General features: G+C 58.4%; 1 protein-coding gene across 1 annotated transcript; it reads right to left on the minus strand.

Annotated features, from left to right (window-relative positions):
• Positions 1-185308: 185308 nt before the first annotated feature.
• On the minus strand, positions 185309-189023 carry LOC149854058 (uncharacterized). The gene is made up of 4 exons (XM_090026358.1): positions 188992-189023; positions 186608-186779; positions 185782-186061; positions 185309-185523 (listed from the first exon to the last, which is right to left on the minus strand). Exons 1-4 carry the CDS (start codon positions 189021-189023, stop codon positions 185309-185311), a joined length of 699 nt encoding a protein of 232 aa, XP_089882484.1.
• Between the last annotated feature and the right edge of the window lie 92948 nt (positions 189024-281971).

Genomic DNA, 281971 nt, shown 5'->3' on the forward strand with positions numbered 1-281971 from the left:
CTCTCATCCAACAACCTGGCATCCATACAAATTGAGCATCATCCAGCGACCCAGAGGAAGAGACGGTGGGCCATCATCATAGGGGACTCCCTCCTCAGAGGAACAGAGGGACCCATCCGCCGCACGGACCCCAGTGTGAGAGAAGTGTACTGTCTCCCAGGAGCCAAGATTGGGGACATCACAGGGAAGATCACTGACCTCATCTGGCCTTCCAACTACTATCCTATGGTCCTCATCCATGTGGGAACCAATGATGTGGCCCAGAGTAGTCCGGACAAGATCATGGATGGCTGTGTGGTTCTGGGGACCAAACTTAGAGAGTTGGGGGCCCAGGTGGTCTTTTTGTCCCTCCTCCCAGTTAGTGGAGGCCGTCACTGGCAGAGCGCCTGCATCCGTGAGGTGAACTGGCGCCTCTGGAGTTGGTGTCGTCACGCTGGATTTGGCTTCCTGGACCACGACCTGCACTTCAGAGCAGAGGGCATCTTGGGGCGTGATGGTCTCCATCTCTCCCGCAAAGGTAAGAGTTTGTTTTCTTACAAACTAGTTGACCTCCTCCGGTGGGCTTTAAACTAAGTTCATGGGGGGATGGGGATCCACAGGAACAAGAGAAAACTCGACCAGGTGTAGGACCTGCCCAGGTAAGAGCTCAGGTATATACCAAGGGACCAGTTGTCTCTCAGGAAGGGGGGTGCCCAGCACTCTCTCGGGGGGATTAAGGTGTCTCTTCACTAATGCAAGAAGCATGGGGAACAAGCAGGAGGAGCTTGCTGTCCTGCTTGCAAGTGGTAAAATTGACCTGGTTGGCCTAGTGGAGACATGGTGGGATGAAATGTTTGACTGGGCATTAGACATAGAGGGCTATAGGTTGTTTAGAAGAGATAGGAAGGGGAAAAAAGGTGGGGGGGTAACGCTCTATGTTAGGGAACAGTATACCAGTTCTACCTTCCAAACGGGACCAGAGGCAGGCTTAACTGAGACCCCGTGGGTCAAACTTCAAGGAGGGCGGGGGGAGAGGGATCTGGTGGTAGGGGTTTACTACAGGCCACCAAATCAGGAGGAAGAGCTGGATCTGGAATTTTCCAGGCAGCTTGGTGAGGCCTTGGGTGCAAAGGATGTTGTGGTCATGGGTGATATGAATTACCCTGACATCAACTGGGAGGAGCAGTCAGCCAGGTCTAGCCACTCACAAAGGTTCCTGATGTGCGTACAGGACCTACACTTCATGCAGGAGGTACTCGTCCCCACTAGGGGAAATGCCATACTGGATGTGGTGTTAGCCTCTGGGGATGACCTGGCTGGGGAGGTGCTAGTACAAGGGAGGCTAGGGGACAGTGATCCAGTTTGCTATTCAGAGGAAGGTGGGGAGGGTAACTAGCCCAGTGCAAGTGCTTGACTTTAGGAAAGCCAACTTCGATGTGCTTGGGGCAGTAGTCAGGGAGGCACTTGGAGCCCAGGGGTAGTTAGTATGGGGGTCCAGGAAAGGTGGTCCTTCCTCAAGGAGGCTATCCTTGAGGCGCAGCAGGATGCAATTCCTCTGTGCAGGAAGGCAGGAAAAGGGTCCAAGAAACCTTTATGGCTGAGTGCGGATATCCAGGCAAAGACCTGATGGCAAAGAAAAAAGCGTACTGGCGATGGAAGCAGGGGCCAGGGACCAAGGAGGAGTACACCTCCCTGACCCGAGCTTGTAGGGATTTGGTGAGGAAGGTGAAAGCAGCACTAGAGCTTAGATTAGCTTCTGGGATTAAGGATAACAAAAAGTCCTTCTTCAAGTATATAGGTAGCAAGAAGAAGTCTTGGGGTAACAGACCCCTACGAGGCAGGGCAGGGCAGGGCAGGGCAGGGCAGGGCAGGGCAGGGCAGGGCAGGGCAGTTGGTGACGGACGCATGAGAGAAGGCCGAACTCTTCAACAAGTTCTTTGCCTCCGTGTTCCTGTCTGCTGCTGCTGAGATGGTCTCGGGGGATAGCGTAGAGAGGCCCAGGAAGGATGTGAGTCCCCCAACTGTTAGTTCAGATCTAGTTAAGGATTACCTGGAGGACTTAGATGTGTCCAAGTCGGCAGGCCCGGATGACCTTCATCCGCGGGTGCTGAGGGAATTGGCTGGTGTCATTGTGGAGCCATTGGCACGGCTGTTCGAGGACTCCCGGTGCTCAGGCCAAGTCCCTGAGGACTAGAAAAGGGCCAATGCGGTCCCTATTTTCAAGAAGGGGAGGAAGGAAGAGCCTGGCAACTACAGGCCAGTCAGCCTCACTTCTATCCTGGGGAAGGTCTTTGAAAAAATGATGAGGGGCCACATTTGTGAGAGCCCTGCAGGGGAAGTGATGTTGAGGGGTAACCAATACAGGTTCGTGCAAGGCCGATTCTGCCCAACTAACCTGGTCTCTTTCTATGACCAGGTAACAAAGAGCTTAGATGGGAAGGAGGAAGTTTATGTCATCTTCTTGGACTTCCAGAAGGCCTTTGACACAGTGTCCCACCCAGTTCTGGTGGGCAAGCTGAGGGACTGCGGCATTGACGAATGCACAGTCACATGGGTGGCAAACTGGCTTGAGGGGCGCACCCAGAGGGTGGTGGTGGACGGGTCGATGTTGACCTGGGAGGGTGTGGGCAGCGGAGTCCTCCAAGACTCGGTCCTGGGGCCGGTGCTGTTCAACATCTTCATTAGTGACCTGGACGAGGTTGTAGAGAGCACCCTGTTCAAGTTTGCTGATGACACCAAGCTGTGGGGTAAAGTGAATACGCCGGCAGGCAGGGACCACATCCAGGCAGACCTGGGTAGGTTGGAGAAGTGGGCGGATCTGAACAGGATGCAGTTCAACAAGGACAAGTGCAGGGTGCTGCACTTGGGGAGAGGGAACCACTATTATGGTTATAGGTTAGGGGCTGCCCCTCTCGGCAGCACAGAGGCAAAGAGGGATCTTGGAGTCATGATTGACTCCAGGATGAATATGAGTCGCCAATGCGATGAAGCAATAGGCAGAGCCAACCGCACCCTGTCATACATCAACAGGGGCATCACTAACAGGTCCAGAGAGGTCTTGCGCCCCCTCTATGCGGCGCTGTTCAGACCGCAGCTGGAGTGCTGTGTCCAGTTCTGGGTGCCGCACTTCGGGAGGGACGTGGAGAACCTGGAGAGGGTCCAGGGGAGGGCCACTCATATGGTTGAGGGCCTCCGTGGCCAGCCCTATGAGGAGAGGCTGAGGGACCTGAATCTCTTCAGTCGCCACAAGAGGAGACTGAGGGGGGATCGTGTGGCTGCCTACAAGCTTATCAGGGGCCAGCAGCAGGGACTCGGGGAAAGTCTGTTCACCAGGGCCCCCCTTGGAGTCACCAGGAACAACAGACACAAGCTGAGGGAGGATAGGTTTAGGTTAGCTATTAGGAAGAACTATTTCACTGTAAGGGTGGCCAGAGCCTGGAATAGGCTTCCCAGAGAGGTGGTGCTCTCACCTTCCCTGGAAATCTTCAAGAGGAGACTGGCTAGACACCTGGCCAGGGTCTTATGACCCCTGCCACCCCCAGTGCTCCTTCCTGCCCATGGCAGGGGGGTCAGACTAGATGATCTGTCTAGGTCCCTTCCCACTCATTGATTCTAGGATTCTATGATTCTATGCTGTAGTGTCAGTGGAGATGCGCTGACAGGTTAAGCATTCCTTGTCGGCAATGCTGTATTCTGCCTGGAGTGTGGCGGATCTTGGTATAGTTAGGGGACAGTTTAAAAGCAAGAATGGGGGGGGGGGGGCTAGGAATATTTCTCTCAGGGTCTAATCTTCATTGAATGTGAGGTTGAGGGGCCCATCTTTCTGCTCATAACCATGCCCCTGGCTTGAAGGAACTGACAATTGTTGGAAGTGAAGTTGTGGGTGAGGATGAAGTGGATAACTTGTGTAACACGGTTGCAAATCTGAGTCTACTCCATGTTCTTGAAAGTATTTCAGGCAACCAGCCGGGTCTTCACTGTGTGGGACATCAGTGTACTGCGGAGGTGGACAATTACTTTAGCTGGAGGGCCACTTAAGGAATTTTGCTGAGCTCTTGAGGGCAGGAGAGCAGCGAGGGGAAGGGGGTGCTGACCTGGCCTTGATCCCTTGCCACAGCTGTTTACATGATGCAGTACGTGGGAGGAGGTGGAGGCCCAGGGAGATTCCAATTTTGCAATGTATCTTTGCTGGATAGAGGGGGCAGGCAGGGTCTCTATGGAGACCAGCCCCAGGTCCCCAGTGGGCAGGGTGCACTCAGCTGGGTGGATCACACCTGTGCCCTGGGCTCTGGCCCTGTGCTGTCACCACCCCATTACCCCAGCCCCATCTCATCCACCTGGCTGCTTGCGCACTGTCCATGGGGATTCTGGGTCAGTCTCCATAGAGACCCTAGCTGCCTGCTCCTTCTGAAGCCCCTAATGGTGGCTGCAGGGCAGATAGGCCTGGGGTGCTCAGGCAGTGAGGCTGGGGTCCAGCAGTGGTAGCAGGGCATATACCTGCTCCCAGGCAGTGGTGTTGGGGGCCACCAGGATGCCAAATCTGGCTTCCATGCCACTCCTGTCACCAGCCCCTGTGTACAACAGCTCCCAGCATGCTAGGGAGTCATATGTAGGGATACAACAGATTGCGGCAGGCGGTGCTTCTGCACCTGAGGGCAGCAGGACTGGCCACACATGCCAGGACCTGGGCTGCTCCCAAGGGACCTGCCACAGGCTGGATGGAATCACTTGGCAGGCCAGATCCAGCCAGCAAGCTATATTTTTGCCCATCCCTGGTGTACAGGCTGGTGACATCCATGGTTGCAAGTACAGTCTTCTAAGGGAGGTGGTTGATATTCTGGATTCTGTTGAGGGAGTCTGTGGCATCTTGTAGAAAACTTGCTCTTTCAGTGACCAGTGGTTTTAGAATAGTTTTTATGAATTCTGATAGCTCCTCCATGAGGGTAGTACAGTTGGGTACCTTGGATCTTCCAGGGTTACCTTGCCTATGTATCTTTGGGAGCAAAGAAAGAGTTCCTGGGGTGAGAGAGTAAGGAGTAAGTGGAAGTAGATATTTTTTCCTGAAGCTAGGAGGGGAAGGATTGGATGATATTTTGTAGGTCTAGAGTGAATCCTGGCATGGGGTCTTCCCTAAGTTCTTTAGACTATTTTGTGTCAGCTTCAATGATTTAGTCTTATGGATGAACAAGACTCCAGCTCCACTTTTGTCTGTTGGTTCAGTTCGTTTCATTGCTGGAGCTCAGGGACTGCGTATCCTCTAGCCTCATCGGCACTTAGAGTTTTGATGAATTTTAACAGGGCAGGTGAAACAGTGATGGTCAGCTGGCATTCTTATACCTACTCGCTCATGTACAGCATTTCCATTCAGAGGCTCAAAGCACTCTACAAATGCAAAAAAAAAATCCAAAAAAAAAGCCATTTTCCCTATTTTGCACATGGGAAAATTGAGCAAGACAAAAGGTAACCAACCTGCCAAGGATCACCCAGCAAGCCAGGGGAAGTTTGGAATATCACCTACATCTCTTGAGTCAAGGTCCAGCATCCTACCCACTGAGAAATGTCACCTCATGTAGTATTCTGGGAACAGGTGCCTGCTCTTGACCAGCAAGTTTTTCACTGAATTCTCATTCTTCAAAGAACAGTATGAAAAACACATCTTGATTTAAAGCACATTTTCATTTGAGTCTGTTGTTTTAAAAACTTCTGGCAATCTTTTCCTTCCCAAGTTCATTAACAAGCAATATCTGTTTGGATGGTTGACCTACATATACCTGCAGTTCAGAAACAGGACTGTTAACTATAGCATTCTGTAACATCATGATAAAGGAACTAGGAACAGAGACAATAAATGACTTTGCTTTGGTTGTTTGTGTGGTCCCCTATTCCTGATTAAAGCAGCAAGTTCAATGTTTCTGTGGGGAGTATAATAGCGTAGGAGACAATTTTTGCGTTCTTCTCAGAATAATAGAAAGCTGCTAAGACTTTTGACATAACACCTCTTTCTTTGTTAAATAGCAATTTTCCAAGATGACAGCTTTTGTTTACAAGACACAGAAGGTGAGATGTTACCAATGAAAACATCATTAACATCCCCTAATGAATCTTCATCCTTTGCAAAGAGGGAATAAGCATTAAACCTCATCTTCCAACATTGGCTATCCTCATGTTAGACTGGACTAGCTAACATGCAGCATATTTACTTCTCAAATATTCAGCACCCAAAGATCCCATGGACACTCAACAATCAATGCCAAAACAGCATTCCCCAACTGTTCTTCCGGCGCCCGGTTAGCAAAGAAAATGTTGCACTGAACTTGGCCAGCTGTTTTCCAACCCACTGCCCAACAGCCTCCAAGCGCCCAGAAGAAGAGAGGTACCCTAGACCACTTGTAGAACAAGCTTAATTCAGCCATTGATTTATGCGTTAAACTCCCATCTCAGAAAAACACCCAAGGAATCACGAATATACAACAAGCCATAAGTTCTCTCACTAAAAGGGGTGTAATTAATAAAGTAGCCCTAAAATACACCAATAAACTGTTGCTCAGGGTTAAAGGTAATACGGGCATTAAACAAGGAGGCATTGAGGAGAGCTGGAGCCCTGGTCTGGGACCTCCACCGTGGGGTGACATTAGACAAGCATGGCAGCGGATACACTTGTGGTGGTTCTTTTTGGATTAGCAATGTGCCAAAAATGGACAGGGGTTCTCCTGTTTGGGTGCTTAACTATTTCCCTTCTTGTTTTTGGCATTGGTAAACTTCCCAGTGGGGTTGGTTTCTCTGCTGGAATGCATCTTTATTTGTGTACTTGAATGTACATTGTCTTGCTACGACAATGGCATGGGTATTTTGCAAAAATGATTCTGGCACAGTGTCCCTCATGGGTTCAGCTAGTTTTTCTGGGTTGGCTAGGGCTGTGCCCTGCAGATTTTCTCAGGCTGTTGGGCGATGGGCGGCTATGGTATATTCGATTCCGTGAGCATGTCCCCCTTCATTTATATGGTGGAATTACAAGATACCCGGGACTTGGGATGGGTTGGCTTCCTATTTTGTGGACTACTACTTAACAGTATAAGACGTGTTTTTAAACTACCATAGTCCCTTGCTATATCTGGAGGACTGGTGTATTTGGTGAGCTGTACACTATTGTGCCAAAGTATCATCGGGTAGGGGAACTGGCGGAGCTATTGTTTCCCATGGACGTGGGGTCAGAGGTTTTGGTCGCTTCTTTGGGCTCCGGGTAGTTGTAGAATTTCGAGGTGCAGGCCGAGTTATGGCAGCTGTTACGTAAGGACGCAAGGTGGGCAGTGTACCTGCAGGCAGAATATAACAGCACCAGGGCTATTGGAGGAAACCACAACACTTTTTCCCTGTCCCACACTTGGTGTTTTTGGGGTTTTTTTGTTTTTTTTAAATTCTGGCATATGGGAGGAAACCGAGTAACTACCCTGCCTGACAGTAACATTGACAGGTTTCCCCTTGTCAGTCTATAATCCATCGCCAATGACTGAGAGGCCAGTTTCGCATTTCTTCGATTGCAGCTGGATGTTTCCAGTATTTCAGTGACATCTCAGTGAGGCCTTGGCAGTGGGTGCAATCTGGGGTGTAGGAGCATGGGAATGCCTTGCATCAGTCAAACAGTAGCAAACGACTGGCAGTCTTGTCATGATGGCATTCCACCCCTTCATTGCTGGGTGAGGGTGGCGGTGTTGCTCTGCAGCAGGATGATGACTCCAGAGCACCCTGAGGTTGCTATGGCTGTGCCCGTGGATGGACCCAATTTTCAGGAACCAGGAAAAATGGAGTCTGGCTCCTGTTAGATGGTTCTGACCTGGACACCCACCGTGAGTTACACATGTCCCATGCCATTCGCACCCCTTCTCATTTGTTCCCCTGTGGATGTTTAACCTGATCCCCTGCCTGGAGTTTCCCCTAACCACCCTTTGGCTGTTTCACTGCTGGCTCATGGGGCCCGCTTTGGCTAAAGGCTTGCTGCGTGGGACTTCCTCTGGAGCGGGGCCAACTGTTGGCCCAGTTGACTGAGAGATCCAGGTGCGGGTCTCGGTCTTTGAAGGCCAAACCAGTGGCCATTTGCAGGTTGCACTTTAAGATACTGTTGGCTCGTTCTACCAGTCCATTAGATTGTGGGTGATAGGGAATGTGGTAGGCCCACAGCACTTGATGTTTGGCAGCTTACTCATAGACAAGATGGTTGTGAAAATGTGAATTATTGTCACTTTGCAGCTTTACAGGAGGTGGGTAAATGGCTAGCAGGTTTTTTCATGCTGCACAGGTGTCCTGGGCAGTGGCCTTGGCAAAGGCCTGGACAAACATTACTTTGTAGCAGTGGAAACAATTGCCAGACACATACTGTCACTTTCTGGGGGTTCAGGGAAGTGGGTGTATAAAGGTCCATTGCCAAACTTGCCATATTACTGTTCCATTGTGTAATGATAAAGGGGTAATCGAGAAGGGGGTTAATCGGGCCGTGACTTTCTGGTAGGTGATGCAGGAGTTGACTAAGTCTTGCACTTCCCTTTTAGTTAGGTGAATGCCCCAGGTGGCTGCTAGGCAAGCAGTACCATTCTGGATCCTGAGAAACAGATCTGGAGCCGAGTTTTCTGGAACTTTTGCATTAAGAAGGCATTGCAGGGATCCCGAGCTTGGTCTTACAGAAAACCCGGAAAATGGATCCCGGGAAACGGATCTAGAGCCTGGTCTTCCGGAAAACCCAGAAACTGGATCCTGGGAAACGGATCTGGAGCCTGGTCATCCAGAATAACAGGAAACTGGATCCCGGGAAATGGATCCGGACCCGAGTCCACTGAAATTTTTGAATAGAAAAGGCATTGCAGGGATCCCGAGCTTGGTCTTCCGAAAAACCAGGAAACTGGATCCCGGGAAACGGATCCGGAGCCAAGACTTCTGAAACTTTTGCATAGAGAAGGCATTGCAGGGATCCCAAGGTTGGTATTCCGGAAAACCCGGAAAATGGATCCCAGGAAACGGATCTAGAGCCTGGTCTTCCGGAAAACCCAGAAACTGGATCCTGGGAAACGGATCTGGAGCCTGGTCATCTGGAATAACGGGAAACTGGATCCCGGGAAATGGATCCGGACCCGAGTCCACTGAAATTTTTGAATAGAGAAGGCATTGCAGGGATCCCGAGCTTGGTCTTCCAGGAAACCCGGAAACTGGATCCCAGGAAATGGATCTGGAGCTGAGTCTTCTGAAACTTTTGCATGAAGAAGACATTGCAGGGATCCAGAGCTTGGTCTTCTGGAAAACCCAGAAACTGGATCCCGGGAAATGGATGGAGCCTGTTCATCCGGAAAACCCGGAAACTGGAACCGGGGATACGGATCCGGAGCCGAGCCCACTGAAACTTTTGCACAGAGAAGGCATTGCAGGGATCCCGAGCTTGGTCTTCCGGGAAACCCAGAAACTGGATTCCAGAAAATGTATCCAGAGGCTGGTCTTCCCGAAGACCGGGAAACTGGATCCCGGGAAATGGATCCGGAGCTGAGTCTTCTGAAACTTTTGCATAAAGAAGGCATTGCAGGGATCCAGAGCTTGGTCTTCCAAAAAACCTGGAAACTGGATCCCAGGAAACGGATCCGGAGCCTGGTCATACGGAAGACCCAGAAACTGGATCCCAGGAAACGGATCCGGAACCTGGTCTTCTGGAAAACCAGGAAACTGAATCCCAGGACACGGATCCAGAGCTGAGACCTGTAAAAATTTTGCATAAAGAGAGCATTGCAGGGATTCCGGAAGAGCAGGGTCCGCATCCCTGTAATGCATTCTATATGCAAAAATTTTGGAAGACTCGGCTCCGGATCCGCTTCCTGGGATCCAGTTTCCGGGTTTTCCTGAAGACCAGGCTCTGGATCTGCTTCCTGGGATCCAGCGTCTGAGTTTTCCAGAAGACCAGGCTCCGGATCCGCTTCCCGGGATCGAGTTTCTGGGTTTTCCGGAAGACCAGGCTCTGGATCCCTGCAATGCCTTCTTTATGCAAAACTTTTGGAAGACTTGGCTCCGGATCCGGTTCCCGGGATCCAGTTTCTGGGTTTTCTGGAAAACCAGCCTCGGGATCCCTGCAAAGCTTTCTTTCTGCAAAAGTTTCGGAAGACTTGGCTCCAGATCCGCTTCCTGGTATCCAGTTTCCGGGTTTTCCAGAAGACCAGGCTCTGGCTTCCTCCAATGCCTTCTTTATGCAAAAGTTTCGAAAGACTCGGCTCCGGATCTGCTTCCCGGGATCCAGTTTCTGGGTTTTCCAGAAGACCATGGTCCGGATCTGCTTCTTGGGATCCAGTTTCCAGGTTTTCTGGAAGACCAAGCTCTGGATCTCGCAATGCCTTTTTTTTTTTTTAAGTTTCAGAAGACTAGGCTTCGGATCTGCTTTCCGGGATCCAGTTTCCAGGTTTTCCAGAAGACCAGGCACTGGATCCATTTCCCGGGATCCAGTTTCTGGGTTTTCCGGAAGACCAGGCACCGGATCCGCTTCCTGGGATCGAGTTTCTGGGTTTTCCGGAAGACCAGGCTCCGGATCCACTTCCCAGGATCCAGTTTCCAGGTTTTCTGGAAGAGCAGGCTCAGGATCTGCTTCCCGACATCCAGCGTACGGGTTTTCTTGAAGACCAGGCTCCGGATCCCTGCAAGGACTTCTTTATCCAAAATTTTCGAAAGACTCAGCTCTGGATCCACTTCCTGGGATCCAGTTTCTGGGTTTTACGGAAGACCAGGCTCCGGGCCTGCTTCCCGGGATCCAGTGTCCGGGTTTTCCGGAAGACCAGGCTCCGGATCCCTGCAAGGACATCTTTATGAAAAAGTTTCGGAAGACTCGGCTCCAGATCCGCTTCCCAGGATCCAGTTTCTGGGTTTTCTGGAAGAGCAGGCTCCGGATCCCTGCAATGCCTTCTTTATGCAAAAGTTTTGGAAGACTGGGCTCCAGATCTGCTTCCTGGGATTCAGTTGCTGCATTTTCCAGAAGACTCGGCTCCGGATCCACTTTCCGGGATCCAGTTTCCGGGTCCTCTGGAAAACCAGCCTCGGGATCCCTGCAATGCCTTCTTTATGCAAAAGTTTTGGAAGACTCGGATCCGGAGCCGCTTCCTGGGATCCAGTTTCCGCGTTTTACAGAAGACCAGGCTCCGGATCCGCTTCCTGGGATCCAGTTTCCAGGTTTTCTGGAAGACCAGTCTCTGGGTCTGCTTCCTGGGATACAGTTTCTGGGTTTACTGGAAAACCAGGCCCCGGATCTGCTTCCCGGGATCCAGTTTCCAGGCTTTCTGGAAGACCAGGCTCCGGATCCCTGCAATGCTTTCTTTATGCAAAAGTTTTGGAAGACTCGGCTGCAGATCCGCTTCCCGGGATCCAGTTTCTGGGTTTTCCAGAAGACTCAGCTCCGGATCCGCTTCCAGGGAGACATTTCGCGGGTTTTCTGGAAGACCAGGCTCCGGATCCCTCCAATGCCTTCTTTATGCAAAAGTTTCGGAGGATTGGGCTCCGGATCCGCTTCCCGGGATCCCATTTCCGGGTTCTCTGGAAGACCAGGCTCCAGATCCACATCCCGGGATCGAATTTCCTGGTTTTCTGGAAGACCAGGATCTGGATCCGCTTCCTGGGATCCACTTTCCGGGTTTTCTGGAAGAGCAGGCACCGGATCCCTGCAATGCCTTTTTTATGCAAAAGTTTCAGAAGATTCGGCTCCGGATCCGCTTCCTGGGATACAGTTTCCAGGTTTTCCAGAAGACCGGGCTCCGGATCCGCTTCCCAGTATCCAGGGTCCGGGTTTTCTGGAAAACCAGCCTCCAGATCCTTGCAAGGACTTCTTTATGCAAAAGTTTCAGGTTATCCGGAAGACCAGGCTCCAGATCTGCCTCCCGGGATCTGGTCCCCGGCTTATCTGCAAGACCGGGCTCCGGATCCACCTCCCGCGATCCGGTCTCTGGGTTTTCCGCAAGACCGGGCTCTGGATCCGCCTCCCGGGATCCGGTCTTCGGGTTTTCCGCAAGACCGGGCTCCGGATCCACCTCCCAGGGTCCGGACTCCAGGTTTTCCACAAGAGTGGGCTGCAGATCCACTTCCTGGGATCCGGTCTCTGGGTTTTATGCAAGACCGGGCTCAGGATCTGCCTCCCGGGATCCGGTCTCCAGGCTTTCCGCAAGACCTGGCTCTGGATCCATGTCCCGGGATCCGGTATCCGGGCTTTCCACAAGACCGGGCTCCAGGTGGGGGGGGTACTTGATGGAGGCTTAAGCCCCTGGAGGTTGTGCAGGTCCTGAGTCCACACTCGCGGTGCTTGTTTGGTAATGAAGCCCCGGGCGGCAGCAAGTCCGGGCACCAGGTCAACCCCAGACATGCCTGGGGGGAATTTTGGAGCCCAGGTCAACCCCAGGAAGCGAGTGGGGCTTGCAACCACCAGGTCAACCCCAATCAAGCGTATGGGGCCTTGCAGCCACCAGGTCAACCCCAGGAAAGCGAATGGGCCCTGCAGACACCAGGTCAACCCCAGGCCAGTGAATGGGGCATTGCAGCCACCAGGTCAACCCAATGCCAGTGAAGGGGACTTACAGCCACCAGGTCAACCCACTGCAAGCCTATGGGGCCCTGCAGCCAGCAGATCAACCAAAGGCAAGCGTATGGGGCCTTGCAGCCAGGAGGTGAAACCCAGGACAGCGAATGGGGCCCTGCAGCCACCAGCTCAACCCTAGGAAAGTGAATGGGGCCTTCCAGCCACCAGGGCAACCCCAGGTAAGTGAATGCAGCGTTGCACCCACCAGGTCAACTCTCTGCAAGCCTATGGGGCCCTGCAGGCACCAGATCAACCCCAGGCATGCCTAGGGGGAAGTTCAGAGCCCAGGTGAACCCAGGGAAGTGAATGGGGCCTGAGTCCACACTCCTGGTGCTTGTTTGGAAATGAAGCCCAGGGCGGCAGCAAGTCCAGGCACCTTGCCAACTCCAGGCATGCCTAAGGGGAATTTTGGAGCCCAGATCAACCCCAAGGAAGCGAGTGGGGCTTGCAGCCACCAGGTCAACCCCAATCAAGCGTATGGGGCCTTGCAGCCATCAGCTTAACCCCAGGTAAGCGAATGGGGCCTTGCAGACATCAGGTCAACCCAGTGGAAGTGAAAGGAGCCTTGCAGCCACCAGGTCAAACCCCGGAAAGCGAATGGGGCCTTCCAGCCACAAGGTCAACCCCAGGAATGCAAATGCAGACTTCCACCCACCAGGTCAACTGCCAGCAAGCCTATAGGGCCCTGCAGCCACCAGGTCAACTCCAGGCATGCCTAGGGGGACTTTTGGAGCCCAGGTCAACCCCAGGGAAGTGATTTTGGCCTTACAGCCACCAGATCAACCCCAGGGAAGTGAATGGGTGCTTCAGACACCAGGTCAACCCAATGCAAGCGAATGGGGCCTTCCAGCCACCAGGTGAACCCCCTGCAAGCCTATGAGGCCCTGCAGCCACCAGGTAAACTCCAGGCAAGTGAATGGGGCCTTGCAGCCACCAGGTCAACCCCAGGTAAGCGAATGGGGCCTTGAAGCCACCAGGTCAACCCAATGCAAACCTATGGGGCCCTGCAGCCACCAGGTCAACCCCAGGTAAGCGAATGGGGCCTTGCAGCCACCAGGTCAACCCCAGGCATGCCTAGGGGGACTTTTGGAGCCCAGGTCAACCCGACACAAGCGAATGGGTCCTTGCAGCCTCCAGGTCAACCCCGGCAAGTGAATGGGGCCTTGGAGCCACCAGGTCAACCCCAGGCAAGCGAATGGGGCCTGGCCCAGGTCGGGGGGGGCACTCCGGAGGCTTTACCTCGGGTGGGCGGGGCACTTGATGGAGGCTTAAGACCCTGGCGGTTGTGCGGGTCCTGCGTCCGCACTCCCGGTGCTTGTTTGGGAGTGTAGCCCCGGGCAGCAGCAATTCCATGCAGCAGGTGAACCCCAGGCATGCCTAGGCGGACTTTCGGAACCCAGGTCAACCCTAGGCAAGTGAATGGGGCATTTCAGACACCAGGTCAACCCCAGGCAAGTGAAGGGGCATTGCAGCCACCAGGTCAACACAGTGCAAGTCTATGGGGCCCTGCAGCCGCCAGGTCAACCCCAGGCAAGTGAATGGGGCCTTGCAGCCACGAGGTCAAGCCCAGACAAGACAATGGGGCCTGGCCCACGTAGGCGGGGCACTCCTTGGAGGCTTAAGCCCGGGTGGGTGGGGCACTTGATGGAGGCTTAAGCCCCTGGCGGTTGTGTGGGTCCTCCGTCCGCTCTCCCGGTGCTTGTTTGGGACTGAAGCCCAGGGCGGCAGCAATTACGGGCACCAGGTGATCCCCAGCCATGCCTAGGGGGACTTTTGGAGCCAAGGTCAACCCCATGCAAGCGAATGCGGCCTTGCAACCACCAGGTCAACCCCAAGCAAGAGAATGGCCCTTGCAGCCACCAGGTCAACCCCAGGTAAGCGAATGTTTCTTTGCAGCCACCAGGTCATCCACAGAGAAGCGAATGGGGCCTTTTAGCCACCAGGTCAACCACAGACAAGTGAATGGGGCCTTGCAGCCACCAGGTCAACACAGTGCAAGTCTATGGGGCCCTGCAGCCACCAGGTTAACCCCAATCAATTGAATGGGGCCTTGCAGCCACCAGGTCATCCCCAGGGAAGCTAATGGGGCCTTGCAGCCACCAGCTCAACCCCAGTCAAGTGAATGGGGCCTTGCAGCCACCAGGTGAACCACAGGAAGAGAATGGGGCCTTGGAGCAACCAGGGCACCCCCCTGCAAGCCTATGGGGCCCTGGAACCACCAGGTCCACCGGAGGCAAGTGAATGGGGCCCTGGAGCCACCAGGTCAACCCCCAGCAAGCCTACGATGCCCTGCAGCCACCAGGTCAACCCCAGGCATGCATAGGCGGACTTTTGGAGCCCACGACAACCGGAGGCAAGCGATTGGGTCCTTGCAGCCACCAGGTCAATGACAGAGAAGCGTACGGGGCCTGGCCCAGGTGAGGGTTACCACTCCTTGGTGGCTTAAGCCCGGGTGGGGTCGGCACTTGATGAAGGTGTAAGCCCATGGCGGTTGTGCGGGTCCTGCGTTCTCACTCCCGGTGTTTGTTTGGGAGTGAAGTGCCGGGCGGCAGCAAGTCGGGGAACCAGGTCAACCCCAGGCAAGCTAATAGGGCCTTGCAGCCACCAGATCAACCCCAGGTAAGCGAATGGGGCACTGCAGCAACCAGGTGAACCCCAGGCAAGTGAATGGGGCTTTGCTGCCAGCAGCTCAACCCAAGGCAAGTGAATGGGACCCTGCAGCCGCAGGGTCAACCCCAGGCATGCCTAGGGGGACTTTTGGAGCCCACCTCAACCCCAGGCAAGCGAATGGGGCCTTGCAGCCTCCAGGTCAACCCCAGGGAAGCGAATGGGGCCTTGCAGCCACCAGGTCAACCCCAGATAAGCGAATGGGGCCTTGCAGCCACCAGGTCAACCCAATGCAAGCCTATGGGGCCCTGCATCCACCAGGTCAACCACAGGCAAGCGAATGGGGCCTTTCCGCCACCAGGTCAACCCCAGGCAAGCGAATGGGCTGTGCAGCCACAGGGTCAACCACAGGCAAGCCAATGGGGCCTTGCAGCCACCAGGTGAACCCCCTGCAAGCCTATGGGGCCCTGTAGCCACCAGGTCAACCCCAGGCAAATGAATGGGGCTTTGCAGCAACCACGTCAACCCCAGGAAGCGAATGGGGCCTGGCCCAGGTGGCGGGGCGCTCCTTGGAGGCTTAACCCCGGGTTCGGGGGGGACTTGATGGAGGATTAAGGCCCTTGCTGTTGTTCGGGTCCTGCGTCCGCTCTCCAGGTGCTTGTTTGTGAGTGAAGCCCCAGGAGGCAGGAAGTCAGGGCACCAGGTCAACCCCAGGCATGCCTAGGGGGACTTTTGGAGCCAAGGTCAACCCCATGCAAGCGAATGCGGCCTTGCAGCCACCAGGTCAACCCCAAGCAAGAGAATGGGCCTTGTAGCCACCAGGTCAACCCCAGGTAAGCGAATGGGGCCTTGCAGCCACCAGGTCAACCCCAGGCATGCCTAGGGGGACTTTTGGAGCCAAGGTGAACCCTGTGCAAGCGAATGGGGCCTTGCAGCCACCAGGTCAACCGCAAGCAAGTGAAGGGGCCTTGCAGCCACCAGGTCAACACAGTGCAAGTCTATGGGGCCCTGTAGCCGCCAGGTCAACCCCATGCATGCCAGGGGGACTTTTGGAGCCGAGGTCAACCCTATGCAAGCGAATGCGGCCTTGAAGCCACCAGGTGAACCCCCTGCAAGGCTATGGGGCCCTGCAGCCCCCAGGTCAACCCCAGGCAAGTGAATGGGGCTTTGCAGCAACCACGTCAACCCCAGGAAGCGAATAGGGCCTGGCCAAGGTGCGGGGGGCACTCCTTGGAGGCTTAACCCCGGGTGCGGGGGGCACTTGATGGAGGCTTAAGCCCCTGGCGGTTGTGCGGGTCCACCGTCCGCACTCCCGGTGCTAGTTTGGGGGCGAAGTCCCGGGTGGCAGCAAGTCCAGGCAGCAGGTCAACCCCTGGCATACCTATGGGGAATTTGGAGCGCAGGTCAACCCAAGGCAAGTGAATGGGGCCCTAGAGACACCAGGTCAACCCCAGGCAAGTGAATGGGGCCTGGCAGCCACCAGATCAACCCCAGGCAAGTGAATGGGGCCTAGCAGCCACCAGGTCAACCACAGGCAAGCGAATGGGGCCTTGCAGCCACCAGGTCAACCCCCTGCAAGCCCATGGGGCCCTGCAGCCACCACGTCAATCTCAGGTATGCCTAGGGGGACTTTTGGAAACGAGGTGAACCCCAGGAAAGTGAAAGGGGCCTTGCAGCCACCAGGTCAACCCCAGGCAAGTGAATGGGGCCTTGCAGCCACCGGAGGAACCCCCTGCAAGCCTATGGGGCCCTGCAGCCATGAGGTCAACCACAGGCAAGCCTATGGGGCCCTGCAGCAACCAGGTCAATGCCAGGCAAGTGAATGGGGCCCTAGAGACACCAGGTCAACCCCAGGCAAGCGAATGGGGCCTTGCAGCCACCACGTCAACCCGAGGTAAGCGAATGGGGACTTGCAGCCACCAGGTCAAGGCTAGGGAATGGAATAGTTTCATAGTTTCATAGTAGCTAGAGTCGGAAGGGACCTAGGTAGATCATCTAGTCCGACCCCCTGCCTTGGCAGGAAATAGCACCGGGGTCAGATGACCCCGGCAAGGTGCTCATCTAACTTCCTTTTAAAAATCCCCAGGCTAGGAGCCTGCACCACTTCCCCTGGAAGCCGGTTCCAGGCCCTAGCCGCCCTGACTGTGAAGTAGCGCCTCCTAATATCTAATCTAAACCTACCCTCCGCCAGCTTGTGACCGTTATTCCTCGTCACTCCTGGCGGCACACGGGGGAACAGGGACTCCCCCAATACCTGCTGATCCCCCCTGACCAGTTTGTAGCAGGCCACAAGGTCCCCCCTTAACCTTCTCTTGTGGAGGCTAAACAGGTTCAGGTCCCGTAGCCTCTCCTCATAAGGCCTGCTCTGCTGACCCTTGATCATACGAGTGGCCCTCCTCTGGACTCTTTCCATATCGTCCACGTCCCTCTTGAAGTGTGGCGCCCAGAACTGGACACAGTACTCCAGCTGCGGCCTGACCCGCGCCGCATAGAGGGGGAGGATCACCTCCCTGGACCTGCTCGAGATGCATCTGTGGATGCATGACAGGGTACGGTTGGCCTTCTTGACTGCCTCCCCACACTGCCGGCCCATGTTCATCGTGGAGTCAATGACGACTCCAAGATCCTTTTCCGTCTCCGTGCTGGCAAGAGGGGAGTTCCCCAACCTGTAAGTGTGGTGCCGGTTCTTCCTCCCCATGTGCAACACCTTGCACTTATCAGTGTTAAACCCCATCCTATTCTCACCCGCCCACCGTTGTAACCTGTAAAGGTCGGCTTGTAACCTATTGCACCCTTCTAGTGCACCCACATCCCCCCACAACTTAGTGTCATCAGCAAACTTGAACAGGGTGCTTTCTACCCCCTCATCCAAGTCACTGATGAAGATGTTGAACAGTGCGGGCCCGAGGACCGAGCCCTGCGGAACCCCCCTGCCCACGTCCTTCCAGGTCGAGAAGAACCCATCCACTACCACCCTCTGGGTGCGGCCCTCCAACCAGTTAGCGACCCATTTGACCGTGTGGGCATCGACACCACAGTCTCCCAGCTTTTTGATGAGGACAGGGTGAGAGACAGTGTCGAAAGCCTTCCGGAAGTCCAGAAAGACTACATCCACAGCAACCCCTGCGTCTAATGATTTGGTGACCTGATCGTAAAAGGCCACCAGGTTGGTCTGACAAGACCTGCCACTGATGAACCCATGTTGGTTGCCCCTGAGCATGCATTCCCCCACAAGGCCCTCCTGGATGTGTGCCAGGATAATTTTTTCAAAGAGCTTACCCGGGATTGAGGTAAGACTAACTGGCCTGTAATTTCCCGGGTCCTCTTTTTTTCCCTTTTTGAAGATAGGGACCACATTGGCCCTCTTCCATTCCTCCGGCACCTCACCAGAGCACCACGAGTGCTCATAGAGCCACGCCAGGGGTCTCGCAATGACCTCGGCCAGTTCCTGTAGAACCCTAGGGTGAAGATCGTCCGGACCAGCGGACTTGAACACGTCCAGCCTCTCCAGAAGTACCCTAACTAACTCCTCGCTAACCCCTGGCCCAGGCGTGTCTCTCCCGGGGCCCGAGGTGGGTCCAGCAGGGAGGTGGCTGAACTGGTCCCTACTTAGGAAGACAGAGGCAAAGAAATCGTTAAATATGTTAGCTTTGTCATCTGGCATGATGACTAAGTTGCCCATCGTGTCCTGCAGGGGCCCCACATTACCCGGGACCCTCTTTTTACCCCCTATGTATTTGAAGAAGGACTTCTTATTGTCCTTAATCTGGGAAGCTAGTCCTATCTCCATCTCTGCCTTGGCCTTCCTGACTGCCCCCCTACATCCTCGGGCGACTGTAACATAGTCCTTCTTGGTGATGACCCCATCCCTCCATTGGGTGTATGCCTCCCTTTTAGCAAGGAGACATTCCCGGATGCTCCTAGTGAGCCATGGGGGTTTATGTGCCCTCCTGCTCCCTTTGACCCTTGTTGGGATTACCTCCCTTTGGGCATGGAGGATCGTCTCCTTAAGGAGCAACCACTCACCTTGGACATCTGGCTCCCTTCCCCTCTGGGTCCTCAGCGCTTCCCCAACGATCCTCCTTAGCTTGTTGAAGTGAGCCCTCCTAAAGTCTAGGGCTGTTGCCTTGCTGCAGCCCTTTGCCACCTTACGCTGGATGGTGAATTCCAGCAAGCGATGATCACTGACTCCCAGGTGGCCCATCATCCGCAGCCCCCTCACCAGGTCGTCACCCGTGGCCAGCACCAGGTCCAACAAGGCGTCTCCCCTGGTGGGGCTGTGCACCTCCTGGGTTAGATGGAGGTCCTGCACTCTGGCTAAGAACCGACGTGAGCAGTCAGACTTGGCTGACTGCTCTTCCCAGCAGATGTCTGGGAAGTTCAGGTCCCCCATGATGACCACATCCTTAGCCCTCACTGCCTCTGTGAGCTGACCTAAGAATTCCTGGTCGAGCTCTTCTCCCTGGTTAGGAGGTCTATAGTAGACTCCCACCGTTAAGTCTCTATCCCCTGGACTGCCTTTTACTCTAACCCAGAGCACCTCAGAGTGCCCCCCCACCCCCTTGCTAATTGACGAGGAAGTATATTCCTCCTTGATGTAGAGTGCTACTCCTCCACCTTTCCTTCCTATCCTGTCCCTCCTGTATAGCCTATAGCCCTTGACACTCACCGCCCAGTCATGCGAAGAGTCCCACCACGTTTCTGTGATCCCCACTGTCAGGGCTGGTGACAGCTAGGAGGAGGGCGAGTTCCTTCTGCTTCTTCCCCATACTTTGAGCATTTGTGTAGAGGCATTTGAGACCTCCAACGGTTGTGCCCACTGACCCCCTAGTCTCAGCAATGCCCCGTCCCCCATCACTTACCTGTTTCTCCCTTTTGACCATTGGTCTGGGCTCGCTGGCTGTTGCTGGGCCTGGTAGTTCATCGTCTCCTCCGCCCTCATCTTCCCCCTCCCCCGACGAGCCTAGTATAAAGCCCGTCGAAGGAGGTTCACCAACCTGGAAGAGAACACACGCTTACCTTTAGGGGAAAGGTGGAGCCCATCCCATCCCAGCATGTCTCTCATCACGATGTGCCGGTCATGGCTGAGGAAGCCAAAGCACGTCTCGAAGCACCATTCCTGTAGCCTCCAGTTGGTCTCCGCTATGCACATCTCGTGGCGTCTGCCTCGACCACTCACTGGCAGGATGGAAGAGAAGACCGCCTGTGCGCCCATCTCCCTCAGCATGCCTCCCAGAGCATGGTAGTCCTCCATCAGGCGATCAGGGGCTCTCCTGGCCGCATCGTTAGTACCCAAAGGACAAGGACCATGTGTGGGAATGGGGCCTTGCAGCCACCAGGTCAACCCCAGGCATGCCTAGGGGGACTTTTGGAGCCAAGGTCAACCCCATGCAAGCGAATGCGGCCTTGCAGCCACCAGGTCAACCCCAGGTAAGCGAATGGGGCCTGGCCCAGGTCGGGGTGGGGCAATCCTTGGAGGCTTTACCCCGGGTGGGCGGGGCACTTGATGGAGGCTTAAGACCCTGGCGGGTGTGCGGGTCCTGTGTCCGCACTCCCGGTGCTTGTTTGGGAGTGAAGCCCCGGGCGGCAGCAATTCCATGCAGCAGGTGAACCCCAGGCATGCCTAGGTGGATTTTCGGAACAAAGGTCAACCCTAGGCAAGTGAATGGGGCATTTCAGACACCAGGTCAACCCCAGGCAAGTGAAGGGGCCTTGCAGCCACCAGGTCAACACAGTGCAAGTCTATGGGGCCCTGCAGCCGCCAGGTCAACCCCAGGCAAGTGAATGGGGCCTTGCAGCCACGAGGTCAAGCCCAGACAAGACAATGGGGCCTGGCCCACGTAGGCGGGGCACTCCTTGGAGGCTTAAGCCCGGGTGGGTGGGGCACTTGATGGAGGCTTAAGCCCCTGGCGGTTGTGCGGGTCCTCCGTCAGCTCTCCCGGTGCTTGTTTGGGACTGAAGCCCCGGGCGGCAGCAATTACGGGCACCAGGTGATCCCCAGCCATGCCTAGGGGGACTTTTGGAGCCAAGGTCAACCCCATGCAAGCGAATGCGGCCTTGCAGCGACCAGGTCAACCCCAAGCAAGAGAATGGCCCTTGCAGCCACCAGGTCAACCCCAGGCAAGTGAATGGGGCTTTGCAGCCACCAGGTCAACCCCAGGTAAGCGAATGTTTCTTTGCAGCCACCAGGTCATCCACAGAGAAGCGAATGGGGCCTTGTAGCCACCAGGTCAACCACAGGCAAGTGAATGGGACCTTGCAGCCACCAGCTCAACCCCCTACAAGGCTATGGGGCCCTGCAGCCACCAGGTTAACCCCAATCAATTGAATGGGGCCTTGCAGCCACCAGGTCATCCCCAGGGAAGCTAATGGGGCTTTGGAGCCACCAGCTCAACCCCAGTCAAGTGAATGGGGCCTTGCAGCCACCAGGTGAACCACAGGAAGAGAATGGGGCCTTGGAGCAACCAGGGCACCCCCCTGCAAGCCTATGGGGCCCTGGAACCACCAGGTCCACCGGAGGCAAGTGAATGGGGCCCTGCAGCCACCAGGTCAACCCCAGGCATGCATAGGCGGACTTTTGGAGCCCACGACAACTGGAGGCAAGCGATTGGGTCCTTGCAGCCACCAGGTCAATGACAGAGAAGCGTACGGGGCCTGGCCCAGGTGAGGGTTACCACTCCTTGGTGGCTTAAGCCCGGGTGGGGTCGGCACTTGATGAAGGTGTAAGCCCATGGCGGTTGTGCGGGTCCTGCGTTATCACTCCTGGTGTTTTTTTGGGAGTGAAGTGCCGGGCGGCAGCAAGTCGGGGAACCAGGTCACCCCAGGCAAGCTAATAGGGCCTTGCAGCCACCAGATCAACCCCAGGTAAGCGAATGGGGCACTGCAGCAACCAGGTGAACCCCAGGCAAGTGAATGGGGCTTTGCTGCCAGCAGCTCAAACCAAGGCAAGCGAATAGGACCCTGCAGCTGCAGGGTCAACCCCAGGCATGCCTAGGGGGACTTTTGGAGCCCACCTCAACCCCAGGCAAGCGAATGGGGCCTTGCAGCCTCCAGGTCAACCCCAGGGAAGCGAATGGGGCCTTGCAGGCACCAGGTCAACCCCAGGTAAGCGAATGGGGCCTTGCAGCCACCAGGTCAACCCAATGCAAGCCTATGGGACCCTGCATCCACCAGGTCAACCACAGGCAAGCGAATGGGGCCTTTCCGCCACCAGGTCAACCCCAGACTAGACAATGGGGCCTGGCCCAGATAGGCGGGGCACTCCTTGGAGGCTTAAGCCCGGGTGGGTGGGGCACTTGATGGAGGCTTAAGCCCCTGGTGGTTGTGCGGGTCCTCTGTCCACTCTCCCAGTGCTTGTTTGGGACTGAAGCCTCAGGTGCCAGCAAGTCAGGGCACCAGGTCAACCCGAGGCATGCCTAGGGCGACTTTTGGAGCCCAGGTCAACTCCAGGCAAGCGAATGGGTCTTTGCAGCGAGCAGGTTAACCCCAGTCAAGCGAAAGGGGCCTTCCAGCCACCAGGGTAACCCGAGGTAAGCGAATGCAGCCTTCCACCCACCAGGTCCACTGCCTGCAAGTCTATGGGGCCCTGCAGGAACCAGGTAAACACCAGGCATGCATAAGGGGACTTTTGGAGCCCAGGTCAACCCCAAGCAATAGAATGGCCCTTGCAGCCACGACGTCAACCCCAGGTAAGCGAATGGGGACTTGCACCCACCAGGTAAACCCTCTGCAACCCTATGGTGCCCTGCAGCCACCAGGTCAACCCCATGCATGCCTAAGGGGACTTTTGGAGCCCAGGTCAACCCCAGGCAAGCGAATGGGGCCTTGAAGCCACCACGTCAACCTGAGGGAATGGAATGGGGCCTTGCAGCCACCAGGTCAACCCCAGACATACCTAGGGGGACTTTAGGAGGCCAGGTCAACCCTAGAGAAGTGAATGGGGCCTTGCAGACAACAGGTTAACCTCAGGGAAGAGTATGGGGCCTTGCAGCAACAAGGTCAACCCGCTGCAAGCCTATGGGGCCCTGCAGCCACCAGGTCAACCCCAGGCATGCCAAGGGGGACTTTTGCAGCCCAGGTCAACCCCAGGCAAGCGAATGGGGCCTGGTAGCCACCAGGTCAACCCCAGGCAAGCAAATCGGGCCTTGCAGGCACCAGGTCAAACCCCAGGTAAGCGAATGGGGCCTTGCAGCCACCAGGTCAACCCCCTGCAAGCCTATGGGGCCCTGCAGCCACCAGGTCAATCTCAGGCATGGCTAGGGGGACTTTTGGAGCCGAGGTGAACCCCAGGAAAGTGAATGGGGCCTTGCAGCCACCTGGTCAACCCCAGGCAAGCGAATGGGGCCTTGCAGCCACCAGGTCAACCCCAGGCATGCCAAGGGGGTCTTTTGCAGCCCAGGTCAACCTCAGGCAAGCGAATGGGGCCTTGTAGCAACCAGGTCAACCCCAGGCAAGCGAATGGGGCCTTGCAGGCACCAGGTCAACCCCAGGTAAGCGAATGGGGACTTGCAGCCACCAGGTCAACCCCCTGCAAGCCCATGTGGCATGCAGCCACCAGGTCAATCTCAGGCACGGCTAGGAGGACTTTTGGAGCCGAGGTGAACCCCAGGAAAGTGAATGGGGCCTTGCAGCCACCAGGTCAACCCCAGGCAAGCGAATGGGGCCTTGCAGCCACGAGATCAACCCCCTGCAAGCCTATGGGGCCCTTCAGCCACCAGGTCAACCGAAGGCAAGCCTTTGGGACCCTGCAGCAACCAGGTCAATGCCAGGCAAGTGAATGGGGCCCTAGAGACACCAGGTCAACCCCAGGCAAGCGAATGGGGCCTTGCAGGCACCAGGTGAACCCCAGGCATGCCTAGGGGGACTTCTGTGGGCCAGGTCAACCCCAGGCAAGTAAAGGGGCCTTGCAGCCACCAGGTCAACACAGTGCAATTCTATGGGGCCCTGCAGCCACCAGGTCAACCCCAGGCAAGTGAATGGGGCCTTGCAGCCACCAGGTCAACCCCAGACTAGACAATGGGGCGTGGCCCAGGTAGGCGGGGCATTCTTTGGAGGCTTAAGCCCGGGTGGGTGGGGCACTTGATGGAGGATTAAGTCCCTTGCTGTTGTTCGGGTCCTGTGTCCGCTCTCCCGGTGCTTGTTTGCGAGTGAAGCCCCGGGTGGCAGCAAGTACGGGCACCAGGTGATCCCCAGGCATGCCTAGGGGGACTTTTGGAGCCAAGGTCAACCCCACGCAAGCGAATGCGGCCTTGCAGCGACCAGGTCAACCCCAAGCAAGAGAATGGCCCTTGCAGCCACCAGGTGAAACCGAGGTAAGGATGGGGTCTGGCCAAGGTGGGGGGGGCACTCCTTGTAGGCTTAACCTCAGGTGCGGGGGGCACTTGATGGAGGCTTAAGCCCCTGGCGGTTGTGCGGGTCCACCGTCCGCACTCCCGGTGCTAGTTTGGGAGTGAAGCCCCGGGTGGCAGCAAGTCTAGGCATCCGGTCAACCCCTGCCATGCCTATGGGGAATTTGGAGCCCAGGTCAACCCAAGGTAAGCGAATGGGGCCCTAGAGACACCAGGTGAACCCCAGGCAAGTGAATGGGGCATGCAGCCACCAGGTCAACACCAGGTAAGCAAATGGGGCTTTGCAGCCACCAAGTCAACCCCAGGCATGCCTAGGGGGACTTTTGGAGCCCAGGTCAACCACAGGCAAGCGAATGGGGCCTTGCAGCCACAAGGGCAACCCCAGGTAAGGGAATGGGGCGTTGCAGCCACCAGGTCAACCACAGACATGCCTAGGGAGACTTTTGGAGGCCAGGTCAAACCTAGGTAAGTGAATGGGGCCTTGCAGAAAACAGGTCAGCCTCAGGGAAATGTATGGGGCCTTGCAGCCACAAGGTCAACGCCAGGGAAGCGAATGGGGACATGCAGCCTCCAGGTCAACCCAATGGAAGTGAAGGGGCCTTGCAGCCACCAGCTCAACCCCAGGCAAGCAAATGGGTGCTTCAGACACCAGGTCAACCCAATGCAAGTGAATGGGGCCTTGTAGCCCAGAGGTCAAACCCCTGCATGCCTATGGGCCCATGCAGCCACCAGCTCAACCCCAGGCAAGCGAATGGGGCATGGCCCAGGTTGGTGGGGCACTCATTGGAGGCTTTAGCCCAGGTGTGGGGGGCATTTGATGGAGGCTTATGCCCCTAGAGGTTGTGCAGGTCCTGAGTCCGCACTCCCAGTGCTTGTTTGGCAATGAAGCCCCGGGCGCAGGCAAGTCAGGGCACCAGGCCAACCCGAGGCATGCCTAGGGTGACTTTTGGAGCCCAGGTCAACCCCAGGCAAGCGAATGGGGACTTGCAGCCACCAGGTAAACCCCAGGTAAGCGAATGGGGCCTTGGAGCCAGCAGGTCAACCCCAGGGAAGTGAATGGGGCGTTGCAGACACCAGGTCAACCCAACGCAAGTGAAAGGGGCCTTGCAGCCACCAGGTCAAACCCAGGGAAGCGAATGGGGCCTTGCAGCCAGCACGTCAACCCCGGGCAAGCGAATGGGGCCTTGGAGCTACCAGGTCAACCCCAGGTTAGCGAATGGGGCCTTGGAGCCAGCCGGTCAAACGCAGGCAAGCGAATGGGGCCTTGCTGCCACCAGGTCAATCCAACGCAAGTGAAAGGGGCCTTGGAGCCAGCCGGTCAAACATAGGAAAGCAAATGGGGCCTTGCAGCCACCAGGTCGACCGCAGGCAAGTGAATGGGGCCTTCCAGCCAGCAGGGTAACTCCAGGTAAGCAAAGGCAGCCTTCCACCCACGAGGTCAACTGCCTGCAAGCCTATGGGGCCCTGCAGGAACCAGGTCAACACCAGGCATGCCTAGGGGGACTTTTGGAGTCCAGGTCAACCCCAGGCAAGCGAATGGGGCATTGCAGCCACCAGGTCAACCACAAACATGCCTAGGGGGACTTTTGGAGGCCAGGTCAACCCTAGGCAAGTGAATGGGGCCTTGCAGACACCAGGTCAACCCAATGCAAGTGAAAGGGGCCTTGCAGCCACCAGCTCAACGCCAGGCAAGCGAATGGGGTCCTGCAGACACCACGTCAACCCAATGCAAGCGAATGGGGCCTTGCAACCGCTAGGTCAACCCCAGGCCAGTGAATGGGGCCTTGCAGCCTCCAGGTGAACCCAATGCAAGTGAAGGGGCCTTGCAGCCACCAGGTGAACTACAGGCATGCCTAGGGGGACTTCTGGGGGCCAGGTCAAACCTAGGCAAGTGAATGGGGCATTTCAGACACCAGGTCAACCCCAGGCAAGTGAAGGGGCCTTGCAGCCACCAGGTCAACACAGTGCAAGTCTATGGGGCCCTGCAGCCGCCAGGTCAACCCCAGGCAAGTGAATGGGGCCTTGCAGCCACGAGGTCAAGCCCAGACAAGACAATGGGGCCTGGCCCAGATAGGCGGGGCACTCCTTGGAGGCTTAAGCCCGGGTGGGTGGGGCACTTGATGGAGGATTAAGTCCCTTGCTGTTTTTCGGGTCCTGCGTCCGCTCTCCCAGTGCTTGTTTGGGAGTGAAGCCCTGGGCGGCAGCAATTACGGGCACCAGGTGATACCCAGGCATGCCTAGGGGGACTTTTGGAGCCAAGGTCAACCCCATGCAAGCGAATGTAGCCTTGCCGCCACCAGGTCAACACCAAGCAAGAGAATGGCCCTTGCAGCCACCAGGTCAACCCCAGGTAAGCGAATGGGGCCTGGCCAAGGTGGAGGGGGCACTCCTTGGAGGCTTAAGCCCGGTGGGTGGGGCACTTGATGGAGGCTTAAGCCCCTGGCGGTTGTGCGGGTCCACCGTCCGCACTCCCGGTGCTAGTTTGGGAGTAAGGCCCCAGGTGGCAGGAAGTGCAGGCACCAGGTCAACCCCTGGCATGCCTATGGGGAATTTCGAGCCCAGGTCAACCCCAGGCAAAAGATTGGGGCCTTGCAGCTGCCAGGTCAACCCCCTGTAAGCCTATGGGGCCCTGCAGGCACCAGGTCAACCCCATGCATGCCTAGGGGGACTTTGGGAACCCAGGTCAACCCCAGGGAAGCGAATGGGGCCTTGCAGCCACCAGGCGAACCCCAGGTAAGTGAATGGGGCCTTGCAGCCCCCAGGTCAACCCCAGATAAGGGAAAGGGACCTTGCAGCCACCATGTCAACCAGAGGCATGCCTAGGGGGACTTTTGGAGGCCAGGTCAAGCCGAGGCAAGTGAATGGCGCCTTGCAGCCACCAGGTCAACGCCAGGCAAGCGAATGTGGCCCTGCAGAAACCATGTCAACCCAATGCAAGTGAAAGGGGCCTTGCAGCCACCAGGTCAACCCCAGACAAGCGAATGGGGCCTTGCAATCAACAGCTCAAACCCCAGGCAAGCCTACGGGGTCATGCAGACACCAGGTCAACCCAATGCAACTGAATGGATCCTTGCAGCCAGAAGGTCAGCCCCAGGTAAGCGAATGGGGCCTTGCAGACACCAGGTCAATCCAACCCAAGCGAATGAGGCCTTGCAGGCACCAGGTCAACCAGTGCAAGCGAATGGGCCTTGCAGACACCAGGTGAATTCAATGGAAGTGAATGGGGCGTTGCAGCCACCAGATCAATCCCAGACAATCCTGCGGGGCCTTGCAGACACCAGGTCAATGCAATTCAAGCTAATGGGGCCTTGCAGCCACCAGGTCAACCCCGGACAAGCGAATGGGGCCTTGCAGCCACCAGGTCAACCCCCTGCAGACCTATGTGGCACTGCAGCCGCGAGATGAACCCCAGGCAAGCGAATGGGACTTGGAGCCACCAGGTCAACCCCAGGCAAGTGAATGGGGCCGTGTAGCCACCTGGTCTACCCCAGGCAAGCAAATGGGACCTTGGAGACACCAGGTCAATGCAAAATAATCTAATGGGGCCTTGCAGCCACCACATCAATCCCAGGCAAAAGAATGATGGCTTGCAGCCACCATGTGAACCCCAGACATGCCCACGGGGACTTGCAGACACGAGGTCAACCCAATGCAAGTGAATGGGCCTTACAGCCACCAGATCAACCCCAGGCAAGGGAATGGGGCCTTGCAGTCACCAGGTCAACCCCAGACAAGCCTACGGGGCCTGGCAGACACCAGGTCAACCCAATGCAAGTGAATGGGGCTTGCAGCCACCAGCTGAATCCCAGGTAAACGAATGGAGCCTTGCAGACACCAGGTCAACCCAATGCCAGCGAGTGAGGCCTTGCAGATACCAGGTCAACCCAGTGCAAGTGAATGGGACGTGGCAACCACCAGGTCAACCCCAGGCAAGCGAATGGGACCTTTCAGCCACCATGTCAACCCCAGGCAAGCGAAGGGGCCTTGTAGACACCAGGTCTACGCAATACAAGTGAATGGGGCGTTGCAGCCACCAGGTGAACCCCAGACAAGCCTTGGGGCCCTTGCAGACACCAGGTCAATGCAATGCAAGCGAATGGGGCCTTGCAGCCACCAGGTCAACCCCACACAAGCGAATGGGGCATTGCAGCCACCAGGTCAACCCCCTGCAAGCCCATGTGGCACTGCAGCCACCAGATGAACCCCAGGAAAGCCTACGGGGCCTTGCAGACACCAGGTCAACCCAATGCAAGTGAATGAGGCCTTGCAGCTACCAGGTCAACCCCCTGCAAGCCTATGGGGCCCTGCAAACACCAGGTTTACCCCAGGCAAGCGAATGGGGCCTTGCAGCCAGCAGGTCACCCCCATTTAAGCGAATGGGGCCTTGGACACACCAGTACAACCCCCTGCAAACCTATGGGGCCTGCAGCGACCTGCTCAACCCCAGGCAAGTGAATGGTGCTTGCAACCACGAGGTCAACTCCAGACAAACCTACGGGGCCTTGCAGACACCAGGTCAACAAAATGCAAGCGAATGGGGCCTGGCAGGAACCAGGTCAACCCACTGAAATCCTATGGGCCCCGGAAGCCACGAGGTCAACCCCAGGCAAGTGAATGGGCCTTGCAGCCACCAGGAGAACCCCAGGAAAGCCTACGGGGCCTTGCAGATACCTGGTCAACCCAATGCAAGCGAATGGGGACTTGAAGCCAGAGCGTCCAACCATTGCAAGTGAATGGGGCCTTGCAGCCAGCAGGTCAAACCCATTTAAGCGAATGGGGCCTTGCAGCCACCAGGTCAACCCCAGACAAGCCTACGGGGCCTTGAAGACACCAGGTCAACCCAATGAAAGCGAATGGGGCCTTGTAATCAACAGGTCAACCCCGGGAAAGTGAATGGGGCCTTGCAGCCACCAGGTCAAGCCCCTGCTTGCCTATGGGGCCCTGCAACCACCAGGTGAAGCCCAGGCAAGCCTACGGGACCTTGCAGACACCAGGTCAACTCAATGCAAGTGAATGGGGCTTGCAGACACCAGATCAACCCCAGACAAGCCTACGGCGCCTTGCAGACACCAGGTCAACAAAATGCAAACGAATGGGGCCTTGCAGCCACCAGGTCAACCTCCTGCAGGCCTATCGTGCCGTGCAGCCACCAGCTCAACCCCAGGTAAGCGAATGGGGCCTTGCAGAAACCAGGTCAACCCCGTGCAATCCTATGGGGCCCTGCAGCCACCAGGTCAACCCAAGGCAAGTGAATGGCACCTTGCAGCCACCAGGTCAAATTCAGACAAGCCTACGGGGCCTTGCAGACAGCAGGTCAACCCAATGCAAGCGAATGGGTCCTTGCACCCACCAGGTCAACCCCCTGCAGCCCTATGGGGCCCTGCAGCCACCAGGTCAACCCCATGGAAGCCTACGGGGCCTTGCAGACACCAGGTAAACCCAATGCGAACGAATGGGGCCTGGCAGCCACCAGGTGAACCCCAGGGAAGCTAAAGGGGCCTTTCAGCCACCACGTCAACCCCAGGCAAGTGAATGGGGCCTTGAAGACACCAGGTAAACGCAATACAAGCGAATGGGGCCTTGCTGCCCCCAGGTCAACCCCGCACAAACGAATGGGGCATTGCAGTCACCAGGTCAACGCAATACAAGTGAATGATGCCTTGCAGACACCAGGTCCAGCCCCTGCAGGCCTATGTGGCACCGCAGCCACCAGGTGAACCCCAGGCAAGTGAATGGGGCCTTGCAGGCACCAGGTCAACCCCATGTAAGCGAATGGGGCCTTGCAGCCACCAGGTCAACCCAATGCAAGCGAAAGGGGACTTGAAGCCAGAGCGTCCACCCATTGCAAGTGAATGGGGCCTTGTAATCACCAGGTCAACCCCAGGAGAGCGAATGGGGCCTTGCAGCCACCAGGTCAACCCCCTGCAGGCCTATGGAGCCCTGCAGCCACCAGGGCAACGCCAGGCAAGCGTACGGGACCTTGCACACACCAGGTCAACTCAATGCAAGTGATTTGGGCCTTGCAGACACCAGGTCAACCCAATGCAAGTGAATGGTGCCTTGCAGCCACCAGATCAACCCCAGGCAAGTGAATGGGGCCTTGCAGTCATGAGGTGAACCCCAGACAAGCCTACGTGGCCTTGCAGACACCAGGTCAACAATATGCAAGTGAATGGGGCCTTGCAGCCACCAGGTCAACCACCTGCAGGCCTATCGGGCCCTGCAGCCACCAGGTCAACGCCATTAAAGTCTATGGGGCCTTACGGACACCAGGTCAGCCCAATTCAAGTGAATGGGGCCTTGCAGCCACCAGCTCAACCCCAGGAAAGTGAATGGGGCCTTGCAGGAACCAGCTTAACCCCCTGAAATCCTATGGGGCCCTGCAGCCACCAGGTCAACCCCAGGCAATTGAATGGGGCCTAGCAGCCATCAGGTCAACCCCAGGAAAGCCTACGGGCCCTTGAAGACACCAGGTCAACCCAATGCAAGCGAATGGGGCCTTGTAATCACCAGGTCAACCCCGGGAAAGTGAATGGGGCCTTGCAGCCACCAGGTCAAGCCCCTGCTTGCCTATGGGGCCCTGCAACCACCAGGTGAAACCCAGGCAAGCCTACGGGACCTTGCAGACACCAGGTCAACTCAATGCAAGTGAATGGGGCCTTGCAGACACCAGATCAACCCCAGGCAAGGGAATGGGGCCTTGCAGTCACCAGGTCAACCCCAGACAAGCCTACGGGGCCTTGCAGACACCAGGTCAACAAAATGCAAACGAAGGGGCCTTGCAGCCACCAGGTCAACCTCCTGCAGGCCTATCGTGCCGTGCAGCCACCAGGTCAACGCCAGGTAAGCCTACGGGTCCTTGAAGACACCAGGTCTACCCAATGCAAGTGAATGGGGCCTTGTAGCCACCAGCTCAACCCCAGGTAAGCGAATGGGGCCTTGCAGAAACCAGGTCAACCCCGTGCAATCCAATGGGGCCCTGCAGCCACCAGGTCAACCCAAGGCAAGTGAATGGCACCCTGCAGCCACCAGGTCAACGCCAGGCAAGCGTAAGGGACCTTGCACACACTAGGTCAACTCAATGCAAGTGAATTGGGCCTTGCAGACACCAGGTCAACCCAATGCAAGTGAATGGTGCCTTGCAGCCACCAGATCAACCCCAGGCAAGTGAATGGGGCCTTGCAGTCATGAGGTGAACCCCAGACAAGCCTACGGGGCCTTGCAGACACCAGGTCAACAATATGCAAGTGCATGGGGCCTTGCAGCCACCAGGTCAACCTCCTGCAGGCCTATCGGGCCCTGCAGCCACCAGGTCAACGCCATTAAAGTCTATGGGGCCTTACAGACACCAGGTCAGCCCAATTCAAGTGAATAGGGCCTTGCAGCCACCAGCTCAAACCCAGGTAAGCGAATGGGGCCTTGCAGGAACCAGCTCAACCCCTGAAATCCTATGGGGCCCTGCAGCCACCAGGTCAACCCCAGGCAAGTGAATGGGGCCTTGCAGCCATCAGGTCAACCCCAGGAAAGCCTACGGGGCCTTACAGACACCAGGTGAACCCAATGGAAGCGAATTTGGCCTTGAAGTCAGAGCGTCCACACATTGCAAGTGAATGGGGCCTTGCAGCCAGCAGGTCAACCCCATGTAAGCGAATGGGGCCTTGCAGCCACCAAGACAACCCCAGACAAGCGTACGGGGCCTTGAAGACACCAGGTCAACCCAATTCAAGCGAATGGGGCCTTGTAATCACCAGGTCAACCCCGGGAAAGCGAATGGGGCCTTGCAGCCACCAGGTCAACCCCCTGCTTGCCTATGGGGCCCTGCAGCCACCAGGTCAACCCCAGGCAAGCCTACTGGACCTTGCAGACACCAGGTCAACTCAGTGCAAGTGAATGGGGCCTTGCAGACATCAGGTCAACCCAATGCAAGTGAATGGGGCCTTGCAGCCACCAGATCAACCCCAGGCCAGTGAATGGGGCCTTGCAGTCATGAGGTCAACCCCAGACAAGCCTACGTGGCCTTGCAGACACCAGGTCAACAAAATGCAAGCGAATGGGGCCTGGCAGCCACCAGGTCAACCTCCTGCAGGCTTATCGTGCCCTGGAGCCATCAGGTCAACACCAGGAAAGTCTATGGGGCCTTGCAGACACCAGGTCAACCCAACGCAAGAGAATGATGCCTGGCGGCCACCAGGTCAACCCCAGGCAAGCGAATGGGGCCTTGCAGCCTCCAGGTTAACCCCAGGCAAATTTTCGGGGCATTGCATCCACCCGGTCAACCCAATGCAAGTGAATGGGGCCTTGCAGCCAGCAGGTCAACCCCAGGTAATCGAATGGGGCCTTTCAGCCACCAGGTGAACCCCAGGTAAGCGAATGGGGCCTTGCAGACACCAGGTCAACCCCCTGCAAACCTATGGGGCCCTGCAGCGACCAGGTCAACCCCAGGCAAATGAATGGGACTTGCAACCACCAGGTCAACTCCAGACAAGCCTACGGGGCCTTGCAGACACCAGGGCAACCCAATGGAAGTGAATGGGGCCTTGCAGCCAACAGGTTCATCCCCTGCAGTACCATGGGGACCTGCAACCACCAGGTCAACTCCAGGCAAGCCTACGGGGCCTTGCAGACACCAGGTCAACCCAATGCAAGTGAATGGGGCTTGCAGCCACCAGCTCAACCCCAGGTTAACGAATGGAGCCTTGCAGACACCAGCTCAACCCAATGCCAGCGAGTGAGGCCTTGCAGATACCAGGTCAACCCAGTGCAAGTGAATGGGGCGTGGCAACCACCAGGTCAACCCCAGGTAAGCGAATGGGGCCTTTCAGCCACCATGTCAACCCCAGGCAAGCGAAGGGGCCTTGCAGACACCAGGTCTACGCAATACAAGTGAATGGGGCGTTGCAGCCACCAGGTGAACCCCAGACAAGCCTTGGGGCCCCTGCAGACACCAGGTCAATGCAATGCAAGCGAATGGGGCCTTCCAGCCACCAGGTCAACCCCGCACAAGCGAATGGGGCATTGCAGCCACCAGGTCAACCCCCTGCAAGCCCATGTGGCACTGCAGCCACCAGGTGAACCCCAGGAAAGCCTACGGGGCCCTGCAGACACCAGGTCAACCCAATGCAAGTGAATGAGGCCTTGCAGCTACCAGGTCAACCCCCTGCAAGCCTATGGGGCCCTACATCCACCAGGTTAACCCCAGGCAAGCGAATGGGGCCTTGCAGACACCAGGTCAACCCCAGGGAAGCGAATGGGGCCTTGCAGACACCAGGTCAACCCCCTGCAAACCTACGGGGCCCTGCAGCCACAAGGTCACCCCAAGGCAAGTGAATGGGTCTTGCAGCCACCAGGTCAACTCCATACAAGCCTACGGGGCCTGGCAGACACCAGGTCAACAAAATGCAAACGAATGGGGCCTTGCAGCCACCAGCTCAACCCCAGTTAAGCGAATGGGGCCTTGCAGAAACCAGGTCAACCCCGTGCAATCCTATGGGGCCCTGCAGCCACCAGGTCAACCTCCTGCAGGCCTATCGGTCAGTGCAGCCACCAGGTCAATCCCAGACAAGCCTTGGGGCCCTTGCAGACACCAGGTCAACGCAATGCAAGAGAATGGGGCCTTGCAGCCACCAGGTCAACTCCCTGCAAGCCCATGTGGCACTGCAGCCACCAGGTGAACCCCAGGAAAGCCTACGGGGCCTTACAGACACCAGGTCAACCCAATGCAAGCGAATGAGGCCTTGCAGCTATCAGGTCAACCCCCTGCAAGCCTATGGGCCCACTGCATCCACCAGGTTAACCCCAGGCAAGCGAATGGGGCCTTGCAGCGAGCAGGTCAACCCCAGGGAAGCGAATGGGGCCTTTGAGACAACCAGGTCAACTACAGACAAGCCTATGGGGCCTTGCAGACACCAGGTCAACCCAGTGCAAGCGAATGGGGCTTGAAGCCACCAGCTTAATGCCCTGCAGTCCTATGGGGACCTGTATCCACCAGGTCAATCCCAGGCAAGCCTGTGGGGCCTTGCAGACACCAGGTCAAGCCCAGTTAAGTGAATGGGAGCTTGCAGACACCACGTCAACCCAATGCAAGCGAATGGAGCCTTGCACACACCAGCTCAACTCCAGGAAAACCTACGGGGCCTTGCAGACACCAGGTCAACCCAGTGCAAGCGAATGGGGCCTTGCAGCCAGAATGTCAACCCTAGGTAATCGAATGGGGCTTGCAGCCACCTGGTCAACCCCTGGTAATAGAATGGGGCCTTGCAGCCACCAGGTCAACCGCAGGTAAGTGAAAGGGAGTTGCAGCAACCAGGACAACTCCAGACAAGCCTACGGGGCCTTGCAGACACCAGGTCAACCCAATGCAAGCGAATGAGGCCTTGCAGCTACCAGGTCAACCCCCTGCAAGCCTATGGGCCCACTGCATCCACCAGGTTAACCCCAGGCAAGCGAATGGGGACTTACAGACACGAGGTCAAACCCAGGTAAGCGAATGGGGCCTTGCAGACATCAGGTCAACCCCCTGCAAACCTATGGGGCCTTGCAGCCACCAGGTCAACTCCAGAGAAGCCTACGGGGCCTTGCAGACACTAGGTCAACCCAGTGCAACTGAATGGGGCCTTGCAGGCACCAGGTTAATCCCCTGCAGTCCTATGGGGACCCGCATGCACCAGGTCAACCACAGGCAAGCCCGTGGGGCCTTGCAGCCAGTAGGTCAACCCAAGGGAAGTGAATGGGGCCTTGCAGCCACCAATTCAACCCAATGCAAGCGAATGGGGCCTTGCAGACACCAGGTGATCCCCAGGCAAGTGAATTGGGCCTTGCAGCCTCCAGGTCAACTCCAGGTAAGTGAATGGGGCCTTGCAGCCACCAGGTCAACTCAATGCAAGAGAATGGGGCCTTGGATACAACAGGTCAACCCAATGCAAGTGAATGGGGCCTTGCAGCCACGAGGTGAACCCCAGGTAAGCGAATGGGGCCTTGCAGACACCAGGTCAACCCCCTGCAAACCTATGGGGCCCTGCAGCGACCAGGTCAACCCCAGGCAAATGAATGGGACTTGCAACCACGAGGTCAACTCCAGACAAGCCTACGGGGCCTTGCAGACACCAGGGCAACCCAATGGAAGTAAATGGGGCCTTGCAGCCAACAGGTTCATCCCCTGCAGTACTATGGGTACCTGCAGGCACCAGGTCATCCCCAGGCAAGCCTACGGGGCCTTGCAGACACCAGGTCAACCCAATGCAAGTGAATGGGGCTTGCAGCCACCAGCTGAATCCCAGGTAAACGAATGGAGCCTTGCAGACACCAGGTCAACCCAATGCCAGCGAGTGAGGCCTTGCAGATACCAGGTCAACCCAGTGCAAGTGAATGGGACGTGGCAACCACCAGGTCAACCCCAGGCAAGCGAATGGGACCTTTCAGCCACCATGTCAACCCCAGGCAAGCGAAGGGGCCTTGTAGACACCAGGTCTACGCAATACAAGTGAATGGGGCGTTGCAGCCACCAGGTGAACCCCAGACAAGCCTTGGGGCCCTTGCAGACACCAGGTCAATGCAATGCAAGCGAATGGGGCCTTGCAGCCACCAGGTCAACCCCACACAAGCGAATGGGGCATTGCAGCCACCAGGTCAACCCCCTGCAAGCCCATGTGGCACTGCAGCCACCAGATGAACCCCAGGAAAGCCTACGGGGCCTTGCAGACACCAGGTCAACCCAATGCAAGTGAATGAGGCCTTGCAGCTACCAGGTCAACCCCCTGCAAGCCTATGGGGCCCTGCAAACACCAGGTTTACCCCAGGCAAGCGAATGGGGCCTTGCAGCCAGCAGGTCACCCCCATTTAAGCGAATGGGGCCTTGGACACACCAGTACAACCCCCTGCAAACCTATGGGGCCTGCAGCGACCTGCTCAACCCCAGGCAAGTGAATGGTGCTTGCAACCACGAGGTCAACTCCAGACAAACCTACGGGGCCTTGCAGACACCAGGTCAACAAAATGCAAGCGAATGGGGCCTGGCAGGAACCAGGTCAACCCACTGAAATCCTATGGGCCCCGGAAGCCACGAGGTCAACCCCAGGCAAGTGAATGGGCCTTGCAGCCACCAGGAGAACCCCAGGAAAGCCTACGGGGCCTTGCAGATACCTGGTCAACCCAATGCAAGCGAATGGGGACTTGAAGCCAGAGCGTCCAACCATTGCAAGTGAATGGGGCCTTGCAGCCAGCAGGTCAAACCCATTTAAGCGAATGGGGCCTTGCAGCCACCAGGTCAACCCCAGACAAGCCTACGGGGCCTTGAAGACACCAGGTCAACCCAATGAAAGCGAATGGGGCCTTGTAATCAACAGGTCAACCCCGGGAAAGTGAATGGGGCCTTGCAGCCACCAGGTCAAGCCCCTGCTTGCCTATGGGGCCCTGCAACCACCAGGTGAAGCCCAGGCAAGCCTACGGGACCTTGCAGACACCAGGTCAACTCAATGCAAGTGAATGGGGCTTGCAGACACCAGATCAACCCCAGACAAGCCTACGGCGCCTTGCAGACACCAGGTCAACAAAATGCAAACGAATGGGGCCTTGCAGCCACCAGGTCAACCTCCTGCAGGCCTATCGTGCCGTGCAGCCACCAGCTCAACCCCAGGTAAGCGAATGGGGCCTTGCAGAAACCAGGTCAACCCCGTGCAATCCTATGGGGCCCTGCAGCCACCAGGTCAACCCAAGGCAAGTGAATGGCACCTTGCAGCCACCAGGTCAAATTCAGACAAGCCTACGGGGCCTTGCAGACAGCAGGTCAACCCAATGCAAGCGAATGGGTCCTTGCACCCACCAGGTCAACCCCCTGCAGCCCTATGGGGCCCTGCAGCCACCAGGTCAACCCCATGGAAGCCTACGGGGCCTTGCAGACACCAGGTAAACCCAATGCGAACGAATGGGGCCTGGCAGCCACCAGGTGAACCCCAGGGAAGCTAAAGGGGCCTTTCAGCCACCACGTCAACCCCAGGCAAGTGAATGGGGCCTTGAAGACACCAGGTAAACGCAATACAAGCGAATGGGGCCTTGCTGCCCCCAGGTCAACCCCGCACAAACGAATGGGGCATTGCAGTCACCAGGTCAACGCAATACAAGTGAATGATGCCTTGCAGACACCAGGTCCAGCCCCTGCAGGCCTATGTGGCACCGCAGCCACCAGGTGAACCCCAGGCAAGTGAATGGGGCCTTGCAGGCACCAGGTCAACCCCATGTAAGCGAATGGGGCCTTGCAGCCACCAGGTCAACCCAATGCAAGCGAAAGGGGACTTGAAGCCAGAGCGTCCACCCATTGCAAGTGAATGGGGCCTTGTAATCACCAGGTCAACCCCAGGAGAGCGAATGGGGCCTTGCAGCCACCAGGTCAACCCCCTGCAGGCCTATGGAGCCCTGCAGCCACCAGGGCAACGCCAGGCAAGCGTACGGGACCTTGCACACACCAGGTCAACTCAATGCAAGTGATTTGGGCCTTGCAGACACCAGGTCAACCCAATGCAAGTGAATGGTGCCTTGCAGCCACCAGATCAACCCCAGGCAAGTGAATGGGGCCTTGCAGTCATGAGGTGAACCCCAGACAAGCCTACGTGGCCTTGCAGACACCAGGTCAACAATATGCAAGTGAATGGGGCCTTGCAGCCACCAGGTCAACCACCTGCAGGCCTATCGGGCCCTGCAGCCACCAGGTCAACGCCATTAAAGTCTATGGGGCCTTACGGACACCAGGTCAGCCCAATTCAAGTGAATGGGGCCTTGCAGCCACCAGCTCAACCCCAGGAAAGTGAATGGGGCCTTGCAGGAACCAGCTTAACCCCCTGAAATCCTATGGGGCCCTGCAGCCACCAGGTCAACCCCAGGCAATTGAATGGGGCCTAGCAGCCATCAGGTCAACCCCAGGAAAGCCTACGGGCCCTTGAAGACACCAGGTCAACCCAATGCAAGCGAATGGGGCCTTGTAATCACCAGGTCAACCCCGGGAAAGTGAATGGGGCCTTGCAGCCACCAGGTCAAGCCCCTGCTTGCCTATGGGGCCCTGCAACCACCAGGTGAAACCCAGGCAAGCCTACGGGACCTTGCAGACACCAGGTCAACTCAATGCAAGTGAATGGGGCCTTGCAGACACCAGATCAACCCCAGGCAAGGGAATGGGGCCTTGCAGTCACCAGGTCAACCCCAGACAAGCCTACGGGGCCTTGCAGACACCAGGTCAACAAAATGCAAACGAAGGGGCCTTGCAGCCACCAGGTCAACCTCCTGCAGGCCTATCGTGCCGTGCAGCCACCAGGTCAACGCCAGGTAAGCCTACGGGTCCTTGAAGACACCAGGTCTACCCAATGCAAGTGAATGGGGCCTTGTAGCCACCAGCTCAACCCCAGGTAAGCGAATGGGGCCTTGCAGAAACCAGGTCAACCCCGTGCAATCCAATGGGGCCCTGCAGCCACCAGGTCAACCCAAGGCAAGTGAATGGCACCCTGCAGCCACCAGGTCAACGCCAGGCAAGCGTAAGGGACCTTGCACACACTAGGTCAACTCAATGCAAGTGAATTGGGCCTTGCAGACACCAGGTCAACCCAATGCAAGTGAATGGTGCCTTGCAGCCACCAGATCAACCCCAGGCAAGTGAATGGGGCCTTGCAGTCATGAGGTGAACCCCAGACAAGCCTACGGGGCCTTGCAGACACCAGGTCAACAATATGCAAGTGCATGGGGCCTTGCAGCCACCAGGTCAACCTCCTGCAGGCCTATCGGGCCCTGCAGCCACCAGGTCAACGCCATTAAAGTCTATGGGGCCTTACAGACACCAGGTCAGCCCAATTCAAGTGAATAGGGCCTTGCAGCCACCAGCTCAAACCCAGGTAAGCGAATGGGGCCTTGCAGGAACCAGCTCAACCCCTGAAATCCTATGGGGCCCTGCAGCCACCAGGTCAACCCCAGGCAAGTGAATGGGGCCTTGCAGCCATCAGGTCAACCCCAGGAAAGCCTACGGGGCCTTACAGACACCAGGTGAACCCAATGGAAGCGAATTTGGCCTTGAAGTCAGAGCGTCCACACATTGCAAGTGAATGGGGCCTTGCAGCCAGCAGGTCAACCCCATGTAAGCGAATGGGGCCTTGCAGCCACCAAGACAACCCCAGACAAGCGTACGGGGCCTTGAAGACACCAGGTCAACCCAATTCAAGCGAATGGGGCCTTGTAATCACCAGGTCAACCCCGGGAAAGCGAATGGGGCCTTGCAGCCACCAGGTCAACCCCCTGCTTGCCTATGGGGCCCTGCAGCCACCAGGTCAACCCCAGGCAAGCCTACTGGACCTTGCAGACACCAGGTCAACTCAGTGCAAGTGAATGGGGCCTTGCAGACATCAGGTCAACCCAATGCAAGTGAATGGGGCCTTGCAGCCACCAGATCAACCCCAGGCCAGTGAATGGGGCCTTGCAGTCATGAGGTCAACCCCAGACAAGCCTACGTGGCCTTGCAGACACCAGGTCAACAAAATGCAAGCGAATGGGGCCTGGCAGCCACCAGGTCAACCTCCTGCAGGCTTATCGTGCCCTGGAGCCATCAGGTCAACACCAGGAAAGTCTATGGGGCCTTGCAGACACCAGGTCAACCCAACGCAAGAGAATGATGCCTGGCGGCCACCAGGTCAACCCCAGGCAAGCGAATGGGGCCTTGCAGCCTCCAGGTTAACCCCAGGCAAATTTTCGGGGCATTGCATCCACCCGGTCAACCCAATGCAAGTGAATGGGGCCTTGCAGCCAGCAGGTCAACCCCAGGTAATCGAATGGGGCCTTTCAGCCACCAGGTGAACCCCAGGTAAGCGAATGGGGCCTTGCAGACACCAGGTCAACCCCCTGCAAACCTATGGGGCCCTGCAGCGACCAGGTCAACCCCAGGCAAATGAATGGGACTTGCAACCACCAGGTCAACTCCAGACAAGCCTACGGGGCCTTGCAGACACCAGGGCAACCCAATGGAAGTGAATGGGGCCTTGCAGCCAACAGGTTCATCCCCTGCAGTACCATGGGGACCTGCAACCACCAGGTCAACTCCAGGCAAGCCTACGGGGCCTTGCAGACACCAGGTCAACCCAATGCAAGTGAATGGGGCTTGCAGCCACCAGCTCAACCCCAGGTTAACGAATGGAGCCTTGCAGACACCAGCTCAACCCAATGCCAGCGAGTGAGGCCTTGCAGATACCAGGTCAACCCAGTGCAAGTGAATGGGGCGTGGCAACCACCAGGTCAACCCCAGGTAAGCGAATGGGGCCTTTCAGCCACCATGTCAACCCCAGGCAAGCGAAGGGGCCTTGCAGACACCAGGTCTACGCAATACAAGTGAATGGGGCGTTGCAGCCACCAGGTGAACCCCAGACAAGCCTTGGGGCCCCTGCAGACACCAGGTCAATGCAATGCAAGCGAATGGGGCCTTCCAGCCACCAGGTCAACCCCGCACAAGCGAATGGGGCATTGCAGCCACCAGGTCAACCCCCTGCAAGCCCATGTGGCACTGCAGCCACCAGGTGAACCCCAGGAAAGCCTACGGGGCCCTGCAGACACCAGGTCAACCCAATGCAAGTGAATGAGGCCTTGCAGCTACCAGGTCAACCCCCTGCAAGCCTATGGGGCCCTACATCCACCAGGTTAACCCCAGGCAAGCGAATGGGGCCTTGCAGACACCAGGTCAACCCCAGGGAAGCGAATGGGGCCTTGCAGACACCAGGTCAACCCCCTGCAAACCTATGGGGCCCTGCAGCCACCAGGTCAAACCCCAGGCAAGTGAATGGGGCCTTGCAGCCACCAGATCAACCCAATGACAAGCGAACGGGGCCTTGCAGCCACAGGTCACAAATTGCAAACGAATGGGGCCTTGCAGCCAGCAGGTCAACCCCAGTAAGCGAATGGGGCCTTGCAGACGCCAGGTCAACCAAAGGGCAATCGAATGGGGCCTTGCAGACACCAGGTCAACCTCCTGCAGGCCTAATGGGTCCTTGCAGCCACCAGGTCAATCCAATGCAAGCGAATGGGGCCTTGCAGACACCAGGTCAACCCAATGCAAGCGAATGGGGCCTTGCACACCAGGTCAACCCAACTGCAAGCCCATGTGGCACTGCAGCCACCAGGTCAACCCCAGGCAAGCCTACGGGGCCTTGCAGACACCAGGTCAACCCAATGCAAGCGAATGGAGGCCTTGCAGCTAGCCAGGTCAACCCCGCTGCAAGCCTATGAGGCCCTTGCCACCAGGTCAACGCAATGCAAGCGAATGGGGCCTTGCAGCCAGCAGGTCAACCCCACACAAGCGAATGGGGCATTGCAGCCACCAGGTCAACCCCCTGCAAGCCCATGTGGCACTGCAGCCACCAGGTGAACCCCAGGCAAGCGAATGGGGCCTTGCAGACACCAGGTCAACCCAATGCAAGCGAATGAGGCCTTTCACCCACCAGGTCAACCCAATGCAAGTGAATGGGGCCTTGCAGCCAGAAGGTCAACCCCAGGTAAGTGAAAGGGGGTTGCAGCCACCAGGTCAAGTCCAGACAAGCCTACGGGGCCTTGCAGGCACCAGGCCATCCCCCTGCAAACCTATGGGGCCACTGCAGCCACCAGGTCAACCCCAGGCAAGTGAAAGGGGCCTTGCATCCACAAGGTCAACCCCAGGAAAACCTACGGGGCCTTGCACACACCAGGTTAACGCAATGCAAGCGAATGGGGTCTTGCAGCCACAGCGTCCACACATTCCAAGTGAATGGGGCCTTGCAGCCACCAGGTCAACCCCAGGTAAGCGAATGGGGCTTTGCAGACACCAGGTCAACCCAATGCAAGAGATTGAGGCCTTGCAGACACCAGGTCAACCCAATGCAAGCGAATGGGGCCTTGCAGCCACCAGGTCAAGCCCTGGAAAGCCAACGGGGCCTTGAAGACACCAGGTGAACCCAAAGGAAGCGAATGGGGCCTTGCAGCCACCAGGTCAACCTCCTGCAGGCCTATCCGGACCTGCAGCCACCAGGTCAAACCCAGGGAAGCCTACGGGGCCTTTCAGACACCAGGTCAACCCCATGCAAGTGAATGGGGCCTTGCAGCCACCAGGTCAACCCCAGGTAAGCGAATGGGGCCTTTCAGACACCAGGTCAACCCCCTGCAAACCTATGGGGCCCTGCAGCCACAAGGTCACCCTAAGGGAAGTGAATGGGTTCTTGCAGCCACCAGGTCAACTCCATACAAGCCTACGGGGCCTTGCAGACACCAGATCTACCCAGTGCAAGCTAATGGGGCCTTGAAGCCACCAGGTCAACCTCCTACAGGCCTACGGGGCCCCCAGGCAACCACCAGGTCAACCCCAGACAAGCCTACGGGGCCTTGCAGACACCAGGTCACCCCAATGCAAATGAATGTGGCCTGGCAGCCACTAGGTGAACCCCAGGCAAGCTAATGGGGCCTTTCAGCCACCATGTCAACCCCAGGCAAGCGAATGGGGCCTTGCAGACACCAGGTCAAAGCAATACAAGTGAATGGGGCGTTGCAGCCACCAGGTCAACCCCGGACAAGTCTTGGGGCCCTTGCATCTACCAGGTAAAACGCAATGCAAGTGAATGGGGCCTTGCAGCCACCAGGTCAACCCCCTGCAAGCCCATGTGGCACTGCAGCCACCAGGTGAACCCCAGGAATGCCTACTGGGCCTTGGAGACACCAGGCCAACCCAATGCAAGCGAATGAGGCCTTGCAGCTACCAGGTCAACCCCCTGCAAGCCTATGGGCCCACTGCATCCACCAGGTTAATCCCAGACAAGCGAATGGGGCCTTGCAGACACCAGGTCAACCCCAGGTAAGCGAATGGGGCCTTGAAGACACCAGGTCAACCCCCTGCAAACCTATTGGGCCCTGCAGCCACCAGTTCAAACCCAGGCAAGTGAATGGTGCTTGGAACCACCAGCTTAACTCCAGTCAAGCCTACGGGGCCTTGCAGACACCAGGTCAACCCCATGCAAGCCTCTGCGGCCTTGCAGAAACCAGGTCAACCCAAAGCAAGTGAATAGTGCCTTGCAGCCAGCAGGTCAACCCCAGGTAAGCGAATGGGGCCTTGCAGACAACCAGGTGAACCCCCTGCAAAACTATGGGGCCTGCAGACACCAGGTTAACCCAATGCAAGCGAATGGGGCCTTGCAGCCACCAGGTCAACCTCCTGCAGGCCTATCCGGCCCTGTAGCCACCAGGTCAATCCCAGAGAAGCCTACGGGCCCTTGGAGACACCAGGTCAATGCAATACAAGCGAATGGGGCCTTGCAGCCACCAGGTCAACCCCGCACAAGCGAATGGGGCATTGCAGCCACCAGATCAACCCCCTGCAGGCCTATGTGGCACTCCAGCCACCAGGTTAAACCCAGGTAAGCGAATGGGGCTTTGCAGCCACCGGGTCAACCCCAGGTAGAGCGAATGGGGCCTTCCAGACACCAGGCCAACCCCGTGCAAAAGTATGGGGCCCTGCAGCCACCAGGTCAAGCCCAGGCAAGCGAATCGGGCCTTGTAGCCACCAGGTCAACCCCAGGCAAGTGAATGGGGCCTTGAAGCCATCAGCTCAACCCGAGGTAAGCGAATGGGGCCTTGCAGACACCAGGTCAGCCCACAGGAAGCGAATGGGGCCTTGCAGACACCAGGGCAACCCAATGCAAGCGAATGGGGCGTTGCAGCAACCACATCATCCCCAGGCAAGGGAATGGGGCCTTGCAGCCAACAGGTCCACCCCAGGCAAGTGAATGGGGCCTTGCAGCCACCAGGTCAACCCAATGCAAGTGAATGGGGCCTTGCAGACACCAGGTTAAACCCAAGAAAGTGAATGTGGCCTTGCAGCCACCAGGTCAGCCCTGGACATGCAAATGGGGCCTTGCAGCCAGAAGGTCAACCCCATGTAAGTGAATGGCGCCTTGCAGCCACCAGGTCAACCACCTGCTTGCCTATGGGGCCCTGCATGCACCAGGTTAACCCCAGGCAAGCGAATGGGGCCTTGCAGACACCAGGTCAACCCCAGGTAAGCGAATGGGGCCTTGCAGCCACAGGGTCAACCCAATGCAGGTGAATGGGGCCTTGCATCCACCAGGTCAATCCCAGGCAAGTGAATGGGGCATTGCAGTCACCAGGTCAACCGCAGACAAGCCTACGGGGACTTGCAGACGCCACGTCAACCCAATGCAAGCGAATGGGGCCTTGGAACCACCAGGTCAACCTCCTGCAGGTCTATCCGGCCCTGCAGCTACCAGGTCAAACCCAGAAAAGCTTACGGGGCCTTGCAGACACCAGGTCAACCCAATGCAAGTGAATGGTGCCTTGCAGCCACCAGGTCAACCCAGGTAAGCGAATGGGGCCTTGCAGACACCAGGTCAACCCCCTGCAAACCTATGGGGCCCTGCAGCCACAAGGTCACCCCAAGGCAAGTGAATGGGGTCTTGCAGCCACCAGGTCAACTCCATACAACCCTACGGGGCCTTTCAGACACCAGGTCTACCCAATGCAAGCTAATGGGGCCTTGCAGCCAACAGGTCCACCCCAGGCAAGTGAATGGGGCCTTGCAGCCACCAGGTCAACCCAATGCAAGTGAATGGGGCCTTGCAGACACCAGGTTAAACCCAAGCAAGTGAATGTGGCCTTGCAGCCACCAGGTCAGCCCTGGACAAGCAAATGGGGCCTTGCAGCCAGAAGGTCAACCCCATGTAAGTGAATGGCGCCTTGCAGCCACCAGGTCAACCACCTGCTTGCCTATGGGGCCCTGCATGCACCAGGTCAACCCCAGGCAAGCGAATGGGGCCTTGCAGACACCAGGTCAACCCCAGGTAAGCGAATAGCGCCTTGCAGACACCAGGTCAACCCAAAGCAAGCGAATGAGGCTTTGCAGACATCAGGTCAACCCAAAGCAAGCGAATGCGGCCTGGCAGCCACCAGGTCAACCCCAGGCAAGCGAATGGGGCCTTGCAGCCACCAGGTCAACCCCAGGCAAGTGAATGGGGCCTTGCAGCCATCAGCTCAACCCAAGGTAAGCGAATGGGGCCTTGCAGACACCAGGTCAACCCACAGCAAGCGAATGGGGCCTGGCACCCACCAGGTCAACCACAGCCAAGTGAATGGGGCATTGCAGCCACCAGGTCAACCCCAGGCAAGCCTACGCGTCCTTCCCGCCACCGGGTCAACACAATGCAAGTGAATGGGGCCTTCCAGCCACCCGGTCAACCCCATGGTAAGTGAATGGGGCCATGCAGCCACCAGGTTAACCCACTGCAGACCTATGTGACCCTGCAGCCTGCATGTCAACCCCAGGCAAGCCTACGGGGCCTTGCAGACTCCAGTTCAACCCAATGCAAGCGAATGGGGCCTTGCAGCCACAGGGTTCACCAATTGCAAATGAATGGGGCCTTGCAGCCAGCAGGTCAACCCCAGGTAAGCTAATGGGGCCCTGCAGCCCCCAGGTCAACCAAAGGCAAGTGAATGGGGCCTTTCAGACACCAGGTCAACCCCAGGCAAGCTAATGGGCCCTTGCAGCCACCAGGTCAACCCAATGCAAGTGAATGGGGCCTTGCAGCCACCAGGTCAACCTCATGGTAAGTGAATGGGGCCTCGCAGCCACCAGGTCAACCCACTGCAGGCCTATTAGACCTTGCAGCCAGCAGGTCAACCCCAGGCAAGCCTACGGGGCCTTGCAGACACCAGGTCAACCCAAAGCAAGCGAATGAGGCTTCGCAGACACCCAGTCAATGCAATACAAGCGAATCGGGCCTTGCAGCCACGAGGTCAACCCCAAACAAGCTAGCGGGGTCTTGCAGACACCAGGTCAATGCAATGCTAGCGAATGGGGCCTTTCAGCCACCATGTCAACCCAGGGAGAGCGAATGGGGCTTGCAGCCACCAGGTGAACCCCAGGCACGTGAATGGGGCCTTGGAGACACCAGCTAGATCCCAAAGTAAGGGAACGGGGCCTTGCAGCCAGCAAGTCAAACCCAGGTAAGTTAATTGAGCCTTGCAGCCACCAGGTCCACCCCAGGCAAGCGGATGGGGCCTTGCAGACACCAGGTCAATGCAATACAAGTGAATGGGGCGTTCTAGCCACCAGCTCAATCCCACACAAGCCTACATGGCCTTGCGGACACCAGGTCAAGGCAATGCAAGCGAATGGGGCCTTGCAGCCAGAAGGTGAACCCCATGTAAGTGAATGGCGCCTTGCAGCCACCAGGTCAACCCACTGCAGGCCTATGTGACCCTGCAGCCTGCATGTCAACCCCAGGCAAGCCTACGGGGCCTTGCAGACACCAGTTCAACCCAATGCAAGCGAATGGGGCCTTGCAGCCACAGGGTTCAGCAATTGCAAATGAATGGGGCCTTGCAGCCAGCAGGTCAAACCCCAGGTAAGCTAATGGGGCCTTGCAGTCACCAGGTCAACCAAAGGCAAGTGAATGGGGCCTTTCAGACACCAGGTCAACCCCAGGCAAGCTAATGGGCCCTTGCAGACACCAGGGCAACCCAAAGCAAGCGAATGGGGCGTTGAAGCAACCACATCATCCCCAGGCAAGTGAATGGGGCCTTGCAGCCAACAGGTCAACCCCAGACAAGTGAATGGGGTCTTGCAGACACCAGGTCTACCCAATGCAAGCGAATGAGGCCTTGCAGACACCAGGCGAAACCCAGGCAAGTGAATGTGGCCTTGAAGGCACCAGGTCAACTCCAGGTAAGTGAACGGGGCCTTGCAGCCACCAGGTCAACCCCAGGCAAGCCTACGCGTCCTTGCAGCCACCGGGTCCACCCAATACAAGTGAATGGGGCGTTACAGCCAGCAGGTCAACCCCAGGCAAGCCTACGCGTCCTTGCAGCCACCGGGTCCACCCAATACAAGTGAATGGGGCGTTACAGCCAGCAGGACAACCCCAGGCAAGCCTACGGGGCCTTGCAGACACCAGTTCAACCCAATGCAAGCGAATGGGGCCTTGCAGCCACAGGGTTCACCAATTGCAAATGAATGGGGCCTTGCAGCCAGCAGGTCAACCCCAGGTAAGCTAATGGGGCCTTGCAGCCACCAGGTCAACCAAAGGCAAGTGAATGGGGCCTTTCAGACACCAGGTCAACCCCAGGCAAGCTAATGGGCCCTTGCAGACACCAGGGCAACCCAAAGGAAGCGAATGGGGCGTTGCAGACACCAGGTCAATGCAATAAAAGTGAATGGGACGTTCTAGCCACCAGGACAATCCCACACAAGCGTACATGGCCTTGCAGACACCAGATCAACGCAATGCAAGCGAATGGGGCGTTGCAGTCACCAAGTCAACCCCGGAAAAGCGAATGGGGCCTTGCAGCCACCAGGTCAACCCCATGTAAGTGAATGGGACCTTGCAGCCACCAGGTCAACCCCGTGCAAAACTATGGGGCCCTGCAGCCAACAGGTCAACCCCAGGCAAGCGAATAGGGCCTTGCAGCCACCAGGTCAACCCCGTGCAAAACTATGGGGCCTTGCAGCCACCAGGTCAACCCCAGGCAAGCCTGCGCGTCCTTGCAGCCACCGGGTCAACCCAATGCAAGTGAATTGGGCCTTGCAGCCACCAGGTCAACCCCATGTTAAGTGAATGGGGCCTTGCAGCCATCAGGTCAACCCACTGCAGGCCTAATAGACCCTGCAGCCAGCAGGTCAACCCCAGGCAAGCCTACGGGGCCTTGCAGACACCAGTTCAACCCAATGCAAGCGAATGGGGCCTTGCAGCCACAGGGTTCACCCATTGCAAGTGAATGGGGCCTTGCAGCCAGCAGGTGAACCCCAGGTAAGCTAATGGGGCCTTGCAACCACCAGGTAAACCAAAGGCAAGTGAATGGGCCCTTTCAGACACCAGGTCAAGCCCAGGCAAGCGAATGGGGCCTTGCAGACACCAGGTCAACCTCAGGTAAGCGAATGGGGCCTTCCAGACACCAGGTCAACCCCGTGCAAAACTATGGGGCCTTGCAGCCATGAGGTCAACCCCAGGCAAGCTAATGGGCCCTTGCAGACACCAGGGTAACCAAATGCAAGCGAATGGGGCGTTGCAGCAACCACATCATCCCCAGGTAAGTGAATGGGGCCTTGCAGCCAACAGGTCAACCCCAGGCAAGTGAATGGGGCCTTGCAGCCACCAGGTCAACCCAATGCAAGTGAGTGGGGCCTTGCAGACACCAGGTGAAACCCAGGCAAGTGAATGTGGCCTTGAAGGCACCAGGTCAACTCCAGGTAGAGTGAACGGGGCCTTGCAGCCACCAGGTCAACCCCAGGCAAGCGAATGGGCCCTTGCAGACACCAGGGCAACCCAATGCAAGCGAATGGGGCATTGAAGCAACCACATCATCGCCAGGCAAGTGAATGGGGCCTTGCAGCCAGCTGGTCAACCCCAGAAAAGCCCACGAGGACTTGCAGACGCCACGTCAACCCAATGCAAACCAATGGAGCCTTGCACACGCCGAGGCAACCCGAGGCAAGTGAATGGGGCCTTGCAGCCACCAGGTAAACCCCAGGCAAGCGAACGGGGCCTTGGGGACACCCGGTCACCGCAATACAAGCGAATGGGGACTTGCGGCCAGCTGGTCAACCCCAGGTAAGCATATGGGGCCTTGCAGCCTCCAGGTCTACCCGAGACAAGTGAAAGGGGCCTTGCAGACACCAGGTCAACCCCAGGCAAGCGAATGGGGCCTTGCAGACACCCGGTCAATGCAATACAAGCGAATAGGGCCTTGCAGCCACGAGGTCAACCCCAAAGAAGCCAACGGGGCCTTGCAGACACCAGGTCAATGCAATGCAAGTGAATGCGGCCTTTCAGTCAGCAGGTCAACCCCGGGAAAGCGAATGGGGCTTGAAGCCACCAGGTCAACCCCAGGCACGTGAATGGGGCCTTGGAGACACCAGCTCAACCCAATGCAAGCGAATGGGGCCTTGCAGCCACCAGGTCAACCCAATGTAAGGGAACGGGGCCTTGCAGGAAGCAGGTCAAACCCAGGTAAGCTAATTGAGCCTTTCAGCCACCAGGTCAACCCTCAGGCAAGCGGATGGGACCTTGCAGACACCAGGTCAATGCAATACAAGTCAATGGGGCGTTCTAGCCCCCAGGTCAATCCCACACAAGCCTACATGGCCTTGCAGACACCAGGTCAACGCAATGCAAGCGAATGGGGCCTTGCAGCCACCAAGACAACCCCGGAGAAGCGAATGGGATATTGCAGCCACCAGGTCAACCCCATGTAAGTGAATGGGGCGTTGCAGCCACCAGGTCAACCACCTGCAAGTCTATGGGGCCCTTCATGCACCAGGTCAACCCCAGGCAAGCGAATGGGGCCTTGCAGCCACCAGGTCAACCCCAGGTAAGCGAATGGGGCCCTTCAGACACCAGGTTAACCCCGTGCAAATCTATGGGGCCCCGGAGCCACCAGGTCAACCCCAGGCAAGTGAACGGGGCCTTGCAGCAATCAGCTCAACCCGAGGTAAGCGAATGGGGCCCTGCAGACACGAGGTCAACCCAATGCAAGCGAATGAGGCCTTGCAGAGACCAGGTCAAACCACAGCAAGAGAATGGGGCCTGGCAGCCACCAGGTCAACCACAGCCAAGCGAATAGGGCCTTGCAGCCACCAGGTGAACCCCAGGAAAGCCTACGGGGCGTGAAGACACCAGGTCACCCCAATGCAAGCGAATGGGGCCTTGCAGCCACAGGGTCAACAGAATCCAAGTGATTGGGGCCTTGCAGCCAGCAGGTCAACCCCAGGTAAATGAATGGGGCCTTGCAGCCGCCAGGTCAACCACAAGCAAGTGAATGGGGCGTGCAGGCACCAGGTCAACCCCAGGCAAGTGAATGGGGCCTTTCAGACACCAGCTCAACCGAATGCAAGAGAATGGGGCATTGGACCCACCAGGTCAACCCAATGTAAGGGAACGGGGACTTGCAGCCAGCAAATCAAGTCCACGTAAGCGAATGGGGCCTGCAGCCACCAGGTCAACCCCAGGCAAGTGAATTTGGCCTTGCAGACACCAGGTGAACACAGTGGAAGCGAATGGGGCCTTGCAGCCACCAGGGCAACCCCAGACATGCGAATGGGGCCTTGCAGCCACCAGGTCAACCCCCTGCAGGCCTATGTGGCACTGCCGCCACCAGGTGAACCCCAGGAAAGCCTGCGGGGCCTTGCAAACACCAGGTCAAGCCAATGCAAGTGAATGGGGCCCTGCAGCCACCAGGTCAACCCCCTGCAAGCCTATGGGGCCCTTCATCCACCAGGTCAACCCCAGGCAAGTGAATGGGGCCTTGCAGACACCAGGGCAACCCAAAGCAAGTGAATGGAGCGTTGCAGCAAGCACATCATCCCCAGGCAAGTGAATGGGGCCTTGCAGCCAACAGGTTAACCCCAGGCAAGTGAATGGTGCATTGCAGCCACCAGGTCAACCCAATGCAAGTGAATGGGGCCTTGCAGACACCAGGTGAAACCCAGGCAAGTGAATGTGGCCTTGCAGGCACCAGGTCAACCACCTGCTTGCCTATGGGGCCCTGCATGCACCAGGTCAACCCCAGGCCTGCGAATGGGGCCTTGCAGAGACCAGGTGAACCCCAGGTAAGCGAATGGGGCCTTCCAGACACCAGGTCAACCCCGTGCAAAACTATGGGGCCCCGCAGCCACCAGGTCAACCCCAGGCAAGTGAATGGGGCTTGCAGACACCAGGTCAACTCCAGACAAGCCTACGGGGCCTTCCAGACACCAGGTAAACCCAATGCAAGCGAATGGGGCCTTGCAGCCACCAGGTCAACCCCAGGCAAGCGAATGGGGCCTTGCAGCCACCAGGTCAACCCCCTGGAGGCTATGTGGCACTGCAGCCACCAGGTGAACCCCAGGAAAGCCTACGGGGCCTTGCAGACACCAGGTCAACCCCATGGAAGTGAATGGGGCCTTGCGGCCACCATGTCAATCCCAGACAAGGCTACAGGGCCTTACAGCCACGAGGGCAACCCCCTGCAGGCCTATGGGGCCCTGCAGCCACCAGGTCAACCCCAGGCAAGCCTACGGGACCTTGCAGACACCAGATCAACTCAATGCAAGTGAATGTGGCCTTGCAGACACCAGATCAACCCCAGGGAAGTGAATGGGGCTAGTAGTCAAAAGGTCAACCCGAGGAAAGCCTAAGGGGCCTTGCAGACACCAGGTCCAGCCAATGGAAGCGAATGGGGCCTTGCAGCCACCAGGTCAACCTCGTGCAGGCCTGTCAGTCCTGCAGCCACCAGGTCAAACCCAGGTAAGCCGACGGGGCCTTGCAATCACCAGCTCAACCCCGGGAAAGCGAATAGGGACTTAAAGCCACCAGGTCAACCCCCTGTTGGCCTATGGGGCCCTGCAGCCACCAGGTCAACCCAGGCAAGCCTACGGGGACTTCCAGACACCAGGTGAACCAAATGTAAGCGAATGGAGACTCGGAGCCACCAGGTCAACCCCGGGCAAGCAAATGGGACCTTGGAGACTCCAGGTCAATGCAGTACAAGCTAAAGGGGCCTTGGAGCCACCACATCAGTCCCAGGCAAGTGAATGGGGCCTTGTAGCCACCAGGTCAACCCGAGACAAGCCCACAGGGACTTGCAGACACCACGTTAACCCAATGCAAGTGAATGGAGCCTTGGACACACCAGGTCAACACCAGGGAGGTGAATGGGGCCTTGCAGCCACCAGGTAAACCCCAGGAAGGCCCACGGGGACTTGCAGCCACCAGGTCAACCCCCTGCAGGCCTATGGGGCCCTGCAGCCACCAGGTCAACCCCAGGCAAGCCTCAGGGCCTTGAAGACACCACGGCAACCCAATGCAAGCGAATGGGGCTTCCAAACACCAGGTCAATTCCAGTCAAGCCTACGGGGACTTCCAGACACCAGGTGAACCAAATGTAAGCGAATGAAGACTTGCAGCCACCAGGTCAACCGCGGACAAGCGAATGGGGCTTTCCAAACACCAGGTCAACCCCCTGCAAGCATATGTGGCCCTGCAGCCACCTGGTCTACCCCAGGAAAGCCTACGGGGCCTTGCAGACACCAGGTCAACACAATGCAAGCGAATTGGGCCTTAGAGCCACCAGGTCAACCGCAGGAAGCCTACGGGGCCTTGCAGAGAGCATGTCAACCCCAGGCAAGTGAATGGGGCCTTTCAGCCACCAGGTCAACCCCAGGCAAACGAATGGGTACTTGCAGACTCCTGGTCAACGAAATACAAGTGAATGGGACCTTGCAGCCACCAGGTCAACCCCAGGCAAGCCTACGGAGCCTTGCAGCCACCAGCTCAACCCCAGGTAAGTGAATGGGGCCTGCAGCCACCAGGTCAACCCCAGGAAGCCTACGGGGCCTTGGAGACAGCATGTCAACCCAATGCAAGCGAATGGGACCTTGCAGACACGAGGTCAATAGAATACAAGCGAATGGGGCCTTGCAGCCATAGGTTCCACCCAATGCAAGTGAATGGGGCCTTGCAGTGGGCAGGGCAACCCCAGGAAAGCGAATAGGGCCTTGCAGACAGGAGGCCAACGCAATACAAGCGAAAGGGGCCTTGCAGCCATGAGGTCAATGGAATACTAGCGAACGGGGACTTCCAGCCACCAGGTCAACCCCGGGAAAGCGAATGGGTCCTCGCAGCCCCCAGGTCGACCTCAGGTAAGTGAATGGGGCCCTGCATCCACCAGGTAAACCCCAGGCAAGCCTACGGGCCTTGCAGAAAGCATGTCAACCCAATGCAAGCGAATGGGGCCTTGCAGCCACAGGGTGCAGCCATTGCAAGTGAATGGGGCCTTGCAGCTAGCAGGTCAATGCCAGGTAAGCGAATGGGGCCTTGCAGCCACCAGGTCAACTCCAGGCAAGCCTACGGGGCCTGGCAGCCACCATGTCAACCCAATGCAAGTGAATGGGGCCTTGCAGCCAGCAGGTCAACCCCAGGTAAGCGAATGAGGCCTTGCAGACACCAGGTCAACCCAAAGCAAGCGAATGGGGCCTTGCAGCCACAGGGTCCACGCAATGCAAGTGAATGGGGCCGTGCAGCCAGCAGGTCAAATCCAGGAAAGCGAATGGGTCCTTGGAGCCCCCAGGTCGACCCCAGTTAAGTGAATAGGGTCTTGCAGCCAGAAGCCCAACCCCAGGTAAGCGAATGGGGCCTTGCAGCCACCAGGTCAATCCCAGGCAAGTGAATGGGGCCTTTCAGCCACCAGGTCAACCACAGGCAAACGAATGGGTACTTGCAGACTCCTGGTCAACGAAATACAAGCGAATGGGACCTTGCAGCCAAGAGGTCAACCCCAGGCAAGCCTACGGAGCCTTGCAGCCACTAGGACAACCCAATTCAAGTGAATGGGGCCTTGCAGCCACCAGGTTGACCCCAGGTAAGCGAAGGGGGCCTTGCAGCCACCAGGTCAACCCCAGGCAAGTGAATGGGGCCTTTCAGCCACCAGGTCAACCCCAGGCAAGCCTACGGGGCCTTGCAGCCACTAGGTCAACCCAATGCAAGTGAAAGGGGCCTTTCAGCCAGCAGGTCAACCCAATTCAAGAGAATGGGGCCTTCCAGACACCACGTCAACCCCAGGCAACCGAATGGGACCTTGCAGACAGCATGTCAACGTAATACAAGCGAATGGGGCCTTGCTGCCACAGGGTCCACCCAATGCAAGCGAATGGGGCCTTGCAGACAGCAGGTCAACCCAATGCAAGTGAAAGGGGCCTTTCAGCCAGCAGGTCAACACCAGGTAAGAGAATGGGGCCTTCCAGGCACCACGTCAACCCCAGGCAACCGAATGGGCCCTTGCAGACAGCATGTCAACGTAATACAAGCGAATGGGGCCTTGCTGCCACAGGGTCCACCCAATGCAAGCGAATGGGGCCTTGCAGACAGCAGGTCAACGCAATACAAGCGAATAGGGCCTTGCAGCCAGCAGGTCAACAACAGGAAAGCGAATGGGGCCCTGCAGCCACCCGGTCAACCCAGGTAAGTGAATGGGGCCCTGCAACCACCAGGTCAACCCCCTGCACGCCTACGTGGGCCTGCAGCCGCCAGGTCAACCCCAGGGAAGCCTACCGGGCCTTGCAGACAGCATGTCAGCCCAATGCAAGTGAATGGGGCCTTGCAGCCACAGGGTACAGCCATTGCAAGTGAATGGGGCCTTGGAGCCACCAGGTCAACCGCAGACAAGCCTACGGGGACTTGCAGACATCACGTCAATTGAATGGAAGCGAACGGAGCTGTGCAGCCACCAGGTCAACCCCAGGTAAGCGAATGGGGCCTTGCAGACACCAGGTCAACCCAAAGCAAGCGAATGGGGCCTTGCAGCCACAGGGTCAGGCCATTGCAAGTGAATGGGCCCTTGCAGCCACCAGGTCAACCCCAGAGAAGTCTACAGGGCCTTGGAGCCACCATGTCAACCCAATGGAAGTGAAAGCGGCCTTGCAGCCAGCACGTGAACCCCAGGTAAGCAAATGGGGCCTTGCAGCCACCAGGTCAACCCCAGGCAAGTGAATGGGGCCTTGGAGACACCACGTCAACCCCAGGCAAGCGAATGGGGCCATGCAGACAGCAGGACAACGCAATACAAGCGAATGGGGCCTTGCTACCACAGGGTCCACCCAATTGAAGTGAATGGGGCCTTGCAGGCACCAGGTCAAACCCAGTCAAGTGACTGGGTTCTTTCAACCACCGGGTCAACCCCAGGCAAGCCTACGGGGCCTTGCAGCCACCAGGTCAACCCAATGCAAGTAGAAAGGGGCCTTTCAGCCAGCAGGTTAACCCCAGGTAAGAGAATGGGGCCTTGCAGCCACCAGGTAAACTGCAGGCAAGTGAATGGGGCCTTCCTGACACCACGTCAACCCCAGGCAACCGAATGGGCCCTTGCAGACAGCATGTCAACGTAATACAAGCGAATGGGGCCGTGCTGCCACAGGGTCCAACCAATGCAAGCGAATGGGGCCTTGCAGACAGCATGTCAATGCAATACAAGTGAATGGGGCCTTGCAGCCAGCAGGCCTACAACAGGAAAGCGAATGGGGCCTTGCAGCCACCAGGTCAACCCAGGTAAGTGAATGGGGCCCTGCAACCACCAGGTAAACTCCCTGCACGCCTATGTGGGCCTGCAGCCACCAGGTCAACCCCAGGGAAGCCTACGGGGCCTGTCAGACAGCATGTCAACCCAATGCAAGTGAATTGGGCCTTGCAGCCACAGGGTCCAGCCATTGCAAGTGAATGGGGCATGGGAGCCAGCAGGTGAACCCCAGACAAGCCTATGGGGACTTGCAGATACCACGTCAAGCGAATGCAAGCGAATGGAGAAGGGCAGCCACCAGGTCAACCCCAGACAAGCCTACGGGGCCTAGCAGACACCAGGTCAACCCCAGGCAAGCGAATGGGACCTTGCAGCCACCAGGTCAACCGAAAGCAAGCGAATGGGGCCTTGCAGCCACCAGGTCAACCCCAGGCAAGCCTACGGGGCCTTGGAGCCACCATGTCAACCCAATGCCACAGGGTCCAGCCATTGCAAGTGAATGGGGCCTTGCAGCTAGCAGGTCAATGCCAGGTAAGCGAATGGGGCCTTCCAGCCACCAGGTGAACCCCAGACAAGCCTACGGGGCCTTGCAGACACCAGGTCAACCACAGGCAAGCGAATGGGGCCTTGCAGCCAGCAGGCCAACCCTGGCAAGTGAATGGTGCCTTACAGACACCACGTCAACCCCAGGCAAGCGAATGGGGCCATGCAGACAGCAGGTCAATGGAATACAAGCGAATGGGGCCTTGCAGCCACGAGGTCATCCCCAGACAAGCCTGAAGCCTTGCAGACACCAGGTCAACCCACTGCAAGCGAATGGGGCCTTTCAGCCACAAGGTCAACCCCGGAAAAGTGAATGGGGCCTTGCAGCCACCAGGTCAACCCCAGTCAAGCCTACGGGGACTTCCAGACACCAGGTCAACCCAATGCAAGAGAAAGGGGCCTTTCAGCCAAAGGGTCCAGCCATTGCAAGTGAATGGGGCCTTGGAGCCACCAGGTCAACCCCAGACAACCCTACGGGGACTTGCAGACACCAGGTCAACCCAATAGAAGTCAATGGGGCCTTGAAGCCACCAGTTTAACCCCAGGCAAGCCTACGGGACCTGTCAGACAGCATGTCAACCGAATGCAAGTGAATGGGGCCTTGCAAGCACAGGGTCCAGCCATTGCAAGTGAATGGGGCCTTGGAGCCACCACGTCAACCCCAGACAAGCCTATGGGGCCTTGCAGCCACCAGGTCAACCCAATGCAAGTGAAAGGGGTCTTGCAGTCAGCAGGTTAACCCCAGGTAAGCAAATGGGGCCTTGCAGCCACCAGGTCAACCGCAGGCAAGTGAATGGGGCATTGCAGACAGAAGGTCAACGCAATACAAGTGAATGGGGCCTTCCTGCCACAGTGTCCACCCAATGCAAGCGAATGGGGCCTTGCAGGCACCAGGTCAACCCCAGTCAAGTGAATGGGGCCTTTCAACCACCGGGTCAACCCCCGGCAAGCGAATGGAGCATTGCAGACTCGAGGTCAATGAAGTACAAGTGAATGGGGCCTTGCAGCCACCAGTTCAAGCCCAGGCAAGTGAATGGAGCCTTGCAGCCACCAGGTCAACCCCAGGGAAGCCTACAGGGACTTCGAGACATCACGTCAACCGAATGCAATCGAATGAGACCTTGCAGACACCAGGTCAACCCAATGCAATCGAATGAGGCCTTGCAGCCACCAGGTGAACCCCAGGCAAGCCTACGGGGCCTTGCAGCCACCAGGTCAACGCAATGCATGTGAAAGGGGCCTTGCAGCCAGCAGGTCAACCCAAGGCAAGTGAATGGGGCCTTGCAGACAGGAGGTCAATGAAATACAAGTGAATGGCTCCTTGCAGCCACCAGGTGAACCCTCTGGAGGCCTATGCCACCCTGCAGCAACCAGGTCAACCCCAGTCAAGCCTAAGGGGACTTCCAGACACCAGGTAAACCCAATGCGAGCAAATGGGGCCTTCCATCCACCAGATCAACCCAGGGAAAGCGAATGGGTCCTTGCAGCCCCCATGTCGACACCAGGTAAGTGAATGGGGCCTTGCAGCTACCAGGTCAACCCCAGGCAAGCGAATGGGGCCTTGCAGCCACCAGGACAACCCCCGGCAAGCGAATGGGGCCTTGCAGCCACCAGGTCAACCCCCTGCATGCCTATGTGGCCCTGCAGCCACCAGGTCAACCCGAGGCAAGCCTAGGAGGCCTTGGAGACAGCATGTCAACCCAATGCAAGCGAATGGGGCCTTGTAGCCACAGGGTCCAGCCATTGCAAGTGAATGGGGCTTATAGCTAGCAGGTCAATGCCAGGTAAGCGAATGGGGCCTTGCAGCCACCAGGTCAACCCCAGGCGAGCCTACGGAGCCTCGGAGACAGCATGTCAAAACCCCCTGCATGCCTATTTGGCCCTGCAGCCACCAGATCAACACCACGAAGGCCTACGGAGCCTTGGAGACAGCATGGCAACCCAATGAAAGCGAATGGTGCCTTGCAGCCACAGGGTCCAGCCATTACAAGTGAATGGGGCCTTGCAGCTAGCACGTCAATGCCAGGTAACCGAATGGGGCCTTGCAGCCACCAGGTCAACGCAATGCAAGTGAATGGGGCCTTGCAGCAAGCAGGTCAACCCGAGGCCAGTGAATGGGGCCTTGCAGACAGCAGGTCAAGGCAATACAAGCGAATGGGGCCTTGAAGCCACGAGGTCAAAACCAGACAAGCCTAAAGCCTTGCAGACAAGAGGTCAACCCAATGCAAGCGAATGGGGCCTTCGAGCCACCAGGTCAACCCCGGGAAAGCGAATGGGTACTTCCAGCCCCCAGGTCGACCCCAGGTAAGTGAATGGGGTCTTGCAGCCCCCATGTCGACCCCAGGTAAGTGAATGGGGCCTTCGAGCCACCAGGTCAACCCCGGGAAAGCGAATGGGTACTTCCAGCCCCCAGGTCGACCCCAGGTAAGTGAATGGGGTCTTGCAGCCCCCATGTCGACCCCAGGTAAGTGAATGGGGCCTTGCAGCCACCAGGTCAACCCCCGGCAAGCGAATGGGGCCTTGCAGCCACCAGCTCAACCCAATGCAAGTGAATGGGCCCTTGCAGCCAGCAGGTCTACACCAGGAAAGTGAATGGGGCCTTGCAGCCACCAGGTCCACCCCAGACAAGCCTACGGGGACTTGCAGACACCACATCAAGCGAATGCAAGCGAATGGAGCTGTGCAGCCACCAGGTCAACCCCAGGTAAGCGAATGGGGCCTTGCAGCCACCAGGTCAACCCCAGGCAAGCGAATGGGGCCTTGTAGCTACCAGGTGAACCCCAGGCAAGTGAATGGGGCCTTGCAGACACCACGTCAACCCCCTGCAAGCTTATGGGGTTCTGCAGCGACCAGGTGAACCCCAGGTAAGTGAATGGGGCCTTTCAGTCACCAGGTCAACCCCAGCCAAGCGAATGGGGCTTGCAACCCCAGGGTCCAGCCATTGCAAGTGAATGGGGCCTTGCAGCTAGCGGGTCAATGCCAGGTAAGCGAATGGGGTCTTGCAGACACCAGGTCAACCCCAGGCAAGCGAATGGGGCCTTGCATCCACCAGGTCAACCCAATGCATGCGAATGAGGCTTTGGAGACACCAGGTCAACCCCAGGCAAGCGAATGGTGCCTTGCAGCCACCAGGTCAACCCAATGCAAGTGAAAGGGGCCTTGCAGCCAGCAGGTCAACCCCAGGTAAGCGAATGGGGCCTTGGGGACACCAGGGCAACCCAATGCAAGCGAATGAGGCCTTGCAGACACCAGGTCAACCCAATGCAAGTGAATGGGGCCTTGTAGCCACCAGGTCAACCACAGGCAAGCGAATAGGGCCTTGCAGCCAGCAGGTCAACCCAGGCAAGTGAATGGGGCCTTGCAGACACCACGTCAGCCCGAGGCAAGTGAATGGGGCCTTGCAGACAGCAGGTCAACGGAATACAAGCGAATGGGGTCTTGCAGCCACGAGGTAAACCCCAGACAAGCCTAAAGCCTTGCAGACACCAGGTCAACCCAATGCAAGCTAATGGGGCCTTTCAGCCACAAGGTCAACCCCGGGAAAGCGAATGGGGCCTTGCAGCCACAAGGTGAACCCCAGTCAAGCCTACGGGGACTTCCAGACACCAGGCCAACCCAATGCAAGCCATGTGGCCTTGGAGCCACCAGGACAACACCGGGTAAGTGAAGGGGGCCTTGAAGACAGCAGGTCAACCCCTTGAAAGCGGATGGGTCCTTGAAGCCGCCAGGTCGTCCCCAGGCAAGCGAATGGGGCCTTGCAGCCACCTGGTCAACCCCAGGCAAGCGAAAGGGGCCTTGCAGCCACCAGGTCAACCCAATGCAAGCGAACGGGTCCTTGCAGCCAGCAGGTCTACCCCAGGAAAGCGAATGGGGCCTTGCACCCACCAGGTCAACCCAGGTAAGTGAATGGGGCCTTGCAACCACCAGGTCAACCCCAGGCAAGCCTACGGGGCCTGTCAGACAGCATATCAAATCAATGCAAGTGAATGGGGCCTTGCAGCCACAGGGTCCAGCCATTGCAAGTGAATCGGGCATGGGAGCCAGCAGGTGAACCCCAGACAAGCCTATGGGGACTTGCAGATACCACGTCAAGCGAATGCAAGCGAATGGAGCTGTGCAGCCACCAGGTCAACCAAAGACAAGCCTACGGGGCCTTGCAGACACCAGGTCAACCCCAGGCAAGCGAATGGGGACGTGCAGCCGCCAGGTCAACCGAAAGCAAGCGAATGGGGCCTTGCAGCAACCAGGTGAAACCCAGGCAAGTGAATGTGGCCTTGCAGACAGCAGGTCAACGCAATACAAGTGAATGGGGCCTTCCTGCCAGAGTGTCCACCCAATGCAAACGAATGGGGCCTTGCAGGCACCAGGTCAACCCCAGTCAAGTGAATGGACCTTTTCAACCACCGGGTCAAGCCCCGGCAAGCTAATGGAGCATTGTAGACTCGAGGTCAACGAAATACAAGCGAATGGGGCCTTGCAGCCACCAGTTGAACCCCAGGCAAGTGAGTGGAGCCTTGCAGCCACCAGGTCAACCCCAGAGAAGCCTACAGGGACTTCGAGACATCACGTCAACCGAATGCAATCGAATGAGACCTTGCAGACACCAGGGCAACCCAATGCAAGCGAATGGGGCCTTGCAGCCAAAGGGTCCAGCCATTGCAAGTGAATGGGGCCTTGCAGCCACCAGGTCAACCCCAGACAAGCCTATGGGGACTTGCAGATACCACGTCAAGCGAATTCAAGCGGGAAGGAGAGGAAGCAGCAGCGGGAAGGAGAGGAGTTAGGCACACGTGTGTCCCGCACGCACGTGTGCCCCATAACTAACTTTTGACCCGAGGCAGCGGCGGCGGCGGCAGCAGCAGCAGCAGAGGAATCGGCAGTGGGGGCAGCAGCAGCTGATTCCCCGAAGGTAAGTGGGGTGGAGGGCCTCAGCACAGCTGAGCCAGATCCGGAGGGGAAGCCCTCCGGGTCCCATATAGCTGAGCCGGTAGGGAGCCGCGCTCCCGAGCCGCACAGCGCGAACAGAGCTCGCAAACAGGGAGGGCTAGGGAGGGGACTGCCCCCCCAGGCCAGCAAGCCCCCTCAAGGGCTAACCCTTAGGGAGCAGGCTTCCGCGGCAGCGGATCCCCCCAGCAGGGAAGCGTCGGGGGCGGAACTGCCGGCAGGCACTTCCGGGTAGACCGAGGCGCCTGATTGGCCGTTAGAGCGGGGGCGGGTAATTCAAACCACAGGTTCAAAGCCGCAGGGTGACGTAGTTCCCTCACTCGGGAAGCAGCAGCGGGAAGGAGAGGAGTTAGGCACACGTGTGTCCTGCACGCACGTGTGCCCCATAACTAACTTTTGACCCGAGGCAGCGGTGGCGGCGGCAGCAGCAGCAGCAGAGGAATCGGCAGCGGGGGCAGCAGCAGCTGATCCCCCGAAGGTAAGTGGGGCGGAGGGCCTCGGCACAGCTGAGCCGGATCCGGAGGGGAAGCCCTCCGGGTCCCATATAGCTGAGCCAGTAGGGAGCCGCGCTCCCGAGGCGCGCAGCGCGAACAGAGTGCGCAAACAGGCGCGCTCTTACAGAGCGCGCCAGTGTTTGCGCAGGCGTTCGCGCCGGCGGGCGGGCTGGGAGGGCCAGGAGTGGGACTCCTGTACGGGTAGGACGTAGACACCACACAGGTCTACAAACAGCAGCTTAGAATGGTGTCTACGAGGAGTGCTGCTAGGGCCTCTGCCCAGGGGGACAAGGCTAACCGGGGCTGGTCTGAGGCCTCCACCCAGACCGAGCCCATGGGGGAGCTGATGTCCCCCTACCTCCCGGCCTGCGGGGGATCCCCAGCAGGGCCGGGGGGGGCAGAGATTGGGAGCCCCCACACCTGTCCGGCAGGTGCCCGGCTTAGGGCTCTGGAGGCACAGGTGAGGGAGCTCCGGGAGGAGGTTAGCAGGCTGAGGGGGATCAGGGAGGCGGAGGAGGAAATTGACAGTTATTTCCTTTCCCTGCAGGACCAGGCACCCAAGGAAGAAGCAGCCCAGGGAAGGACCTCCACAGCAGAGTGGCAGACGGTCACAGCCAGGACCGGAGCGGCTCGCAGCGAGCAGGTACAAGCTTCTCCAGTCCGACTGGAGAACAGGTACGAGGCCTTGGCGACTCTGCAGGAGATGGAAAGGGAGGAGGAAACCCTTGGGCAGGAAGAAATGCCACATTCTTCACACTCCAAACAGATCAAGAGATCCGAGAGGACCCAGAAGAGGAGGAGACGCGTGCTCGTCATAGGCGATTCCATCCTGAGAGGTATGGAAGGGCCCATTTGTCGCCAGGACCCTTCAGCACGAGAGGTCTACTGCCTGCTTGGAGCTAAGATTCAGGATGTGACGGAGGTTATCCAGTCCAGGATCAAGCCCACCGATTACTACCCCATGGTCCTTGTCCATGTGGGTACTAATGATGCGGCCAGGAGAACCCCCGATCACCTGATGGCGGACTACCAGGCTCTGGGCGGCGTGCTGAGGGAATTTGGTGCACAGGTGGTATTCTCTTCCATCCTACCAGTGAACAGACGTGGAAGACGGCATGAGAACTGCATCCGAGAGACCAACTGGCGGCTTCGGCAGTGGTGTCTCGAGGCAGGCTTCGGCTTCCTGGACAATGACCCACACATTACAATGAGGGACATGCTCAGCTGGGATGGGCTTCACCTGTCCCCCAAAGGTAAGCGTGTGTTTTCTTCCAGGTTGGCAGATCTCCTCCGGCGGGCTTTAAACTAGGCTCGTCGGGGGGAGGGGAAGATGAGGGTGGGGGAGGCTGTGGACCACCAAACCAGGTGGCACCCACAAGGACAGCCCAGCCTGAAGAAAGAGAGCTTTGGGAACGTGAAAGGCAGGGGGTGGACAGCAATACAGCACAGGTAAGGAACGGGAAGGTTAGAGACAAAAAGCCCTTTAGGACTTGGAGCGAGGGGGTAGCAAAAGCACCAGTCACAGGGCTCAAGTGCCTATATACTAATGCTAGGAGCATGGGGAACAAGCAGGATGAACTAGCGCTCCTGGTTGCACTAAACGACTACGACTTAGTGGGGCTGACGGAAACCTGGTGGGATCCATCCCACGACTGGGCGGTACATATTGAGGGCTATAGATTGTACAGAAAGGACAGAGTGGGGAAAAGGGGGGGAGGGGTTGCGCTCTATGTTAAGGAGCAATATACATCAACCCTCATCAAGACAGAATCAAAGGATGAGGAAGTAGAAGGACTGTGGGTTAGGCTACATGGGGGGCAAGGAGAAAAGGATTTGGTGGTAGGGGTCTGCTACAGACCCCCACATCAAGGGGAAGAAATAGATTTGGGGCTCCTGAGGCAACTCTCAGAGACCATAAAAGCTAAAGAGGCGGTGGTCATGGGGGACCTAAACTACCTGGACATCTGCTGGGAGACACAGACAGCAAAGTCCCACCGCTCATGCAGGTTTCTAACCTGTGTACAGGACCTCCACCTGACGCAGGAGATACATGGTCCCACTAGGGGGAATGCCTTACTGGATCTGGTATTGGCAACGGGGGATGACATAGTAGGGGACCTACAGATCGGTAGCCATCTGGGGGACAGTGATCACCTAAAAGTACAATTCAACATAAGGCGTCGAGTGGGTAAGGTAACCAGTAGGGTGAACGTGCTGGACTTTAGGAAAGCTGATTTCAGCAAACTCAGGCGATTAGTGAAGGATGCACTGCAGAGTAGTAGTTTTGAAATGATGGGAGCCCAAGAAGGGTGGTTGTGCCTTAAGGAAGCTATCCTTCGAGCACAAAGCGAGACGATCCCCGTGCGAGGTAAAAGAGGGAAAGGGGCCAGGAGGCTTCCCTGGCTGACCAGAGAAATCCTGAGCAGACTAAGGGCCAAAAGGGGAGCACATAAAAAGTGGAAACAGGGAGAGATCACCAAAGAGGAATATACCTCTTCTGCTCGTGCTTGTAGGGAGGCAGTTAGACAGGCCAAAGCTACCATGGAGCTGAGGATGGCAACCCAAGTAAAAGACCATAAGAAATTATTTTTTAGATATATAGGGAGTAAAAGGAAGGCCCAGGGAGGAATAGGACCCCTGCTAAATGGGCAGAAACAATTGGTGACGGACAGAGGGGACAAGGCTGAACTCCTCAACAAGTTCTTCGCCTCAGTGTTCCTAAGTGAGAGGCATGACAAGTCTCTCACTGGGAGTGTAGGGAGGCAGCAGCAAGGCACCAGACTTCCATGCGTGGACCCTGAGGTGGTGCAGGGTCACTTGGAGGAACTGGATGCCTTTAAGTCGGCAGGCCCGGATGAGCTCCATCCGAGGGTACTGAAGGCACTGGCAGACATCATTGCAGAGCCACTGGCGGGAATATTTGAACGCTCGTGGCGCACGGGTCAAGTCCCGGAGGACTGGAAAAGGGCCAATGTGGTTCCCATTTTCAAGAAGGGGAGGAAGGAGGACCCGGGTAACTATAGGCCAGTCAGTCTCACCTCCATCCTTGGCAAAATCTTTGAGAAAATCATCAAGGCTCACATTTGTGAGAGCCCGGCAGGACAAATTATGCTGAGGGGAAACCAGCACGGGTTCGTGGCAGGTAGATCGTGCCTGACCAATCTAGTCTCTTTTTATGACCAGGTCACAAAACGCCTCGACGCAGGAGGAGGGGTGGATGTCGTATACTTGGACTTCAGGAAGGCCTTTGACACGGTATCCCACCCCATACTGGTGAACAAGTTAAGGGGCTGTGACTTGGATGACTGCACAGTCCGGTGGGTGGAGAATTGGCTGGAGGGTCGCACCCAGAGAGTTGTGGTGGATGGGTCGGTTTCGACCTGGAAGAGTGTGGGCAGTGGGGTCCCGCAGGGCTCGGTCCTTGGACCGATACTCTTTAATGTCTTCATCAGCGACTTGGACGAGGGGGTGAAATGTACTCTGTCCAAGTTTGCAGATGACACTAAGCTATGGGGCGAAGTGGACACGCCGGAGGGCAGGGAACAGCTGCAAGCAGACCTGGACAGGTTAGACAAGTGGGCAGAAAACAACAGAATGCAGTTCAACAAGGAGAAATGCAAAGTGCTGCATCTAGGGAGGAAAAATGTCCAGCACACCTACAGCCTAGGAAATGACCTGCTGGGTGGCACGCAAGTGGAAAGGGATCTTGGAGTCCTAGTGGACTCCAAGATGAACATGAGTCGGCAGTGTGACGAAACCATCAGAAAAGCCAATGGCACTTTATCGTGCATCAGCAGATGCATGACAAATAGGTCCAAGGAGGTGATACTTCCCCTCTATCGGGCACTGGTCAGACCGCAGCTGGAGTACTGCGTGCAATTCTGGGCGCCGCACTTCAAGAAGGACGCGGATAACCTGGAGAGGGTCCAGAGAAGGGCCACTCGTATGGTTAAGGGCCTGCAGGCCAAGCCCTATGAGGAGAGATTAGAGAAACTGGACCTTTTCAGCCTCCGCAAGAGAAGGTTAAGAGGCGACCTGGTGGCTGCCTAGAAGTTCGTCAGGGGGGCACAGAAGGGAATTGGTGAGTATTTATTCACCAAGGCGCCCCCGGGGGTTACAAGAAATAATGGCCACAAGCTACAGAAGAGCAGATTTAGATTAGATATTAGGAGGAACTTCTTCACAGTTCGAGTGGCCAAGGTCTGGAACGGGCTCCCAAGGGAGGTGGTGCTCTCCCCTACCCTGGGGGTATTCAAGAGAAGGTTGGATGTGTATCTAGCTGGGGTAATGTAGGCCCAGCACTCTTTCCTGCTTATGCAGGGGGTCGGACTCGATGATCTATTGAGGTCCCTTCCGACCCTAGCATCTATGAATCTATGAATCTATGGAGCTCTGTAGCCACCAGGTCAACCCCAGACAAGCCTATGGGGCCTTGCAGACACCAGGTCAACCCAATGCAAGTGAATGGGGCCTTGCAACCACCAGGTCAACCCCAGACAAGCCTACGGGGCCTGTCAGACAGCATGTCAACCGAATGCAAGTGAATGGGGCCTTGCAGCCACAGGGTCCAGCCATTGCAAGTGAATGGGGCCTTGTAGCCACCACGTCAACCCCAGACAAGCCTATGGGGACTTGCAGATACCACGTCAAGCGAATGCAAGCGAATGGAGCTCTGTAGCCACCAGGTCAACCCCAGACAAGCCTATGGGGCCTTGCAGACACCAGGTCAACCCAATGCAAGTGAATGGGGCCTTGCAACCACCAGGTCAACCCCAGGCAAGCCTACGGGGCCTGTCAGACAGCATGTCAACCGAATGCAAGTGAATGGGGCCTTACAGCCACAGGGTCCAGCCATTGCAAGTGAATGGGGCCTTGTAGCCACCACGTCAACCCCAGACAAGCCTATGGGGACTTGCAGATACCACGTCAAGCGAATGCAAGCGAATGGAGCTCTGTAGCCACCAGGTCAACCCCAGGCAAGCCTACGGGGCCTTGCAGCCACCAGGTCAACCCAATGCAAGTGAGAGGGGCCTTGCAGCCACCAGGTTAACCCCAGGTAAGCAAATGGGGCCTTGCAGCCACCAGGTCAACCGCAGGCAAGTGAATGGGGCCTCGCAGACAGCAGGTCAACGCAATACAAGCGAATGGGGCCTTCCTGCCACACTGTCCACCCAATGCAAGCGAATGGGGCCTTGCAGGCACCAGGTCAACCCCAGTCAAGTGAATGGGGCCTTTCAACCACCGGGTCAACCCCCGGCAAGCGAATGGAGCATTGCAGACTCGAGGTCAATGAAATACAAGCGAATGGGGCCTTGCAGCCACCAGTTCAACCCCAGGCAAGTGAATGGAGCCTTGCAGCCACCAGGTCAACCCCAGAGAAGCCTACAGGGAATTCCAGACATCACGTCAACCGAATGCAATCGAATGAGACCTTGCAGACACCAGGTCAACCCAATGCAATGGAATGAGGCCTTGCAGCCACCAGGTGAACCCCAGGCAAGCCTACGGGGCCTTGCAGCCACCAGGTCAACGCAATGCATGTGAAAGGGGCCTTGCAGCCAGCAGGTCAACCCCAGTCAAGTGAATGGGGCCTTGCAGACAATAGGTCAAGGCAATACAAGAGAATGGGGCCTTGCATCCACGAGCTCAACACCAGACAAGCCTAAAGCCTTGCAGACACCAGGTCAACCCAATGCAAGTGAAAGGGGACTTTCAGCCACAAGGTCAACCCCGGGAAAGCGAATGGGGCCTTGCAGCCACCAGGTGAACCCTCTGGAGGACTATGCGGCCCTGGAGCCACCAGGTCAACCCCAGGAAAGCCTACGGGGCCTTGCAGACACCAGGTCAACCCAATGCAAGCGAATGGGGCCTCAAGACACAGGGTCAATCCAATTAAAGTGAATGGGGCCTTGCAGCCAGCAGGTCAACCCCAGGTAAGCGAATGGGGCCTTGGAGACACCAGGTCAACCCAAGGCAAGCGAGTGAGGCCTTGCAGACACCAGGTCAACCCAATGCAAGTGAAAGGGGCCTTGCAGCCACCAGGTTAACCCCAGGCAAGCCTACGGGGCCTGTCAGACAGCATGTCAACCGAATGCAAGTGAATGGGGCCTTGCAGCCACAGGGTCCAGCCATTGAAAGTGAATGGGGCCTTGTAGCCACCACGTCAACCCCAGACAAGCCTATGGGGACTTGCAGATACCACGTCAAGCGAATGCAAGCGAATGGAGCTGTGCAGCCACCAGGTCAACCCCAGACAAGCGAATGGGGCCTTGCAGCCACCAGGTCAACCCCAGGCAAGCCTACGGGGCCTTGCAGCCACCAGGTCAATCCAATGCAAGTGAAAGGGGCCTTGCAGCCACCAGGTTAACCGCAGGTAAGCAAATGGGGCCTTGCAGCCACCAGGTCAACCGCAGGCAAGTGAATGGGGCCTTGCAGGCAGCAGGTCAACGCAATACAAGCGAATGGGGCCTTCCTGCCACAGTGTCCACGCAATGCAAGTGAATGGGGCCTTGCAGGCACCAGGTCAACCCCAGTCAACTGAATGGGGCCTTTCAACCACCAGGTCAACCCCCGGGAAACGAATGGAGCATTGCAGACTCGAGGTCAATGAAATACAAGTGAATGGGGCCTTGCAGCCACCAGTTCAAGCCCAGGCAAGTGAATGGAGCCTTGCAGCCACCAGGTCAAGCCAATGCAAGCGAATGGGGCCTTGCAGGCACCAGGTCAACCCAATGCAAGTGAAAGGGTCCTTGCAGCCAGCAGGTCTACCCCTGGAAAGCGAATGGGGCCTTGCACCCACCACGTCAGCCCAGGTAAGTGAATGGGGCCTTGCAACCACCAGGTCAACCCCAGGCAAGCCTACGGGGCCTGTCAGACAGCATGTCAACACAATTCAAGTGAATGGGGACTTGCAGCCACAGGGTCCAGCCATTGCAAGTGAATGGGGCATGGGAGCCACTACGTCAACCCCAGACAAGCCTATGGGGACTTGCAGATACCAAGTCAAGCGAATGCAAGCGAATGGAGCTGTGCAGCCACCAGGTCAACCCCAGACAAGCCTGCGGGGCCTTGCAGCCACCAGGTTAACCCCAGGTAAGCAAATGGGGCCTTGCAGCCACCAGGTCAACCGCAGGCAAGTGAATGGGGCCTTGCAGGCAGCAGGTCAACGCAATACAAGCGAATGGGGCCTTCCTGCCACAGTGTCCACCCAATGCAAGTGAATGGGGCCTTGCAGGCACCAGGTCAACCCCAGTCAACTGAATGGGGCCTTTCAACCACCAGGTCAACCCCCGGGAAACGAATGGAGCATTACAGACTCGAGGTCAATGAAATACAAGGGAATGGGGCCTTGCAGCCACCAGTTCAAGCCCAGGCAAGTGAATGGAGCCTTGCAGCCACCAGGTCAACCCCAGGAAAGCGAATGGGGCCTTGAAGCCACCAGGTCAAGCCAATGCAAGCGAATGGGGCCTTGCAGGCACCAGGTCAACCCAATGCAAGTGAAAGGGTCCTTGCAGCCAGCAGGTCTACCCCTGGAAAGCGAATGGGGCCTTGCACCCACCACGTCAGCCCAGGTAAGTGAATGGGGCCTTGCAACCACCAGGTCAACCCCAGGCAAGCCTACGGGGCCTGTCAGACAGCATGTCAACCCAATGCAAGTGAATGGGGACTTGCAGCCACAGGGTCCAGCCATTGCAAGTGAATGGGGCATGGGAGCCACTACGTCAACCCCAGACAAGCCTATGGGGACTTGCAGATACCACGTCAAGCGAATGCAAGCGAATGGAGCTGTCCAGCCACCAGGTCAACCCCAGACAAGCCTGCGGGGCCTTGCAGACACCAGGTCAACCCCAGGCAAGCGAATGGGGCCTTGCAGCCACCAGGTCAACCCCAGGCAAGCCTACGGGGCCTTGAAACCACCAGGTCAATCCAATGCAAGTGAAAAGGGCATTGCAGCCACCAGGTTAACCCCAGGTAAGCAAATGGGGCCTTGCAGCCACCAGGTCAACCGCAGGCAAGTGAATGGGGCCTTGCAGACAGCAGGTCAACGCAATACAAGCGAATGGGGCCTTGCAGGCACCAGGTCAACCCAGAGCAAGTGAATGGGTCCTTGCAGCCAGCAGGTCTACCCCTGGAAAGCGAATGGGGCCTTGCACCCACCACGTCAGCCCAGGTAAGTGAATGCGGCCTTGCAACCACCAGGTCAACCCCAGGCAAGCCTACGGGGCCTGTCAGACAGCATGTCAACCCAATGCAAGTGAACGGGGCCTTGCAGCCACAGGGTCCAGCCATTGCAAGGGAATGGGGCATGGGAGCCACCACGTCAACCCCAGACAAGCCTATGGGGACTTGCAGATAGCACGTCAAGCGAATGCAAGCGAATGGAGCTGTGCAGCCACCAGGTCAACCCCAGACAAGCCTATGGGGCCTTGCAGACACCAGGTCAACCCCAGGCAAGCGAATGGGGCCTTGCAGCCACCAGGTCAACCGAAAGCAAGCGAATGGGGCCTTGCAGCCACCAGGTCAACCCCAGGCAAGCCTACGGGGCCTTGCAGCCACCAGGTCAACCCAATGCAAGTGAAAGGGGCCTTCCAGCCACCAGGTTAACCCCAGGTAAGCAAATGGGGCCTTGCAGCCACCAGGTCAACCGCAGGCAAGTGAATGGGGCCTTGCAGACAGCAGGTCAACGCAATACAAGCGAATGGGGCCTTCCTGCCACAGTGTCCACCCAATACAAGCGAATGGGGCCTTGGAGGCGCCAGGTCAACCCCAGTCAAGTGAATGGGGCCTTTCAACCACCGGGTCAACCCCCGGCAAGCGAATGGAGCATTGCAGACTCGAGGTCAACGAAATACAAGCGAATGGGGCCTTGCAGCCACCAGTTCAACCCCAGGCAAATGAATGGAGCCTTGCAGCCACCAGGTCAACCCCAGAGAAGCCTAGAGGGACGTCCAGACATCACGTCAACCGAATGCAATCGAATGAGACCTTGCAGACACCAGGTCAACCCAATGCAATCAAATGAGGCCTTGCAGCCACCAGGTGAACCCCAGGCAAGCCTACGGGGCCTACCAGCCACCAGGTCAACGCAATGCAAGTGAATGGGGCGTTGCAGCCAGCAGGTCAACCCCAAGCAAGTGAATGGGGCCTTGCAGACAGCAGGTCAAGGAAATACAAGCGAATGGCACCTTGCAGCCACCAGGTGAACCCTCTGGAGGCCTATGCCGCCCTGCAGCCCAAGTCAAGCCTAAGGGGACTTCCAGACATCAGGTCAACCCAATGCAAGCGAAAGGGGCCTTGCATCCACCAGGTCAACCCCGGGAAAGCGAATGGGTCCTTGCAGCCCCCATGTCGACCCCAGGTAAGTGAATGGGGCCTTGCAGCCACCAGGACAACCCCCGGCAAGCGAATGGGGCCTTGCAGCCACCATGTCAACCCAGTGCAAGTGAATGGGGCCTTGCAGCCAGCAGGTCTACTCCAGGTAAGTGAATGGGGCCTTGCAGCCTCCAGGTCAACCCCCTGCACGCCTCTGTGGCCCTGTGGCCACCAGGTCAACCCCAGGCAAGCCTACGGGGCCTTGGAGACACCATGTCAACCCAATGCAAGCGAATGGGGCCTTGCAGTCACAGGGTCCAGCCATTGCAAGTGAATGGGGCCTTGCAGCTAGCAGGTCAATGCCAGGTAAGCGAATGGGGCCTTGCAGCCACCAGGTGAACCCCAGACAAGCCCACGGGGCCTTGCAGACACCAGGTCAACCACAGGCAAGCGAATGGGGCCTTACAGCCAGCAGGCCAACCCTGGCAAGTGAATGGTGCCTTACAAACACCACGTCAACCCCAGGCAAGAGAATGGGGCCTTGCAGACAGCAGGTCAACGGAATACAAGCGAATGGGGCCTTGCAGCCACGAGGTCATCCCCAGACAAGCCTGGAGCCTTGCAGACACCAGGTCAACCCACTGCAAGCGAATGGGGCCTTTCATCCACAAGGTCAACCCCCGAAAAGTGAATGGGGTTTTGCAGCAACCAGGTCAACCCCAGTCAAGCCTACGGGGACTTCCGGACACCAGGTCAACCCAATGCAAGCGAATGGGGCCTGGCAGCCAAAGGGTCCAGCCATTGCAAGTGAATGGGGCCTAGGAGCCACCAGGTCAACCGCAGACAAGCCTACAGGGACTTGGAGACACCAGGTCAACCCAATGCAAGTCAATGGGGCCTTGCAGCCACCAGGTCAACCCCAGGCAAGCCTACGGGACCTGTCAGACAGCATGTCAACCGAATGCAAGTGAATGGGGCCTTGCAAGCACAGGGTCCAGCCATTACAAGTGAATGGGGCCTTGGAGCCACCACGTGAACCCCAGACAAGCCTATGGAGACTTGCAGATACCACGTGAAGCGAATGCAAGCGAATGGAGCTGTGTAGCCACCAGGTCAACCCCAGACAAGCCTACGGGGCCTTTCAGACACCAGGTCAACCCCAGGCAAGCGATTGGGGCCTTGCAGCCACCAGGTCAACCCCAGGCAAGCCTACGGGGCCTTGCAGCCACCAGGTAAACCCAATGCAAGTGAAAGGGGCCCTGCAGCCAGCAGTCATCCCTAGGCAAGCCTACGGGGCCTTGCAGACACCAGGTTAACCCAATGCAAGCGAATGTGGCTTGGAGACACAGGGTCAACCCAATTCAAGTCAATGGGGCCTTGCAGGCAGCACGTCAATCGCAGGTAAGCGAATGGGGCCTTGCAGCCAGCAGGTCTACCCCAGAAAAGCGAATCGGGCCTTGCAGCCAACAGGTCAACCCCAGGTAAGTGAATGGGTCCGTGCAGCAACCAGATCAACCCCCTGCATGCCTATATGGCCCTGCAGCCACCACGTCAACCTCAGGCAAGCCTACGGGGCCTTGCAGACAGCATGTAAACCCAATGCAAGCGAATGGGGCCTTGCAGCCACAGGGTCCAGCGATTGCAAGTGAATGGGGCCTTGCAGCTAGCAGGTCAATGCCAGGTAAGCGAATGGGGCCTTGCAGACACCAGGTCAACCCCAGACAAGCCTACGGGGCCTTGCAGACACCAGGTCAAGAGAATGCAAGCGAATGGAGCCTTGCAGCCACCAGGTCAACCACAGGTAAGCGAATGGGGCCTTGCAGACACCAGGTCAACCCAATGCAAGTGAATGGGGTCTTTCAGCAACCAGGTCAACCCTAGGTAAGCGAATGGGGCCTTGCAGCCACCAGGTGAACCCCAGGCAAGTGAATGGGGCCTTGCAGACACCACGTCAACCCCAGGCAAGCGAATGAGGCCTTGCAGCCACAGGGTCCAGCCAGTGCAAGTGAATGAGGCTTTGCAGCCAGCAGGTCAACCCCAGGGAAGTGAATGGGGCGTTGCAGACAGCAGGTCAACGCAATACAAGCGAATGGGGCTTGCATCCACGAGGTCAAACTCAGGCAAGCCTACGGGGCCTTGCAGACACCAGGTCACCCAATACAAGCCAATGGGGCCTTGCAGCCACAGGGTACAGCCATTGCAAGTGAATGGGGCCTTGCAGCTAGCAGGTCAACGCCAGGTAAGTGAATGGGGCTTTGCAGGCACTAGGTCAACCCCAGAGAAGCCTACGGGGCTTCCAGACACCAGGTCAACCGCAGGCAAGTGAATGGGGCCTTGCAGACAGCAGGTCAACGCAATACAAGCGAATGGGGCCTTCCTGCCACAGTGTCCACCGAATGCAAGCGAATGGGGCCTTGCATGCACCAGGTCAACCCCAGTCAAGTGAATGGGGCCTTTCAACCACCGGGTCAACCCCCGGCAAGCGAATGGAGCATTGCAGACTCGAGGTCAATGAAATACAAGCGAATGGGGCCTTGCAGCCACCAGTTCAACCCCAGGCAAGTGAATGGAGCCTTGCAGCCGCCAGGTCAAATCCAGAGAAGCCTACAGGGACTTCCAGACATCACGTCAACCGAATGCAATCGAATGAGACCTTGCAGACACCAGGTCAACCCAATGCAATCGAATGAGGCCTTGCAGCCACCAGGTGAACCCCAGGCAAGCCTACGGGGCCTTGCAGCCACCAGGTCAACGCAATGCATGTGAATGGGGCCTTGCAGCCAGCAGGTCAACCCCAGTCAAGTGAATGGGGCCTTGCAGATAATAGGTCAAGGCAATACAAAAGAATGGGGCCTTGCAGCCACGAGGTCAACACCACACAAGCCTAAAGCCTTGCAGACACCAGGTCAAACCAATGCAAGTGAAAGGGGACTTTCAGCCACAAGGTCAACCCCGGGAAAGCGAATGGGGCCTTGCAGCCAACAGGTGAAACCTCTGGAAACTATGCGGCCCTGCAGCCACCAGGTCAACCCCAGGCAAGCCTACGGGGCCTTGCAGACACCAGGTCAACCCAATGCAAGCGAATGTGGCCTAAAGACACAGGGTCAACCCAATTCAAGTGAATGGGGCCTTGTAGCCAGCAGGTCAAGCCCAGGAAGCGAATGGGGCCTTGGAGACACCAGGTCAACCCAATGCAAGCGAATGGGGCCTTGCAGCCACCAGGTCAACCACAGGCAAGCGAACAGGGTCTTGCAGCCAGCAGGTCAACGGAATACAAGCGAATGGGGCCTTGCCGCCACTAGGTCAACCCCAGACAAGCCTAAAGCCTTGCAGACACCAGGTCAAACCAATGCAAGTGAATGGGGCCTTTCAGCCACAAGGTCAACCCCAGGCAAGCCTACGGGGCCTTGCAGACACCAGGTTAACCCAAAGGAGGTGTATGGGGCTTCGAGACACAGGGTCAACCCAATTCACGTGAATGGGGACTTGCAGGCAGCACGTCAATCAGAGATAAGCGAATGGGGCCTTGCAGGCACCAGGTTAACCCCAGTGAAGCCTAAGGGGACTTCCAGACACCAGCTCAACCCAATGCAAGCGAGTGGGGCCTTTGAGCCACCAGGTCAACCCCGGGAAAGCGAATGGGTCCTTGCATCCCCCGTCTCAACCCCAGGTAAGTGAATGGGACCTTGGAGTCCCCATGTCAACCCCACGTAAGTGAATGGGGCCTGGCAGCCACCAGGTCAACCCAATGCAAGTCAATGGGGCCTTGCAGCCAGCAGGTCTACCCCAGGCAAGCCTACGGGGACTTGCAGACACCACGTCAAGCAAATGGAAGCGAATGGAGCTGTGCAGCCACAAAGTCAACCCCAGGTAAATGAATGGGGCCTTGCAGCCACGAGGTGAACCCCAGGCAAGCGAATGGGGCCTTGCAGCCACCAGGTGAACCCCAGGCAAGCGAATGGGGCCTTTCAGACACCACGTCAACCCCAGACAAGCGTATGGGGGCTTGCAGACACCAGGTGAATTCAACAGAAGCGAATAGGGCCTTGCATCCACCGGGTCCACCCAATGCAAGTGCATGGCGCATTGCAGCCAGCAGGTCAACCCCAGGAAAGCGAATGGAGCCTTGGAGCCATGAAGTCAACACCAGGCAAGTGAAGGGGTCTTGGAGCCATCAGGTGAACCCCAGGCAAGCGAATGGGGCTTGCAGACACCAGGTCAACGCAATACAAGCGAATGGGGCCTTGCATCCACGAGGTCAACCCCAGACAAGCCTACGGGGCCTTGCAGACACCAGGTCAACCCAATGCAAGCGAATGGGGCCTTGCAGCCACAGGGTCCAGCCATTGCAAGTGCATGGGTCTTGCAGCTAGCGGGTCAATGCCAGGTAAGCGAATGGGGCCTTGCACCCACCTGGAAAACCCCAGACAAGCCTACGGTGTCTTGCAGACACCAGGTCAACCCCAGACAAGCGAATGGGGCCTTGCAGCCACCAGGTCCATCCAATGCATGCGAATGAGGCCTTGGAGACACCAGGTCAACCAAATGCAAGCGAATGGGGCCTTGCACCCGCCATTTCAATCCCAGGCAAGCGAATGGGGCCTTGCAGCCGCCATTTCAACCCCAGACAAGCGAATGCGGCTTTGCAGCCACCAGGTCAACCCCAGGGAGGCCTACGGGGCCTTGCAGCCACCAGGCCAACCCAATGCAAGTGAATGGGGCCTTGCAGCCAGCAGATCAACCCCAGGTAAGCGCATGGGGCCCTGCAGCCATCAGGTCAACCCCAGGTAATTGAATGGGGCCTTGAAGACACCACGTCAAACCCAGGCAAGCGAATGGGGCCTTGCAGCCACGAGATCAACCCCAATGCAACTGAATGGGGCCTTGCAGTCACCAGGTCAACCCCAGAGAAGCCTACAGGGACCTCCAGACACCACGTCAACCCAATGCAATCGAACGAGACCTTGCAGAAACCAGGTCAACCCAATTCAATCGAATGAGGCCTTGCAGCCAGCAGGTCAACCCCAGGCACGCCTACGGGGCCTTGCAGCCACCAGGTCAACGCAATGCAAGTGAATGGGGACTTGCAGCCAGCAGGTCAACCCCAGGTAAGCAAATGGGGCCTTGCAGCCACCAGTTCAACCCCAGGCTAGTGAATGGAGCCTTGCAGCCACCAGATGAACCCCAGAGAAGCCTACAGGGACTTCCAGACACCACGTTAACCGAAGGCAATCGAATGACACCTTGCAGACACCAGGTAAACCCAATGCAAACTAATGAGGCCTTGCAGCCACCAGGTCAACCCCAGGCAAGCCTACGGGGCCTTACAGCCACCAGGTCAACCCAATGCAAGTGAATGGCGCCTTGGAGCCAGCAGATCAACCCCAGGCAAGCGAATGGGGCCTTGCAGCCACCAGGTCAACCCCAGGCAAGCCTACGGGGCCTTGCAACCACTAGGTCAACCCAATGCAAGTGAATGGGGCCTTCCAGCCAGCAGGTCAACCCCAGGTAAGCGAATGGGGCCTTGCAGCCACCAGGTCAACCCCAGGCAAGTGAATGGGGCCTTCCAGACACCACGTGAACCCCAGGCAAGCAAATGGGGCCTTGCAGCCACCAGGTCAACGCAATGCAATTGAATGGGGCCTTCCAGCCAGCAGGTCAACCCCAGGCAAGTGAATGGGGCCTTGTAGACAGCAGGTCAACGCAATACAAGCGAATGGGGCCTTGCAGCCACGAGGTCAACCCCAGACAAGCCTAAAGCCTTGAAGACACCAGGTCAACCCAATGGAAGCTAATGGGGCCTTTCAGCCTCAAAGTCAACCGCGGGAAAGCGAATGGGGCCCAATGGAAGGGAATGGGTCCTTGCAGCCACCAGGTGAACCCCCCGGAGGCCTATGCGGCCCTGCAGCCAGCAGGTCATCCCCAGGCAAGCCTACGGGGCCTTGCAGACACCAGGTTAACCCAATGCAAGCGAATGTGGCTTGAAGACACAGGGTCAACCCAATTCAAGTGAATGGGGCCTTGCAGGCAGCACATCAATCTCAGGTAAGCGAATGGGGTCTTGCAGCCAGCAGGTCTACCCCAGAAAAGCGAATGGGGCCTTGCAGCCACCAGGTCAACCCCAGGTAAGTGAATAGGACCTTGCAGCAACCAGATCAACCCCCTGCATGCCTATATGGCCATGCAGACACCACGTGAACCTCAGGCAAGCCAATGGGGCCTTGCAGCCACAGGGTACAGCCATTGCAAGTGAATGGGGCCTTGCAGCTAGCAGGTCAACGCCAGGTAAGTGAATGGGGCTTTGCAGCCACTAGGTCAACCCCAGAGAAGCCTACGGGGCTTGCAGACACCAGGTCAACCGCAGGCAAGCGAATGGGGCCTTACAGCCACCAGGTCAACCCCAGGCAAGCCTACGGGGCCTTGCAGCCACCAGGTCAACCCAGTGCAAGTGAATGGGGCCTTGCAGCCAATGTGACAACCACAGGTTAGCGAATGGGGACTTGCATCCACCAGGTCAACCCCAGGCAAGTGAATGGGGCCTTGCAGACACCACGTCAACCCCAGGCAAGCGAATGGGTCTTGCAGACAGCAGGTCAATGCAATGGAAGCGAATGGGGCCTTGCAGCCACAGGGTCCACCCAATGCAAGCGAATGGGGCCTTGCAGGCATCAGGTCAACCACAGGCAAGTGAATGCGGCCTTTCAGGCACCGGGTGAACCCCAGACAAGCTAATGGGGCCTTGCACACTCCAGGTCAACGACATACAAGCGAATGGAGCCTTGAAGCCACCAGGTCAACCCAATGCAAGCGAATGGGGCCTTGCAGCCACCCGGTCAACCCAATGGAAGTTAATGGGGCCTTGCATCCAGCAGATCTACCCCACGAAAGTGAATGGGGCCTTGCAGCCACCAGGTCAACCCCCGGTAAGTGAATGGGGCCTTGCAGACACCACGTCAACGAAATACAAGCGAATGGGGCCTTGCAGCCACCAGGTTAACCCAATAGAAGCCTAGAGAGATGTTCAGACACCACGTCAACCCAATGCAATTAAATGAGACCTTGCAGCCACCAGGTCAACCCCAGGCAAGCCTACGGGGCCTTGCAACCACCAGGTCAACCCAATGCAAGTGAATGGGGCCTTCCAGACAGCAGGTCAACCCCAGGTAAGCGAATGGGGCCTTGCAGCCACCAGGTCAACCCCAGGCAAGTGAACGGGGCCTTCCAGACACCATGTGAACCCCAGGCAAGCAAATGGGGCCTTGCAGCCACCAGGTCAAAGCAATGCAATTGAATGGGGCCTTCCAGCCAGCAGGTCAACCCCAGGCAAGTGAATGGGGCCTTGTAGACAGCAGGTCAACGCAATACAAGCGAATGGGGCCTTGCAGCCACGAGGTCAACCTCAGGCAAGCCAATGGGGCCTTGCAGCCACAGGGTACAGCCATTGGAAGTGAATGGGGCCTTTCAGCCAGCAGGTCAATCCCAGGCAAGTGAATGGGGCCTTGCAGACAGCAGGTCAATTCAATACAAGCGAATGGGGCCTTGCAGCCACGAGGTCAACCCCAGACAAGAGTAAAGCCTTGAAGACACCAGGTCAACCCAATGCAAGCGAATGGGGCCTTGCAGCCACCAGTTGAACCCTCTGGAGGCCTATGCGGCCCTCCAGCCACCAGGTCAACCCCAGGCAAGCCTACGGGGCCTTGCAGACACCAGATTAACCCAATGCAAGCGAATGTGGCTTGAAGACACAGGGTCAACCCAATTCAAGTGAATGGGGCCTTGCAGGCATCGCGTCAATCGCAGGTAAGCGAATGGGGCCTTGCAGCCAGCAGGTCTACCCCAGAAAAGCGAATGGGGCCTTGCAGCCACCAGGTCAACCCCAGGTAAGTGAATAGGGCCTTGCAGCAACCAGATCAACCCCCTGCATGCCTATATGGCCCTGCAGCCACCACGTGAACCTCAGGCAAGCCTATGGGGCCTTGCAGACACCAGGTCAAGAGAATGCAAGCGAATGGAGCCTTCCAGCCACCAGGACAACCACAGGTAAGCGAATGGGGCCTTGCAGACACCAGGTCAACCCAATGCAAGTGAATGGGGCCTTTCAGCAACCAGGTCAACCCCAGGAAACTGAATGGGGCCTTGTGGACACCACGTCAACCCCAGGCAAGCGAATGGGGCCTTGCAGCCACAGGGTCCAGCCAGTGCAAGTGAATGAGGCTTTGCAGCCAGCAGGACGACCCCAGGCAAGTGAATGGGGCGTTGCAGACAGCAGGTCAACGCAATACAAGCGAATGGGGCCTTGCATCCATTAGGTCAACCTCAGGCAAGCCAATGGGGCCTTGCAGCCACAGGGTATAGCCATTGCAAGTGAATGGGGCCTTGCAGCTAGCAGGTCAATGCCAGGTAAGTGAATGGGGCCTTGCAGCCACCAGGTCAACCCCAGACAAGCCTACGGGGCTTGCAGACACCAGGTCAACCGCAGGCAAGCGAATGGGGCCTTACAGCCACCAGGTCAACCCCAGACAAGCCTACGGGGCCTTGCACCCACCAGGTGAACCCAATGCAAGTGAATGGGGCCTTGCACCCAGCAGATCTACCACAGGAAAGCGAATGGGGCCTTGCAGCCACCAGGCCATCCCCGGGAAAGCGAATGGGTCCTTGCAGCCCGCAGGTCGACCCCAGGTAAGTGGATGGGGCCTTGCAGCCACGAGGTCAAACCCAGGCAAGCGAATGGGGCCTTGCAGCCACCAGGTCAACCCAATGCAAGTGAACGGGGCCTTGCACCCAGCAGATCTACCCCAGGAAAGCGAATGGGGCCTTGCAGCCACGAAGTCAATGCAATGCTAGTGAATGGGGCCTTGAACCCAGGAGGACTACCCCAGGAAAGCGAATGGGGCCTTGCAGCCACCAGGTCAACCCCAGGTAAGTGAATGGGGCCTTGCAGACACCACGTCAACAAAATACAAGCGAATGGGGCCTTGCAGCCACCAGGTCAACCCAAGAGAAGCCTAGAGGGACGTCCAGACGCCACATCAACCCAATGCAATCGAATGAGACCTTGCATACACCCAGGTCAACCCAATGCAATCGAATGACCCCTGCAGCCACCAGGTCAACCCCAGGTAAGCGAATGGCGCCTTGGAGACACCAGTACAACCCAATGCAAGCGAATGGGGCTTGCAGCCACAGGGTCTACCCAGTGCAAGTGAATGAGGCCTTGCAGCCAGCAGGTCCACCCAAGGCAGGTGAATGGGGCCTTGCAGACAGCAGATCAATGCAATACAAGCGAATGGGGCCGTGCATCCACGAGGTCAACCCCAGAGAAGCCTACGGGGCCTTTGAGACACCAGGTCAACCCAATACAAGCCAATGGGGCCTTGCAGACACCACGTCAACCCCAGGCAAGCGAATGGGGCCTTGCAGACAGCAGGTCAATGCAATAGAAGCGAATGGGGCCTTGCAGCCACAGGGTCCACCCAATGCAAGCGAATGGGGCCTTGCAGGCATCAGGTCAACCACAAACAAGTGAATGGGGCCTTTCAGGCACCGGGTGAACCCCAGGCAAGTGAATGGTGCCTTGCACACTGCAGGTCAACGACATACAAGCGAATGGAGCCTTGCAGCCACCAGGACAACCCCAGGTATGCGAATGTGGCCTTGCAGACACCAGGTCAACCCAATGCATGCGAATGAGGCCTGGCAGACACCAGGTCAACAGAATGCAAGCGAATCGGGCCTTGCAGCCAACAGGTCAACCCCAGGCAAGTGAATTAGGCCTTGCAGACACCACGTCAACCCCAGGGAAGCGAATGGTGCCTTGCAGACAGCAGGTCAATGCAGTGCAAGCGAATGGGGCCTCGCAGCCATGAGGGCTATCCCAGACAACACTAAAGCCTTGCAGACACCAGGTCAACCCTATGCAAGCGAATTGGGCCTTTCAGCCACAAGGTCAACCCCGGGAAAGCGAATGGGGCCTTGCAGCCACCAGGTCAACCCCAGGTAAGTGAATGGGGCCTTCCAGCCACCAGATTAACCCAATGCTAGCGAATGGGGCTTGAGGACACAGGGTCAACCCAATTCAAGTGGATGGGGCCTGGCAGGCAGGAAGTCAATCGCAGGTAAGCGAATGGAGCCTTGCAGCCACCAGGTCAGCCACAGTCAAGCCTACGGGGTCTTCCAGACACCAGGTCAAACCAATGCAAGCGAATGGTGCCTTGCAGCCACCAGCTCAACCCCGGGAAAGCGAATGGGGCCTTGAAGCCACCAGGTCAACCCCGGGAAAGCGAATGGGTCCTGGCAGACCGCAGGTCAACCCCAGGTAAGTGAATGGGGCCTTGCAGCTACGAGGTCAACCCAATGCAAGTGAAAGGGGCCTTGCACCCAGCAGATCTACCCCAGGAAAGCGAATGGGGCCTTGCAGCCACCAAGTCAACCAAATGCAAGTGAATGGGGCCTTGCACCCAGAAGGTCTACCCCAGGAAAGCGAATGGGGCCTTGCAGCCACCAGGTCCACCCCAGGTAAGTGAATGGGGCCTTGCAGACACCACGTCAACGAAATACAAGCGAAAGGGGCCTTGCAGGCACCAGGTCAACCCAAGAGAAGCCTAGAGGGACGTCCAGACACCATGTCAACCCAATGCAATCGAATGAGACCTTGCAGACACCAGGTCAACCCAATTCAATCGAATGGAGCCTTGCAGCCACCAGGTCAACCCCAGGTAAGCAAATGGGGCCTTGTAGACACCAGGTCAACCCAATCCAAGCGAATGAGGCCTTGGAGACACCAGGTCAACCCAATGAAGGCGAATAGGGCCTTGCAGCCACCAGGTCAACCCCATGCAAGTGAATGGGGCCTTGCAGCCCCCAGGTGAACCACACTGCAACCGAATGGGGCCTTACAGCGAGCAGGTCAATCAGTGCAAGCGAATGGGGCCATGCAGCCAACTGGTCAGGCCAATGAAGGCGAATGGGTCCTTGCAGCCACCAGGGAACGCCAGGGAAGCGAATGGAGCCATGCAGCCACCAGGTCATGCCAATGCAAGTGAATGGGGCCTTGCAGACACCGGGGCAACCCAATGCAAGTGAATGGGGCGTTGCAGGAACTAGGTCATCCCCATGCAAGTGAATGGTGCCTTGCAGCTACCAGGTGAACCCCAGGTAAGTGATTGGGTCCTTGCAGCCAGCAGTTTATCCCACTGCAAGTGAATGGGGCCTTCCAGACACCAGGTCAACCCAATGCCAGCTAATGGGGCCTTGCAGCCACCAGGTCAACCCAATGAAGGCGAATGGGGCCTTTCAGCCACCAGGACAACACAATGCAAGCGAACGGGGGCTTGCAGACACCAGGTCAAACCAATGCAAGTGAATGGGGCCTTGCAGCCACCAGGTCAACCCCAGGCAAGCGAAAGGGGCGTTGGAGCCACCACGTCAACCCGAGGCAAGTGAATGGGGCCTTGCAGCCACCAGGTCAACCCCAGGCAAGCGAATGGGGCCTTGCAGTTCACCAGGTCAACCCCAGTGAATTGAATTGGGCCTTGCAGCCACGGAGTCAACCCTAGTCAAGCGAATGGGGCTTGCAGCCACCAGGTCAAGCCCAGATAAGCAAATGGGGCCTTGCAGACACCAGGTCAACCGCAGACAAGCCTGCGGTGCCTTGCAGACACCAGGTCAACGCCAGTCATGCGAATGGGGCCCTGCAGCCACCACGTCAATCTCAGGCATGCCTAGGGAGACTTCGGCAGATGACCTCAGCAAGGTTTTTCCTGCCAAGGCAGGGGGTCGGACTAGATGATCTACCTAGGTCCCTTCCTACTCTAGCTACTATGAAACTATGAAACTATTCCATTCCCTAGCCTTGACCTGGTGGCTGCAAGTCCCCATTCGCTTACTTCGGGTTGACGTGGTGGCTGCAAGGCCCCATTCGCTTGCCTGGGGTTGACCTGGTGTCTCTAGGGCCCCATTCACTTGCCTGGCATTGACCTGGTTGCTGCAGGGCCCCATAGGCTTGCCTGTGGTTGACCGGGTGGCTGCAGGGCCCCATAGGCTTGCAGGGGGTTCCTCCGGTGGCTGCAAGGCCCCATTCACTTGCCTGGGGTTGACCTGGTGGCTGCAAGGCCCCTTTCACTTTCCTGGGGTTCACCTCGTTTGCAAAAGTCTCCCTAGGCATGCCTGAGATTGACGTGGTGGCTGCAGGGCCCCATGGGCTTGCAGGGGGTTGACCTGGTGGCTGCTAGGCCCCATTCACTTGCCTGGGGTTGACCTGGTGGCTGCCAGGCCCCATTCACTTGCCTGGCGTTGACTTGGTGGCTGCCAGGCCCCATTCACTTGCCTGGCGTTGACTTGGTGTCTCTAGGGACCCATTCACTTGCCTTGGGTTGACCTGCGCTCCAAATTCCCCATAGATATGCCAGGGGTTGACCTGGTGCCTGGACTTGCTGCCACCCGGGACTTCGCTCCCAAACTAGCACCGGGAGTGCGGACGGTGGACCCGCACAACCGCCAGGAGCTTAATCCTCCATCAAGTGCAACCCGAACCCGGGGTTAAGCCTCCAAGGAGCGCCCCGCCACCTGGGCCAGATCCCATTCGCTTCCTGAGGTTGACGTGGTTGCTGCAAAGCCCCATTCACTTGCCTGGGGTTGACCTGGTGGCTACAGGGCCCCATAGGCTTGCAGGGGGTTCACCTGGTGGCTGCAAGGCCCCATTGGCTTGCCTGTGGTTGACCCTGTGGCTGCACAGCCCATTCGCTTGCCTGGGGTTGACCTGGTGGCGGAAAGGCCCCATTCGCTTGCCTGTGGTTGACCTGGTGGATGCAGGGCCCCATAGGCTTGCATTGGGTTGACCTGGTGGCTGCAAGGCCCCATTCACTTACCTTGGGTTGACCTGGTGGCTGCAAGGCCCCATTCGCTTCCCTGGGGTTGACCTGGAGGCTGCAAGGCCACATTCGCTTGCCTGGGGTTGAGGTGGGCTCCAAAAGTCCCCCTAGGCATGCCTGGGGTTGACCCTGCAGCTGCAGGGTCCCATTCGCTTGCCTTGGGTTGAGCTGCTGGCAGCAAAGCCCCATTCACTTGCCTGGGGTTCACCTGGTTGCTGCAGTGCCCCATTCACTTACCTGGGGTTGATCTGGTGGCTGCAAGGGCCTATTAGCTTGCCTAGGGTTGACCTGGTTCCCCGACTTGCTGCCGCCCGGCACTTCACTCCCAAACAAGCACCGGGAGTGAGAACTCAGGACCCCCACAACCGCCAGGGGCTTACGCCTTCATCAAGTGCCGACCCGCCCGGGCTTAAGCCACCAAGGAGTGGTAACCCTCACCTGGGCCAGGCCCCGTACGCTTCTCTGTCATTGACCTGGTGGCTGCAAGGACCCAATCGCTTGCCTCCGGTTGTCGTGGGCTCCAAAAGTCCGCCTATGCATGCCTGGGGTTGACCTGGTGGCTGCAGGGCATCGTAGGCTTGCTGGGGGTTGACCTGGTGGCTCCAGGGCCCCATTCACTTGCCTCCGGTGGACCTGGTGGTTCCAGGGCCCCATAGGCTTGCAGGGGGGTGCCCTGGTTGCTCCAAGGCCCCATTCTCTTCCTGTGGTTCACCTGGTGGCTGCAAGGCCCCATTCACTTGACTGGGGTTGAGCTGGTGGCTGCAAGGCCCCATTAGCTTCGTTGGGGATGACCTGGTGGCTGCAAGGCCCCATTCACTTGATTGGGGTTAACCTGGTGGCTGCAGGGCCCCATAACCTTGTAGGGGGTTGAGCTGGTGGCTGGAAGGCCCCATTCACTTGCCTGTGGTTGACCTGGTGGCTACAAGGCCCCATTCGCTTCTCTGTGGATGACCTGGTGGCTGCAAAGAAACATTCGCTTACCTGGGGTTGACCTGGTGGCTGCAGGGCCCCATTCGCTTACCTGGGGTTGACCTGGTGGCTGCAAGGGCCATTCTTTTGCTTGGGGTTGACCTGGTGGCTGCAAGGCCTCATTCGCTTGCATGGGGTTGACCTTGGCTCCAAAAGTCCCCCTAGGCATGCCTGGGGATCACCTGGTGCCCGTAATTGCTGCCGTCCTGGGCTTCAGTCCCAAACAAGCACCGGGAGAGCGGACGGAGGACCCGCACAACCACCAGGGGCTTAAGCCTCCATCAAGTGCCCCACCCACCCGGGCTTAAGCCTCCAAGGAGTGCCCCGCCTACTTGGGCCAGGCCCCATTGTCTTGTCTGGGGTTGACCTGGTGGCTGCAGGGCCCCATAGACTTGCACTGTGTTGACCTGGTAGCTGCAAGGCCCCTTCACTTGTATGGGGTTGTCCTGGTGTCTGAAATGCCCTTTCACTTGCCTAGGGTTGACCTTTGTTCCGAAAGTCCGCCTAGGCATGCCTGGGGTTGACCTGGTGCCCTGACTTCCTGCCTCCCGGGGCTTCACTCACAAACAAGCACCGGGAGAGCGGACGCAGGACCCGAACAACAGCAAGGGCCTTAATCCTCCATCAAGTGCCCCCCGAAACCAGGGTTAAGCCTCCAAGGAGCGCCCCGCCACCTGGGCCAGGCCCCATTCGCTTCCTGGGCTTGACGTGGTTGCTGCAAAGCCCCATTCACTTGCCTGGGGTTGATCTGGTGGCTACAGGGCCCCATAGGCTTGCAGGGGTTTCACCTGGTGGCTGCAAGGCCCCATTGGCTTGCCTGTGGTTGACCCTGTGGCTGCACAGCACATTCGCTTACCTGGGGTTGACCTGGTGGCGGAAAGGCCCCATTCGCTTGCCTGTGGTTGACCTGGTGGATGCAGGGCCCCATAGGCTTGCATTGGTTTGACCTGGTGGCTGCAAGGCCCCTTCGCTTGCCTGGGGTTGACCTGCTCACTGCAAGGCCCCATTCACTTGCATTGCGTTGACCTGGTGGCTGCAAGGCCCCGTAGGCTTGCCTGGGGTAGACCTGCTGGCTGCAAGGCCTCATTCGGTTGCATTGGGTTGACCTGGTGTGTGCAAGGCGTCATTCATTGCATTGGGTTGACGTGGTGTCTGGAAGTCCCTGTAGGCTTGTCTGGGGTGACCTGGTGGTTGCAATGCCCCATTCATTTCCCTGGGGTTGATCTGGTGGCTCCAAGGCCCCATTTGCTTCTATTTCATTGACGTGGAGTCTGCAAAGCCCCATTCGCTTGCCTGGGGTTGACGTGGTGTGTGCAAGGCCCCGTAGGCTTTCCAGGGGTTGACCAGGGTGCTGCAGGGCGACATAGGCCTGCAGGGGTTTGACCTGGTGGCTGAAAGACCCCATTCGCTTGCATTGGGTTGAATTGATGACTGCATGTCCCCATAGGCTTGTCTGGGGTTCACCTCGTGGATGTAAGGCCCCATTCGCTTGTATTGCGTTGACCTGCTGTCTGCAAGCCCCATTCGCTTGCCTGGGGTTGACCTGCTGGATGCAAGGCCCTATTCGCTTGCATTGGGTTGCCCTGGTGTCTGGAAGGCCTTATTCACTTGCATTGGGTTCTCCTGCTGTCTGCAAGGTCCCATTCGCTTGCATGGGGTTGACCTGAAGGCTCCAAGGCCCCATTCACCTTCCTGGGGTTGACCTGCTGGCTGCAAGGCCTCATTCACTTGCATTGGGTTCTCCTGGTGTCTGCAAGGCCCCATTCGCTTAGCTGGGGTTGACCTGCTGGCTGCAAGGCCCCATTCACTTGCATTGCGTTGACCTGCTGCCTGCAAGGCCCCATTCGCTTGCATGGGGTTGACCTGAAGGCTCCAAGGCCCCATTCACCTTCCTGGGGTTGACCTGCTGGCTGCAAGGCCCCTTTCGCTTGCATTGAGTTGACCTGATGTCTGCAAGGCCCCGTAGGATTTCCTGGGGTTGACCTGGTGGCTGCAGGGCACCATAGGCCTGCAGGGGGTTGACCTGGTATATGCAAGGCCCCATTCGCTTTCCCAGGGTTGACCTGGTGGCTGAAAGGCCCCGTTCGCTTGCATTCGGTTGACCTGGTGTCTGCAAGTCCCCGTAGGCTTGTCTTGGGTTGACCTCGTGGATGCAAGGCCCCATTCGCTTGTATTGCGTTGACCTGCTGTCTGCAAGCCCCATTCGCTTGCCTGGGGTTGACCTGATGGCTCTAAGGCCTTATTCAGTTGCCTGGGGTTGACCTCATGGCTGCAAGGCCCCATTCACTTTCCTGGGGTTGACCTGCTGGCTGCACGTTGGCTTTCACTGGCATTGGGTGGACCCTGTGGCTGCAAGGCCCCATTCTCATGTATTGCGTTGCCTTCAGTCTGCAAGGCCCCTTTTGCTTGCCTGGGGTTGACGTGGTGTTTGCAAGGCCCAATTCACTTGCCTGGGGTTGAGCTGCTGGCTGCAAGGCCCCACTCGCTTGCCTGGTGCTGACCTGGTGTCTGCAAGGCACCATTCGCTTGCCTGGGGTTGACCTGCTGGCTGGAAAGCCCCACTCACTTGCATTCGGTTGACCTGGTGGCTGGAAGGCCCCGTAGGCTTGCCTCGGGTTGAACTGGTTGCTGGAAGGCCTCATTCGATTGCATTGGGTTGACGTGGTGTCTGCAAGGCCTCATTCGATTGCATTGCATTGGCGTGGTGTCTAGAAGTCCCTCTAGGCTTCTCTGGGGTTGACTTGCCGGCTGGAAGGCCCCATTCACTTGCCTGGGGTTGATCTGGTGGCTGCAAGGCCCCATTCGCATGTATTGCGTTGACCTGCTCTCTGCAAGGCCCCATTCGCTTGCCTGGGGTTGACCTGATGGGTCCAAGGCCCCATTCACTTTCCTGGGGTTGAAGTCATGGGTCCAAGGCCCCATTTGCCTACCTGGTGTTGACCAGCTGCCTGCAAGGCCCATTCACTTGCATTGGGTTGACCTGGTGTCTGCAAGTCCCATTCATTTGCATTGGGTTGACCTGGTGTCTGCAAGGCCCCGTAGGCTTTTCTGGGGTTGACCTGGTAGCTGCAGGGCCCCATAGGCCTGCAGGGGGTTGACTTGGTGTCTGCAAGGCCCCATTCGCTTTCCCGGGGTTGACCTGGTGGGTGAAAGGCCCCATTTGCTTGCATTGGGTTGAAATGGTGTCTGCAAGGCCCTGTAGGCTTTTCTGGGATTCACCTCGTGGATTCAAGGCCCCATTCACTTGTATTGGGTTGACCTACTGTCTGCAAGCCCGATTCGCTTGCCTGGGGTTGACCTGATCTCTCCAAAGCCCCATTCACTTGCCTGGGGTTCACCTCATGACTCCAAGGCCCCATTTGCTTTCCTCAGTTTGACTTGCTGGCTGCAAGGCACCATTCACTTGCATTGGGTGGACCCTGTGGCTGCAAGGCCCCATTCGCTCGTATTGCGTTGACCTGCTGTCTTGAACGCCCCATTCGCTTGCCTGGGGTTGACGTGGTGTCTGCAAGGCCCCATTCACTTGCCTGGGTTTGACCTGGTGTCTGCAAGGCCACGTTCGCTTGCCTGGGGTTGACCTGGCGTCTGGAAGGCCCCATTCACTTGCCTGAGGTTGACCTGCTGGCTGCAAGGCCCCATTCAATTGCATTGCGTTGACCTGGTGGCTGCAAGGCCCCGTAGGCTTGCCTGGGGTTGACCTGCTGGCTGCAAGGCCTCATTCGGTTGCATTGGGTTAGACCTGGTGTGTGCAAGGCCTCATTCGATTTCATTGGGTTGACGTGGTGTCTGGAAGTCCCTGTAGGCTTGTCTGGGGTGACCTGGTGGTTGCAATGCCCCATTCACTTCTCTGGAGTTGATCTGGTGGCTCCAAGGCCCCATTCGCTTCTATTTCATTGATGTGGAGTCTGCAAGCCCCATTCGCTTGCCTGGGGTTGACGTGGTGTGTGCATGGCCCAATTCACTTGTCTGGCGTTGACCTGGTGTCTGCAAGTCCCCATTCGCTTTCCTGGGGTTGACCTGCTGGCTGCACGTTGGCTTTCACTTGCATTGGGTGGACCCTGTGGCTGCAAGGCCCCATTCTCATGTATTGCGTTGCCTTCAGTCTGCAAGGCCCCTTTTGCTTGCCTAAGGTTGACGTGGTGTCTGCAAGGCCCAATTCATTTGCCTGGGGTTGAGCTGGTGGCTGCAAGGCCCCATTCGCTTACCTGGGGTTCACCTGGTGTCTGCAAGGCACCATTCACTTGCCTGGGGTTGACCTGCTGGCTGCAAGGCCCCATTCACTTGCATTGGGTTGACCTGGTGGCTGCCAGGCCCCGTAGGCTTGCCTGGGGTTGACCTGCTGGCTGGAAGGCCTCATTCGGTTGCATTGGGTTGACCTGGTGTCTGGAAGACCTCTTTCGATTGCATTGGGTTCACGTGGTGTCTGGAATTCCCTGTAGGCTTCTCCGGGGTTGACCTCGTGGTTGCAAGGCCCCATTCACTTCCCTGGGGTTGTTCTGGTGGCTCCAAGGCCCCATTCGCTTCAATTTCATAGACCTGGAGTCTTCAAGGCCCCATTCGCTTGCCTGGGGTTGACCTGGTGGATGCAAGGCCCCATTCACTTGCACTGGGTTGACCTGGTGTCTGAAAGTTCCATTTGCTTGCATTGGGTTGACCTGGTGGCTGCAGGGCCCCATAGGCCTGCAGGGGGTTGACCTGGTGGCTGCAAGGCCCCATTCGCTTTCCAGGGGTTGACCTGTTGTCTGAAAGGCCCCATTCGCTTGCATTGGGTTCACCTCATGTCTGCAAGGCCCCGTAGGCTTGTCTGGGGTTGACCTCGTGGATGCAAGGCCCTATTCGCCTGTATTGCACTGACCTGCTGTCTGCAAGGCCCATTCGCTTGCCTGGGGTTGACCTGGTGTCTGTAAGGCCCCATTTGCTTGCCTGGGCTTGACCTGGTGTCTGCAAGGCCCCATTCGCTTGCCTGGAGTTGACCTGGTGACTGCAAGTCCCCATTCACTTGGCTGGAGTTGACATGGTGACTGCAAGTCCCCGTAGGCTTTCATGGGTTTGACGAGATGGCTGCAGGGCCCCACTCGCTTGCCTGGTGTTGACCTGGTGTCTTCAAGGCCCCTTTCGCTTGCCTGGGGTTGACCTGCTGGCTGGAAAGCCCCATTCACTTGCAGGGGTTGACCTGGTGGATTCAAGGCCCCATTCTGTTGCCTGGGGTTTACCTGGTGGCTGCAAGGCCCCATTCACTTTCCTGAGGTTGACGTGGGCTCCAAAAGTCCCCTTTAGGCATGCCTGGGTTTCACGTGGTGGCTGCAGGGACGCATAGGCAAGCAGGGGGTTGACCTGGTGGCTGCAAGGCACGATTCACTTGCCCGCGGTAGACCTGGAGTTTGCAATGCCCCATTCGCTTGCATTGGGTTGACCTGGTGTCTGCAAGGCTCCATTCAGTTGCCTGGGGTTGACCGGGTGGGTGCAAGGCCCCATTGGCTTACCTGGGGTTGACCTGGTGGCTGCAAGGCCCCATTCGCTTATCTGGGGTTGACCTGGTGGCTGCAAGGCCCCATTCGCTTGCATTGGGTTGACCTTTTGTCTCCAAGTCCACATTCGCTTACCTGGGGTTGACCTGGTGTCTGCAAGACCCCATTCGCTTGCCTGGGTTTAACCTGGTGGCTGCAAGGCCCCATTCACTTGGATTGGGATGAGCTGGTGTCTCCAAGGCCCCGTAGTCTTGCCTGATTTACATCTGGTGGCTGCAAAGTGCCATTCGCTTGCAGGGGGTTGACCTGGTGGCTGGAAGGTCACATTCACTTGCATGGGGTTCGCCTGGTGGCTGAAAGGCCCCATTCACTTGCAGGGGTTGATCTGGGGGCTGCAAGGCCCCATTAGCTTCCCTGGGGTTGACCTGGTGGCTGCCAGGCACCATTCGCTTGCCTGGGTTGGACCTCATTGCTGCAATGCCCCATTCACTTGCATTTGGTTGACCTGGTGGCTGCAAAACCCCATTCACTTACCTGGGGTTCACCTGGTGGCTGCAGGGCCCCATAGGCTTGCAGGGGTTTGACCTCGTGGATGCCAGCCCCATCCGCTTACCTGGGTATAACCTGCTGGCTGGAAGGCCCCACTCGCTTCAATTGGGTTGACATTGTGGCTGCAAGGCCACATTCGCTTGACTGTGGTTGACCTGGTGGCTGCAAGGCGCCATTCGCTTGGCTGGGGTGGACCGGGTGGCTGGAAGGCCCCATTCACTTGCATTGGGTTGACCTGGTGTCTGCAAGCCCCGTAGGCTTGCCTGGGTTGATCTGGTGCCTGCAAGGACCAATTCAATTGCATTGGGTTGACCTGGTGTCTGCAAGGCCCCATCCGCTTACCTGCAGTTGACCTGGTATATGCAAGGCCCCGTAGGCTTGCCTGGGGTTGACCTGGTGCGTGCAAGGCCCCATTCTCTTGCCTGGGGTTAACCTGGTGGCTGCAAGGCCCCATTCCATTGCATTGGGTTGACCTGGTTTCTGCAATGCCCCGTAGGCTTCCCTGAGTTACATCTGGTGGCTGCAAGGCCCCATTCGCTTGCTGGGGTTTCACCTGGTGGCTGCAAGGCCCCATGCGCCTGCCTGGGGTGGACCTGGTGGCTGCAAGGCCCCATTAGATTGCATTGGGTTGACCTGGTGGCTTCAGGGCCCCATTCGCTTGCACTCGGTTGACCTGGTGGCAGAAAAGCTCCATTCACTTACCTGGGGTTCCCCTTTTGGCTGCAGAGCACCATAGGCTTTAAGGGGGTTGAGCTGGGGGCTGCAAGGTCCTATTCGCATACCTGGGGTTCAGCTGATGGCTGCCAGGCCCCATTCGCTTAGCTGGGGATAACCTGGTGGCTGCAAGGCCGTATTCACTTGCATTGGGTTGTCCTGGTGGCTGCTGGGCCCATTCGCTTACCTGGGTTTGACCCGGTGTCTGCAAGGCCCCATTCGCTTACCTGGGGTTGACCTGGTGGCTCAAAGGCTACATTCACCTGCCTCGGGTTGACCTGTTGGCTGCAAGGCCCCATTCGCTTGCCTGAGGTTCACCTGGTGGCTGCAGGTCCCATAGGCTTGCAGGGGGTTGACCTCGTGGCTGCAAGGCCCCATTCGCTTGCATTGCGTTGAGCTGGTATCTGCAAGTCTCCATTCGCTTTCGTGAAGTTGACCTGGTGGCTGCAAGGCCGCATTCTCTTGCATTGGGTTGACCTGGTGGCTGCAAGGCCCCATTCGCTTACCTGGGTTTGACCTGGTGGCTGCAAGCCTCCATTCGCTTGGATTGGGATGACCTGGTGTCTGGAAGGCCCCGTAGGCTTGCCTGTGTTACACCTGGTGCCTGCAAGGCCCCATATGTTTGCAGGGGGTTGACCTGGTGGCTGCAAGGCCACATTCAATTGCAGGGGTTGACCTGTTGGCTGCAAGGCCACTTTCGCTTGCCCGGGGTTGAACTGGTGGCTGGAAGGCCCCATTCGCTTACCTGGGGTTCACCTGGTGGCTGGAAGGCTGCATTCACTTCCATTGGGTGGACCTGGTGTCTGCAACGGCCCATTCGCTTACCTGGGGTGGACCCAGTGGCTGCAAGGCCCCATTCACTTGCATTGAGTTGACTTGGTAACTCCAGGGCCCCATTTGCTTACCTGGGTTTGACCTGGTGTCTGCAAGGCCCCATTCGCTTGCATTGGGTTGACCTGGTGGCTTCAAGGCCCCATTCGTTTGCATTGGGTTGACCTGGTGTATGCAAGGCCCAGTAGGCTAGCCTGGGGTTGACCTGGTGGCTGTAAGGCCCCATTCTTTTACCTGGGGTTGACCTGGTGGCTACAAGGCCCCATTCCCTTCCCTGGGGTTGACCTGGTGGCTGCAGGACTGCATAGGCTTGCAGGGGGTTGATCTGGTGGCTGTAAGGCTGCATTCGCTTATCTGGGGTTGACCTGGTGGCTGCAGGGACCCATTTGCTTGCCTGGGGTTGACTTGGTGGCTGCAAGGCTCCATTCGCTTGCATTGGGTTCACCTGGTGTCTGCAACGCCCCATTCTCTTCTCTGGGGTTTACCTGGGCTCCAAAAGTCTCCCTAGGCATGCCTGGGATTGTCCTGGTGCCCTGACTTGCTGCCGCCTGTAACTGTCTTATAGTTTTTAGCAAAGACTTTATATTATTTTCTCTTTTTTGTGTACCTGCTGCGCGGCACTCTCACATTTCTGTAACCTTGAAGTCGGCTGTTAATCAAAATGAACGCTTTGTACTTTTCTCCACTGGCATTAAGCTACACATGCACATTCTGTAAATTTCATTTCTTATCTAAAAGTGTCATTTCTGCAAAAATGAAACTTATGTAGAAAATCTGCCTAGCAATAATTATGTAAAAGAAAATTATCCTATCTGTATACTATAGTTAGTGTCATAGAGGCAGTCCAACAAACATTTATAAAAGAGGCAAAAAAGCAGGAAGCAGCAGAGACGACAACTGGAAAACTCTGTGGGCCTGATCACCCCGCAGACCAGTTCTCAGCCTCCCTGCCTGGGCGTATCCCAGCGAAGATAAAGGCCTCAGAAATTCGACAACAGACAACGATTCACTGTGTTACAGTATTGCTTTGTGTTTCCCAATTATGAGCCGTTGACCAGTTCTGGGACTTAAGGAGTCAGCAGCCGCACCTAGCTTTGGACTTGTTCCACTGTTGGAACGCAAGGGCTGGCTCTGGAACCTCGTGAACCAACGGACACCCTATAGAGTATCCCATTCATGAGCTGTTAACCAGTTCTGGGACTACGGAGTAGGCAGCTGCTGGCTCTGGAACCCCGTGAACCAACAGACCCCTTTAGTATCCGGCATACTGTAACTGAAGAAACATCGGAGACTCCGCTTCTCGACTGCCTCTCATCGTAGCTTAGACAGCATATCTACTCTCGCTATACTTGTATTTACTGCAACTTTGTTCCAACCGGCCTCCCCTCTTACTTGTAAGAGGGTGAGGCCAGGTGAGTGAATAAATCTTTTTGTTTTACTTTATATCTGCTCCGTAATAACTTTTATTACTAACATTCCATATCAATGAGCCGTTGACCAGTTCTGGGACTTAAGGAGTCGGCAGCCGTACCTAGATTTGGACTAGCTCCACTGTTGGAACGCAAGGGCTGGCTCTGGAACCTCGTGAACCAACGGACACCCTATAGATTAAGAGACACTAACTACTTACTCTAAGTCGTCTACTTGTGCCAACTCGGCGAACCTCGAGGGCGGCTAAGAGCTACCTCAATCCCGCCCCACAAGCTGCGTGCTCGCACAACTCCGCAAAGCCCGCGGCTCCCCTAAGCGGTGCCGGAGCCGCTAGCCCCGCATTTCGCCACACCGCCCAGGGCTTCACTGCCAAACAAGTAGCAGGAGTGTGGACGCAGGACCCGAACAACCGCCAGGCGCTTAAGCCTCCAAGGAGTGCCCCCCTCCACCAGGGCAAGGCCCCATTCACTTGCCTGGGGTTGACGTGGTGGCTGAAAGGCCCCATTCACTTGCCTGGGGTTGAGCTGGTGGCTGCAAGGCCCCATAGGCTTGCCAGGGTTTGACCTGCTGGCTGCTGGGCCCCATTCGCTTTACCTGGGGTTGACCTGGTGGGTGGAAGGCACCATTCACTAACCTGTGGTTGACCTGGTGGCTGCAACGACCCATTCACTTACCTGGGGTTGACCTGCTGGCTGCATGGACACATTCACTTGCATTTGGTTGACCTGGTGGCTGCAAGGCCCCATTCGCTTGCATTGGGTTGACCTGGTGTCTGGAAGGCCCCATAGGCTTGGCTGGGGTTGAGCTGGCGCCTGTAAGGCCCCATTCACTTACCTGGTGTGGACCTGGTGGCTAGAAAGGCCCCATTCACTTACCTGCGGCTGACCTGGTGGCTGCAAGGCCCCATTCACTTACCTGGGGTGGCCCCGGTGGCTGCAGGGCTCCATAGACTTGCAGGGGGCTAACCTGGTGGCTCCAAGGCACCATTCGCTTGCACGGGGTTGACCTGGTGGCTCCAAGTCCCCATTCGATTACCTAGGGTAGACCTGGTGTCTGCAAAGCCCCGTAGGCTTGCCTGGGCTTCACCTGGCGGCTGCAACGCCCTATTCACTGACCTGGGGTCCACCTGGTGGCTGCAGGGCCCTATAGGCTTGCAAGGGGTTGACCTCGTGGCTGCAAGGCCCCATTCGCTTGCATTGCGTTGAGCTGGTATCTGCAAGTCTCCATTCGCTTTCGTGAAGTTGACCTGGTGGCTGCAAGGCCGCATTCTCTTGCATTGGGTTGACCTGGTGTCTGCAAGGCCCCATTCGCTTACCTGGGTTTGACCTGGTGGCTGCAAGGCGCCATTCGCTTGGCTGGGGTGGACCTGGTGGCTGGAAGGCCCCATTCACTTGCATTGGGTTGACCTGGTGTCTGCAAGCCCCGTAGGCTTGCCTGGGTTGATCTGGTGCCTGCAAGGACCCATTCAATTGCATTGGGTTGACCTGGTGTCTGCAAGGCCCCATCCGCTTACCTGCAGTTGACCTGGTGTATGCAAGGCCCCGTAGGCTTGCCTGGGGTTGACCTGGTGCGTGCAAGGCCCCATTCTCTTGCCTGGGGTTAACCTGGTGGCTGCAAGGCCCCATTCCGTTGCATTGGGTTGACCTGGTGTCTGCAATGCCCCGTAGGCTACCCTGAGTTACATCTGGTGGCTGCAAGGCCCCATTCGCTTGCTGGGGTTTCACCTGGTGGCTGCAAGGCCCCATGCGCCTGCCTGGGGTGGACCTGGTGGCTGCAAGGCCCCATTAGATTGCATTGGGTTGACCTGGTGGCTTCAGGGCCCCATTCGCTTGCACTCGGTTGACTTGGTGGCAGAAAAGCTCCATTCACTTACCTGGGGTTCCCCTTTTGGCTGCAGATCACCATAGGCTTTAAGAGGGTTGAGCTGATGGCTGCCAGGCCCCATTCGCTTACCTGGGGATAACCTGGTGGCTGCAAGGCCGTATTCGCTTGCATTGGGTTGTCCTGGTGGCTGCTGGGCCAATTCGCTTACCTGGGTTTGACCCGGTGTCTGCAAGGCCCCATTCGCTTACCTGGGGTTGACCTGGTGGCTGCAAGGCTACATTCACCTGCCTCGGGTTGACCTGTTGGCTGCAAGGCCCCATTCGCTTGCCTGAGGTTCACCTGGTGGCTGCAGGTCCCATAGGCTTGCAGGGGGTTGACCTCGTGGCTGCAAGGCCCCATTCGCTTGCATTGCGTTGAGCTGGTACTGCAAGTCTCCATTCGCTTTCGTGAAGTTGACCCTTCGTGGCTGCAAGGCCCCATTCGCTTACCTGGGTTGGACCTGGTGGCTGCAAGCCTCCATTCGCTTTAATTGGGATGACCTGGTGTCTGGAAGGCCCCGTAGGCTTGCCTGTGTTACACCTGGTGCCTGCAAGGGCCCATATGTTTGCAGGGGGTTGACCTGGTGGCTGCAAGGCCACATTCAATTGCAGGGGTTTACCTGTTGGCTGCAAGGCCACTTTCGCTTGCCCGGGGTTGAACTGGTGGCTGAAAGGCCCCATTCCCTTGCCTGGGGTTCACCTGGTGGCCGCAGGGCCCCATAGCCTTGCAGGGGGTTGACAGGGTAGATGTAAGGCCCCATTCGCTTACCTGGGGTTGACCTGGTGGCTGCAAGGCCCCATTCACTTTCCTTGGGTTAACCTGGTGGCTGTAGGGGCCCATTCACTTGCCCGGAGTTGACCTGTGGCTGCAAGGCCCCATTCGCTTGCCTGGGGTTAACCTGGTGGTATCAAGGCCCCATTCACTTGCATTGGGTTGACCTGGTGTCTAAAATTCCCCATCCGCTTAGCTGTGGGTGACCCGGTGGCTCTAAGGCCTCATTCGCTTGCCTGGGGTTGACCTGGGGGATGCAAGGCCCCATTCGCTTGCATTCGGTTGACCTGGTGGCTGCAAGGCCCCATTCGCTTGCATGGGGTTGACCTGGGGGATGCAAGGCCCCATTCGCTTGCACTGGGTTCACCTGGTGGCGGCAGGGCCCCATAGGCTTGCAGGGGGTCGACCTGGTGGCTGCAAGGCCCCAATCGCATACGTGGGGTTCACCTGTTCAATGGAAGGCCCCATTCTCTTACCTGGGGTTGACCTGGTGGCTGCAAGCCCGCATTCGCTTGCAGGGGGTTAACCTGGTGAATGCAAGGCCCCATTCGCTTGCATTGGGTTGACCTGGTGTCTTCAGGTCCCCATTCGCTTACCTGGGGTTGACCTGGTGGCTGCAAGGCCCCTTTCACTTACCTGGGGTTCACCTGGTGGCTTCAGGGCCCCATAGGCATGCAGGGGGTTGACCTGGTGGCTGGAAGGCCTCATTCACTTGAATTGTGATGACCTGGTGGGTGCAAGGCCCCATTCGCTTCCCTGGGGTTGACCTGGTGGGTGCAAGGCCCCATTCGCTTCCAGGCGTTGAGCTCTTGGCTGCAAGGCCACTATCGCTTGCCTGGGGTTGAACTGGTGGCTGCAAGGTGCAATTCGCTTACCTGGGGCTGACCTGGTGGCTGCAAGGCCCCATTCGCTTGCATTGGGTTGATCTGGTTCCTGCGAGTCCCCGTAGGCTTGCCTGGGTTATACCTGGTGGCTGCAAGGCCCCATTCACTTGCCTTCGGTTGACCTGGTGGGTGCAAGGCCCCATTAGTTTGAATTTGGTTGACCTGGTGTCTGCAAGTCCCCATAGGCTTGTCTGGGGTCGACCTGGTGCCAGATAGGCTTGCAGAGGGTTGACGCAGTGGCTTCAAGTCCCCATTCGCTTGCATTGGGTTGACCTCATGGCTGCAAGGCCCGATTTGCTTACCTGGGTTTGACCTGGAGGCTGCAAGGCCCCATTCGCTTGCCTGGGGTTGACCTGGGCTCCAAAAGTCCCCCTAGGCATGCTTGGGGTTGTCCTGGTCCCGGACTTGCTGAAGCCCTGGGCTTCACTCCCAAAAAACCACCGGGAGTGCGGACTCAGGACTCGCAGAACTGCCAGGGCCTGAAGCCCCCATCAAGTGCCCCCCACACTTGGGACAGGCCCCATTCACTTGCATTGGGTTGACCTGCAGGCTGCAAGGCCGCATTCGCTTGCCTGGGGTTGACCTGGTGCCGGCAGGGCCCCATAGGCTTGTAGGGGGTTGACCTGGTGGCTGCAAGGCCCCATTCGCTTACCTGGGGTTGACCTGGTGGCTGCAAGGCCCAATTCACTTACCGCGGGTTCACCTGGTGGCTGAAGGGCCTCATAGACTTATAGGGGCTTGACCTGGTGCCTGCAAGGCCCCAGTCGCATACCTGGGGTTGACCTGGTGGCTGCCAGGCCCATTCACTTACCTGGGGATAACCTGGTGGCTGCAAGGCCCCATTTGCTTCGATTGGGTTGACCTGGTGGCTGCAAGGCCACATTAGCTTGCCTGTGGTTGACCTGGTGGCTGCAAGGCCGCTTCGCTTGGCTGGGGTGGACCTGGTGGCTGCAAGGCCCAATTGACATACCTGGCGTTCACCTGGTCGCTGCAGGACAGCATAGGCTCGCAGGGGGTTGACGCGGTGGCTTCAAGGCCCCATTCGCTTGCATTGGGTTGACCTGGTGTCTGCAAGGCCCCATTCGCTTACCTGGGGTTAACCTGGTGGCTGCAAGGCCCCATTCACTTACCTGGGATTGACCTGGTGGCTGCAAGGCCCCATTCACTTGCCTGGGGCTGACCTGGAGGATGCAAGGCCCCATTCGCTTGCCTGGGATGCACCTGGTGGCTGCAAGGCCCCGTTCGCTTGCAGGGGGTTGACCTAGTGGCTGCAAGACTACATTCAGTTGCCTTGGGTTGACCTTCTGGCTGCAAGGGCACATTCGCTTGCAGGGGATTTACCTGGTGCATGCAAGGCCCCATTCACTTGAATAGGGTTGACCTGGTGGCTGTAAGGCCCCATTCGCTTACCTGGGGTTGAGCTGGTGGCTGCAAGGCCGTATTCTCTTGCCTGGGGTTTACCTGGTGGGTGTAAGGCCCCATTCGCTTGCCTGGGGTTGACGTGGGCTCCAAAAGTCCCCTTAGGCATGCATGGATTTCAGCTGGTGGATGCAGGGCCCTAAAGTCTTGCAGGGGTTTGACCTGGTGGCTGCAGGGCCAGATTCGCTTGCCTGGGGTTGACCTGGTGGCTGCAAGGCCCCATTCGCTTGCATTGGTTTGACCTGGTGTCTGGAAGACCCCGCAGGCTTCCTTGGGGTTGACCTGGTGGCTGCAAGGCCCGATTCGCTTAAATGGGGTTGACCTGGTTGATGCAAGGCCCCATTCTATTACTTGGGGTTGACCTGGTGGCTGCAAAGCCCCATTCGCTTGCATTAGTTTGACCTGGTGTCTGCAAGACCCCGCAGGCTTGCTTGGGGTTGACCTGGTGGCTGCAAGGCCCGATTCGCTTAAATGGGGTTGACCTGGTTGATGCAAGGCCCCATTCGATTACTTGGGGTTGAGCTGGCGGCTGCAAGGCTCCATTCGCTTTCAGGGGTTAACCTGGTGGCTGCAAGGTGCCATTCGCTTCCACTGGGTTGACCTGGTGTCTGCAAGGTCCCATTCTCTTACCTGGTGTTCACCTGGTGGCTGCAGGGCCCGATAGCCTTGCAGGGGGTTGACCTGTTGGATTGAAGGCCCCATTCGCTTTTAGGCGTTGACCTCTTGGCTGCAAGGCCCATTTCGCTTACCTGGGGTGTCCCGGTGGCTCCAAGGCCCCATTCGCTTGGATTGGGGTTACCTCATGGCTGCAGGGACCCTTTCGCTTACCTGGGTTTGACCTGGTCTCAGCAAGGCCCCATTAGCTTACCTGGGGTTGAAGTGGTGGCTGCAGGGCCCCATAGGCTTGCAGGGGTTTGACCTGGTGGCTGCAATACTCCATTCGGTTACCTGGGGTTGACCTGGTGGCGGCATGTACCCATTCGCTTGCCTCGGGTTAACCTGGTGGATGCAAGGCTCAATTCGCTTGGATTGTGTTGACCTGGTGGCTGCAAGGCCCTGTAGGCTTCCTAGAGTTACACCTGGCAGCTGCAAGGCGCCATTCACTATCCTGGGTGGATCTGGTGGCTGCAAGGCCCCATTCGATTACTTGGGGTTAACCTGGTGGCTGCAAGACCCCAGTCGCTTGCCTGGGGTTGACCTGCTGGATGCAAGGGCCCATTCACTTGCTTGGGGTTGACCTGGTGTCTGAAGGCCCCCAACCGCATACCTGTGGTTGACCTGGTGGCTGCAAGGCCCCATTCGCCTGCCTGGGGATAACCTGGTGGAAGCAAGGCCCCATTCACTTGCCTGGGGTGGACATTGTGGCTGCAAGGCCACATTCGCTTGCAGGGGATTTACCTGGTGGCTGCAAGGCCCCATTCGCTTGTATTGGGTTGACCTGGTGGCTGCAAGGCCCCATTTGCTTTCCTGGGGTTCACCTAGTGGCTGAAGCACCCATTGGCTTGGAGGGGGTGACCTGCTGGTTGCAAGGCCCCATTCGCTTACCTGGGGTTGACCTGATAGCTGTAAGGCCTCATTCGCTTACCTGGGGTTGACGTGGTGGCTGCAAGGCCCCATTCGCTTGCATGAGGTTGACCTGGTGGATGCAAGGGCCCATTCGCTTGTATTGGGAATACCTGGTGTCTGAAAGGCCCCATCCACATACCTTGGTTTGACCTGCTGGCTGCAAGTCTCCATTCCCTTGCTTGGGGTTCTCCTAGTTGGTGGAGGACCCATAGGCTTGCAGGGGGTTACCCGGTGGCTGCAAGGCCCCATCAGCTTTCCTGAGGTTGACCTGGTGGCTGTAAGGCCTCATTCGCTTGCCTGGGGTTAACGTGGTGGCTGCAAGGCCCCATTCGCTTACAGGGGGTTGACCTGGTGGCTACAAGGCTACATTCACTTGCCTTGGGTTGACCTGGTGGCTGCAAGGCCACATTCGCTTGCAGGGGATTTACGTGGTGGCTTCAGGGCCCCATTCGTTTTTATTGGGTTGACCTTGTGGCTGCAAGGCCCCATTCGCTTTCCTGGGGTTGACCAGTTGACTGCAAGTCCCCATTCCCTTGCCTGGGGTTCTCCTAGTGGCTGGAGGACCCATAGGCTTGCAGGGGGTGACCTGGTGGCTGCAAGGCCCCATCCGCTTACCTGGGGTTGACCTGGTGGCTGTAAGGCCCTATTCGCTTTTCTGGGGTGGACCTGTTGGCTGCAAATCCCCATTACCTTGCCTGGGGTTCTCCTAGTGGCTGGAGGACCCATAGGATTGCAGGGGGCGACCCGGTGGCTGCAACGCCCCATCCGCTTACCTATGGTTGACCTGGTGGCTGTAAGGCCTCATTCGCTTGCCTGGGGTTAACCTGGTGGCTGCAAGACCCCATTTGCTTGCCTGGGGTTAACGTGGTGGCTGCAAGGCCCCATTCGCTTGCAGGGGGTTGACCTGGTGGCTGCAAGGCCCTTTTAACTTACCTGGGGTGGACCTGGTGGCTGGAAGCCCAATTCGCTTACCTAGGGTTGACCTGGTGGCTGTAATGCCACGTTCACTTGCCTCGGGTTAACCTGGTAACTGCAAGGCCCCATTCGCTTGCAGGGGGTTGACCTGATGGCTGTAAGGCCACGTTCACTTGCCTGGGGTTGACCTGGTGGCTGCAAGGCCCCATTCGCTTGCGGGGGGTTGACGTGGTGGCTACAAGGCTACATTCACTTGCCTTGGGTTGACCTGGTGGCTGCAAGGCCACATTCGCTTGCAGGGGATTTACCTTGTGGCTGCAAGGCCCCATTCGCTTTCCTGGGGTTGACCTGTTGACTGCAAGTGCCTATTCCCTTGCCTGGGGTTCTCCTATTGGCTGGAGGACCCATAGGCTTGCTGGGGGTGACCTGGTGGCTGCAAGTCCCCATCCGCTTACCTGGGGTTGACCTGGTGGCTGCAAGTCCCCATCCGCTTGCCTGGGGTTAACCTGGTGGCTGCAAGAGCCCATGCGCTTGCCTGGGGTTGACCTGGTGGATGCAAGGGCCCATTCACTTGCTTGGGGTTGACCTGGTGTCTGAAAGGCCCCAACCGCATACCTGGGGTTGACCTGGTGGCTGCAAGACCCGATTCGCTTGCCTGGGGATAACCTGGTGGAAGCAAGGCCCCATTCACTTGCCTGGGGCGGACATGGTGGCTGCAAGTCCACATTCGCTTGCAGGGGATTTTCCTGGTGGCTGCAAGGCCCCATTCACTTGTATTGCGTTGAGCTGGTGGCTGCAAGGCCCCATTCGCTTTCCTGGGGTTCACCTAGTGGCTGCAGCACCCATAGGCTTGGAGGGGGTGACCTGCTGGCTGCAAGGCCCCATTCGCTTACCTTGGGTTGACCTGGTGGCTGGAAGGCCCCATTCACTTACCTGGGGATCACCTGGTTACTGCAAGGCCCCCTTCACTTGCATTGCGTTGAGCTGGTGGCTGCAAGACCCCATTCACTGGCATTGGGTTGAAATGGTGTCTGCAAGGCCCCGTAGGCTTTTCTGGGTTTGACATGATGCCTGCAAGGCCCCATTCGCTTGCATTGGTTTGACCTGGAGTCTGCAAGGCCCCATCCGATTTCCTGCATTTGACCTGGTGGCTGCAAGGCTGGTTTCATTTGCAGGGGTTGACCTGGTGCCTGCAAGGCCCCATTCGCTTGCATTAGGTTGACCTGGTGGGTGCAAGGCCCCTTTAACTTACCTGGGGTGGATCTGGTGGCTGGAAGGCCCCATTAGCTTGCATTGGGTTGACCTGGTGACTGCAAGGCCCCATTCACATGCCTGGGGTGGTCCTGGTGGCTGCAAGGCCCCATTCGCTTACCTAGGGTTGACCTGGTGGCTGTAAGGCCGCGTTCACTTCCTTGGGGTTGACCTGGTAACTGCAAGGCCCTATTCGCTTGCAGGGGGTTGACCTGATGGCTGTAAGGCCACGTTCACTTGCCTGGGGTTGACCTTGTGGCTGGATGGCCCCATTCACTTCCCTGGGGTTGACCAGGTGGCTGGTAGGCCCCATTCGCTTGCATTGGGATAACCTGGTGTCTGCAAAACCCCATTCGCTTGCAGGGGTTGACCTGTTGGCTGCAAGGCCACTTTCGCTTTCAGGGGGTTGACTTGGGGGCTGCAAGGCCCCATTCTATTACTTTGGTTTGACCTGGTAACTGCAAGGCCCCATTCGCTTACCTGGGGTTGACCTGGTGTTTGCAAGGCCCCTTTCGCTTGCCTGGGTCTAACCTGGTGGCTGCAATGGCCCATTCGCTTGCACTGTGTTCACCTGGAGACTGCAGGGCCGCATTGCTTGCCTGGGGTTGACCTGGTGGCTGAATGTCCCCATTCGCTTGCAGGGGTTGTCCTGTTGGCTGCAAGGCCACTTTTGCTTCCAGGGAGTTAACCTGGTCGCTGCAAGGCCCCATTCGCTTGCATTGGGTTGACGTGGTGGCTGCAATGCCATATTAGCTTACCTGGGGTTGACCTGGTGGCTGGAAGGCCCCATTCGCTTGCCTTGGGTTGACTTGGTGTCTGCGAGGCCCCATTCGATTACTTGGGGTTGACCTTGCAGCCACCAGGACAACATTCGCTTGCATTGGGTTGACCAGTTGGCTACAAGGCCCCATTCGCATGCCTGGGGTTAACCTGGTGGCTGCAAGGGCCCATTTACTTGCAGGGGTTGACCTGGTGGCTGCAAGGCCCGTTTCACCAGCATTGGGTTGACCTGGTGGCTGCAAGGCCCCACTCGATTCCAGGGGGTTGACCTGGTGGCTGGAAGGCCCCATTCGCTTGCATTGGGTTGACCTGGTATCTGCAAGGCCGAATTCGCTTACGTGGTGTTGACCTGGTGGCTGCAAGGCTGCATCCTCTTGCATTGGGTTGACGTGGTGTGTGCAAGGCCCCATTCGCTTACCTGGGGTGGACCTGGTGGCTGCAAGGCCCCATTCATTTGCCTGGGGCTAACCTGGTGGCTGCAAGGCCCCATTCGCATGCCTGGGGTTAACCTGGTGGCTACAAGGCCCCATTCGCTTGGATATGGTTGACCTGGTGTCTGCAAGGCCCTGTAGGCTTGCCTGCATTTCACTTGGTGGCCCAAAGGCCCCATTCACTTGCCTGGGGTGGACCTGGACACTGCAAGGCCCCATTCGATTGCCCAGGGTTGACGTGGGCTCCAAAAGTCCCCTTATACATGCCTGGGGTTGACCTGGTGGCTTCAGGGCCCCATAGGCTTGCGGGGGTTTGACCTGGTGGCTGGAAGTCCACATTCGCTTGCCGGGGGTTGACCTGGTGGCTGCAAGGCCCCATTCACTTACATGGGTTCCTCCTGGTGCCTCCGGGGCCTATTGGGTTGCAAGAGGTTGAGCTCGTGGCTGCAAGGCCGCATTCGCTTGCACTGGGTTGACCTGGTATCTGCAAGGCCAGATTCCCTTACGTGGGGTTGACCTGTTGGCTGCAAGCCCGCATTCTCTTGCATTGGGTTGACCTGGTGTCTCCAAGGCCCCATTCGCTTTCTTGGGGTGGACCTGGTGACTGCAAGGCCCTATTTGCTTGCATTGGGTTGACCTGGTGTCTGCAACGCCCCATTCGCTTACCTGGGGTTGACCTGGTCCCTGCAAGGACGCATTCAGTTGCCTGGGGTTGACCTGGTGGCTGCAAGGCCCCATTCGCTTGAGGGGGTTGACCTGGTGGCTGGAAGGCCCCATTGGCTTACTGGGGTTGACCTGGTGGCTGCAATGCCCCACTCGCTTGCAGGAGGTTGACCTGGTGGCTGCAAGGCCACATTCGCTTACCTGGGGTGGACCTGGTGGATGGAAAGCCCCATTCGCATTCCTGGGCTTAACCTGGTGGCTACAAGTCCCCATTCGCTTAGATATGGTTGACCTGGTGTCTGCAAGGCCCTGTAGGCTTGCTTGCATTTCACCTGGTGGCTCGAAGGCCCCATTCACTTGCCTGGGGTGGACCTGGACACTGCAAGGCCCCATTCGCATGCCTAGGGTTGACGTGGGCTTCAAAAGTCCCCTTAGGCATGCCTGGGGTTGACCTGGTGGCTTCAGGGCCCCATAGGCTTGCAGGGGTTTGACCTGGTGGCTGCAAGGCCCCATTCACCTACCTGGGATCCACCTGGTGCCTCCAGGGCCCTATTGGCTTGCAAGGGGTTGACCTCGTGGCTGCAAGGCCGCATTCACTTGCACTGGGTTGACCTGGTATCTGCAAGGCCCGATTAGCTTACGTGGGGTTGAGCTGGTTGCTGCAAGCCCGCATTCTCTTGCTTGGGTTGACCTGGTGTCTTCAAGGCCCCATTCGCTTACCTGGGGTGGAGCTGGTGGCTGCAAGGCCCCATTCGCTTGCCTGGGGTTAACCTGGTGGCTGCAAGGCCCCATTCGCTTGCATTGGGTTGACCAGGTGTCTGTAAGGCCCCATAGGCTTGCTTGGGGTTGACCTGGTGTCAGCATGGCCCTATTCGCTTACCAGGGGTTGACCTGGTGGCTGCAAGGCACCATTCACTTAAATGGGGTTGACCTGTTTGCTGCAAGGCCCCATTCGATTACTTGCCCTTGACCAGGTGGCTGCAAGGCCCCATTCACTTACCTGGGGTTGCCCCGGTGGCTGCAGGGCCCCATAGGCTTGCAGAGGCTAGACCTGGTGGTAAAAGGCCCCATTCACTTGCCCGGGGTATACCTGGTGGCTGAAAGGCTCCATTCGCCTTCCTGGGGTTCACGTCGTGGCTGCAAGGCCCCATTCTCTTCCCTCAGGTTCACCTGGTGGCTGCAGGGCCCCATAGGCTTCCAGGGGGTTAACCTCGTGGCTGCAAGGCCCCTTTCGCTTACCTGGGGTTGACCTGGTGGGTGCAAATCCCCATTCACTTAACTGGGGTTGACCCGGTGGCTGCAGGGCCCCATTCACTTACCTGGGGTTGACCCAGTGGCTGCAAGGCCCCATAGGCTTGCAGGGGGCTGACCTGGTGCCTCCAAGGCCCCATTTGCTTGCCTGGGGTTGACCTGGTGGCTGCAAGGCCCCATTCGCTTACCTGGGGTTCACCTGTTGGCTGCAGGGCCCCATAGGCTTGCAGGGGGTTGACCTGGTGGCTCCAAGCCCCCATTCGCTTGCATTGGGTTGACCTGGTGTCTGCAAGGCCCCATTAGCTTACCTGGGGTTGACCTTGTGGCTGCAAGGCCCCATTCGCTTGCCTGGGGTTGACCTGGTGGCTGCAAGGCCCCTTTCACTTGCCTGGGGTTAACCTGGTGGCTGCAAGGCCTCATTCACTTGCCTGCGGTTCACCTGGTGGATGCAGGGCCCCATAGGCTTGCAGGGCGTTAACCTGGTACCTGCAAGGCTCTATATGCCTGAATTGGGTGGACATGGTGGCTGCAAGGCCCCATTCGCTTGCATTGGGTTGACCTGGTGTCTGCAAGGCCCCATTCGCTTACCTGGGGTGTACCTCGTGGCTGCAGGGCCCCATAGGCTTCCAGGGGGTTGACCTGGTGGCTGCAAGGTCCCAGTCACATACCTGGGCTTGACCTGGTGGCTGCAAGGCCCCATTCGCTTAACTAGGGGGGCTTGTTGGCTGTAAGGCCCCATTCGCTTCCATTGGGTTGACCTGGTGTCTGAAAGGTCCCATCCACTTACCTGGGGTTGATCTGGTGGCTGCAAGGTGCCTTTCGCTTGCATGGGGTTGACCTGCTGGCTGCACGGCCCCATTCGCTTGCATTGGGGTGACGTGGTGTCTGCAAGGCCCCATTCGCTTACTCAGGGTTCCCCTGTTGGCTGCACGGCCACATTCACTTACCTGGGGTTCACCTGGTGACTGCAAGGCACCATTCACTTCCATTGGGTTGACCTGGTGGCTGTAAGGTCCCGTAGGCTTGCCTGGGGTTGACCTGATGCCTGGAAGGCCTCATTCGATTGCATTGAGTTCACCTTGTGTCTGCAAGGCCTCATCCACTTACCTGCAGTTAACCTGGTGGCTGCAAGGCCCCATTCACTTGTAGGGGTTGACCTGATGGCTGCAACACCCCATTCGCTTACATTGGGTTGAGCAGGTTGCTGCAAGGCCCCATTCACATGCAGGGGTTGACCTGGTGCCTGCAAGCCCCCATTCGCTTGCATTGGGTTAAGCAGGAGGCTGCAAGGGCCCAATCACTTACCTAGGGTTCCCCTGGTGGCTACACGGCCACATTCACTTACCTGGGATTCACCTGGTTTCTGCAAGGCCCCATTTGCTTGCATTGGTTTGAGCAGGAGGCTCATTCTCTTGCCCAGGGAAGACCTGGCGTCTGCAAGGCCCCATTCGCTCTACCTGGGTTTCACCTGGTGGCTGCAAGGCTCCTTTCAGTTGCCTTGGGTTGACCTGGTGGCTCCAAGGCCCCATTCGCTTGCCTGGAGTTGACCTTCTGGCTGCAAGGCGCCTTTGACTTACCTGGGGTTCACCTGGTGGCTGCACGCCTTAGGATTGCAGGGGGTTGACCTGGTGTCTGCAAGGCCCCATTCGCTTACCAGGTTTGACCTGGTGTTTGCAAGGCCCCATTCGCTTACCTGCGGTTGACCAGATGGCTGCAAGGCTCCATTTGCTTGCCTGGGGTTAACCTGGTGGTTACAAGGCCCCATTCGCTTGGATTGGGTTGAACTGGTGTCTGGAATGCCCTGTAGGCTTGACTCTGTTACACCTGGTGGCTGCAAGGCCCCATTCGTTTGCAGGGGGTTGACCTGGCAGCTGCAAGGCCACATTGACAGGCCTGGGGTTGACCTAGTGGCTGCAAGGACCAATTCTCTTCCAGGGGTTGAGCTGGGGGCTGGAAGGCGCCATGCACTTGCATTGGGTTGACCTGGAGGCTGCAAGGCCCCATTAGCACACCTGGGGTTGACCTGGTGGCTGCAAGGCCTCATTCGCTTACCTGCGGTTGACCTGGCGGCTGCCAGGCCCCCTTCAATTTTCTTGGGTAAACGTGGTGGCTGTAAGGCCCCATTCACTTGCCTGGGGTTGACCTGGTGGATGCAAGGCCCAATTCACTTAACTGGGCTTGCCCTCGTTCCTGCCAGGCCCGATTCGCTTCCCTGGGGTTAACCTGGTGGCAGCCAGGCCCCATTCGATTGCCTGGGGTAAACCTAGGGGCTGCAAGGCCCCATTAGCTTACAGGCGGGTTGACCTGGTGGCTGCAAGGCTACATTCCTTGCCCTGGGTTGACCTGGTGGCTGCAAGGCCCCATTCACTTGCAGGGCGTTGACCTGGTGGCTGCAAGGCCACATTCGCTTCCCTGAGGTTTACCTGATGCCTGCAATGCCCCATTTTCTTGAATTGGGTTGACCTGGTGTCTGCAAGCCCCATTCGCTTACCTGGGGGTAACCTGGTCCCTGCAAGGCCCAATTCGCTTGCATTGGGTTGACCTGGTGTCTGCAAGGCCCCATTCGCTTACCAGGGGTTGACCTGGTGTCTGCAAGGCCCCATTCGCTTACCTGCGGTTGACCTGGTGGCTGCAAGGCCACATTCGCTTGCCTGGTTTGACCTGGTGGCTGCAAGGACCCATTCCCTTCCATTGGGTTTACCTGCTGGATGGAAGGCCATTTTTGCTTGAATTGGGTTGACCTGGTGGCTGCAAGGCCCCATTCTCTTGCATTAGGTTGATCTGGTGCCTGCAAGGCCCCATAGGCTTGCCTGGGTTACACCTGGTGGCTGCAAGGCCCCATTCACTTGCCTGGGGTACATCTTGTGGCTACATTGCTGCATAGGCGTGCAGGGGGTTGAACCAGGTGGCTGCCAGGCCCCATTTACTTGCATTGGGTTGACCTGGTGGTTGCAAGGACCCATTCACTTGCATTGTGTTGACCTGGTGGATGCAAGGCCCCATTCGCTTGCATTGGGTTGACCTGGTGTCTGAAAAGCCCCATCCGCTTACCTTCTGTTGACCTGGTGGCTGCAAGCCCCATTCACTTGCAGGGGTTGAGCTGGTGGATGAAAGGCCCCATTCGCTTGCATTGCTTTGACCTGGTGGCTGCTAGGCCCCATTAGCTAACCTGGGGTTGTCCTGGTGGCTTTAAGGCCCCATTCGCTTGCATGGGGTTGACCTGGTGGCTGCAAGGCCCCGTAGGCTTGCCTGAGTTACAGCTGGTGGCTGCAAGGCACCATTGAGTTGTCTGGGGTAGACCTGGTGGCTGCAGGGGCCCATAGGCTTACAGGGGTTTGACTTGGTGGCTGCAAGGCCCCATTCGCTTATCTGGAGTTGACCTGGTGGCCGCCAGGCCCCTTTCGCTTCCCTGAGGTTAACCTGGTGACGGCAAGGCCCCATTCGCTTGCCTGGGGTTGATCTGGTGGCAGCAAGGCCCCATTTGCTTACCTGGGGTAGACCTCATCGCTGCAAGGCCCAATTCACTTACCTGGTGTTCACTTGGTGGCTGGAGGTGCCTATAGGCTTGCAGGGGGTTGACTTGGTGGTTGCAAGGCCCCATTCGCTTACCGGGGGTTGACCTACTGGCTGCCAGGCCCCATTCGCTTGCCTGGGGTTAACCTAGTGGCTGCGAGGCCAAATTCACTTGGATTGGGTTGACCTCATGTCTTCAAGGTCCCGTAGGCTTGCCTGATTTACACCTGGTGGCTGCAAGGCCCCATTCGCTTGCAGGGGGTTGACCTGGTGGATGCAAGGCCCCTTTCACTTGCATTGGGTTGACATGGTGTCTGCAAGGCCCAGTAGGCTGCCTGGGGTTGACATGGTGGCTTCAAGGCCCCATACTTGCTTGGGTTACACCTGGTGGCTTGAAGCCCCCATTTGCTTGCATTGGGTTGACCCGGTGGCTGCAGGGCCCTGTCGGCTTGCACGGGGTGGACCAGGTTGCTGCAAGGGCCCCTTCGCTTGCCCGGCATTGACCTCGTGGCTGGAAGGCCCCATTCGGTTCCCGGGCGTTGACCTGGTGGCTGCAAGGCCCCATTCGCTTACCTGGGGTTGACCTTCTGGCTGCAAAGCCCATTCGCTTACCTGGGGTTGACCTGGAGGCTGCAAGGCCCCATACACTCACCTGGGCCTCACCTTGTGGTTGCAGGGCCGCATAGGCTTGCAGTGTGTTGACCTGGTGGCTGAAAGGCCCCATTCGCTCGCATTGGGTTGACCTGGTGGCTACTAGGCCCCATTAGCTTACCTGGGGTTCACCTGTTGGCTGCAAGAACCCATTCGCTTGCCTGGGGTTGACCTGGTGGCTGCAAGGCCCCATTCGCTTGCAAGGGTTGACCTGTTGGCTTCAAGTCCCCATTCGCTTGCATTGGCTTGACCTTGTGGCGCCAAGGCCCCATGCGCTTGCGTGGGGTTGACCTGGTGTCTGCAAGGCCCCATTCGCTAACCTGGGGTTGACCTGGTGGCTGCAAGGCCCCATTCGCTTGCAGGGGTTGACCTGTTGACTGCCAGGCCCCATTCGCTTGCATTGGGTTGACGTGGTGGCTGCAAGGCCCCGTAGGCTCGCGTGAGTTACACCTGGTGGCTGTAAGGTCCTATTCGCTTGCATTGGGTTGACGTGGTGGCTGCAAGGCCCCGTAGGCTCGCGTGAGTTACACCTGGAGGCTCAAAAGCCCCATTCGCTTGCCTGCGGTTGACCTGGTGTCTGCAAGGCCCCATTCCCTTGCATTGGGTTGACCTGGTGGCTCCAAGGCCCCATTCGCTTTACCTGGGGTTGACCTGGTGGCAGCAAGGCCCCATTTGCTTGCTCGGGGTTGACCTGTTGTCTGCAAGGCCCCATTCGCTTTACCTGGGTTTGACCTGGTCGCTGAAAGGCCCGATTAGCTTGCCTGCGGTTGACCTGGTGTCTGCAAGGCCGCATTCACTTACCTGGGTTTGACCTGGTGGCTGGAAGGCCCCATTCAGTTGCCTGGGGTTGGCCTGGTTGCTGCAAGACCCAACAGGCTCGCAGGGGGTTGACATGGTGGCTTCAAGACCCCATTCGCTTGCCTCGGGTTGACCTGGTTGCTGAAACGCCAATTTTCGATTACTTGGTGTTAACCTGGCGGCTGCAAGGCCCCATTCGCTTAAATGGGGTTGACTTGGTGGCTGGAAGGCCCCATTCGATTATTTGGTGTTGACCTGGTGGCTGAAGGCCCCATTCACTTGCCGGGGGTTGAGCTGGTGGATGCAAGGCCCCTTTCGCTTGCCTGGGGTTGATCTCATGGCTGCCAGGTCCCATTCTCTTTCCGGGTGTTGACCTGGTCACTGCAAGGCCCGATTCGCTTGCCTGGGGTTTGACCTAGAGGCTGAAAGGCCCCATTCGATTACTTGGGGTTGACCTGGTGGCTGCAAGGCCCCATTCGATTCCTTGGGGTTGACCTGGTGGCTGCAAGGCCCCATTCCCTTAAATGGGGTTGACGTGGTGGCTGCGAGGCCCCATTTGATTACTTGGGGTTGACCTGGTGGCTGCAAGCCCCCATTCACTTACCTGGGGTTGACCTGGTGGCTTCAAGGCCCCATTCGCTTGCATTGGCATGACGTTGTGGCGCCAAGGCCCCGTTCGCTTGCATTGGGTTGACCTGGTGTTTGCAAGGCCCTATCCGCTTACCTGCTGTTGACGTGGAGGTTCCAGCCCCATTCACTTGCCTGGGGCTGACCTGGTGGCTTCAGGGCCCCATGCGCTTGCCTGGGGTTGACCTGGTGTCTGCAAGGCCCCATTTGCTTACCTGGGGTTGACCTGGTGGCTGCAAGGCCCCAGTCACTTGCAGGGGTTGACCTCTTGGCTGCCAGGCCCCATTCGCTTGCATTGGGTTGACCTGGTGGCTGCAGGGCCCCATTCGCTTGCCTGGGGTTGACCTGGTGGCTGCAAGGCCCCATTTCCTTGCATTGGGTTCATCTGGTGCCTGCAAGGCCCCGTAGGCTTGGCTGGATTACACCTGATGGCTGCAAGGCCCCTTTCACTTGCCTGGGGGTTGACCTCGAGGCTGCAAGGCCCCATTCACTTTACCTGGGGTTCACCTGGTGGCTGCAGGGCCGCATAGGCTTCCAGGGGGTTGACCTGGTGGCTGCAAGGACCCATTCACTTGCATTGGGTTGACCTGGTGGCTGCAAGGCCCCATACGCTTGCATTGGGTTGGCCTCTTCGCTGCAAGGCCCCATTCGCTTGCATTGCGTTGACCTGGTGTCTGCAAGGCCCCGTAGGCTTGTCTGGGGTTTACCTGGTGGATGCAAGGCCCCATTCGCTTGCCTGGGGTTGACCTGGTGGCGGCAAGGCCCCAATCGCTTGCCTGGGGTTGACCTGGTGGCTGCAAGGCCCCATTCGCTTGCCTGGGGTTGACCTGGTGGCGGCAAGGCCCCAATCGCTTGCCTGGGGTTGACCTGGTGGCTGCAAGGCCCCATTCGCTTGCCTGGGGTTGACCTGGCGGCTGCAAGCCCCATTCACTTGCCTGGGACTGACCTCGTGGCTTCAGGGACCCATGCGCTTGCCTGGGGTTGACCTGGTGTCTGCAAGGTATCATTCTCTTACCTGGGGTTGACCTGGTGGCTGAAAGACCCCATTCGCTTGCCTGGGGTTAACCTGGTGGAAGTTAGGCCCCAGTCATTTGCGTGGGGTTGACCTGGTGGCTGCAAGTTCCCATTCACTTGTAGGGCATTGACCTGGTGGCTGCAAGGCCCGGTAGGCTTGCCTGCGTTTGACCTGGTGCCTGCAAGGCCCCATTTACTTGGCTGGGGTTGCCCTGGGGGCTGCAAGGTCCCATTCACTTGCAGGGGATTGACCTGGTGGCTGCAAGGCCCCATTCGCTTTCCTGCGGTTGATCTGTTGAATGCAGGGCCCCATTCTCTTGCCTGGAGTTCACCTGGTGTCTGCAGCTCCCATAGGCTTGCAGGGGGTTGACCTGGTGGCTGCAAGGTATTATTCGCTTGCCTGGGTTTCACCTGGTGGCTGCCAGGCCCTTTCACTTGCCTGGGGATGACCTGGTAGCTGCCAGGCCCCATTCGCTTACCTGGGGTTGACATGGTGACCGGAAGGCCCCATTCTATTGCCTGGGGTTGACATGGTGGCTGCAAGGCCCCATTCGCTTGGATTGGGTTGACCTGGTGTCTGCAAGGCCCCGTAGGCTTGCCTGAGTTACACGTGGTGCCTGCAAAGCCCCATTCGTTTGCATTGGGTTCACCTGGTGTCTACAAGGCCCCGTAGGCTGGCCTGAGTTACTCCTGGTGCCTGCAAGGACCCATTCGCTTGCATTGGGTTCACCTGGTGTCCGCAAGGGGCCGTAGGCTTGCCTGGGGTTGACCTGGTGGCTGCAAGGCCTAATTCGCTTGCATTGCTTTGACCTGGTGTCTGCAAGGCCCCATTCGTTTACCTGGGGTTGACCTGGTGGTGCCAAGGCCCCATTCCCTTATTTGGGGTTCCCCTGGTGGCTGCAGGGCCCCATAGACTTGCAGGGGGTTGACCTGGTCAATGCCAGGGCCCTTTTCGCTTGCCGGGGGTTAACGTGGTGGCTGCAAGGCCCCATTCGCTTACCTGGGTTAGACCTGGTGGCTGCCAGGCCGAATTCACTTGCCTGGGGATAACGTGGTGGCTGCAAGGCCCCATTCGCTTACCTGGGGTAACATGGTGGCTGCAAGGCCCCATTGATTTACTTGGGGTTCACCTGGTGGCTACAGGGCCCCATAGGCTTGCAGGGTCCTCCATGCCCAAAGTGAGGTAATCCCAACAAGGGTCAAAGGGTGCAGGAGGGCACATAAACCCCCATGGCTCACTAAGAGCATCCGGGAATGTCTCCTTGCTAAAAGGGAGGCATACACCCAATGTAGAGATGGGGTCATCACCAAGAAGGACTATGTTACAGTCGCCCGAGGATGTAGGGGGGCAGTCAGTAGGGCCAAGGCAGAGATGGAGATAGGACTAGCTTCCCGGATTAAGGACAATAAGAAGTCCTTCTTCAAATACATAGGGGGTAAAAAGAGGGTCCCGGGTAATGTGGGGCCCCTGCAGGACACGATGGGCAACTTAGTCATTCACACCAGATGACAAAGCTAACATATTTAATGATTTCTTTGCCTCTGTCTTCCTAAGTAGGGACCAGTTCAGCCACGTCCCCTCGGGCCCCGGGAGAGACACGCCTGGGCCAGGGGTTAGCGAGGAGTTAGTTAGGGTACTTCTGGAGAGGCTGGACGTGTTCAAGTCCGCTGGTCCGGACGATCTTCACCCTAGGGTTCTACAGGAACTGGCCGAGGTCATTGCGGGACCCATGGCGCGGCTCTATGAGCACTCGTGGTGCTCTGGTGAGGTGCCGGAGGACTGGAAGAGGGTCAATGTGGTCCTTATCTTCAAAAAGGGAAAAAAAGAGGACCCGGGAAATTACAGGCCAGTTAGGCTTGACTGGGGTTGACCTGGTTGCTGCAGGGCGGCATAGGCCTCCAGAGAGTTCACCTGGTGGCTGCAAGGCGCCATTCGCTTGTATTTCCTTGACCTGCTGTCTGCAAGGCCCCATTCACTTGCCTAGGGTTGACCTGGTGGCTGCAAGGCCTCATAGGCTTGCCTGGGGTTCACCTGGTGGCTGCAAGGGCTCATTCGATTGAATTGGGTTGACCTGGTGTCTCCAAGGTCTCATTAGATTGCATTCGGTTGACGTGACGTCTGGAAGTCCCTGTAGGCTTCTCTGGGGTTGACCTGCTGTCTGGAAGGCCCCATTCACTTGCCTGCGGTTGACCTGGTGGCTGCAAGGCCTCATTTGCTTACCTGGGGTTAACCTGCTGGCTGCAAGGCCCCTTTCACTTGCATTGGGTAAGTGAATGGGGCCTTGCAGCCACCAGGTCAACCCCAGGAAAGCCTACGGGGACTTGGAGACAGCATGTCAACCCAATGCAAGCGAATAGGGCCTTATCTTCAAAAAGGGAAAAAAAGAGGACCCGGGAAATTACAGGCCAGTTAGTCTTACCTCAATCCCGGGTAAGCTCTTTGAAAAAATTATCCTGGTACGCATCCAGGAGGGCCTTGCAGGGGAATGCATGCTCAGGGGCAACCAACATGGGTTCATCAGTGGCACGTCTTGTCAGACCAATCTGGTGGCCTTTTACGATCAGGTCACCAAATCATTAGACACAGGGGTTGCTGTGGATGTAGTCTTTTTGGACTTCCGGAAGGCTTTCGACACTGTCTCTCACCCTGTCCTCATCAAAAAGCTGGGAGACTGTGGTGTAGATGCCCACACGGTCAAATGGGTCGCCAACTGGTTGGAGGGCCACACCCAGAGGGTGGTAGTGGATGGGTTCTTCTCGACCTGGAAGGATGTGGGCAGTGGGGTTCCGCAGGGCTCGGTCCTCGGGCCCGCACTGTTCAACATCTTCATCAGTGACTTGGATGAGGGGGTAGAAAGCACCCTGTTCAAGTTTGCTGATGACACTAAGATGTGGGGGGATGTCGGTGCACTAGAAGGGTGCAATAGGCTACAAGCTGACCTTGACAGGTTGCACCGGTGGGCGGATGAGAATAGGATGGGGTTTAACACTGATAAGTGCAAGGTGTTGCACATGGGGAGGAAGAACCGGCACCACACTTACAGGTTGGGGAACTCCCCTCTTGCCAGCACGGAGACGGAAAAGGATCTTGGAGTCGTCATTGACTCCACGATGAACATGGGCCGGCAGTGTGGGGAGGCAGTCAAGACGGCAAACCGTACCCTGTCATGCATCCACAGATGCATCTCGAGCAGGTCCAGGGAGGTGATCCTCCCCCTCTATGCGGCGCTGGTCAGGCCGCAGCTGGAGTACTGCGTCCAGTTCTGGGCGCCATACTTCAAGAGGGACGTGGACGATATGGAAAGAGTTCAGAGGAGGGCCACTCGTATGATCAGGGGTCAGCAGGGCAGGCCTTATGAGGAGAGGCTACGGGACCTGAACCTGTTTAGCCTCCACAAGAGAAGGTTAAGGGGGGACCTTGTGGCCTGCTACAAACTGGTCAGGGGGGATCAGCAGGTATTGGGGGAGTCCCTGTTCCCCCGTGCGCTGCCAGGAGTGACCAGGAATAACGGTCACAAGCTGGCGGAGGGTAAGTTTAGATTAGATATTAGGAGGCGCTACTTCACAGTCAGGGCGGCTAGGGCCTGGAACCGGCTTCCAGGGGAAGTGGTGCAGGCTCCTAGCCTGGGGATTTTTAAAAGGAAGTTAGATAAGCACCTTGCCAGGGTCAACTGACACCGGTGCTCTTTCCTGCCAAGGCAGGGGGTCGGACTACATGATCTACCTAGGTCCCTTCCGACTCTAGCTACTATGAAACCATAAAACTATGAAACTAGGGGGTTGCCCTGGTCGATGAAAGGCCCCATTCGCTTACCTGTGGTTGACGTGGTGGCTGCAAGGCCCCATTCGCTTGCCTGGGGTTGACCTGGTGGCTGCAAGCCCCATTCTCTTTCCGGGGGTTCACGTGGTGGCTACAGGGCCCCATAAGCTTGCAGGGGGTTGCCCTGGTCGATGCAAGGCCCCATTCGCTTACCTGGGGTTGACCTGGTGTCTGCAAGCCCCATTCGCGTACCTGGGGTGGACCTGGTGGGTGGAAGGCCCCATTCGCTTGCATTGCGTTGACCAGGTTGCTGCAAGGCCCCATTGGCTCTCATTGGGTTGACCTGGTGTCTGTAAGGCCCCATTCACTTGCCTGGGGTTGACCTGGTGGCTGCACGGCCCAATTCATTTGCATTTGGTTGACGTGGTGTCTGGAAGGCCCCGTAGGCTTGGCTGGGGTTGGCGTGGAGCCTGCAAGACCCCATTCACTTGCCTGGGGTGGACGTGGTGGCTGCAAGGCCCCATTCGCTTACCTAGGTTTGACATGGTGGCTGCAAGGCTCCATTCGCTTATCCGGGCTTAACCTGGTGGCTGCAAGGCCCCGTTCTCTTGCTTGGGGTGGACCTGGTGTCTGCAAGGCCCCATTTGCTTACCTAGGGTTGACCTGGTGACTGCAAGGCCCCATTCACTTACCTGGGGTTGACCTGGTGCATGCACGGCCCCATTCGCTTGCCTGGGGTTGACCTGGTGGCTGCAAGGCCCCATTCACTTATCTGGGGTTCACCTGGTGGGTGCAGGGCCCCATAGGCTTGCAGGGGGTTGACCTGGTCCATGCAAGGCCCCATTCACTTGCCTGGGGTTAACGTGGTGGCTGCAAGGCCCCATTTGCTTACCTGGGGTAGCCCTGGTGGCTGCTAGGCCCCATTCGCTAGCCTGGGGTTAACCTGGTGTCTGCAAAGCCCCATTCATTTGCATTGGGTTAACCTGGTGTCTGCAAGGCCCCGTAGGCTTGTCTGTGGTTGACCTGGAGGCTGCAAGGCCCCATTCACTTGCCTGGGGTGGACCTGGTGGCTGACCGGCCCCATAGGCTTGCAGGGGGTTGACGTGGTCGATGCAAGGCCCCATTCGCTTACCTGGGGTTGACCTGGGGGCTGAAAGGCCCCATTCACTTACCTAGGGTAGACCTGGTTGCTGCAAGGCCCCATTCGCTTTCCTGGGGTTAACCTGGAGGCTGCAAGGCCCCATTCTCTTTCTGGGGGTTCACCTGGTCACTGCAAGGCCCCGATCGCTTTCCTGGGGTTGATGTGAGCTCCAAAAGTCCCCTTAGGCATGCTTGGGGTTGGCCTGGTGTCTGCAGGGCCCCATTTGCTTGCAGCGGTTTGACCTGGTGGCTTCAAGGCCACATTCTCTTGCCTGGGGTTGACCTGGTGCATGCAAGGCCCCATTCGCTGGCATGACGTTGACCTAGTGTCTACAAGGCCCCGTAGGCTTCCCTGAGTTACACCTGGTGGCTGTAAGGTCCCATTCGCTTGCAGGGGGTTGACCTGGTGGCTCTATTGGCCTCATTCGCTTACCTGGGGTTGACCTGGTGGCTGCAAGTCCCATTCGCTTGCAGGGGGTTGACCTGGTGGCTCTATGGCCTCATTCGCTTACGTAGGGTTGACCTGGTGGCTGCAAGCCCATTCGCTTGCCTGGGGTTGACCTGGTGGTTGCTAGGCCCCTTTCGCTTGCCTGGGGTGGAAGTGGTGGCTGCAAGGCCCCATTACACTTACCTGGCGTTTACCTGGTCGCTGCAGGAACCCATAGGCTAGCAGGGGGTTTACGTAGTGGCTTCAAAGCCCCATTAGCTTGCATTGGGTTGACCTGGCGTCTGCAAGGCCCCATTCACTTACCTGGGGTTGACCTGGTGCATGCACGGCCCCATTCGCTTGCCTGGGGTTGACCTGGTGGCTGCAAGGCCCCATTCACTTATCTGGGGTTCACCTGGTGGGTGCAGGGCCCCATAGGCTTGCAGGGGGTTGACCTGGTCCATGCAAGGCCCCATTCACTTGCCTGGGGTTAACGTGGTGGCTGCAAGGCCCCATTTGCTTACCTGGGGTAGTCCTGGTGGCTGCTAGGCCCCATTCGCTAGCCTGGGGTTAACCTGGTGTCTGCAAAGCCCCATTCATTTGCATTGGGTTAACCTGGTGTCTGCAAGGCCCGTACCTTGTGACGTGGTGGCTTGAAGGGCCCACTCACTTGCATTGGGTTGACCTGGTGTCTGCAAGGCCCCATTCCCTTACCTGGGGTTAACCTGGGGGCTGCAAGGCCCCATTCTCTTTCCAGGCGTTGACCTGGTCACTGCAAGGCCCCATTCTCTTCCCTGGGGTTGACGTGTTCTGCAAAAAGTCCCCTTAGGCATGCCTGCTGTTGACCTGGTGGATGCAAAGCCCTATTCACTTGCATTTGTTTGACCTGGTGTCTGCAAGGCCCCGTAGGCTTGTCTGTGGTTGACCTGGAGGCTGCAAGGCCCCATTCACTTGCCTGGGGTGGACCTGGTGGCTGACCGGCCCCATAGGCTTGCAGGGGGTTGACGTGGTCGATGCAAGGCCCCATTCGCTTACCTGGGGTTGACCTGGGGGCTGAAAGGCCCCATTCACTTACCTAGGGTAGACCTGGTTGCTGCAAGGCCCCATTCGCTTTCCTGGGGTTAACCTGGAGGCTGCAAGGCCCCATTCTCTTTCTGGGGGTTCACCTGGTCACTGCAAGGCCCCGATCGCTTTCCTGGGGTTGATGTGAGCTCCAAAAGTCCCCTTAGGCATGCTTGGGGTTGGCCTGGTGTCTGCAGGGCCCCATTTGCTTGCAGCGGTTTGACCTGGTGGCTTCAAGGCCACATTCTCTTGCCTGGGGTTGACCTGGTGCATGCAAGGCCCCATTCGCTGGCATGACGTTGACCTAGTGTCTACAAGGCCCCGTAGGCTTCCCTGAGTTACACCTGGTGGCTGTAAGGTCCCATTCGCTTGCAGGGGGTTGACCTGGTAGCTCTATTGGCCTCATTCGCTTACCTGGGGTTGACCTGGTGGCTGCAAGTCCCATTCGCTTGCAGGGGGTTGACCTGGTGGCTCTATGGCCTCATTCGCTTACGTAGGGTTGACCTGGTGGCTGCAAGCCCATTCGCTTGCCTGGGGTTGACCTGGTGGTTGCTAGGCCCCTTTCGCTTGCCTGGGGTGGAAGTGGTGGCTGCAAGGCCCCATTACACTTACCTGGCGTTTACCTGGTCGCTGCAGGAACCCATAGGCTAGCAGGGGGTTTACGTAGTGGCTTCAAAGCCCCATTAGCTTGCATTGGGTTGACCTGGCGTCTGCAAGGCCCCATTCGCTTACCTAGGGTTGCCCTGGTGGCTGCAAGGCCACATTCGCTTACCTGGGTTTAACCTGATGGCAGCAAGGCCCCATTCCCTTACCTGGGCTTCACCTGGTGGCTTCAGGGCCCCATAGTCTTGCCGGGTGTTGACCTGGTTGATGCAAGGCCCCATTCGCTTACCTGGGGTTGACCTGGTAGCTGCAAGGCCCCATTCTCTTGCCTGGGGTTAACCTGGTGACTGCAAGGCCCCATTCCCTTGCATTGGGTTGACCTGGTTGTTGCAAGGCCCCGTAGGCTTGCCTGAGTTACACCTGGTGGCTGTAAGGCCATATTCACTTCCCTGGGGTTGACCAGCTGGCTTCAAGGCCGCATTCACATGCAGGGTTTGACCTCGTGGCTGAAAGGCCCCATTCGCTTACCAGGGGGTAACATGGTGGCTGGAAGGCCCCATTCGCTTACCTAGGGTTCACGTGGTCGATCCAATGTCCCATTCGCATCCATTGGGTTGACCTGGTGTCTGCAGGGCCCCATTCACTTACCTGGGGTTCACCTGGTTGCTGAATGGCCCCATAGGCCTGCAGGGGCTTGACCTTGTCGATGGAAGGCCCCATTCGCTTTCCTGGGGTTGACCTGGTGGCTGCAAGGCCCCTTTCACTTTCCTGGGGTTAACCTGATGGCTGCAAGGCCCCCTTCACTTGCCTGGGGTTGACCTGGTGGCTGCAATGCCCCATTCGCTTTCCTGGGGTTGACCTGGTGGCTGCAAGGCCCCTTTCACTTTCCTGGGGTTAACCTGATGGCTGCAAGGCCCCCTTCACTTGCCTGGGGTTGACCTGGTGGCTGCAAGGCCCCATTCGCTTGCAGGGGGTTGACCTGGTGGCTCCAAGGCAACATTCGCTTGCCTGTGGTTGACGTGGTGGCTTCAAGGCGCAATTCGCTTGCCTGGGGTGGACCTGGTGGCTGGAAGGCCCCATTACACTTACCTGGAGTTCACCTGGTCGCTGCAGGACCCCATAGGCTCGCACGGGGTTAACGTAGTGGCTTCAAGGCCCCATTAGCTTGCATTGGGTTGACCTGGTGTCTGCAAGGCCCCATTTGCTTACCTAGTGTTGACCTGGTTGCTGCAAGGCCACATTCGCTTACCTGGGGTTAACCTGGTGTCTGCAGGGCCCCATAGGCTTGCAGGGGGTTGACCTAGTAGCTGCAAGGCCAAGTTTGCTTGCCTGTGGTTGACGTGGTGGCTGCAAGGCCCCATTCACTTTACCTGGGGTTGACCTGGTGCTGGAAGGCCCCATTCACTTACCTGGGGTTCACCTGGTGTCTGCAGGGCCCCATAGGCTTGCAGGGGATTGACCTGGTGGCTGCAAGGCCCCATTCGCATACTTGCGGTTGACCTGGTGGCTGGCAGGACCCATTCGCTTGCCTGGGGTTGACCTGGTGGCTGCAAGGACCAATTCACTTGCATTGGGTTGACCTGGTGGGTGCAAGGCCCCATTCGCTTGGATTGGGTTGACTTGGTGTCTTCAAGGCCCCTTTCGCTTACCTAGGGTTCACCTGGTGGCTAGAGCTCCCCATAGGCTTCCGGGGGTTAACCTGGTGTCTGCAAGGCCCCGTAGGCTTGTCTGGGGTTGACCTGGAGGCTGCAAGGCCCCATTCACTTGCCTGGGGTTGACCTGGTGGCTGCACGGCCCAATTCATTTGCATTTTGTTGACGTGGTGTCTGGAAGGCCCCGCAGGCTTGGCTGGGGTTGGCGTGGTGCCTGCAAGACCCCATTCACTTGCCTGGGGTGGACATGGTGGCTGGAAGGCCCCATTACACTTACCTGGAGTTCACCTGGTCGCTGCAGGACCCCATAGGCTCGCAGGGGGTTAACGTAGTGGCTTCAAGGCTCCATTAGCTTGCATTGGGTTGACCTGGTGTCTGCAAGGCCCCATTTGCTTACCTAGTGTTGACCTGGTTGCTGCAAGGCCACATTCGCTTACCTGGGGTTAACCTGGTGGCAGCAAGGCCCCATTCCCTTACCTGGGGTTCACCTGGTGGCTGCAGGGCCCTATAGGTTTGCAGGGGGTTGACCTAGTAGCTGCAAGGCCGAATTTGCTTGCCTGTGGTTGAAGTGGTGGCTGCAAGGCCCCATTCACTTTACCTGGGGTTGACCTGGTGCTGGAAGGCCCCATTCACTTACCTGGGGTTCACATGGTGTCTGCAGGGCCCCATAGGCTTGCAGGGGGTTGACCTGGTGGCTGCAAGGCCCCATTCGCATACTTGCGGTTGACCTGGTGGCTGGCAGGACCCATTCGCTTGCCTGGGGTTGACCTGGTGGCTGCAAGGACCAATTCACTTGCATTGGGTTGACCTGGTGGCTGCAAGGCCCCATTCGCTTGGATTGGGTTGACTTGGTGTCTTCAAGGCCTCTTTCGCTTACCTAGGGTTCACCTGGTGGCTAGAGCTCCCCATAGGCTTCCGGGGGTTGACTTGGTGTCTGCAAGGCACCGTAGGCTTGCCTGAGGTACAGCTGGTGGCTGCAAGGCCCCATTCACTTTCAGGGGGTTGACCTGGTGGCTGCAAGGCCCCATTCGCTCACCTAGGGTTGACCCGGTGGCTGCAAGGCGCCATTCGCAAACCTGGGGTTGACCTGGTGGCCGCCAGGCCCCATTCGCATACCTGGGGTTGACCTGGTGGCTGCAAAGCCCCATTCCCTTGGATTGGGTTGTCCTGGTGCTCCAAGGCCCCATTCGCTTACCTGGGCTTGACCCCATTCCCTTGCCTGTGGTGGACCTGGTGGCAGCAAGGCCCACTTCGATTACCTGGGGTTCAGCAGGTGGCTGCAAGGCCCTATTCGCTATCATTGGGTTGACGTGGTGGCTGCAAGGCCACATTCGCTTTCCTGTGGTTGACCTGGTGGCTGCGAGGCCCCATTCGCTTGGGTGCGGTGGACCTGGTGCCTGCAAGGCACCATTCTCTTTCCAGGGGTTGACCTGGTCACTGCAAGGCCCCGTTCGCTTGCCTGGGGTTGACATGGGCTCCAAATGTCCTCTTAGGCATGCCTGGGCTTGACCTGGTGGCTGCAAGGCCCCATTCACTTACCTGGGGTTCACCTGGTGGCTGCAGGGCCCCATAGGCTTGCAGGGGGTTGACCTGGTGGCTGCCAGGCCCCATTCGGTTGCCTAGGGTTGAGCTGGTGGCTGCAAGGCCCCATCCGCTTGCATGGGGTTGAATTGGTGGCTGCAAGGCCGCATTCGCTTGCCTGGGTTTCACCTGGTGGCTACCAGGCCCCATTCGCTTGGCTGAGGTTGACCTGGTGGGTGCAAGGCCCCATTCGCTTGCCTGGGGTGGACCTGGTGGCTTCAAGGCCCCATTCACATAAGCCACGTTCACCTGGTGGCTGCAGGACCCCATAGGCACGCAGAGCGTTGACGCGGTGTCTTCAAGGCCCCATTCGCTTGCATTGGGTTGACCTGGTGTCTGCAAGGCCCCATTCGCTTGCTTTGGGTTGACTTGGTGTATGCAAGGACTCATTCGCTTACCTGGGGTGGACCTCGTGGCTGCAGGGCCCATAGGCGTGCAGGGTGTTGACCTGGTGCCTGCAAGGCCCCATTCTCTTGCCTGGGGTTGACGTGGTGGCTGCAAGGCCTGATTCGCTTAAATGGGGTTGACCTGGTTGATGCAAGGCCCCATTCGATTACTTGGGGTTAACCTGTTGACTCCAACGCCCCATTCGCTTGCAGGGGGTTAACCTGGTAGCTTCAAGGCGCCATACACTTGCATTGGGTTGACCTGGTGTCCGCAAGGTCCCATTTGCTTACCTGGGGTTGTCCTGGTGGCTGAAAGGCCCCATTCACTTGCCTGTGGTTGACCTGCTGGCTGCAAGGCCCCATTCGCTTCCATTGGTTTGACCTGGTGTCTGCAAGGCTCCGTAGGCTTGCTTGGGGTTGACCTGGCGTCTGAAAGTGCCCTTCCGCATACCTTGCGTTCACCTGGTGGCTGCAAGGCCACATTAGCTTGCCTGTGGTTGACCTGGTGGCTGCAAGGCCCCATTCTCTTGCCTGCGGTTGACCTGATGGCTGCAAGGACCGATTCGCTTAAATGGGGGTGACCTGGTTGATGCAAGGCCTCATTCGATTACTTGGGGTTGACCTGGTGGCTGCAAGGCCCCATTCGCTTGCAGGGGGTTAACCTGGTAGCTGCAAGGCGCCATTAGCTTGCATTGGGTTGACCTGGTGTCTGCAAGGTCCCATTTGCTTACCTGGGGTTCACCTTGTGGCTGCAACTCCCCGTTCGCTTGGCTAGCGTGGATCTGGTGGGTGCAAGACCCCATTGACATACCTGGTGTTCACCTGGTCGCTGCAGGAGCCCATAGGCTCGCAGGGGGTGACGTGGTGGCTTGAAGGGCCCACTCACTTGCATTGGGTTGACCTGGTGTCTGCAAGGCCCCATTCCCTTACCTGGGGTTAACCTGGGGGCTGCAAGGCCCCATTCTCTTTCCAGGCGTTGACCTGGTCACTGCAAGGCCCCATTCTCTTCCCTGGGGTTGACGTGTTCTGCAAAAGTCCCCTTAGGCATGCCTGCTGTTGACCTGGTGGATGCAAAGCCCTATTCACTTGCATTTGTTTGACCTGGTGTCTGCAAGGCCCCGCAGCCCTGTTTGGGGTTGACCTGGCGGCTGCAAGTCCCGATTCGCTTAAATGGGGTTGACCTGGTGGATGCAAGGCCCCATTCGCTTGTATTGGGTCGACCTGGTGGCTGCAAGGCCCCATTCGCTTACCTTGGATTGACCTGGTGGCTCTAATGCCTCATTCGCTTGCCTGGGGTTAACCTGGTGGCTGTAAGGCCCCATTCACTTGCCTGGGATTGACGTGGTGTCTGAAAGGCTCCATTCGGTTACCTGGGGGTGACCTGGTGGTTGCAAGGCTCTATTCGCTTACCTGGAGTTGACCTGGAGACTGTAAGGCCCCATTCGCTTTCATGGGGTTGACCTGGTGGCTGCAAGGCCCCATTTGCTTCCATTGGGTTGAATTGGTGGGTGCAAGGCCCCATTAGCTTGCATGGGGTTGACCTGTTGGCTGCAATGCAACATTCGCTTACCTGGGGTTCACCTGGTGGCTGCAAGGCCCCATTCATTTTCATTGGGTAGACCTCATGTCTGCAAGGCCCCGTAGGCTTGTGTGGGATTGCCCCGGTGGCTGCAAGGCCCCTTTCGATTGCCTGGGGTTAACCTGGTGGCTGCAAGGCCCCATTCGCTTGCATTGGGTTGACCTGGTGTTATCAAGGCCCCGTAGGTTTGCCTGGGTTTGACCTGGTGTCTGCAATTCCCCATTCAGTTGCCTGGGGTTGATGTGGTGGCTTAAAGGCCCCATTCGCTTACCTAGTGTTCATCTGGTGGCTGCACAGCCACATTCACTTACCTGGGGTTCACCTCTTGACTGCAAGGCCCCATTCACTTGCACTGGGTTGACCTGGTGGCTGCAAGGCCCAATTCGCTTGCATTGGGTTGAAAAGGTGTCTGCAAGGCCCCGTAGGCTTGCCTGGGGTTGACCTCATGCCTGCAAGGCCCGATTCGCTTGCATTGGGTTGACCTGGTGTCTGCAATGCCTTATCCGCTTACCTGCAGTTGACCTGGTGGCTGCAAGGCCCCATTCACTTGCAGGGGTTGACCTGGTGGCTGCAAGGCCCCATTAGCTTACCTGGGTTTGACCTGGTGTCTGCAAGGCCCCATTCGCTTGCATTGGGTTTGAGCAGGTGGCTGCAAGGCCCCATTCTCTTTCCTCGGGTTGACCTGGTGGTTGCAAGGCCCCATTCTCTTGCCTGGGGTTAACCTGGTGGCTGCAGGGCCCCGTTCGCTTGCCTCGGGTTGTCCTGGTGGCTGCAAGGCCCCATGCCCTTGGCTGCGGTTGACCTGGTTGCTACAGGGCCCAATGCGCTTGCCTGGGTTTGACCTGGTGTCTGCAAGGCCCATTCACTTGCGTTGGGTTGACTAGGTGTCTCAAAGGCCCAGTAGGCTTGCCTGGGGTTGACCTGGTGGCTGCAAGGCCCCGAAAGCTGGCTTTGGTTACACCTCGTGGCTTGAAGGCCCCTTTTGCTTACCTGGGGTTGACCTCCTGGCTGCGAGGCCCTGTAGGCTTGTCTCAGGTTGACCTGGTGCCTGCAAGGCGCCATTCACTTGCCTGGGGTTTACCTGGTGGCTGCCAGGCCCCATTCGCTTACCTAGGGTTGACGTGGTGGCTGCAAGGCCCCATTCGCTTGCATTCAGTTGACCTGGTGGCTGCAGGGCCCCATAGGCTTGCAGGGGGTTGATCTGGTGGCTGCAAGGCCCCATTCGCTTGCATTGGGTTGATCTGGGGCCTGGAAGGCCCCGTCGGCTTGCCTGGGGTAAACCTGGTGGGTGCAAGGCCCCATTCACTTGCCTGGGGTTGACTTGGTGGCTGCAAGGCCCCATTCGCTTGCATTGGGTTGACCTGGTGCCTGCAAGGCCCCGTAGGCTTTCCTGGGGTTGACTTGGTGGCTACAAGGCTCCATTCGCTTGCCTGGGTATCACCTGGTGGCTGCAAGGCCCCATGTGGTTGACTGGGGTTGACCTGGTGGCTGCAAGGACCCATGCGGTTGCCATTGGTTGACCTGTTGTCTGCAAGGCCTCATGTATTTGCCTGGGGTTGATCTGGCGGCCAGAAGGCCCCATTTACTTACCTGGGGTTCACCTGGTGGCTCCAAGGCCCCATACGCTTGCATTGGGTTGAGCTGGTATCTGGAAGACCCCATTGGCTTATCTGGGGTTTACCTAGTGGCTACAAGGCCCCATTCGCTTACCTGGGGTGTACCTGGTGGCTGCAGGTCCCCATAGGCTTACAGGGGGTCGACCTTGTGGCTGCAAGCCCCCGTCGCATACCTGGGGTTGACCTGGTGGCTGACAGGTCCCATTCGCTTACCTGCGGATAACGTGGTGCCTGCAAGGCCCCATTTGCTTTGATTGGGTTTACCTGGCGGCTGCCAGGCCCCATGCGCTTGGCTGCGGTTGACCTGGTGGCTGCAAGTCCCCATTCGCTTCTCGGGTTGACCTGGTGGCTGCAATGTCCCATTCAGTTACCTGGGGTTCACCTGGGGGCTTCAAGGCCCCATTCGCTTGCCCGGCATTGCCTTGGTCGCTGCAACACCCCATTCGCTTACCTGGGGTTGACCTGGTGGCTGCAAGGCCCCATTCACTTTCCTGGGGTTGAACGTGGGCTCCAAAAGTCCCCTTAGGCATGACTGGGGTTGACCTTGTGGATGCAGGGCCCTAAAGGCTTACAGGGGTTTGAACTGGCGACTGCAAGGCCACATTCGCTTGCCTGGGGTTGACCAGATGGCTGCAAGGCCCCATTCGCTTACCTGGGGTTGACCTGGTGTCTGCAAGGCCCCATTCGCTTTCCTGATTTTAACCTGCTGGCTGTAAGGCCCCATTCACCTGCCTGGGGTTGATCTAGTGTATGCAAGGACCCATTCACTTGCCTGGGGTTGACCTGGTGGCTGCAAGGCCCCATTTTCTTTCCGGGGGATGACCTCGTCACTGCAAGGCCGCATTCGCTTGCCTGGTGTTGACCTGGTGGCTGTAATGCCCCATTCGCTTGCACTGGTTTGACCTGGAGTCTGCAAGGTCCCATTTGTTTACCTGGGGTTGACCTGGTGGCTGAAAGGCCCCATTCGCTTGCCTGTGGTTGACCTGCTGGCTGCAAGGCCCCATTCGCTTCCATTGGTTTGACCTGGTGTCTGCAAGGCTCCGTAGGCTTGCTTGGGGTTGACCTGGCGTCTGAAAGTCCCCTTCCGCATACCTTGGGTTCACCTGGTGGCTGCAAGGCCACATTAGCTTGCCTGTGGTTGACCTGGTGGCTGCAAGGCCCCATTCACTTGCAGGGGTTGACCTGGTGGCTGCAAGGCCCCATTAGCTTACCCGCAGGTTTGACCTGGTGTCTGCAAGGCCCCATTCGCTTGCATTGGGTTTGAGCAGGTGGCTGCAAGGCCCCATTCTCTTTCCTCGGGTTGACCTGGTGGTTGCAAGGCCCCATTCTCTTGCCTGGGGTTAACCTGGTGGCTGCAGGGCCCCGTTCGCTTGCCTCGGGTTGTCCTGGTGGCTGCAAGGCCCCATGCCCTTGGCTGCGGTTGACCTGGTTGCTACAGGGCCCAATGCGCTTGCCTGGGTTTGACCTGGTGTCTGCAAGGCCCATTCACTTGCGTTGGGTTGACTAGGTGTCTCAAAGGCCCAGTAGGCTTGCCTGGGGTTGACCTGGTGGCTGCAAGGCCCCGAAAGCTGGCTTTGGTTACACCTCGTGGCTTGAAGGCCCCTTTTGCTTACCTGGGGTTGACCTCCTGGCTGCGAGGCCCTGTAGGCTTGTCTCAGGTTGACCTGGTGCCTGCAAGGCGCCATTCACTTGCCTGGGGTTTACCTGGTGGCTGCCAGGCCCCATTCGCTTACCTAGGGTTGACGTGGTGGCTGCAAGGCCCCATTCGCTTGCATTCAGTTGACCTGGTGGCTGCAGGGCCCCATAGGCTTGCAGGGGGTTGATCTGGTGGCTGCAAGGCCCCATTCGCTTGCATTGGGTTGATCTGGGGCCTGGAAGGCCCCGTCGGCTTGCCTGGGGTAAACCTGGTGGGTGCAAGGCCCCATTCACTTGCCTGGGGTTGACTTGGTGGCTGCAAGGCCCCATTCGCTTGCATTGGGTTGACCTGGTGCCTGCAAGGCCCCGTAGGCTTTCCTGGGGTTGACTTGGTGGCTACAAGGCTCCATTCGCTTGCCTGGGTATCACCTGGTGGCTGCAAGGCCCCATGTGGTTGACTGGGGTTGACCTGGTGGCTGCAAGGACCCATGCGGTTGCCATTGGTTGACCTGTTGTCTGCAAGGCCTCATGTATTTGCCTGGGGTTGATCTGGCGGCCAGAAGGCCCCATTTACTTACCTGGGGTTCACCTGGTGGCTCCAAGGCCCCATACGCTTGCATTGGGTTGAGCTGGTATCTGGAAGACCCCATTGGCTTATCTGGGGTTTACCTAGTGGCTACAAGGCCCCATTCGCTTACCTGGGGTGTACCTGGTGGCTGCAGGTCCCCATAGGCTTACAGGGGGTCGACCTTGTGGCTGCAAGCCCCCGTCGCATACCTGGGGTTGACCTGGTGGCTGACAGGCCCCATTCGCTTACCTGCAGATAACGTGGTGCCTGCAAGGCCCCATTTGCTTTGATTGGGTTTACCTGGCGGCTGCAAGGCCCCATTCGCTTCTCGGGTTGACCTGGTGGCTGCAATGTCCCATTCAGTTACCTGGGGTTCACCTGGGGGCTTCAAGGCCCCATTCGCTTGCCCGGCATTGCCTTGGTCGCTGCAACACCCCATTCGCTTACCTGGGGTTGACCTGGTGGCTGCAAGGCCCCATTCACTTTCCTGGGGTTGAACGTGGGCTCCAAAAGTCCCCTTAGGCATGACTGGGGTTGACCTTGTGGATGCAGGGCCCTATAGGCTTACAGGGGTTCGAACTGGCGACTGCAAGGCCACATTCGCTTGCCTGGGGTTGACCAGATGGCTGCAAGGCCCCATTCGCTTACCTGGGGTTGACCTGGTGTCTGCAAGGCCCCATTCGCTTTCCTGGTTTTAACCTGCTGGCTGTAAGGCCCCATTCACCTGCCTGGGGTTGACCTAGTGTATGCAAGGACCCATTCACTTGCCTGGGGTTGACCTGGTGGCTGCAAGGCCCCATTTTCTTTCCGGGGGATGACCTCGTCACTGCAAGGCCGCATTCGCTTGCCTGGTGTTGACCTGGTGGCTGTAATGCCCCATTCACTTGCAGTGGTTTGACCTGGAGTCTGCAAGCCTCCGTAGGCTTGCTTGGTGTTGACCTGGTGGCTAGAAGGCTCCTATTCGCTTGCCTGGGGTTGACCCGTGTCTGCAAGGCCCCATTCGTTTGCTGGGGGTTGATCTGGTGGCTGCAAGGTCCCATTCACTTATCTGGTGTTCACCTGGTGGATGCAGGACCCCATAGGCTTTCAGGGGGTTGACCTGGTGGCAGCAAGGCCCCATTCGCTTGCCTGGGGTTGATCTGGTGGCTTGAAGGTCCCATTCACTTACATGGGGTTAAACTGGTGGCTGAAAGGCCACATTCATTTGCCAGGGGTTGGTCTGGTGGATGCAAGGCAACATGCACTCTCTTGGGGTTGATGTGGGCTCCAAAAGTCCCGTTAGGCATGGCAGGGTTTGACATGGTGGCTGCAGGGCCCCATTCTCTTTCCGGGGGTTGACCTGGGGACTGCAAGGCCCATTCGCTAGCCTGGGTTTGACGTGGGCTCCAAAAGTCCTCTTATGAATGCCTGGGATTGACCTGGTGGCTGCAAGGCCCCATTCACTTACCTGGGGTTCATCTGGTGGCTGCAGGGCCCCATAGGCTTGCAGGGTGTTGACCTGGTGGCTGCAAGGCCCCATTCACTTGCCTGGGGTTGACCTGGTGGCTGCAAGGCCCCATTCACTTGCCGGGGGTTAACCTGGTGGCTGCAACGCTAGATTCACTTGCCTCGGGTGGATCTGTTGGCTGCACGGCCCCATTCTCTTGCCTGAGGTTAACCTGGTGGCTGCAGGTCCCATAGGCTTCCAGGGGGTTGACCTGGTTGCTGCAAGGCCCCATTTGCTTACCTGGGGTTGACCTGGTGGCTTCAAGGCCTCATTCACTTGCCTGGGGTTAACCTGGTGGTTGCAAGGCCCTATTCACTTGCTTGGGGATGACCTGGTGGATGCAAGGGCCCATTCGCTTGCATTAGGATGACCTGGTGTCTGAAAGGCCCCATCCGCTTACCTGGGCTTGACCTGGTGTCTGCAAGGCCCCATTCGCTTACCTAGTGTTCATCTGGTGGCTTCACGGCCACATTCACTTACCTGGGGTTCACCTCTTGACTGCAAGGCCCCATTCACTTGCATTGGGTTGTCCTGGTGGCTGCAAGGCCCAATTCGCTTGCATTGGGTTGACCTGGTGGCTGCAAAGCCCCGTAGGCTTGCGTGGGGTTGACCTCATGCCTGCAAGGCCCCATTTGCCTGCATTGGGTTGACCTGGGGTCTGCAATGACTTATCAGCTTACCTGCAGTTGACTGGTGGCTGCAAGGCCCCATTCACTTGCAGGGGTTGACCTGGTGGCTGCAAGGCCCCATTCGCTTGCCTGGTGTTGACCTGGTGTCTGCAAGGCCCCATTCGCTTGCATTGGGTTGATCTGGGGCCTGGAAGGCCCCGTCGGCTTGCCTGGGGTAAACCTGGTGGGTGCAAGGCCCCATTCACTTGCCTGGGGTTGACTTGGTGGCTGCAAGGCCCCATTCGCTTGCATTGGGTTGACCTGGTGCCTGCAAGGCCCCGTAGGCTTTCCTGGGGTTGACTTGGTGGCTACAAGGCTCCATTCGCTTGCCTGGGTATCACCTGGTGGCTGCAAGGCCCCATGTGGTTGACTGGGGTTGACCTGGTGGCTGCAAGGACCCATGCGGTTGCCATTGGTTGACCTGTTGTCTGCAAGGCCTCATGCACTTGCCTGGGGTTGATCTGGTGGCTGCAAGGCCCCATTTACTTACCTGGGGTTCACCTGGTGGCTCCAAGGCCCCATAGGGTTGCATGGGGTAGACCTAGTGGCTTCAAGGCCCCATACGCTTGCATTGGGTTGATTTGGTATCTGGAAGACCCCTGTGAGGGCGCCGGGACCCCGCGGGGCCCGGCCCAAGAGACCAACCCCGGAGTTCCACCCCGTTTCCGGGCCAGGACCCGGAAACCCGGCGGGGAACTTAATGTTTTCCGGAACCTGAACCGCGCCGGCGCGAGACCGGCGCGGAAGTATATTAAGGAAACGACTACCCGCAGAGTAGAAGGGAGGCTCCACCCAGAGCCTGTTCCAGGAGCCGCAGAGCCATGTGCGGTGAGGCCGGGAGACACGCGGCTGGAGTCGGCGGCAGCAGAGCGAGGAGCCGCGGATCCGGAGACGGTGAGTCGGGAAGCGGCAGAGCCGGGAGCCTCGCGGAGGGGGCCGGCGGCGGCGCGGCCGGCAGCGGAGCAGCCGGCAGCGGCGGAGCCGGGAGCACCGCGACAGAGGCCGGCAGCGGAGCAGCCGGCAGCGGCGGAGGCGGGAGCACCGCGACAGAGGCCGGCAGTGGAACAGCCAGCGGAGGCGGAGCCGGGAACACCGCGGCAGGAGCAGCCGGCGGAGACGGAGCCGGGAACACCGCGGCAGGAGCAGCCGGCGGAGACGAAGCCGGGAGCCGCCCGGCGGGAGACAGCAGCGGCGTCCCGGAGGGCGGTGAAGCCCCACACGGCCCTAGAGGGACCTGTGACGCAGGAAACGGCGGAACCAGCGACGGCAGGAGGGCCCGAGGACTCAAAGGTAACCCGGACTCCGCGGGCAACCGGGAACGGGGCCGCGGACGGGGGAACCCTTATCCAGAGACTTCGGGACTCGTGGTCGCGTAAGACCACCCGCGGGCGGGGAAGGCCGGCCGTATAAACCCCACTTTGCGGGAGACTTACGTACGGGGGTTGGGATAACCCCAGACTGTAGGAGCGAGCGGCACCAGGGAGACTAGGTGCCGCGGGACCACCAGTGAGGGTCCAGCCGGAGGGAGGAACCCCCTTTTTCCGCTGGACTGGGACTCTAACAAGGGAGCCCCTCACGGAGGCTCCACACCTGGAGGACCTGACGAGGGTGTAGGGGAGGAGGAGCCCTCAGGACCCCTGGACCTTGGAGGTACCGTACCTCACGTGGACCGCCAGCTTCCCGGCAAGGGGAACCCCCATAATTTCCATCAAGTCGTGGCAGGCGAAAGCGGCGAGGCGGGACGGTCCACCACGTACCTCTCCTCTCCAGGGGACATCCGGGGTTCGGGGTCCCATGGTACGTGGTACACCCCGAGCCCCTTACAACCCCATTGGCTTATCTGGGGTTTACCTAGGGGCTACAAGGCCCCATTCGCTTACCTGGGGTGTACCTGGTGGCTGCAGGTCCCCATAGGCTTACAGGGGGTCGACCTTGTGGCTGCAAGCCCCCGTCGCATACCTGGGGTTGACCTGGTGGCTGACAGGCCCCATTCGCTTACCTGCGGATAACGTGGTGCCTGCAAGGCCCCATTTGCTTTGATCGGGTTTACCTGGCGGCTGCAAGGCCCCATGCGCTTGGCTGCGGTTGACCTGGTGGCTGCAAGGCCCCATTCGCTTCTCGGGTTGACCTGGTGGCTGCAATGTCCCATTCAGTTACCTGGGGTTCACCTGGGGGCTTCAAGGCCCCATTCGCTTGCCCGGCATTGCCTTGGTCGCTGCAACACCCCATTCGCTTACCTGGGGTTGACCTGGTGGCTGCAGGGCCCCTTTCTCTTACCTGGGGTTGACCCGGTGGCTGCAAGGCCCCATTCACTTGCCTGGGGTTGAACGTGGGCTCCAAAAGTCCCCTTAGGCATGACTGGGGTTGACCTTGTGGATGCAGGGCCCTATAGGCTTACAGGGGTTCGAACTGGCGACTGCAAGGCCACATTCGCTTGCCTGGGGTTGACCAGATGGCTGCAAGGCCCCATTCGCTTACCTGGGGTTGACCTGGTGTCTGCAAGGCCCCATTCGCTTTCCTGGTTTTAACCTGCTGGCTGTAAGGCCCCATTCACCTGCCTGGGGTTGACCTAGTGTATGCAAGGACCCATTCACTTGCCTGGGGTTGACCTGGTGGCTGCAAGGCCCCATTCTCTTTCCGGGGGATGACCTCGTCACTGCAAGGCCGCATTCGCTTGCCTGATGTTGACCTGGTGGCTGTAATGCCCCATTCGCTTGCACTGGTTTGACGTGGAGTCTGCAAGCCTCCGTAGGCTTGCTTGGTGTTGACCTGGTGGCTAGAAGGCTCCATTCGCTTGCCTGGGGTTGACCCGTGTCTGCAAGGCCCCATTCGCTTGCCGGGGGTTGATCTGGTGGCTGCGAGGTCCTATTCACTTAACTGGTGTTCACCTGGTGGATGTAGGGCCCCAAAGGCTTGCAGGGGCTAGAACTGGTGGCTGCAAGGCCCCATATGTTGCATTGGGTTGACCTGGTATCTGCGAGCCCCATTCGCTTACCTGGGGTTGACCTGCTTGGTGCAAGGCCCCATTCGCTTGCATTGGGTTGACCTGGTGGTTGCAAGGCCCCATTCGCTTACCTGGGGAGGAGCTGGTAGCTGCAAGGCCCATTCGCTTGCATTGGGTTCACCTGGTGGCTGCAAGGCCTCATTCGCTTGCATTGGGTTGACCTGGGGTCTGCAAGGCCCCATTCGCTTACCTGGGGTTGACCTGGTGGCTGCAAGGCCCAATTCATTTACTTGGGGTTCACCTGGTGGCTGCAGGGCCCCATAGGCTTGCAGGGGATTCACCTGGTGGCTGCAAGGCCCCATTCGCTAGTCTGGGGTTGACGTGGGCTCCAAAAGTACTCTTAGGCATGCCTGGGATTGACCTGGTGGCTACAAGGCCCCATTCACTTACCTGGGGTTCACCTGGTGGATGAAGGGCCCCATAGGCTTGCAGGGGGTTGACCTGGTGGCCGCAAGGCCCCATTCGCTTGCATTGGGTTGACCTGGTGGCTGCAAGGCCCTATTCGCTTACCTGGGGTTGACCTGGTGGCTGCAAGGCCCCATTCATTTACCTGGGGTTCACCTCGTGGCTGCAGGACTCCATAGGCTGGCAGGGGGTTCACCTGGTGGCTGCAAGGCCACATTCGCATACCTGGGGTTTACCTGCTGGATGGAAGGCGGCGTTTGCTTGCAGGGGGATGACCTGGTGGCTGCAAGGCCAAATTCGCTTTCCTGTGGTTGACCTGATGGCTGCAAGGCCCCATTCATGTACCTGGCGTTCACCTAGTCGCTGCAGGAGCCCATACGCTCACAGGGGGTTGACGTGGTGGGATCCAAGTCCCCATTGGGTTGCATTGGGTTGACATGGTGTCTGGAAGGCCCCATTCGCTTACATAGGGTTGACGTGGTGGCTTCAAGGCCCCATTCGCTTACCTGGGGTTGACCTGGTGGCTGCAAGGCCCCATTCATTTACCTGGGGTTCACCTCGTGGCTGCAGAACTCCATAGGCTGGCAGGGGGTTCACCTGGTGGCTGCAAGGCCCCATTCGCATACCTGGGGTTGACCTGGTGGCTGCCAGGCCCCCTTCGCTTACCTGGGCATAACCTGGTGGCTGCAAGGCCCCATTTGCTTCCATTGGGTTAACCTGGTGGCTGCAAGGCCCCATTCTCTTTACCTGGGGTTGACGTGGTGGGTGCAAGTCCCCATTCACTTACCTGGGGTTCACGTTCTGGCTGCAGGGCCCCATAGGCTTGCAGGGGGTTGACCTGGTGGCTGCAAGGCCACATTCGCCTCCCTGGGACTGACCTGGTGTCTGCAAGGCTCCGTGCACTTGCCTGGGGTTGATCTGGTGGCTGCAAGGCCCCATTCACTTATCTGGAGTTCACCTGGTGGATGCAGAGCCCCATAGACTTGCAGGGGGTTGACCTGGTGGCTGCAAGGCCGCATACGCTTGCATTGGGTTGACCTGGTGTCTGCAAGGGCCCATTCGCTTGCCTGGGGTTGACGTGGGCTCCAAAAGTCCTCTTAGGCATGCCTTGGTTTGACCTGCTGGCTGCAAGGTCTCATTCGCTTGGATTGGGTTTACCTGGTGTCTGCAAGGCCCCGTAGGTTGGCCTGAGCTACACCTGGTGGCTGCAAGGTGCCATTCGCTTGCAGGGGGTTCATCTGGTGGCTCCAAAGCCGCATTCGCTTACTTGGGGTTGACCTGTTGGCTGCAAGGCCCCATACGCTTACCTATGGTTTACCTGGTGGCTGCAAAGCCCCATTCGCTTACCTGGGGTTAACGTGGTGGCTGCCAGGGCCCATAGGCTTGCAGGGAGTTGACCTGGTCAATGCAAGGCCCCATTCGCTTACCTGGGGTTGACCTGGTTGCTGCAAGGCCCCATTGTCTTTCCGGGGTTCGACCTGGTCACTGCAAGGCCCCATTCACTTACCTGGGGTTGACCTGGTGTCTGCAAGGCCCCATTCGCTCGCCTGGGGTTGACGTGGGCTCCAAAAGTCCCGTTAGGCATGGCGGGGTTTGACCTGGTGGCTGCAGGGCCCTATAGCCTTGCAAGGGTTTGACCTGGTGGCTGCAAGGCCACTTTCGCTTGCCTGGGATAAAGCTGATGGCTGCAAGGCTCCATTCGCTTGGCTGGGGTTGACCTGGTGGCTGCAAGGCCCCATTCATTTACCTGGGGTTGACCTGGTGGCTGCAAGGTTTCTTTCACTTGCATTGGGTTGACCTGGTGTCTGCAAGGCTCCATTCGCTTACTTGCGGTTGACCTGGTGGCTGCAAGGCCCTTTCACTTTACCTGGGGTTGACCTGGTGCCTCCTGGGCCCCATAGGATTGCCGGGGGTTGACCCAGTGGCTGCAAATCCCCATAGGCTTCCCTGAGTTACACCTGGTGCCTGCAAGGCCCCATTCGCTTACGTGGGATTGACCTGGAGGCTATAAGGCCCCATTCACTTACCTGGGGTTGACCTGGTTGCTGCAAGGCCCCATTCGCTTGCATTGGGTTGACCTGGTGTCTGCAAGGCCCCATTGGCTTACCTGGGGTGGACCTGGTGGCTGAAAGGCCCCTTTCACTTACCTGGGGTTCACCTGGTGGCTGCTGGGCCCCATAGACTTGCAGGGGTTGACGTGGTGGCTGCAAGGCCACATTCGCTTGCAGGGGAGTGACCTGGTGGCTGCAAGGCCGCATTCGCTTGCCTGTGGTTTACCTGGTCGCTGCAAGGCCCCATTCGCTTACCTGGGGTTAACCTGGTGGCTGCAGGGCTCCATAGACTTGCAGTTGGTTGACCTGGTGAACGCAAGGTCCCATTCGCTTACCTGGGGTTGACTTGGTGACTGCAAGGTCCCATTCGCTAGCCTGGGGTTGACCTTGTGGCTGCAAGGCCCCATTCTCTTTCCGGGGGCTGACCTGGTGACTGCAAGGCCACATTCGCTAGCCTGGGGTTTACGTGGGCTCCAAAAGTCCTCTTAGGCAAGCCTGGGATTGACCTGGTGGCTGCAAGGCCCCATTCACTTACCTGGGGTTCACCTGGTGGCTGCAGGGCCCCATTGGCTTGCAGGGGGTTGACCTGGTGGCCGAAAGGCCACATTCGCTTCACTGGGGTTTACCTGGTGTCTGCAAGGCCCCATGCGCTTGCCTGGGTTGATCTGGTGGCTGCAAGGTCCCATTCCCTTAATGGTGTTCCCCTGGTTGATGTAGGGCCCCAAAGGCTTGCAGGGGCTAGACCTGGTGGCTGCAAGGCCCCATATGCTTGCATTGGTTTGACCTGGTATCTGCAAGGCCCCATTCGCTCACCTGGGTTTGACCTCGTTGGTGCAAGCTCCGATTCGCTTGCATTGGGTTGACCTGGTGGTTGCAAGGCCCCATTCGCTTACCTGGGGAGGAGCTGGTAGCTGCAAGGCCCATTCGCTTGCATTGGGTTCACCTGGTGGCTGCAAGGCCTCATTCGCTTGCATTGGGTTGACCTGGGGTCTGCAAGGCCCCATTCGCTTACCTGGGGTTGACCTGGTGGCTGCAAGGCCCAATTCATTTACTTGGGGTTCACCTGGTGGCTGCAGGGCCCCATAGGCTTGCAGGGGATTCACCTGGTGGCTGCAAGGCCCCATTCGCTAGTCTGGGGTTGACGTGGGCTCCAAAAGTACTCTTAGGCATGCCTGGGATTGACCTGGTGGCTACAAGGCCCCATTCACTTACCTGGGGTTCACCTGGTGGGTGAAGGGCCCCATAGGCTTGCAGGGGGTTGACCTGGTGGCCGCAAGGCCCCATTCGCTTGCATTGGGTTGACCTGGTGGCTGCAAGGCCCTATTCGCTTACCTGGGGTTGACCTGGTGGCTGCAAGGCCCCATTCATTTACCTGGGGTTCACCTCGTGGCTGCAGGACTCCATAGGCTGGCAGGGGGTTCACCTGGTGGCTGCAAGGCCACATTCGCATACCTGGGGTTTACCTGCTGGATGGAAGGCGCCGTTTGCTTGCAGGGGGATGACCTGGTGGCTGCAAGGCCAAATTCGCTTTCCTGTGGTTGACCTGATGGCTGCAAGGCCCCATTCATGTACCTGGCGTTCACCTAGTCGCTGCAGGAGCCCATACGCTCACAGGGGGTTGACGTGGTGGGATCCAAGTCCCCATTGGGTTGCATTGGGTTGACATGGTGTCTGGAAGGCCCCATTCGCTTACATAGGGTTGACGTGGTGGCTTCAAGGCCCCATTCGCTTACCTGGGGTTGACCTGGTGGCTGCAAGGCCCCATTCATTTACCTGGGGTTCACCTCGTGGCTGCAGGACTCCATAGGCTGGCAGGGGGTTCACCTGGTGGCTGCAAGGCCCCATTCGCATACCTGGGGTTGACCTGGTGGCTGCCAGGCCCCCTTCGCTTACCTGGGCATAACCTGGTGGCTGCAAGGCCCCATTTGCTTCCATTGGGTTAACCTGGTGGCTGCAAGGCCCCATTCTCTTTACCTGGGGTTGACGTGGTGGGTGCAAGTCCCCATTCACTTACCTGGGGTTCACGTTCTGGCTGCAGGGCCCCATAGGCTTGCAGGGGGTTGACCTGGTGGCTGCAAGGCCACATTCGCCTCCCTGGGACTGACCTGGTGTCTGCAAGGCTCCGTGCGCTTGCCTGGGGTTGATCTGGTGGCTGCAAGGCCCCATTCACTTATCTGGAGTTCACCTGGTGGATGCAGAGCCCCATAGACTTGCAGGGGGTTGACCTGGTGGCTGCAAGGCCGCATACGCTTGCATTGGGTTGACCTGGTGTCTGCAAGGGCCCATTCGCTTGCCTGGGGTTGACGTGGGCTCCAAAAGTCCTCTTAGGCATGCCTTGGTTTGACCTGCTGGCTGCAAGGTCTCATTCGCTTGGATTGGGTTTACCTGGTGTCTGCAAGGCCCCGTAGGTTGGCCTGAGCTACACCTGGTGGCTGCAAGGTGCCATTCGCTTGCAGGGGGTTCATCTGGTGGCTCCAAAGCCGCATTCGCTTACCTGGGGTTGACCTGTTGGCTGCAAGGCCCCATACGCTTACCTATGGTTTACCTGGTGGCTGCAATGCCCCATTCGCTTACCTGGGGTTAACGTGGTGGCTGCCAGGCCCCATAGGCTTGCAGGGAGTTGACCTGGTCAATGCAAGGCCCCATTCGCTTACCTGGGGTTGACCTGGTTGCTGCAAGGCCCCATTGTCTTTCCGGGGTTCGACCTGGTCACTGCAAGGCCCCATTCACTTACCTGGGGTTGACCTGGTGTCTGCAAGGCCCCATTCGCTCGCCTGGGGTTGACGTGGGCTCCAAAAGTCCCGTTAGGCATGGCGGGGTTTGACCTGGTGGCTGCAGGGCCCTATAGCCTTGCAAGGGTTTGACCTGGTGGCTGCAAGGCCACTTTCGCTTGCCTGGGATAAAGCTGATGGCTGCAAGGCTCCATTCGCTTGGCTGGGGTTGACCTGGTGGCTGCAAGGCCCCATTCACTTACCTGGGGTTGACCTGGTGGCTGCAAGGTTTCTTTCACTTGCATTGGGTTGACCTGGTGTCTGCAAGGCTCCATTCGCTTACTTGCGGTTGACCTGGTGGCTGCAAGGCCCTTTCACTTTACCTGGGGTTGACCTGGTGCCTCCTGGGCCCCATAGGATTGCCGGGGGTTGACCCAGTGGCTGCAAATCCCCATAGGCTTCCCTGAGTTACACCTGGTGCCTGCAAGGCCCCATTCGCTTACGTGGGATTGACCTGGAGGCTATAAGGCCCCATTCACTTACCTGGGGTTGACCTGGTTGCTGCAAGGCCCCATTCGCTTGCATTGGGTTGACCTGGTGTCTGCAAGGCCCCATTGGCTTACCTGGGGTGGACCTGGTGGCTGAAAGGCCCCTTTCACTTACCTGGGGTTCACCTGGTGGCTGCTGGGCCCCATAGACTTGCAGGGGTTGACGTGGTGGCTGCAAGGCCACATTCGCTTGCAGGGGAGTGACCTGGTGGCTGCAAGGCCGCATTCGCTTGCCTGTGGTTTACCTGGTCGCTGCAAGGCCCCATTCGCTTACCTGGGGTTAACCTGGTGGCTGCAGGGCTCCATAGACTTGCAGTTGGTTGACCTGGTGAACGCAAGGTCCCATTCGCTTACCTGGGGTTGACTTGGTGACTGCAAGGTCCCATTCGCTAGCCTGGGGTTGACCTTGTGGCTGCAAGGCCCCATTCTCTTTCCGGGGGCTGACCTGGTGACTGCAAGGCCACATTCGCTAGCCTGGGGTTTACGTGGGCTCCAAAAGTCCTCTTAGGCAAGCCTGGGATTGACCTGGTGGCTGCAAGGCCCCATTCACTTACCTGGGGTTCACCTGGTGGCTGCAGGGCCCCATTGGCTTGCAGGGGGTTGACCTGGTGGCCGAAAGGCCACATTCGCTTCACTGGGGTTTACCTGGTGTCTGCAAGGCCCCATGCGCTTGCCTGGGTTGATCTGGTGGCTGCAAGGTCCCATTCCCTTAATGGTGTTCCCCTGGTTGATGTAGGGCCCCAAAGGCTTGCAGGGGCTAGACCTGGTGGCTGCAAGGCCCCATATGCTTGCATTGGTTTGACCTGGTATCTGCAAGGCCCCATTCGCTCACCTGGGTTTGACCTCGTTGGTGCAAGCTCCGATTCGCTTGCATTGGGTTGACCTGGTGGTTGCAAGGCCCCATTCGCTTACCTGGGGAGGAGCTGGTAGCTGCAAGGCCCATTCGCTTGCATTGGGTTCACCTGGTGGCTGCAAGGCCTCATTCGCTTGCATTGGGTTGACCTGGGGTCTGCAAGGCCCCATTCGCTTACCTGGGGTTGACCTGGTGGCTGCAAGGCCCAATTCATTTACTTGGGGTTCACCTGGTGGCTGCAGGGCCCCATAGGCTTGCAGGGGATTCACCTGGTGGCTGCAAGGCCCCATTCGCTAGTCTGGGGTTGACGTGGGCTCCAAAAGTACTCTTAGGCATGCCTGGGATTGACCTGGTGGCTACAAGGCCCCATTCACTTACCTGGGGTTCACCTGGTGGATGAAGGGCCCCATAGGCTTGCAGGGGGTTGACCTGGTGGCCGCAAGGCCCCATTCGCTTGCATTGGGTTGACCTGGTGGCTGCAAGGCCCTATTCGCTTACCTGGGGTTGACCTGGTGGCTGCAAGGCCCCATTCATTTACCTGGGGTTCACCTCGTGGCTGCAGGACTCCATAGGCTGGCAGGGGGTTCACCTGGTGGCTGCAAGGCCACATTCGCATACCTGGGGTTTACCTGCTGGATGGAAGGCGCCGTTTGCTTGCAGGGGGATGACCTGGTGGCTGCAAGGCCAAATTCGCTTTCCTGTGGTTGACCTGATGGCTGCAAGGCCCCATTCATGTACCTGGCGTTCACCTAGTCGCTGCAGGAGCCCATACGCTCACAGGGGGTTGACGTGGTGGGATCCAAGTCCCCATTGGGTTGCATTGGGTTGACATGGTGTCTGGAAGGCCCCATTCGCTTACATAGGGTTGACGTGGTGGCTTCAAGGCCCCATTCGCTTACCTGGGGTTGACCTGGTGGCTGCAAGGCCCCATTCATTTACCTGGGGTTCACCTCGTGGCTGCAGGACTCCATAGGCTGGCAGGGGGTTCACCTGGTGGCTGCAAGGCCCCATTCGCATACCTGGGGTTGACCTGGTGGCTGCCAGGCCCCCTTCGCTTACCTGGGCATAACCTGGTGGCTGCAAGGCCCCATTTGCTTCCATTGGGTTAACCTGGTGGCTGCAAGGCCCCATTCTCTTTACCTGGGGTTGACGTGGTGGGTGCAAGTCCCCATTCACTTACCTGGGGTTCACGTTCTGGCTGCAGGGCCCCATAGGCTTGCAGGGGGTTGACCTGGTGGCTGCAAGGCCACATTCGCCTCCCTGGGACTGACCTGGTGTCTGCAAGGCTCCGTGCGCTTGCCTGGGGTTGATCTGGTGGCTGCAAGGCCCCATTCACTTATCTGGAGTTCACCTGGTGGATGCAGAGCCCCATAGACTTGCAGGGGGTTGACCTGGTGGCTGCAAGGCCGCATACGCTTGCATTGGGTTGACCTGGTGTCTGCAAGGGCCCATTCGCTTGCCTGGGGTTGACGTGGGCTCCAAAAGTCCTCTTAGGCATGCCTTGGTTTGACCTGCTGGCTGCAAGGTCTCATTCGCTTGGATTGGGTTTACCTGGTGTCTGCAAGGCCCCGTAGGTTGGCCTGAGCTACACCTGGTGGCTGCAAGGTGCCATTCGCTTGCAGGGGGTTCATCTGGTGGCTCCAAGGCCGCATTCGCTTACCTGGGGTTGACCTGTTGGCTGCAAGGCCCCATACGCTTACCTATGGTTTACCTGGTGGCTGCAATGCCCCATTCGCTTACCTGGGGTTAACGTGGTGGCTGCCAGGCCCCATAGGCTTGCAGGGAGTTGACCTGGTCAATGCAAGGCCCCATTCGCTTACCTGGGGTTGACCTGGTTGCTGCAAGGCCCCATTGTCTTTCCGGGGTTCGACCTGGTCACTGCAAGGCCCCATTCACTTACCTGGGGTTGACCTGGTGTCTGCAAGGCCCCATTCGCTCGCCTGGGGTTGACGTGGGCTCCAAAAGTCCCGTTAGGCATGGCGGGGTTTGACCTGGTGGCTGCAGGGCCCTATAGCCTTGCAAGGGTTTGACCTGGTGGCTGCAAGGCCACTTTCGCTTGCCTGGGATAAAGCTGATGGCTGCAAGGCTCCATTCGCTTGGCTGGGGTTGACCTGGTGGCTGCAAGGCCCCATTCACTTACCTGGGGTTGACCTGGTGGCTGCAAGGTTTCTTTCACTTGCATTGGGTTGACCTGGTGTCTGCAAGGCTCCATTCGCTTACTTGCGGTTGACCTGGTGGCTGCAAGGCCCTTTCACTTTACCTGGGGTTGACCTGGTGCCTCCTGGGCCCCATAGGATTGCCGGGGGTTGACCCAGTGGCTGCAAATCCCCATAGGCTTCCCTGAGTTACACCTGGTGCCTGCAAGGCCCCATTCGCTTACGTGGGATTGACCTGGAGGCTATAAGGCCCCATTCACTTACCTGGGGTTGACCTGGTTGCTGCAAGGCCCCATTCGCTTGCATTGGGTTGACCTGGTGTCTGCAAGGCCCCATTGGCTTACCTGGGGTGGACCTGGTGGCTGAAAGGCCCCTTTCACTTACCTGGGGTTCACCTGGTGGCTGCTGGGCCCCATAGACTTGCAGGGGTTGACGTGGTGGCTGCAAGGCCACATTCGCTTGCAGGGGAGTGACCTGATGGCTGCAAGGCCCCATACGCTTACCTATGGTTTACCTGGTGGCTGCAATGCCCCATTCACTTACCTGGGGTTAACGTGGTGGCTGCCAGGCCCCATAGGCTTGCAGGGAGTTGACCTGGTCAATGCAAGGCCCCATTCGCTTACCTGGGGTTGACCTGGTTGCTGCAAGGCCCCATTCTCTTTCCGGGGGTTGACCTGGGGACTGCAAGGCCCCATTCGCTCGCCTGGGATTGACGTGAGCTCCAAAAGTCCTCTTAGGCATGCCTGGGATTGACCTGGTGGCTGCAAGGCAACATTCACTTACCTGGGGTTCCCCTGGTGCCTGCAGGGCCCCATAGGCTTGCAGGGGGTTGACCTGGTGGCTGGAAGGCCCCAGGCGCTTGCTGGGCTTGATCTGGTGGCTGCAAGGTCCCATTCACGTAATGGTGTTCACCTGGTGGCTTCAAGGCCCCATATGCTTTAATTGGGGTGACCTGGTATCTGCAAGGCCCCATTCGCTTACCTGGGTTTGACCTCGTTGGTGCAAGCTCCCATTCGCTTTCATTGGGTTGACCTTGTGGTTGCAAGGCCCCATTCGCTTACCTGGGGAGGAGCTGGTAGCTGCAAGGCCCGATTCGCTTCCATTGGGTTAACCTGGTGGCTGCAAAGCCCCATTTGTTTCCATTGGGTTAACCTGGTGGCTGCAAGGCCCCATTCACTTACCTGGGGTTAACTTTCTGGCTGCAGGGCCCCATAGGCTTGCAGAGGGTTGACCTGGTGGCTGGAAGGCCACATTCGCCTCCCTGGGACTGACCTGGTGTCTCCAAGGATCTGTGCGCTTGCCTGGGGTTGATCTGGTGGCTGCAAGGCCTCATTCACTTATCTGGAATTCACCCGGTGGATGCAGAGCCCCATAGACTTGCAGGGGTTTGACCTGGTGGCTGCAAGGCCGCATACGCTTGCATTGGGTTGACCTGGTGTCTGCAAGGGCCCAGTCACTTGCCTGGGGTTGACGTGGGCTCCAAAAGTCCTCTTAGGCATGCCTTGGTTTGACCTGGTGGCTGCAAGGTCTCATTCGCATGGATTGGGTTTACCTGGTGTCTGCAAGGCCCCGTAGGTTGGCCTGAGCTACACCTGGTGGCTGCAAGGTGCCATTCGCTTGCAGGGGGTTCATCTGGTGGCTCCAAAGCCGCATTCGCTTACCTGGGGTTGACCTGGTGGCTGCAAGGCCCCATACGCTTACCTATGTTTTACCTGGAGGCTGCAATTCCCCATTCGCTTACCTGGGGTTAACGTGGTGGCTGCCAGGCCCTATAAGCTTGCAGGGAGTTGACCTGCTCAATGCAAGGCCCCATTCGCTTACCTGGGGTAACCTGGTGGCTGCAAGGCCCCATTCACTTTCCAAGGGTTAAACTGGTGGCTGCAAGGCCCCATTCACTTACCAGGGGTTCATCTGGTGGATGCAAGGCATCATTCGCTTGCCTGGGGTTGACCTGGTTGTTGCAAGGTTCCATTCTCTTTCCGGGGGTTGACCTGGTCACTGCAAGGCCCCATTCACTTACCTGTGGTTGACCTGGTGTCTGCAAGGCCGCATTCGCTCGCCTGGGTTTGACGTGGGCTCCAAAAGTTGACCTGGTGGCTGCAGGGCCCCTTTCGCTTGCCTGGGATAGAGCTGATGGCTGCAAGGCTCCATTCGCTTGGCTGGGGTTGAACTGGTGGCTGCAAAGCCCCATTCACTTACCTGGGGTTGACCTGGTGGCTGCAAGGCTTCTTTCACTTGCATTGGGTTCACCTGGTGTCTGCAAGGCCCCTTTTGCTTCCATTGGGTTGACCTGGTGGCTGCAAGGCCCCATTCGCTTTACCTGGGGTTGACCTGCTGGGTGCAAGGCCTCATTCACTTTACCTGGGGTTCACGTTGTGGCTGCAGTGCCCCATAGGCTTGCAGAGGGTAGACCTGGTGGCTGCAAGGCCACATTCGCTTCCCTGGGACTGACCTTGTGTCTGCAAGGCTCCATGCGCTTACCTGGGGTTGATCTGGAGGCTGCAAGGCCCCATTCACTTATCTGGAGTTCACCTGGTGGATGCAGAGCCCCTTAGGCTTGCAGGGGGTTGACCTGGTGGCTGCAAGGCCGCATACGCTTGCATTGGGTTGACCTGGTGTCTGCAAGGCCCCATTCGCTTGCCTCGGGTTGAGGTGGGCTCCAAAAGTCCTCTTAGGCATTCCTGGGGTTGACCTGGTGACTGCAAGGCCCCTTTCACTTGCATTGTGTTGACCTGGTGTCTGCAAGGCCCCGTAGGTTTGCGTGAGCTACACCTGGTGGCTGCAAGGTCCCATTCGCTTGGAGGGGGTTCATCTGGTGGCTCCAAAGACGCATTCGCTTACCTGGGGTTGACCTGGTGGCTGCAAGGCCCCATACGCTTATCTATGGTTTACCTGGAGGCTGCAAGGCCCCATTCGCTTACCTGGGGTTAACCTGGTGGCTATAAGGCCCCTTTCACTTTACCTGGGGTTGACCTCGTGGCTCCAAGGCCCCATTCGCTTACCTGAGGTTGACATGACTGGTGTAAGGCCCCATTCGCTTGCCTGGGGTTAACCTCGTAGAAGTAAGCCCCATTTGCCTTGATTGGGTTGGAAGTAAGCCCCATAGGCTTGCCTGAGTTACACCTAGTGCCTGGAATGTCCCATTCGCTTGCAGGGAGTTCATCTGGTGGCTCCAAGGCCCCATTCGCTTACCTGGGGTTGACCTGGTGGCTTCAAGGCCCCTTCGCTTGCCTCTGGTTGACCTGGTGGCTGCTAGGCCCCATTCGCTTGCAGGGGGTTGACCTGGTGGCTGCAAGGCACCATTTGCTTGGCTCGGGTGGTCCTGGTGGCTGCAAGACCCCATTCACTTACCTGGCGTTCAGGTGGTCGCTGTAGGACCCCATAAGCTCACAGGGGCTTGACGTGGTGGCTCCAAGTCCCCACTGGCTTGCACTGGGTTGACCTGGTGGATCCAAGGCCCAGTTCGTTTACTTAGGGTTGACCTTGTGGTTGCAAAGCCCTATTTGCTTGCCTGTGGTTGACCTGGTAGCTGCAAGGCCCCATTCTCTTTCCGGGGTAGACCTGAACACTGCAAGGCCCCTTTCGCTTGCCTGGGGTTGATGTGGGCTCCAAAAATCCTCTTAGGCATGCCTGGGGTTGACCTGGTGGCTGCAAGGCCCCATTCACTTGGAGGGGATAGCCCTGGTAGCTGCAAGGCTCAGTAGGCTGGCCTGCGGTTGACCTGGTGGCTGATGGGCCCCATAGGCTTTCAGGGGTAGACCTAGTGGCTGCAAGGCCCCATTGGCTTGCCTGGGGTTGACGTGGGCTCCAAAAGTCCCGTTAGGCATGGCGGGGTTTGACCTGGTGGCTGCAGGGCCCTATAGCCTTGCAAGGGTTTGACCTGGTGGCTGCCAGGCCACTTTCGCTTGCCTGGGATAGAGCTGATGGCTGCAAGGCTCCTTTCGCTTGGCTGGGGTTGACCTGGTGTCTGCAAGGCCCCATTCGCTTACCTGGGGTGGACTTGGTGGCTGCAAGGCCCCTTTCACTTACTTGGGGTTCACCTGGTGGCTGCAGGGCCCCATAGGCTTGCAGGGCGTTGACCTGGTGGCCGCAAGGGCACATTCGCTTCACTGGGGTTGACCTGGTGTCTGCAAGGCCCCATTCGCTTACCTGGGGTTGACCTGGTGGCTGCAAGGCCCCATTCTCTTTCCGGGGGTTGACCTGGTCACTGCAAGGCCCCCTTCACTTACCTGTGGTTGACCTGGTGTCTGCAAGGCCCCATTCGCTCACCTGGGGTTGACGTGGGCTCGAAAAGTCCAGTTAGGCATGGCGGGGTTTCACCTGGTGGCTGCAGGGCCCTATAGCCTTGCAAGGGTTTGACCTGGTGGCTACCAGGCCACTTTCGCTTGCCTGGGATAGAGCTGATGGCTGCAAGGCTCCATTCGCTTGGGTGGGGTTGACCTGGTGGCTGCAAGGCCCCATGCGCTTGCCTGGGGTTGATCTGGTGGCTGCAAGGTACCATTCACTTATCTGGTGTTCCACCTGGTGGATGCAGGTCCCCAAAGGCTTGCAGGGGCTAGACCTGGTGGCTGTAAGGCCCCATACTCTTGCATTGGGTTGACCTGGTGGTTGCAAGGCCCCATTCGCTTACCTGGGGAGGACCTGGTAGCTGCAAGACCCCATTCGCTTGCATTGGGTTGACCTGGTGGCTGCAAGGCCCCATTCGCTTACCTGGGGTTGACCTGGTGGCTGCAAGGCCCCATTCATTTCCCTGGGGTTCATCTGGTGGCTGCAGGACCCTATAGGCTGCCAGGGGGTTCACCTGGTGCCTTCAAGGCCCCATTCGCATACCTGGGGCTGACCTGGTGGCTGCCAGGCCCCATTCGCTTACCTGGTCATAACCTGGTGGGTGAAAGGCCCCATTTACTTCCATTGGGTTTATCTGGTGGCTGCAAAGCCCCATTCGCTTTACCTGGGGTTGACCTGGTGGGTGCAAGGCCTCATTCACTTTACCTGGGGTTCACGTTGTGGCTGCAGTGCCCCATAGGCTTGCAGAGGGTAGACCTGGTGGCTGCAAGGCCACATTCGCTTCCCTGGGAGTGACCTGGTGTCTGCAAGGCCCCATTCACTTACCTGGGGTTGACCGGTGCTGCAGGGCCCCATAGGCTTGCAGGGGGGTTACGTGGTGGCTCCAAGGCTTCATTTGCTTGCCTGGCGTTGACCTGGTGGCTGCGAGGCCCCAGTAGCTTACCTGGAGTTGACCTGGTGTCTGCAAGGCCGCCTTTAACTTGCATTGGGTTGACCTGGAGAGTGCAAGTCCCCATTCGCTTACCTAGTGTTGAGCTGGTGGCTACAAGGCCCCATTTGCTTGTATTTGGATGAAATGGTACCTGCAAGGCCCCATTCGCTTGCCTGGGGTTGACCTGGTGGCTACAAGACCCCATTCTCTTTCCGGGGGTTGACCTGGTCACTGCAAGGCCCCATTCGCTTGCCATGTGTTGTCGTGGGCTCCAAAAGTCCCATTAGGCATGCCTGGGGTTGACCTGGTGGATGCAGGGCCCTAAAGGATTGCAGGGGTTTGACCTGGCGGCTGCAAGGCCCCATTCGCTTGCATTGGTTTGAGCTGGTGTCTGCAAGGCCCCGCAGGCTTGTTTAGGTTTGACCTGGTGGCTGCAAGGCCCCAGTCATTTGCCTGGGGTTGACCTGGTGGCTGCAAGGCCCGATTTGCTTAAATGGGGTTGACCTGGTGGATGCAAGGCCCCATTCAATTACTTCGGGTTGACATGGTGGCTGCAAAGCCACATTGGCTTGCAGGGGGTTAACCTGGTGGCTACAAGGCCCAATTCACTTGCCTGGTGTTCACCTGGTGGATGCAAGGTCCCATTCGCTTGCATTTGGTTGACCTGGTGTCTGAAAGACCCAATCCACTTACCTGGGGTTGACCTGGTGGCTGCAAGGCCCCATTCCCTTTCAGGGGTTCACCTGTTGGCTGCAAGGCCCTATTCGCTTACCTGGGGTTGACCTGGTGTCTGCAAGGCCCCATTTACTTACCTGGGGTTGACCTGGTGGCTACAAGGCCCCATTCTCAAGCATTGGGTTGACTTTTTAGCTGCAAGGCCCCATTCATTTCCTTTGGGTTGACCTCGTGTCTGCAAGGCCGCCTTTAACTTGCATTGGGTTGACCTGGAGAGTGCAAGTCCCCATTCGCTTACCTAGTGTTGAGCTGGTGGCTACAAGGCCCCATTTGCTTGTATTTGGATGAAATGGTACCTGCACGGCCACATTCACTTACCTGGGGTTCACCTGGTGACTGCAAGGCCCCTTTCGTTTGCATTGGGTTAAAATATTGTCTGCAAGGCCCTGTAGGCTTGCCTGGGGTTGACCTGGTGTCTCCAAGGCCCATTCGCTTGCCTACCGTTGAACTGGTAGCTGCAAGGCCCCATTCACTTATCTGGAGTTCACCTGGTGGATGCAGATCCCCAGTTGCTTTAAGTTGGTTGACCTGGTGGCTGCAAGGCCCTATATGCTTGCATTGGGTTGACCTGGTATCTGCATGGCCCGATTCGCTTACCTGGGGTTAACCTGGTGGCTGCAAGGCCCCATTCACTTTCCTGGGGTTCACCTGGTGGCAGCAAGGCCCCATTCGCTTTCCTGGGGTTGACCTAGAGGATGCAAGGCCCCATTCACTTGCCTGGGGTTGACCTGGTAACTGCAAGGCCCAATTCACTTGTCATGCGTTGACGTGGGTTCCAAAAGTCCTATTAGGCATACCTGGAGTTGACCTGGTGGCTGCAAGGCCACTTTCACTTACCTGGGGTTCACCTGGTGGCTACAGGGCCCTATAGGCTTGCAGGGGGTTGACCTCATGGCTGCCAGGCCACATTCTCTTGCCTGGGGTTGACCTGGTGGCTGCAAGGCCCCATTTGCTTACCTGGGGTTGACCTGGTGGCTGCAAGGCCCCATTCGCTTGCAGAGTTTTGACAATGGTGGCTGAAAGGCCACATTCGCTTGGGTTGGGTTGACCTGGTGTCTCCAAGGCCCCATTCGCTTACCTGGGGTTGACCTGGTGTATGCAAGGCCCCATTTGCTTACCTGGGGTTAACCTGGTGGCTGCAAGGCCCCTTTCACTTAACTGGGGTTCAACTGGTGGCTGCAGGGCCCCATAGGCTTGCTTGGCGTTCACCTGGTGGCTGCAAGGCCCCATTCGCTTTCCTGGGGTTAACCAGGTAGCTGCAAGGCCCCATTCACTTGCCTGGGGTTGACCTGGTGGATGCAATGACCCATTCGCTTACCTTGGGTTGACCTGGTGGCTGCATGGACACATTCACTTGCCTGTGGTTGCCCTGGTGGCTGCAGGGCCATTATTCACTTGAAGGGGTTAACCTTGTGGCTGCAAGGCCCCACTCACTTGCACGGGGTTGATCTGGTGTCTGCAAGGCCACATTCGCTTGTGTGGGGGTGACCTGGTGCCTTCAAGGCCCCATTTACTTGCAGGGGTTGACCTGGTGGCTTGAAGGCCCCATTCGCTTGACTGGGGTTGACCTGGTGGCTGCAAGGGCACATTAGCTTACCCGGGGTGGTCCTGGTGGCTGCAAGGCCCCATTCGCTGGCATTGGGTTGACCTGGTGGCTGGAGGGCCCCATAGGCTTGCAGGGGATTGACCTGGTGGCTTCAAGGCCACATTCGCTTGCCTTGGGGTTGACCTGGTCGATGCAAGGCCCCATTCGCTTGCATTGGTTTGACCTGGTGTCTTCAAGGCCCCGTAGGCTTGCTTGGCGTTCACCTGGTGGCTGCAAGGCCCCATTCGCTTTCCTGGGTTTAACCTGGTAGCTGCAAGGCCCCATTCACTTGCCTGGGGTTGACCTGGTGGATGCAAGGCTCCACTCACCTGGCTGGGGTTGACCTGGTGGCTGCAAGACCCCTTTCTGTTTCCGGGGTTTGACCTGGTCACTGGAAGGGCCCATTCGCTTTCTTTGGGTGACGTGGGCTCCAAAAGTCCCCTTAGTCATGCCTGGGGGTGACGTGGTGGGTGCAGGCCCCTATAGGCTTGCAGGGGTTTGGCCTGGCAGCTGCAGGGCCACATTCGCTTACCTGGGGTTGACCTGGTCGCTGCGAGGCCCCACTCGCATACCTGGGGTTAAACTGGTGTCTGCAAGGCCCCATTCACATATCTGGAGTTCACCTGGTGGATGCAGGACCCCATACGCTTGCAGGGGGTTCACCTGGTGGAAGAAAGGCCCCATACGCTTGCATTGGTTGACCTGGTATCTGCAAGGCCCCATTCGCTTACCTGTGGTTGACCTGGTGGCTGCAAGGCCCCGTTTGCTTGCATTGGGTGGACCTGGTGTATGCAAGGCCCCATTCGCCTACCTTGGGTGGACCTGGTGGCTCCAAGGCCCCATTCGCTTGCATTGGTTTGACTTGGTATCTGCAAGGCCCCATTCGCTTACGTGTGGTTAACCTGGTGTCTGCAATCCCCATTCGCTTACATTGGGTTGACCTGTTGTCTGCAAGGCCCCAGCGGCATACCTGGGGTTGACCTGGTGGCTGCCAGGCCCCATTCACTTACCTGGGCAGAACCTGGTGGCTGCAAGGCCCCATTTCCTTCGATTGGATTATCCTGGTGGCTGCAAGGCCCCATTCGGTTGGCTGGCGTCGACCGGGTGGCTTCAAGGCCCCGTTGACATAGCTGGCGTTCACCTGGTCGCTGCAGGACCCCATAGGCTCGCAGTGGGTTGACATGGTGGCTTCAAGGCCCCATTCACTTTCATTGGGTTAACTGGTGTCTGCAAGGCCCCATTCGCTTACCTGGGGGCAACCTGGTGTCTGCAAGGCCCCATTCACTTACGTGGGGTTCAACTGGAGGCTGCAAGGCCCCATTCTTTTGAATTGGGTTGACCTGGTGTCTGCAAAGCCCCATTCGCTTACCTGGGTTTAACCTGGTGGCTGCAAGGCCACATTGTCTTGCATTGGTTTGACCTTGTGTCTGCAGGGACCCGCAGGCTTGCTTGGGGTTGACCTGGTGGCTGCAAGGCCCCATTCTCTTTCCTAGGGTTGACATGGTGGCTGCAAGGCCCTATTCGCTTAAATGGGGTGGACCTGTGGGCTGCAAGCCCCATTCGCTTGCAGGGGGTTAACTTGGTGGCTGCAAGGCCAAATTCGCTTGCCTTGGGTTGTCCTGGTGTCTGCAAGGCCCCATTCGCTTACCTGGGGTTGACCTGGTGGCTGCAAGGCCCCTTTCATTTACCTGGGGTTCAACTGGTGGCTGAAAGGCCCCATTTGCTTGCCTGGGCTTGACCTGGTGGACGCAAGGCCCGTTTCGCTTCCTTGGGGTTGACGTGGGCTCCAAAAGTCCTGTTAGGTATGCCGGTGGTTGACCTGGTCTCTGCAGGGCCCTATAGGCTTGCAGGGGTTTGACCTGGCAGCTGAAAGGACCCTTTCACTTACCTGGGGTTCACCTGGTGGCTGCAGGGCCCCCTAGTTTTGCAGGGGGTTGAACTGGTGGCTGCAAGGCCTCATTCGCTAGCATTGGGTTGTCCTGGTGACTGCAAGGCCCCATTCGCTTACCTGGGGTTGACCTGGTGGTAGCAAGGCCCCATTCCCTTACCTGGGGTTCACCTGGTGGCTGCAGGGCCCCATAGGCTTGCAGGGGGTTGACGTGGTCGATGCAAGGCCCCATCTGATTGCCTGGGGTAAACGTGGTGGCTGGAAGACCCCATTCGCTTGCCTGGGGTTAACCTGGTGGCTGGAAGGCCCAGTAGGCTTGCCGGAATTACAACTGGTGGCTGCAAGGCCCCATTCATTTGCGGGGGGTTGACCTGGTGGCTACGAGGCCCCATTAGCTTACCTGGGGTTGACGTGGTGGCTGCAAGGCCCCATTCATTGAAGGGGTTGACCTGGTGGCTGCAAGGCCACATTCACTTCCCTGGGGTTGACCTGGTGTCTGCAAGGCCCCATTCACTTATCTGGAGTTCACCTGGTGGATGCAGGGCCCCATAGGCTTGCAGGGGGTTGACCTGGTGGTTGAAAGGCCCCTTTCGCTTGAATTGGGTTGACCTGTTGGCTGCAAGGCCCCATTCGCTTACCTGGGGTTCACCTGGTGGCTGGAGGGCCCCATATGGTTGCAGGGGGTTGACCTGGTGTCTGCAAGGCCGCAGTCGCATACCTGGGGTTGACCTGATGTCTGCCAGGCCCTATTCACTTACTTGGACATAACCTGGTGGCTGCAAGGCCCCATTTGCTTAGATTGGATTAACCTGGTGGCTGGAAGGCCACATTGCTTGCCTGGGCTTTACCTGGAGGCTGCAAGGCCCCATTCGGTTGGCTGGGGTGGACCTGGTGGCTTCAAGGCGCCATTGACATACCTGGCGTTCACCTGGTCGCTGCAGGACCCCATAGGCTCGCGGGGGGTTGACGTGGTGGCTGAAAGGCCCCATTCACCTGCATTCGGTTGACCTGGTGTCTGCAAGGCCCCATTCGCATCCCTGGGGTTAACCTGGTTCGTGCAAGGCCCAATTCGCTTCCATTGTTTTGACCTGGTGTCTGCAAGGACCCGCAGGCTTGCCTAGGGTTGACCTGGTAGCTGAAAGGCCCGATTTGCTTATATGGGGTTGACCTGGTGGCTGCAAGGCCCCATTCAATTATTTGGCGTGGACCTGGGGGCTGCTAGCCCCATCAGCTTGCAGGGGGTTAACTTGGTGGCTGTAAGGCTCCATTCGCTTGCATTGGGCTGAGCTGGTTTCTGCAAGGCCCCATTCGGTTATCTGGGGTTGACCTGGTGGCTGAAAGGCCCCTTTCACTTACCTGGGTTTCACCTGGTGGCTGTAGGGCCCCATAGGCTTGCAGGGGGTTGACCTCGAGGCTGCAAGGCCCCATTCATTTGCATAGGCTTGACCTGGTGGCTGCAAGGCCTCATTCGCTTGCCTGGGCTTAATCTAGTGGCTGCAAGGCCCCATTCACTTAACTTGGGTGGACCTGGTGGCTGCAAGGCCCCATTCGCTTACCTGGAGAAAACCTTCGGGCTGCAAGTCACCATTAGCTTCTGTTGGATTAACCTGGTGGATGCAAAGCCACATTGCTTGCCTGGGGTAGTCGTAGTGGCTTCAAGGCCACATTGACATACCTGGCGTTCACCTGTTCGGTGAAGGACCCTATAGGCTCACAGGGGGTTGATGTGGTGGCTGCAAGGCCCCAATCGCTTGGCTGGGGTGGACCTGGTGGCTTCAAGGCCCCATTGACATACCTGGCGTTCACCTGGTCGGTGCAGGACCCCATAGGCTCGCAGGGGGTTGACGTGGTGGCTGAAATGCCCCATTCACTAGCCTGGAGTGGACGTGGTCCCTGCAAGGCCCCATTCGCTTACCTGGGGTTGACCTGGTGGCTGCAAGGCCCCTTTCACTTACCTGGGGTTCACCTGGTGGCTGCAGGGCCCCATAGGCTTGCAGAGGTTTGATCTGGTGGCTGCAAGGCCCCATTCTCTTTTCTGGGGTTGACGTGGGCTCCAAAAGTCCTGTTAGGTATGCCGGTGGTTTACCTGGTCTCTGCAGGGCCGTATAGGCTTGCATGGGTTTGACCTGACAGCTGAAAGGACGCTTTCACTTACCTGGGGTTCACCTGTTGGCTGCAGGGCCCCCTAGTTTTGCAGGGGGTTGAACTGGTGGCTGCAAGGCCTCATTCGCTAGCATTGGGTTGTCGTGGTGGCTGCAAGGCCCCATTCGCTTACCTGGGGTTGACCTGGTGGTAGCAAGGCCCCATTCCCTTACCTGGGGTTCACCTGGTGGCTGCAGGGCCCCATAGGCTTGCAGAGGGTTGACCTGGTGGATGCAACGCCCCATTCCCTTACCTGGGGTTCACCTGGTGGCTGCAGGGCCCCATAGGCTTGCAGAGGGTTGACCTGGTTGATGCAAGGCCCCATTTGATTGCCTGGGGTATATGTGGTGGCTGCAAGGCCCCATTCGCTTGCCTGGGGTTAACCTGGTGGCTGCAAGGCCCAGTAGGCTTGCCGGAATTACAACTGGTGGCTGCAAGGCCACATTCATTTGCGGGGGGTTGACGTGGTGGCTGCAAGGCCCCATTCGTTGAAGGGGTTAACCTGGTGGCTGCAAGGCCACATTCACTTCCCTGGGGTTGACCTGGTGGATGCAGGGCCCCATAGGCTTGCAGGGGGTTGACCTGGTGGCTGAAAGGCCCCTTTCGCTTGCATTGGGTTGACCTGTTGTCTGCAAGGCCCCATTTGCTTACCCGGGGTTCACCTGGTGGCTGCAGGGCCCCATACGGTTGCAGGGGGTTGATCTGGTGTCTGCAAGACCCCAGTCGCATACCTGGGGTTGACCTGATGTCTGCCAGGCCCCATTCACTTACGTGGACATAACCTGGTGGCTGCAAGGCCCCATTTGCTTAGATTGGATTAACCTGGTGGCTGGAAGGCCACATTGCTTGCCTGGGCTTTACCTGGAGGCTGCAAGGCCCCATTCGGTTGGCTGGGGTGGACCTGGTGGCTTCAAGGCGCCATTGACATACCTGGCGTTCACCTGGTCACTGCAGGGCTCCATAGGCTCGCAGGGGGTTGACGTGGTGTCTGCAAGGCCCCATTCGCATCCCTGGGGTTAACCTGGTTCCTGCAAGGCCCAATTCGCTTCCATTGTTTTGACCTGGTGTCTGCAAGGCCCCGCAGGCTTGCTTGGGGTTGACCTGGTGACTGCAAGGCCCCATTCTCTTGCCTAGGGTTGACCTGGTGGCTACAAGGCCCCATTCGATTATTTGGCGTTGACCTGGGGGCTGCAAGCCCCATCAGCTTGCAGGGGGTTAACTTGGAGGCTGCAAGGCTCCATTCGCTTGCATTGGGCTGAGCTGGTGTCTGCAAGGCCCCATTCGCTTATCCTGGGGTTGACCTGGTGGCTGCAAGGCCCCATTCACTTATCTGGGGTTCACCTGGTGGCTGAAGGGCCCCATAGGCTTGCAGGGGGTTGACCTGGTGGCTGCAAGGCCCCATTCACTTGCATTGGCTTGACCTGGTGGCTGCAAGGCCTCATTCGCTTGCCTGGGCTTAATATAGTGGCGGCAAGGCCCCATTCACTTGCCTTGGGTGGACCTGGTGGCTGCAAGGCCCCATTCGCTTACCTGGAGAAAACCTTCGGGCTGGAAGTCACCATTTGCTTCTGTTGGATTAACCTGGTGGCTGCAAAGCCACATTGCTTGCCTGGGGTAGTCGTGGTGGCTTCAAGGCCACATTGACATACCTGGCGTTCACCTGGTCGGTGCAGGACCCCACAGGCTACCAGGGGGTTGACGTGGTGGCTGCAAGGCCCCATTCGCTTGGCTGGGGTGGACCTGGTGGCTTCAAGGCCCCATTGACATACCTGGCGTTCACCTGGTCGGTGCAGGACCCCATAGGCTCACAGCGGGTTGACGTGGTGGCTGAAATGCCTCATTCACTAGCCTGGAGTGGACGTGGTCCCTGCAAGGCCCCATTCGCTTACCTAGGGTTGACCTGGTGGTTGCAAGGCCCCATTCGCTTGCAGGGGGTTGACCTGGTGGCTTTAAGGCCACGTTCAATTCCCTGAGGTTGACCTGGTGGCTGCAAGGCCACATTCACTTGCCTGGGGTTGACCTGGTGCCTGCAAGGCCCCATTCACTTGCAGGGGATTGACCTGGTGGATGCAAGGCCCCATTCGCTTGCAGGGGATTGACCTGGTGGATGCAAGGCCCCATTCCCTTGCCTTGGTATTTCCTGGTGGCTTAAAAGCCCCATTCACTTATCTGCAGTTGACCTGGTGGCGGCAAGGCTCCATAGGCTTGCTTGGGTTACACCTGGTGGCTTGAATGCCCCATTCGCTTGCATTGGGTTTACCTGGTGGCTGCAACGCACCATTCGCTTGCCCGGGGTTGACCTGGTGGCTGCAAGGCCCCATTCGTTTGCCAGGCATTGACCTGGTGGCTGCAAGGCCCCATTCGCTTACCTTGGGTTGGCCAGGAGGCTGCAAGGCCCCATTCACTTATCTGGGGTTCACCTGGTGGCTGCAGGGCCGCATAGGCTTGCAGGAGGTTGACCTGGTGGCTGCAAGGCCCCATTCGCTTGCATTGGGTTGACCGGGCGGCTCCAAGGCCCCATGCACCTGGCTGGGGTTGACCTGGTGGCTGCAAGGCCCCATTCCCTTGCCTTGGTTTTTCCTGGTGGCTTAAAGGCCCCTTTCGCTTACCTGGGGTTGACCTGGTGTCTGCAAGGCCCCTTCATTTGCATTGGGTTGACGTGGTGTCTGCAAGGCCCCATTCCCTTGCCTTGGTATTTCCTGGTGGCTTAAAGGCCCCTTTCGCTTACCTGGGGCTGACCTGGTGGCTGCAAGGCCCCATTCAGTTGCCTGGGGTTTACCTGGTGGCTGCAAGGCCCTATTCGCTTGCATTCGGTTCACCTGCTTGCTGCAAGGCCCCCCTTCACTTACCTGGGGTTCACCTGCTGGCTTCGGGGACGCATAGCCTTGCAGGGGGTTGACCACGTGGCTGGAAGGTCCCTTTCGCTCTACCTGGGGTGGACCTGGTGGCTGCAAGGCCCCATTCTCTTACCTGGGGTTAAACTGGTGGCTGCCCCATTCGGTTGCCTGGGGATAACCTGCTGGCTGTAAGGACCATTCGCTTGGATTGGGTGGACCTGGTGGCTGCAAGGCCCCATTCACATGAATTGGGTTTACCTGGTCTCTACAAGAGCCCATTCGCTTACCTGGGGTTGACCTGTTGTCTGCAAGGCCTCATGCACTTCCCTGGGGTTGACCTGGTGGCTGCAAGGCCCCATACACTTGCATTGTGTTGATCTGGTATCTGGAAGACCCCATTGGCTTATCTGGGGTTGACCTGGTGGCTGCAGGGCCCCAGTCGCATACCTGGGGTTGACCTGGTGGCTGCCAGGCCCCATTTGCTTTGATTGGGTTTACCTGGTGGCTGCAAGGCCCCATCCGCTTGGCTGCTGTTGACCTGATGGCTGCAAGGCCCCATTCGGTTGCCTGGGGTTGACCTGGTGGATGCAAAGCCCCATTCAGGTACCTGGGGTTCACCTGGGGGCTCCAGGGCCCCATTCGCTTGCCCGGCATTGCCTTGTTGGCTGCAAGACCCCATTCGCTTACCTGGGGTTTACCTGGTGGCTGCAAGGCCCCTTTCTCTTACCTTTGGTTGACCTGGTGACTGCAAGGCCTCATTCACTTGCATTGGGTTGACATGGTGTCTGCAAGGCCCCATAGGCTTGCCTGGGCTTGACCTGGTGTATGCAAGGCCCCATTGACTTATATTGCGTTGAACTGGTTTCTGCAAGGCCCCATTCATTTACATGGGTTTGACCTGGTGGCTGCAAGGCCCCATTCAGGTGCCTGGGGTTGACCTGGTGGCTACAAGCCCCTTTCACTTTCCTGGGGTTGACGTGGGCTCCAAAGGTCCCCTTAGGCAAGCCTGGGGTTGACCTGGTGGCTGCAAGGCCCCTTTCACTTACCTGGGGTTCACCTGGTGGCTGCTGGGCCCCATAGGCTTGCAGTGGTTGACCTCGTGGCTGCAAGGCCCCATTCACTGACCTGGGGTTCACCTAGTGGCTGCAGGGCCCCATAGGCTTGCAGGGGTTTGACCTGGTTGCTGCAAGGCCCCATTCAGTTGCCTGGGGTTTACCTGGTGGCTGCAAGGCCCTATTCGCTTGCATTCGGTTCACCTGCTTCCTGCAAGGCCCCCCTTCACTTACCTGGGGTTCACCTGCTGGCTTCGGGTACGCATAGCCTTGCAGGGGTTTGACCACGTGGCTGCAAGGTCCCTTTCGCTCTACCTGGGGTGGACCTGGTGCCTGCAAGGCCCCATTCACTTACCTGGGGTTAAACTGGTGGCTGCAGGGCCGCATAGGCTTGCAGAGGGTTGACCTGGTGCCTGCCAGGCCTCATTCGGTTGCCTGGGGATAACCTGCTGGCTGCAAGGACCCATTCGCTTGGAATGGGTGGACCTGGTGGCTGCAAGGCCCCATTGACATGAATTGGATTTACCTGGTCTCTACAAGAGCCCATTCGCTTACCTGGGGTTGACTTGGTGGCTGCAAGGCCACATTCACTTTGATATGGTTGACCTGGTGTCTGCAAAGCCCTGTAGGCTTGCGTGAGTTACACCTGGTGGCTGCAAGGTCCCATTCACTTGCCTGGGTTGACGTGGGCTCCAAAAGTCCCCTTAGGCATGCCTGAGGGTGACCTGTTGGCTGCAAGGCCACATTCACTTACCTGAGATTCACCTGATGGCTGCAAGGCCCCATTCACTGGCATTGGGTTGACCCGTTGGCTGCAAGGCCCCGTAGGCTTCCCTGAGTTACACCTGGTGGGTGCAAGGCCCCATTCGCTTGCAGGGGGTTGACCTGGTGGCTGTAAGGCCCAATTTGATTACCTTGGGTTGACCTGGTGGCTGCAAGGCCCCTTTCACTTACCTGGGGTTCACCTGGTGGCTGCAGGCCCCCTTGCAGGTGGTTGCAGGTTGTTGACCTGCTGCAAGGCCCCATTCGCTTGCCCGGGGGTGACCTGCTGGCTGGAAGGTGTCCCCATTCGCTTACCCCATTAGGTTCAGTTTGGCCTGGTGGCTGCAAGGCCCCATTCACTTGCCTGGGTTTGACCCCCAGTCACTTGCAGGGGGTTCACCTGGTGGCTGCAAGGCCGCATTCCCTTGCATTGCTTTGACCTGGGTGGCTGCAAGGCCCCAGTCACTTACCTGGGGTTGACCTGGTGTCTGCAAGGCCCCATTCACTTGCCTGGGGTTGACGTGGGCTCCAAAAGTCCCCTCAGGCATGGCGGGCTTTGACCTGGTGGTTGTAGGGCCCTATAGGCTTGCAGGGGTTTGACCTGGTGTCTCCAAGGCCCCATTCGCTTTACCTGGGATTGACCAGGTGGCTGCAAGGCACCATTCACTTACATGGGGTTCCCGTGGTGCCTGCAGGGCCCGATAGGCTTGCAGGGGTTCGACCTGGTGTCTGCAAGGCCCCATGCGCTTGCCTGGGGTTGATCTGGTGTCTGCAAGGCCCCATTCGCTTCCCTAGGGTTCACCTGGTGGCTGCAAGGCCCCATTCGCTTTCCTGTGGTTGAGTTGGTGGCTGCAAGGCCCCATTAGGTTAAATGGGGTTCACTTGGGGACTGCAGGGCCCAATAGGCTTGCAGGGGGTTGACCTGGTCACTGCAAGGCCCCATTCACTTACCTGAGGTTGACCGGTTGTCTGCACGGTCCCAGTCACTTGCCTGGGGTTGACGTGGGCTCCAAAAGACCCCTTAGGCAAGACGGGTTTTGGCCTGGTTCCTGCAGGGCCTTATAGCCTTGCAAGGGTTTGACCTGGTGGCTGCAAGGCCACTTTCGCTTGCCTGGGATAGAACTGATGGCTGCAAGGTACCATTCGCTTGGCTGGGGTTGTCCTGGTGGCTGCAAGGCCCCATTCACTTCCCTGGGGTTGACCTGCTTGCTGCAAGGCTCCTTTCACTTCCAGGGGTTGAGTTGGTGGCTGAAAGGCCCCAGTCACTTGCAGGGGGTTCACCTGGTGGCTGCAAGGCCGCATTCCCTTGCATTGCTTTGACCTGGTGGCTGCAAGGCCCTGTAGGCTTGCCTCAGGTACACCTGGTGGCTGCAAGGCCCCATGCGCTTGCAGGGGGTTCACCTGGTGGCTGCAAGGCCCCGTTCGCTTACCTGGGGTTGACCTGGTGGCTGCAAGGCCCCATTCGCTTGCAGGGGATTGACGTGGGCTCCAAAAGTCCCCTTAGGCATGGCGGGATTTGACCTGGTGGTTGCAGGGCCCTATAGCCTTGCAAGGATTTGAGCTGGTGGCTGCAAGGCCACTTTCGCCTGCCTGGGATAGAACTAATGGCTGCAAGGCGCCATTTGCTTGGCTGGGGTTGACCTGGTGGCTGCGAGGCCCCATTCACTTGTATTGGGTTGACCTGGTGTCTGCAAGGCCCCATTCGCTTACCTGGGGTTGACCTGGTGGCTGCTGGGCCCCATAGGCTTGCAGGGAGTTGACCTGGTGGCTGCGAGGCCGCATTCACTTGCATTGGTTTGACCTGATGGCTGCACGGCCCCGTATGTTTGCCTGAGTTACACCTGGTGGCTGCAAGGTCCCATTCGCTTGCAGGGGTTGACCTGGTGGCTGCAAGGCTCCATTCACTTGCCTCGGGTTGACCTGGTGGCTTCAAGACCACATTCGCTTGCCTGTGGTTGACCGGGTGGCTGCAGGACCCCATAGCCAACACAGGGGGTTCACATGGTGGCTTCAAGTCCCCATTGGCTTGCTTTGCGTTGACCTGGTGTCTGCAAGGATCCATTGACTTACCTAGGGTTAAAATGGCAGCTGCAAGGCCCCGTACGCTTATCTGGGGTTAAAATGGTGGCTGCAAGGCCCCGTTACCTTACCTGGGGTTCACCTGGGGGCTGCAGGGCCCAATAGGCTTGCAGGGGGTTGACCTGGTGAATGCAAGGCCCCATTCGCTTTACTGGGGTTGACCTGGTGGCTGCAAGGCCTCATTCACTTCCCTGCGGTTGACCTGGTAGCTGCAAGGCTCCATTCTCTTTCCGGGGGTTGACCTGGTCACTGCAAGGCCCCATTCACATTTCTGAGGTTGATCTGGTGTCTTCAGGGCCCCAGTCGCTTGCCTGGGGTTGACGTGGTCTCCAAAAGTCCCGTTAGGCATGGCTGGGTTTGACCTGGTGGCTACAGGGCTTTATAGCCTTGAAAGGGTTTGATCTGGTGGCTGCAAGGCCACTTTCGCTTGCCTGGGATAGAACTGATGGCTGCAAGGCGCCATTCGCATGGCTGGGGTTCACCTGGTGGCTGCAAGGCCCCATTCGCTTCCAGGGGTTGAAATGGTGGCTGCAAGGCGCCATTCACTTGCATTGGGTTCACCTGGTGGCTGCAAGGCTGAATTCACTTGAATTGTTTGACCTGGTGGCTGCAAGGCCCCGCAGGCTTGCCTGAGTTACACCTGGTGGCTGCAAGGCCCCATTCGCTTGCAGGGGGTTGACCTGGTGGCTGCAAGGCCCAATTTGCTTACCTTGGGTTGACCTAGTGGCTTCAAGGCCCCTTTCACTTACCTGGATTTACCTGGTGGCTGCAAGGCCCCATTCGCTTGCAGGGGGTTGACCTGGTGGCTGCAAGACCCCATTCTCTTGCCAGGGGTGACCTGCTGCCTGGAAGCCCCATTCGCTTACCTCCGTTTGGCCTGGTGGCTGCAAGGCCCCATTCGCTTGCAGGGGGTTGACCTGGTGGCTGCAAGGCCCAATTCGCTTAACTTGGTTTGACCGGATGGCTGCAAGGCCCCTTTCACTTACCTGCGGTTCAACTTGTGGCTGCAGGGCCCCATAGGCTTGCAGGGGGTTGACCTCATGGCTGGAAGCCCCATTCGCTTACCTCCGGTTGGCCTGGTGGCTGCAAGGCCCCATTCGCTTGCCTGGGGTTGATCTGGTGTCTGCAAGACCCCATTCGCTTACCTAGGGTTGACCTGGTAGCTGCAAGGCCCTATTCGCACGCCTGGGGTTGATCTGGTGGCTGCCAGGTCCCATTCGCTTGCCTGTGGTTGAGCTGGTGGCTACAAGGCCCCATTACCTTACCTGGGGTTCACTAGGGGGCTGCAGGGCCCAATAGGCTTGCAGGCGTTGACCTGGTCAATGCAAGGCCCCATTACCTTTACTGGGGTTGACCTGGTGGCTGCAAGGCCCCAGTCACTTCCCTGGGGTTGACATTCTGGCTGCAAGTCCCCATTCGCTTGCCTGGGGTTGACGTGGGTTCCAAAAGTACCCTTAGGCATGGCGGGGTTTGACCTGGTGGCTGCAGGGCCTTATAGACTTGCTAGGGTTTGACCTGGTGGCTGCAAGGCCACATTCGCTTAACTGGGATAGAACTGATGGCTGCAAGGCACCATTCGCTTGGCTGGGGTTGACCTGGTGGCTGCAAGGCCCGATTCACTTACCTGGGGTTGACCTGCTTGCCGCAAGGCCCCATTCGCTTCCAGGGGTTGACCTGGTGGCTGCAAGGCACCATTCACTTGCATTGGGTTCACCTGGTGGCTGCAAGGCTGAATTCACTTGCATTGCTTTGACCTGGTGGTTGCAAGGCCCCATTCGCTTTCAGGGTGTTGACCTGGTGGCTGCAAGGCCCAATTTGCTTACCTTGGGTTGACCTAGTGGCTGCAAGGCCCCTTTCACTTGCCTGGATTTACCTGGTGGCTGCTGGGCCCCATAGGCTTGCAGGGGTTGACCTGGTGGCTGCAAGGCCCCATTCACTTGCAGGGGGTTGACCTGGTGGCTGCAAGGCCCCATTAGCTTACCTTGGGTTGACCTGGTGGCTGCAAGGCCCCTTTCACTTACCTGGGGTTCACCTGGTGGCTGCAGGACCCCATAGGCTTGCAGGGGGTTGACCTGCTGGCTGCAAGACCCCATTCTCTTGCCGGGGGTGACCTGCTGGCTGGAAGCCCCATTCGCTAATTCCGGTTGTCCTGGTGGCTGCAAGGCCCCATTAGCTTGCAGGGGGTTGACAAGGTGGCTGAAAGGCCCCTTTCACTTACCTGGGGTTCACCTGGTGGCTGCAGGGCCCCATAGGCTTGCAGGGGGTTGACCTGGTGGCTGCAAGACCCCATTCGCTTGCCCGGGGTTGACCTGCTGGCTGGAAGCCCCATTCTCTTACCTGGGGTTGACCTGGTGGCTGCAAGGCCCCTTTCTCTTTTCAGGGGTTGACCTTGTCGCTCCAAGGCCCCATTCGCTTTCCGGGGGTTCACGTGGGCTCCAAAAGTCCCCTTAGGCATTCCTGGGGTTGTCCTGCTGGCTGCAGGTTCCTATATGCATGCAGGGGTTTGACCTGGTGGCTGCAAGGCCACATTGACTTGCCTGGGCTTGACCTGGTGTCTGCAAGACCCCGTTGTCTTTCCGGGGGTTGACCTGGTCACTGCAAGACAGCATTCGCTTTCCTGGGGTTGAGGTGGGCTCCAAAAGTCCCCTTAGGCATTCCTGGGGTTGACCTGGTGTCTGCAGATCCCTATAGGATTGCAGGGGTTTGACTTGGTGGTTGCAAGGCCACTTTCGCTTCCAGGGGATTGACCTGGTCGCTGCAAAACACCATTCGCTTGCCTGGGGTTGACCTGGTGGCTGCAAGGACCCATTCGCTTACCTGGGGTTGAGCTGGTGGCTTCAAGGCCCCATTCACTTGCAGGGGATTGACCTGGTGGCTCCAAGGCCCATTCGCTTACTTGGGGTTGACCTGGTGGCTGCAAGGCCCCTTCGCTTGAAGGCGGTTGACCTGTGGCTCCAAGGCCACATTCGCTTGCCTGTTTTTGACCTCGTGGCTGCAGTACCCCATAGGCTCACAGGGGGTTGATGTGGTGGGTTCAACGCCCTATTCGCTTGCATTCGGTTGACCTGGTTGACCTTCCCTTACCTGGGGTGGATCTGCTGTAAGGCCCCATTCGCTTGCATTGGGTTGACCTGGTGGCTGCAAGGCCCCATTCCCTTAAATGTGGTTGACCTGGTGGCTGCAAGCCAGCATTCGCTTGCCTGGGGTTGACCTGGTGGCTCCAAGGACCAATTCACTTGCATTGGGTTCACCTGGTGGTTGCAGGGCCCCATAGGCGTCCAGGGGGTTGACCTGGTCAATGCAAGGCCCCATTCGCTTACCTGGGGTTGACCTGGTGGCTGCAAGGCCCCATTCGCTTGCCTGGGGTTGACCTGGTGGCTGCAAGGCCCCATTCCCTCATTTCTGGGTGTTCAATGTGGGTTGACCTGGTGGCTGCAAGGCCCCATTCGCTTGCCTGGGGTTGACCTGGTGGCTGCAAGGACCAATTCACTTGCCTGGGGTTCACCTGGTGGTTGCAGGGCCCCATAGGCTTCCAGGGGGTTGACCTGGTGGCTGCAAGGCCCCTTGCATTCGCTTACCTGGGGTTGACCTGGTGGCTTAAAGGCCCCATTCAGCTTGCCTGGGGTTGACCTGGTGGCTGCAAGAGGCCATTCTCCTGTGGTTGACCGGGTCTGGGTGTTCACAGGTTTGACGTGGTGGCTGCTGGGCCCCATAGGATTGCACGGGGTTGACATGGTCAATGTAAGGTACAATTCACCAGCACGGGTTGACGTGGTGGTAGCAAGGCCCCTTTCACTTCCATTGGGTTGACCTGGTGTCTGGAAGGCCTCATTAGCTAACCTGGGGTTGACCTGGTGGCTGCAAGGCCCCATTCGCTTACCTGGCATTGACCTGGTGGCTGCAAGGCCACGTTCGCTTCCCTGGGGTTGACCTGGTGGCTGCAAGGCCCAACTTCACTTATCTGGAGTGCACCTGGTGGATGCAGGGCCCCTAGCCTTGCAGGGGGTTGTCGTGGTGGCTGCAAGGCCCCATACGCTTGCATTGGGATGACCTGGTATGTGCAAGGCCCCATTCGCTTTCCTGGGGTTGACCTAGTGGCTGCAAGGCCCCATTCTCTTTCCTGGGGTTTGACCTGGTCACTGCAAGGCCCCATTCGCTTTCCTGGGGTTGACGTGGGCTCCAAAAGTCCTCTTAGGCATGCCTGGGGTTGACCTGGTGACTGCAAGGCCCCATTCACCTACCTGAAATTCACCTGGTGGCTGCAGGGCCCCATAGGCTTGCAGGGGGTTGACCTGGTCGATGCAAGGCCCCATTCGCTTACCTGGGTTTGACCCGGTGGCTGCCAGGCCCCATTCTCTTACCTGGGGTTGACCTGGTGGCTGTAACACCCCATTCTCTTTCCTGGGCATGACCTGGGCTCCAAAAGTCCCCCTAGGAATGCCTGGGGTTTACAAGTTTCCCGGACATGCTGCCGCCCTGGGCTTCACTCCCAAAAAACCACCAGAAGTGCGGACGCAGGACCCGCACATCCGCCAGGGGCTTAAGCCTCCATCAGGTGCATCCCCCACTCGGGCTTATGCCTGGAAGGAGTGCCCCCCGCACCTGGGCCCGCCCCATTCTCTTGCCTGGGGTTACCTGGTGCCTGCAAGGCCCCATTCGCTTGCATTGGGTTGACATGGTGGCTGCAGGGCCCCATAGGCTTGCAGGGGGTTGACCTGCTGGCTGCAAGGCCCCATTCGATTTCCTGGGGTTGACGTGGGGGCTTCAAGGCACCATTCGCTTCCATTGGGTGGACCTGGTGGCTGCAAGGCCCCATTCGCTTGCATTGGGTTGACCTGGTATATGCAAGGCTCCATTCGCTTACCTGGCGTTGACCTGGAGGCTGCAAGGCCGCATTCTCTTGCATTGGGTTGACCTGGTGTCTGCAAAGCCCCATTCACTCTATCTGGGGTGGACCTGGTGGTTGAAAGGCGCCATTCTCTTGCAGTGGGTTGACCTGGTGGCTGCAAGGCCCCATTCACTTGAATTCGCTTGACCTGGTGTCTCCAAGGCCCCATTCACTTACCTGGGGTTGACCTGGTGGCTGCATGGCCCCATTCACTTGCAGGGGGTTCACCTGGTGGCTGGAAGGCCACATTCGCTTGCCTGGGGTTGACCTGGTGGCTGCTAGGCCCCATTCGCTTGCCTGGGGTTGACCTGTTGGCTGCAACGCCCCATTCAGTTGCCTGGGGTTGACCTGGTGGCTGAAAGGCCACATTCACTTGAATTGGGTTGACCTGGTGTCTGCAAGGCTCTATTCACTTACCTGGGCTAGACATGGTGGCTGCAAGGCCCCTTTCACTTACCTGGGGGTCGATGCAGGACCCCATAGGCTTGCAGGGGGTTGAAGTGGTGGCTGCAAGGCCCCATTCGCTTGCCTGGGGTTCACCTGGTGGCTGCAATGCCCCATTCTCTTTCCAGCGGTTGACCTGGCCACTGCAAGGCCCCATTCAGTTGCCTGGGGTTGACGTGGGCTCCAAAAGTCCCCTTAGGCATGTCTGGGGTTGACGTGGTGGATACAGGCCCCTATAGGCTTGCAGGGGTTTGGCCTGGCAGCTGCAGCGCCACATTCACTTACCTGGGGTTGAGCTTGTGGGTGCAAGGCCCCAATCGCTTGCCTCGGCTTGACCTGGTGTCTGCAAGGCCCCATATTCACTTACCTGGGCTAGACATGGTGGCTGCAAGGCCCCTTTCACTTACCTGGGGTTCACCTGGTCGATGCAGGACCCCATAGGCTTGCAGGGGGTTGAAGTGGTGGCTGCAAGGCCCCATTCGCTTGCCTGGGGTTCACCTGGTGGCTGCAAGACCCCATTCTCTTTCCAGCGGTTGACCTGGCCACTGCAAGGCCCCATTCAGTTGCCTGGGGTTGACGTGGGCTCCAAAAGTCCCCTTAGGCATGCCTGGGGTTGACGTGGTGGATGGAGGCCCCTATAGGCTTGCAGGGGTTTGGCCTGGCAGCTGCAGCGCCACATTCACTTACCTGGGGTTGAGCTTGTGGGTGCAAGGCCCCAATCGCTTGCCTCGGCTTAACCTGGTGGCTGCAAGGCCGAATTCACTTGGATTGGGTGACCTGTTGGATGCAAGGCCCTGCAGGCTTCCCTGAGTTCCAACTGGTGGCTGAAAGGCCCCATTCACTAGCCTGGTGTGGACCTGGTCCCTGCAAGGCCCCATTCGCTTACCCTAGTGTTGACCTGGTGGTTGCAAGGCCCCATTCACTTGCAGGGTGTTGACCTGATGGCTGTAAGGCCAAGTTCACTTGCCAGGGGCTGACCTTGTGGCTGCAAGGCCCCATTCGCTTGCAGATGGTGGACCTGGTGGCTACAAGACCCCAGTCGCATACCTGGGGTTGACCTTGTGTCTGCAATGCCGCATTAACATATCTGGAGTTGACCTGGTGGATGCAGGGCCCCATAGGCTTGCAGGGGGTTCACCTGGTGGCTGAAAGGCCCCATACGCTTGCAGTGGGTTGACCTGGTATCTGCAAGGTTCCATTCGCTTACCTGTGGTTGACCTGGTAGCTGCAAGGCCCCATTCGCTTGCATTGGGTTGACCTGGTATCTGCAAGGCCCCATTCACTTACCTGTGGTTAACCTGGTGGCTGCAAGGCCCCATTTGCTTGCATTGGGTTCACCTGTTGGCTGCAGGGCCCCATAGACTTGCAGGGGGTTGTCCTGGTGCCTGCAAGGCCCCAGTCGCATACCTGCGGCTGACCTGGTGGCTGCCAGGCCCATTCACTTACCTGGACATAACCTGGTAGCTGCAAGGCCCCATTTGCTTCGATTGGATTAACCTGGTGGCTGGAAGGCCACATTGCTTGCCTGTGCTTTACCTGGTGGCTGCAAGGCCCCATTCGATTGGCTGGGGTGCACCTGGTGGCTTCAAGCCCCCATTGACATACCTGGCGTTCACCTGGTCACTCGAGGACCCAATAGACTCACAGGAGGTTGACGTGGTGGCTTCAAGGCCCCATTCACTTTCATTGGGTTGACCTGGTGTCTGCAAGGCCCCATTCGCTTACCTGGTGCCAACCTGGTGGCTACAAGGCCCCATTCACTTACCTGGGTTTCAACTGGAGGCTGCAAGGCCCCATTCTCTTGAATTGGGTTGACCTGGTGTCTGTAAAGCCCCATTCGCTTACCTGGGGTGAACCTGGTGGCTGCAAGACTCCTTTCTCTTGAATTGGTTTGACCTGGTGTCTGCAGGGACCCGCAGGCTTGCTTGGGGTTGACCTGGTGGCTGCAAGGCCTGATTCTCATTGCCTAGGCTTGACCTGGTGGCTGAAAGGCCTGATTCACATAAATGGGGTTGACCTGGTGGCTGCAAGGCCCCATTCGCTTACCTGGGGTTGACCTGGTGGCTGCAAGGCCCCTTTAACTTACCTGGGGTTACCCTTGTGGCTGCAGGGCCCCATAGGCTTGCAGGGGGTTGACCTGGTGGCTGCAAGGCCCCATTCGCTTACCTGTGGTTGACCTGGTGGCTGCAAGGCCCCATTCATTTGCATTGGGTTGACCTGTTGGCTGCAAGGCCCCATTCGTTTACCTAGGGTTGACCTGGTGTCTTCAACTCCCCTTTCACTTTACCTTGGGTTGACCTGTTGGCTGCAAGGCCACATTCGTTTACCTAGGGTTCACCTGGTGTCTTCAACTCCCCTTTCACTTTACCTGTGGTTAACCTAATTGTTGCAAGGCCCCATTCCCTCTAGCTGGGGTTCACCTGGTGGCTGCAAGTTCCCATTCACTTTCCTGGTGTTGCCCCGATCACTGCAAGGCCCAATTCGCTCGCCTCGGGTTGACATGCGCTCCAAAAGTCCCCTTCGCTTGGCTGGGGTTGACCTGGTGGCTGTAAGGCCCCATTCGCTTTCACTGGTTTGGCCTGGTGGTTGCAAGGCCTCATTCGCTTGCCTGGGGTTGACCTGGTGGCTATAAGGCCCCATTCGCTTTCACTGGTTTGGCCTGGTGTCTTCAAGGCTCCGTAGGCTTGCTTGGGGTTCACCTGGTGGCTGCAAGGCCCCATTCACTTGCCTGGGGTTTCATCTGGTGGCTGAAAGGCCCTATTTACTTTCCTGTGGTTGACGTGGGCTCCAGAAGTCCCCTTAGGCATGCCTGGGGTTGACCTGGTGGCTGTAGGGCCCCATAGGCTTGCAGGGGTTTGGCCTGGTGGCTGCAAGGCCCCATTCGCTTGCCAGGGTTGACCTGGCAGCTGCAAGGCCCCATTTGCTTACGTGGGGTTGACAAGGTGGCTGCAAGGCCCCATTCGCTTGCATTGGGTTTACCTGGTGTCTGCAAGGCCCCATTCACTTCCCTGGGTTTGACCTGGTGGCTGCAAGGCCCCATTCAGAAGCATGAGGTTGACCTGGTGGCTGCCATTTGCTTCGATTGGGTTCACCTGGTGGCTGCAGGGCCCCATAGGCTTGCAGGGGTTTGACCTGGTGGCTGCAAGGCCCCATTCACTTGCCTTGGGCTAACCTGGTGGCTGCAAGGCCGCATTCGCTTGCCTGGGGTTAACCTAGTGGCTGCAAGGCCCCATTCACTTGCCTTGGATGGACTTGGTGTGCTGAAAGGACCCATTCGCTTACCTGGAGATAACCTGGGAGCTGCAAGGCACCATTTGCTTCTGGTGGAGTAACCTGGTGGCTGCAAGGCCACATTGCTTGCCTGGGGTTGACGTGGTGGCTTCAAGGCCACATTGACATACCTGGTGTTCACCTGGTCAGTGCAGGACCCCATAGGCTAGCAGGGGGTTGACGTGGTGGCTGCAAGGACCCATTCGCTTGGCTGGGGTGGACCTGGTGGCTTCAAGGCCCCATTGACATACCTGGCGTTCACCTGGTCGGTGCAGGACCCCATAGGCTCGCAGGGGGTTGACGTGGTGGCTGAAAGGCCCCATTCACTAGCCTGGAGTGGATGTGGTCCCTGCAAGGCCCCATTCGATTACCTAGGGTTGACCTGGTGGTTGCAAGGCCCCATTCGCTTGCAGGGGGTTGACCTGGTGGCTGTAAGGCCACGTTCACTTGTGTGGGTTTGACCTGGTGGCTGCAAGGCCATATTCACTTGCCTGGGGTTGACCTGGTGGCGGCAAGGCCCCATTCGCTAGGAGGGGATTGACCTGGTGGCTGCAGGGCCCCATTCGCTTGCATTGGGTTGAATTTGTGGCTGCAAGGCCCCATTCACCTGCATTGGGTCGATCTGGTGCCTGCGAGGCCCTGTAGACTTGCCAGTTTTACACCTGGTGGCTGCAATGCCCCATTCACTTGCCTGGGGTTGACCTGCAAGGCCCCATTCATTTGCATTAGGTTGACCTGTTGGCTGCAAGGCCCCATTCGCTTACCTACGGTTGACCTGGTGTCTGCAACTCCCCATTCACCTACCTGTGGTTAACCTGGTGGCTGCCAGGCCCCATTCCCTTACCTGGGGTTCACGTGGTGGCTGCAAGGCCCCATTCACTTGCCTGGGGTTGACCTAGTGGATGCCAGGCCCGATTCACTTGCCTGGGGTTGACGTGGGCTCCAAAAGTCCCCTTAGGCATGCCTGTGGGTCACCTGGTGGCTGCAAGGCCCCATTCGCTTGCCTGTGGTTGACCTGGTGGCTGCAAGGCCACATTCGCTTGCCTGTGGTTGACCTGGTGGCTGCAAGGCCCCATTCATATGCAGGGGATGACCTGTTGGCTGCAAGGCCACTTTCGCTTGCCTGGGGTTGAAGTGCTGGCTGCAAGGCCCCATTTGCTTGGCTGGGGTTGACCGGGTGGCTGCAAGGACCCTTTCACTTGCATTGGGTTGACCTGGTGGCTGCAAGGACCCTTTCACTTGCATTGGGTTGACCTGGTGGCTGCAAGGCCCCATTCGCTTGCATTGGGTTGACATGGTATCTGCAAGGCACCGTAGGCTTGCAGGGGGTTGACCTGGTGGCTGCAATGACCCATTACCTTTCCCGGGGTTGACCTGGTGGCTGCAAGGCCCAATTCACTTCCCTGGGTTTGACCTGGTGGCTGCAAGGCCCCATTCGCTTGCCTGGGGTTGTCCTGGTGGCTGCAAGGCCCCATTCGCTTGCATTGGGTTGACCTGGTGGCTGCAAGGCCCCGTAGGCTTGCCTGACTTACACCTGGTGGCTGGAAGGCACGATTCGCTTTCCTGGCATTGACGCGTTGGCTGCAAGGCCCCATTAACTTGCATTGGGTTGACATGGTTTCTGCAAGGCCCCATTAGCTTACCTGTGGTTGACCTGGTGGCTGCAAGGCCTCATTCGCTTAAAGGGGGTTGAGCTGGTGGCTTGAAGGACCCATTCGCATACCTGGGGTTGACCTGGTCGCTGCCAGGCACCATCAGCTTACCTACGTGTAACCTGCTGGATGCAAGGCCCCATTCGCTTCAATTGGGTTGACCTTGTGGCTGCAAGGCCACATTCGCTTGCCTGTGGTTGACCTGGTGGCTGCAAGGCTCCTTTCGCTTGGCTGGGGTAGACCTGGTGGCTGCAAGGCCCCATTGACTTACCTGGCGTTCACCTGGTCACTGCAGGACCCCATAGGCTCGCAGGAGGTTGACCTGGTGGCTGCAAGGACCCATTCGATTCCTTGGGGTTGACCTGGTGGCTGCAAGGCAAAATTCGCTTGCAGGGGGTTGACCTGGTGGCTGCAAGGCCCCATTCATTTACCTGGGGTTCACCTGGTGGCTGGAACCCCATTCTCTTGCCTGGGGTTGACCTGGTGGCTGCAAGGCCCCATTCGCTTAAATGGGTTTGACCCGGTAGGTGCAAGGCCCCATTCGATTCCTTGGGGTGACCCAGTGGCTGCAGGGCTTCATAGGCTTCCAGGGGGAAGACCTGGTGGCTGCAAGGCCCCTTTTGCTTACCTGATGTTGACCTGGGCTCCAAAAGTCCCCTTGGCACCCCTGGGGTTGACCTGGGGCCCTAACTTGCTGCAGCCTGGGGTTTCACTCCCAAAGAACCACCGGACGCAGGACCCACACAAACTCCCAGGTGTTTAAGCCTCCATCAAGTGCACCCCACCAGAGCTTAAGCCTCCATGAGCGAACCCTGCACCTGGGCCAGGCCCCATTTGCTTGCCTGGGGTTGACCTGGTGACTGCAAGGACCCAGTCACTTCCTTTGGGTTGACCTGGTGGCTGCAAGGCCCATTTCGCTTGCACTCGGTTTACCTGGTGTCTGCACCCCATAGGCTTGCCTGGGGTTGACCTCGTGGCTGCAAGGCCCCATTCGCTTCCTGGGGTTGACCTGGTGGCCGCAAGGCCCCATTCACTTACCTGGGGTTAACCCAGTGGCTGCAGAGCCCCATAATGTTACCCGGGGTTGACATGGTGGCTTCAAGGCCCCATTCTCTTACCTAGGGTTGACCTGGTGGCTGCAAGGCCCAATTGGCTTTCCTGAGATTGACGTGGGCTCCAAAAGTCCCCTTAGGCATGCCTGGGGTTCACGTGGTGGCTCCAGGGACCCATAGGCAGGGGTTTGACCTGGTGGCTGCAAGGCCGCATTCGCTTGCCCGGAGTTGACCTGGGGGCTGCAAGGCCACATTCGCTTGCATTGGGTTGATCTGGTGTCTGCATGGCCCCATTCGCTTACCTGGGGTTGACCTTGTGGCTGCAAGGTCCCATCAGCTTACCTGGGTATAACCTGCTGGGTGCAAGGCCCCATTCGCTTTAGTTGGGTTGACCTTGTGGCTGCAAGGCCACATTCGCTTGGCTGGGGTTAACCTGGTGGCTGCAAGCCCCCATTCACTTGCATTGGGTTGTCCTGGTGGCTGCAAGGCCCCATAGGCTTCCCTGAGTTACACCTGGAGGCTGCAATGCCCCATTCGCCTCCCTGGGTTTGACCTGGTGGCTGCAAGACCCCATTCGCTTACCTGGGGTTGACTTGGTGGCTGCCAGGCCCCATTCGCTTGCCTGGGGTTAAACTGGTGGCTGCAAGGCCCCATTCACTTGCATTGGGTTGTCCTGGTGGCTGCAAGGCCCCATAGGCTTCCCTGAGTAACACCTGGAGGCTGCAAGGCCCCATTCGCCTCTCTAGGTTTGACCTGGTGACTGCAAGGCCCCATTCGCTTGCATTGGTGACTGCAAGGCCCCATTCGCTTGCATTGGGTTGACCTGATTTCTGCAATGCCCCATTAGCTTACCTGGGGTTGACCTGGTGGCTGCAAGGCCCCATTTGCTTACAGGGGGTGAGCTGATGGCTGAAAGGCCACATTCGCTTCCCTTGGGTTGACCTGGTGACTGCAAGGCCCCATGCGCTTGCCTGGGGTGGACCTGGTGGCTGCAAGGCCCCATTCGCTTTCCCTGGGGTTGACCTGGTGGCTGCCAGGCCCCATCCGCTTACCTGGGTATAACCTACTGGCTGCAAGGCCCCATTTGCTTTCCCTGGGGTTGACCTGGTGGCTGCCAGGCCCCATCCGCTTACCTGGGTATAACCTACTGGCTGCAAGGCCCCATTCGCTTACCTGGGGTTGACCTGGTGGCAGCAAGGCCACATTAGCTTGCATTGGGTTGACCTGGTGTCTGCAAGGCCTCATTTTTTTACCTGTGATTGAACTGGTGGCTGCAGGGCCCCATAGGTTTCCAGGGGGTTAACCTGGTGGCTGCAAGGCCCCATTCGCTTCCCTGGTGTTGACCTGGTGGCTTGAAGGCCCCATTCACTTGCTGGGGTTGACCTGGTGGTTGCACGGCCCCATTCGCTTCCATTGGGTTGACCTGGTGGCTGCAAGGCCGTATTCGCTTGCAGGGGTTTGAGCTGGTGGCTGCAAGGCCACATTCTCTTCCCTGGGATTGACCTGGTGGCTGCAAGGCCCCATCCGCTTGCCTGGGTTTGTCCTGGGGGCTGTAAAGCCCCATTCGGTTACCTGGGGTTATCCTCGTGGCTGCAAAGCCCCATTCACTTACCTGGGGTTCACCTGGTGGGTGCAGGGCACCATAGGCTTGCAGCGGGTTGACCTGGTGGCTGCAAGGCCCCATTCGCTGACCTGGCTTTGATGTGGTCGATGCAAAGCCCAATTCGCATACCTGGGGTTGACCTGGTGGCTGGAAGGCCTCATCCGCTTACCTGGGTATAACATGCTGGCTGCAAGGCCCCATTCGCTTCAATTGGGTTGACCTTCTGGCTGCAACGCCACATTCACTTGGATGGGGTTGACCTGGTGGCTGCAAGGCCCCATTGACTTACCTGGCATTCACCTGGTCGCTGCAAGACCCCATAGGCTTGCAGGGGGTTGACATGGCGGATTCGAGGCCCCTTTCGCTTGCAATTGGGTTGACCTAGTGTCTGCAAGGCCCCATTCGCTCTACCTGGGGTTGACCTGGTGGAAGCAAGGCCCCATTCACTTACCTGGGGTTGACCTGGTGGCTGGAAGGCCCCATTCGCTTACCTGGGGTTGACCTTTTGGCTGCAAGGCCCCATTCTCTGCCTGGGGTTCACCTGGTGGCTACAGGGCCCCATAGGCTTTCAGGGGGTTGACCTGGTGGCTGCAAGGCCCCATTCGCTTGCCCAGGTTTAACCTAGTGGATGCAAGGCCCCATTCACTTGCCTGCGGTGTTCGTGGTGGCTGCAAGGCCCAATTCGGTTGCAGGGGGTTGCCCTGGTGGCTGGAAGGCCCCATTCACTTGCCAGGGGTGGACCTGGTGGCTGCAAGGCCCCATTCACTTACCTAGGGTTGACCTGGTGGCTGCAAGGCCCGATTCATTTGCATTGGGTTGACCTGGTGTCTGCAAGGCCCCGTAGGCTTGTCTGGGGTCGACCTGGTGCCTGCAAGGCGCCATTCACTTGCCGGGGGTGGACCTGGTGGTTGCCAGGCCTCATTCGCTTGCCTGGGGTTAACCTGGTGGCTGCAAGCTAGCATTCACTTTCATTGGGTTGACCTGGTGGCTGCAGGGCCCATTCACTTCCCTGGGTTTCACCTGGTGGCTACAGGGCCACATGCCCTTACCCAGGGTTGACCTGGTGTCTGCAAGGCCCCATTCGCTTACCTGTGGTTGACCTGGTGTCTGCAACGCCCCATTAAGTTGCTTTGGGTTGACGTGGTGTCTCCAAGGCCCCGTAGGCTTGCCTGGGGTTGACCTGGTGGCTGTAAGGCCCCATTCACTTGCATTGGGTTGACCCGGTGTCTGCAAGGCCCTGTAGGCCTGCCTGGGGTTGATCTGGTGTCTGCAAGGCCCCTTAGGCTTGCTTGTGTTACACCTGGAGGTTTCAAGGCCCCTTTCGCTTGCATTGGGTTGACCTCGTGTCTGGAAGGCCCAGTAGGCTTGGTTGGCGTTGACCTGGTGGCTGGAAGGCCCAACTCACTTACGTGGGGTTCACCTGATGCCTGCAAGGCCCCATTAATATACCTGGGGTTGACCCGGTTGCTGCAGGACCCCATAGGCTTGCACGGGGTGGACCTGGTGGCTACAAGGCCCCATTCTCTTGCCCGGCGTTGACCTGGTGGCTGCAAGGCCCCATTCACTTGCAGGAATTGAGCTGGTGGCTGCAAGGCCCCATTCGCTTACCTGGGTTTGAACTTGTGTCTGCAAGGCGCCATTCATTTGCATTGGGTTGACCTGGTGTCTCCAAGGCCCCGTAGGCTTGCCTGAGTTAGACCTGGTGGCTGCAAGGCTGCATTCGCTTACCTGGGGTTGACCTGGTGGCTGCAAGGCCCAATGCGCTTGCCCGGGGTTTACCTGGTGACTGTAAGGCCCCATTGGCTTGCATTTGGTTGACCTGGTGTCTTCAAGGCCCCATTCGCTTACCTGGGGTTGACCTGGTGGCTACAAGGCCCCATTCCCTTCCCTGGGGTTGACCTGGTGGCTGCAAGGACCCATTCGCTTGCCTGGGGTTGACTTGGTGGCTGCCAGGCAACATTCGCTAACCTGGGGTTGACCTGTTGGCTGCAAGGCCCCATTCACTTGCATTGGGTTGACCTGGTGGCTGCAGGGCCCTATAGGTTTGCAGGGGTTTGACCTGGTGCCTGCAATGCCACATTCGCTTGCCTGGTGTTGACTTGGTGGCTGCAAGGCACCATTCGCTTAAATGGTGTTGACCTGGTGGCTGCAAGGCCCCATTTGATTTCTTGGTGTTGACCTTGGTGCCTGCAAGGCCCGATTCACGTACCTGTGTTTGACCCGGTGACTGCAGGGCCCCATAGGCTTGCAGGGGGTTGTCCTGGTGGCTGGAAAGCCCCTTTCACTTGCCTTGGGTTCACATGGTGGCTGCAACGCCCCATTCGCTTGTATTGGGTTGACCTGGTGGCTGCTAGGCCCCGTTCGCTTGCCTGGGATTCACTTGCTGGCTGCAAGGCCCCATTCACTTGCCTGGGCTTGACCTGGGCTCCAAATGTCCCCCTAGCCATGCCTGGGGTTGACCTGGTGCCCAGACTTGCTGTGGTCCAGGGCTTCACTGCCAAAAAAGCAGCGGGAGTGCGGACGCAGGACCCGCACAACCGCCAGGGCTTTAAGCCTCCATCAATTGCACCCCCCACCCAGGCTTAAGCCTCCAAGGAGTGCCCCCCTGCACCTGGGCAAGGCCCGATTCACTTGCCTGGGGTTGACCTCGTGGCTACAAGGCCCCATTCACTTCCCTGGGGTTGACCTGGTGGCTGCAGGGCCCCATAGGCTTGCCGGGTTTGACCTGGTGTCTGCAACTCCCCATTCACTTACCTGTGGTTAACCTGGTGGCTGCCAGGCCCCATTCCCTTACCTGGGGTTCACGTGGTGGCTGCAAGGCCCCATTCACTTGCCTGGGGTTGACCTAGTGGATGCCAGGCCCGATTCACTTGCCTGGGGTTGACGTGGGCTCCAAAAGTCCCCTTACGCATGCCTGTGGGTCACCTGGTGGCTGCAAGGCCCCATTCGCTTCCCTGTTTGACCTGGTGGCTGCAAGGCCACATTCATATGCAGGGGATGACCTGTTGGCTGCTAGGCCACTTTCGCTTGCGTGGGGTTGAAGTGGTGGCTTCAAGGCCCCATTTGCTTGGCTGGGGTTGACCGGGTGGCTGCAAGGACCCTTTCACTTGCATTGGGTTGACCTGGTGGCTGCCAGGACCCTTTCACTTGCATTGGGTTGACCTGGTGGCTGCAAGGCCCCATTCGCTTGTATTGGGTTCACATGGTTTCTGCAAGGCACCGTAGGCTTGCAGGGGGTTGACCTGGTGGCTGCAATGACCCATTACCTTTCCCGGGGTTGACCTGGTGGCTGCAAGGCCCAATTCACTTGTATTGGGTTCACCTGCTGGCTGCAAGGCCCCATTCGCTTGCAGGTGATTGACCTGGTGTCTGCAAGTCTGTATTCACTTGCCTGGGGTTGACCTGGTGTCTGCAAGGCCCCATTCGCTTCCAGGGGATTGACCTGGTCACTGCAAAGCCCCATTCACTTGCATTGGGTTGACATGGTGGGTGCAAAGGCCCATTCGCTTGCCTGGGGTTGATCTGGTGCCTCCAAATCCCATTCACTTGCATTGGGTTGATCTTGTGTCTGCGAGGCCCCGTAGGCTTGCCTGGGGTTGATCTGGTGGCTGCAAGGCCCCATTCTCTTGCATTGGGTTGACCTGGTGGTTGCAGGGCCCCATTCGCTTACCTGGGGTGGATCTGGTGGCTGTAAGGCCCCATTCGCTTGCATTGGGTTGACCTGGTGGCTGGAAGGCCCCATTCCCTTAAATGTGGTTGACCTGGTGGCTGCCAGCCAGCATTCGCTTGCCTGGGGTTGACCTGGTGGCTGCAAGGAACAATTCACTTGCATTGGGTTCACCTGGTGGTTGCAGGGCCCCATAGGCTTCCAGGGGGTTGACCTGGTCAATGCAAGGCCCCATTCGCTTACCTGGGGTTGACCTGGTGGCTGCAAGGCACCATTCACTTGCATTGGGTTCACCTGGTGGCTGCAAGGCGGAATTCACTTGCATTGCTTTGACCTGGTGGCTGCAAGGACCCGTAGGCTTGCCTGAGTTACACCTGGTGGCTGCAAGGCCCCATTCGCTAGCAGGGTGTTGACCTGGTGGCTGCAAGGCCCAATTTGCTTACCTTGGGTTGACCTAGTGGCTGCAAGGCCCCTTTCACTTACCTGGATTCACCTGGTGGCTGCTGGGCCCCATAGGCTTGCAGGGGTTGACCTGGTGGCTGCAAGGCCCCATTCACTTGCAGGGGGTTGACCTGGTGGCTGTAAGGCCTCATTCACTTGCCTGGGGTTAACCTGGTGGCTGTAAGACCCCATTCACTTGGATTGGGTTTACCTCATGGCTGCAGGGACCCTTTCGCTTACCTGGGTTTGACCTGGTGTCAGCAAGGCCCCATTAGGTTACCTGGGGTTGACCTGGTGGCTGCATGTCCCCATTCGCTTGCCTCGGGTTAACCTGGTGGATGCAAGGCCCAATTCCCTTGGATTGGGTTGACCTGGTGGCTGCAAGGCCCTGTAGGCTTGCTAGAGTTACAACAGGCGGCTGCAAGGTGCCTTTCACTAACCTGGGGTGGACCTGGTGGCTGCAAGGCCCCATTGACTTCCCTGAGGTAGACCTGGTGGCTGCAAGGCGCCATTCACTTGCCTGGGGTAGACCTGGTGGCTGTAAGGCCTCATTCACTTGCCTGGGGTTAACCTGGTGGCTGCAAGACCCCATTCACTTGCCTGGGGTTGACCTGGGGGATGGTTAGGGTTGACCTGGTGTCTGAAAGGCCCCAACAACATACCTGGGGTTGACCTGGTGGCTACAAGGCTACATTCACTTGCCTTGGCTTGACCTGGTGGCTGCAAGGCCACATTCGCTTGCAGGGGCTTTACCTGTTCGCTGCAAGTCCCCATTCTCCTGCCTGGGGTTCACCTAGTGGCTGCAGCACCCATAGGCTTGCAGGGGGTGACCTGGTGGCTGCAAGGCCCCGTTCGCTTACCTGGGGTTGACCTGGTGACTGCAAGGCCCCACTCGCTTACCTAGAGTTGATTAAGTGCCTTCGAGGGCCCGTAGGTTTGCCTGCGTTACACCTGGGGGCTGCAAGGCCCCATTCACTTGCCTGGGTTAGACCTGGTGGCTGCAAGGCCCCATTCACTTGCCTTGGTTGGACCTGGTGTCTGCAAGGCCCCAGTCGCTTACCTGGGGTTCACCTGGTGGCTGTAGGTCCCCATAGACTTGCACGGGGTTGACCTGGTGGCAGCAAGGCCCCAGTCGCATACCTGGGGTTGACCTGGTGGCTGCAAGGCCCCATTTGCTTCGATTGGGTTGACCTGGTGTCTGCAAGGCCACATTAGCTTGCCTGTGGTTGACCTGGTGGCTGCAAGGCCCCTTCGCTTAGCTGTGGTCGACCTGGTGGCTGGAAGGGCCCATTCGCTTGCATTGGCTTGACCTGGTGTCTGCAAGACCCCGCAGGCTTGCTTGGGGTTGACCTGGTGGCTGGAAGGCCCGATTCGCTTAAATGAGGTTGACCTGGTGGATCCAAGGCCACATTCGCTTGGTTTGGGTTTACCTAATGGCTGCAGGGACCCTTTCGCTTACCTGGGTTTGAGCTGGTGTCAGCAAGGGCCCATTAGCTTACCTGGGGTTGAGCTGGTGGCTGCAGGGCCCCATAGGCTTGCAGGGGTTTGACCTGGTGGCTGCAATAGTCCATTCGGTTACCTGGGGTTGACCTGTTGGCTGCATGTCCCCATTCGCTTGCCTCGGGTTAACCTGGTGGATGCAAGGCCTCATTCGCTTGCCTGGGGTTAACCTGGAGGCTGCAAGACCCCATTTGCCTGCCTGGGGTTGACCTGGTGGCTACAAGGCTACATTCACTTGCCTTGGGTTGACCTCGTGGCTTCAAGTCCATATTCGCTTGCAGGGGATTTACCTGGTGGCTGCAAGGCCCCATTCGCTTTCCTGGGGTTGACCTGTTGGCTGCAAGTCCCCATTCCCTTGCCTGGGGTTCTCCTAGTGGCTGGAGGACCCATAGGCTTGCAGGGGGTGACCTGGTGGCTGCAAGGCCCCATCCGCTTACCAGGGGTTGACCTGGTGGCTGTAAGGCCTCATTCGCTTGCCTGGGGTTAACCTGGTGGCTGCAAGACCGCATTCGCTTCCCTGAGGTTGACCTGGTGGATGCAAGGGCCCATTCACTGGCGTGGGGTTGACCTGGTGTCTGAAAGGCCCCAACCGCATACCTGGGGTTGACCTGGTGTCTGCAAGGCCCCATTCACTTGCCTGGGGTGGACATGGTGGCTGCAAGGCCACATTCGCTTGCAGGGGATTTACCTGGTGGCTGCAAGGCCCCATTCGCTTTCCTGGGGTTCACCTAGTGGGTGCAGCACCCATAGGCTTGCAGGGGGTGACCTGCTGGCTGCAAGGCCCCATTCGATTACCTGGGGTTGACCTGATGGCTGTAAGGCCTCATTCGCTTACCTCGGGTTGACCTGGTGGCTGCAAGGCCCCATTCGCTTGCATGAGTTTGACCTGGTGGATGGAAGAGCCCATTCGCTTGCATTGGGTTTACCTGGTCTCTGAAATGCCCCATCCGCATACCTTCGTTTGACCTGGTGGCTGCAAGGCCCCATTCACTTACCTGGGGTTCACCTGGTGACTGCAAGCCCCCTTCACTTGCATTGCGTTGACCTGGTGGCTGCAAGGCCCCTTTCACTTGTAGGGGTTGACCTGGTGCCTGGAAGGCCCCTTTCGCTTTAATTGGGTTGACCTGGTGGCTGCAAGGCCCGTTTAACTTACCTGGGGTGGACCTGGTGGCTGCAAGCCCCATTCACTTGCATTGGGTTGACCTGGTGGCTGCAAGGCCCCATTCACATGCCTGGGGTGGACCTGATGGCTGCAAGGCCTCATTCGCTTACCTAGGGTTGACCTGGTGGCTGTAAGGTCACGTTCACTTGCCTGGGGTTGACCTGGTAACTGCAAGTCCCCATCCGCTTGCAGGGGGTTCACCTGATGGCTGTAAGGCCACGTTCACTTGCCTGGGGTTGACCTGGTGGCTGCAAGGCCCCATTCGCTTGCAGGGGATTGAGCTGGTGGCTGCAAGGCCCCGAAGGCTTGCCTGGGGTTGTCCTGGTGGCTTCAAAGCCCCATTCGCTTGCAGGGGCTTGACCTGGTGGCTGCAAGGCCCCATTCAATTACCTGGGGTTGAGCTGGTGGCTGTAAGGCCACGTTCACTTACCTGGGGTTGTCCTGGTGGCTGCAAGGCCCCATTCCGCTTGCAGGGGGTTCACCTGATGGCTGTAAGGCCACGTTCACTTGCCTGGGGTTGACCTGGTGACTGCAAGGCCCCATTCGCTTGCAGGGGATTGAGCTGGTGGCTGCAAGGCCCCGAAGGCTTGCCTGGGGTTGTCCTGGTGGCTTCAAGGCCCCATTCGCTTGCAGGGGGTTGACCTGGTGGCTGCAAGGCCCCATTCAATTACCTGGGGTTGAGCTGGTGGCTGTAAGGCCACGTTCACTTACCTGGGGTTGTCCTGGTGGCTGCAAGGCCCCATTCGCTTGCAGGGGGTTGACCTTGTGGCTGCAAGGCCCCATTCGCTTTCCTGGGGTTGACCTGTTGGCTGCAAGTCCCCATTCCTTTGTTTGGGGTTCTCCTAGTGGTTGGAGGACCCATAGTCTTGCAGGGGGTTACCTGGTGGTTGCAAGTCCCCATCCGCTTACCTGGGGTGGACCTGGTGGCTGTAAGGCCTCATTCGCTTGCCTGGGGTTAACCTGGTGGCTGCAAGACCCCGTTCGCTTGCCTGGGGTTGACCTGGTGGATGCAAGGGCCCATTCACTGGAGTGGGGTTGACCTGGTGTCTGAAAAGCCCCAACCGCATACCTGTGGTTGACCTGGTGTCTGCAAGGCCGCATTCGCTTGCCTGGGGATAACCTGGTGGAAGCAAGGCCCCATTCACTTGCCTGGGGTGGACATGGTGGCTGCAAGGCCACATTCGCTTGCAGGGGATTTACCTGGTGGCTGCAAGGCCCCATTCTCTTGTATTGGGTTGACCTGGTGGCTGCAAGGCCCCATTCACTTACCTGGGGTTCACCTGGTGACTGCAAGGCCCCCTTCACTTGCATTGCGTTAACCTGGTGGCTGCAAGGCCCCTTTCACTTGTAGGGGTTGACCTGGTGCCTGGAAGGCCCCTTTCGCTTTCATTGGGTTGACCTGGTGGCTGCAGGGCACCTTTAAATTACCTGGGGTGGACCTGGTGGCTGCAAGCCCCATTCGCTTCAATTGGGTTGACCTGGTGGCTGCAAGGCCCCATTCACATGCCTGGGGTGGACCTGATGGCTGCAAGGCCTCATTCGCTTAGCTAGGGTTGACCTGGTGGCTGTAAGGCCACGTTCACTTGCCTGGGGTTGACCTGGTAACTGCAAGGCCCCATCCGCTTGCAGGGGGTTCACCTGATGGCTGTAAGGCCACGTTCACTTGCCTGGGGTTGACCTGGTGGCTGCAATGCCAGATTCACTTGCCTGGGGTTGACCTGGTGGCTGCAAGGCCCCGTTCGCTTGCAGGGGATTGAGCTGGTGGCTGCAAGGCCCCGAAGGCTTGCCTGGGGTTGACCTGGTGCCTGAAAGGCCCCATTCACTTGCCTGTGATGCACCTGGTGGCTGCAAGGCCCCATTCGCTTGCAGGGGGTTGACCTGGTGCCTCCAAGACTACATTCACTTGCCTTGGGTTGACCTTCTGGCTCCAAGGGCACATTCGCTTGCAGGGGATTTACCTGGTGGATGGAAGGCCCCACTCGCTTGTATCCGGTTGACCTGGTGGCTGCAAGTCCAAATTCGCTTACCTGGGGTTGAGCTGGTGGCTGGAAGGCCGCATTCTCTTGCCTGGGGTTGACCTGGTGGGTGTAAGGCCCCATTAGCTTGCTTCGGTTTGACATGTTTGCTGCGAGGCCAATTTGGCTTGCCTGGGGTTGAACTGGCGGCTGCAATGCCCCATTCGCTTGATGGGGTTCACCTGGTGGCTGAAAGGCGCCATTCACTTACCTGGGGTTCACCTGGTGGCTGCAAGGCTCCATTCTCTTTCTGGGGGTTGACCTGGTCACTGTAAGGCCCCATTCACTTGCCTGGGGTTGACGTGGGCTCCAAAAGTCCCCTTAGGCATGCATGGGTTTCATAGTTATAGTTTCATAGTAGCTAGAGTCGGAAGGGACCTAGGTAGATCATCTAGTCCGACCCCCTGCCTTAGCAGGAAAGAGCACCGGGGTCAGATGACCCCGGCAAGGTGCTCATCTAACTTCCTTTTAAAAATCCCCAGGCTAGGAGCCTGCACCACTTCCCCTGGAAGCTGGTTCCAGGCCCTAGCCACCCTGACTGTGAAGTAGCGCCTCCTAATATCTAATCTAAACTTACCCTCCGCCAGTTTGTGACCGTTATTCCTGGTCACTCCTGGCAGCGCACGGGGGAACAGGGACTCCCCCAATACCTGCTGATCCCCCCTGACCAGTTTGTAGCAGGCCACAAGGTCCCCCCTTAGCCTTCTCTTGTGGAGGCTAAACAGGTTCAGGTCCCGTAGCCTCTCCTCATAAGGCCTGCCCTGCTGACCCCTGATCATACGAGTGGCCCTCCTCTGAACTCTTTCCATATTGTCCACGTCCCTCTTGAAGTGTGGCGCCCAGAACTGGACGCAGTACTCCAGCTGCGGCCTGACCAGTGCCGCATAGAGGGGGAGGATCACCTCCCTGGACCTGCTCGAGATGCATCTGTGGATGCATGATAGGGTACGATTGGCCTTCTTGACTGCCTCCCCACACTGCCGGCCCATGTTCATCGTGGAGTCAATGACGACTCCAAGATCCTTTTCCGTCTCCGTGCTGGCAAGAGGAGAGTTCCCCAACCTGTAAGTGTGGTGCCGGTTCTTCCTCCCCATGTGCAACACCTTGCACTTGTCAGTGTTAAACCCCATCCTATTCTCATCCGCCCACCGTTGCAACCTGTCAAGGTCAGCTTGTAGCCTATTGCACCCTTCTAGTGCACCCACACCCCCCCCACATCTTAGTGTCATCAGCAAACTTGAACAGGGTGCTTTCTACCCCCTCATCCAAGTCACTGATGAAGATGTTGAACAGTGCAGGCCCGAGGACCGAGCCCTGCGGAACCCCACTGCCCACATCCTTCCAGGTCGAGAAGAACCCATCCACTACCACCCTCTGGGTGCGGCCCTCCAACCAGCTGGCGACCCATTTGACCGTGTGGGCATCGACACCACAGTCTCTCAGCTTTTTGATGAGGACAAGGTGAGAGACAGTGTCGAAAGCCTTCCGGAAGTCCAAAAAGACTACATCCACAGCAACCCCTGCGTCTAATGATTTGGTGACCTGATCGTAAAAGGCCACCAGGTTGGTCTGACAAGACCTGCCACTGATAAACCCATGTTGGTTGCCCCTGAGCATGCATTCCCCCGCAAGGCCCTCCTGGACGTGTGCCAGGATAATTTTTTCAAAGAGCTTCCCCGGGATTGAGGTCAGACTAACTGGCCTGTAATTTCCCGGGTCCTCTTTTTTTCCCTTTTTGAAGATAGGGACCACATTGGCCCTCTTCCAGTCCTCCGGCACCTCGCCAGAGCACCACGAGTGCTCATAGAGCCGTGCCAGGGGTCCCGCAATGACCTCAGCCAGTTCCTGTAGAACCCTAGGGTGAAGATCGTCCGGACCAGCGGACTTGAACACGTCCAGCTTCTCCAGAAGTACCCTAACTAACTCCTCGCTAACCCTTGGCCCAGGCGTGTCTCTCTCGGGGCCCGAGGGGGGCCCAGCAGGGAGGTGGCTGAACTGGTCCCTACTTAGGAAGACAGAGGCAAAGAAATCGTTAAATATGTTAGCTTTGTCATCTGGCGTGATGACTAAGTTGCCCATCGTGTCCTGCAGGGGCCCCACATTACCCGGGACCCTCTTTTTACCCCCTATGTATTTGAAGAAGGACTTCTTATTGTCCTTAATCCGGGAAGCTAGTCCTATCTCCAACTCTGCCTTGGCCCTCCTGACTGCCCCCCTACATCCTCGGGCGACTATAACATAGTCCTTCTTGGCGATGACCCCATCTCTCCATTGGGTATATGCCTCCCTTTTAGCAAGGAGACATTCCCGGATGCTCTTAGTGAGCCATGGGGGTTTATGTGCCCTCCTGCTCCCTTTGACCCTTGTTGGGATTACCTCCCTTTGGGCATGGAGGATCGTCTCCTTAAGGAGCAACCACTCACCTTCGACATCTGATTCCCTTCCCCTCTGGGTCCTCAGCGCTTCCCCAACTATCCTCCTTAGCTTGTTGAAGTCAGCCCTCCTAAAGTCTAGGGCTGTTGCCTTGCTGCAGCCCTTTGCCACCTTACGCTGGATGGTGAATTCCAGCAAGCGATGATCACTGTCTCCCAGGTGGCCCATCACCCGCAGCCCCCTCACCAGGTCCTCACCCGTGGCCAGCACTAGGTCCAACAAGGCGTCTCCCCTGGTGGGACTGTGCACCTCCTGGGTTAGATGGAGGTCCTGCAGTCTGGCTAAGAACCGACGTGAGCGATCAGACTTGGCTGACTGCTCCTCCCAGCAGATGTCTGGGAAGTTTAGGTCCCCCATGATGACCACATCCTTAGCCCTCACTGCCTCTGTAAGCTGACCTAAGAATTCCAGGTCGAGCTCTTCTCCCTGGTTGGGAGGTCTGTAGTAGACTCCCACCGTTAAGTCTCTCTCCCCTGGACTGCCTTTTACTCTAACCCAGAGCACCTCAGAGTGCCCCCCTTCTACCCCCATGCTAATTAACGAGGAAGTATATTCCTCCTTGATGTAGAGTGCTACTCCTCCACCTTTCCTTCCTATCCTGTCCCTCCTGTATAGCCTATAGCCCTTGACACTCACCGCCCAGTCATGCGATGAGTCCCACCACGTTTCTGTGATCCCTACTATGTCAGGGCTGGTGACAGCTAGGAGGAGGGCGAGTTCCTCCTGCTTCTTCCCCATACTTCGAGCATTCGTGTAGAGGCATTTGAGGCCTTCAGCGGTTGTGCCCACTGACCCCCTAGTCTCAGCAATGCCCCGTCCCCTATCGCTTACCTGTTTCTCCGTTATGACCATTGGTCTGGGCTCGCTGGCTGTTGCTGGGCCTGGTATCTCATCGTCTCCTCCGCCCTCATCTTCCCCCTCCCCCGACGAGCCTAGTTTAAAGCCCGCCGAAGGAGGTTCACCAGCCTGGAAGAGAACACACGCTTACCTTTAGGGGAAAGGTGGAGCCCATCCCATCCCAGCATGTCTCTCATCACGATGTGCCGGTCATGGCTGAGGAAGCCAAAGCCCGCCTCGAAGCACCATTCCTGTAGCCTCCAGTTGGTCTCCGCAATGCACATCTCGTGACGTCTGCCGCGTCCGCTCACTGGCAGGATGGAAGAGAAGACCGCCTGTGCGCCCATCTCCCTCAGCACGCCTCCCAGAGCATGGTAGTCCTCCATCAGGCGATCAGGGGCTCTCCTGGCCGCATCGTTAGTACCCACATGGACAAGGACCATGGGGTAATAATCGGAGGGCTGGATGATGGACTGGAGCATCCCCTTCACATCCTGAATCTTCGCTCCGGGCAGGCAGTATACCTCACGTGCTGAGGGATCCTGGCGACAGATGGGGCCCTCCGTACCTCTCAGGATGGAGTCACCAATCACGATGACGCGACGCTTCCTCCTCTTAGGCCTCTTGACTCCCGCCGCCCGCACAGGACATTGTGTGCACAAAGTCTCCTCCCTGGAATCTTCCACTGCTCCCTCCTCCTCCAGGGCTGCCAGGACCTCATATCTGTTCTCCAGATGGACAGGAGGAACTGGTGCCGCAACATGGTTAATAGCTCTGGCGCGGGAGACTGTCTGCCACTCAGCGGTGGAGGGCTCATCCCGGTCTGCCCTCTCCTCTGTTGTATCACCCTGCAGAGAAAGAAAATACCTGTCAATTTCCTCCTCTGCCTCACGGATTCCCCTCAGCCTGCTAACCTCCTCCAGGAGCTCCTGCACCCGCTCCTCCAGGGTCCTAAGGCGGATACCTACAGGACAGGTGCAGGAGTCCCCAGTCCCTGCCCCCCCAGACCTTGCCAGGCAGTTCCCGCAGGCCAGGGGGTTGGAGGACGGCAGCCCCCCCGAGGGCTCTGTCTGGGTGGAGGCCTCGGACAAGCCCCGGGAAGGCCGCGCCCCCCGGGCAGGGGCCCTGGCAGAACTCCGTGTCGACACCATCGCAGGAGTTGCTGCCCTTACTAGCAGAGCAGGGGTCAGCCTCTGGGCCCCGCCTGTTCGCCCGCCAGCGCGAACGCCGCCGCAAACGCCGGCGCGCTCCTACAGACCGCGCCTGTTTGCGCGCTCTGTTCGCGCGGCTCGGGAGCGCGGCTCCCTACCGGCTCAGCTAAGAGGGACCCGGGGGGCTTCCCCTCCGGATCCGGCTCAGCTGCGCCGGCCCCTCAGTCCCTCAGCCCCACTTACCTTAGGGGGATCAGCTGCTGCTGGCCCCTCAGCTGCTCCGCTCGCCGCCGCCGCTTCTACTGCTGCACTCTCCTCCGCTCCGGGTCCAGAAAGGAGGCACACGTGTGGGAAGGACACACGTGCGCCTGAGTCCCTCTTCTCCCCGCTGCTCCTGACCTCCAAGTGGCGGAAGCTACGTCAAACCGCCGTTTATAAAGGAGGCGGTTTGAATTACCCGCCGCTGCCTTACCCACCAATCAGGCGCTCCGGTGTCACCGGAAGTGCCTGTCAATGATCCCGCCCCCTGAGCACCCCCACTGGGGAGGATCTGGTGAGGCTGGAGCCTGCTCCCCTAGGCTAGTCCCGGGGGCACTCCCTGGCTTGGGGGACAACCCCCTAGCCCTCACCTGTTTGCGCGCTCTGTTCGCGCGGCTCGGGAGCGCGGCTCCCTACCGGCTCAGCTAAGAGGGACCCGGGGGGCTTCCCCTCCGGATCCGGCTCAGCTGCGCCGGCCCCTCAGTCCCTCAGCCCCACTTACCTTAGGGGGATCAGCTGCTGCTGGCCCCTCAGCTGCTCCGCTCGCCGCCGCCGCTTCTACTGCTGCACTCTCCTCCGCTCCGGGTCCAGAAAGGAGGCACACGTGTGGGAAGGACACACGTGCGCCTGAGTCCCTCTTCTCCCCGCTGCTCCTGACCTGGTGGATGCAGGGCCCTAAAGGCTTGCAGGGGTTTGACCTGGTGGCTGCAGGGCCAGATTCGCTTGCCTGGGGTTGACCTGGTGGCTGCAAGGCCCCATTCGCTTGCATTGGTTTGACCTGGTGTCTTCAAGACCCCGTAGGCTTGCCTGGGGTTGACCTGGTGTCTCCAAGGCCCCATTGACTTACCTGGGGTGGACCTGGTGGCTGCAAAGCCCCATTCGCTTGCCTGGGGTTTACCTGGTGGCTACAAGGCCCCATTCGCTTGGATATGGTTGACCTGGTGTCTGCAAGGCCCCATTCACTTGCCTGGGGTGGACCTGGTGGCTGCAAGGCCCCATTCACTTACCTGGGGTTGACCTGGTATCTGCAAGGCCCCATTCGCTTACCTGGGCTTAACCTGGTGGCTGCCAGGCCCCATTCACTTATCTGGGGTTCACCTGGTGGCTGCAGGGCACCTTAGGCTTGCAGGGGGTTGACCTGGTCGATGGAAGGCCGCATTCACTTTACCTGGGGATGACCTGGTATCTGCAAGGCCCCGTTCGCTTACCTGGGGTTAACCTGGATGCTGCAAGGCCCCATTCGCTTGCAGGGGGTTGACCTCGTGGCTCCAAGGCAACATTCGCTTGCCTGTGGTTGACCTGGTGGCTGAAAGGCCCCATTCGCTTGCCTGGGGTGGACCTGGTGGCTGCAAGGCCCCATTACACTTACCTGGCGTTCACCTGGTCACTGCAGGACCCCACAGGCTCACAGGGGGTTGACGTAGTGGCTTCAAGGCCCCATTAGCTTGCATTGGGTTGGCCTCGTGTCTGCAAGGCCCCATTTGCTTACCTAGTGTTGACCTGGTGGCTGCAAGGCCACATTCGCTTACCTGGGTTTAACCTGGTGGCAGCAAGGCCCCATTGCCTTACCTGGGGTTCACCTGGTGGCTGCAGGGCCCCATAGGTTTGCAGGGGGTTGACCTGGTGGCTCCTATGACCCATTCGCTTACCTAGGGTATACCTGGTGGCTGCAAGGCCCGATTCGCTTGCCTTGTTTTGACCTGGTGGCTGCAAGGCCCCATACGCTTGAAGGGGGTTGACCTAGTGGCTGCAAGGCCAAATTTGCTTGCCTGTGGTTGACGTGGTGGCTGCAAGGCCCCATTCGCTTGGCTGGGCTGGACCTGGTGGATGCAAGGTCCCATTCACTTGCAGGGGATTGACCTGGTGTCTGGAAGGCCGTATTCGCTTGCCTGGGGTTTACATGGTGTCTGTAAAGCCACATTCGCTTCCAGGGGATTCACCTGGTCGCTGCAAGGCCGGATTCGCTGGCATTGGGTTGACCTGGTGGCTGCAGGGCGCCATTCGATTACCTGGGGTTGACCTGGTAGCTGCAATGCCCCATTCTGTTGCCTGGGGTGGACCTGGTGGCTGCAAGGCCCCATTCCCTTACCTGGGGTTGACTTGGTGGCTGCAAGCCCCATTCGCTTGCCTGTGGTTGACCTGGTGTCTGCAAGGCCGTATTCGCTTGCCTGGGGTTGACCTGGTGTCTCTAAGGCCCCATTCGCTTCCAGGGGATTGACCTGGTGGCTGCAAGGCCGCATTCGCTGGCATTGGGTTGACCTGGTGGCTGCAGGGCGCCATTCGATTACCTGGGGTTGACCTGGTAGCTGCAAGGCCCCATTCGCTTGCCTGGGATGGAACTGGTGCCTCTAAGGCCCCATTACACTTACCTGGCGTTCACCTGGTCGCTGGAGGACCCCATAGGCTCTCAGGGGGTTTACGTAATGGCTTCAAGGCCCCATTACCTTGCATTGGGTTGACCTGGTGTCTGCAAGGCCACATTCGCTTACCTGGGGTTAACCTGGTGGCAGCAAGGCCCCATTCCCTTACCTGGGGTTCACCTGGTGACTGCAGGGCCCCATAGGCTTGCCGGGTGTTGACCTGGTAGGTGCAAGGCCCCATTCTCTTGCCTGGGGAGGACCTGGTGGCTGCAAGGCCCCATTCGCTTACGTAGGGTTGACTTGGTGGCTGCAAGCCCCATTCACTTGCCTGGGGTTGAACTGGTGGATGTAAGGCACCATTCACTTGCCTGGGGTTCACCTGGTGGCGGCAAGGCCCCATTCTCTTTCTGGGGGTTGACCTTGTCACTCCAAGGCCCCATTCGCATTCCCGGGGTTCAGGTGGGCTCCAAAAGTCCCCTTAGGCATGCCTGGGGTTGACCTGCTGGCTGCAGGGCCCTATATGCTTGCAGGGGTTTGACCTGGTGGCTGCAAGGCCACATTCGCTTGCCTGGGCTTGACCTGGTGGATGCAGGGACCCATTCACTTGGCTGAGGTTGACCCGGTGGCTGCAAGACCCCTTTCTATTTCCGGGGGTTGACCTGGTCACTTGAAGGCCCCATTCACTTTCCTGGGTTTGACGTGGGCTCCAAAAGTCCCCTTAGGCATGCCTGGGGTTGACCTGGTTTCTGCAGGTCCCTATAGGCTTGCAGGGGTTTGACCTGCTGGCTGCAAGGCCACATTCGTTGCCTGGGGTTGACGTGGTGGCTGCAAGGCGCCATTCGTTAGAATTGGTTTGACCTGGTGTCTGCAAGGCCCCATTGGCTTGTTTGGGGTTGACCTGGTGGGTGAAAGGCCCCATTCGCTTGCCTGGGGTTGACTTGGTGGCTGGAAGGCCCCATTAGCTTACCTGGGGTGGACCTGGTGGCTGCAAGGCCCATTCGCTTGCATTGGGTTGTCGTGGTGGCTGCAAGGCCCCATACGCCTACATTGGGTTGACCTGGTGTCTGCAAGGCCCCATTCGCTTGCCTGTGGTTGACCTGGTGGGTGCAAGGCCCCATTCGCTTGCAGGGGGTTGTCCTGGTGGCTCCAAGACCACATTCACTTGCCTGTGGTTGACCTGGTGGCTGCAGAACCCCAAAGGCTCGGAGGGGTTTGACGTGGTGGTTTCAAGTTCCCAAATGCTTAAATGGGGTTGATCTGGTGGCTGTAAGGCCCCATTCACTTTCCTGGCGTTGAACCTGGTGGCTTAAGGGCCCCATAGGCTTGCAGAGGGTTGACCTGGTGGCTCCAATGCCCCATTCGCTTACCTAGGGTAGACCTGGTGACCTCAAGGCCCCATTCGCTTGCCTGGGGTGGACCTAGAGGCTGCAAGGCCACATTCGCTTGCCTGTGGTTGACGTGGTGACTGAAAGGCCGCATTAGCTTGGCTGCGGTGGATCTGTTGGCTGCAAGGCCCCATTCTCTTGCCTGGGGTGGACCTGGTGGCTGCAAGGCCCCATTCACTTGCCTGGGGTTGACCTGGTGGATGCAAGGCCCCATTCGCTTGGATCTGGTTGACCTGGTGTTTGGAAGGCCCAGTAGGCTTGCCTGAGTTACATCTTGTGGCTGCAAGGACCCATTCTCTAGCAGGGGTTTGACCTGGTGGCTGCAGGGCCCGAAAGGCTTGGAGGGGTTTGACCTTCTGGCTTCAAGGCCACATTCGCTTGCATTGTGTTGACCTCGTGGCTGCAAGGCCCCATTCACTTGCCAGGGGTTCACTTGGTGGCTGCAAGGCCCCATTCGCTTAAACGGGGTTAAGCTGGTGGCTGCAAGGCCCCATTCGCTTCCACTGGGTTCACCTGCTGTCTGCAAGGCCCCATTCGCTTACCTGGCCTGGTCCTGCTGTCTGCAAGACCCCAATCATTTGCATTGGGTTGACCTGATGGCTCCAAGGCCCCATTCGCTTACCTGGGGTTACCTGGTGCATGCAAGGCCCCGTTCACTTACCTGGAGTTGACCTGGTGGCTTTAGGGCCCCATAGGCTTGCAGGGGGTTGACCTGGTGGCTTCAAGGCCCCATTCGTATACCTGGGGTTGACCTGGTGTCTGCAAGGCCCCATTCACTTACGTGGGGTTGAGCTGGTGGCTGCAAGGCCCCATTCACTTACCTGGGGTTTACCTGGTGGCTGCAAGGCCCCATTCACTTACCTGGGGTTCACCTGGTGGCTGCAGGGCCCCATAGGCTTGCAGAGGGTTGACCTGGTGCCTTGAAGGCCCCATTCGCATACTTGCGGTTGACCTGGTGGATGCCACGCCCCATTCGCTTGCCTGAGTTACAACTGGTGGCTGCAAGGACCCATTCACTTGCAGGGGGTTGATCTGGTGGCTGCAGGGCCCCAAAGGCTTGCTGGGGTTTGAACTCGTGGCTTCAAGGCCACATTCGCTTGCCTGGGGTTGACCTGGTGTCTGTAAGGCCCCGTAGGCTTGCTTCGGGTTCACCTGGTGCCTTGAAGGCACCATTCGCTTAAATGCGGTTGACCTGGTGGCTGCTAGGCCCCATTCAGTTACCTGGGGTTGACCCGGTGGCTTCATTGCCCCATAGGCTTGCAGGGGGTTGAGCTGGTCGCTCTAAGTCCCCATTCGCTTTCCCGGGGTTTACCTGGTGGTGGCAAGGCCCCATTCGCTTGCCTGGGGTTAACCTGGTGGCTGCAAGGCCGCATTCGCTTGCTTTGGGTTGACCTGGTGTCTGCAAGGCCCCGTACGTTTGCCTGATTTATACCTGGTGGCTGCAAGGCCCCATTCAGTTGCCCGGGGTTGACCTGGAGGCTGCAAGGCCCAATTCGATTTCCTGGGGTTGGTGTGGGCTCCAAAAGTCCCCTTAGGCATGCCTGGAGTTGATCTGATGGCTGCAGAGCCCCATAGGCTTCCAGGGGGTTGATCTGGTGGCTGAAGGGCACCATTCCCTTGACAGGGGTTGATCTGGTGTCTGCAAGGACCCATTCTCTTTCCGGGGGTTGACCTGGTGTCTGCAAGGCCGCATTCACTTGCATTGGGTTGACCTGGTGTCTGCAAGGTCCCAATCGCTTTACGTGGGGGGAACCAGTGGATACAAGCCCATTCGCTTGCATTGGGTTGACCTCGTGGCTGCAAGGCCCCATTTACTTACCTGGGGTTCACCTGGTGGCTGCAGGGCACCATAGGCTTGCAGAGGGTTGACCTGGTGGCTGCAAGGCCACATTCACCTACTTGCGGTTGACCTGGTGGATGCCAAGCCCCATTCGCTTGCCTGAGTTACACCTGGTGGCTGCAAGGACCCATTCGCTTGCCGGGGGTTGACCTGGTGGCTGCAGGGCCCAAAAGGCTTGCAGGGGTTTGACCTCGTGGCTTCAAGGTCACATTCGCTTGCCTGGGGTTGACCTGGTGGCGCCAAGGCCCCATTTGCTTGTATTGGGTTGACCTGGTGTCTGCAATGCCCCGTAGCCTTGCTTGGGGTTGACCTGGTGGCTGCCAGGCCCCATTCTCTTAAATGGGTTTGAGATGGTGACTGCAAGGCCCCATTCCCTTGTATTGGGTTGACCTGCTGTCTGCACGGCCCCATTCGCTTTACTGGGATGGACCTGGTGGCTGCAAGGCCCCATTCGCTTGCATTGGGTTGACCTCGTGTCTGCAAGGCCCCGTAGGTTTGCCTGAGCTACACCTGGTGGCTGCAAGGTCCCATTCGCTTGCAGGGGGTTCATCTGGTGGTTCCAAAGCCCCATTCGCTTACCTGGGATTGACCTGGTGGCTTCAAGGCCCCATTCACTTACCTGGGGTTAAGCTTGTGGCTGCGAGGCCCCATTCGCTTACCTGGGGTTCACCTGGTGGATGGAAGGCCCCGTTCACTTGCAGGGGGTTGACCTGGTGGCTGCAAGGCCACATTCGCTTGCCTGTGGTTGACCTGGTGGCTGCAAGGCCCCGTTCGCTTGGCTGGGGTGGACCTAGTGGCTGCAAGGCCCCATTCGCTTGCAGGGGGTTGACCTCGTGGCTGCAAGGCCACCTTCGCTTCCCTGGGGTTGACCTGGTTTCTGCAAGGCCCCATGCTTTTGGCTGGGGTTGATCTCGTGGCTGCAAAGCCCCCTTCAGTTATCTGGAGTTCACCTGGTGGATGCAGGGCCCCATACGCTTTCCTAGGTTTCACCTGGTTGGTGCAAGGCCCCATTCGCTTGCATTGGGTTGACCTGGTGTCTGCAAGGCCCCATAAGTTTACCTGGGGTTCACCTGCTGGCTGCAAGGACCCATTCACTTGCAGGGGTTGACCTGGTGGCTGCAAGGCCCCATTCACTTGCAGGGGTTGACCTGGTGGCTGCAAGGCCCCATTCACTTACCTGGGGTTGACCTGGTGGCTGCAATGCCCCATTCACTTACCTGGGGTTGACATGGTGTCTGGAAGGCCCCATTCGCTTGCCTGGGGTTGACGTGGGCCCGAAAAGTCCCCTCAGGCATGGCTGGGGTTGACCTGGTGGCTGCAGGGCCCTATTGGCTTGCAGGGGTTTGTCCTGGTGGCTGCAAGGCCACTTTTGCTTTCCTGGGAGAGAAGTGGCGGATCCAAGGCCCCGTTCTCTTGGCTGGGATTGTCATGGTGGCTATAAGGCCTCTTTCACTTACCTGGGGTTGACATGGTTGCTGCAAGGCCCCATTCGCTTGCATTGGGTTGACCCGGTGTCTGCAAGGCCCCTTTCACTTACCTGGGGTTCACCTGGTGGCTGCTGGGCCCCATAGGCTTGGAGGGGTTGACCTGGTGGCTGCAAGGCTCCATTCACTTGCAGGGAGTGACCTGGTGGCTACAAGGCCGCATTCGCTTGCCTGTGGTTGACCTTGTGGCTGCAAGGCCCCATTCGCTTACCTGGGGTTAACCTGATGGCTGAAGGGCCCCATTGACTTGCAGCTGGTTGACCTGGTGAATGCAAGGCCCCATTCGCTTTACCTGGGGTGGCTTTGGTGGCTCCAAGGCCCAATTCGCTTTGCTGGAGTTAACCTGGTGGTGCAAGGCCCCATTCACTTGCGTGGGTTTGACCTTGTGGCTGCAAGGCCCCATTCTCTTTCCGGGGCTTGACCTGGGGACTGCAAGGCCCATTCGCTAGCCTGGGTTTGACGTGGGCTCCAAAAGTCCTCTTAGGCATGCCTGGGATTGACCTGGTGGCTGCAAGGCCCCATTCACTTACCTGGGGTTCATTTGGTGGCTGCAGGGCCCCATAGGTTTGCAGGGGGTGGACCTGGTGGCCGCAAGGCCACATTCGCTTCACTGGGGTTGATCTGGTGGCTGCAAGGGCCTATTCACTTATCTGGTGTTCACCTGGTGGATGTAGGGCCCCAAAGGCTTGCAGGGGATAGACCTGGTGGCTGCAAGGCCCCATATGCTTGCATTGGGTTGACCTGGTATCTGCGAGGCCCCATTCACTTACCTGGGGTTGACCTGGTTGATGCAAGGCCCCATTCGCTTGCATTGGGTTGACCTGGTGGTTGCAAGGCCCCAATCGCTTACCTGGGGAGGATCTGGTAGCTGCAAGGCCCCATTCACTTGCATTGGGTTCACCTGGTGGCTGAAGGCCCCTTTCGATTACATTGGGTTGACCTGGTGTCTGCAAGGCCCCATTCGCTTACCTGGGGTAGAAATGGTGGCTGCAAGGTCCCATTCATTTACCTCGGGTTCACCTGGTGGGTGCAGGGTCCCATAGGCTTGCAGGGGGTTCACCTGGTGGCTGCAAGGCCCCATTCGCATACCTGGGGTTGACCTGGTGGCTGCTAGGCCCCATTCGCTTACCTGGGCATAACCTGGTGGCTGCAAGGCCCCATTTGCTTCCATTAGGTTAATCTGGTGGCTGCAAGGCCCCATTCGCTTTACCTGGGGTTGACCTGGTGGCTGCAAGGCCAAATTCACTTCCCTGGGACTGACCTGGTGTCTGCAAGGCTCCATGCGCTTGCCTGGGGTTGATCTGGTGGCTGCAAGGCCCCATTCACTTATCTGGAGTTCACCTGGTGGATGCAGAACCCGATAGGCTTGCAGGGGGTTGACCTGGTTGCTGTAAGGCCCCATAGGTTTGCAGGGGGTTGACCTGGTGTCTGCAAGGCCCCATTCACTTGCCTGGGGTTGATGTGGGCTCCAAAAGTCCTCTTAGGCATGCCTGGGGTTGACCTGGTGGCAACAAGGCCCCATTTGCTTGGATTTGGTTGACCTCGTGTCTGCAAGGCCCCATAGGTTTGCCTGAGCTAGACCTGGTGGCTGCAAGGTCCCATTCGCTTGCAGGGGGTTCATCTGGTGGCTCCAAAGCCCCATTCGCTTACCTGGGATTGACCTGGTGGCTGGAAGGCCCCATACGCTTACCTATGGTTCACCTGGTGGATGGAAGGCCCCGTTCACTTGCAGGGGGTTGACCTGGTGGCTGCAAGGCCACATTCGCTTGCCTGTGGTTGACCTGGTGGTTGCAAGGCCCCGTTCGCTTGGCTGGGGTGGACCTAGTGGCTGCAAGGCCCCATTCGCTTGCAGGGGGTTGACCTGGTGGCTGCAAGGCCACCTTCGCTTCCCTGGGGTTGACCTGGTTTATGCAAGGCCCCATGCTCTTGGCTGGGGTTGGTCTCCTGGCTGCAAGGCCCCCTTCAGTTATCTGGAGTTCACCTGGTGGATGTAGGGCCCCATAGCTTTCCTGGGTTTGACCTGGTTGGTGCAAGGCCCCATTCGCTTGCATTGGGTTGACCTGGTGTCTGCAAGGCCCCATAAGCAGCTGGGTTGACCTGGTGGCTGCAAGGACCCATTCGCTTGCAGGGGTTAACCTGGTGGCTGCAAGGCCCCTTTCGCTTGCATTGGGTTAACCTGGTGGCTGCAAGGACCCATTCACTTGCAGGGGTTGACCTGGTGGCTGCAAGGCCCCATTCGCTGCCCTGGGGTTGACCTGATGTCTGGACGGCGCCATTCACTTACCTGGGGTTGACCTGGTGACTGAAAGGCCCCATTCGCTTGCCTGGGGTTGACGTGGGCTCCAAAATTCCCCTCAGGCATGGCTGGGGTTGACCTGGTGGCTGCAGGGCCCGATAGCCTTGCAGGGGTTTGTCCTGGTGGCTGCAAGGCCACTTTCACTTTCCTGGGAGAGAACTGGTGGATCCAAGGCCCCGTTCGCTTGGCTGGGATTGACATGGTGGCTATAAGGCCTCATTCACTTACCTGGGGTTGACATGGTTGCTGCAAGGCCCCATTCGCTTGCATTGGGTTGACCCAGTGTCTGCAAGGCCCCTTTCACTTACCTGGGGTTCACCTGGTGGCTGCTGGGCCCCATAGGCTTGGAGGGGTTGACCTGGTGGCTGCAAGGCCCCATTCGCTTACCTGGGGTTAACCTGGTGGCTGCAGGGCCCCATAGACTTGCAGTTGGTTGACCTGGTGAATGCAAGGCCCCATTCGCTTTACGTGGGGTGGCCTTGGTGGCTCCAAGGCCCCATTCGCTTTGCTGGAGTTAACCTGGTGTCTGCAAGGCCCCATTCACTTGCCTGGGATTGACCTTGTGGCTGCAAGGCCCCATTCTCTTTCCGGGGGTTGACCTGGGAACTGCAAGGCCCATTCGCTAGCCTGGGTTTGATGTGGGCTCCAGAAGTCCTCTTAGGCATGCCTGGGATTGACCTGGTGGCTGCAAGGCCCCATACACTTACCTGGGGTTCATCTGGTGGCTGCAGGGCCCCATAGGTTTGCAGGGGGTGGACCTGGTGGCTACAAGGCCCCATTCGCTTACCTGGGGTTAACCTGGTGGCTGCAGGGCCCCATAGACTTGCAGTTGGTTGACCTGGTGAATGCAAGGCCCCATTCGCTTTACCTGGGGTGGCCTTGGTGGCTCCAAGGCCCAATTCGCTTTGCTGGAGTTAACCTGGTGGCTGCAAGGCCCCATTCACTTTCCTGGGATTGACCTTGTGGCTGCAAGGCCCCATTCTCTTTCCGGGGGTTGACCTGGGGACTGCAAGGCCCATTCGCTAGCCTGGGTTTGATGTGGGCTCCAAAAGTCCTCTTAGGCATGCCTGGGATTGACCTGGTGGCTGCAAGTCCCCATACATTTACCTGGGGTTCATCTGGTGGCCGCAGGGCCCCATAGGTTTGCAGGGGGTGGACCTGGTGGCCGCAAGGCCACATTAGCTTCACTGGGGTTGACCTGGTGTCTGCAAGGCCCCATGTGCTTGCCTGGGGTTGATCTGGTGGCTGCAAGGTCCTATTCACTTATCTGGTGTTCACCTGGTGGATGTAGGGCCCAAAGCCTTGCAGGGGCTAGAACTGGTGGCTGCAAGGCCCCATATGCTTGCATTGGGTTGACCTGGTATCTGCGAGGCCCCATTCGCATACCGGGGGTTGCCCTGGTGGCTGCCAGGCCCCATTCGCTTACCTGGGCATAACCTGGTGGCTGCAAGGCCCCATTTGCTTCCATTGGGTTAATCTGGTGGCTGCAAGGCCCCATTCTCTTTACCTGGGGTTGACCTGGTGGGTGTTAGGGCCCATTCACTTACCTGGGGTTCACGTTGTGGCTGCAGGGCCCCATAGGCTTGCAGGGGGTTGACCTGGTGGCTGCAAGGCCACTTTCGCTTCCCTGGGACTGACCTGTTGTCTGCAAGGCTCCATGCGCTTGCCTGGGGTTGACCTCGTGGCTGCAAGGCCCCATTCGCTTGCAGGGGAGTGTCCTGGTGGTTGCAAGGCCGTATTCGTTTGCCTGTGGGTGACCTCGTGGCTCCAAGGACCCATTGGCTTGCAGGGGTTGACCTGGTGGCTGCAAGGCCCCATTCGCTTGCAGGGGAGTGACCTGGTGGCTCCAAGGCCGCATCCGCTTGCCTGTGGTTTATCTGGTGGCTGCAAGGCCCCATGCGCTTACCTGAGATTAACCTGTGGCTGCAGGGCCCCATAGACTTGCAGTTGGTTGACCTGGTGAATGTAAGGCCCCATTCGCTTACCTGGGGTTGACTTTGTGGCTGCAAGGCCCCATCCGCTTTGCTTGAGTTAACCTGGTGGCTGCAAGGCCCCATTCACTTGCCTGGGATTGACCAGGTGGCTGCAAGGCCCCATTCTCTTTCCGGGGGTTGACCTGGTGACTGCAAGGCCCCATTCGCTAGCCTGGGTTTGACGTGGGCTCCAAAAGTCCTCTTAGGCCTGCCTCGGATTGACCTGGTGGCTACAAGGCCCCATTCACTTACCTGGGGTTCACCTGGTGGCTGCAGGGCCCCATAGGCTTGCAGGGGGTTGACCTGGGGGCCGCAAGGCCCCATTCGCTTGCCTGGGGTTGATCTGATGGCTGCAAGGTCCCATTCGCTTACCTGGGGTTGACCTGGTGGCTGCAAGGCCCTTTCACCTACCTAGGTGTGGGGATGTGGGGTATTTCACCCGCAAGTGAGATCCCCAATTTCCCCGGATGTCCCCTGGAGAGGAGGGGGTACGCGCCGGACCGCCGCGTCGCCTCCAATCTCTCCTGCCACGACTTGATGGAAAACAAAAGGGGTTCACCCGGGCGGTGAGTTGACGGTCTCCGTAACAGGGTACCCCGACTCCAAAGTCCAGGGGTCCTGAGGCCTCCTCCACCCCTACACCCTCGCCCGATCCTCCGGGATAGGGGGGCCCCACTGGGAAGCCCCCCGTGATGGAATAGTCCGGCAGGATACTCGTCTACTGACGAGCCCCGCGGAGTCCCCCCCAGTACCTAGCGTCCCTGATACTGGGGCTCCTTGAGTCCGGATTTTTCCGGCCCTAACGGGCCTATGTCTCTAGACCCGGGTTGGCTACAAAGTCCGCCGCCCTGCCCGCGGGTCCTCCTCCGTGACCAACCGGCCACCATCCGCCGGAGGAGGGTCCCTCCGGCCGAGGTTCCCTTTTCGAGACCCTCCGTCGGAACCGCCACCGTTCCCTGTGCTACCTGTGACGTGGCGGGACGCCTCGCTGCTCCCGGCTCCACTGTGGTCCCCTCTGCTGCCCCCGGGGTTCGCCGCCTGGCGTCCGGTCCCGTTGCTGCACGCCCTGTTAGCGCCGGCTCCGCTGCTCCCGGTTCCGCGCTTACCGGTTCCGCGCCTCCCGGCTTCGGTGCACCCGGTATCGCGCTTACCGGTTCTGCGCCTCTCAGCTTTGCTGCTCCCAGTACCGCTGCCGCCGGCTCCGCCGCAGTCCGCGCCTCCCGCGCTGCTCCCGGCTCCGCTGCTCCTGAAGCTGCCGCCGCTGGCTCTGCTGCCGTCGGCGTCTCTCGTGCCGCTCCCAGCTCCGCTGCTCCCGAAGCTGCCGCCGGCGGCTCCGCCGCAGTCACCACCTCCCGCGCTGCTCCCGGCTCCGCTGCTCCCAGGTCTTGCTCCCGTTCTGGGGTTGACGTGGTGGCTGCAAGGCCCCATAGGCTTGCAGGGGGTTGAACCTGGTGGCTGCAAGGCCCAGTAGGCTTGCCTGAGTTGACACTGGTGGCTGCAAGGCCCCATTCGCTTACCTGGGATTGACCTGGTGGCTGCAAGGCCCCATTCAGTTACCTGGGGTTGACCTGGTGGCTGCAAGGCCCCATTCACTTGCATTGGGTTGACCTGGTGGCTGCAAGGCCCCATTCGCTTACCTGGGGTTGACCTGGTGGCTGCAAGGCCCCATTCACTTACCTGGGGTTGACCTGGTGGCTGCTGGGCCCCACAGGCTTGCAGGGGTTGACCTGGTGGCTGCAAGGCCCCATTCGCTTGCCTGGGGTGACCTGGTGGCTGCAAGCCCCATTCGCTTGCCTGGGTCAACCTGGTGGCTGCAAGGCCCCATTCGCTTGCAGGGGGTTGACCTGGTGGCTGCAAGGCCCCATCGCTTACCTGAGGTTAACCTGGTGGCTGCAGAGCCCCATAGACTTGCAGGGGTTGACCTGGTGAATGCAAGGCCCCATTCGCTTACCTGGGGTTGACCTGGTGGCTGCAAGGCCCCATTCGCTTGCCTGGAGTTAACCTGGTGGCTGCAAGGCCCCATTCACTTGCCTTGGGATTGACCTGGTGGCTGCAAGGCCCCATTCGCTTGCCTGGGGTTGACCTGGTGGCTGCAAGGCCCCATTCGCTTGCCGGGGGTTGACCTGGTGGCTGCAAGGCCCCATTCGCTGGCCTGGGGTTGACGTGGGGGGTTCTCAAAAGTCCTCTTAGGCATGCCTGGGATTGACCTGGTGGCTGCAAGGCCCCATTTACTTACCTGGGGTTCACCAGGTGGCTGCAGGGCCCCATAGGCTTGCAGGGGGTTGACCTGGTGGCTGCAAGGCCCCATTCGCTTACCTGGGGTTGACCTGGTGGCTGCAAGGCCCCATTCGCTTACCTGGGGTTAACCTGGTGGCTGCAAGGCCCCATTCTGTTTGCCTGGGGTTGACCTGGTGGCTGCAAGGCCCCATTCACTTGCCTGGGGTTCACCTGGTGGCTGCAGGGTCCCATAGGCTTGCAGGGGGTTTACCTGGTGGCTGCAAGGCCCCATTCACTTATCTGGAATTAACCTGGTGGATGTAGAGCCCCATAGGCTTGCAGGGGGTTGACCTGGTGGCTGCAAGGCCCATTCGCTTGCATTGGGTTGACCTGGTGGCTGCAAGGCCCCATTCGCTTGCCTGGGGTTGACCTGGGCTGCAAGGCCTCTTAGGCATTCTGGGGTTGACCTGGTGGCTGCAAGGCCCCATTCGCTTGCAATGGGTTGACCTGGTGTCTGCAAGGCCCCATAGGTTTGGCTGAGCTACACCTGGTGGCTGCAAGGCCCCATTCGCTTGCAGGGGGTTCACCTGGTGGCTGCAAAACCCCATACGCTTACCTGGGGTTCACCTGGTGGCTGCAAGGCCCCATTCGCTTACCTATGGTTGACCTGGTGGCTGTAAGGCCCCATTCGCTTACCTGGGGTTAACCTGGTGGCTGCAAGGCCCCATAGGCTTGGAGGGAGTTGACCTGGTCAATGCAAGGCCCCATTCGCTTACCTGGGGTTGACCTGGTGGCTGCAAGGCCCCATTCGCTTTCCTGGGTTAACCTGGTGGCTGCAAGGCCCCATTCAGTTACCAGGGGTTGACCTGGTGGCTGCAAGGCCCCATTCGCTTGCCTGGGGTTGACCTGGTGGCTGCAAGGCCCCATTCTTTCCGGGGTTGACCTGGTGGCTGCAAGGCCCCATTCACTTACCTGTGGTTGACCTGGTGGCTGCAAGGCCCCATTCGCTTGCCTGGGGTTGACGTGGTGCTGCAAGGTCCCATTAGGCTTGCCGGGGTTTGACCTGGTGGCTGCAAGGCCCCATTGCCTTGCAAGGGTTTGATCTGGTGTCTGCAAGGCCCCATTCGCTTGCCTGGGGTTGACCTGGTGGCTGCAAGGCCCCATTCACTTGGCTGGGTTGACCTGGTGGCTGCAAGGCCCCATTCGCTTACCTGGGGTTGACCTGGTGGCTGCAAGGCCCCATTCACTTAATGGGGTTGACCTGGTGGCTGCAGGGCCCCATTCGCTTACAGGGTTGACCTGGTGGCTGCAAGGCCCCATTTGCTTGCATTGGGTTGACCTGGTGGCTGCAAGGCCCCATTCGCTTACCTGGCATTGACCTGGTGGCTGCAAGGCCCCATTCACTTGCATTAGGTTGACCTGGTGGCTGCAAGGCCCCATTCGCTTACCTGGGGTTACCTGGTGGCTGCAAGGCCCCATTCGCTTGCAGGGGATTGACCTGGTGGCTGCAAGGCCCCATTCGCTTGCACTGGGGTTGACCTGGTGTCTGCAAGGCCCCATTCGCTTGCCTGGGGTTGACCTGGTGGCTGCAAGGCCCCATTCACTTAATGGGTTCACCTGGTGGCTGCAGGGCCCCATAGGCTTGCAGGGGACCTGACCTGGTGGCTGCAAGGCCCCATTCGCTTGCATTGGGTTGACCTGGTGGCTGCAAGGCCCCATTCGCTTGCCTGGGGTTGACCTGGTGTCTGCAAGGCCCCATTCACTTACCTGGGGTTGACCTGGTGGCTGCAAGGCCCCATTCGCTTTACCTGGGGTTGACCTGGTGGCTGCAAGGCCCCATTCGCTTGCCTGGGGTTGACCTGGTGGCTGCAAGGCCCCATTCACTTACCTGGGTTCACCTGGTGGCTGCAGAGGCCCCATAGGCTTGCAGGGCGTTGACCTGGTGGCTGCAAGGCCCCATTCGCTTGCCTGGGATTGACCTGGGCTGCAAAAGTCCCATTAGGCATGCCTGGGGTTGACCTGGTGGCTGCAAGGCCCCATTCGCTTGCCTGGGGTTGACCTGGTGGCTGCAAGGCCCCATTCACTTGCCTGGGGTTGACCTGGTGGCTGCAAGGCCCCATTCGCTTGCCTTGGGTTGACCTGGTGGCTGCAAGGCCCTTTCACTTGCCTGGGGTTGACCTGGTGGCTGCAAGGCCCCATAGGCTTGCAGGGTGTTGACCTGGTGGCTGCAAGGCCCATTCCTTACCTGGGTTAGACCTGGTGGCTGCAAGGCCCCTTTCACTTACCTGGTGCACCTGGTGGCTGCAGGCCCCATTCGCTTGCAGGGGGTTGACCTGGTGGCTGCAAGGCCCCATTCACTTGCCTGGGGTTGACCTGGTGGCTGCAAGGCCCCATTCGCTTACCTGGGTTGACCTGGTGGCTGCAAGGCCCCATTCGCTTGCCTGGGGTTGACCTGGTGGCTGCCAAAAGTCCCCTTAGGCTTGCCTGGGGTTGACCTGGTGGCTGCAAGGCCCCATAGTCTTGCAAGGGGTTTGAGGTAAAAAAAACTTGCACTTTTCTTTGGGGCTGCAAGGCCTTCGGCACACCTGGGTGAGACAAAAGGTGGAAATAGGGTCAGAGGGAGAAGACCCATTTCCGGTTCATACAAACATGCATGAGAATACGTGATCATGCATCCCATGTGTATTATAATTAACTACTTAAGTTTTTATGTATTAGCTTGACCTGGAGGTGGAGGGTTTAACTGCAAGGCTAAGATTGCAATTATTCTTATATTAGGAACTGTGTCCTGATGGCTGCAAGGCACCATTCGCTTGGCAGGGGGTTGACCTGGTGGCTGCAAGGCCCGATTCACTTACCTGGGGTTGACCTGGTGGCTGCAAGGCCCCATTCACTTGCATTGGGTTCACCTGGTGGCTGCAAGGCCCCATTCACTTGCATTGCTTTGACCTGGTGGCTGCAAGGCCCCATTGGCTTGCATGGGTTACACCTGGTGGCTGCAAGGCCCCATTCGCTTGCAGGGGTTGACCTGGTGGCTGCAAGGCCCCATTTGCTTACCTTGGGTTGACCTGGTGGCTGCAAGGCCCCTTTCACTTACCTGGATTCACCTGGTGGCTGCAGGCCCCATAGGCTTGCAGGGGTTGACCTGGTGGCTGCAAGGCCCCATTCACTTGCAGGGGTTGACCTGGTGGCTGCAAGGCCCATTACGCTTACCTTCGGTTGACCTGGTGGCTGCAAGGCCCCTTTCACTTACCTGGGGTTCACCTGGTGGCTGCAGGCCCCATAGGCTTGCAGGGGGTTGACCTGGTGGCTGCAAGGCCCCATTCTCTTGCCTGGGGTTGACCTGGTGGCTGGAAGCCCCATTCGCTTACCTGGGTTGTCCTGGTGGCTGCAAGGCCCCATTCGCTTGCAGGGGGTTGACCTGGTGGCTGAAAGGCCCCTTTCACTTACCTGGGGTTGACCTGGTGGCTGCAAGGCCCCATTCAGGCTTTCAGGGGTTTGACCTGGTGGCTGCAAGGCCCCATTCGCTTGCCCGGGGTTGACCTGCTGGCTGGAAGCCCCATTCTCTTGCCTGGGGTTGACCTGGTGGCTGCAAGGCCCCTTTCTCCTTCCGGGGGTTGACCTTGTGTCTCCAAGGCCCCATTCGCTTACCTGGGGGTTCACCTGGTGGTCTTAGGCATTCCTGGGGTTGCCCTGCTGGCTGCAGGTTCCTATATGCATGCAGGGGTTTGACCTGGTGGCTGCAAGGCCCCATTGACTTGCCTGGGCTTGACCTGGTGTCTGCAAGGCCCCATTCTCTTTCCTGGGGTTGACCTGGTGGGCTGCAAGGTCCCCTTTCATTAAATGGGGTTGACCTGGTGGCTGCAGGGCCCCATAGGCTTGCAGGGGTTTGACCTGGTGGCTGCAAGGCCACATTCGCTTCCAGGGGATTGACCTGGTCGCTGCAAAGCCCCATTCGCTTGCCTGGGGTTGGCCTGGTGGCTGCAAGGCCCCATTCGCTTACTTGGGGTTGACCTGGTGGCTGCAAGGCCCCATTCGCTTGCAGGCGGTTGACCTGTGGCTCCAAGGCCACATTCGCTTGCCTGTTTTTGACCTGGTGGCTGCAGGACCCCATAGGCTCGCAGGGGGTTGATGTGGTGGGTTCAAGGCCCCATTCGCTTGCATTGGGTTGACCTGGTGGTTGCAGGGCCCCATTCGCTTACCTGGGGTGGATCTGGTGGCTGTAAGGCCCCATTCGCTTGCATTGGGTTGACCTGGTGGCTGGAAGGCCCCATTCCCTTAAATGTGGTTGACCTGGTGGCTGCCAGCCAGCATTCGCTTGCCTGGGGTTGACCTGGTGGCTGCAAGGACCAATTCACTTGCATTGGGTTCACCTGGTGGTTGCAGGGCCCCATAGGCGTCCAGGGGGTTGATCTGGTCGATGCAAGGCCCCATTCGCTTACCTGGGGTTGACCTGGTGGCTTAAAGGCCCCATTCGCTTGCCTGGGGTTAACCTGGTGGCTGGAAGAGGCCATTCTCTTTCTGGGTGTTCACGTGGTGGCTGCTGGGCCCCATAGGATTCCAAGGGGTTGACATGGTCAATGTAAGGTACCATTCACCAGCACGGGTTGACGTGGTGGTAGCAAGGCCCCTTTCACTTCCATTGGGTTGACCTGGTGTCTGGAAGGCCTCATTAGCTAACCTGGGGTTGACCTGGTGGCTGCAAGGCCCCATTCGCTTACCTGGCATTGACCTGGTGGCTGCAAGGCCACGTTCGCTTCCCTGGGGTTGACCTGGTGGCTGCAAGGCCCAATTCACTTATGTGGAGTTCACCTGATGGATGCAGGGCCCCTAGCCTTGCAGGGGGTTGTCGTGGTGGCTGCAAGGCCCCATACGCTTGCATTGGGATGACCTGGTATGTGCAAGGCCCCATTCGCTTTCCTGGGGCTGACCTAGTGGCTGCAAGTCCCCATTCTCTTTCCTGGGGTTTGACCTGGTCACTGCAAGGCCCCATTCGCTTTCCTGGGGTTGACGTGGGCTCCAAAAGTCCTCTTAATCATGCCTGGGGTTGACCTGGTGACTGCAAGGCCCCATTCACCTACCTGCAATTCACCTGGTGGCTCCAGGGCCCCATAGGCTTGCATGGGGTTGACCTGGTCGATGCAAGGCCCCATTCGCTTACCTGGGTTTGACCCGGTGGCTGCCAGGCCCCATTCTCTTACCTGGGGTTGACCTGGTGGCTGTAACACCCCATTCTTTTTCCTGGGCATGACCTGGGCTCCAAAAGTCCACCTAGGAATGCCTGGGGTTTACAAGTTGCCCGGACATGCTGCCGCCCTGGGCTTCACTCCCAAAAAACCACCGGAAGTGCGGACGCAGGACCCGCACATCCGCCAGGGGCTTAAGCCTCCATCAGGTGCATCCCCCACTCGGGCTTATGCCTGCAAGGAGTGCCCCCCGCACCTGGGCCCGCCCCATTCTCTTGGCTGGGGTTACCTGGTGCCTGCAAGGCCCCATTCACTTCCATTGGGTTGACATGGTGGCTGCAGGGCCCCATAGGCTTGCAGGGGGTTGACCTGCTGGCTGCAAGGCCCCATTCGCTTTCCTGCGGTTGACGTGGGGGCTTCAAGGCACCATTCGCTTCCATTGGGTGGACCTGCTGGCTGCAAGGCCCCATTTGCTTGCATTGGGTTGACCTGGTATATGCAAGGCTCCATTCGCTTACCTGGCGTTGACCTGGAGGCTGCAAGGCCGCATTCTCTTGCATTGGGTTGACCTGGTGTCTGCAAAGCCCCATTCACTCTATCTGGGGTGGACCTGGTGGTTGAAAGGCGCCATTCGCTTGCAGTGGGTTGACCTGGTGGCTGCAAGGCCCCATTCACTTGAATACGCTTGACCTGGTGTCTCCAAGGCCCCATTGACTTACCTGGGGTTGACCTGGTGGCTGCATGGCCCCATTCACTTGCAGGGGGTTCACCTGGTGGCTGGAAGGCCACATTCGCTTGCCTGGGGTTGACCTGGTGGCTGCTAGGCCCCATTCGCTTGCCTGGGGTTGACCTGTTGGCTGCAACGCCCCATTCAGTTGCCTGGGGTTGACCTGGTGGCTGAAAGGCCTTATTCGCAAGCCTAGGGTTGTCCTGGTGGCTGCAAGGCCACATTCACTTGAATTGGGTTGACCTGCTGTCTGCAAGGCCCTATTCACTTACCTGGGCTAGACATGGTGGCTGCAAGGCCCCTTTCACTTACCTGGGTTTCACCTGGTCGATGCAGGACCCCATAGGCTTGCAGGGGGTTGAAGTGGTGGCTGCAAGGCCCCATTCGCTTGCCTGGGGTTCACCTGGTGGCTGCAAGGCCCCATTCTCTTTCCGGCGGTTGACCTGGCCACTGCAAGGCCCCATTCAGTTGCCTGGGGTTGACGTGGGCTCCAAAAGTCCCCTTAGGCATGCCTGGGGTTGACGTGGTGGATGCAGGCCCCTATAGGCTTGCAGGGGTTTGGCCTGGCAGCTGCAGCGCCACATTCACTTACCTGGGGTTGAGCTTGTGGGTGCAAGGCCTCAATCGCTTGCCTCGGCTTATCCTGGTGGCTGCAAGGCCGAATTCACTTGGATTGGGTGACCTGTTGGATGCAAGGCCCTGCAGGCTTCCCTGAGTTCCAACTGGTGGCTGAAAGGCCCCATTCACTAGCCTGGTGTGGACCTGGTCCCTGCAAGGCCCCATTCGCTTACCCTAGTGTTGACCTGGTGGTTGCAAGGCCCCATTCACTTGCAGGGTGTTGACCTGATGGCTGTAAGGCCAAGTTCACTTTCCAGGGGCTGACCTGGTGGCTGCAAGGCCCCATTCGCTTGCAGATGGTTGATCTGGTGGCTACAAGGCCCCAGTCGCATACCTGGGGTTGACCTTGTGTCTGCAAGGCCGCATTCACAGATCTGGAGTTGACCTGGTGGATGCAGGGCCCCATAGGCTTGCAGGGGGTTCACCTGGTGGCTGAAAGGCCCCATACGCTTGCATTGGGTTGACCTGGTATCTGCAAGGCCCCATTCGCTTACCTGTGGTTGACCTGGTGGCTGCAAGGCCCCATTCGCTTGCATTGGGTTGACCTGGTATCTGCAAGGCCCCATTCACTTACCTGTGGTTAACCTGGTGGCTGCACGGCCCCATTCGCTTGCATTGGGTTCACCTGTTGGCTGCAGGGCCCCATAGACTTGCAGGGGGTTGACCTGGGGCCTGCAAGGCCCCAGTCGCATACCTGCGGCTGACCTGGTGGCTGCCAGGCCCATTCACTTACCTGGACATAACCTGGTGGCTGCAAGGCGCCATTTGCTTCGATTGGATTAACCTGGTGTCTGGAAGGCCACATTGCTTGCCTGTGCTTTACCTGGTGGCTGCAAGGCCCCATTCGATTGGCTGGGGTGCACCTGGTGGCTTCAAGGCCCCATTGACATACCTGGCGTTCACCTGGTCGCTCGAGGACCCAATAGACTCACAGGAGGTTGACGTGGTGGCTTCAAGGTCCCATTCACTTTCATTGGGTTGACCTGGTGTCTGCAAGGCCCCATTCGCTTACCTGGTGCCAACCTGGTGGCTACAGGGCCCCATTCACTTACCTGGGGTTCAACTGGAGGCTGCAAGGCCCCATTCTCTTGAATTGGGTTGACCTGGTGTCTGTAAAGCCCCATTCGCTTACCTGGGGTGAACCTGGTGGCTGCAAGACTCCATTCTCTTGAATTGGTTTGACCTGTTGTCTGCAAGGACCCGCAGGCTTGTTTGGGGTTGACCTGGTGGCTGCAAGGCCCCATTCTCTTGCCTAGGCTTGACCTGGTGGCTGAAAGGCCTGATTCGCATAAATGGGGTTGACCTGGGGGCTGCAAGGCCCCATTCGCTTGCATTGGGTTGACCTGGTGGCTGCAAGGCCCCATTCGCTTACCTGGGGTTGACCTGGTGGCTGCAAGGCCCCTTTAACTTACCTGGGGTTCCCCTTGTGGCTGCAGGGCCCCATAGGCTTGCAGGGGGTTGACCTGGTGGCTGCAAGGCCCCATTCGCTTGCAGGCGGTTGACCTGTGGCTCCAAGGCCACATTCGCTTGCCTGTTTTTGACCTGGTGGCTGCAGGACCCCATAGGCTCGCACGGGGTTGATGTGGTGGGTTCAAGGCCCCATTCGCTTGCATTGGGTTGACCTGGTGGTTGCAGGGCCCCATTCGCTTACCTGGGGTGGATCTGGTGGCTGTAAGGCCCCATTCGCTTGCATTGGGTTGACCTGGTGGCTGGAAGGCCCCATTCCCTTAAATGTGGTTGACCTGGTGGCTGCCAGCCAGCATTCGCTTGCCTGGGGTTGACCTGGTGGCTGCAAGGACCAATTCACTTGCATTGGGTTCACCTGGTGGTTGCAGGGCCCCATAGGCGTCCAGGGGGTTGATCTGGTCGATGCAAGGCCCCATTCGCTTACCTGGGGTTGACCTGGTGGCTTAAAGGCCCCATTCGCTTGCCTGGGGTTAACCTGGTGGCTGGAAGAGGCCATTCTCTTTCTGGGTGTTCACGTGGTGGCTGCTGGGCCCCATAGGATTCCAAGGGGTTGACATGGTCAATGTAAGGTACCATTCACCAGCACGGGTTGACGTGGTGGTAGCAAGGCCCCTTTCACTTCCATTGGGTTGACCTGGTGTCTGGAAGGCCTCATTAGCTAACCTGGGGTTGACCTGGTGGCTGCAAGGCCACATTGACTTGACTGGGCTTGAGCTGGTGGATGCAGGGCCCCATGCACTTGGCTGGGGTGACCTGTTGGCTGCAAGACTCGTTTCTCTTTCCGGGGGTTGGCCTGGTCACTGCAAGGCCGCATTCGCTTTCCTGGGGTTGATGTGGGCTCCAAAAGTTCCCTCTAAGCATGCCTCGCGTTGACCTGGTGTATGAAGGTCCCTATAGGCTTGCATGGGGTTGACCTGGTGGCTGCCATGTCCCATTCCGCTTCCCTGGGGTTAAACTGAAGGCTTAAACTGGTGGCTGCAAGGCGCCATTTGCTTGCATTGGGTTTACCTGGTGGCTGCAACACCCCGTAGGCTTGCCTGAGTTACACCTGGTGCCTGCAAGTCCCCATTCACTTGCTGGGGGTTGACCTTGTGGCGGCAAGGCCCCATTCGCTTTCCTGGGGTTAAACTGGTGGCTGCAAGGGCCCATTCACTTTCCAGAGGTTGATGTGGTGTATGCAAGGCAACATTCGCTTGCCTGGATTTGACCTGGTGGCTGCAAGGCCCCATTCTCTTTCCTGGGGGTGACCTGGTCACTGCAAGGCCCCATTCACTTACCTGAGGTTTATCTGGTGGCTGCAAGTCCCCATTCAGTTGCCTGGGGTTGACCTGGTGGCTGGAAGGGCCCATTCGCTTGCCTGGTGTTGATCTGGTGGCTGCAGGGCCCCATTCACTTGCCTTAGGTTGACCTGGTGGCTGCAACGCCCAATCCGCTTGCATTGGGTTGACCTGGTACCTGCAGGGCCCCATTCGCTTACCTGGGGCTGACATGGTAGCTGCAAAGCCGCATTCGCTTGCATTTGGTTGACCTGCTGTCTGCAAGGCCCCATTCGCTTACCTGGGGTTAACATGGTGGCTGGAAGGCCCCATTCACATACCTGGGGTTCACTTGGTGTTTGCAATGCCCCATGGCTTGGAGGGGTTGACCTGGTGGCTTCAAGGCCCCATTCGCTTAAATGGGGTTGACCTGGTGGCTGCATGGCACCATTCCATTACTTGGGGTTGATCTGGTGGCTGGAAGACCCCTTTCACTTGCCTTGGGTGGACCTGGTCACTGCAACGCTCCATTTGCTTGCATGGGGTTCACGAGGGCTCCAAAAATCCCCTTAGGCATACCTGCGGTTGAGCTGGTGAATGCAAGGCCCCATTAGCTTGCATTGGGTTGACCTGGTGGCTGGAAGGCCCCATTCGCTTACATGGGGATAACCTGGAGGCTCCAAGGCCCCATTTGCTTCGATTGGGTAACCTGGTGGCTGCATGACCACATTTGCTTGCCTGTGGTAGACCTGGTGGCTGCAAGGCCACATACGCTTGGCTGGGGTGGACCTGGTGGCTTGAAGGCCCCATTGACATACCTGGCGTTCACCTGGTCGCTGCAGGACCCCATAGGCCCGCAGGGGGTTGACGTGGTGGCTTCAAGGCCACATTCGCTTGCTTTGTGTTGACCTGGTGTCTGCAAGGCCCCATTCGCTTACCTGGGGTTAACCTGGCGGCTGCAATGCCCCATTCACTTGCCTGGGGTTGACCTGGTGGATGCAAGGCCCCATTCGCTTGCCTGGGGTTCACCTGGTGGCTGCAAGGACCCATTCTCTTTCCGGGGATTGACCTGGCCACTGCAAGGCCCCATTCACTTGCCTGGTGCTGACGTTGGCTCCAAAAGTCCCCTTAGGCATGCCTGGGGTTGACGTGGTGGATTCAGGCCCCTATAGGCTTGCAGGGGTTTGGCCTGGCAGCTGCAGCGCCACATTCGCTTACCTGGGGTTGACCTGGTGGGTGCAAGACCCCAATCGCTTGCCTCGGCTTAACCTGGTGGCTGCAAGGCCGAATTCACTTGGATTGGGTGACCTGTTGGATGCAAGGCCCTGCAGGCTTCCCTGAGTTACAACTGGTGGCTGCAAGGCCCCATTCACTAGCCTGGTGTGGACCTGGTCCCTGCAAGGCCCCATTCGCTTACCCTAGTGTTGACCTGGTGGTTGCAAGGCCCCATTCACTTGCAGGGGGTTGACCTGATGGCTGTAAGGCCAAGTTCACTTGCCTGGGGCTGACCTGGTGGCTGCAAGGCCACATTCACTTGCCTGGGGCTGACCTGGTGGCTGCAAGGCCCCATTCGCTTGCAGATGGTTGACCTGGTGGCTACAAGGCCCCAGTCGCATACCTGGGGTTGACCTTGTGTCTGCAAGGCCGCATTCACATATCTGGAGTTGACCTGGTGGATGCAGGGCCCCATAGGCTTGCAGGGGGTTCACCTGGTGGCTGCAAGGCCCCATTTGCTTGCATTGAGTTGACCTGGTATCTGCAAGGCCCCATTCGCTTACCTGTGGTTAACCTGGTGGCTGCAAGGCCCCATTCACTTGCATTGGGTTCACCTGTTGGCTGCAGGGCCCCATACACTTGCAGGGGGTTGACCTGGTGCCTCCAAGGCCCCAGTCGCATACCTGCGGTTGGCCTGGTGGCTGCCAGGCCCATTCACTTACTTGGACATAACCTGGTGGCTGCAAGGCGCCATTTGCTTCGATTGGATTAACCTGGTGGCTGCAAGGCCACATTGCTTACCTGGGGTTGACCTGGTGGGTGCAAGGCCCCAATCGCTTGCCTCGGCTTAACCTGGTGGCTGCAAGGCCGAATTCACTTGGATTGGGAGACCTGTTGGATGCAAGGCCCTGCAGGCTTCCCTGAGTTACGACTGGTGGCTGCAAGGCCCCATTCACTAGCCTGGTGTGGACCTGGTCCCTGCAAGGCCCCATTCGCTTACCCTAGTGTTGACCTGGTGGTTGCAAGGCCCCATTCACTTGCAGGGGGTGGACCTGATGGCTTTAAGGCCAAGTTCACTTGCCTGGGGCTGACCTGGTGGCTGCAAGGCAACATTCACTTGCCTGGGGCTGACCTGGTGGCTGCAAGGCCCCATTCGCTTGCAGATGGTTGACCTGGTGGCTACAAGGCCCCCGTCGCATACCTGGGGTTGACCTTGTGTCTGCAAGGCCGCATTCACATATCTGGAGTTGACCTGGTGGATGCAGGGCCCAAAGGCTTGCAGGGGGTTCACCTGGTGGCTGCAAGCCCCCATTTGCTTGCATTGATTTGATCTGGTATCTGCAAGGCCCCATTCGCTTGCTGTGGTTAACCTGGTGGCTGCAAGGCCCCATTCATTTGCTTGGGTTGAGTTGGTGACTGCTGCTTGCAATAATTAATCTGCAAGGCCCCATTCGCTTGCCTGGGTTACACCTGGTGGCTGCAAGGCCCCATTCACTTGCATTGGGTTCACCTGTTGGCTGCAGGGCCCCATAGACTTGCAGGGGGTTGACCTGGTGCCTGCAAGGCCCCAGTCGCATACCTGCAGTTGACCTGGTGGCTGCCAGGCCCATTCACTTACCTGGACATAACCTGGTGGCTGCAAGGCGCCATTTGCTTCGATTGGATTAACCTGGTGGCTGCAAGGCCACATTGCTTGCCTGTGCTTTACCTGGTGGCTGCAAGGCCCCATTCGATTGGCTGGGGTGCACCTGGTGGCTTCAAGGCCCCATTGACATACCTGGCGTTCACCTGGGCGCTGGAGGACCCAATAGACTCGCAGGAGGTTGACGCGGTGGCTTCAAGGCCCCATTCACTTTCATTGGGTTGACCTGGTGTCTGCAAGGCCCCATTCGCTTACCTGGTGCCAACCTGGTGGCTGCAAGGCCCCATTCACTTACCTGGGGTTGACATGGGGGCTGCAAGGCCCCTTTAACTTACCTTGGGTTCCCCTTGTGGCTGCAGGGCCCCATAGGCTTGCAGAGGGTTGACCTGGTGGGTGCAAGGCCCCATTTGCTTGACTGGGGGTAACCTAGTGGCTGCAAGGCCCCATTCACTTGCCTTAGGTGGACCTGGTTGCTGCAAGGCCCCATTCACTTACCTGGAGATAACCTGGCGGCTGCAAGGCACCATTTGCTTTTAGTGGATTAACCTGGTGGCTGCAAGGCCACATTGCTTGCCTGGGGTTGACGTGGTGGCTTCAAGGCCACATTGACATACCGGGCGTTCACCTGGTCCGTGCAGGACCCCATAGTCTCGCAGTGGGTTGACGTGGTGGTGCAAGGCCCCATTCGCTTGGGTCGGGTGGACCTGGTGGCTTCAAGGCCCAATTGACATACCTGGCGTTGACCTGCTCGGTGCAGGACCCCATGGGCTAGCAGGAGGTTGACGTGGTGGCTGAAAGGCCCCATTCACTAGCCTGGAGTGGACGTGGTCCCTGCAAGGCCCCGTTCTCTTACCTAGGGTTGACCTGCTGGTTGCAAGGCCCCATTCGCTTACAGGGGGTTGACCTGGAGGCTGTAAAGCCACGTTCACTTGCCTGGGGTTGACCTGGTGGTTGCAAGGCCATATTCACTTGCCTGGGGTTGAACTGGTGTCTGCAAGGCCCCATTCGCTTGCATTGGGTTGAGTTGGTGGCTGCAAGGCCCCATTCGCTTGCAATAATTTGATCTGGTCCTGCGAGGCCCCGTAGGCTTGCCTGGGTTACACCTGGTGGCTGCAATGCCCCATTCACTTGCCTGGGGTTGACCTGGTGGCTGCAAGGCCCCATTCATTTGCATTGGGTTGACCTGTTGGCTGCAAGGCCCCATTCGTTTACCTAGGGTTGACCTGGTGTCTTCAACTCCCCTTTCACTTTACCTGTGGTTAACCTGGTTGCTGCAAGGCCCCATTCCCTCTAGCTGGGGTCCACCTGGTGGCTGCAAGGCCCCATTCACTTGCCTGGTGTTCCCCGATCACTGCAAGGCCCAATTCGCTCGCCTAGGGTTGACGTGCGCTCCAAAAGTCCCCTTAGGCATGGCTGGGCATGACCTGGTGGCTGCAGGGCCCTATAGGCTTGCAGGGGTTTAACCTGGTGGTTGCAAGGCCTCATTCGCTTGCCTGGGGTTGACCTGGTGGCTGTAAGGCTGATTCGCTTTCACTGGTTTGGCCTGGTGCCTGAAAGGCTCCGTAGGCTTGCTTGGGGTTCACCTGGTGGCTACAAGGCCCCTTTCTCTTACCTTTGATTCACCTGGTGGCTGGAAGGCCCCATTCACTTGCATTGGGTTGACCTGGTGTCTGCAAGGCCCCATAGGCTTGCCTGGGCTTGACCCGGTGTATGCAAGGCCCCATTGACTTATATTGCGTTGAACTGGTTTCTGCAAAGCCCCATTCGTTTACATGGGGTTGACCTGGTGGCTGCAAGGCCCCATCCACTTGCACCGGGTTGACCTGGTGGCTGCAAGGCCCCATTCAGGTGCCTGGGGTTGACCTTGCGGCTACAAGCCCCATTCACTTTCCTGGGGTTGACGTGGGCTCCAAAATTCCCCTTAGGCAAGCCTAGGGTTGACCTGGTGGCTGCAAGGCCCCATTTGCTTGGCTGGGGTGGACCTGGTGGCTGCAAGGCCCAATTCACTTACCTGGCATTCACCTGGTCGCTGCAGGACCCCATAGGCTTGCAGGGGGTTGATGTGGTGGCTTCAAGGCCCATTGGCTTGCTTTGGGTTAACCTGGTGGCTGCAAGCCCCATTCCCTTACCTGGGGTTCACCTCGTGGCTACAGGTCCCCTTAAGCTTTCAGGGGTTTATCCTGGTAGATGCAAGGCCCGATTCGCTTACCTGGGGTGGACCTGATGGCTTCAAGCCCCCATTCGCTTTCCTGGGGTTAACCTGGTGGCTCCAAGACCCCATTCCCTTGCAGAGGTTGGCCTGTTCGCTGCAAGGCCCCATTCGCTTGCATTCGGTTGACCTGGTGCCTGCAAGGCCCCATTCGCTTGCATTTCATTGACGTGGTGTCCGCAAGGCCCCATTTGCTTCCCTGGGGTTGTCCTGGTGTCTGCAAGCCCCATAGGCTGACCTGGGGTTGACCTGGTGGATGGAAGCCTGCATTGACTTCTATTGCATTGAACTGGTTTCTGCAAGGCCCCATTCGCTTCCCTGGGGTTTGACCTGGTGGCTGCAAGGCCCCATTATCTTGCCTGGGGTTGACCTGGTGGCTGCAAGGCCCCATTCGCCTGCCTGGGGTTGACCTGGTGTTTTCAAGCCCCATTCGCTAGCCTGGGGTTGACCTGGTGCCTGCAAGCCCCATTCACTTGCCTTAGGTTGACCTGGTGGCTGGAAGGCCCCATTCGCTTGCCTGGGGTTGACCTGGTGTCTGCAAGGCCCCATTCGCTAACATGGGGTTGACCTGGTGGCTGAAATGCCCCATTCGCTTGCCTGGGATTGACCTGGTGTCTGCAAGGCCCCATTCGCTTGCCTGGGTTTGACCTGGTGGCTGCAAGGCCCCATTCACTTGCCTGGGGTTGACCTCGTGGCTGCAAGGTCCCACTCGCTTGGATTGGGTTGACCTGGTGTCTGCAAAGCCCCGTAGGCTTGCCTGAGTTACACCTGGTGGCTGCAAGTTCGCATTCGCTTGCAGGGGGTTGTCCTGGTCGCTCCAAGGCCCCTTTTGCTTACCTGGGGTTGACCTGGTGGCAGGAAGGCCCCATTTGCTTCCCCGGGATTGACATGATGGCTGCAAGGCCCCATTCGCTTACCTGGGGTTGACCTGGTGGCTGGAAGGCCCCATTCGCTTGAATTGAGTCGACCTGGTGTCTGCAAAGCCCCATTCACTTACCTGGGTTTGACCTGGTGGCTGCAAGGCCCCATTTAGTTGAATGGGATTGACCTGGTCGCTGCAAGGCCCTATTCACTTGCATTGAGTAGACCTGGTGGCTGCAAGGCCCCTTTCGCTTACCTGGGGCTGACCTGGTGGCTGCAAGGCCCCATTCAGTTGCCTGGGGTTTACCTGGTGGCTGCAAGGCCCTATTCGCTTGCATTCGGTTCACCTGCTTGCTGCAAGGCCCCCCTTCACTTACCTGGGGTTCACCTGCTGGCTTCGGGGACGCATAGCCTTGCAGGGGGTTGACCACGTGGCTGCAAGGTCCCTTTCGCTCTACCTGGGGTGGACCTGGTGGATGCAAGGCCCCTTTCGCTTGGCTGGGGTAGACCTGGTGGCTGCAAGGCCCCATTGACTTACCTGGCGTTCACCTGGTCACTGCAGGACCCCATAGGCTCGCAGGAGGTTGACCTGGTGGCTGCAAGGCCCCATTCGATTCCTTGGGGTTGATCTGGTGGCTGCAAGGCAAAATTCGCTTGCAGGGGGTTGACCTGGTGGCTGCAAGGCCCCATTCATTTACCTGGGGTTCACCTGGTGGCTGGAACCCCATTCACTTGCCTGGGGTTGACCTGGTGGCTGCAAGGCCCCATTCGCTTAAATGGGTTTGACCTGGTAGGTGCAAGGCCCCATTCGATTCCTTGGGGTGACCCAGTGGCTGAAGGGCTTCATAGGCTTCCAGGGGGAAGAGCTGGTGGCTGCAACGCCCCTTTTGCTTATCTGATGTTGACCTGGGCTCCAAAAGTCCCCTTGGCACCCCTCGAGTTGACTTGGGGCCCTAACTTGCTGCAGCCTGGGGTTTCACTCCCAAAGAACCACCGGACGCAGGACCCACACAAACTCCCAGGTGTTTAAGCCTCCATCAAGTGCACCCCACCAGAGCTTAGGCCTCCATGAGCGAACCCTGCACCTGGGCCAGGCCCCATTAGCTTGACTGGGGTTGACCTGGTGACTGCAAGGACCCAGTCACTTCCATTGGGTTGACCTGGTGGCTGCAAGGCCCATTTCACTTGCACTCGGTTCACCTAGTGTCTGCAAGGCCCCATAGGCTTGCCTGGGGTTGACCTTGCGGCTGCAAGGCCCCATTCGCTTCCATGGGGTTGACCTGGTGGCCGCAAGGCCCCATTAACTTACCTGGGGTTAACCCAGTGGCTGCAGGGTCCCATAATGTTACCCGGGGTTGACATGGTGGCTTCAAGGCCCCATTCACTTACCTAGGGTTGACCTGGTGGCTGCAAGGCCCAACTGGCATTCCTGAGATTGACGTGGGGTCCAAAACTCCCCTTAAGCATGCCTGGGGTTCACGTGTTGGCTGCAGGGACTCATAGGCCAGCAGAGGGTTGACCTGGTGGCTGCAAGGCCGCAATCGCTTGCCCGGAGTTGACCTGGTGGCTGCAAGGCCGCATTCGCTTGCATTGGGTTGACCTGGTGTCTGCAATGCTCCATTCAGTTGCCTGGGGTTGACCTGGTGGCTGCAAGGCCCCATTCGCTTACCTAGGTTTGACCTGGTAGCTGCAAGGCTCCATTCAGTTGCCTGGAGTTGACCTGGTGGCTGCAAGGCCCCATTCGCTTACCTGGGGTTGACCTGGTGGCTGCAAGGCCCCATTTGCTTGCAGGGGGTTGAGCTCGTGGCTGTAAGGCCACATTCGCTTCCCTTGGGTCGACCTGGTGGCTGCAAGTCCCCATGCCCTTGCCTGGGGTGGACCTGGTGGCTGCCAGGCCCCATCCGCTTACCTGGGTATAACCTACTGGCTGCAAGGCCCCATTCACTTACCTGGGGTTGACCTAGTGGCAGCAAGGCCCCATTACCTTGCATTGGGTTTACCTGGTGTCTGCAAGGCCTCATTTTTTTACCTGTGATTGAACTGGTGGCTGCAGGGCCCCATAGGTTTGCAGGGGGTTAACCTGGTGGCTGCAAGGCCCCATTCGCTTCCCTGGTGTTGACCTGGTGGCTTGAAGGCTCCATTACTTGCAGGGGTTGACCTGGTGGTTGCACGGCCCCATTCGCTTGCATTGGGTTGACCTGGTGGCTGCAAGGCCGTATTCGCTTGCAGGGGATTGAGCTGGTGGCTGCAAAGCCCCATTCGGTTAACTGGTGTTATCCTCGTGGCTGCAATGCCCCATTCACTTACCTGGGGTTCACCTGGTGGCTGCAGGGCACCATAGGCTTGCAGCGGGTTGACCTGGTGGCTGCAAGGCCCCATTCGCATACCTGGCTTTGACGTGGTCGATGCAAAGCCCCATTCGAATACCTGGGGTTGACCTGGTGGCTGGCAGGCCTCATCCGCTTACTTGGGTATAACATGCTGGCTGCAAGGCCCCATTCGCTTCAATTGGGTTGACCTTGTGGCTGCAACGCCACATTCGCTTGGATGAGGTTGACCTGGTGGCTGCAAGGCCCCATTGATTTGCATAGGGGTTGACATGGTGCCTGCAAGGCCCCATTCGCTTGCCTAGGGTTGACCTGGTGTCTGCAAGGCCACATTCACTTGCAGGGGTTGACCTGGTAGGTGAAAGGCCGAATTCGCTTGCATTGGGTTGACCTGGTTTCTGCCAGGTCCCATTTGCTTACCTGGGGTTGACATGGTGGCTGCAAGGCCCCATTCGCTAGCATTCGGTTGACCTGGTGTCTGCCAGCCCCCATTTGCTTACCTGGGATTGAACTGCTGGCTGCAGGGCCCCATAGGTTTGCTGGGGGTTAACCTGGTGAATGCAAAAGGCCCCATTCGCATACCTGGCCTTGACCTGGTCGATACAAGGCCCCATTCGCATACCTGGGGTTGACCTGGTGGCTGGCAGGCCCCATCCGCTTGCTGAGGATTGACCTGGTGGCTGCAAGGCCCCTTTCGCTTGCCTGGGGTTGATCTGGTGATTGCAAGGCCCCATTGATTTGCATTGGTTTGACCTGGTGGCTTCATGGCCCCATTAGCTTCCCTGGGGTTGACATGATGGCTGCAAGGCCCCATTCGCTTGCCTGGGGTTAACCTGGTGGAAGCAACACCCCATTCACTTGCCTGGGGTGGACCTGGTGGCTGCAAGGCCGCATTCGCTTAACTAGGGTTGACCTGGTGGCTGCAAGACCCTATTCAGTTGCCTGGGGTTGACATGGTGGATGGAAGGCCCCATTCACTTACCTGAGTTTGACCCTGTGGCTATAGGGGCCCATAGGCTTACAGTGGGTTGACCTGGTGTCCGCAAGGCCCCATTCGCTTACCTGGGGTTGACCTGGTGGATGCAAGGCGCAATTCACTTAACCGTTGTTCACATGGTGGCTGCACGGCCCCATCGGCTTGCAGGGGGTTGACCTGGTGTCTGCAAGGCCCCATTCGATTACCTGGGATTGATCTGGTGGCTGAAAGGCCCCATTCGCTTGCATTGGGTTCACCTGCTGTCTCCAAGGCCCCATTCACTTACCTGGGTTTGACCTGGTGGCTGCAAGGCCCCATTCAGTTGCCTGGGTTTGACCTGGTGGCTGTAAGGCTCCGTAGGCTTGCTTGGGGTTGACCTGGTGGCTACAAGGCCTCATTCGCTTCCCTGGGGTTGACCTGGCGGCTGCAAGGCCCCATTCGATTACTGGGGGTAGAACTGGTAGTTGCCAGGCCCCACTCGCTTGCCTGGGGTTAACCTGGTGGCTGCAAGGCCCCATTCGCTTTCATTGGGTTGAGTTGGTGGCTGCAAGGCCTCTTAGGCTTTTCTGAGTTACACCTGGTGGCAGGAAGGGCGCATTCACTTGTAGGGGGTTGACGTGGTGGCTGCAAGGCCACATTCACTTGCCTGGGTTTGACGTGGTGGCTGCAAGGCCCCATTCACATGCAGGAGTTGACCTGCTGGCTAGAAGGCCCCATTAACTTGCATTGGGTTGACCTGGTGTGTGCAAGTCCCCATTAGCTTCTTGGGGTTGTCCTGGTGGCTGTACAGCCCCATTCGCTTCCAGGGTGTTGACCTGGTGGCTGCAAGGCCACCTTCGCTTCCCTGGTGTTGAACTGCTGTCTGCAAGGCCTCATGTGCTTCCCTGGGGTTGATCTGGTGGCTGCAAGGCCCCATTCACTTACCTAGGGTTCAGTTGGTGTCTGCAAGGGCCCATAGACTTGCATGGGGTTGGCCTAGTGGCTGCAAGGCCCCATACGCTTGCATTAGGTTGACCTGGTATCTGGAAGGCCCCATTGGCTTATCTGGGGTTGACCTGGTGTCTGCAAGGCCCCATTCATTTGCCTGGGGTTGACATGGTGGCTGCAAGGTCCCATTCAGTTGCCTGGGGTTGACCTGGTTGCTGCAAGGCCCCATTCGCTTCCAGGGGTTGACATGTTGGCTAGAAAGCCCCATCCGCTTACCTGTGGTTCACCTGGTGTCTGTAAGGCCCCATTCGCTTTCCTGTGGTTGATCTGGTGGCTGCAAGTCCCCATTCACTTGGCTGGGGTTGACCTGGTGGATGCAAGGACCCATTCGCTTTCCGGGCATTGCCCTCATCACTGCAAGGCCGCATTCCTTTGTCTGGGGTTGACGTGTGCTCCAAAAGTCCCCTTAGGCATGGCTGGGGTTGACCTGGTTGCTGAAAGGCCCCATTCGCTTGCATTGGGTTGACCTGCTGTCTCCAAGGCCCCATTCACTCTAACTTGGTTTGACCTGGTGGCTGGAAGGCGCCATTCAGTTACCTGGGGCTGACCTGGTGATTGCAAGGCCCCATTCAGTTGCATTGGGTGGACCTGGTGGCTGCAAGGCCACATTCGCTTCCCTGGGGTTGACCTGTTGTCTGCAAAGCCTCATGCGCTTGCCTGGGGTTGATCTGGTGGCTGCAAGGCCCCATTCACTTACCTGTGGTTCACCTGGTGTCTGCAAGGCCCCATAGACTTGCATGGCGTTGACCTAGTGGCTGCAAGGCCCATACACTTGCATTGGGTTGACTTGGTATCTGGAAGGCCCCATTGCCTTACCTGGGGTATACCTGGTGGCTGCAGGTCCCCACAGGCTTACAGGGGTTCGACGTGGTGGCTGCAAGGCCCCAGTCGCATACCTGGGGTTGACCTCGTGACTGCCAGGCCCCATTCACTTACCTGGGGATAATCTGGTGCCTGCAAGTCCCCATTTGCTTCATTTGGGTATACCTGGTGGATTCAAGGCCCCATGGGCTTGGCTGCGGTTGACCTGGTGGCTGCAAGGCCCCATTCGCTTGCATTGGGTTCACCTAGTGTCTGCAAGGCCCCATTGACTTGTATTGCGTTGAACTGGTTTGAGCAAGGCTCCATTCATTTACATGGGGTTGACCTGGTGGCTGCAACGCCCCATCCAATTCTACCGGGTTGACCTGGTGGCTGCAAGGCCCCATTCAGTTGCCAGGGGTTGACATGGTGGCTACAAGGCACCATTCGCTTAAATAGGGTTCACCTGGTGGCTGCAAGGCCCCATTCACTTCCCTGGGGTTTACCCTGTGGCTGTAGGGCCCCATAGGCTTGCATGGGGTTGACCTGTTGTCCGCAAGGCCCCATTCGCTTACCTGGGGTTGACCAGCTGGCTGCAAGGCGCCATTCGCTTGCATTGGGTTGACCTGTTGGCTGAAAGGCCCCATTCGCTTGCCTACGGTTGACCTGGTGTCTGCAAGGCCCCACTGAGTTACCTGGGTTTGACCTGGTGGCTGCAAGGCCCCATTCAGTTGCCTGGGGTTGACCTGGTGGCTGCAAGGCCCCATTCGCTTCAAGGGGTTGACCTTTTGGCTACAAGGCCCCATTCGCTTACCTGGGGTTGACCTGGTGTCTGCAAGGCCCCATTCGCTTTCCTGGGGTTGACCTGGTGGCTGCAAGTCCCCATTCACTTGGCTGGGCTTGACCTAGTGGATGCAAGGACCCATTCGCTTCCCTGGGGTTGACCTGGTGGCTGCAGGGCCCCATAGGCTTGCAGGGGGTTGACCTGGTGTCTGCCAGCCCCATTCGCTTGCCTGGGGTTGACCTGGTCTCTGCAAGACCTGGGGTGGACCTGGTTGCAAGGCGCCATTCTCTTGCCTTGGGCTGACCTGGTGGCTGCAAGGCCCCATTCACTTGCATTGGGTTGACCTGGTGTCTGCAAGGCCCCATTCACTTACCTGGGGTTGATCTTGTGGCTGCAAGGCCCCATTCGCTTACAGAGGTTTGACCTGGTGCCTGCAAGGCCCCATTCGATTACCTGGGGTTGACCTGGTGTATGCAAGGCCCTATTTGCTTACCTTGGGTTGACCTGGTGGCTGCAAGGCCCCTTTCACTTACGTGGAGTTCACCTGGTGGCTGCAGGGCCCCATAGGCTTGCGGGGGGTTGACCTTGTGTCTGCAATGACCCATTCGCTTACCTGGGGTTGACCTGGTGGCTCCAAGGACACATTCACTTGCCTGGGGTTGACCTGATGGCTGCAAGGCCCCATTCACTTGCAGGGGTTGATCTGGCGGCTGCAAGGCCACATTCGCTTGCCTGGGGGTGACCTTGTGGCCTCAAGGCCGCGTTCTCTTGCGTTGGGTTGACCTGGTGTCTGCAAGCCCCACTCGCTTCCCTGGGGTTGACCTGGTGTCCGCAAGGCCCCATTCATTTACCTGGGGTGGACCTGGTGGTTTCAAGGCCATATTCACTTGCAGGGGTTGACCTGGTGGCTGGAAGGCCCCATTTGCTTGCCTGGGGTTGACATGGTGTCTGTAAGGCCCCATTCACTTACCTGGGGTTGATCTGGTGGCTGCAAGGCCCCTTGCGCTTAGTGAGGTTTGACCTGGTGTCTGCAAGGCCCCATTCCCTTTACCTGGGGTTCACCTGGTGGCTGCAAGGCCCCATTCACTTGCCTGGGATTGACCTAGTGGATGCCAGGCCCGATTCGCTTGTCTGGGGTTGACGTGGGCTCCAAAAGTCCCCTTAGGCATGCCTGTGGGTCACCTTGTGGCTGCAGGGCCCCATTAGCATACCTTGGGTTTTCCTTGGGGCTGCCAGGCCCCATCCGCTTACCTGGGTATAACCTGCTGGCTGCAAGGCCCCATTCACTTCAATTGGGTTCACCTTGTGGCTGAAAGGCCCCATTCGCTTGCCTACGGTTGACCTGGTGTCTGCAAGGCCCCACTGAGTTACCTGGGTTTGACCTGGTGGCTGCAAGGCCCCATTCAGTTGCCTGAGGTTGACCTGGTGGCTGCAAGGCCCCATTCGCTTCAAGGGGTTGACCTTTTGGCTACAAGGCCCCATTCGCTTACCTGGGGTTGACCTGGTGTCTGCAAGGCCCCATTCGCTTTCCTGGGGTTGACCTGGTGGCTGCAAGTCCCCATTCACTTGGCTGGGCTTGACCTAGTGGATGCAAGGACCCATTCGCTTCCCTGGGGTTGACCTGGTGGCTGCAGGGCCCATAGGTTTGCAGGGGGTTGACCTGGTGTCTGCCAGCCCCATTCGCTTGCCTGGGCTTGACCTGGTCTCTGCAAGGCCCCATTCGCTTACCTGGGGTGGACCTGGTTGTTGCAAGGCGCCATTCTCTTGCGTTGGGCTGACCTGGTGGCTGCAAGGCCCCATTCACTAGCATTGGGTTGACCTGGTGTCTGCAAGGCCCCATTCACTTACCTGGGGTTGATCTTGTGGCTGCAAGGCCCCATTCGCTTACAGAGGTTTGACCTGGTGCCTGCAAGGCCCCATTCGATTACCTGGGGTTGACCTGGTGTATGCAAGGCCCTATTTGCTTACCTTGGGTTGACCTGGTGGCTGCAAGGCCCCTTTCACTTACGTGGAGTTCACCTGGTGGCTGCAGGGCCCCATAGGCTTGCGGGGGGTTGACCTTGTGTCTCCAATGACCCATTCGCTTACCTGGGGTTGACCTGGTGGCTCCAAGGACACATTCACTTGCCTGGGGTTGACCTGATGGCTGCAAGGCCCCATTCACTTGCAGGGGTTGATCTGGCGGCTGCAAGGCCACATTCGCTTGCCTGGGGGTGACCTTGTGGCCTCAAGGCCGAGTTCTCTTGCGTTGGGTTGACCTGGTGTCTGCAAGCCCCACTCGCTTCCCTGGGGTTGACCTGGTGTCCGCAAGGCCCCATTCATTTACCTGGGGTGGACCTGGTGGTTTCAAGGCCATATTCACTTGCAGGGGTTGACCTGGTGGCTGGAAGGCCCCATTTGCTTGCCTGGGGTTGACATGGTGTCTGCAAGGCCCCATTCACTTACCTGGGGTTGATCTGGTGGCTGCAAGGCCCCATGCGCTTAGTGAGGTTTGACCTGGTGTCTGCAAGGCCCCATTCCCTTTACCTGGGGTTCACCTGGTGGCTGCAAGGCCCCATTCACTTGCCTGGGATTGACCTAGTGGATGCCAGGCCCGATTCGCTTGTCTGGGGTTGACGTGGGCTCCAAAAGTCCCCTTAGGCATGCCTGTGGGTCACCTTGTGGCTGCAGGGCCCCATTAGCATACCTTGGGTTTTCCTTGGGGCTGCCAGGCCGCATCCGCTTACCTGGGTATAACCTGCTGGCTGCAAGGCCCCATTCACTTCAATTGGGTTCACCTTGTGGCTGTAAGGCCACATTCGCTTGCCTGTGGTTGACCTGGTGGCTGCAAGGCCCCTTTCGCTTGCCTGGGGTTGAAGCTGGTGGCTGGAAGGCCCCATTTTCTTGGCTGGGGTTGACCGGGTGGCTGCAAGCACCCTTTCACTTGCATTGGGTTGACCTGGTGGCTGGAAGGCCCCTTTCGCTTCCATTAGGTTGACCTGGTGTCTCCAAGGCCCCGTAGGCTTGTCTGCGGTTTACCTGGTGCCTGCAAGGCCCAATTCATTTGTATTGTTTTAACCTGGTGGCTGCCAGGCCCCATTCGATTGCATTGCGTTGACATGGTTTCCGCAAGGCACCGTAGGCTTGCAGGGGGTTGACCTGGTGGCTGCAATGCCCCATTACCTTTCCCGGGGTTGACCTGGTGGCTGCAAGGCCCAATTCACTTCCCTGGGTTTGACCTGGTGGCTGCAAGGCCCCGTTCACTTGCATTGGGTTGACCTGGTGTCTGAAAGGGCCCATTCACTTACCTGGGGTTTACCTGGTTTCTGCAGGGCCCCATAGGCTTGCAGGGGGTATACCTGGTGGCTGCAAGGCCCCGTTCGCTTGCCTGGGGTTATCCTTGTGGCTGCAAGGCCCCATTCGCTTGCAATGGGTTGACCTGGTGGCTGCGAGGCCCCGTAGGCTTGCCTGAGTTACACCTGGTGTCTGGAAGGCACGATTAGCTTCCCTGGCATTGACGTGTTGGCTGCAAGGCCCCATTCACTTGCAGGGGTTGACCTGGTGGCTGCAAGGCCCCATTCACTTGAAGGGGGTTGAGCGGGTAGCTGCAAGGCGACATTCGCATCCCTGGGGTTGACCTGGTGGCTGCAAGGCCCCATGCGCTTGCCTCTGGTGGACTTGGTGGCTGCAATGCCGCATTCACTTACCTGTGTTTCACTGGGTGGCTGCAGGGCCCCATAGGCTTGCAGGGGTTTGACCTGGTGGCTCTCAGGCCCCATCCGCATACCTGGGTATAACCTGCTGGATGCAAGTCCCCGTTCGCTTAAATGGGGTTGACCTGGTGGCTGCAAGGGCCCATTCGATTCCTTGGGGTCGACCTGGTGGCTGCAAGGCAAAATTCGCTTGCAGGGGGTTGATCTGGTGGCTGCAAGGCCCAATTCACTTAGCCAGGCCCCATCCGCTTACCTGTGTTAACCTGGTGGCTGGAAGGCCCCACTCACTTCAATTGGGTTGACATTGTGGCTGCAAGGACCCATTCGCTTGCCTGGGTTGACCTGGTGGCTGCAAGGCCCCATTCGCTTGCCTGGGGTTGACCTGGTGGCTGCAAGGCCCATTCGCTTGCCTGGGGTTGACCTGTTGGCTGCCAGGGCCCCATTCGCTTGACTGGGTTTGACCTGGTGGCTGCAAGGCCCCATTCGCTTGCAGGGGTTGACCTGGTGGCTGCAAGGCCCCATTCACTTGCCTGGGGTTGAACTGGTGGCTGGAAGGCCCCATTCACTTGCCTGGGGTTCACCTGGTGGCTGCAAGGCCCCATTCACTTCCATGGGGTTGACCTGGTGGCTGCAAGGCCCATTCGCTTGCCTGGGGTGGACCTGGTGGCTGCAAGGCCCCATTCGCTTGCAATGGGTTCACTGGTGGCTGCAAGGCCCCATTCGCTTGCATTGGGTTTGACCTGGTGTCTGCAAGGCCCCATTCGCTTTCATTGGGTTGACCTGGTGGCTGCAAGGCCCCATTCGCTTGCATGGGGTTGACCTGGTGGCTGCAAGGCCCCATTCACTTGCCTGGGGTTGACCTGGTGGCTGCAAGGCCCCATTCTCTTGCCTGGGGTTGACCTGGTGTCTGCAAGGCCCCATTCGCTTGAATATGGTTGACCTGGTGGCTGCAAGGCCCCATGTAGGCTTGTCTGGGTTTCACCTGGTGGCTGCAAGGCCCCATTCACTTGCCTGGGGTTGACCTGTGGCTGCAAGGCCCCATTCGCTTGCATGGGGTTGACCTGGTGGCTGCAAGGCCCCATTAGCTTTAATGGGGTTGACCTGGTGGCTGACCTCTACAGGCCGGCCCCATTCGCTTGCCTGGGGTTGACCTGGTGGGCTGCAAGGCCCCATTAGCATGCCTGGGGTTGGCCTTGTGACTTCAGGGCGATATAGGCTTGCAGGGGTTGACCTGGTGGCTGCAAGGCCCATTCGCTTGCCTGGGGTTGACCTGGTGGCTGCAAGGCCCCATTCTCTTGCATTGGGTTAACCTGGTGGCTGCAAGGCCCCATTCGCTTACCTTGGGTTGACCTGGTGGCTGCAAGGCCCCATTCGCTTACCTGGGGGTTGACCTGGTGTCTGCAAGGCCCCGTAGGCTTGCAGGGGTTACACCTGGTGGCTGCAAGGCCCCATTCGCTTGCAGGGTGTTGACCTGGTGGCTGCAAGGCCCCATTCACTTGCCTGGGGTGACCTGGTGGCTGCAAGGCCCCATTCACTTGCATGGGGTTGACCTGGTGGCTGCAAGGCCCCATTCGCTTACCTGGGGTTGACCTGGTGGCTGCAAGGCCCCATTCGGCTTGCAGGGGGTTGACCTGGTGGCTGCAAGGCCCCATTCGCTTGCCTGGGGTTGACCTGGTGGCTGCAAGGCCCCATTCGCTTGCATTGGGTTGACCTGGTGGCTGCAAGGCCCCATTCGCTTGCCTGGGCTTGACCTGGTGGCTGCAAGGCCCATTCGCTTACCTGGGGTGGACCTGGTGGCTGCAGGGCCCCATAGGCTTGCAGGGGGTTGACCTGGTGGCTGCAAGGCCCCATTCGCTTGCCTGGGGTTAACCTGGTGGCTGCAAGGCCCCATTCACTTGCCTGGGGTGACCTGGTGGCAAGGCCCCATTCGCTTGCAGGGGTTGACCTGGTGGCTGCAAGGCCCCATTCGCTTGCCTGGGGTTGACCTGGTGGCTGCAAGGCCCCATTCGCTTGCCTGGGGTTGACCTGGTGGCTGCAAGGCCCCATTCGCTTGCATGGGGTTGACCTGGTGGCTGCAAGGCCCCATTCGCTTGCCTGGGGTTGACCTGGTGGCTGCAAGGCCCCATTCGCTTGCCTGGGGTTGACCTGGTGGCTGCAAGGCCCCATTCGCTTGCAGGGGGTTGACCTGGTGGCTGCAAGGCCCCATTCGCTTGCCTGGGGTTCACCTGGTGGCTGCAAGGCCCCATTCACTTGCCTTGGGTTGACCTGGTGGCTGCAAGGCCCCATTCGCTTGCCTGGGGTTGACCTGGTGGCTGCAAGGCCCCATTCACTTGCCTTGGGTTGACCTGGTGGCTGCAAGGCCCCATTCGCTTGCATTGGGTTGACCTGGTGGCTGCAAGGCCCCATTCACTTGCCTGGGGTTGACCTGGTGGCTGCAAGGCCCCATTCACTTGCCTGGGGTTGACCTGGTGGCTGCAAGGCCCCATTCGCTTACCTGGGGTTGACCTGGTGGCTGCAAGGCCCCATTCGCTTGCCTTGGGTTGACCTGGTGGCTGCCAAGGCCCCATTCGCTTGCCTGGGGTTGACCTGGTGTCTGCAAGGCCCCATTCGCTTGCCTGGGGTTGACCTGGTGGCTGCAAGGCCCCATTCACTTACCTGGGGTTGACCTGGTGGCTGCAAGGCCCCATTCGCTTGCAGGGGTTGACCTGGTGGCTGCAAGGCCCCATTCGCTTGCCTGGGTTGACCTGGTGGCTGCAAGGCCCCATTCGCTTACCTGGGGTTGACCTGGTGGCTGCAAGGCCCCATTCACTTGCATTGGGTTGACCTGGTGGTGGCTGCAAGGCCCCATAGGCCCCATTCGCTTAGGGTTGACCTGGTGGCTGCAAGGCCCCATTCAGGCTTGGGGTTGACCTGGTGGCTGCAAGGCCCCATTCGCTTGCACCTGGGCAAGTTGACCTGGTTGACCTGGTAAGGCCCCATTCGCTTGCACCTGGGGTTGACCTGGTGGCTGCAAGGCCCCATTCGCTTGCCTGGGGTTGACCTGGTGGCTGCAAGGCCCATTTGCTTCACTTGGGTGGTGGTGGCTGCAAGGCCCCATTCGACCTGGGGTGGACCTGTCTGGAAGGCCCCATTCACTTACCTGGGGTTGACCTGGTGGCTGCAAGGCCCCATTCACTTGCCTGGGGTTGACCTGGTGGCTGCAAGGCCCCATTCGCTTTGACCTGGGGTTGACCTGGTGGCTGCAAGGCTTCATTGCTTGGTTGACCTGGTGGCTGCAAGGCCCCATTCGCTTGCTTGGGTTGACCTGGTGGCTGCAAGGCCCCATTCACTTACCTGGGGTTGACCTGTGGCTGCAAGGCCCATAGACTTGCCTGGGGTTGACCTGGTGGCTGCAAGGCCCCATTTGCTTGCCTGGGGTTGACCTGGTGGCTGCAAGGCCCCATTCACTTGCCTGGGGTTGACCTGGTGGCTGCAAGGCCCCATTCACTTGCCTGGGGTTGACCTGGTGGCTGCAAGGCCCCATTCGCTTACCTGGGGTTGACCTGGTGGCTGCAAGGCCCCATTCGCTTGCCTGGGGTTGACCTGGTGGCTGCAAGGCCCCATTCGCTTGCCTGGGGTTGACCTGGTGGCTGCAAGGCCCCATTCGCTTACCTGGGTTAACCTGGTGGCTGCAAGGCCCCATTCACTTGCCTGGGGTTGACCTGGTGGCTGCAAGGCCCCATTCGCTTGCATTGGGTTGACCTGGTGGCTGCAAGGCCCCATTCGCTTACCTGGGGTTGACCTGGTGGCTGCAAGGCCCCATTCGCTTACCTGGGGTTGACCTGGTGGCTGCAAGGCCCCATTCCCTTGCCTGGGGTTGACCTGGTGGCTGCAGGGCCCCATTCGCTTGCCTGGGGTTGACCTGGTGGCTGCAAGGCCCCATTCTCTTGCCTGGGGTTCACCTGGTGGCTGCAGGGCCCCATAGGCTTGCAGGGGGTTGACCTGGTGGCTGCAAGGCCCCATTCACTTGCCTGGGTTGACCTGGTGGCTGCAAGGCCCCATTCACTTGGATTGGGTTGACCTGGTGGCTGCAAGGCCCCATTCACTTACACTGGGGTTCACCTGCTGGCTGCAAGGCCCCATTCGCTTGCACTTGGGTTGACCTGGTGGCTGCAAGGCCCCATTCGCTTGCCTGGGGTTGACCTGGTGGCTGCCAAGGCCCCATTCGCTTGCCTGGGGTTCGCTTACCTAGGGTGGCTGGGTCTGCAAGGCCCCATTTCACTTGCCTGGGGTTGACCTGGTGGCTGCAAGGCCCCATTCGCTTACCTGGGGTTAACCTGGTGGCTGCAAGGCCCCATAGGCTTGCCTGGGGTTGACCTGGTGGCTGCAAGGCCCCATTCGCTTACCTGGGGTTGACCTGGTGGCTGCAAGGCCCCATTCGCTTGCCTGGGGTTGACCTGGTGGCTGCAAGGCCCCATTCGCTTGCATTGGGTTGACCTGGTGTCTGCAAGGCCCCATTCGCTTACCTGGGGTGACCTGGTGGCTGCAAGGCCCCATTCACTTACCTGGGGTTGACCTGGTGTCTGCAAGGCCCCATTCGCTTGCCTGGGTTGACCTGGTGGCTGCAAGGCCCATTCACTTGCAGGGGGTTGACCTGGTGGCTGCAAGGCCCCATTCGCTTTCCTGGGGTTGACCTGGTGGCTGCAAGGCCCCATTCACTTGCAGGGGTTGACCTGGTGGCTGCAAGGCCCCATTCGACTTGCCTGGGGTTGACCTGGTGGCTGCAAGGCCCCATTTGCTTACCTGGGGTTGACCTGGTGGCTGCAAGGCCCCATTCACTTGCCTGGGGTTGACCTGGTGGCTGCAAGGCCCCATTCGCTTGCAGGGGGTTGACCTGGTGGCTGCAAGGCCCCATTCGCTTGCCTTGGGTTGACCTGGTGGCTGCAAGGCCCCATTCGCTTGCCTGGGGTTGACCTGGTGGCTGCAAGGCCCCATTCACTTGCCTGGGGTTCACCTGGTGGCTGCAAGGCCCCATTCACTTGCCTGGGGGTTGACCTGGTGGCTGCAAGGCCCCATTCACTTGCCTTGGGTTGACCTGGTGGCTGCAAGGCCCCATTCGCTTGCCTGGGGTTGACCTGGTGGCTGCAAGGCCCCATTCGTTTGGATTGGGTTGACCTGGTGTCTGCAAGGCCCCATTCAGGCTTGCCTGGGGTTGACCTGGTGGCTGCAAGGCCCCATTCGCTTGCATTGGGGTTGACCTGGTGTCTGGAAGGCCCCATTAGCTTACCTGGGGTTGACCTGGTGGCTGCAAGGCCCCATTCGCTTACCCTGGGTTGACCTGGTGGCTGCAAGGCCCCATTCGCTTGCCTGGGGTTGACCTGGTGGCTGTAAGGCCCCATTCGCTTGCATGGGTTTGAGCTGGTGGCTGCGAGGCTCCGTAGGCTTGGTTGTGGCTGACCTGGTGCCTACAAGGCCTCATTTGCTTTCCTGGGGTTGACCTGGGGGCTGCAAGGCCCCATTCGATTACTTGGGGTAGACCTGGTGGTTGCCAGGCCCCATTTGCTTGACTGGGATTGACCTGGTGGTTGCAAGGCCCCATTCTATTCCAGGGGGTTGACCTCGTGGCTGCAAGGCCCCATTCGCTTCCTGGGGGTTCACCTGGTGCCTGCAAGGCGCCATTCACTTGCCTGGGGTGGACCTGTTGGCTGCAAGGCCGCATTCGCTTGCAGGGGATTGACCTGGTGGCTGCAAGGCCCAATTCGCTTGCCTGGGGTTGACCCGGTGGCTGTAAGGCCTCATTCGCTTTCCTGGGGTTGACCTGGTGGCTGCAAGGCCCCATTCGCATACCTGGGGTTGACCTGTTGGCTTGAAGGCCCCATTTGCTTCGATTGGTTTGACCTGGTATCTGCAAGGCCCCATTCACTTACCTGGGGTTGTCCTGGTGGCTGCAAGACGCCATTCGCTTCCATTGGGTTGACCTGGTGTCTGCAAGGCCCCATTCGCTGACCTGGGCTGGACCTCATGGCTGCAAGGCCCCATTCACTTGCATGGGTTTGACCAGGTGGCTGCAAGGCCCCTTTCACTTGCATTGGGTTGACCTGGTCTCTGCAAGGCCCCATTCACTTACCTGGGGTTGCCCTGGTGGCTGCTAGACCCCATGCGCTTATGTGGGATTCACCTGGTGGCTGCAGGGCCCCATAGGCTTGCAGGGGGTTGACCTGGTGGCTGCAAGGCCCCATTCGCTTGCCTGTGGATAACCTGGAGGGTACAAGGCCCCATTCGCTTGGATTGGGTTGACCTGGTGTCTGCAAAGCCCCGTAGGCTTGCCTGAGTTACAAATGATGGCTGCAAGGACCCATTCACTTGCAGGGGGTTGACTTGGTGGCTGCAGGGCCCCAAAGGCTTGCAGGGATTTGACCTTGTGGCTTCAAGGCCCCTTCCGCTTACCTGCAGTCGACCTGGTGGCTGCAAGCCCCATTCACTTGCAGGGGTTGACCTGGTCGCTGAAAGTCCCCATTCGCATGCATTGGGTTGACCTGGTGGCTGCTAGGCCCCATTAGCTTACCTGGGGTTGACCTGGTGGCTGCACGGCCCCATTCGTTTGCCTGGGGTTGACCTGGTGGCTGCAAGACCCCGTTCGCTTGCAGGGGTTGACCTGTTGGCTGCAAGGCCCCATTCGCTTGCATTGGGTTGCCCTCGTGGTGCCAGGTCCCATTCGCTTGCCTGGGGTTGACCTGGTGGCTGCAAGGCCCCATTAGCTTGCATTGGGTTGTCCTGGTGGCTGCAAGGCCCAGGGCACCTGGCTGGGGTAGACCTGGTGGCTACAAGGCCCCATTCCCTTGCATTGGGTTGACCTGCTGTCTGCAAGTCCCCATTCGCTCTACCTGGGATGGACCCAGTGGCTCCAAGGACCATTCCCTTGCATTGCCTTGACCTGGTGGCTGCCAGGCCCCATTCGATTGAAGGGGATGACGTGTTGGCTGCAAGGCCCCATTCGCTTACCTGGGGTTCACCTGGGGGTAGCAAGGCCCCATTCACTTGCCTGGGGTTGACCTGGCGGTTGCAAGGCCCCATTCTCTTTCCGGGGGTTGACCTGGTAACTGCAAGGCCCTATTCGCTTGCCATGGGTTGACGTGGGTTCCAAAGGTCCCATTAGGCATGCCTGGGGTTGACCTGGTGGATGCAGGGCCCTACAGGCTTGCAGGGCCCTATAGGCTGGTGGCTGCAAGGCCCGATTCGCTTAAATGGGGTTGACCTGGTGGCTGCAAAGCCCCATTCGCTTTCAGGGGGTTAACGTGGTGGCTGCAAGGCCGCGTAAACTTGCCTGAGTTACACCTGGTGGCTCCAAGGCTGCATTCAGTTGCCTGAGTTTCACCTGCTGGCTTGAAGGCCCCGTGCACTTCTATTGCGTTGACCTGGTATCTGCAAGGCCCCATTCGCTTACCTAGGGTTGACCTGGTGGCTGCAAGGCTCTTTTCACTTACCTGGGTTACACCTGGTGGCTGCAAGGCCCCATTAACTAGCCTGGGGTGGACTTGGTGGTTGCAAGGCCCCATTCGCTAACCTAGGGTTGACCTGGTGGTTGCAAGGCCCCACTCACTTGCAGTGGGTTGCCCTGGTGGCTGCAAGGCCACGTTCACTTGCGTGGGGTTGACCTGGTGGCAGCGAGGCACCATTTGCTTTCCTCTTGTTGACCTGTTGGCTGCAAGGCCCTATTCTCTTGCCTGGAGTTCAACTGGTGGCTGTAGGTCACATAGGATTGCAGAGGGTTGACCTGGTGGCTGCAAGTCCCCTTTCACTTGCATGGGGTTGACCTGGTGGCTGCAAGGCCTCATTCGCTTGCCTGGGGTTGACCTGGTGGATGCAAAGCCCCATTCGCTTGCAGGGGTTGACCTGGTATATGCAAGGCCCCATTCGCTTACTTGGGGTTGACGTGGTTGCTGCAAGGCCCCATTCAATTACCTGGGGTGGACCCAGTGGCTCCAAGGGCCATTTGCTTGCACTGGCTTGACCTGGTGGCTCCTGGGCCCATTCCCTTACTTGGGTTTGACCTTTTGTCTGGAAGCCCCCATTCTCTTACCTGGGGTTCACCTGGTGGCTGCAAGGCCCCATAGGCTTCCAGGGGGTTCACCTGGTGGCTGCAAGGCCCCATTCATTTGACTGGGATGGACCTTGTGGCTTCAAGGCCCCATTCGCTTAACTAGGGTTGACCTGGTGGGTGAAAGTCCCCTTTCACTTACCTGGGGTTCACCTTGTGGCTGCAGGGCCCTATAGACTTGCAGGGTGTTGACCTGGTGGCTCCAAGGCCGCATTTGCTTGCCTGGCATTCACGTGGTGGCTGCAAGGCCCCATTCACTTGCCTGGGGTTAACCTGGAGAAAGCAAGGCCCTATTCATTTGCCTGGGGTTGACCTGGTGTCTGCAAGGCCCCATTCGCTTAACTAGGGTGGACCTGTTGGCTGCAAGGCCCCATTTGCTTGCAGGGGGTTGACCTGGTGGCTGCAAGGCTACATTGACTTGCCTGGGGTTGACCTGCTGGCTGCGAGGCCACATTCGCTTTCCTGGTGTTAACCTGGTGGCTGCAATGCCCCATTCACTTGCCTGGGTTGACCTTGTGGATGCAAGGGCCCATTCGCTTGCATTGGGTTGACCTGGTGTCTGAAAGGCCCCATCCGCTTACCTGGGGTTGACCTGGTGTCTGCAAGGCCCCATACGCTTACCTGGGGTTGCCCTGGTGGCTGCAAGGCCCCATTCCCTTGCGTTATGTTGACCTGGTGGCTGGAGGGCCCAATTCGCTTGCATTGGGTTGGACTGGTTGCTGCAAGGGCGAATTCTCTTGCCTGGGGTTCACCTGGTGGCTGCAGGTGCCATAGGCTTGCAAGGGGTTGACCTGGTGGCTGTAAGGCCACATTCGCTTGCCTGTGGTTGACGTGGTGGCTGGAAGGCCCCATTCGCTTGGCTGGGGTGGACTTGGTGGTGCAAGGCCCCATTCACTTACCTGGTGTTCACCTGCTGGCTGCAGGGCCTCATAGGCTTGCAGGGGGTTGACCTGGTGGCTGCAAGGCCCCATTAGCATATCTGGGATTGACCTGGTGGCTGCCAGGGCCCATTCGCTTGACTGGGGTTTACCTGCTGGCTTCGGGTCTGCATAGGCTACATTGACTTGCCTGGGGTTGACCTGTTGGCTGCAAGGCACCATTCTCTTACCTGGGGTTAACCTGGTGGCTGCAGGTCCCATAGGCTTGCATGGGTTTGACGTGGTGGCTGCAAGGCCCCATCCGCTTACCTGGGGTTAACCTGGTGGCTGGAAGGCCCCATTCACTTGCCTGGGGTTCACCTCGTGGCTGCAAGGCCCCATTGGCTTGCATTGGGTTGACCTGGTGTCTGCAAGTCCCCATTCGCTTACCTGGGGTGCACCTGTTGGATTCAAGCCCCATTCATTTACCTGGGGTTGACCTGGTATCTGCAATGCCCCATAGGCTTGCCTGAGTTACACCTGGTGGCTTGAAGGTCCCATTCACTTGCAGGGGGTTGACCTGGCGGTTGCAAGGCGCCATTTGCTTTCCTGGGGTTGACCTCGTGGCTGCAAGGCCCCATTCACATGAAGGGGATTGACGTGGTGGCTGCAAGGCCCAGTAGACTTTCCTGCGGTTGACTTGTTGCCTGCAAGGCCCCATTTATTTGGCTGGGATTGATCTGGTGGCTGCAAGGTTACATTCACTTGCCTGGGGTTGACCTGGTGCCTGCAAGCTCCTATTCGCTTGCAGGGGATTGACCTGGTGGCTGCAAGGCCCTATTCGCTTGCATTGCGTTGATCTGGTGGCTGCAAGGCCCCATTCGCTTTCCTGGGGTTGACCTGTTGGCTGCAAGGCCGCATTCTCTTGCCTGAGGTTCACCTGGTGGCTGCAAGGCCCCATTCACTTGCGTGGGGATGGCCTGGTGGCTGCAGGGCCCCATTCACTTACCTTGGGTTGACATGGTGGCTGCAAGGCCCCATTCGCTTGCCTGGGGTTAACCTGGTGGAAGTAAGGCCCCATTCGTTTGTATTGGGTGGACCTGGTGTCTCAAGGCCCTCTAGGCTTGCCTGAGTTGCACCTGGTGGCTCCAAGGTCGCATTCGCTTGCACGGGGTTGACCTGGTTGATCCAAGGCCCCATTTGCTTACCTGGGTTTGACCTGGTGGCTGCAAGCCACCATTCGCTTCCCCTGGGTTGACCTGGTGGCTGCAAGGCCCCATTCGCTTACCTGGCGTTGACCTGGTGGCTGGGAGAACCCATTCGCTTGAATTGGGTTGACCTGGTGGCTGAAAGGCCCCATTCAGTTGCCTGGGGTTGACCTAGTGCCTGCAAGGCCCTATTCGCTTGCACTGGTTGGACCTGGTGGCTGCAAGGCCCAATTCGCTTACCTGGGGTTGACCCGGTGGCTGCAATGCCCCATTCACTTACCTGGGGTTCACCAGCTGGCTGCTGGGCTGCATAGGCTTGCAGGGGGTTGACCTCGTGGCTGCAAGGTCCCATTGGTTTGAATTGTGTTCACCTGGTGTCTGAAAGCCCCCATTCACTTTACCTGGGGTTGACCTGGTGGCTGCAAGGCCCCATTCACTTACCTGGGCTTGACCTCGTATCTGTAATGCCCCTTAGGCTTGCCTGAGTTACACCTGGTGGCTTGAAGGTCCCATTCGCTTGCAGGGAGTTGACCTGGTTGTTGCAAGGCGCCATTCAGTTGCCTGAGGTTGACCTGGTCGCTGCAACGCCCTATTCCCTTGCATTGTGTTAACATGGATTCTGGAAGGCCCCATTCGCTTACCTGGGGTCGACATGGTGGTTGCAAGGCCCAATTCACTAACTTGGTGTTCACCTGGTTGCTGCATGGGCCCATAGGCTTGCAGGGGGTTCACTTGGTGGCTGGAAGGCCCCATTCGCTTACCTGGGGTTGACCTGGGGGCTACCAGGCCCCATTCACTTGCCTGGGGTTAACCTGGTCCTGCAATGCCCCATTCGCTTGGATATCGTTGACCTGCTGTCTGCAAGGCCCTGTAGGCTTGCCTGAGTTACACCTGGAGGATGCAAGGCTGCAATCACTTGCCTTTTGGTGGACCTGGTTCACTCCAAGGCCCCATTAGCTTGCCTGGGGTTGACATGGGTTCCAAAAGTCCCCTTAGGCATGCCTGGGGGTGACCTGGTGGCTGCAGTGCCCCATAGGCTTGCAGGTTTTTGACCTGGTGACTGGCAGGCCCCTTTCGCTTGCAGAGTGTTCTCCTGGTGTATGCAAGGCCCCGTAGGCTTGCTTGGGGTTGACCTGGTGGCTGTAAGGCAGCATTCACTAGCCTGGGGTTCACCTGGTGCCTGCAAGGCCCCTTTCGCTTGAATTGGCTTGACCTGGTGGCTGCAAGGCCCCATTCACTTTCCTGGGGTTTCACCTGGTGGCTGCAGCGCCCCATAGGCTTGCAGGGGGTTCACCTGGTGACTGCAAGTCCCCATTGGCAAACCTGGTGTTGACCTGGTGGCTGCCAGGCCACTTCGCTAGCCTGGGAAAAACCTGGTGGCTCGACAGCCCCATTCACTTGGATTGGGGTGACCTGGTGTCTGCAAGGCCACATTAGCTTACTTGGAGTTGATCTGGTGGTTACAAGGCACCATTCGCTGCCCCTGGGTTGACCTGGTGGCTGCAAGGCCCCATTCGCTTGCCGGGGCTTGACGTGGGCTCCAAAAGTCCCCCTGGGTATGGCTGCGGTTGACCTGATGGATGCAAGGCCACTTTGGCTTGCCTGGGATAGAACTGGTGGCTCCAAGGCCCCATTCGCTTGTCTGGGGTTGACAGGGCGGCTGCAAGGCCCCATTCACTTACCTGGGGTTGACCTGGCTGCTCCAGGGCTCCATTCGTTTGCAGGGGTTGACCTGGTGGCTGCAAGGCCCCAATCGCTTGCATTGGTTGACCTAGTGTCTGCAAGGCCCCATTTACTTACCTGGGATGGACCTGGTGGCAGCAAGGCCCCATTCACTTAACTGGGGTCCACCTGGTGGCTGCAGGGTGCTGTAGACTCGCAGGGGGTTGCCCTGGTGTCCGCCAGGTCCCATTCGCTTACCTGGGGTTTACCTGGTGGCTGCAAGGGCGCATTCTCTTGTATTGGGTTGACGTGGTGTCTGTAAGGCCCAATTCACTCTAACTGGGATGGACCTGGTGGTTGCAAGACCCCTTTCGCTTCCATTGGGTTCACATGGTGGATGCAAGGCCCCATACACTTGTATTGGGTTGACCTCATGTCTGCAAGGCCCCTTCGCCTACCTGGCGTAGATCTGGTGGCTGCAAGTCCCCATTCACTGACCTGGGGTTGACCTGGTGGCTGCAGGGCCCCATAGGCTTGCAGGGGGTTGACCATGTGTCTGCAAGGCCCTATGCGCTTACCCAGGGTTTACCTGGTGGTGCAAGGCCCCATTCGCTTGCAGGGGGTGACCTGGTGGCTGCAAGGCCACATTCGCTTCCCTGGGCTTGACCTGTTGGCTGCAAAGCCCCATTCGCTTACCTGGGGTGGACCTGGTGGCTACAAGGCCCCATTCACTTACCTGGGGTCCACCTGGTGGCTGCAGGGCGCTGTAGGATTGCAGGGGGTTGACGTGGTGGCTGCAAGGCCCCATTCCCTTCCATTGGGTTCACCTGGTATCTGCAAGGCCCCATTCGCTTACCTGGGGTTGACCTGGTGGGTGCAAGGCCGCATTCTCTTGCATTGGGTTGACGTGGTGTCTGCAAGTCCCAATTCGCCGTAACTGGGGTGGACCTGGTGTTTGCAAGACCCCATTCGCTTGCATTGGATTCACCTGGTGGCTGCAAGGCCCCATACACTTCTGTTGGGTTGACCTGGTGTCTGCAAGGCCCCTTCGCCTACCTGGGGTAGATCTGGTGGCTGCAGGTCCCCATTCACTTACCTGGGGTGGACCTGGCAGCTGCAGGGCCCCATAGGCTTGCAGGGGATTGACCAGGTCTCTGCAAGGCCCCATTCGCTTACCCAGGGTTTACCTGGTGGCTGCAAGTGTGCATTCTCTTGCGCTGGTTTCACCTGGGGTCTTCAAGGCGCCATTCGCTTGCCCGGGGTTCACCTGGTGGCTGCAAGGCCCCATAGGCTTGCTTGGGGTTGACCTGGTGCCTGCAAGGGCCCATTCGCTTGCCTGGGGTTGACTTGTCGGCTGCAACGCCCCTTTCGCTTGCATTGGGTTGACCTTGTGTCTTCAAGGCCCCGTGGGCTTGCTTGGCGTTTACCTGGTGGCTGCAAGGCCCCATTCGCTTTCCTGGGGTTAACCTGGTAGCTGCAAGGCCCCATTCACTTGCCTGGGGTTGACTTGGTGGATGCAAGGCTCCACTTACCTGGCTGGGGTTGACCTGGTGGCTGCAAGACCCCTTTCTGTTTCCTGCGGTTGACCTGGTCACTGGAAGGGCCCATTCGCTTTCCTGGGGTTGACGTGGGCTCCAGAAGTCCACTTAGGCATGCCTGGGGTTGACCAGGTGGCTGCAGGGCCCCATAGGCTTGCAGGAGTTTGACCTGGTGACTTCAAGGCCACATTCGCTTGCCTGGGGTTGACCTGGTGTCTGCAAGGCCCGATTCGCTTGTCTGGGGTTAACGTGGGCTACCAAAGTCCCCTCTAGGCATGCCTGGGGTTGATCTGGTGGATGCAGTGCCCCATATTCTTCCAGGGGTTTGACCTGGTGGCTTCAAGGCAACATTCGCTTGCCTGGGGTTGACCTGGTGAATGCAAGGCCCCATTCGCTTGCCTGGGGTTGACCTGGTGGATGCAAGGCCCCATTCGCTTACAATAGGTTGACATGGTGTCTGCAAGGCTCCGTAGGCTTGCCTGGGGTTGACCTGGTGGCTTCGAGGCCCCACTCGCTTGCCGGGGGTTGACTTGGTGGCTGAAAGGCCCAATTCGCTTAAATTGGGTTGACCTGGTGGCTGCAAGGCCGCATTCGCTTGCATTGGGTTGACCTGCTGTCTGCAAGGCGCCATTTGCTTACCTGGGGTTAACGTGGTGGCTGGAAGGCTCCATTCACTTACCTGGGGTTCACTTGGTGGCTGCAGGGCCCCATAGGCTTGCAGGGGTTGATCTGGTAGCTGCAAGGCCCCTTTCACTTAAATGGGGTTCAGCTGGTGAATGCAAGGCCCCATTAGCTTGCATTGGGGTGACCTGCTGTCTGCAAGGCCCCATTCGCTTACCTGGGGTTGACCTGCTGGCTGCCAGGCCCCATTCGCTTACCTGGGAATAACGTGGTGGCTGCAAGGCCCCCTTTGCTTCGATTGGGTTAACCTGGTGGCTGCAAGGCCACATTTGCTTGCCTGTGGTAGACCTGGTGGCTGCAAGGCCACATACGCTTGGCTGTGGTGGACCTGGTGGCTTGAAGGCCCCATTGACATACCTGGCGTTCACCTGGTCGGTGCAGGACCCCATAGGTTTGCAGGGGGTTAACCTGGTGGCTGCAAGGCCCCATTCTCTTTCCGGGGGTTGACCTGGTCACTGCAAGGCCCCATTCACTTGCCTAGGGTTGATCTCGGCTCCAAAAGTCCCTTTAGTCATGCCTGGGGGTGACGTGGTGGATGCAGGCCCCTATAGGCTTGCAGGGGTTTGGCCTGGCAGCTGCAGGGCCACATTCGCTTACCTGGGGTTGACCTGGTCGCTGCAAAACCCATTCTCTTGCCTGAGGTTCACCTGGTGGCTGCAGGTCCCATAGGGATGAAAGGGGTTGACCCGGTGGCTACAGGGCCACATTCGCTTTCCTGAGGTTAACCTGGTGGCTGCAATGCCCCATTCACTTGCCTGGGGTTGACCTTGTGGATGCAAGGGCCCATTCGCTTGCATTGGGTTGACCTGGTGGCTGCCAGGCCCCATTTTATTCTAGGGGGTTGACCAGGTGGCTGCAAGGCCCTATTTGCTTCCCTGGGGTTGACCTGTTGTCTGCAAGGCCTCACGGGCTTGCCTCGGGTTGATGTGGTGGCTGCAAGGCCCCATTCATTTGGCTGGGGTTGACCTGGTGATTGCAAGGCCCCTTTCGCTTGCATTGGGTTGACCTGGTGGCTCCAATGCCCCATTCGCTTACCTGGGGTTGACCTGGTGGCAGAAAGGCCCCATTTGCTTGCCCGGGGTTCACCTGTTGTCTACAAGGCCCCATTCTCTTACCTGGGGTTGACCTGGTGGCTGAAAGGCCCCATTCGCTTGCCTGCGGTTGACCTGGTGTCTGCAAGCCCAATTCACTTACCTGGTTTGACCTGGTGCCTGCAAGGCCTCATTTGCTTACCTGGGGTTAACCTGGTGGCTGCAAGGCCCCTTTCACTTAACTGGGGTCCACCTGGTGGCTGCAGGGCACTGTAGACTTGCAGGGGGTTGCCCTGGTGTCCGCCAGGCCGGATTTGCTTACCTGGGGTTGACCTGGTGTATGAAGGCCCCATTCGCTTACCTGGGGTTTACCTGGTGGCTGCAAGGGCGCATTCTCTTGTATTGGGTTGACGTGGTGTCTGCAAGGCCCAATTCACTCTAACTGGGATGGACCTGGTGGTTGCAAGACCCCATTCGCTTCCATTGGGTTCACATGGTGGATGCAAGGCCCCATACTCTTGTATTGGGTTGACCTCATGTCTGCAAGGCCCCTTCGCCTACCTGGCGTAGATCTGATGGCTGCAAGTGCCCATTCACTGACCTGGGGTTGACCTGGTGGCTGCAGGGCCCCATAGGCTTGCAGGGGGTTGACCAGGTGTCTGCAAGGCCCTATGCGCTTTCCCAGGGTTTACCTGGTGGCTGCAAGGCCCCATTCGCTTGCAGGGGGTGACCTGGTGGCTGCAAGGCCACATTCGCTTCCCTGGGCTTGACCTGTTGGCTGCAAAGCCCCATTCTCTTACCTGGGGTGGATCTGGTGGATGCAAGGCCCCATTCACTTACCTGGGGTCCACCTGGTGGCTGCAGGGCGCTGTAGGATTGCAGGGGGTTGACGTGGTGGCTGCAAGGCCCCATTCCCTTCCATTGGGTTCACCTGGTATCTGCAAGGCCCCATTCGCTTACCTGGGGTTGACCTGGTGGCTGCAAGGCCGCATTCTCTTGCATTGGGTTGACGTGGTGTTTGCAAGTCCCAATTCGCCCTAACTGGGGTGGACCTGGTGTTTGCAAGACCCCATTCGCTTGCATTGGATTCACCTGGTGGCTGCAAGGCCCCATACACTTCTGCTGGGTTGACCTGGTGTCTGCAAGGCCCCTTCGCCTACCTGGGGTAGATCTGGTGGCTGCAAGTCCCCATTCACTTACCTGGGGTGGACCTGGCGGCTGCAGGGCCCCATAGGCTTCCAGGGGATTGACCAGGTCTCTGCAAGGCCCCATTCGCTTACCCAGGGTTTACCTGGTGGCTGCAAGTCTGCATTCTCTTGCGCTGGTTTCACCTGGGGTCTTCAAGGCGCCATTCGCTTGCCCGGGGTTCACCTGGTGGCTGCAAGGCCCCATAGGCTTGCCTGGGGTTGACCTGGTGCCTGCAAGGGCCCATTCGCTTGCCTGGGGTTTACCTGTCGGCTGCAACGCCCCTTTCGCTTCAATTGGGTTGAATTGGTGCCTGCAAGGCCCAATTCAATTACCTGCTGTTGAACTGGTGGCTGCAGGGCCCCATAGGCTTGCAGGGGGCTGACCTGGTGTCTGCAAGGCCCCATTCGCTTACCTGGGGCTGACCTGGGGGCTTCAAGGCACCATTCGCTTGCATTAGGTGGGCCTGGTGGCTGCCAAGTGCCATTCGCTTGCGTTCGGTTGACCTGGTGTCTGCAAGGCCCCATTCGCTTACCTGGGGTTCACCTGGTGGCTGCAAGGCCCCTTTCACTTACCTGGGGTTCACCTGGTGGCTACAGGGCCTAATAGGCTTGCAGGGGGTTGACCTCATGGCTTCCAGGCCACATTCTCTTGCCTGGGGTTGACCTGGTGGCTGCAAGGCCCCATTCGCTTACCTGGGGTTGACCTGGTGGCTGCAAGGCCCCATTCACTTGGACTGGGTTGATGTGGTGTCTGCAAGGCCCCGTAAGCTTGTCTGAGTTACACCTGTTGGATGCAAGGCCCCATTCACTTGAGGGGGTTGACCTGGTGGCTGAAAGGCCACATTCACTTGCCTGGGGTTGACCTGGTGGCTTCAAGGCCCCATTCACTTGCACGGGTTGACCTGGTGGCTGCAAGGCCCCATTCACTTGCAGAGGTTGACCTGGTGGCTGCAGGGCCCCATAGGATTGCAGGGGGTTGACCAGGTGTCTGCAAGGCCCTATGCGCTTACCCAGGGTTTACCTGGTGGCTGCAAGGCCCCATTCGCTTGAAGGGGGTGACCTGGTGGCTGCAAGGCCACATTCGCTTCCCTGGGCTTGACCTGTTGGCTGCAAAGCCCCATTCGCTTACCTGGGGTGGACCTGGTGGATGCAAGGCCCCATTCACTTACCTGGGGTCCACCTGGTGGCTGCAGGGCGCTGTAGGATTGCAGGGGGGTTGACGTGGTGGCTGCAAGGCCCCATTCCCTTCCATTGGGTTCACCTGGTATCTGCAAGGCCCCATTCGCTTACCTGGGGTTGACCTGGTGGGTGCAAGGCCGCATTCTCTTGCATTGGGTTGACGTGGTGTTTGCAAGTCCCAATTCGCCCTAACTGGGGTGGACCTGGTGTTTGCAAGACCCCATTCGCTTGCATTGGATTCACCTGGTGGCTGCAAGGCCCCATACACTTCTGCTGGGTTGACCTGGTGTCTGCAAGGCCCCTTCGCCTACCTGGGGTAGATCTGGTGGCTGCAAGTCCCCATTCACTTACCTGGGGTGGACCTGGCGGCTACAGGGCCCCATAGGCTTGCAGGGGATTGACCAGGTCTCTGCAAGGCCCCATTCGCTTACCCAGGGTTTACCTGGTGGCTGCAAGACTGCATTCTCTTGCGCTGGTTTCACCTGGGGTCTTCAAGGCGCCATTCGCTTGCCCGGGGTTCACCTGGTGGCTGCAAGGCCCGATAGGCTTGCCTGGGGTTGACCTGGTGCCTGCAAGGGCCCATTCGCTTGCCTGGGGTTGACTTGTCGGCTGCAACGCCCCTTTCGCTTGCATTGGGTTGACCTTGTGTCTTCAAGGCCCCGTGGGCTTGCTTGGCGTTCACCTGGTGGCTGCAAGGCCCCATTCACTTTCCTGGGGTTAACCTGTTAGCTTCAAGGCCCCATTCACTTGCCTGGGGTTGAGCTGGTGGATGCCAGGCTCCACTCACCTGGCTGGGGTTGACCTGGTGGCTGCAAGACCCCTTTCTGTTTCCTGCAGTTGACCTGGTCACTGGAAGGGCCCATTCGCTTTTCTGGGGTTGACGTGGGCTCCAGAAGTCCACTTAGGCATGCCTGGGGTTGACCAGGTGGCTGCAGGGCCCCATAGGCTTGCAGGAGTTTGACCTGGTGACTTCAAGGCCACATTCGCTTGCCTGGGGTTGACCTGGTGTCTGCAAGGCCCGATTCGCTTGTCTAGGGTTAATGTGGGCTACCAAAGTCCCCTCTAGGCATGCCTGAGGTTGATCTGGTGGATGCAGTGCCCCATATTCTTCCAGGGGTTTGACCTGTTGGCTTCAAGGCAACATTCGCTTGCCTGGGGTTGACCTGGTGGATGCAAGGCCCCATTCGCTTGCCTGGGGTTGACCTGGTGGATGCAAGGCCCCATTCGCTTGCATTGGGTTGACATGGTGTCTGCAAGGCTCCGTAGGCTTGCCTGGGGTTGACCTGGTGGTTTCAAGGCCCCACTCGCTTGCCTGGGGTTGACTTGGTGGCTGAAAGGCCCAATTCGCTTAAATGGGGTTGACCTGGTGGCTGCAAGGCCGGGTTCGCTTGCATTGGTTTGACCTGCTGTCTGCAAGGCGCCATTCGCTTACCTGGGGTTAACATGGTGGCTGGAAGGCTCGATTCACTTACCTGGGGTTCACTTGGTGGCTGCAGGGCCCCATAGGCTTGCAGGGGTTGATCTGGTGGCTGCAAGGCCCCTTTCACTTAAATGGGGTTGAGCTGGTGAATGCAAGGCCCCATTCGCTTACCTGGGGTTGACCTGCTGGCTGCCAGGCCCCATTCGCTTACCTGGGGATAACCTGGTGGCTGCAAGGCCCCATTTGCTTCGATTGGGTTAACCTGGTGGCTGCAAGGCCACATTTGCTTGCCTGTGGTAGACCTGGTGGCTACAAGGCCACATACGCTTGGCTGTGGTTGACCTGGTGGCTTGAAGGCCCCATTGACATACCTGGCGTTCACCTGGTCGGTGCAGGACCCCATAGGCTCGCAGGGGGTTGACGTGGTGGCTTCAAGGCCCAATTCGCTTACCTGGGGATAACCTGGCGGCTGCAAGGCCCCATTCTCTTTCCGGGGGTTGACCTGGCCACTGCAAGGCCCCATTCACTTGCCTAGGGTTGACGTGGGCTCCAAAAGTCCCCTTAGTCATGCCTGGGGGTGACGTGGTGGATGCAGGCCCCTATAGGCTTGCAGGGGTTTGGCCTGGCAGCTGCAGGGCCACATTCGCTTACCTGGGGTTGACCTGGTCGCTGCAAAACCCATTCTCTTGCCTGAGGTTCACCTGGTGGCTGCAGGTCCCATAGGGATGCACGGGGTTGACCCGGTGGCTACAAGGCCACATTCGCTTTCCTGGGGTTAACCTGGTGGCTGCAATGCCCCATTCACTTGCCTGGGGTTGACCTTGTGGATGCAAGGGCCCATTCGCTTGCATTGGGTTGACCTGGTGTCTGAAAGGCCCCATCCGCTTACCTGGGGTTTGACCTGGTGGCTGCCAAGCCCCATTCTATTCTAGGGGGTTGACCTGGTGGCTGCAAGGTCCTATTCGCTTCCCTGGGGTTGACCTGTTGTCTGCAAGGCCTCACGCGCTTGCCTCGGGTTGATGTGGTGGCTGCAAGGCCCCATTCACTTGGCTGGGGTTGACCTGGTGATTGCAAGGCCCCTTTCGCTTGCATTGGATAGACCTGGTGGCTCCAATGCCCCATTCGGTTACCTGGGGTTGACCTGGTGGCAGAAAGGCCCCATTCGCTTGCCTGCGGTTGACCTGGTGTCTGCAAGGCCCCATTCACTTTACCTGGGTTTGACCTGGTGCCTGGAAGGCCCCATTTGCTTACCTGGGGTTAACCTGGTGGCTGCAAGGCCCCTTTCACTTAACTGGGGTCCACCTGGTGGCTGCAGGGTGCTGTAGACTTGCAGGGGGTTGCCCTGGTGTCCGCCAGGCCCGATTTGCTTACCTGGGGTTGACCTGGTGTATGAAGGCCCCATTCGCTTACCTGTGGTTTACCTGGTGGCTGCAAGGGCGCATTCTCTTGTATTGGGTTGACGTGGTGTCTGCAAGGCCCAATTCACTCTAACTGGGATGGACCTGGTGGTTGCAAGACCCCATTCTCTTCCATTGGATTCACATGGTGGATGCAAGGCCCCTTACACTTGTATTGGGTTGACCTCATGTCTGCAAGGCCCCTTCGCCTACCTGGGGTAGATCTGGTGGATGCAAGTCCCCATTCACTTACCTGGGGTTGACCTGGTGGCTGCAGGGCCCCATAGGCTTGCAGGGGGTTGACCAGGTGTCTGCAAGGCGCTATGCGCTTACCCAGGGTTTACCTGGTGGCTGCAAGGCCCCATTCGCTTGCAGGGGGTGACCTGGTGGCTGCAAGGCCACATTCGCTTCCCTGGGCTTGACCTGTTGGCTGCAAAGCCCCATTCTCTTACCTGGGGTGGACCTGGTGGCTGCACGGCGCTGTAGGATTGCAGGGGGTTGACGTGGTGGCTGCAAGGCCCCATTCCCTTCCATTGGGTTCACCTGGTATCTGCAAGGCCCCATTCGCTTACCTGGGGTTGACCTGGTGGCTGCAAGACCGCATTCTCTTGCATTGGGTTGACGTGGTGTTTGCAAGTCCCAATTCGCCCTAACTGGGGTGGACCTGGTGTTTGCAAGACCCCATTCGCTTGCATTGGATTCACCTGGTGGCTGCAAGGCCCCATACACTTCTGTTGGGTTGACCTGGTGTCTGCAAGGCCCCTTCGCCTACCTGGGGTAGATCTGGTTGCTGCAAGTCCCCATTCACTTACCTGGGGTGGACCTGGCGGCTGCAGGGCCCCATAGGCTTGCAGGGGATTGACCAGGTCTCTGCAAGGCCCCATTCGCTTACCCAGGGTTTACCTGGTGGCTGCAAGTCTGCATTCTCTTGCGCTGGTTTCACCTGGGGTCTTCAAGGCGCCATTCGCTTGCCCGGGGTTCACCTGGTGGCTGCAAGGCCCCATAGGCTTGCCTGGGGTTGACCTGGTGCCTGCAAGGGCGCATTCGCTTGCCTGGGGTTGACCTGTCTTGCATTGGGTTGACCTGGTGGCTGCAAGGCCCCACTCGCTTGGAAGGGGTTGTGCTGCTGCAAGGCCACATTCGCTTCCCTGGGCTTGACCTGGTGGTTACAAGGCCCCTTTCACTTGTCTGGGTTGGACCTGATGGTTACAAGGCCCCATTCATTTACATTGGGTGACCTGGTGTCTGCAAAACCCATTCCCTTTCATTGGGTTGACCTGGTGTCTGCAAGGCCCCATTCACTTGCCTGGGGTTAACCTGGTGGCTGCAAGGCGCCATTCACTTGGATATGGCTGACCTGGTGTCTCCAAGTCCCTGCTTACCTGGGGTGGACTGCCTATATGCTTGCAGGGGGTTCAACTGGTGGCTGCAAGGCCCAATTCGCTGCATTAGGTTGACCTGGTATCTGGCAAGGCCACATTCGCTTACCTGGGGTTGTCCTGGTGGCTGCAAGGCCCCATTCGCTTGCAGAGGTTTGACCTGGTTGACCTGCTGTGGCTTCGCTTGAATTGGGTCGACCTGGTGTCTGCAAAGACCCATTCACTTACCTGGGTTTAACTTGCAAGGTGGCTGCAAGGCCCTGGTGGCTGTAAGGCCCGATTCATTCGTGGGGGCTGCAAGCCCCATTCGCAACCTGGCCCCTGGAGGCTGTTCACTTACCTGGGGTTCAAGTCCCCATTTCGCTTGCATTGGGTTGACCTGGTGGCTGCAAGGCCCCACAGGGGGTTGAACTGGTGTCTGCAAGGCGCTTGGAAGGGGTTGTGCTGTGGCTGCAAGGCCACATGTAGGCTGGCCTCACCTGCTGGCTGTAAGGCTTCCCTTCACTTGGGCTTGACCTGGTGGTTACAAGGCCCCTTTCACTTGTCTGGGTTGGACCTGATGGTTACAAGGCCCCATTCATTTACATTGGGTGACCTGGTGTCTGCAAAACCCATTCCCTTTCATTGGGTTGACCTGGTGTCTGCAAGGCCCCATTCACTTGCCTGGGGTTAACCTGGTGGCTGCAAGGCGCCATTCACTTGGATATGGCTGACCTGGTGTCTCCAAGTCCCTGTAGGCTTGCCTGCATTTCACCTGGTGGTTGCAAGGCCCCTTTCACTTGCCTGGGGTGGACCTGCACACTGCAAGGCCCCAGTCTCTTACCTGGGGTGGACTTGGTGGCTGCTCGGACCTATATGCTTGCAGGGGGTTCAACTGGTGGCTGCAAGGCCCAATTCGCTGCATTACGTTGACCTGGTATCTGCAAGGCCACATTCGCTTACCTGGGGTTGTCCTGGTGGCTGCAAGGCCCCATTCGCTTGCAGAGGTTTGACCTGGTGGCTGCAAGGCCACATTCGCTTGGTTTCGGTTGACCTGGTGTCTCCAAGGCCCCATTCGCTTACCTGGGGTTGACCTGGTGTATGCAAGGCCCCATTTGCTTACCTGGGGTTAACCTGGTGTCTGAAAGGCACCATTCGCTTACCTGGGTTTGACCAGGAGACTGAAAGGCCCCATTCGGTTACCTGTGGTTGACCTGGTGGCTGGAAGGCCCCATTCGCTTGCATTGGTTTGACCTGGTTGCTGCAAGGCCACATTAGCTTACCTGGGGTTGACCTGGTGGCTGGAAGGCCCCATTCGCTTGCCTGGGGTTCACCTATTGGCTGCAAGTCACCATTCACGTGCAGGGGGTTGACCTGGGTGCTGCAAGGCCCAATTCGATTACTTGGGTTTCACCTGGTAACTGCAAGGCCCCATTCGCTTACCTGGGGTTGACCTGGTGGCTGCATGGCTCCATTCGCTTGCCTGGGGTTGACCTGCTGGCTGCAGTGCCCCATAGGCTTGCAGGGGGTTGACCTGGTGGCTGTAAGGCCCCATTCGCTTACCTGGGGTTGACCTGGTGGCTGCAACGCCCCTTCGCTTGCATTGGGTTGACCTGGTGTCTGCAAGGCCCCATTCGCTTGCCTGGGGTTTACCTGGTGGCTACAAAGCCCCATTCGCTTGGATATGGTTGATCTGGTGTCTTCAAGGCCCTGTAGGCTTGCCTCCGTTTCACCTGGTGGCTCCAAGGACCCATTCACTTGCATTCGGTTTACGTGGTGTCTGGAAGGCCCTGTAGCCTTGCCTGAGTTACACTTGTTGGCTGCAAGGCGCCATTCGCTTGAATTGGGTCGACCTGGTGTCTGCAAAGACCCATTCACTTACCTGGGTTTAACTTGGTGGCTGCAAGGCCCCATTGTCTTGCATTGGTTTGACCTGGTGTCTGCAAGGACCCGCAGGCGTGCTTGGTGTTGACCTGGTGGCTGCAAGGCCACATTCTCTTGCCTAGGGTTGACCTGGTGGCTGTAAGGCCCGATTCGCTTAAATTGGGTTGACGTGGGGGCTGCAAGCCCCATTCGCTTGCAGGGGGTTAACTTGGTGGCTGCAAGGCCCCATTCACTGGCATTAGGTTGACCTGGTGTCTGCAAGGCCCCATTCGCTTACCTGGGGTTGACCTGGTGCCTGCAAGGACCCTTTCACTTACCTGGGGTTCATCTGGTGTCTGCAGGGCCAAATAGGCTTGCAGAGGGTTGACCTGGTCGCTGCAAGGCCCCATTCGCTTACCTGGGGTTGACCTGGTGGCTGCAAGGACCCTTTCACTTACGTGGGGTTAACCTTGTGTGAAAGGCCCCATTCGCTTACCTGCAGTTTACCTGGTGGCTGCAAAGACCAATTCGCTTGCATTTGGTTGACCTGGTGGCTGGGAGGCCTCGTAGGCTTGCCTGAGTTACACGTGGAGGCTGCAAGGTCACAATCGCTTGCAGGGGGTTGACCTGGTGGCTGCAAGGCCACATTCACTTGCCTGGGGTTGACCTGGTGGCTGCAAGGCCCCATTCACGTGCAGGGGTTGACCTGGTGGCTAGAAGGCCCCATTCGCTTACCTGGGGTGTACCTGTTGGGTGCAGGTCCCCATAGGCTTGCATGGGGTTGACCTGGAGGCTGGAAGGCCCCATTCACTTACCTGGGGTTCACCTGGTGGCTGCAAGTCCCCATACGCTTGCAATGGGTTGACCTGGTGTCTGCAAGGCCCCATAGGCTTGCCTGGGCTTGACCTGGTGTATGCAAGGCCCCATTGACTTGTACTGCGTTGAACTTGTTTCTGCAAGGCCCCATTCATTTACATTGGGTTGACCTGGTGGCTGCAAGGCCCCATTCAGTTGCCCAGGGTTGACCTGATGGGTGCAAGGCCCCATTCAGTTGCCTGGGGTTGACATGGTGGCTGCAAGGCCCCATTCGCTTAAATGGGGTTGAGCTGGTGGGTGCAGGGCCCATTCACATACCTGGGGTTGACCGTGCTGCTGTAGGGCCCCATAGACTTGCAGTGGGTTGACCTGGTGTCTGCAAGGCCCCATTCGCTTACCTGGGTTTCACCTGGTGGCTACAAGCCCCATTCACTTACCTGGGGTTCACCTGGTGGCTACAGGGCCCCATAGGCTTGCAGGGGGTTGAACTGGTGTCTGCAAGGCCCCATTCACATACCTGGGGTTGACCGTGCTGCTGTAGGGCCCCATAGGCTTGCATTGGGTTGACCTGGTGTCTGCAAGGCCCCATTCGCTTGCCTGGGGTTCACCTGGTGTCTACAAGTCTCCATTCACTTACCAGGGGTTCACCTGGTGGCTGCAAAGCCCCATTCAGTTGCCTGGGGTTCACATGGTGGCTGCAAGGCCACATTCCCTTTAAATGTGGTTGACCTTGCGGCTGCAAGTCCCCATTCGATTACTTAGGGTTGACCTGGTGGCTGCAAGGCCCCATTCACTTCCATTGGGTTGACCTGGTTTCTGCAAGGCCCTGTAGGCTGGCCTGGGTTACACCTGCTGGCTGTAAGGCCCCATTCACTTGCCTTGGGTTGACCTGGTGGCTGCAAGGCCACATTCACTTGCATTGGGTTGACCTGGTGGCTGCAAGGCCCCATTCGCTTCCATTGGGTTGACCTGGTGTCTGCAAGGCCCCGTAGACTGGCCTGAGTTACACCTGGTGCCTGCAAGGCTGCATTCAGTTGCCTGGGGTTGACCTGCCGGCTGGAAGGCCCCATGAACTTCCACTGGGTTGACCTGGTGTCTGCAAGGCCTCATTCGCTTACCTGGGGTTGACCTGGTGGCTTCAAGCCCCTTTCACTTACCTGGGGTTCACCTTGTGGCTCCAGGGCCCCATAGGCTTGCAGGGTGTTGACTTGGTGGCTGCAAGGCCCCATTCACTTGCCTGGGGTTGACCTGGTGGCTGCAAGGCCCCATTCAGTTCCCTGGGGTTCACCTGGTGGCTGCAAGGCCACATTCCCTTTAAATGGGGTTGACCTGGCAGCTGCAAGTCCCCATTCGATTACTTAGGGTTGACCTGGTGGCTGCAAGGCCCCATTCGCTTCCATTGGGTTGACCTGGTTTCTGCAAGGCCCCGTAGGCTGGCCTGGGTTACACCTGCTGGCTGTAAGGCCCCATTCACTTGCCTGGGGTTGACCTGGTGGCTGCAAGGCCACATTCACTTGCATTGGCTTGACCTGGTGGCTGCAAGGCCCCATTCGCTTACCTGGGGTAGACACAGTGGCCCCAAGCCCCATTCGCTTGCATTGGGTTGACCTAGTTTCTGCTGGGCTCATTTGGTTGCTTGGGTTTCACCTGGAGTCTACAAGACTCCATTCGCTTACCTGGGGTCCACCTGATGGCTGCAAGGCCCCATTCACTTACCTGGGGTTCACCTGGTGGCTGCAAGGCCCCATTCACTTGCCTGGGGTTGACCTGGTGGCTGCAAGGCCACATTCACTTGCATTGGGTTGACCTGGTGGCTGCAAGGCGCCATTCGCTTATCTGGGGTAGACCCAGTAGCTCCTAACCCCATTCGCTTGCATTGGGTTGACCTAGTTTCTGGTGGTCCCATTTGCTTGCCTGCGTTTCACCTGGAGTCTACAAGACTCCACTCGCTTGCCATGGGTTGACGTGGGTTCCAAAAGTCCCATTAGGCATGCCTGGGGTCGAGCTGGTGGATGTAGGGCCCTATAGGCTTGCAGGAGTTTGACCTGGCGGCTGCAAGGCCCCATTCACTTGCTTGGGGTTGACCTGGTGGCTGCAAGGCCCCATTCGCTTACATTGGGTTGACCTGGTGTCTGCAAGGCCCCGCAGGCTTGCTTAGGGTTGACCTGGTGGGTGCAAGGCCCGATTCGCTTAAATGGGGTTGACCTGGTGGCTGCAAGGCCCCATTCGCTCTAAATGGGGTTGACCTGGTGGCTGAAAGGCCCCATTCGATTACTTAGGGTTGACCTGGTGACTGGCAGCCGCATTCTCTTGCCTGGGGTTGACCTGGAGTCTCCAAGGACCCATTCGCTTGCCTTGGGTTGATCTGGGTCCTGCGAGGCCCCGGAGGCTTGCCTGGGTTACACGTGCTGGCTGTAAGGCCCCATTCACTTGCCTGGGGTTGACCTGGTGGCTGCAAGGCCACATTCACTTGCATTGGGTTGACCTGGTGGCTGCAAGGCCCCATTCACTTACCTGGGGTAGACCCAGTGTCTCGAAGCCCCATTCGCTTGCATTGGGTTGACTTAGTTTCTTTTGGGCCCATTCGCTTGCCTGGGTTTTACCTGGTGTCTACAAGGCTCCATTTCCTTACCTGGGGTCCACCTGGTGGCTGCAAAGCCCCATTCACTTGCCTGCGGTTCACCTTGTGGCTGCAAGGCCCCATTCCCTTTAAATGGGGTTGACCTGGCGGCTGCAAGGCCCCATTGAATTACTAAGGGTTGACCTGGTGGCTGCAAGGCCCCATTCGCTTCCATTGGGTTGACCTGGTGTCTGCAAGGCCCTGTAGACTGGCCTGAGTTACACCTGGTGGCTGCAAGGCTGCATTCAGTTGCCTGGGTTGACCTGGTGGCTGGAAGGCCCCATGAACTTCCACTGGGTTGACCTGGTGTCTGCAAGGCCTCATTCGCTTACCTGGGTTTGACCTGGTGGCTGCAAGGCCCCTTTCACTTACCTGGGGTTCACCTTGTGGCTGCAGGGCCCCATAGGCTTGCAGGGTGTTGACTTGGTGCCTGCAAGGCCCCATTCGCTTGCCTGGGGTTGACCTGGTGGCTGCAAGGCCCCATTCGCTTGCCTGGGTTTCACCTGGTGTCTACAAGGTTCCATTCACTTACCTGGGGTTCACCTGGTGGCTGCAAAGCCCCATTCAGTTGCCTGGGGTTCACGTGGTGGCTGCAAGGCCCCATTCCCTTTAAATGGGGTTGACCTGGCGGCTTCAAGGCCCCATTCGATTACTTAGGGTTGACCTGGTGTCTGCAAGGCCCCGTAGGCTGGCCTGGGTTACACCTGCTGGCTGTAAGGCCCCATTCACTTGCCTGGGGTTGACCTGGTGGCTGCAAGGCCACATTCACTTGCATTGGGTTGACCTGGTGGCTGGAAGGCCCCATTCGCTTACCTGGGGTAGACACAGTGGCTCCAAGCCCCATTCGCTTGCATTGGGTTGACCTAGTTTCTGCTGGGCCCATTTGCTTGCCTGGGTTTCACCTGGAGTCTACAAGACTCCATTTGCTTACCTGGGGTCCACCTGATGGCTGCAAGGCCCCATTCACTTACCTGGGGTTCACCTGGTGGCTGCAAGGCCCCATTCACTTGCCTGGGGTTGACCTGGTAACTGCAAGGCCCCATTCGCTTCCCATGGGTTGACGTGGGTTCCAAAAGTCCCATTAGGCATGCCTGGGGTTGAGCTGGTGGATGTAGGGCCCTATAGGCTTGCAGGAGTTTGACCTGGCGGCTGCAAGACCCCATTCACTTGCTTGGGGTTGACCTGGTGGCTGCAAGGACCCATTCGCTTACATTGGGTTGACCTGGTGTCTGCATTGCCCCGCAGGCTTGCTTAGGGTTGACCTGGTGGGTGCAAGGCCCGATTCGCTTAAATGGGGTTGACCTGGTGGCTGCAAGGCCCCATTCGCTCTAAATGGGGTTGACCTGGTGGCTGAAATGCCCCATTCGATTACTTAGGGTTGACCTGGTGACTGGCAGCCCCATTCTCTTGCCTGGGGTTCACCTGGTGTCTCCAAGGCCCCATTCGCTTGCATTGGGTTGATCTGGTTCCTGCGAGGCCCCAGAGGCTTGCCTGGGTTACACGTGCTGGCTGTAAGGCCCCATTCACTTGCCTGGGGTTGACCTGGTGGCTGCAAGGCCACATTCACTTGCATTGGGTTGACCTGTTGGCTGGAAGGCCCCATTCACTTACCTGGGGAAGACCCTGTGTCTCGAAGCCCCATTCGCTTGCATTGGGTTGACTTATTTTCTGCTGGGCCCATTCGGTTACCTGGGTTTCACCTGGTGTCTACAAGGCTCCATGCACTTGCCTGGGGTTCACCTGGTGGCTGCAAAGCCCCATTCAGTTGCCTGGGGTTCACCTGGTGGCTGCAAGTCCCCATTCCCTTTAAATGGGGTTGACCTGGCAACTGCAAGGCCCCATTCGATTACTTAGGGTTGACCTGGTGGCTGCAAGGCCCCATTCGCTTCCATGGGGTGGAACTGGTGTCTCCAAGGCCCCGTAGGCTGGCCTGAGTTACACCTGGTGACTGGAAGGCCCCATGAACTTCCACTGGGTTGACCTGGTGTCTACAAGGCCTCATTCGCTTACCTGGGGTTGACCTGGTGGGTGCAGGGCCCTATTCACATACCTGGGGTTGACCCTGCGGCTGTAGGGCCCCATAGGCTTGCATTGGGTTGACCTGGTGTCTCCAAGGCCCCATTCTCTTACCTGGGTTTGACGTTGTGGCTGGAATGCCCCATTTAGTTGCCTGGGTTTGACCTGGTGATTGCAAGGCCACATTCGCTTGCATTGGGTTGTCCTGGTGGCTCCAAGGCCCCATTCGCTTACCTGGGGTTGACCTGGTGGCAGCAAAGCCCCATATGCTTGCCCGGGGTTGACCTGTTGTCTGCAAGGCCCCATTCGCTTATCTGGGGTTGACGTGTTGGGTGAAAGGCCCCATTCGCTTGCCTGCGGTTGACCTGGTGGCTGCAAGGCCCCATTCAGTTCCCTGGGGTTGACATGGTGGCTGCTAGGCCCCATTCAGTTGCCTGGGGTTGACCAGGTGGCTCCAAGGCCCCATTCGCTTGAAGAGGTTAACCTGTTGGCTAGAAGGCCACATTCGCTTACCTTGGGTTGACCTGTTGTCTGCAAGGCCTCATTCGCATTCCTGGGGTGACCTGGTGGCTGCAAGGCCCCATTCACTTGGCTGGGGTTGACCTAGGGGCTGCAAGGCCCCATTCGCTTGCCTGGGGTTGACCTGGTGGCTGTAAGGCCCCATTCTCTTTCCGGGGATTGCCCTCATCACTGCAAGGCTGCATGCACTTCCCAGGGGTTGACGTGTTCTCCAAAAGTCCCCTTAGGCATGGCTGGGATTGACCTGGTGGCTGCAGGGCCCTATAGGCTTGCAGGGTTTTGACTTGATGGCTGCAAGGCCTCATTTGCTTGCGTGGGGTTGACCTCGTGGATGTAAGGCCCCATTCACTTGCATTGGTTTGAGCTGGTGTCCTCAAGGCTCCGTAGGCTTGCTTGGGGTTGACCTGGTGCCTACAAGGCCCCATTCGCTTGCCTGGGGTTGACCTGGCGGCTTCAAGGCCCAATTCGATTACATGTGGTTAGACATGGTAATTGCCAGGCCCCATACGCTTGCCTGGGGTTAACCTGGTGGCTGCAAGGCCCCATTCGCTTGCATTGGGTTGACCTGAAGGCTGCAAGGCCTCGCAGGCTTCCCTGAGTTACACCTGGAGGCTGCAAGGCCACATTCACTTGCCTGAGGTTGACCTGCTGACTTCAAGGCCCCATTCACTTGCAGGGGTTGAACTGGTGGCTAGAAGGGCCCATTCACTTGTATTCGGTTGAAATGATGGCTGCAAGGCCCCATTAGCTTACCTGGGGTTGAGCTGGTGCCTGCAAGGCCCCATTCGCTTCCAGGGGATTGACCTGGTGGCTGCAAGGACCCATTCGCTTCCTTGGGGTTGACCTGTTGACTGCAAGGCCTCATGTGCATGCCTGGGGTTGATCTGGTGGCTGCAAGGCCCCATTCACTTAACGGCGTTTCACCTGGTGGCTGCAAGGCCTCATTCGCTTGCCTGGGGATGACCCGGTGGCTGTAAGGCCCCATTCACTTGCATTGGTTTGACCTGGTGTCTGCAAGGCTCCGTAGGCTTGCCTTGGGGTTGACCCTGGTGGCTACAAGGCCCCATTTGCTTGCAGCATGGGGTTGACCTGGCGGCTGGAAGGCCACCATTCACATGCAGGGGTTGACCTGGTGGCTGGAAGGCCCCATTCGCTTGCCCCATTCACTTATATTGGGTTGACCTGGTGTCTGCATTGGGTTGACCTGGTGGCTGGGAGGCCTTCACTTCCAGGGGGTTGAGCGTAGGCTTGCCTGAGTTACACCTGGAGGCTGCAAAGTCAAAATCGCTTGCAGGGGGTTGACCTGGTGGCTGCAAGGCCACATTCACTTGCCTGGGGTTGACGTGGTGTCTGCAAGGCCCCGTTACCTGGGGTTCACCTGGTGGCTGCAAGGCCCCATTCGCCTGGGGTTCACCGGGTTACATCTGGTGGCTGCAAGGCCCCATTCGCCTTGCAATTCGCTGGGGTTGACCTGGTGTCTGCAAGGCTGCCCATTCGCTTACCTGCGGGTTGACCTGGTGGCTGCAAGGACTCATTCACTTCAATTGGGTCGACCTGGTGTCTTAAAGGCCCCTTTCACTTACCCCGGGTGGACCCGGTGGATTCCAAGGCCCCATTCGCATGCTTAGGTTTGACCTGGTAGCAGCAAAGCCTCATTCGCTTGGATATGGTTGACCTGGTGTCTGCAAGGCCCCATTCGCTTACCTGCGGTTGACCTGGTGGCTTCAAGGTACCTTTCACTTACATGGGGTTCACCTGGTGGCTGCAGGGCCCCATAGGCTTTCAGGGGTTTGACCTAGTGGCTTCAAGGCCCCATTCAGTTCCCGGGGCTTAACCTGGTCGCTACAAGGCCCCATTACCTTACCTGGGGTTGATCTGGTGGCTGTAAGTCCCCATTCGCTTGCCTGCGGTTCACCTGGTGGCTGCAAGGCACCATTCTCTTGCAGGGGGCTGACCTGGGGGCTGCAAGGCCCCATTCGATTACTTGGGTTTGACCTGGTGACTGCAAGGCCCCATTCTCTTAGCTGGGGTTGACCTCGTGGCTGCAAGGCCACTTTCACTTACCTGGGGTTCACCTGGTTGCTGTAGGCCCCATAGGCTTGCAGGGGTTTGAGCTGTTGGCTGCAGGGCCCCATTCGCTTGCAGGGGGTTGACTTGGTGGTTGCAAGGTCCAATTAACTTACCTGGGGTTCAACTGGTGGCTGCAAGGCATCATTCGCTTGGCTGGGGTTGACCTGGTGGCTGCAAGGCCACTTTCACTTGCATTGGGTTGACCTGGTGTCTGGAAGGCCCCGTAGGCTTGCCTGGGGTTGACCTGGTGCCTGGAAGGCCCCATTCACTTACCTGGGGTTCATGCGGAGGCTGCAGGGCCCCATAGGCTTGCAGGGGGTTGATCTGGTGCCTGCAAGGCTGCATTCGCTTTGCCTGGGGTTAACCTGGTGGCTGCAAGGGCCCATTCGCTTGGATTGGGTTGATGTGCTGTCTGCAAGGCCCCGTAGGCTTACCTGAGTTACACCTGGTGGCTGCAAGGCCCCATTCTCTTGCAGGGGGTTGACCTGGTGCCTACAAGGCCACATTCTAATTCCCTGGGGTTGACCTGGTGGCTGCTAGGTCCCATTCAGTTCCCTGGGGTGGACGTGGTGGCTGCAAGGCGACATTCACTTCCCTTGGGTTGACCTGGTGGCTGCAAGGCCCTTTCACTTGCATTGGGTTGACCTGGTGACTTCCAGGCCCCATTCGCTAACCTGGGGTTGACCTGGTGGCTGCAAGTCCTCACTCACTTACCTGGGGTTCACCTGGTGGCTGCAAGGCCCCATTCGCTTGCCTCGGTTTCACCTGGTCGCTGCAAGGGCCCATTCACTTGGATTGGGTTGACGTGGTGTGTGCAAGGCCCCGTAGGCTTCCCTGAGTTACATATGGTGTCTGCAAGGCCCCATTCGCTTCCAGAGGGTAGCCCTCGTGTCTGCAAGGCCCCATTCGCTTGCATTGTGTTGACCTGGTGTCTGCAAGGCCCCATTCGGTTACCTGGGGTTGACCTGGTCGCTTCAAGGCCCCATTCATTTGCATTGGGTTGACCTGGTGGCTGCAAGGCCCCTTTCGCTTGACTGGGGTTAACCTAGGGGGTGCAAGGCCCCATTGACTTGCCTTCGGTGTACCTGTTGGCTGCAAGGCCCCATTCGCTTAACTAGGGTTGACCTGGTGTCTGCAAGGCCCCATTTGCTTGCAGGGGTTGACCTGGGGGCTGCAAGTCTACATTCACTTTGCCTGAGGTTGACCTGGTGTCTGCAAGGCCCCATTCGCTTACGTAGGGTTGACCTGGTGCCTGCAAGCCCAATTCGCCTGCATTGGTTTGAGCTGGTGTCTGCAGGGCCCCATTCGCTTGCCGGGGATTGACCTGGTGGCTGCAAGCTCTGTAGGCTTGCCTGGGGTTCACCTGGTACCTGCAAGGCCCCATTGACTTGCCTGGGGTGGACCTGGTGGCTGCAAGGCCCCATTCGCTTACCTAAGGTTGACCTGGTGCCTGCAAGGCCCAATTCGCTTGCATTGGTTCGACCTGGTGTCTGCAGGGCAGCATTCGCTTCCCTGGGGTGGACCTGGTGCCTGCAAGGCCACATTCGTTAAGCTAATGTTGACCTGTTGGCTGCAAGTCCCCATTCGCTTGCAGGGGGTTGGCCAGGTGGCTGCAAGGCTACATTCGCTTGTCTGGGGTTGACCTGGTGTCTGCAAGGCCCCATTTCCTTGCAGGGGGTTGACCTGGTGGGTGCAAGGCTACATTCACTTTGCCTTGGGTTGACCTGGTGGCTCCAAGGCCCCGTAGGCTTGGCTTTAGTTGACCTGGTGGCTGCAAGGCCGCATTCACTTGCCTGGGGTGGACCTCGTGGCTGCAAGGCCCCATTCTCTTTCCTAGGGTTGACCTGGTGCCTGCAAGGCCCAATTCGCTTGCATTGGTTTCACCTGGTGTCTGCAGGACCCCATTCGCTTCCCTGGGGTCGACCTGGTGGGTGCAAGGCCCCATTCGCTTTACCTAGGGTTGACCAGGTGGCTGCAAGGCCCCATTCTCTTGCATTGGGTTGACCTGGTGGGTCTAGGGCCCCATTCACTTTACCTGGGGTTGACCTGGTGGCTGCACGGCTACATTCACTTTGCCTAGGGTTGACCTGGTGGCTGCAAGGCCCCGTAGGCTTGCCTGGGGTTGACCTGGTGGCTGCAAGGCTGCATTCACTTGCCTGGGGTGGACCTGGTGACTGGAAGGCCCCATTCTCTTTCCTAGGGTTGACCTGGTGCCTGCAAGGCCCTATTCGCTTGCATTGGTTGGACCTAGTGTCTGCAGGACCCCATTCGCTTCCCTGGGGTTGACCTGGCAGCTACAAGGCCCCATTCGCTTGCCTGGGGTTAACCTGGGGGAAGGAAGGCAGCATTCATTTAACTGGGGTGGACCTTGTGGCTGCAAGGTCCTATTGGCTTACCTAGGGTTTACCTGGTGGTTGCAAGGCCCCATTCGCTTTACAGGTGGTTGACCTGTTGGCTGTAAGGCCACGTTCACTTGCCTGGGGTTGACCTGGTGGTTGCAAGGCCACATTCACTTGTCTGGGGTTGAACTGTTGGCTGCAAGGCCCCATTCGCTTGCATTGGGTTGAATTTGCGCCTGCAAGGCCCCATTCACTTGCATTGGGTTGATCTGGTCCTGCGAGGCCCTGTAGGCTTGCCTGGGTTCCACCTGGTGGCTGCAATGCCCCATTCTTTTGCCTGGGGTTGACCTGGTGACTGCAAGGCCCCATTCATTTGCATTGGGTTGACCTGTTGGCTGCAAGGCCCCATTCCCTCTACCTGGGGTTCATCTGGTGGCTGCAAGGCCCCATTCCCTGTACCTGGGGTTCACCTGGTGGCTGCAAGGCCTCATTCACTTGGCTGGGGTTGCCCCGGTCACTGCAAGGCCCAATTCGCTTGCCTCCGGTTGACGTGGGCTTCAAAAGTCCCCTTAGGCATGGCTGGGGTTGTCCTGGTGGCTGCAAGGCCCCATTGACTTACCTGGCGTTCACCTGGTCGCTGCAACCCCATAGGCTCGCATGGGGTTGACGTGGTGGCTGCGAGGACACATTCGCTTGGCTGGGGTGGACCTGGAGGCTTCAAGGCCCCATTCACTTACCTGTGGTTAACCTGGTGGCTGCAAGGCCCCATTCCCTTACCTGGGGTTCACCTGGTGGCTGCAAGGCCCCATTCACTTGCCTGGGGTTGACCTAGTGGATGCCAGGCCCGATTCACCTGCCTGGGGTTGACGTGGGCTCCAAAAGTCCCCTTAGGCATGCCTGTGGGTCACCTGGTGTCTGCAAGGCCCCATTCGCATACCTTGGGTTTTCCTTGTTGCTGCCAGGCCCCATCCGCTTTCCTGGGTATAACCTGCTGGCTGCAAGGCCACATTCGCTTGCCTGTGGTTGACCTGGTGTTTGCAAGGCCCCATTCACATGCAGGGGATGACCTGTTGGCTTGAAGGCCTCTTTCGCTTGCTTGGGGTTGAAGTGGTGGCTGCAGTGCCCCATTTGCTTGGCTGGGGTTGACCGGGTGGCTGCAAGGACCCTTTCATTTGCATTGGGTTGACCTGGTGTCTGCAAGGCCCCATTCGCTTGCATTAGGTTGACCTGGTTTATCCAGGGACCCGTAGGCTTGCCTGAGGTTGACCTGGTGCCTGCAAGGCCCCATTCATTTGCATTGGCTTAACCTGCTGGCTGCCAGGCCCCATTCATAGTTTATAGTTTCATAGTAGCTAGAGTCAGAAGGGTCCTAGGTAGATCGTCTAGTCCGACCCCCTGCCTTGGCAGGAAAGAGCACCGGGGTCAGATGACCCCGGCAAGGTGCTCATCTAACTTCCTTTTAAAAATCCCCAGGCTAGGAGCCTGCACCACTTCCCCTAGAAGCTGGTTCCAGGCCCTAGCCGCCCTGACTGTGAAGTAGCGCCTCCTAATATCTAATCTAAACTTACCCTCCGCCAGCTTGTGACCGTTATTCCTGGTCACTCCTGGCAGCGCACGGGGGAACAGGGACTCCCCCAATACCTGCTGATCCCCCTGACCAGTTTGTAGCAGGCCACAAGGTCCCCCCCTTAACCTTCTCTTGTGGAGGCTAAACAGGTTCAGGTCCCGTAGCCTCTCCTCATAAGGCCTGCCCTGCTGACCCCTGATCATACGAGTGGCCCTCCTCTGAACTCTTTCCATATCGTCCACGTCCCTCTTGAAGTATGGCGCCCAGAACTGGACGCAGTACTCCAGCTGCGGCCTGACCAGTGCCGCATAGAGGGGGAGGATCACCTCCCTGGACCTGCTCGAGATGCATCTGTGGATGCATGACAGGGTACGGTTGGCCTTCTTGACTGCCTCCCCACACTGCCGGCCCATGTTCATCGTGGAGTCAATGACGACTCCAAGATCCTTTTCCGTCTCCGTGCTGGCAAGAGGGGAGTTCCCCAACCTGTAAGTGTGGTGCCGGTTCTTCCTCCCCATGTGCAACACCTTGCACTTATCAGTGTTAAACCCGATCCTATTCTCATCCACCCACCGTTGCAACCTGTCAAGGTCAGCTTGTAGCCTATTGCACCTGCAAGTCCCCATTAGCTTACCTGGGGTTGACCTGGTGGCTGCAAGGCCACATTCGCTTCCCTGGTGTTCACCTGTTGGCTGCAAAGCCCCATTCGGTTACCTGTGCTTGACCTGGTGGCTGCAAGGCCCCATTCACTCTACCGGGGGTCCACCTGGTGGCTGCAGGGCCCTATAGGCTTGAAAGGGGTTGACTGGTGGCTGCAAGGCCCCTTTCGCTTGCACTGGGTTGACCTGGTACCTGTAAGGCGCCATTCGCTTACGCGGGGTTGATCTGGTGACTGCAAGTCCGCATTCTCTTGCATTGGGTTGACCTGGTGTCTGAAAGGCCCTTCGCTTACCTGGGGTGGACCTGGTGGCTGCAAGGCCCCATTTGCTTGCCTGGGGTTGACCTGGTGGCTGCAAGGCCCCATTAGCTTCCGTGGGGTTGACCTGTTGGCTCCAAAGCCGCATTCGCTTACCTGGGGTGGACCTGGTGGCTGCAAGGCCCCATTCACTTACCTGGGGTCCACCTGGTGGCTGCCGGGTGCTGTAGGCTTGCAGGGGCTTGACCTGTTGTCTCCCAGGGCCGATTCGCTTACCTGGGGTTGACCTGGTGTATGCAAGGCTCCATTCCCTTTCCTGGGGTTCTCCTAGTGGCTGGAGGACCCATAGGCTTGCAGGGGGTGACCTGGTGGCTGCAAGGCCCCATCCGCTTACCTGGGGTTGACCTGGTGGCTGTAAGGCCTCATTCACTTGCCTGGGGTTAACCTGGTGGCTGCAAGACCCCATTCACTTGCCTGGGGTTGACCTGGGGGATGCAAGGGCCCATTCACTTGCATGGGGTTGACCTGGTGGATGCAAAGCCCCATTCACTTGCTTGGGGTTAACCTGGTGTCTGCAAGGCCCCAACCGCATACCTGGGGTTGACCTGGTGGCTTCAAGGCCCCATTCGCTTGCCTGGGGATAACCTGGTTGAAGCAAGGCCCCATTCACTTTCCTGAGGTGGACATGGTGGCTGCAAGGCCACATTCGCTTGCAGGGGATTTACCTGGTGGCTGCAAGGCCCCATTTACTTGTATTGTGTTGACCTGGTGGCTGCAAGGCACCATTCGCTTTCCTGGGGTTGACCTGTTGGCTGCAAGTCCCCATTCCCTTGCCTGGGGTTCACCTAGTGGCTGCAGCACCCATAGGCTTGCAGGGGGTGACCTGGTGGCTGCAAGGCCTCATTCGCTTACCTGGGGTTGACCTGGTGGCTGGAAGGCTACATTCACTTGCCTTGATTTGACCTGGTGGCTGCAAGGCCACATTCGGATGCAGGGGATTGATCTGGTGGCTGCAAGGCCCTATTCAATTGCATTGGGTTGACCTGGTGTCTGCAAGGCCCCATTCGCTTACCTGGGGTGGTCCTGGACACTGCAAGGCCCCATTGGCTTGCCTAGGGTTGACGTGGGCTCCAAAAGTCCCCTTAGGCATGCCTGGGGTTGACCTGGTGGCTTCAGGGCCCCATAGGCTTGCAGGGGTTTGACCTGGTGGCTGCAAGGCCCCATTCGCTTGCCTGGGGTTGACCTGGTGGCTGCAAGGCCCCATTCGCTTACCTGGGGTTGACCTGGTGCTTGCAAGGCCCCATTCGCTTGCCTTGGGTTGACCTGATGGCTGCAAGACCCCACTCACTTGCCTAGGGTTGACCTGGTGTCTGCAAGGCTCCATTCGCTTACCTGGGGTTGACCTGGTGGCTGCAAGGCTCCATTCACTTACCTGGGGTTGACCTGGTGGCTGCAGTGCCTGGTGTGCTGCAACTGGGCCAGGCCCATTCAGTTGCCTGGGGTTGACCCTGTTGGTTGCAAGGCCCCATTCGTTTGAAGGGGGTTGACCTGGTGGCTGCAAGGCCCATTCACTTGCTTGCAGGGGTTGACCTCGTTGGCTGCAAGGCCCCATTCGCTTCCATTGTGTTGACCTGGTGTTTGCAAGGCCCCATTAGCTTACCTGGGGTTGACCTGGTGGCTGCAAGGCCCTTTCGCTTGCCTGGAGTTCACCTGGTGGCTGCACCACTGGGGTTGACCTGGTGGCTGCAAGGCCCCATTCGCTTACCTGCTTACCTGGGTTGTCCTGGTGGCTGAAAAGACCCATTAACCTGCCTGGGGTTTGACCTGGTGGGCAGGGCCCCATGCTTATGGTGGCTGCAAGACCCCATTCACTTCCCTGGAATTGACCCGGTGGCTGCAGGGCCCCATAGGCTTGCAGGGTTGACCTGGTGGCTTGCTTGACCGGGGTTTAGGTTGGTGCAAGGCCCATTCACTTGCATTGGGTTGACCTGCTGTCTGTAAGGCCCCGTAGGCTTGTTTGGGGTTGACCTGGTGGCTGCAAGGCCCCATTCGATTACTTGGGGTTGACCTGGTGGCTGAAAGGCCCCATTAGAGTCCTTGGGGTTGACCTGGTGGCTGCAAGGCAAAATTCTCTTGCAGGGGGTTGACCTGGTGGCTGCAGGGCCCCATAGGCTTGCAGGGGGTTGACCTGGTGGCTCCAAGGTCCCATTTGGTTCCCCGGGGTTTACCTGGGGCCTGCAAGGCTGCAAGGCATGGTGGCCAAGGCCCCATTCTCTTGCCTGGGGTTAACGTGGTGGCTGCAAGGCCCCATTCGCTTACCTAGCGTTGTCCTGGTACAGTTACACCTGGTGACTGTAAGGCCCCATTCGGGGGTTTACATGGTGGCTGCAAGGCCCCCTTCACTTACCTGGGGTTGACCTGGTGGCTGCAAGGCCCCATTCAGTTGCCTGGGGTTGACCTGGTGGCTGCAAGGCCACATTCGCTTCCATTGGGTTGACCTGGTGTCTGTAAAGCCCCGTAGGCTTCCTTGGGGTTGACCTGGTGCCAGCAAGGCCCCATTCGCTTACCTGGGGTTGACCTGGGTGTTGCAAGGCACCATTCGCTTAAATGGGGTTGACCTGGTTGCTGCAAGGCTTGCACCTGGGGTTGACCTGGTGGCTGCAAGACCCCATTCACTTCCCTGGAATTGACCCGGTGGCTGCAGGGCCCCATAGGCTTGCAGGGTTTTGACCTGGTTCCTCCAAGGCCCCCCATAGTTTCGCTTGACCGGGGTTTACCTGGTTGGTGCAAGGCCCCATGCGCTTGCATTGGGTGGACCTGGTGTCTGCAAGGCCCCGAAGGCTTGCCTGGGGTTGACTTGGTGGCTGCCAGGCCCCATTCGATTACTTGGGGTTGACCTGGTGGCTGCCAAGCCCCATTCGTTTGGATTGGGTTGACCTGGTGCCTGCAAGGCCCCGTGGGCTTCCTTGAGTTACACGTGGTGGCTGCCAAGTCCAATTCTCTTGCAGGGAGTTGTCCTGGTGTTTGGAAGCCCTTTAGGCTTGCCTGAGTTACACCTGGTGGCTGGAAGGCCACATTCACTTGCCTGGGGAGGAGCTGGTGGCTGCAAGGCCCATTCGCTTACCTAGCGTTGTTCTGGTGGCTGCAAGGACACATTAACTTGCAGGGGTTTGGCCTGGTGGGTGCAAGGCCAAATTCACTTGCCTGGGGTTGACCTGGTGGCTGCAAGGCCCCATTCACTTTCTTGGGGTTCACCTGGTGGCTGCAAGGCCCCATTCGCTTGCATTGGGTTGACCTGGTTGCTGCAAGGCACCATTCACTTAAATGGGGTTGACCTGGTGTATGCAAGGCCCCTTTCGATTCCTTGGGGTTGACCTGTTGGCTGTAAGGCCCCATTCACTACCTGGGGTTGAGCCGGTGCCTGCAGTCCCCAAAAAGATTGCAGGGGGTTCACCTGGTGACTCCAAGGCCGCATTCGCCTGCCCGGAGTTTACCTCCTGGCTGCAAGGCTCCATTCACTTAACTGGGGTTGACCTGGTGGCCGCAAGGCCCCATTCTCTCCCCTCGGGTTCACGTGGTGGCTGCAGGGCCCCATAGGCTTCCAGGGGGTTGACCTGGTGGCTGCAAGGTATCATTCCCTTGCCTAGGTTTCACCTGGTGGCTGCCAGGCCCATTCACTTGCCTGGGGATGACCTGGTGGCTGTAGGGCCGCATAGGCTTTCATTGGTTTGCCGTGGTGTCTGCAAGGCCCCATTCGCTTACCTGGGGTTGACCTGGTGGTGCCAAGGCCCCATTCCCTTACCTGGGGTTGAGCAGGTCGCTGCAAGGCCCCATTCACTTGCCTGGGGTTGACCTGGTGGCTGCAAGACCCCATTCGCTTGCATTCGGTTGACCTGGTGTCTGCAAGGCCCCATTCGCTTGCATTGGGTTGACCTGGTGGCTGCAAGGCCCCGTAGGCTTGCCTGAGTTACACCTGGTGGCTGCAAGGCACCCTTGAGTTGCCTGGGGTTGACCTGGCGGCTGCAGGGGCCCGTAGGCTTAAAGGGGTTTGACTTGGTGGCTGCAAGGCCCCATTCGCTTATCTGGGGTTGACCTGGTGGCTGCCAGGCCCCTTTCGCTTCCCTGAGGTTAACCTGGTGACTGCAAGCCCACTTTCGCTTGCATTGGGTTTACCTGGTGTCTGTAAGGCCCCGTAGGCTTGCCTGCGGTTGATCTGGTGGCAGCGAGGCCCTATTCGCATGCATTGGGTTGACCTGGTGTCTGCAAGTCCCCATTCGCTTACCTGGGGTAGACCTCGTGGCTGCAAGGCCCAATTCACTTACCTGGTGTTCACCTGGTGGCTGGAGGTGCCCATAGGCTTGCAGGGGGTTGATTTGGTGGTTGCAAGGCCCCATTCGCTTACCGGGGGTTAACCTGCTGGCTGCCAGGCCCCATTCGCTTGCCTGGGGTTAACCTAGTGGCTGCGAGTCCAAATTCACTTAGATTGGGTTGAACTCATGTCTTCAAGGCCCCGTAGGCTTCCGTGATTTACACCTGGTGGCTGCAAGGCCCCATTCGCTTGCAGGGGGTTGACCTCGTGGCTGAAGGCGCCTTTCACTTGCATTGGGTTGACATGGTGTCTGCAAGGCCCCATAGGCTGCCTGGGTTTGACATGTTGGCTTCAAGGCTCCATAGGCTTGCTTGGGTTCCACCTGGTGGCTTGAAGGCCCTATTCGCTGGCATTGGGTTGACCTGGTGGCTGCAGGGCCCTGTCAGCTTGCACGGGGTGGACCTGGTTGGTGCAAGGGCCCCTTCGCTTGCCGGGCATTGACCTCGTGGCTGCAAGGCCCCATTCGGTTCCAGGGGGTTGACCTGGTGGCTGCAAGGCCCCATTCGCTTACCTGGGGTTGAACTGGTGTCTCCAAGGCCCAATTCGCTTACCTGGGATGGACCTAGTGGCTGCAAGGCCACATTCTCTTGCATTGGGGTGACCTCGTGACTGCAAGGCCCCATCGGCTTGCTTGGGGTTGACCTGCTGCCTGGAAGGCCCCTTTCGCCTGCATTGGGTTGACATGGTGTCTGCAAGGACCCATAGGCTTGCCTCGGCTTGACCTGGTGTATGCAAGGCCCCATTGACTTGTATTGCGCTGAACTGGTTTCTGCAAGGCCCCATCCAATTGCACCGGGTTGACCTGGTGTCTGCAAGGCCCCATTCAGTTTCCTGGGGTTGACATGGTGGCTGCAAGGCCTCATTCACTTAAGTGGGGTTGACCTGGTGGCTGCAAGGCCCCATTCACTTACCTAGGGTTGACCCTGTGGCTGTACGGCCCCATAGGCTTGCATTGGGTTGACCTGGTGACAACAAGGCCCCATCCACTTACCTGGGGTCGACCTGGTGGCTGCAAGGCCCCAGTCGCATACCTGGGGTTGACCTGGTGGCTGCGAGGCCCCATTCACTTACCTGGGGATAATCTGGTGCCTCCAAGGCCCCAATTACTTCGTTTGGGTATACCTGGTCGATTCAACGCCCCAAGCGCTTGGCTAGGTTGACCTGGTGGCTGCAAGGCCCCATTCGCTTGCCTGGTGTTGACCTGGTGGCTGCAAGACCCCATTCGCTTACCTGGGGTTCACCTGGGGGCTTCAAGGCCCCATTCGCTTGCCCGGCATTGACATGAGGGCTGCAAGACCCCATTCGCTTTCATTGGGTTGACCTGGTGTCTGCAAGGCCCCATAGGCTTGCCTGGGCTTGAGCTGGTGTCTGCAAGGCCCCATTGACTGGTATTGCACTGAACTGGTTTCTGCAAGGCCCCATTCGTTTACATGCGGTTGACCTGGTGGCTGCGAGGCCCCACCCAATTGCACCGGGTTGACATGGTGTCTGCAAGGCCCCATTCAGTTGCCTGGGGTTGACATGGTGGCTGCAAGGCCCCATTCGCTTAACTGGTGTTGACCTGGTGTCTGCAAGGCCCCATTCACTTTCCTGGGGTTGACTCTGTGGCTGCAGGCCCCCATAGGCTTGCATTGGGTTAACCTGGTGTCCGCAAGGCCCTTCGATTACCTGGGGTTTACCTGGTGGCTGCAAGGCCCCATTCGTTTACCTGACCTGGTGCCTGCAAGGCCCCACTCGCTTACCTGGGGTTGACCTGGTGTCTGCAAGGCCCTATTCGTTTCCCTGGGGTTGACCTGGTGGCTGCAAGGCCTGATTCACTTGGCTAGGGTTGACCTAGCAGATGCAAGGACTCATTCAATTTCCTGGGGTTGACCTGGTGGCTGAAAGGCCCCATTGTCTTTCCGGAGTTTGGTCTCGTCACTGCAAGGCCGCATGCGCTTGCCGGGGGTTGACGTGTGCTCCAAAAGTCCCCTTAGACATGGCTGGGCTTGAACTGGTGAATGCAAGGCCCCATTGACTTGTACTGCGTTGAACTTGGTTCTGCAAGGCCCCATTCGCTTACCTGGGGTTGACCTGGTGGCTTCAAGGCCCCATTCGCTTGCCTGGGGTTGAGCTGATGGATGCAAGGCCACTTTCTCTTGCCTGGGCTTGATCTCGTGGCTGCCAGGTCCCATTCTCTTTCCTGGTTTTGACCTGGTCACTGCAAGGCCCCATTCGCTTGCCTGGGGTTTGACCTAGTGGCTGAAAGGCCCCATTCGATTACTTGGGGTTGACCTGGTGGCTGCAAGGCCCCATTCGATTACTTGGGGTTGACCTGGTGGCTGCAAGGCCCCATTCCCTTAAATGGGGTTGACGTGGTGGCTGCAAGGCCCCATTTGATTACTGGGGGTTGACCTGGTGGCTGCCAGGCCCCATTCACTTTACCCGGGGTTGACACGGTGGCTGCAGGGGACCATTGACTTGCAGGGGGATGACCTGGTGGCTGAAAAGTCCCATTCACTTGCCCGGGGTTGACCTTGTGGCTGCAAGGCCCCATTCGTTTACCTGGGGTTAACCTGTTGGCTGCCAGGCCCCATTCAATTATCTGGGGTTCACCTGGTGGCTGCAGGGCCTCATAGGCTTGCAGGGGGTTGACCTGGTGTCTGCAAGGCCCAATTCACTTCCGTGGGGTTGACCTGGTGGCTGAAAGGCCCCATTCGCTTGCATTGGGATGACCTGGTGTCTCCAAGGCCCCATTAACTTACCTGGGTTTGACCTGGTGGCTGCAAGGCTGTATTCAGTTGCCTGGGGTGGACCTGGTGGCTGCAAGGCACCATTCACTTGTATTGGGTTGACCTGGAGGCTCCAAGGCCCCATTCGCTTTATCTGGGGTTCACCTGGTGGAAGCAACGCCCCATTTGCTTCCTCGGGGATCACCTGTTGTCTGCAAGGCACCATTCGCTTTACCTGGGGTTGACCTGGTCGCTGAAAGGCCCCATTCGCTTGCCTGCAGTTGACCTGGTGTCTGCAAGGCCCCATTCACTTACCTGGGATTGACCTGGTGGCTGGAAGGCCCCATTCAGTTGCCTGGGGTTGGCCTGGTTGCTGCAAGACCCCACAGGCTCGCAGGGGGTTGACATGGTGGCTTCAAGACCCCATTCGATTGCCTCGGGTTGACCTGGTTCCTGAAATGCCAAATTCGATTACTTGGGGTTAACCTGGCGGCTGGAAGGCCCCATTCACTTAAATGGGGTTGAACTGGTGGCTGGAAGGCCCTATTCGATTACTTGGGGTTGACCTGTTGCCTGCAAGACCACTTTCGCTTGCCTGGGGTTGAACTGGTGGCTCCAAGGCCCCATTCACTTACCTGGGGTTCACCTGGTGGCTGCAAGGCCCAATTCACTTACCTGGGGTTGACACGGTGGCTGCAGGGGCACATTGGCTTGCAGGGGGTTGACCTAGTGGCTGCAAGGCCCATTCGGTTACCTGGGGTTGACCTGGGCTCCAAAAGTCTCGCTAGGCATGCCTGGGGCTGACCTGGTGCCCAGACTTGCTGCCACCCAGGCTTTCACTCCCAAACAACCACCGGGAGTGCGGACGCAGGTCCCACACAATTCCCAGGGGCTTAAGCCTCCATCAAGTGCCCCCTCACCAGAGCCTAAGTCTCCAAGGAGTGCCCCCCCGACCTGGGCCAGGTCCCATTTGCTTGCCCGGGGTTGACCTGTTGTCTGCAAGGCCCCATTTGCTTACCTGGGGTTGACCTGGTGGCTGCAACGCCGTATTCGCTTGCCTGCGGTTGACCTGGTGTCTGCAAGGCCCCATTCACTTACCTGGGGTTCACCTGGTGGCTTCCAGGCCCCATTCGCTTGCCCGGCATTGACATGCTGACTGCAATACCCCATTCGCTTCCCTGGGGTTGACTTGGTGACTGCAAGGCCCCAGTCGCTTGCACTGGGTTGACCTGGTGTCTGCAATGCCCCATAGACGTGTATTGCGCTGAACTGGTTTCTGCAAGGCCCCTTTCGCTTACATGGGGTTGACCTGGTGGCTGCAAGGCCCCATCCAATTGCACCGGGTTGACCTGATGTCCGCAAGGCCCCATTCGCTTATCTGGGGTTGACCTGATGGCTGCAAGGCGCAATTCACATACCCAGATATCAGCCGGTGGCTGCACGGCCCCATAGGCTTGCAGGGGGTTGACCTAGTGTGTGCAAGGCCCATTTGCTTACCTGGGGTTGACCTGGTGGCTAAAATTTCCCATTCGCTTGCATTGGGTTGAACTGCTGTCTCCAAGGCCCCATTCACTTACCTGGGTTTGACCAGGTGGCTGCAAGGCCCCACTCATTTGCCTGGGGTTGACCTGGTGATTGCAAGGCCCCGTAGGCTTGCTTGGGATTGTGCTGGTGCCTGCCAGGCCCCATTCCCTTGTATTGGGTTGACCTCCTGTCTGCACGGCCCCATTCGCCTACCTGGGATGGACCTGGTGTCTGCAAGGCCTCATTCACTTACCTGGGGTTGACCTGGTGGCTTTAGGGCCCCAAAGGATTGCAGGGGGTTGACCTGGTGTCTGCAAGGCCCCTTCGCATACCTCATGTTGACCTGGTGGCTGCAAGGCCCCATTCCGTTGCCTGGGGTTGACATGGTGGCTGCAGGACCGCATTCGCTTAATTGGGGTTGAGCTGGTGTCTGCAAGGCCCCATTCACTTACCTGGGGTTGAACTAGTGGCTGCAAGGCCCCATACGCGTGCATTGGGTTGAAATGGTATCTGGAAGGCCCCATTGGCTGATCTGGGGTTTACCTGGTGGCTGCACGTCCCCATAGGCTTACAGGTCGACGTGGTGGCAGCAAGGCCCCAGTCACATACCTGGGGATAATCTGGTGCCTGCAAGGCCCCATTTGCTTCAATTGGGTATACCTGGTGGATTCAAGGCCCCATGCGCTTGGCTGCGTTTGACCTGGTGGCTACAAGGCCCCATTCGCTTGCCTGCTGTTGACCTGGTGTCTGCAAGGCCCCATTCACTTCGATTTGGTTGACCTGATATCTGCAAGGCCCCATTCACTTACCTGGGGTTGTCCTGGTGGCTGCAAGAGCCCATTCGCTTCCATTGGGTTGGCCTGGTGTCTGCAAGACCCCATTCGCTGGCCTGTGGTGGACCGGTGGCTGCAAGGCCCCGTTCGCTTGCATTGGGTTGACCTGTTGTCTGCAAGGCCCCATGCGCTTACCTCGGGTTCACCTGTCGGCTGCAAGGCGCAATTCACTTACCCAGGGTTCACCTGGTGGCTGCACGGCCCCATAGGCTTGCAGGGGGTTGACCTGCTGTCTCCAAGGCCCCATTCACTTACCTGGGTTTGACCTGGTAGCTGCTAGACCCCATTCAGTTGCCTAGGGTTGACCTGGTGATTGCAAGGCCCCATTCGCTTGCATTGGGTTGACCTGGTGGCTCCAAGACCCCATTCACTTACCTGGGGGTGACCTAGTGGTAGCAACGCCCCATTTGCTTGCCCGGGGTTGACCTGGTGGCTGAAAGGCCCCATTCGCTTGCCTGCTGTTCACCTGGTGTCTGCAAGGCCCCATTCACTTACCAGGGTTTGACCTGGTGGCTGCAAAGCCCCATTCAGTTGCCTGGGGTTGACCTGGGGGCGGCAAGGCCCTATTCACTTGCCTGGGGTTGACCTGGGGGCTGCAAAGCCCCATTCAGTTGCCTGCGGTTGACCTGGTGATTGCAAGGCCCCATTCGCTTGCATTGGGTTGACCTGGTGGCTCCAAGACCCCATTCACTTACCTGGGGGTGACCTAGTGGTAGAAGCACCCCATTTGCTTGCCCAGGGTTGACCTGGTGGCTGCAAGGCCCCATTGGCTTATCTAGGGTTGACCTGGTGGCTGCAAGGCCCCATTCGCTTGCATTGGGTTGACCTGGTGTCTGCAATGCCCCATAGGATTTCCTGGGCTTGAGCTGGTGTATGGAGGGCCCCATTGACTTGTATTGTGTTGAACTGGTTTCTGGAAGGCCCCATTAGTTTACTTGGGGTTGACCTGGTGGCTGCAAGGCCCCATCCAATTGCACCTGGTTGACCTGGTGGCTGCCAGACCCCATTCGTTTTTCTCGGGTTGACCTGGTGTCTGCACGGACCCATTCACTTGCATTGGTTTGACCTGGTGTCTTCAAGGCCCCATTCACTTACCTGGGGTTGACCTGGTGGCGGCAAGGCCCCATTCACTTACCTGGGGTTGACCTAGTGGCTGCAAGGCCCCATTCACTTACGTGGGTTCACCTGGTGGCTGCAGGGCCCCATAGGCTTGCAGGGGGTTGACCTAGTGGCTGCAAGGCCCCATTCGCACACTTGCGGTTGACCTGGTGGATGCCAAGCCCCATTCGCTTGCCTGGGGATAACCTGGTGTCTCAAGGACCCATTCGCTTGGATTGGGTTGACCTGGTGTCTGCAAAGCCCCGTAGGCTTGCCTGAGTTACACCTGATGGCTGCAAGGACCCATTCACTTGCTGAGGGTTGACCTGGTGGCTGCAGGGCCCCAAAGGCTTGCAGGAGTTTGACCTCGTGGCTTCATGGCCACATTCGCTTGCCTGGAGTTGACCTGGTGGATGAAAGGGCCCATTCACTTGTATTGGGTTGACCTTGTGTCTGCAAAGCCCCGTAGGCTTGCCTGGGGTTGGGCTGGTGGCTGCCAGGCCCCATTCCCTTGTATTGGGTTGACCTGCTGTCTGCACGGCCCCATTCGCCTACCTGGGATGGACCTGGTGGCTGCAAGGCCCCATTCGCTTGCATGGGGTTGACCTGGTGGCTTCAAGGCCCCATTAGCTTACATTGGGTTGAGCTGGTGTCTGCAAGGCCCCATTCACTTACCTGGGGTTGACCTGGTGGCTTTAGGGCCCCATAGGCTTGCAGGGGGTTGACCTGGTGTCCGCAAGGCCCCTTCGCATACCTGGGGTTGACCTGGTGGCTCCAAGGCCCCATTCCGTTGCCTGGGGTTGACATGGTGGCTGCAAGGCCGCATTCGGTTAATTGGGGTTGAGCTGGTGTCTGCAAGGCCCCATTCACTTACCTGGGGTTCACCTGGGGGCTTCAAGGCCCCATTGGCTTGCCCGGCATTGACATGATGGCTTGAAGACCACATTTGCTTACCTGGGGTTGACCTGGTGGCAGCAACGCCCCTTTCTCTTACCTGGGGTTGACCTGGTTACTGCAAGGCCCCATTCGCTTGCATTGGGTTGACCTGGTGTCTGCAAGGCCCCATAGGCTTGCCTGGGCTTGACTTGGTGTATTCAAGGCCCCATTGACTTGTATTGCGTTGAACTGGTTTCTGCAAGGCTCCATTCATTTACATGGTGTTGACCTGGTGGCTGCAAGGCCCCATCCAATTGCACCTGGTTGACCTGGTGACTGCAAGGCCCCATTCACTTGCCCGGGGTTGACCTGGTGGCTGCAAGCCCCCATTCAGTTGCCTGGGGTTGACCGGGTTGCTTCAAGGCCCCATTCACTTACCTGGGGTTCACCAGGTGCCTGCAAGGCCCCATTCACTTGCCTGTGGTGGACCTGGTGGCTGCAAGGCCCCATTCGCTTATCTAGGTTTGACATGGAGGCTGCAGGGCCCCATTCGCTTATCTGAGGTTACCTGGTGGCTGCAAGGCCCCATTCTCTTTCCATGGGTTGACCTGGTCACTGCAAGGCCCCATTCGCTTGCCTGGGGTTGACGTGGGCTCCAAATGACCTTTTAGGCATGCCTGGGGTTGACCTGGTGGCTGCAAGGCCCCATTCGCTTACCTGGGGTTGACCTGGTGGCTAAAAGGCCCCATTCCCTTACCTGGGGTTGACCTGGTGGCTGCAGGGCCCCATAGGCTTCCCTGGGGTTGACCTGGTGCCTGCAAGACCCCATTCACTTACCTTGGTTTGACCTGGTGGCTGGAAGGCACCATTCAGTTGACCTGGGTTGACCTGGCGTTTGGAAGGCCCCATTCGCTTGCATTGGGTTGACCTTGTGGCTGAAAGGCCCCATTCGCTTCCCTGCGGTAGACCTGGCGGCTGCAAGGCCCCATTCGATTACTTGGGGTAGACCTGGTGGTTGCCAGGCCCCATTCACTTGCCTGGGGATAACCTGGTGGCTGCAAGGCCCCATTCGCTTGGATTGGTTTGACCTGGTGTCTGCAAGGCCCCGTAGGCTTGCCTGAGTTACACCTGGTGGCTGCAAGGACCCATTCGCTTGCAGGGGTTGACCTGGTGGCTTCAAGGCCCCATTAGCTTACATTGGGTTGAGCTGGAGTCTGCAAGGCCCCATTCACTTACCTGGGGTTGACCTGGTGGCTTTAGGGCCCCATAGGCTTGCAGGGGGTTGACCTGGTGTCCGCAAGGCCCCTTCGCATACCTGGGGTTGACCTGGTGGCTCCAAGGCCCCATTCCGTTGCCTGGGGTTGACATGATGGCTGCAAGGCCGCATTCGGTTAATTGGGGTTGACCTGGTGCCTGCAAGACCCCATTCACTTACCTTGGTTTGACCTGGTGGCTGGAAGGCACCATTCAGTTGACCTGGGTTGACCTGGTGTTTGGAAGGCCCCATTCGCTTGCATTGGGTTGACCTTGTGGCTGAAAGGTCCCATTCGCTTACCTGCGGTAGACCTGGCGGCTGCAAGGCCCCATTCGATTACTTGGGGTAGACCTGGTGGTTGCCAGGCCCCATTCACTTGCCTGGGGATAACCTGGTGGCTGCAAGGCCCCATTCGCTTGGATTGGGTTGACCTGGTGTCTGCAAGGCCCCGTAGGCTTGCCTGAGTTACACCTGGTGGCTGCAAGGACCCATTCGCTTGCAGGGGTTTGACCTGGTGGCTTCAAGGCCACATTCGCTTGCCTGGGGTTGACCTGGTGGATGCAAGGCCACATTCGCTTGCATTGGGTTGAGCTCGTGGCTGCAGGGCCCCATTCACTTGCCTGGGGTTCACTTGGTGGCTGCAAGGTCCCATTCGCTTACCTCGATTTGACCTGGTGTCTGGAAGGCCCCATTAACTTACCTGGGGTTGACCTGGTGGCTTTAAGGCCCCATAGGCTTGCAGGGGGTTCACCTGGTGGTTGTAAGGCCCCATTCGCATACCTGGGGTTGACCTGGGGGCTGCCAGGCCCCATTTGCTTGCCTGGGGATAACCTGGTGGGCTGCAAGGCCCCATTCACTTCGATTTGGTTGACCTGATATCTGCAAGGCCCCATTCACTTACCTGGGGTTGTCCTGGTGGCTGCAAGACCCCATTCGCTTCCATTGGGTTGGCCTGGTGTCTGCAAGACCCCATTCGCTGGCCTGGGGTGGACCGGTGGCTGCAAGGCCCCGTTCGCTTGCATTGGGTTGACCTGTTGTCTGCAAGGCCCCATGCGCTTACCTGGGGTTCACCTGTCGGCTGCAAGGCGCAATTCACTTACCCAGGGTTCACCTGGTGGCTGCACGGCCCCATAGGCTTGCAGGGGGTTGACCTGCTGTCTCCAAGGCCCCATTCACTTACCTGGGTTTGACCTGGTAGCTGCTAGACCCCATTCAGTTGCCTAGGGTTGACGTGGTGATTGCAAGGCCCCATTCGCTTGCATTGGGTTGACCTGGTGGATCCAAGACCCCATTCACTTACCTGGGGGTGACCTAGTGGTAGAAGCACCCCATTTGCTTGCCCAGGGTTGACCTGGTGGCTGCAAGGCCCCATTGGCTTATCTAGGGTTGACCTGGTGGCTGCAAGGCCCCATTCGCTTGCATTGGGTTGACCTGGTGTCTGCAATGCCCCATAGGATTTCCTGGGCTTGAGCTGGTGTATGGAAGGCCCCATTGACTTGTATTGTGTTGAACTGGTTTCTGGAAGGCCCCATTAGTTTACTTGGGGTTGACCTGGTGGCTGCAAGGCCCCATCCAATTGCACCTGGTTGACCTGGTGGCTGCCAGACCCCATTCGCTTTTCTCGGGTTGACCTGGTGTCTGCATCGACGCATTCACTTGCATTGGTTTGACCTGGTGTCTTCAAGGCCCCATTCACTTACCTGGGGTTGACCTGGTGGCGGCAAGGCCCCATTCACTTACCTGGGGTTGACCTGGTGGCTGCAAGGCCCCATTCACTTACGTGGGTTCACCTGGTGGCTGCAGGGCCCCATTCGCCTATCTGGGATGGACCTGGTGGCTGCAAGGCCCCATTCGCTTGCATGGGGTTGACCTGGTGGCTTCAAGGCCCCATTAGCTTACATTGGGTTGAGCTGGTGTCTGCAAGGCCCCATTCACTTACCTGGGGTTGACCTGGTGGCTTTAGGGCCCCATAGGCTTGCAGGGGGTTGACCTGGTGTCCGCAAGGCCCCTTCGCATACCTGGGGTTGACCTGGTGGCTCCAAGGCCCCATTCCGTTGCCTGGGGTTGACATGGTGGCTGCAAGGCCGCATTCGGTTAATTGGGGTTGAGCTGGTGTCTGCAAGGCCCCATTCACTTACCTGGGGTTCACCTGGGGGCTTCAAGGCCCCATTGGCTTGCCCGGCATTGACATGATGGCTTGAAGACCACATTTGCTTACCTGGGGTTGACCTGGTGGCAGCAACGCCCCTTTCTCTTACCTGGGGTTGACCTGGTTACTGCAAGGCCCCATTCGCTTGCATTGGGTTGACCTGGTGTCTGCAAGGCCCCATAGGCTTGCCTGGGCTTGACTTGGTGTATTCAAGGCCCCTTTGACTTGTATTGCGTTGAACTGGTTTCTGCAAGGCTCCATTCATTTACATGGTGTTGACCTGGTGGCTGCAAGGACCCATCCAATTGCACCTGGTGGCTGCCAGACCCCATGGGGTTGACCTGGTGGCTGCACGGACCCATTCACTTGCATTGGGTTGACCTGGTGTCTGCAAGGCCCCATTCACTTGCCTGGGGTTGACCTGGTGGCTTCAAGGCCCCATTCACTTACCTGGGGTTGACCTGGTGGCTGCAAGGCCCCATTCACTTACGTGGGTTCACCTGGTGGCTGCAGGGCCCCATAGGCTTGCAGGGGGTTGACCTAGTGGCTGCAAGGCCCCATTCGAACACTTGCGGTTGACCTGGTGGATGCCAAGCCCCATTCGCTTGCCTGGGGATAACCTGGTGTCTCAAGGACCCATTCGCTTGGATTGGGTTGACCTGGTGTCTGCAAAGCCCCGTAGGCTTGCCTGAGTTACACCTGATGGCTGCAAGGACCCATTCACTTGCTGAGGGTTGACCTGGTGGCTGCAGGGCCCCAAAGGCTTGCAGGAGTTTGACCTCGTGGCTTCATGGCCACATTCGCTTGCCTGGAGTTGACCTGGTGGATGAAAGGGCCCATTCACTTGTATTGGGTTGACCTTGTGTCTGCAAAGCCCCGTAGGCTTGCCTGGGGTTGGGCTGGTGGCTGCCAGGCCCCATTCCCTTGTATTGGGTTGACCTGCTGTCTGCACGGCCCCATTCGCCTACCTGGGATGGACCTGGTGGCTGCAAGGCCCCATTCGCTTGCATGGGGTTGACCTGGTGGCTTCAAGGCCCCATTAGCTTACATTGGGTTGAGCTGGTGTCTGCAAGGCCCCATTCACTTACCTGGGGTTGACCTGGTGGCTTTAGGGCCCCATAGGCTTGCAGGGGGTTGACCTGGTGTCCGCAAGGCCCCTTCGCATACCTGGGGTTGACCTGGTGGCTCCAAGGCCCCATTCCGTTGCCTGGGGTTGACATGGTGGCTGCAAGGCCGCATTCGGTTAATTGGGGTTGAGCTGGTGTCTGCAAGGCCCCATTCACTTACCTGGGGTTCACCTGGGGGCTTCAAGGCCCCATTGGCTTGCCCGGCATTGACATGATGGCTTGAAGACCACATTTGCTTACCTGGGGTTGACCTGGTGGCAGCAACGCCCCTTTCTCTTACCTGGGGTTGACCTGGTTACTGCAAGGCCCCATTCGCTTGCATTGGGTTGACCTGGTGTCTGCAAGGCCCCATAGGCTTGCCTGGGCTTGACTTGGTGTATTCAAGGCCCCATTGACTTGTATTGCGTTGAACTGGTTTCTGCAAGGCTCCATTCATTTACATGGTGTTGACCTGGTGGCTGCAAGGCCCCATCCAATTGCACCTGGTTGACCTGGTGACTGCAAGGCCCCATTCACTTGCCCGGGGTTGACCTGGTGGCTGCAAGCCCCCATTCAGTTGCCTGGGGTTGACCGGGTTGCTTCAAGGCCCCATTCACTTACCTGGGGTTCACCAGGTGCCTGCAAGGCCCCATTCACTTGCCTGTGGTGGACCTGGTGGCTGCAAGGCCCCATTCGCTTATCTAGGTTTGACATGGAGGCTGCAGGGCCCCATTCGCTTATCTGAGGTTACCTGGTGGCTGCAAGGCCCCATTCTCTTTCCATGGGTTGACCTGGTCACTGCAAGGCCCCATTCGCTTGCCTGGGGTTGACGTGGGCTCCAAATGACCTTTTAGGCATGCCTGGGGTTGACCTGGTGGCTGCAAGGCCCCATTCGCTTACCTGGGGTTGACCTGGTGGCTAAAAGGCCCCATTCCCTTACCTGGGGTTGACCTGGTGGCTGCAGGGCCCCATAGGCTTCCCTGGGGTTGACCTGGTGCCTGCAAGACCCCATTCACTTACCTTGGTTTGACCTGGTGGCTGGAAGGCACCATTCAGTTGACCTGGGTTGACCTGGTGTTTGGAAGGCCCCATTCGCTTGCATTGGGTTGACCTTGTGGCTGAAAGGCCCCATTCGCTTCCCTGCGGTAGACCTGGCGGCAGCAAGGCCCCATTCGATTACTTGGGGTAGACCTGGTGGTTGCCAGGCCCCATTCACTTGCCTGGGGATAACCTGGTGGCTGCAAGGCCCCATTCGCTTGGATTGGGTTGGCCTGGTGTCTGCAAGACCCCATTCGCTGGCCTGGGGTGGACCGGTGGCTGCAAGGCCCCGTTCGCTTGCATAGGGTTGACCTGTTGTCTGCAAGGCCCCATGCGCTTACCTGGGGTTCACCTGTCGGCTGCAAGGCGCAATTCACTTACCCAGGGTTCACCTGGTGGCTGCACGGCCCCATAGGCTTGCAGGGGGTTGACCTGCTGTCTCCAAGGCCCCATTCACTTACCTGGGTTTGACCTGGTAGCTGCTAGACCCCATTCAGTTGCCTAGGGTTGACCTGGTGATTGCAAGGCCCCATTCGCTTGCATTGGGTTGACCTGGTGGATCCAAGACCCCATTCACTTACCTGGGGGTGACCTAGGGGTAGCAACGCCCCATTTGCTTGCCCGGGGTTAACCTGGTGGCTGAAAGGCCCCATTCGCTTGCCTGCTGCTCACCTGGTGTCTGCAAGGCCCCATTCACTTACCTGGGTTTGACCTGGTGGCTGCAAAGCCCCATTCAGTTGCCTGGGGTTGACCTGGGGGCGGCAAGGCCCCATTCAGTTGCCTGGGGTTGACCTGGGGGCTGCAAGGCCCCATTCAGTTGCCTGGGTTGACCTGGTGATTGCAAGGCCCCATTCGCTTGCATTGGGTTGACGTGGTGGCTCCAAGACCCCATTCACTTACCTGGGGGTGACCTAGTGGTAGAAGCACCCCATTTGCTTGCCCAGGGTTGACCTGGTGGCTGCAAGGCCCCATTGGCTTATCTGGGGTTGACCTGGTGGCTGCAAGGCCCCATTCGCTTGCATTGGGTTGACCTGGTGTCTGCAATGCCCCATAGGATTTCCTGGGCTTGAGCTGGTGTATGGAGGGCCCCATTGACTTGTATTGTGTTGAACTGGTTTCTGGAAGGCCCCATTAGTTTACTTGGGGTTGACCTGGTGGCTGCAAGGCCCCATCCAATTGCACCTGGTTGACCTGGTGGCTGCCAGACCCCATTCGCTTTTCTCGGGTTGACCTGGTGTCTGCATCGACGCATTCACTTGCATTGGTTTGACCTGGTGTCTTCAAGGCCCCATTCACTTACCTGGGGTTGACCTGGTGGCGGCAAGGCCCCATTCACTTACCTGGGGTTGACCTGGTGGCTGCAAGGCCCCATTCACTTACGTGGGTTCACCTGGTGGCTGCAGGGCCCCATTCGCCTATCTGGGATGGACCTGGTGGCTGCAAGGCCCCATTCGCTTGCATGGGGTTGACCTGGTGGCTTCAAGGCCCCATTAGCTTACATTGGGTTGAGCTGGTGTCTGCAAGGCCCCATTCACTTACCTGGGGTTGACCTGGTGGCTTTAGGGCCCCATAGGCTTGCAGGGGGTTGACCTGGTGTCCGCAAGGCCCCTTCGCATACCTGGGGTTGACCTGGTGGCTCCAAGGCCCCATTCCGTTGCCTGGGGTTGACATGGTGGCTGCAAGGCCGCATTCGGTTAATTGGGGTTGAGCTGGTGTCTGCAAGGCCCCATTCACTTACCTGGGGTTCACCTGGGGGCTTCAAGGCCCCATTGGCTTGCCCGGCATTGACATGATGGCTTGAAGACCACATTTGCTTACCTGGGGTTGACCTGGTGGCAGCAACGCCCCTTTCTCTTACCTGGGGTTGACCTGGTTACTGCAAGGCCCCATTCGCTTGCATTGGGTTGACCTGGTGTCTGCAAGGCCCCATAGGCTTGCCTGGGCTTGACTTGGTGTATTCAAGGCCCCATTGACTTGTATTGCGTTGAACTGGTTTCTGCAAGGCTCCATTCATTTACATGGTGTTGACCTGGTGGCTGCAAGGACCCATCCAATTGCACCTGGTTGACCTGGTGACTGCAAGGCCCCATTCACTTGCCCGGGGTTGACCTGGTGGCTGCAAGCCCCCATTCAGTTGCCTGGGGTTGACCGGGTTGCTTCAAGGCCCCATTCACTTACCTGGGGTTCACCAGGTGCCTGCAAGGCCCCATTCACTTGCCTGTGGTGGACCTGGTGGCTGCAAGGCCCCATTCGCTTATCTAGGTTTGACATGGAGGCTGCAGGGCCCCATTCGCTTATCTGAGGTTACCTGGTGGCTGCAAGGCCCCATTCTCTTTCCATGGGTTGACCTGGTCACTGCAAGGCCCCATTCGCTTGCCTGGGGTTGACGTGGGCTCCAAATGACCTTTTAGGCATGCCTGGGGTTGACCTGGTGGCTGCAAGGCCCCATTCGCTTACCTGGGGTTGACCTGGTGGCTAAAAGGCCCCATTCCTTACCTGGGGTTGACCTGGTGGCTGCAGGGCCCCATAGGCTTCCCTGGGGTTGACCTGGTGCCTGCAAGACCCCATTCACTTACCTTGGTTTGACCTGGTGGCTGGAAGGCACCATTCAGTTGACCTGGGTTGACCTGGTGTTTGGAAGGCCCCATTCGCTTACCTGCGGTAGACCTGGCGGCTGCAAGGCCCCATTCGATTACTTGGGGTAGACCTGGTGGTTGCCAGGCCCCATTCACTTGCCTGGGGATAACCTGGTGGCTGCAAGGCCCCATTCGCTTGGATTGGGTTGACCTGGTGTCTGCAAGGCCCCGTAGGCTTGCCTGAGTTACACCTGGTGGTTGCTTGCAGGGGTTGACCTGGTGGCTGCAAGGCCCCATTCGCTTACCTGGGTTGACCTGGTGTCTGCAAGGCCCCATTCACTTACCTGGGGTTGACCTGGTGGCTTTAAGGCCCCATAGGCTTGCAGGGGGTTGACCTGGTGGTTGCAAGGCCCCATTCGCATACCTGGGGTTGACCTGGTGGCTGCAAGGCCCCATTCGCTTGCCTGGGGATAACCTGGTGGGCTGCAAGGCCCCATTCACTTCGATTTGGTTGACCTGATATCTGCAAGGCCCCATTCACTTACCTGGGGTTGACCTGGTGGCTGCAAGGCCCCATTCGCTTCCATTGGGTTGACCTGGTGTCTGCAAGGCCCCGTAGGCTTGCCTGAGTTACACCTGGTGGCTGCAAGGACCCATTCGCTTGCAGGGGTTGACCTGGTGGCAAGGCCCCATTAGCGCTTACATTGGGGTTGAGCTGGTGTCTGCAAGGCCCCATTCACTTACCTGGGGTTGACCTGGTGGCTTTAGGGCCCCATAGGCTTGCAGGGGGTTGACCTGCTGTCTCACAAGGCCCCATTCGCATACCTGGGGTTGACCTGGTGGCTCCAAGGCCCCATTCCGTTGCCTGGGGTTGACCTGGTGGCAGCAAGGCCCCATTCGCTTGCATTGGGTTGACCTGGTGTACTGCAAGGCCCCATTCGCTTGCCTGGGCTTGACTTGGTGTATTCAAGGCCCCATTGACTTGTATTGCGTTGAACTGGTTTCTGCAAGGCTCCATTCATTTACATGGTGTTGACCTGGTGGCTGCAAGGACCCATCCAATTGCACCTGGTTGACCTGGTGACTGCAAGGCCCCATTCACTTGCCCGGGGTTGACCTGGTGGCTGCAAGCCCCCATTCAGTTGCCTGGGGTTGACCGGGTTGCTTCAAGGCCCCATTCACTTACCTGG

Source organism: Crocodylus siamensis, chromosome 13, assembly GCF_052110815.1.
Source record: "Crocodylus siamensis isolate JL-2025a chromosome 13, ASM5211081v1, whole genome shotgun sequence".
In the NCBI taxonomy this organism is placed as follows: Eukaryota; Metazoa; Chordata; order Crocodylia; family Crocodylidae; genus Crocodylus; species Crocodylus siamensis.

Bases quoted from the DNA above. Each gene is read 5' to 3' on its own strand.
- LOC149854058 (XM_090026358.1), bottom strand. From the start codon at position 189,023: ATGGGGTCCTCCAGCGACCAGGTGAACGCCAG. The intron at 186,780-188,991 runs GTAAGTGTAATG...GGTTTGACGTAG, and splicing joins AGCGACCAGGTGAACGCCAG to CTTCCGCCACTTGGAGGTCA. The intron at 186,062-186,607 runs GTAAGTGGGGCT...CTTTCTCTGCAG, and splicing joins CAGCAGCTGATCCCCCTAAG to GGTGATACAACAGAGGAGAG.